The sequence below is a fragment of the Meles meles genome, chromosome 14, assembly GCF_922984935.1.
Source record: "Meles meles chromosome 14, mMelMel3.1 paternal haplotype, whole genome shotgun sequence".
Lineage (NCBI taxonomy): Eukaryota > Metazoa > Chordata > Mammalia > Carnivora > Mustelidae > Meles > Meles meles.
The window spans coordinates 8,597,076-8,885,433 of record NC_060079.1 but is presented as its reverse complement, the minus strand read 5'-3'; the positions used below and the strand labels follow the sequence as shown (position 1 = coordinate 8,885,433).

At 43.4% G+C, this 288,358-nt stretch overlaps 2 protein-coding genes and 1 non-coding gene across 5 annotated transcripts; 1 reads left to right on the top strand and 2 right to left on the bottom strand.

Moving 5' to 3' along the window:
• Positions 1-85,668: 85,668 nt before the first annotated feature.
• On the top strand, positions 85,669-87,781 carry GPR12 (G protein-coupled receptor 12). Its single transcript, XM_045978188.1, has 2 exons — positions 85,669-85,784; positions 86,497-87,781. The coding sequence occupies exon 2, from the start codon at positions 86,512-86,514 to the stop codon at positions 87,514-87,516; it is 1,005 nt and encodes a 334-aa protein (XP_045834144.1). The 5' UTR covers positions 85,669-85,784; positions 86,497-86,511; the 3' UTR covers positions 87,517-87,781.
• Positions 87,782-128,070: 40,289 nt separating this feature from the next.
• On the bottom strand, positions 128,071-128,209 carry LOC123925334. The gene has a single exon (XR_006814951.1). It is a non-coding gene; the product is annotated as a U4 spliceosomal RNA (small nuclear RNA).
• A 23,661-nt stretch (positions 128,210-151,870) lies between these two features.
• Positions 151,871-288,093, bottom strand: WASF3 (WASP family member 3). Of its 3 annotated transcripts, none has more exons than XM_045978283.1 (10): positions 287,986-288,093; positions 231,017-231,111; positions 196,033-196,175; positions 174,537-174,671; positions 172,249-172,402; positions 168,715-168,832; positions 163,906-164,081; positions 159,546-159,812; positions 157,604-157,971; positions 151,871-155,076 (listed from the first exon to the last, which is right to left on the bottom strand). In XM_045978283.1, exons 3-10 carry the CDS (start codon positions 196,163-196,165, stop codon positions 154,919-154,921), a joined length of 1,509 nt encoding a protein of 502 aa, XP_045834239.1. In that variant the 5' UTR covers positions 196,166-196,175; positions 231,017-231,111; positions 287,986-288,093; the 3' UTR covers positions 151,871-154,918. The 3 variants fall into 3 exon arrangements, with proteins under 3 accessions (XP_045834239.1, XP_045834241.1, XP_045834240.1); XM_045978285.1 differs by lacking the exon at positions 163,906-164,081 and adding an exon at positions 160,652-160,818; XM_045978284.1 differs by lacking the exon at positions 287,986-288,093 and adding an exon at positions 250,022-250,040.
• Positions 288,094-288,358: the final 265 nt, after the last annotated feature.

The window sequence follows — 288,358 nt, the reverse complement described above, 5'->3', positions numbered from 1 at the left end:
ATCTGACTCAGGATGATTTGGGAAATATTTACCAATGAGGGTGTGTTTGAATCAAGCCTTGAAGAATTAGGATTCCCTCAGTATTTAAAGGGAGGGTAGTGTTTTAGGCTAAAATCTTGAAGCATGGACTACCACAGAGCATTTGGAGAACAGCTTGCGCATCTGGTGGGGTTGAAGCCGTGTGGGTGGAGGGCGGAGCACAGAAGGCTCAAGAAGCTGCTTGGGGCCAGACCCATGCTTGTGGACTGTCCTGCAAATTTACATTCTTGGTATTCAGAGAAGACATTTGGAAGGGATTCATTCTTTAATTGCCTTCATTTTGTTTTTATTTTGTTTTCTCTATTCATTTATTTGACAGAGAGAGCAAGAGAGCATAAGTAGGGGGAGCAGCACAGGAATAGGGAGAACAGCAGGGAGCCCGACGTGGGGCTCGATCCAAAGACCCTGGGATCGTGACCTGAGCCAAAGACAGATGCCTAACTGACTGAGCCACCCAGGTGCCCCTCCATTTTGTTTTTTTATTTACTGCTTTATGATTCACTTACTCCACAGATTTTTGTTGAGGGCACAGGTAGACGGAGTAACAGTGCACACTTCTGGAGAGCTTGCTGTAAGCCACGCATCTGCTGAGGCTCCCTGTGCACCGTCTGCTGACTTCTCACTAAGCTCTGTGAGGCAGGCACCATTAGAATCACCATCTTACAGATGAGGAAACTTAGCCCAAACCAATATCTTGTCCAAGTCGCGCACCCAAGAAGTGGCAGAACCAGAATACAGAGCCAGGAAATATGACTCTACATCCCTCCTCCCCACCACCTGGAGCCAGATGCATCCATATTCTTTCCGACTCCTCCTTCCCTGTTCCTCACATCTTACTGTCTCTAGGAAATAAAAAAAATATTTTATTTATTTATTCGTCAGACAGATTGAGCACAAGCAGGGGGAGCAACAGGCAGAGGGGAAGGGAGAAGCAGACTCCCTGCTGAGCAAGGAGCCTGATGTGGAGCTTGATCTCAGGACCCTGGGATCATGACCTCAACCAAAAGCAGACGCTTAACCGACTGCGCCACCCAGGTGTTCCTCTTCTAGGAATTTTTATTTTAAACCACCGACAAAATGCTGTCAAATCACCATAGAAAGATGTCACTTATAAAAAGAAAAGGGAACTCAAATGTTATATAGAAACCCTGAATCTTCAGAGGAAAATGTCCCAACGTGGAAATAGTAAGTCCCTGCAAAACCACAGCATATTGTGGTGATGGACATTCCCTGCTTTCTTGATCTTGGGTCACCCCACTTAATCCTCTCTCCCTTCCTACCCAGTGCAGATGGGAGTCTTCAAGCCTGAAGAGATGTTACGGGATTTTTTCCAAGTTAACACAAATGAAAGACTGACTCAGGGCCTGCGCGCAGGCCCCACAGTGGCCCTGCCCAGGATCTCACCAGAATCCTTTGTGTTTCTTACACACCAGCTCAGAGTTATCTGGGCTAGATCAGGACCAAGGACGGAGCCTCGGGCAGCAAAAACCCTGAAAGATTTAATCCCCAGAAAAAACCAATCCCAGCTACTCACTTTGCCAAACAGACTGCTTTGCACACGAAACCTTTAAGGAAAATAAAATTCTTTATTTCACTCTTGAGTTCTGAGAAATGGGGACATATGAATTTTCCGTGTTTCTCAGAAATTTAAAAAAAATCAATTTGTTCCATGATTTGCTTGTTCCATAACAGCATGAAAATGCTCTGTTTTATCATTGTTTTTAATCAGTGGCTCCCCATAGATTCGAGCTTTACCCATCAGCTGCTGGTGTCCTGTGACTAACCGAGATTTTAATCTTTCAGAGTCCAGAAATCCCTCTCTGCTTCTTTTTTTCTGGTAGGGTGTGTCTACAGGCCTCTCTTCGCATTAATAATTCTCCAGTGCACAAGGATGCTGCCCTGGATCCTGTTGGTGAAACACGCCATCGTCAAGGCAAGAACACCGAATCTATTTTGGGACCACATATTAGGAGGAATTGAATGAGCAAATGAATTATGGAGGCTGCTCACAGAGTTGAGGGCAGCCTGCTAAAAGTGGAAGACAGAAAATATATCTCTGTGAGATTAGATCCCTCGGATATGGTTCTTTGTATATCATCTCACTTTACTCCTCTGTCTTAAAAGGCGAACGTGAAGGATCCTGTCTATGTGTACAGTGGCCAAATGCTTACGGACGCAGCTGCAAGACCCTGAGGACAAATGAGCACGGCAGCTCTGCTCCTTGAATTTTCCTCAAGCAGTATAGATAAACAACGGAAGGGCAGCGGGAACTGTTTATTTCACAGGCTTTTGCTGCTCCGTGGGTGGGTTGTCATAATTAGAGGAGAGACCTCAGCTCCGACCTTTCTCTGCAAGCCACGACCCAGCACCAGCAGAGGCCTGGGTCATAAAGCACAAGACGTTTAAGGGGGAATAAGTTGGCAATTAAAAGGAGGGCCATTCAAGACACTGTAATAAATTTTCCATCCGGAGGGAATGGAGAGCAACTTGCTTAAAGGACAAAGCAGAGTGGCTGAAAGATTGGACTCGGTTCAAAGCCAGATGACATCCTCTTGCTGGAAAAGCACGGAACAATTCAAAACAGGGGAAAAACAATGTGCATTGCCCTTAAGCTTCTCATAACCTGCAGCCAGTGGCTCACTGACGCTAGTCCTTTCATTTCCCCAGCCACACTGAGAATGGTCGGCTTGGACCATCAATTAATCATCAATTACCAGAAGGAAAACCAGTTCCCTCACCAGGGGATCGTGCAAAACACCTCTCTCTACTTTTATTTTCAACTGACCTGCTAGGACAGTCAGTGGAAGTCTCAGATGAGCTGCAGGGGGTCCCTGATCTCCTTCCCATCCTTTCTTCCATATAGCCCCTCTGCTGCTCACCCTGCACCCATTTTTTAGGGCTGGAGTGGATCTCCTTAGTTCTGGCAGGAGCCTATGCTCAGTCTTTCTCTATTCTTCAGCCGAGAGCTTCTCTAAGATAAGTGAACCTTTCTCACACTAACATCTCACTCTGGGGTCTGTATGCCCTGGAAACATGACACTTTGTGACAGACAACCAATCCAATGAGATGAACGCCGCACAAAGAACATCCTGTGTTTTAAGATTGGACTGGGGAGGATGGCAGATTTTTTAATGGAGGTTTACTATGTAGATAAATGCCAAATTTGTATCCATTTTAAACATTAAAATGAAAGATGATAAACTATATATTATATAGTCTTAACCTTAGACCCTTGGGAGATACATTCCAACCACGTAATGGTCAATGAGTTCTCCCAGCAACTCACTGAGTACCCAGCACTGCAAAGGCTGGCCCAGCGTGCTGGGGCCAAGTGCGTGGTGAGAGCCTGCAGGGGCCACAGACACAGAGACACCCGCTTGTTGGCAGAACAGCCATCGACACAGTGAGAGGTGGATCAGGAGCTAGAAGGGGTCTGGTGCTGACCCAGCAGGGTCTGGTACTCACCCATCAGGGCTTGGTGATGAGATGCTCCCACAAGAAGAGACTAAGGAATAGGGCTCCTTCAACCTGACTACAGACAGGGCCCACCAGCAGCACTTGCCAAACCTCCAGATTCCTGGGCTCATCGCAGGCATGCCGGACCAGTCTGAGTACGCCCAGAAACCTGTTTTTGAAAAGCTGCCCCAGTGATTCTGATGTGGCATGGCTCCAGTCCCTAGGCGCTGAACAGAGAAGATACTAGGAGAGGAAAACTGCCTTAGTTCTCGTGTAAGCTGGGGTCCCTTTGAGCAGAAATACTGTAGTAGTCAGCAACCTATGAGCTGTAGGGGCTGTTTTCTGGGCCAAGGGGATCTTCATCAACAAACCCTTGCATGGAAATAACATGCCAGAGCTCTTGATCTGTACCTGAACATTCCACCTTTTCATTTTCGGAAATCTCTTAAGGGGACCCTGCCTGTGGAGGCTGAGTTCAGAACATAGCACATCTGTGCACACAAAGCAGCTGTCGCCACCACAATGGCCAGGATGGGGAGGGGGGCTGCACCCCCTCGGGCATGGTTACTGCTAGCTCATCCGGGGATGCTCTTGAGGAAACCCAGGGGACAGAGGGGATGGATTGGGGTGTGGGGAGGATCTTTAGAGCCTATAGCTTCTTTAGCCAAAGAAGGCTGGAGCCCTTCTCCCAACCTCCCCTCCAGCCCAGACCCCTCTCAACACTCCGCATCACACCCCATCCTCCTCCATGGCCCATCTCCAGCAAACCATTTCCAATCTCAACTTCGTTTCCTCGGCAAGTCATAATGGATTTTATCTGCAATTACCCTTAAACAAGAACACGCTGCTCTCCCCAGGGTGAGCTGCTCAAAGGATTTTTTTTTTTTAAGAAAACAAAAAAGGAGAAAGACCTCCTGTAATAGATCTGAAACACAATTATTCTTTTGTGGGGACCACGGGAAGAACTCCACCCTCCTCCATAGGGTCAGACTTTGCTTTGTTATTAGCAGGTTCCGCTGTGCTCATCGCTCCAGCGATAGCTCCCTCGCTTGGCAATTACTTGATGAATTGCTTTTTCTGGGACACAAGCCCACTGTGTCCCTGTTGAAGAATCTCAGCCTAGGAAAAGCACCAACAAAAAAGTAAACAATGGTAGATGGACATGGATGACATGCTACAGAGGCAGTCTCCCACCAATGAATTTGCTTAACATTTATGACAGAACATTCTCTACAGGTACAGATGGAAATATCACTCCCTTCCTAAAAGAAAAGACATCATGGTTTCAGGGGCCAATTCTAGGTAAGCTTCCCAGAACATGCCTCATGAAGCACTAGCCTTATGAAGTACTCCACTAAAAAAAAAAATCACTTTTGGGGTACCTGGGTGACTCGGTTGGATATCTGCCTTCAGCGTGGGTCATGATCCCAGGGATCTGGGATCAAGTTCCAAGTTGGGCCCCGTGCTCAATGGGGAGCCTGCTTCTCCCTCTGTTTGCGGTCCCCCTGCTTGTATGCGCTCCCTCTCTAGCAAATACATAAGTGAAATCTTAAAAACAAAAACAAATCACTTCTGTGTTCAGTTAAATTAGGCAAACACTGCATACTTGGCACCTTCTCTGGGACAATTATGCTGCACTCTAACCTCTGAATTTTCTAGAAGTGTGTCGCTTAATTCCCAGATACTGGTTTTCCTAGATATCACATTGTTACTGATTTTCGATTTAATCAGGCTGCACTCAGGGAATATACTTCATTCATTCATTCATTTGAATATTCATTCAAATATTCAGGTATTTTATGTCGTTACTGATTTTTTTTTTTTTTTGGTCCAGTTGCTCTATCAATTGCTTTGGATGATTTTGGAATTGTCTACTTCCCTATTTCAGTTTGTCCATGTTTGCTTCATGAATCTTGGGCTGTGTTATTAGTTGCATACTCATTTATAATTGTTATGTCTTTCTAAAGAACTCTCCCTTTTATGAATGACCATCCTTCTCTCTGGTAACACTCTTTGTTTTGAAGCCTGTTTTACTTGACACTAAAGTAGCCCCTCGTTCCTTCTAATGCCTACTGTTTGCATGGTACAACTTTTATTCTCAACCTATTTGTGACTTTCTGTTTAAAATATGTGACAGGTGCCTCGGTGGCTCAGTTGGTTAAGGGACTGCCTTTGGCTCAGGTCATGATCTTGGTGTCCTAGGATTGAGTCCCTCATTGGGCTCCCCACTCAGCGGAGAGTCTGCTTTTCCCTCTGACCGCCTCCCCCCCCGAATTCTCTCTCTTACCCTCTCTGTTTCAAATAAATAAAATCTTTAAAAAAATTAAAAAAAATAAAGTACGTGTCATGTAGGTAGGATATAGTACAAACTTGCTTTTTTTTTTTTAAATTTTATTTACTTATTTGACAGACAGAGATCACAAGTAGGCAGAGAGACAGGCAGAGAGGAGGAAGCAGGCCTCCTGCTGAGCAGAGAGCCCAATGTGGGGCTCGATCCCAGGACCCTGGGATCATGACCTGAGCCGAAGGCAGAGGCTTTAACCCACTGAGCCACCCAGGCGCCCCACAAACTTGCTTTTTAATCTACTCTGTTCATCTGTATTTCTTAATTGGAGAGTTTAGACCATTAATATTTAGCATGATTATTAATGTGATTGGGTTTAGGCCTACCATTTTATAATTTGTATTTTCTTTATCTCTTCTGGTTTTGATTCCTCTCTTCATCTTTTCCTGCCTTTGGAGCATTATTTAAGAACAGTTTTAATCTTCCATTTTAATTTGTTTGATTTTGGGGGGTTATATTTTGTTCCTAAGTGGTTGCCCTACGTATTGAAATATACACATCTAGGGGCACCTGGGTGGCTCAGTGGTTTAAAGCCTCTGCCTTCGGCTCAGGTCATGATCTCAGGGTCCTGGGATCGAGTCCCACATCGGGCTCTCTGCTCAGCAGGGAGCCTGCTTCTTCCTCTTTCTCTCTCTGCCTGCCTCTCTGCCTACTTGTGATCTCTGTCTGTCAAATAAATAAATAAAATCTTAAAAAAAAGAAAGAAATATACACATCTACCTTTCAAATTCTACTTAGAGTCAATATTGAAACTTAAATTAGAAACTTTGTAAGCTTTCATCTCCCCACACTGATCTTTGTCTTACGGTGTCATAGGTATTACATTTGCAAACATCGTAAACTACAAAGATAATCCCATATTTTGCTCTCAAAACACACATATTTTAAAGAACTCAAGAAGGGAAAATAGCCTTTTATAGTTGTTCAGATATTTGCCATTTTTGAGGCTCTTCCTTCATTCCCAAAGACCCAGATTTCTCTCTGGTTTCATTTCCAGAAGAGCTGGAAGAACTTCCTATAGCATTTCTTTTTTTTTTTTTTTTTTAAAGATTTCATTTATTTATTTGACAGAGAGATCATAAGTAGACAGAGAGGCAGGCAGAGAGACAGAGAGAGGGAAGCAGGCTCCCTGCTGAGCAGAGAGCCGGATGCGGGACTCGATCCCAGGACCCTGAGATCATGACCTGAGCCGAAGGCAGCGGCTTAACCCACTGAGCCACCCAGGCGCCCCCCTATAGCATTTCTTTTACAGCTGGTCTGCTGCTGATGGATTTTTGTAGTTTTTCTTTATCTGAAAATGTCTTTTTTTTTTACTTTGATTGTTGAAGGATATTTCTGCTGCATTCAGAATTCTGAGCTGACAATCCTTTTCCTTCAAGCACTTTGAAGATGCTATTTCTTTGGTCTCTTTGGTCTCTGCAGTGTTTGAGGAGAAATCCGCTAGTATTCAAATTATTGTTCCCTGTACATAATGTGTTATTTTTCTCTAGCTGCTTTCAAGATTTCTTTTCCATTGGTACTTACCCATCTGATTGTGATGTGTGCAGGTATTTCTTAAAGACTTTGTCTTGTTCAGAGATCCCTGAGCTTCTTAAAGCTCTAAATTTATGTCTCTCACCAAATTAGGGAAATTGATGGCCATAATCTCTTCAAGTAATTTTCTGTTCTCATCAATCTCTTCTCTTTCTTGGACTTGGTGAAATGCATGTTCACACTTTTGGTTTTGTTTTACATAAACTGTCATTTATTTTCACTCTTTTCTGTCTTTACGTTGGATATCATGGACTTTCCTCCATTATCTCTATTCTGCTATTGGATCCCCCACTGAATTTTTTATTTCATATATTGTATTTTTAAATTTTCCACTTCCTTCTTTTTTACAGTTTCTATTTGTCTAATCCAAACTTCTATATTTTCACTTAGTTCAAGTATATTTTTAAAAGATTTTATTTATTTACTTGTTTGAGAGAGAGAGAGCACAAGTCAGGAGAGGAACTGAGGGAAAGGGACAAGCAGACTCCATGCTGATCATGGAGCCCAATGTAGGGCTCAATCCTATGACCATCATGCCCTGAGGAAAATCAAGAGTCACACACTCAACCAACTGAGCCACGTAGGTCCCATTTCAAGCATATTTTTATTTAGCTCATGGAGCATAGTATTAATGCTCTTTAGAGTCTTTGCCTGATAATCCAAACATCAGAGTCATCTTTGAGCTGGCATCTCTTCTTTGTCTTTTCTCTTGAGAATTGGCCACATTTTCCTGGTTCTTTGTATACTGGGTAATTTCGGAGTATATTTTTGGATTATAATTTTAGACATTGTGAATACTCGTGTATACTCAGTCCTATGATAACACTAAGGGAGGTGATGAAATTTGTTTTAGCAGGCAACCAACTGAGTTTGATTCAGACCTCAGGTTCTTTCTTACTTTCTATGGGCATCAGTTCAAGTTCCAGCTTAGTTCTCAAAGACTTCACTGTACTGGTTTGCGTCTGTCTTGTGCATGTGTATGGCTTGGATGTAATGTTGGGACGTGGGAAGGGTTAAATACACAATCTACTTGCTTTTATTTACTTTTCAGAGTCAGAGTCCTCAGTTATTATTATTTTTATTTTTTCATTCAAAAATTTCAGTTGTATCCTGTCGGAAAGGGGGATCACGTGCAGTCTTTTGACTCTTGCTTGGCTGCATAAGAACATGTCCATTCTCTGACGTAACAAGCTCTCGCAGCCTATGTAGGGCTTGTCCTTGTGAGAGAGTATCTTTCCCTATTTCAGACTCAGTGAGTGCTCTTTTGTTCTGCCTAAGCACTTATATCAATGGCCCCCAGGCACATCCCCAGCTTTCTGTATTTCAGACCCCACAGAAGAAGGGTCTGTGGTCTTCCACTGTGGTACAAGGTGGGATTCATGCAATCGCATCACCTGGATCAACTGTGCCTTGGATCCACTGCAGGAGGGAGGGCAATATGTGGTGTGGGGAACCAGTGTACTGCCAGGGGCTGGGTCTTGTGCACTCTCTCCTCTTGCTGTAAGTAAACACTGCACCACTTGGACCTGGTGTAGGCGTTGTCTGTTAGTGACTTTAGATCATGCACAGGTTTCTTCCCTGGGTGCACTTATCTGCCTTTTAACCTTGGCCACACTCACATTATATTCTATCCTGAGGCACAGCCTGACCACCCAGTGAATGTTCAAATATAATCAGATGGCAGGATGGGCTATAATGGGTTTGTGTTGCTTTAGAGAAACTGGAACTCCATACAACACTGTAGGATATTCAAAGCTCTGAGAAGTCTTGTGATGGCTACCTTGGCATAATACCATCTTTTCCAAGCTTAAATGGGACTTTTTCATAATGTTTTATCCATGGTGAATAAGCAATACAATGAACTCTGACAAGGTGCCCTACATATAGTAAATATTCAGTACAGATGTACTGAATTGAATTTTATGAATTCATTGTTTTGGGAACCCACATCTTAAAATGAATAAAAAGATGAATATCTTAAAGAGCCAATAAAAAGAAAACAATTCTTTTTTCCTTTCACATTCCTGCCCTGGTCCATAATATGGGGATGTCTCCGATTCTCCTTGTCTCAGTGAGGAAGAATTAGGGAATAGCTTTTTGTTTGTTTGGCTGTTTCCTTCTCGTTCCCCTTTCTCTCTTCTCCATGAGAAAATAGTAAGAATCTGACATTCTTTTATTTCTGTGTCCCAAATGACTGGAATAGGTTGAATGTAACTATTCATTCTATGCCCTTTGACTTGGCTCTGAGTCTTATTTAGGCTCCATGGGTTAGAGGGCACACTGCAGTTCCCCTTGGCTGGGTGAATGTATGCCAAGCCCACTCCCTCAACGTGCAAATCTCAAGGTCTAGACGGCAAGAGAGAGGACAGAGAGGAAGGGAATGCACCTTAGCAGCAGGTGCAAACTGCATTCTGCAAATAACCGTAACAGCAATTAAATGAATATTGGATGTTAATATCCTTTGGGATCTGTGTCTAGTTCTCAATTAGCTTGAAATCTGGAGGCAAGGAGGAGGAATGGTTGGGCTCACACAGAACCCCCAATATCCCTCATCCTTAGTGTGAAATCTTAGAGGTTGTTAAAAGGAAGGTGTACTGCAATCGCCATGAGGATTACAGGGATTGTTGCCATTTACTTACCCCCTACCACACACCAGATGCTGCATCTGTGTCCCAGGACAATAAAGAAAGCACCGTCACTTCTCCTTTGCATGGAGGAACTAGGAGCCCTGGGTGGTTACCTGACCAAGATAGGCTCAGAGCCGGAACTTGAATTCAGGTCCCAGAACTCCGAAGTCTCTGACTCTGCCTACTGAGCTCCTCTCATATCAACTCTATTGGTAACTTCATTTGCTCAAAGCAACATATCATGAAACAGAAATAATAGGTATCAATGTCAGAAAAGCAGAAAAAACATTTGTAGACAATTAATTTATATGATAGAAAAATCCAAGACAATTAAATGGAAAAATGATGAGAATTGCTATTGAAATCCTTCTCTGCCCTTCGTTATGAAGGACCCAATGCAAGAAGTGACAGATGTTACAAAGGCTTTCTCAGTTTGGCCTGGTCCTCGTAGCAGTAAAAACAAGCTCATTTCGATCCTTACAAGTTTAATTTATAGCCTCAGAGAATCGTTCAAATCCCATGTCTTTAAGAGATGCATGCAGTCACATGTAGAGATATGCACAATTAAATATGATAATTTATTCGCCCTTTCTTTATGGTGAAGGGAGAGGATAACAGTTTATCCCTGATATCGACACTCAGGGTCTGTCTTTGTTGTTCCCGGTATAATGCTCAGGGAATCTTCAAACAATAAGAGTTGAGAAGATTAAATAAATTGCTGGGATGATGTTGAGTTTAACAAATTTCTGTAAGGGAAGAAAAGGAGCATTCCTGGGACTCTTTAGTTCATGTTTTGGAAACTGGCAGCTTGTGTCTTGGCTCATGACGATTCTAGCAGAATAAAAGGGGGCAGTGCTTCTTTTTATTGGTAAGTGTGGTGTTTTCATTTTGGTTTTTATTACCTCCTTATGTTTGGGCTCCAGAAAGCAAGCCCAGGACATCTGGGTTGGAAGAATATCTGATAATAGGAAAGAGGTAGGAGGGATTCTTGCTGAGAAGAGAACAGCAGTGAGAGCAAAAGGATTTTGCAAACTGCTTTTGTAGAGTTTTTATTTAAATTCCAGTGAGTTAACATACAATGTGTACAATATAGTGATTCAACCCTTCCATACATCACCCAGTGCTCATCGCGGCAAGTGCCCCCCTTCATCCCCATCACCTATTTCCTCCGTCCCTCCCTCACCTCCCCTCTGGGGAGCATCCGTTTGTTCCCTACGGTTAAGAGTCTATTTCTTGGTTTGCCTCTCTCTTTTTTGTCCCCCTGCGATCTAGCAAACTCCTGTGGCGCTCCCAGGGCTTGCCCCATCCAAGTGTAACAGCTTTACTTTTCTGTGGCGAGTCTTCTGTGTGGATTTTTATTCCAAACCAGATGCTGAAGAACTGGGACAGGGCTCTGGTTTCATAAATGTTCAGATATCCCCTGGATATAGTGACTCCTTTCTCAGTGCAATTGGGGGTGGGGGGACTTGAGCTGCACAAACGCTTGCAGGAGGCTCAGGGCTGGTGACCGGATGCTCTGGGTTTAAGTCTGCCTTGAAGTGAACCTTTCCTTTGGTCTCTCTGCTGAACACTTCCTATTATGGAAGGAGACCAGTGAGCTTTTCTGATTCATGGATTTTCCACTTCAGAGGAGAGCTGTAACCATCATCTTAACAAATCGCTTAACTCCCTTTGCTCTTTATTTTGCCCCTGAAAGCATAAAATTCTAGCCTAGCATTTGATCTGAAACCCAGGGGAGCGGTGATCTGGGTGTTTGCTCTATTCAATCAAAAATAACTCAAGTTTCCTTAGTAAACTGAGTTGAAGAGCAGCCTAACTTTCTGTAATGCTTCTCATGTGGTCATTTGCACATTTATTCCAGAAACCTCTGTTGATGACTGGCTGTGTGATAGGCGCTCTGCCCAGCTCTGGGAACACAGAGGTGACAAGCATTCTGTGTGGGGCCCAAGGTCCAGTGGGAGAGAAAGGGTCAAATGAAATCATGAAGCTGCAACGCGCCAAGTGCTAAGAGAAGGGAGTGGAAGGTGCTGTGGGCCCACGGCCAAGGGGCCCCTCATCTCCTGGGAGAGTTGAGCAGGTCTTCAAGCAGGGCCTTCAGCAAGAAGTTTCCAGGCATAGAACAGGACGTGAACAGTTGTTGCTGTTTTAGAAGACTCTCCATGTGTTAGGCCTTTGTGGATGTGGTCTCTAATCCTCTCACTAGCCTGACACCTCCAACAAGCAATGGCGATAGGAAGCTCCTTTGTGAATTCTACCTCATGTCTCTGTCACCTCATCCCTCGCTGGGCCTGTGCCCTCCTCTGTCCTACTCATTTCCATTCCATTCTATGCTGTCCTAATTTACTGAAATTATCCGTTTATGCATCTATCTTTCCCCCTACACTACACTGTAACCCCTGAGTGTTTTGGACCCCCAATGTCTGGTATTGTGTTAACATACATAAAACATCTAATAAATTTTTGCAGAGCTACTCATTGAAATGATAATAGCATATGAATAATAGTATGAAATGCTATGCTAACCTATTATTATTAAAGTACTATACTAACCTATTTATATATAAGTCACATATTATTTAATTAATGTAGTAATAATATATTCATATAATATATTCATACACTGCTGTATTATGACTATTATTATTCAGAGATCCAACTTCTCAGAATACTTACAATATTCAGGCATTCACCATGTTTCTTGTTTCTCTGAGCTGAAGCTGATTCCCTTTTATTTCCTCTCTTTTGATGGCCTAGATTCAGCCAGGGGGATGGCGAGAAATGCCACTGGCTTTCTCAGGCAATCACCGCCAACAAGGGTACTTTGGGGGAAGGTTCGTGGTACCATCCCACCAGCAAAACATGCTTTGTCTTCTTGGAGGGTTCTGGGAGTAATCCCTTCTGTGTTGAGGAAGCTCCTGGGACCCCCAGGGTCCCTGGGTCTGAAGAAGAACATGTTTGATAAAGAAGGTCCTTCTCAATATCGGGTGGCCAGTCGCTCCCCTTCATGTCCCAAGGGTGTGTCCCTACTGGTTCCACCCCGTTTCCCTTTGCCAGCATGGGAAACAGCCAACATCTGCCATTTGAGTAGCGTGTGCTTTTGCAGCTAAACATTCTCTATTTCTACAAATAAATGCTTTTACAATAAAACTGAAATGCCAGAAAAAGAGAGACAACCTACTTTAAGGTCACTGCTGCCTCCCAGCAAGGGTGTTTAAAAATAACCCCCAATCTGCCATGTGCTCACAACTCTCACCGCGCCAGCTCAATGGCAGTCCTAGTGCCAGCCAGGATGGCAGTGTGGAAGTTTCCAGGCTGTGTGTGTGTGTGTGTGTGTGTGTGTGTGTGAGTGTGACTGAAAAGGTAAGGGACACTATTCTCAACAAGAAGGCTTATGGTCCCACCTTGTTGATCTCTGCCGGAGGGCAAATTGATGACCCTCCAATAGACTGGTTCTAGCATCTGTTTCTAGCTGTGGGAGACAGCTTCAGGACCACTTGGGAGTGCTCTGTAAGAAGGAGAGCTCTAAGGGGCTGAGTGGCCTTGGGTAGCGTGTAGACACTGGGTAGATTCTTCTGTGAGCACGGGGTCTGTGACTTCTGGGGTCTGCTTCAGCAATGCTGATAGAGGCGAGCCTAGATTTTGCAACTGAATCTCAGATGGGTTTTTCCGGTAATCTTCAAGCTGTGCTCACAGATCCCTGGAGGTTCTAGGGCAGAGTTTTTGTCCTTCATTTACGCTAATGGATTGTGTCTGCCACTTCAAATATGACCTTTCCCAAGGATTGTTGCATTTAACCAGAGAGTGCATTCTTAAGGAGAGGAATGGAAGTCAGATGTGGGCTTCCTGTGAGCCAGCAGGCTCGTTGGGGGTGGGGTGTGGATTTCTGAGGGCCTCAGGACCCAGCACCCTGGGAGCATCACCTCGAACAGATGCCTCACACGCTTGTGTCCAAAACTCACCCTGTGCAACACTGTCTTCACTGCTCTTCTAGGCAGAGCTGCTGGATAACAGTAGGGATAAATGGGATCCCTAATTCCTGACAGTTTCCTGAAAGACACCAGGGAATTAGGGCTGGAATCTCACCAAGCAGGGACAGCTAATACTTCCCTTCTATTTCTTTCTGAGGGGCCAGTCCAAGGGCTGATCGTAGAACCAGTGTCTTTCCAATCAAGGTTTAAGCTAGGACCTTCTGCCTTGCCTTTTGCTGATGAGAGTATAAATAGAATGCATGTCCCATTGCACCAGGATCACACCAAGCTATTTATATCTATATGCAAAAGAAGAAGAAGAAGCTGGGGATGTCTAGAGTCATGGAAGCAAATAAATGCCTAGAAGGTCAAGATCTGACCTTTTTTTTTTTTATCCAATTGTTGAGCATCTACTGTGTGCCAAGTACCACACTAAGTGATTTGTGTACATTATCTCACTCACTCCTACCCCTGAGAGGTGGGTAACACTGTCCAGATTGTAGAGATGAGAAAACTAAGTTGCGGTAAATTAGGACCTTGTCACAAATCTAGGCTTTCTGACTTCAAAGTGTGTTCTCTTAACCTCTGAGAACAAAGGCCAAGGTTATGGACAGAGATGCAAAGCACGTCACAGTTGTCCTCGGTGGACACCCCCACAGTTCTGTTATATGTAACATCCTTTTCCCCCAAGAGATCCCTGTTCTTCATTCCCTTCAACACACACGTGCACACACGCACACACCCTCAATTATCTCAATGCCCAACTAAACAGCCAGCTGCCTAAGAGTTGCATGAATGAGGTCATCTTAGGTTAACTCATCTGCCTGCCCCATCTGACCCCTAGCTACCTGAAGAAGAAGAGTGAGGGAACACTGCCGCCATTGGAAAATCTTGGCCCAGATGAGCACAATGTCCCAGCTGACTTGCAAATGCTGAAATAATAATAAATATTTCTATTTTTTTAAGTCACTGCATTTTGGGGTGGTTTGTTAGGCAGCAGTAGCTAACTGGTACAGCTAAAAACACAGCAAGTATATCCTTACCCCTCAGACATTGTACAATGCTTGTTTCCTCTACTACCAACCCTACTGAAAAAAAAAAAAAAAGTATTATCTCAGCCGCATAAATCAGACCAGGCATAAACTGGACTTATAGCTTCTCTGGTCACCATGTATTGCTTAGATTTTGTGATAAGGGTTGTATTTCATATAGTTCACATCTATTTAACCTGCATTTTACTTATTAAAAATAAGAGACTAAAATCGGGAATCAATCTAATGTGGCTGGCAGTACAAATCCTCAGTAACGATTGATTGATTTCACTGTGACAGGAATATTTTAAAATGTCAGGGCCAAATTTTAAAAAGTGATTTTTTTGAATGTCTCAGTTGCTGTCTAGGAAAGACTTTGCCTGCAGTGATTTGGAGAAGGCAGCGTTCCGCATCTCAGCTGACTTTGGCAAGTCGGGGCTCCGGGGCTCTGAGTCTTGAAAATGTCATTCTCCCATGAGGAACCACACAGATTGTGCTGTAAAAATGTAATGTTTTTGTTTCTGATTTTAGCTACCAATCGCAGTTCTTCTGATGGCTCTATGATGTTATGTGCTGAACTGCATTGCTCAAAATGTAATCATCTTTAAAAAAAAAAAGGATTTTTTTTTTAAATGAAAAATGCAGAGTAGTTTAAGGAGCAGTTTCAATCAGGGGTTCTAAGGTTTGAATATTTGTGTCCCGCCCCCAAAAGCCCTGCCCCACCCCCACCCCCAACCCCCACCTTCGGCAAATTCTTATGTTGAAACCCTAATACCCAATGGGATGATATTTGGAGATGGGCATTTGAGAGTTAATTATGTCATGAAGCTGGGGTCCTCATGAACGTGATTCATTCCCTAATAAAAAAGGCTCCAGAGGGGCACCTGCATGGCTCTGTTGGCTGGGTGTCTGACTCTTGATCTCAGGGTCCTGGGATCCATCTGGCTCCATGCTCTGTGGGGAGTCTGACTGAGATTCCCTCTCTCCCTCTGCCTCTGCTCTTCCCCCTCCTCCTCATGCTCATTTGTGAGCTCTCTCTAAAATAAATAAATAAATCGTTTAAAAACAATAGAATAAAAGAGGCTCCAGAGAGATCTCTTGCTCTTTCTACCGTAAGAGCAAGAAGGTGCCAGCTATAAACCAGGAAGGAGGTTCTCATCAGAACACGACAATGTGGGCACCTTGATCATGGACTTCCCAGCCTCTAGAACTGCGAGAAATAAATTTCTGTTGTTTATAAGCCACCCGGTCTATAGTGTTTTGTTATAGCAACCAGAACAGACTAAGACAGGATCCAGGCTGTTCAATAGTTTCTAAGGGAAAAGTCATGGTTGAAAGAATAACATGCTCTTGGTCCGAAGTGAGCATTCCTCACCCACTCAAACATATTTCCTTAGAATTATTTAATTAATGAAACACTGCTGGAGGTGTTTGGGTAGTTCAGTTAGTTAAATGCCTGACTATTGATTTTGGCTGGGGTCATGGTCTCAGGGTCGTGTGGTCGGGCCCGGCGTAGGGCTCTGCACTCAGAAGGGAGTCTGCTTAGGATTCTTTCTCCCTCTCCCTCTGCCCCCTCCCCGCCACCACTTGCGTGCTCTCTCTCTCTCAAAAAGTAAAATAAAATAAAAATAAAAAATAAAACACTGCAGGTATAGACAAAGTTCCCTATGCATTTGTCCCAACTGTTTTCTACCTCCCTCCCCAGAGGAAATCACTAACAGAATTCCTGTCACAAACGTAATGATGTTACTAAAGATTTTTGTCAAAATCTCTGCTAAAATCCTGATATACTATGGCTAGAGTTATAATAGCATCAAAAAATTTTTTATTTAAATTAGTATAACATTCTAAGTGAACCAAAGTTTTTTCCTACTTATGCATCATACTGCTTTATGAATTATATGTACTGTATATAATAGATGCTATATTCTCAATTATATTATAGTATATTATATCAACTATTTACCCTACGCTGGACACTATGCAAAAGACTTTTTGCATCTTCACTTAATTCTCACAATGACCTCTTGGGGATAAATATTTTTATTTCTGGCCTGCAAATGATAAAACGTAGCTTCAAGAAATTGCTCATGGATATAGAACCAAAACGATTTATAAGCATGTGGGTCCATCTGACTTTTCAAGCCCATACTCAATATCGATGAGCTCTTTAAAATTTTCCTAGGTTTTTTTTCTCCTAACGATTTATTTATTTGTTTTAGAGAGAGACAGAGAGTGTGTGTGCAAGCAGGGAGGGGAGAGGGAGAGAGAGAATCTCGAGCAGACTCCCCACTGAGCGGGGAGCCCCAAGCAGGGCTTGATCTCATCTCCCTGAGATCATGACCTGAGCGGAAACCAAGAGTCCGACACTCAACCAACTGAGCCACCCAGGTGCCCCCACATTTTTCTAGGTTTTTAAATAAAGATCAGTATTAGTCTAATTGCTGCCTAGTTTTGAATCATGTTTTTCCGTTTTTTAAAAAATTGGAATAATCATCCCTGATTTCTAAAATTCCTGGCTTCTAGCACTCTTCCCCTTCCCCATGCTTCCAGAGGGAATGGCTCTGAGAGTCCATCCAGAAGCTGGAACTGAAGCCAGGGGAAAGCTACTCTGATTCCAAGATTCCCCTGAAATGTCTCTGCCCCTCCAGGGACACCCTCAGCCTCCCCATGTGCTCTGGCTCTGGGTCCAGCTCCAGCAGCCACCGGGCAGCTCAGTGTTTGCTGCAGACTCCTTAATCCTGGTGCCGTTACCCACCCCCCACCCGCCCCCGCCTAGTGATAGCACACTGCTCTGTTATAGAGGCTAATGTAGTTCTGGAACAATTCTGAGAGGCTTGGGCTGCAATTAGAATCCTGCTTGATGGCATGTGCTGGGAGACCCGAGGCTGGAGGTGTGGCAGGAGCAGGTGCCCATGCACCCCCAGCACCGGGGAAGACCCCATCCTGTGTCTGCTGTCCTGGCCAGCTACGAAGAGTGCCCCCATCTCACACTCAGTGTGCCCCGGCGTGGGCACTAAGCTATACGTGGCTCTAACCACAAGAGTGGGACATGGCCAGTCAGCCCTCCATGCCCATCTGTGCTCCGAGAGGCCTCAGCAACTCCAGGTCACAGCGTATCTTTGTGGGCGGGGCACCGGAGCTTCTAACACCCGCGTCAGAATCTCTCAGGGAGGGGAGTTTTATGCGTGTGTCCATGAAGGGTACCCGGGCAGAAGCGCACATCTAGGCCTGTGAGGGGTGCAGGGGTGAATGGGGAGCCCCGCCCCTCAAGGAGCTCAAGCCGCAGACGGTGAAGTAGTAACAATTTCAAAAGCATGAACGTAACCCAAAATCCAATTAAAAAGTGCCACGCGGGAGGTGTAGCAGACAAGCTAGTTCTCATCCAAGAGTGGTGAGGTCAGAGAATAGGTACAGGTGTCTAGAGCTCTGGGTAGACTGCCTGGAGGCGGCGGCTGTGCAAGCGGCCCCCGCCTGGTGTGGTCCGGACTTACACTGCCTGCAGGGGGCAGCGCAGTCCCCCTCCAGGGATCTAGACCAGGGCCCCTAACCGTCTGGGGGCTCTCCGCTCTTCCTGCTTACTCCAGACCGCATGCCCCTCCTTGCAGCAGAACACGGGGCTGGCTCCCAGGAGGGCCTTGGAGAGTGGTAGGGAAAGTTTGCAGGCTCCCGAGGGAAGACTGAAGAGGGAGGCCTTTATCTCACGTACCCATGAACAACCTCGTGAAACTCCCCCAAAGGCTTGTCCAGCCCCTGGAGGCCCTTCTGGCCAGCCAGGGCAAGTGGCAGGGGTGGTGGGGAGCGGGGAGGCCTTGGGTTCTCTCCCAGCAGATTTTCCCCTGCCCCCAAATGTGTCTTAAGTACTGACATGCCCGGTTGTTCTGCCGCTCAACAGACAGCTCGGCTTCCCCTTAACCAGACCCCTCCTCTTCAGAGGCAGATTCCCTGGGCAGATTTTTTTTTTTTTTTTTTTTGAGGGTTCACACCTGACCACAAAGTGCCTCTTCCACACAAATTCCACGTATTCTCCCCCAAAAGAAATTTTGGTGACTATGATGTTCTCTACCTTATTATGTGGGGTCCGCTGAGGCTTGGGGAGAGAGATTAAATATTTTCCCCAGCATTTTACAGATCTAAATCAAAGCTGGATTTGAGCTCAGGCCTGGCGTGTGTATCCTTGGCCTCGCTAGTCCATGGCCCACAGAGTCATGAGGAAACAGAGGTCCCACACGGGCCCAGGCGACACTGGTCTCTGTCGTCACCCACGGTAATGGCAGATTTGCCCTATGTCCTCCTGTGAGAGGGATACTGAGGTGATGTGCCAACCCCGCATCAGTAAAGCATTTGCTGATCTTCACTGAAGTCCGAAAACCCTCCAAAAGTGCCTGAGGGTTCCATGGGGGCAAATCAGGGCGCCTGTAGATGGATGGGAGTGATGTAGCTACTGCCCAGGCTGGGGGTGCCCACCTTCTTCTGCCCACATTCTCCAGGGCACAGTCAGGCTGGAGCGCTCTAGCTGTAAGAGACCTTCAGATATAAAGCAAGGACATGGAAAGGCTCCTGTCCTCTAACCCAAGCTCTGACTCAGCCGTGGTGACGAACAGCCCGGGTCACCAGCTGCCATGGGGGACAGTGCTATTGGCAGAGTGCTTCCTGGTTGTTATTCTACATCTTTCTTCCAAGGCCTGGAGGTTTTCTACGGTGGCTCTGTCCGGTCTCTCGAGGACCCTGTTGTCCTGCCGGACGTCCAGGTTTCACATATCGACGAGGCAGTCCCAGACCCTGAGAGGTCCTCCAGCCGCGCCACAGTAGCATCTTCTGATTACCAATGGTGATGATCTCGGTATTGACCCAACGACCACACTACCACGACTTAGGTTAATGACAGCCTTGCTCATTTCCCAGGCTATAGGCCAAGGCCAAGTTCTCTACCCTGCTGCTGGCCTTTTGTCTTTGCCACCCTGTTTCTTATCTATAAAGCTTTGTTGTTGTTGGGTTTTTAATTTCCTTTTAAGATTTATTTATTTGCTTATTTATTTTGAGAGAGAGAGACAGCGTGAGCAGGTGGGAAGGGCAAAGGGAAGGAAACTCAAGCAGACCTCCAGCTGAGTGCAGAGCCTGCGTGGGCCTCAGTCTCAGCACCCTGAGATCGTCCCCTGAGCCAGAATCGAGAGTCTGGGGCTTAACGGAATGAGCTACCGAATGAGTCACCAGATGAACTTTGGCTTTAAACCTCTAACTCTTGTTCTTCCGTATCTTCAGGACGTTCTGCAGGAATTCCATCACCGTAATAAACATAGGAGGAAATAAGACCAAATGAAAGATGGAAGAAAAGAATTGGCCTTCCCTTGCCATTGTTTGTGGGCAGTCTGAGCCCCTGACAGGGACTCCTGGGCCCACGAATGAATCGTCGGTAGAAGAGGATGATGGGACCTACGCCCTCAGGCTTGGAAAGACCGCCTGGCCGGCCGGCCTCCAATCAGCTGCAAGCCTTACGCTATCAGCCAACTCTTCTTTTTTTTTTTTTAATTTTTTATTTATTTTTTATTTTTTTATGAACACATAATGTATTTTTATCCCCAGGGGTACAGGTCTGTGAATCGCCAGGTTTACACACTTCACAGCACTCACCATAGCACATACCCTCCCCAATGTCCATAGCCCCACCCCCCTCTCCCGACCCCCCCCCTCCCCCCAGCAACCCTGTTTGTACTGCAAGATTAAGAGTCTCTTATGATTTGTCTCCCTCCCGATCAGCCGACTCTTCTTAAGTGCCTGGTGAACCGCCAGCTCTGTGCTCCTTGAGGCTGGGCTTGAGTGTGACCCCACAGCTGGGCCCCATCTCCCACCCATTTCCACATCTCACGGAGGCTGGCGTGACCTGGCAGCAGCCTGCTTGGACGGCCACATGGCAGAGACGCCTTGCCTGGAAACCTGAGCCGAGGCTGGGCCCAGGTGGCCCTACTGTTGTTTCCCTGGAGACATCCCCTCCTCACCATGGGTCTGCGTGGTCTTGAAAGTCTGAGGACACCCCCACCCCGTGGAAGGCACTCACTCCAGCTCCAGGGACTGGGAAACAGGGGACAAGAAATGGAGGATGCTGTGGACACTGCCTGGAGCTTCTGTTCACTCCCCACTGTGAGACTCGGCTTGGGACGTGGAGGACCCCCTCTGGAAGATGAGCCTATGGTTGGGCCAAGGGGTAGGGGCCCAAGGGGTAGGGGATTAGGACTCTGCTGAGCTCAGGAAAAGGTGGAGTTTCATTGAAGCTGTCACAGAAGGTTCAACAGGGTTCAAAGCTGAGACTGCCCTGACCCCTTGCCCTCCGAGGTACCCCAAGAGGGAAACCCTGTGCTCATTAAACAGTCACTCTCCTTCCTCCTTTGTCCCAACTTCATTTTGCATGTGGGCATTAAGCACTCCCCCTTTTTTTTAAAGTTTGCATTAATAAACACAGAGGAGCGGCCTCTGAAGGTCATGAGGGACAGGAGCCCTGTGACAGGACAGTGGAATTTTCCAAGCCAGGGAGCCCCCATCCCACTTGCAGGGGGGCTGTGGAGGCGATGAGCCCCTAACAGCAGTGGCCGTTGGCCTGCAGGGAGACCAGAGCCTCAGCACGGATCCTGAGCAAGGCTTCCTTCTTGGAAGGTACCCAAGTTCATGGGCAAGAGGCACAGAAGAAGGACAGGGACTTCTCCAAAGGACAGCAGCATCTCTTGTTTCCCTAGTGATGGGTCACCCTCAAAGTGACAGAGGTCTTCTCTGCTACCGCTGCAGTGGTGGGAGGCTGGACCAGCACAGAATGACTGAGGAGAATGAAGGAATACAACATTTCTTACAGTTCATACTTCTTGGAACAAATTAATACCCATGCTACTCCTTTATAAACACATAAGGTATCACAATGACCAGAAGGCCGCTAGCCTTCTGGCTTGAGCCCTTGCCCTATGCTTTCAACTTTATTAAAAGATTTACCTGTGGGGCACCTGGGTGGCTCAGTGGGTTAAGCCTCTGCCTTCAGCTTAGGTCATGATCTCAGGGTCCTGGGATCGAGTCCCACATCGGGCTCTCTGCTCAGCAGGGAACCTGTTTCCCTCTCTCTCTCTCTGCCTGCCTCTCTGTCTACTTGTGATCTCTCTCTGTCAAATAAATAAATAAAATCTTTTAAAAAAAAAAAAAGATTTACCTGCCTGGTTCTTAATGATTGGGACCTGGGTCTGGGCTCCCTTGTGTGGTTCTAGGCATTAGTCTTGGGGTGGGGGAGATAAATAAAATATAATGAAATACAAAGGCGCAAGGGTTTCTGGACTTGGGGATGTAACAAGACGCCGTGAAAGAGGAAACTCAGAATTCTGCCAGGCACAGGCAACAGAAAACTCAGAGGTCAAGAGCCCAGGCTCTGAGGCACCAGGTTGACGGCCCAGGCTGGAGCTCCGCAGACCCTCAAGAAGCTGCAGTGGCCGCTGTTCGGGAGGCCCAGAGCTGGGACTGAGTCTTCGGAGGAAACTGGATACGTGATAGATTTCTCAAAACAGAAATTGAATCAAGCGGTGGGGAATATAGATAGTAAATCAACCCCACATCCCTGATTATTTTTATACTAAGCTAATTTTAAATGCTCTATTTCTATAGGAATCAGTGAGATTTCCACCCATCTGCGGCTCCAGCCCCTTATTTTTTTTTCTCAGTCTTCCTACAGCCTGTTTCTTTCTTTTTTCTTTCTTTCTTTTTTTTTTTAACAGCACCCACTAGAATCTCAGGAAAGCACGTTTACAGCCCTGAGGCTACAGGCAGCCATTGCTCACACATGGAGACACAAACCTGTTTCTCCAAGGACAAGGACATTCATCACGATCATCATTATTATTTTTAATATAAGCCCCTGTGATGCATTCTCCCTGCTCTGAATTTCCATTTATTTGAATACTGGCACTTCCTAGTAAGGATGTCACGTTTCTTGCAGATAACACCACGGGGCGGCTTACAGGGGGAGGGAGAGAGGAGAAGGGAGGGAGAATCAGAAATGGGGAGAGGAGCATGAAGAAGGTCAGGTTCCTGGGGTGGTGGAGGGGAGGATGTGCTCACCACATGCTCCTTCCTCCAGGCGGCTCTGGCTGTGAGTCTCTCTGTGATGAGAAGTCACGTTTTCTCATCCTCGTCCTCTGTCAGCTTGCCTGATTCTTTGAATCACATCTGTCTTCTCCACCAACCAGATCTCATGAAGCCAGGGTCCTTGTCTTCACTTCCAGTCCCCGCCACAATGATGCTCAACATACACTTATGTAAAGAATGAGCAGCTCCTCCTGACCACGGAAGGGCACGCTTGTTGGTGATTTCCAAGTAAATTTAGAAAACATTATTAAGGTCTGTTTCTTGCAAGCCACTGTGCTAGAAACTTTGAGATTGTACCTCACTCTTGATTCTTAACGGAATATGCTATTGGCTAACGGCATCTCTGAACCTTGAATGGAAACTGTCCTGGAGAGGATTTGATGCAAAGGGTGGTGGCTGGGTGGCAAAGCTCGGGTTGGGACACGGGGAGCTGTGCCCACGGACCCCCCTCCCCCGCAGGACCATGCGGGCTGACAAGAATCTGAACATCCGGGATCACCCTGAACATGGATGGGACCCTAACAAGAGCAGAAACAACGGCCTTCTTATAACCTCATCGCTTTGATTGGTAATTAAATCTTCAGAGAGTAGAGCGTATGTTTCAGAGATCTTACTTGACCTCTTCAAATTATCGATTTAATCCAAACAGTTTTCTTATTTTCGTTTCCATTGTTTTGATTAGTAATTAAAGCTTCGTTAAATAAAGAATTGTGTATATTCTACTTGTAAATTTGTTGTGAGGTAGGTTCCCCAGAGGTCTGCTAAATTTCGCTGGTTCCAGTTCTAAAAAATTTAAACAGATTGAAGATTTTCTCTTTTCATCCTTCTTTTCTTTTAAACTCTATTTTTGTCTTTCTGTGATGATGGGTATCATCACAATCTCGATTACACTCATACCCAATGATTCACCCCAAGGATTGGAAAACATAGAGAATTGTATTTTAAGTATATAAAATCTGAATGTCAGCTCATAAAAAGTGTAAATTAAAATTAGTTTTGTGTTTTCAAAACATTCATTGTCCCCCTCAAGTTTACAAAGTCATCTAGGAATTTTAAAAGCAGGCAGGTTATAATTCATGAGTATCAAAAGTGTAAGTCAAAATTACTTAAATGAAACTGCAACTTTTATTTATATTTTTGAAAAAGTGGTTACACCCTATTAAATATTTTTATAAAAATAAAGCCAGTTACAATTCTAGCATTGAAGATCTATCTCATTGTCAAGGTTGAGACTCTGTGTCTTTATCTGGCCCGTGTTGATTTTCCACCTTTACGTATACACACTTGAGAGCCCTAGGAGGCAGAGCACTCCCCAGCCTCTACTGCGAACACCATACTAGCCAGCACCTGCCTGGAGCTAGGACTCGGAGGTGGAGAAGCAAAGAAATGGGCATCAGCCCCTCTGGGAAATGAGATTCTTGCTATGCAAGAATTGATTGCATTTATGGGAAGAGGAAGGATTTGACAAGTTGATATATTTCTCTTTCTCTTCTCTTCTCTTAAGCTTCCACAGTTCAGCTTCTGCCTGGACTCCAAGGAAGTGCCCCTCTCTGGTGTCAGCGTGCAGATCTGCTCAGTATGTGAGTCGTGGGGCAAGAGAGTGAAGCGTCTCCCTGGGGCCTGAAGGGGGGTTGGAGGTGCGGGGAGCACCGAACCAGCCCAGAGCACTGGGTCCTGAGTGACAGAGGTGTCATATTCTCTAAGGAGTTGATTATCTTTCTGAATGTGACCCCTGAAACAGGGTCGCATGGCAGGCGCCTGGTCTGAGAGTGCCACTGTACTGACCTGCCCCATGGAAACGTGGAGAGTCATGGTTCTTGCTCTCAAGAGCTAGATTGGGGGAACGTTCCAAGTCTGGGAAATCACCCACCATACTCATAGGATGATAACCAGAGGCTCCCTGCTTGTGTGTTGGCCGGCAGGCAAGTTGTGCCCAGGCCCCGCTTAGCTGATTTCAAGCTGGTGGATGAAAGTCACTGCAGAAGGCATCTCTGACCCCCCCATTGGCCTAGAATCAGAGCCTTCCTGAGACCTCAGGGAAGACCAAGAGGCATGCTGCATGGACACTGGCAGACCAGTGAGATCGGAGATGTGTTTTCTGGAGGGACTTAGAGATGATCCATAAACTTTTGACCTTAGGGAAGGTGATGCTTAAAGGAAATTACATTTACTCTGACTTGAGTGTCTGGTGGCCAGGCAGGCTCATATAATTAAAACCATCTTTAATTGGGTGTATTGCTTATTGATTTGCTTAGCTATTTATAGCCTTCCTTGTTGCATCTCCCCAGACTCTGGAGAGGGAGAGGGGAGAGGGAGAGGGAGCAGGGAGAGGGAGGAGCGGGGATGTCCTTCCCTGTATCCCAGGACCCTCCCTGTGCCCCAGTTTCACCAGGGAAGCCCAGGGCTTAGTCATGTTTGTACTGGCAGCCCCTCCAACACAACGATGCTTAAAATAAATGTCACCAGAATACACGACTGGCAGCATTTACATCTGTTTTGTGTGTGTGGAGCCCCTCCAGGAAAGCACTTGGAGCTTGGTGAAGAGTGAAGGAGGGACAAACACAAGAATCTTCACAGGTGTGGTTCCTCTGATTCTGTTGGAATATTAGGGTTCCTTTAGACGAAATGAGTCCCGGGTAGCATCTGGCCCCCACCCCTTAACTTGTTAGTACTCTGAGCTAACAAACTAGGCACCTAAATACAGACAAAGCAGGTGGTGTTGCAAGCCTTTCATACACACAGGGAGCCTTTGCATGCTGTCTGACTTCTGAATTATCCCTGCACACCAGGGTTCAGCAGACAGGAAGCTATTTATGGAATCGCAAGTGAAGAAGCTCGAGTCTGTTGCAGCGGGAAGAGGCCTGACTCTGTGCTGACATTTTCCAGGGGACGACATATTAATCCTCTAATTGCAAACTTCTCTGGGTTCGACATCTAATTTGCGTGGGTCCGACATCTAATTTGCATGACCAACGGACAGACAGTGGGGAAACTCACACCTGTCCCTGTTGAGATGTTTCTTACCGCAGGAAGAGATGCCTCTCAGTCCAGACAAAAGGTCCTTGCTCAGACCTTAGCCCGTTTGGTGGTGGGCAAGCTCACCTGCAGACTGGAGGCTGAGTTATGTCTCAGTATGGGATAAATCTCAAGGCAGATTTTTAAAACTGAAACTAGAATATTAAATCTACTTTTATTGAGTGACAAATAAGACTGTCCAAATAGAACTATGTTTTAAAAATCTTAATTTTTTTAACAGATTTTTTATTTATTCATTTGAGAGACAGAGAATGAGAGAGAGAGAGAGAGAGAGAGAGAGCACAAGAGGGGAGAGGGTCAGAGGGAGAAGCAGACTCCCCGCAGAGCAGGGAACCCGATGCAGGACTCAATCTCCGGACTCCAGGATCATGACCTTGGCCAAAGGCAGTCGTTTAACCAACTGAGCCACCAGGCGCCCTAAAAAATCTTCATCTTTTCAGCTAAGAGGTGGAAGAGCAGAGGGAGAGGAAGAGAGAGAATCCCAAGGATGTCCCACGCCCAGCGTGCAGCCTCACAACCCCAAGATCACGACCACGGCTGAAATCAAGAGTCGGACACTTAAGGGACTGAGCCACCCAAGCGCCCCATATGAAAGTGTTTTTTTGAATCACTTCTATTGAATCTGTATTCAATTGGCAGTTCGACATCATTCCCTTCCAACAGCGGGTGGGAGCTGTTCCCTGTGATGGCTTAGGACAGGTTATTAGATAAGTGATCAGAACAACTGGTTCTTCTGTTTCTCCCTGCAGTCACACACCACCTTGCTCCACTCTGCTCGGAGCCCACAGATCTGCGACTGCATTGACAGGGCTTCTCATCCCTGTTTGTCTGCTGGTCTTTGGCCAGTTGGTCTTGGCCAATAGAGGCATGAGTAGGAGAGGGGAGGGTGGGTGGGGGGGGGAGCCCAGATGGGCAGGGGCTGCCTTCCTCTGCCAAAGGCCCCAGCTCATGCCAAATAGGCCTCTCCTCTGACTATGGCTCTGAGTTTCTGTAACTCCCATCTCCTCTTGTCTGGTTGGGCCCAAGGAGATGGTGACTTCCCACTGTCCTTAGTCCCAGGCAGGTGTTTTTTGCCCATCTTGTTGGATTCCCTTGAACTTGGCTCCACCTTTATAAAAAGTCCCTTTGGTCACACTCTTCCAGATTACCCGTTTTGTTTTGTTTAAGATTTTACTTATTTATTTGACAGACAGAGATCACAAGTAGGCAGAGAGGCAGGCAGAGAGAGAGGAAGGGAAGCAGGCTCCCTGCTGAGCAGAGAGCCCGATGCGGGGCTCGATCCCAGGACCCCGAGACCATGACCTGAGCCGAAGGCAGAGGCTCAACCCACTGAGCCACCCGGGTTTTAGCCATCTGTTTCCAGGTGGAATCCTGACTGACACAGGTGGGAAAAATGTAGACGAGAGCATCTTACAAATGATTTCCACACAGTCTGCCCACGGACCTACAGCTCTTCTGCCAGGGAGGTCCATCCCCTCAGCAAACATGTATGAATGCCACTGTATGCCGTCTACCGTGCCAAGTGCCTTATGCAACTTAGAGATTGGAGTGGTTATCCACCCAGTCTGAGGCTGCACAGGTAGGCAAGGAGGGCTTTCCAGAGGAAGAAACACATAGAACCAGGAGTCTAAAAGATGAACAGAGGACACCAGAAAACAGGGAGAGGGTCAGAGTGTTCTAAGCATGGGGAACAGCATGGGCAAAGACCCAGGGACCACAGGGAACAAGGTAAGGTGGAGAAACAGAGTGTCTTCAGCATGGCTGAAGGAGGTCGGCTGGCAGGATGTGAGGGACCAGATCCAGCAGGTGTCAGAAACTGTGGGAGGACCTGTGACTTTATACTAAAGGCAAGGAGCAGTCAAGAGGGCTGTAAGCCCAGGTGGATCTTAACCACGGAGTGACGGAACGGGGGTGGGGAAGTGGAGAAATGAGTTAGGAGGCCCTTGGAGGATCCCAGGTGCCCAGATCTCAGACGGTGGCAGTGGGACGAGTAGAAACGAATAGATCAAAAGGTATTTTTGAGACCCATCACGGTCTCCCTGCTTTTGTGGCCTCACTCTGACCGTGGTTCTCATGATGTTGCTGACCTGCTCACCGGGAGGTTCCACGTGGCTCTGCTTCTCTGAGCCTGTCTCCCTCTTCGGCTAATCTCCTGTCCTGGGCCCCTACTTCCCAACTCTGGCTCATCAAAACTCTTGTGAAAACCCAGTGGGGACAGACACATTTGCTTGTGCAAACCCAGGTAATGTTTTTATAAGTGCTGGGATTGGGCTAGGGTCGTTAGTGTGTATGATCTTCTCTAATCCTCATATAATTCAAGAAAGTCTTTATTATTATTCCCATTTTGCAAACAAGAATCTGCAGGCCCAACCTCCCGAACCAAGTGGCATGGGAGCCACGTGACCCCAGACAGGTCATGGATGTGTCTAGCTCCCAGATCCATGCTTTCCCCAACAATACGCACTGGATTCAATTTAGCCATATTATATAAATTCCTACAAATTAAGGACTGTAAATTCGAGCAGCCTTGAATCTCAAGCAACACATGAACTTTCCACCAGCTGGCATCAGCCAAGCCTACAAACAGAGACATTTCCTTAAAGGTAACATGGCATGTGGGAAGTGACACCAAGATCCGAGTCCTATCTGTGGGTGGCCCCCATCTGCCTTTCTTCCCATTAGCCCACTGCTGTTTGTTCCGAAACCGACAGAAGGCTGACTCCTTACAAATTTTGTCCTACAATTTTAGCATCCAGCTGATGGCCTCCCTGCTTTTTAGCTTCTTGTCTAGCTCAGGACATACGTGTGGTTAGAAAACTAATATAACTGTTCTTGAACTCTATAAAAATGTTGTCCCTTAACCATAAAGCTGTCAGCTCCTCGGAGGCGGCAACCGGGTACCGAGCTCCTAGCACATAGCACGAGCTCGTGAAGAGGATGTTAAATGACAGGGAACTGAAGAACACTTTGAGACCATCCAGCACACCCCAGTCCTTCAAGAGGACAGCATTTGACCCTTCGCTGCCTCTTTACCACCTTGGGGTGCCCTGCAGCCATTGCCATGGAGAAGCAGTCTCCTGCGAGGCTTCTGGAAAGTCCACTTATTCCTGAACCATCTCCCTGACCCATTTCACGCCCTGACTCCTAACGTGCTTTCACCATTGGACTTTTCTGTCCAGGTCAGACTGCACAGCCCTGGCCCTGGGCAGGTGCTGGGGGAGACACACAGGTCCCTTTCCCATTGGCCACTCTGCTGCCCTAACAGTTTCCCCAGCAGCGATGATGTTCTGCCCTAGGGCTGTGATGACGAGTTCTGAAGGCTATGTGATGAAGACATCAGAAGTGCCCACAACTTCTGAGGCTACACTTAGTAAGTGGGGTGAACACCATCTTCTGCGCTCCCGTTTTGTTTGGTTGTGTGATAGGGAACCACGGTGGTGTGTGTTTGCGCTGCTGCCCCATGGTGCCCTCTCTGAGAAAACCTGAGACCTTGCCGGCAGTGGGATCTCATCTCAAGGTCTTGACTGGTGTTCATGAATCCCCGTGGGAGGACAGAAGGCTGTGACCCCGTAGTCGTCTTCCAGGCAGGCTTAGCGGGGCTGAGAGACCCAGAGAGTAGCTAGCAAAGAGGAACCCAGCCCTTTTTGGGAAATTACTCTTTGCTGGAGAAGAAAGTGTCAAAGCCAGGTTCAAGGCGAGTCATATTCCCTTGGTTTCTTCAGAAGGCTCCTGACGCCCCTATCTCCAGAGTTTGCTAGGACAGTGCTAAGGGCCCTGCCCAGCACACAGAGAAAAAGGCCGTGCATCTGAGTCTTTGTGAGGACCTACTTGGGACCTGGTTCAAGGTGATCTCCAGAAAGAGAACACAAAACCTCAGGAAGGAACTATAGCCACCTTTAAAACAGAAAAGGTAAAAATGTAAATAAAATTAAAATTCACCTTGGGAGCACATAACTGTACCGAAGTCAGTCCCTGGGTAAAAAGCATATGCTTTTTTCTGATTGCCTATCCGACTACCTGAATACCAACCACCCAGCACACACCCAGGGGTCTTGGACACATAGTGACTCCGCCTTTGGGAAGATTTTCATGTAGCTGAGAAGATAGGTGGGAGGGGAAATGGGTCAGTGAGAAGGAGATTCCACAGAAACCCCATCCTAGACCCACGAGCCCCGGGAACAGGGACCAACAGCCAGGAGGACACCTAGGTATGGAGGTGAAAAGGGCTTGTACCTTAGAATTGATGAAACTCACATGACCCTCTGCAGATCACTTCACCTTCACCTTATTAAGCCTCAAATTTCTCTGCTGTAAAAATCGGGATAATAGCTCCCTGGGAGGGCTCTTGTAATACTACACAACATCATGTACAAAGATGTTGACATCATATACAAAGATGATGACAACATCATATACAAAGAGGACCTAGATCCTAAGAGGCCCACAATCAAGAATAGCTTCACAGTGAAACAAACTCTGCTTAGTTGCCAAAGGAAATTAGGAGGGTGGTCTAGGTCGAAATGCCCCTCACCTACCTGCACCATCACCTCCTGGGCTCTCCAGAAGAGTGGGTGCCAGCATTCTCCATGAGGATTAGCTCACCCATCTCCCAGAGAGGGGCTTTGGGGGGGCAAATTGCCTGTATCCCACGCTACAGAACAAAAGGTATTGCAGAGGGAGTGAGTGATGAATGATCGAATCTCCTGCCTGATTATTATGGAAAGTGATATTTAGAGAGGAAAGAGTTTATAATCAGATAAAGCAGAGAAACTGACAAAGGAAATTGATTATGTCCTGAAATGTTCAACCCAGCTGACACAGAGCAGGCTCCCTGCAGAGTTTCCTTAATCAAGGGGGAGGTGGTGCAGGCTGAGACACAACCAGCAGCCTGGATTTGCCCAACCAGGAGACAGCGCTTGCTTCTGTGCAAGAGAGCTGCTCTCGCTGGAGGAGAGCGAAGGATCTGTTCCTCGTCCTCAACAGAACCACGATAGAAATGCCAGAACACTGCACATATTTTATAAGGAACGGAAAACACACACCTTCAAGTATCTTCTTAGTTCGACTTTCTGATACATAGCCACCCAGTTATGAATAGAATACCACAAGCAAAAATTCGACAGCCTTTTTGAAAAATAGAGTTAATCACCTGTTAGTCTTCGCCTGATCTGAAATTTGTGATGGCTCTTTGGTTGAAAAGTGACATCTCACAAGAGGCCAAGTGTGAGCACGTAACAGATGGTAAAACATGGTTTTCTCTGTGTCCTGGCACATGACTATTATGAAAGTTGCTGAGGAGTTTAATACTGTTTTTAGAGCCCGTACAATTTACCAAGTCAGTTCTGTCTCTGCCATTATTGGATGGTTTTTCCCCTTCTCAAAAATATATTTCTCTTTGTGTATTTTTTTTTATTTTGATGTTTGTCAGACTTGCAAATATAGACATAAAAATAGCCAGCATCCCTAGATGAAGAAATACAATGCTGTTTGAAATCCAGTCGGAGCTGACAGTTTCTGGAGATGCTGGGCTGCAGCCGTGGTCATGGGAATGGGTCCAGTTATCTCAATGGAGTCTCACCACCTTTGAGATGATGGGTGCATCACTAACCACTCCAACCCTCAGTAGTCTCACCTGTAAATAGGGTTAACAGTAGGAGTAACTGCCCATTATAACATGTTGTCTACAACATACTGTTTGTGGCTAGAAAAACAAGAAGTCATTTAAAGAGACAGCTCCCCAGAGCCTCATTCGGGCCACTTACAGGAAGGTTTCAGAAACTAGACTTATTTGGTCTTTCAGGGACGATGCTCACTAACTCAGCCCAGGAAAACCTGTAGGGGAGATTCTTGGAGCAATGGGCTTCACGAAGCCCAGAAATCCCTGACCCGCCTATTATATGTATTTTACTGTTCACGGGTGTCTGCTCATCATGATGCTGCGGAAAAAAAGAAAACAGGAAACACTCTGGCCAATTTCGGCATATTAGAATTTAATAGATGTAATTTAATATACGTAATAATATTTAAATATTTAATGATTTAATAATATTTAGTAATTTAATATGCATTTTTATAGAATCTTTGGAAGGTCTGAGGGTCATGGCACGATGTTACCATGGGCTCTCATTCTCTGCCCTGGGACAATCAATTAAAAGGGCTCTGAACCCTTTTCTCCCTTTACTTCTTTATTTAACTCTCTGCTGACCAAAATGTTCCTCATTTTGCATTAGGTTCTGAAGCACAGAGCTAATTTTTGTCTTTGATTTCAGAAATGTACCCCGATATTCTATGTATCTACTTCTTGAGACTTTGCTTTGATTTTTGTTCGATTTTTATTTTTAACTTTCCTGTTTTACTGGTGTTCTAACTTTTCAAATTATCTCAACGTGATTTTATAGGAGAGGAAGACCACAAGATATAAAGACAAATACTTCAATATTTCTTTGATGGTTTTTACATCAGTACTGTGTTGTGCAAGGTTATTTGGTAAGAAGCTATAATGATTTCTAGGGGTGCCAGTAGACGGTATCTTTTTTTTTTTTTAAGGTTTTATTTACTTATTTTAGAGATAGAGATAGGGATATATATAGAGAGAGATCTCACATGAGTGTTGGGGGAAAGGAGCAGAAGGAGAGGGACAAGCACATGCCACTCTGAGCACAGAGCCTGATGTGGGGCTCGATTCCATGACCCTGAGATCATGACCCGAGCTAAAAATCAAGAGTTGGCCACTTAAACAACTGAGCCACCCAGGTGCCCAGGATAGACTCTATCTTAATGCTAAGCTACAGTTGTGCTCCAGGTGCTGTGGGAACCCAGTGTCAATCACCTGGAGAGAGCAGGCCATGCTTCGCAGGAGAGGTGATTCATTAACTGAAACCTACCAGTCAACTGGGACTTGGCCAGGGTGACAAGACAGGGAAAGGTGTTGCAGAGGAGAGAGAAGAACATGTGAACATATGTTGACTTGGGTAACTACAAGTCCTTCACGGTAGAGAGGTTTTAAAAATAGAATTCTCAAAATGGAATTGGGTTGATCTAGATTGAGTTCTCAGCTGAAGGGGGACAGCTGGAGTCAGTATCTTACACCTGTCTCACCAATTTGGCCTGAGTGTCTCCCTCTTTGCACCCCTGGGTGGTGCCTTTTGTGTCGGTTAATGTCACTCTCTACAAACATATGTGTGTTTCTCTAAGATTAGTGGTGCCGATGACAACCACATTATCTTTTATGTTAGGCTACCTTGTGGTTGCATTTCATGACTAGGCTACAGTTACATAGGGAGACGTAGGTCCTTCATCCTCCCCCCCTGTTTGCTTTGTAGTTTTGTTCATTTCCCTTTGATATATGGATGTTAAGTACTGATGACCTTGAGCATGTCCCTATCCTAATCTATTTTATCTCTATTATTAGTTTATTAGCTGTAACTCTTTGTTTTGTCTTGTCTTAGTGGTTGCTCTAGGATTTACAATGTACATCATTTTTTAAAAGATTTTATGTATTTATTTATTTATTTATTTGAGAGAGCAAGCAGGGGAGAGGGGAAGGGGGAAGGAGAGAGAATCTCAAGCAGACTCCATACTGAATATGGAGCCCATCACTGGGCTTGATGTCACGACCTTGGGATCATGACCTGAGCCAAAACCAAGAGTCTGAGGCTTAACCAATTGAGTCACCCAGGTGCCCCCACAGTGTACATCTTTAACTCATCACAGTCTGTCTTCAAATAATGTAATGCTACTTACATATGGTTTAAGAATCTTTTAACACTTCCCCTCCAGACTTTTGTGCTATTATTATTGCCATACGTTCTAATGTATAACATTCTACCTATGTCCTAAACTCCACAATACATTGTTACTACTTTTGCTTGGAGCAGTTAATTATCTTTTAAAGAGATATGAAAAACGAGGGGGCAAGATATACTTTTCGTTTACCTATATGTTTACCATTTCCACCATTCTTCATTCTTCTGTATATTGTCAAGAGTATCATTTTCCTTCGTCTAAGAAATTCCTTTCAACATTTCTTGTAAAGTTAGTATGCTGATGATAAATTCTCTCAACTTCCTGTTAGTTTGCTTTCATTTTCTTGAAGATTTTTGGTTGAGTATAGAATTTTATGCGGGCAGTTTTTCTTTCAGTATTTTAATGATATCGCTCTGTGGTCTTCTGATTTGCCTAATTTCTCACGGGAAATTTGCAGTCTTTAGCCCCTTCATGTAATATGTCTTCTTCTTTGGCTGCTTTTAAGACTTTCTCTCTATCATTTGTTTTAAGCAATTTGATTATGATATACCATTGTGTGTTTGTTTTTTTTTTTTAGATTTTATTTATTTATTTGACAGATTACAAGTAGGCAGAGAGGCAGGCAGAGAGAGAGAAGGGAGGAAGCAGGCTCCCTGCTGAGCAGAGAGCCCGATGCGGGGCTCGATCCCAGGACCCTGAGATCATGACCTGAGCCGAAGGCAGAGGCTTTAACCACTGAGCCACCCAGGCGCCCCACCATTGTGTTGTTTTATTCATGTTTCTTTTGCTTGAAGTCTGTTGAGATTATTCTGTGGGTTTATAATTTTCATCACATTTAGACATTTTTGATCATGATTTTTTCAGGTATTTTTTCCTTTTTGCTCTTTTTCATTCTTTTTTAAATTTCCGCATAAAACTCCAATTACCAAACTGTTTTGATGACTACAATTTTGTAATATAATTTGAAATCCGGAATTGTGATGCCTTCAATTTTGTTTTTCTTTTTCAGAATTGCTTTGGTTATTTGGGATCTTTTGTGGTTCAATACAAATTTTAGGATTGTTCCAGCTCGTGAAAAATGCTGGTGGCATTTTGATCGGAATTGCATTAAATGTTCAGCTGTCAAAAAGAATGAAATCTTGCCATTTGCAACAATGTGGCTGCAGTTAGAGACTATTATATTAAGTGAAATAAATCAGAGAAAGACAAATACTGTATGATCTCACTCATGTGGAATTTAAGAAAGAAAACAGATGAACATATGGGAAGGGGAAAAGTTAAAAAGGAGAGAGGGAAATAAACCATAAGTGACCTTAACAACAGAGAACAATTGAAGGTGGGGGGATAGCCTAGAGGAGTGATGGGGAGTAAGGAAGGCACTTGTTGTGATGAGCACTGGGTGTTGTATGTAAGTGATAAATCACTGAATTCTACTCCAAAAATATTGTGCTATGTGCTGGCTAAAAAAAAAAAAAAAAAAGAACTCCCATTATACGTGTGTTCAATTGCTTGATATAATCTCATAGCTCACTGATTTTTTTTTTCAATTTGATATGATCTTTTTACTGGCTTTCAGTTTAAATATTTCTACTATTATGTCTTTACATTCATTTATCTTTCTTTTTCAATGTATTGAAATACACCTAGTGTATTTTTCACTTAATATGTAGTACTCTTGACCTCTAAAAATTTGATTTGGGGCTTTTTTATATCTCCCATGTCTCTCGTCATGTTTATGTTTTCCTTTACCTCCTTGAAGATAAGGAGTGTATTTATAATCACTGTATCAACATCCTTGTGTGCTTATTTTAATATCTGTGTCTTTTGAAAACCTATTTATGGCATCACTTTTTCTTGTAGTTATAGGTCACCTTTTCCTGCTTCTTTGCACTCCTGATAGTTTTTTACTGTATGCTAAACAGTACACAATTTATGGGTTATGTTGTTTACCTTTGTATATTGTTGGACTTTGTTCTGAGGAGCAATTATTTCAAGGCTGGCTTTCGTATTTTGTTAGGGTAGACCTAGGGCTGATTTGGTCTCACCATTAAGGCAATATCTTCTGAAATCTGTGCTCAATGCCCACTGTATTATAAGGTCTTCCCACCCTGGCTCATGGGAACACAAATTATTTCTTGCCTTGTGTGATCTCCATTGATTTTTTTTTGCTCACTCTTTTTTTTTTTTTAAGATTTTATTTATTTATTTGACACACAGAGAGAGGGAGTATAAACAGGGGAGGGGCAGGCAGAGGGAGAGGGAGAAGCAGGCTCCCCACTGATCAGGGAGCCAGATGTGGGACTCGATACCAGGACCCTGGGATCATGACCGGATTCAAAGGCAATTGCTTAACTGACTGAGCCATGCAGGCACCCCTGCCTGTTCCTTTCTGCTGATTCTTTTCCTGGCCTCAGGTGGTGTCCTTGCATACATACTCTGATCAGTCCTCATCCACATACTCCACAGGATCCTTCCGCAGATTTTTTGAGCTCTCTCTGAAGCACCCTCCTCGCTCGTATTTTGCCCTGGAAATTCTAGCCAATTTGACATCTCTAAGCTTTGAACTCTGTCAAACTCAATTCAACCAAATTGTCAAGCTCTGTTTGGACTTCATCTCTCTGAACATCAGCCTGGAAACTCTACAGGCAATAAATTGAGGCCACTGTAGGTCTTATCTCATTTCTTTCCCTTCTCTCAGAGGTTACTGACCTATGCTGCCTGTTGTCCAATGAAAAGAAACTCTCATGTCATTTCCTTGGCTAGTTTTTAAAGCTGGGGATATCCTACGGCCCTATCATGGGCAGCTTGGAAGACATGGAGGTTTCTCTGTCTGAGTCAGATGGGACTTTCAAGGATTGTGTATCATAGTATAACAAGGAGAGAAAAACTGGACAGCTACATGAGACTCTAAACTATGAACACTGAAATTTAATGTCTTCCTTCTCTTGTCGGGGGTCCTCGCTTTTACTACTGGGTGTGGGCTGCTGTGGTGATGGAAGGGAGCTGAGCAATGAGAAGACTTTGGCTGATTTGAACTGCGCCATGGGTCTGGCGCGTGCCAAATTTGTAAGTATTTCGTACTATGAATCATGCTGGAGACGTCACATCGTTGTTTTTCCTGGTGTTTCAGGAAGTTCAGACAGTGTCCTGGGAGCCTGCTGGATAACTGGGTGTCTGTCTCTAAGAGCTTTTTATTGTAACCCTGGAATGCTTATAATTTTTAGTAGGGGTACAAGTCAAAGGGCATGAGAGGGAATCTTGGAGAGCACAGTGGAAAAGGAGGTGAGGTTTGATCACAAAAGGTCTAAATATCAAGCCATAGAATACAGACTTTTATCACACAGACATTGGGGAGCTATAAAAGGAGGACAAACACAGAGAGCTATGTGAGCTGGTGTTCATCTTAGAAACTTGTTTTCAGAGGCCTGGGTGGCTCTGTCAGTTAAGCACGCGACTCTTGATTTCCGTTCTGGTCACGATCTCAGAGTTGTGGGATCAAGCCCCTTGCTGGGCTCCCTGGTGGGCACGGAGCCTGCTAAGGATTTTCTCTCTCTCCCTCTCCCTGCCCTTGCTCATGTGCTCACACACACTCTCTCTCTGTTTCTTAAAAACAAACAAACAAACAAACAAAAAACTTGTTTTCAGATTCTGTTTGTACAGTAGGTACAGCAAAAATAGGTATCAAAGTAATATATAGTTCTACAAAATCAAATATTCTGGTGCTATTATTAGTCTGAACTTTGAGGAAACTATTTTATATGTATTTGATGGATGGGTTTGAGGTTTGACCAACTGGAGGGAGAAAAGGAAAACAAAGGGTAAGGAGAGTAAAAAAAATGTGTATCCTCAACCAAAACGTCTGTGTGAGGCCCTGTATTCACAAATCAGTAAGCAGAATTAAAGTGAGCAGAAAATTAGCCACAAAGCACTTTCTGGCTGATAGGGTAGCAATACTCCCAGAGCTAGATTAAAGGGGGATTTGCTAGGCAACCAACCTCAATGAGGTTTGCACTAAAATGTAACAAGATAGAGAAAATATGACTTTCCAGACCCACTCTTAACTTAAGTACATACGAGGTATGAGCAAAAGGAGTGTTCTCAAAAGCCACTTTGGAAGGGGACCAGACCTCCAAAAGGTATGTCCTTGACATCCTCAAAAAATGTAAAAGGCTTCTCTGGAAGAGGGGCAGACCTGTTACCTGCAGAGTTTCTGTTCCACTCAGCCATCTCTGCTGGGGTTCTTGGCCACATGGAACTGCCTCCCTAAGGGTCTTTGGGAACCTAAAGAACTGTCCCACCCAAAGGAGGGGATGCAGACTCCTGCCACAGTGACCTCTGCTCATCCCTCACGCACAGCTCAGTCTCTCCTCCAAGTGAACGTTGAACATGTGTATAAAGAATATTGGCCGCAAGGGATGACCATTTACTCTGCCCCAGCAGGCTCAACTGGAGCCTTGCCCAGGGCCTGCTCATGTCTTGGCCTTGCCCTAATTATCCCAGAAAGGGTGACCTAGGGAGGTATGATTGTCCCTCGTAGCTTGGTGTAGTGGGGTGTCGACTTTTCCTTGGAGCCAGGAGAGACTAGAAGTTTTCTTCAGCCTTGGATGTGGACTACTACAGCCTGTGGGTTTTCCCAAGGCAGGGGTGAAATCAAGATCACAAAAATGATACAGATAGCATGCCCTGGCTTCTCCCCATCCCCGAGGCCATTTTTTTCCCTTTCATCAGGGAGGGCCTAGAGTGACTGCTGCTGAGGCTTCTGATGCCAGGCCTGTGCCAAAAAGTTACCGGAGCCCCTGCAACGTCACCGGGAGAGTCACCTGCCGTCGCAGCCACAGCTGCTGCATCCTGTTCCTGCTGAGTCGACATGGCGCCGTCCGCCGAGCCTCCACTTGGAGCACAAACCTCCTGCTACTGCCGGTGCTGCTGTGTAGAATGTTCTGGAGTCCTCAGTGCACTAAATCAGACTGGGCTCTTTATCGGTTCGTGGAGACTGGTTCCTGCTGTGTTGGTACCCCAATTCACCATGATCTGGGGGATGGCTGTTCTTCCTGGTTTTGCGCACACCCCCATGCCCAGGCTCAGAGTGGAACAAGTTCATGGGGCCAGGCAGGATGACAAAATGGGGTTAGGAACCCTCCTAGGCCCCCTAACAGCACAGTAGCTATCATCGTCCCTGTGCATGGAACTCCTTCCTTTGGGTTTGCTCTGTCCCAGTGGACCCCTTGTTCTGTCACATAAATAGGCACCTGGCAGCCTGTGCTATAAATGGCCACACAAGCCCAGACTTGCTTGAAACTCCCAATAAACACCAGCTGCTGTGGGGCCATACCCCTCCACTCCAGCTTGGGAGGGAAGGCATTGAATGGCCTCCCCAGACCTAAATTGGTCTCTAAATTGTGCTCAGTCAGAAAGAGACTTTTAGGGAGAGGCAATACCTTCTAGGTCCTGGTGGAGTTTTCCGTGTGCATTTTGGTGGGAATCCACTCATCTATCCCGTGTCGACATGACCGACCCAGAGCTTTCAGGCACCCATGGGAAAGATCACATGCAGGACAGTGAGTGAGGGACTTAGGGTCCAGCTGAATGGAAACTGCTTCAGGCTGTGTTAGTCAGAAGCTTCTCTTCTGGGGCAGAGGAAGCAACTGTAATTTGTACTAAATTCTGTCCTGTGAAATGATGTTTAAGAACTTGTGCCTTTGGTACATGAAATAGGAAAATGTGCTACTGAAACCCACCAGGCCAGAACTCAAATACTCCAATACTTGACTCAAATACTCCTGCAGGGCCTCTCCATCCCTGGTGTACACCCGTGTTGTAGCTGGGCGAGGAGGCCCCGTCTCTCACTTCCCTGACCCAGGGAGGGAGAGGACTCCTTGACACTGGCTGAGACGCAGTCTGTGGAAAGTTGGCATCACGTCCAAACTTCCTCCAGACTGAAGGGCAGTTGGGTGACCAATGTCAACCTCAGTTAAGAATAAAAGTGTCCTTTGGGGCACCTGGGTAGCTCAATCGGTTAAAAGTCTGCCTTCCACTCAGGTCATGATCCCAGCCTCCTGAGATGGAGCCCCACATCGGGCTCCCTGCTCAGCGCAGAGCCTATTTCCCCCTCTCCCTCTGCTTGCCGCTCTGCCTCCTTGTGCTCTCTGTCTCTCTGTCAAATAAATAAATAAAGTCTTTAAAAAAAGAAAAAAGAATAAAAGGGTCCCTACCTCATATGGTGTGGACATTAAGGGAGATTTCACAGGTAACAGACAGAGCATTGCAAACACTGTTTCCGGTTCTACTTCTCTGATACTCAGTCATCTCTAAGGCTAGAGAAATAGTTGTGGTCCAGTCTGGACTCCTGATTTTGTGTCTCTAGGTGCTCTAACGCCAAGACACCTGCTTCTGGAGTCTGCATTCTACTTACTAAACCTTAGTAGTTGCTTGTATGCTTGCTCGCTTACCGTAAAATTCAGAAGTACTGAGATTTTCCTAACTGATTTTTTAAAAAGATTTATTTATTTATTTTAGACAGTGAATGAGTGTGCATTGGTGGGGAAGGGGCAGAGGGAGAGGTATAGAGAATCCCAAGAAAATGCCATGCTGCGTGTGCAGCCCAGTGCAGGGCTTGCTTGATCTCATGACTCTGAGATCAGGACCCTGAGATCACCTGAGCTGAGACCAGGAGTTGGACGCTTAACAGACTGTGCCACCCAGGGTTCCCTTTCCTAACTGATTTTTAAGGAAGGTTTTTCTTTGCCTGGATGCACGCTTCCAAAGGCTGGAGTTTTGTGCCTCAGTCTCTCTCTCTCGCAAGTAGCCCGTGTCTGCTCCTGTGCTCCTTTGGCCACGCCCAGCAGTTTCTCCTCTGAACGTTGCGGCTGCCCTTCCAGACTGGTGTTTTCTGTTATGGTGACAGAGGGTGGGGGTGGTGGGGAAAGGGGGGAAACTCATTTTCCCCCTGCTTGGACCTAGAACTGAAAACAAGTCCAGAATCTATACATCACGATCTTTTCTGTGCAAGAGCCCTGGACATCTGTCTACTAGGTCTTAGTGTGTAATCATGTCAAGCCCCAGGGTCATGTAGGTTACACTTCCATGTCTCACAGATGCATGGAAAAGGGAGTGGGATTCCAGGGATAAATGCTGCCTGGGCCATCTCCCGTCTTTGAAGACATTTGCTCACCTTTCTCTATCATGAGGTAAAGGAGCCACAAGGTGGAAACTGCCTGGAGCCCTGAGTCACCCCCTGGAAGGGGCGGCCTTGGGCAGTCCTTGGACCCCCAGCAGAGTCTGGGGGAATGAGAAATTCTTAAGTGTTAAGTAGAAGTGCTAAGTAGCACAACCGTTCTGACCAACACAAACAGTGACAGTAGGGTTGTAAATGCGTTACATACATTAAGTCATTCAGACTTCACAATAACCCTGTGAAGTAGGGACTGTTAATATCCCTATTTTCGTGGAGGAGGAAACTAGATCCAGGCAGGATAAAGAACTTGTAAAGTGTCAAATGAATATAGCAGGTCATACAAGTCTTAAAGGAGAAAACCCACAGCATCACTAAGAGAGGACCTGTCTGCTTTAGAAAGCACTTAATAGCAATTATCTCGCCGTCCCTGTGGGAAGATCAGGCAGTATCTTAACCCAGAGATGAAGCCGCTGATGCTGAAGGGAAAGGTGGTTATATATAGCATATTCTTACCACCTTTTCTATGTCATTGTCTGTCTTAGAAGACGGGCACCACGCCCCCCAGATGTTGTATCTGCTCCTTCTGCCTAGAGCACGTGACACACCGGTCTTGATACAGTAAGGAATCTAACCTAAAACGTTGCCTTGTCACAATAGCAGGAACTAGAAGCCCTCAGCAGAGTGATGAGCAGGGTAAGTCCCTGACATGAATTTTCTTTTTGGAATTCATTCATCCTGGGACAACTGTCCCTCATATGCAACATTATTTCCCTTGAGAACCAGCCCCCCACCTCAGCCTGAACGCACACCCACTCCCATGCCAATAAAAAGGGCAAAGGGAGATTAAGCAGCTTGGGGGCAGGCATCCTGCTATCAGCCCATTGAAGAAGGGCCATCCTGGCCTCCCTCCAGGAGGGGGTGCTGCCCTCCCCTCCTCTCCAGCATCCTCCCCCTCATCCATCTTCCTTGGCTAAACCCTATGGCTATAAGAGGGGAAGGGAGGAAAGAGGAAATCTTTCTGTGCTAGGAACCATTTTCATGAGCCACACCTCTACTCTGATAATTTTTTTTTCCTATTTATTTTATTTTGAATAATTGACCTTAACTATTTTCTTCACAGGAACTGGACAATGACACTTAAAAACCTTCAGACCATATCATTACCAGAGCAGCCAACAACCAGTCTATCCTTTAGACCCAAAATAAAAATATCACTACAAGAGATAAACCAGCAAATAATTACTCCTAACAGAAAAAGAGAGAGAGAGAATTCCCAGTGTTTTGTTTGAAATCTTACTCTAATTCTCCTGGGATAATTAGGTGTCAGCCACCCTCCACATCTCTTTGAATATCCACCAGTCTTTCTTAGAGCAAGGGGGAGGGTACTGGCGTCATGGGGGAGGGGGTAGGCTTGCAGCTGGAGCTGTTTAGGCCCCAGAGGTGATGGCGGCTGCCCAGGTCCAAGGACCCAGAGGGGGTCCTGCAGGACCAGTCAAGATGGCCATTAGCTTGAAGCAAAATGAAAATCAAACACAAGCCAAGAAGAAGTGAGAGTAGAGTTTATTGAAGACATAGAGACAAAGCATCTGGGCGACTCAGAAAGGAAAGGAGACAGAATTTGGTCTTTGCTTGGGGTCTGGGGTTTTTACTGAGAATTGTGGTTGAGGACACATGTCTTTCCAGGCATCCTGGAACAGGAGGCGTGTTTAGGGGTCCGCTATAAGTCACTTACGCACCGGAGCCAGGCTTCCTGATGAGTCAGTAGTCTTGGAAAACACTCTTGTTGATCCTGCCGGGTCACTCCTTAGATCTCGTTTAGAGTGCTGGAAGACTCCAAAGAAATCATTAACTCCTTGCCCTTTACAAGGAGAACATACATGATCTGTTCTATGAGGCGTGTGTAAGGCAGGGGCGCAGGTCCTAGCAAGAACAGAAGCAGGAAAGGGAGTAAAAAAGCAGTCCTTTATGGGGTCTCTTGTTTTCCAGTCCCAGAGAAAGGGAGATAGGGAAAGAGAAGCCTCCTTAGGAAACAAAGCAGGGAGCAAAGCAGGGAGCCTGATGCGGAATTCGATTCCAGGACCCTGGGACCATGACGTGAGACGAAGGCAGATGCTTAACTGAGTGAGCCACCCAGGCATCCCCACAACCTACCATTTACTAATTTGCGAACGTGATTATCAATATCACATCTTCCCCATTCTCTCTCTCTCTCTCTCTCTATATATATATATATATTTCCCTTTTCTATATTAATAAAACACAGTCAGTGAGGACATTCACTGGTGAGCTAGGGGACACCACCTGTCATGTGTTAATAGCTAAGACAGCCCGGCCCTGTGCTGCTCAAGGGTGTGTGTGTTGGGGGAGGGGAGCATTCAATAAGACCATTAAAAAATACACAGAGGAAAGACTGTAAAGACCTGATGCTCTAAACCTTAAGAACCATGAAGGAGAAACTATTGTTAATGCTGGTGGTTTTGAGACACTTGTTCTAGACAAATGGCAGAATTCTCTTTAGGGATAGAAATGCTCTTCAGTTTGAGGGGAAAAAAATACTTGGTAAGATTTTGGTTGTTGAAAGACTGCCAATACAGGATGAATCTGAGTGGGAGAAGTTCAAACAAAGAGGGAGATGAAACTTCTCCATATAAAGAACGGGCTGGTTATTATTAGTGCTCCTCTTGCTGCATTCTTCTGTGCTCACGGAGGCTGACCTCCAGGATTGCACCACCCAGGTTCCCCTGCCCCTTGGCTTTCAGGTGGGTTCAGTCAATGAGAGGCACCTGTAGGAGAAAAGAGGAGGAGAGGAGAGAGAGATGTGTTTATCGCTTCCCACCCCACCCCATATCCCAATCCCTACTTCCCCAAGGGTCCAGTGTTGGCTGTCTTTCTCTGCTGCCCAGCTCGTCATGGATCTCCCTCTTCTGAGGCTCCAACCATCACCAGATTCTCACCAGACTAGTCAGACCTAGCCGTGATAACATCCTCCCGCCATTGCTAATCTCTGGGGATTTCACCATTTCTTGTTACTTCCCTTGGCCCGTGTCGATAACCCCTTCACTAAACTGTCTTGGGTCAAACCCTTTCATGCTCCATCTGCTTCTTGCTAGCCCCCCACTGCTACCAGCAAGTATGATCCTGTGATTTATAGTAAGAAATACACGTTTAGTCTTTCCCTCAGTCCCTGTTTCTGGCATAGAGCTCCTAAAATCCTTGGAATTTCTTAAGCATTGAGAGCAACAAGGATGTCTTTGTTATGCTAATGAAGATACTTTAGGACTATGCCTAAGGATGGGGAGTGTTGTCAGGAAAATCAACCATCTGCTTAGAGGGTTGGAAATTTCAGTCCCACCCCATTTCTGGGAGAAAGAAAGGTGCGGTTGAGTCCATGGTCAATGGCCCATGATTTCATCAATCACGCTTATATAACACAGCCTCCATAAAACCCCCAAAGGACAAAGTTTGGAGAGTTTCAGGGTTGGTGAACACATGGAGATTTGGGGAATTGTTTACACAAGAAGGTCATGGAAATGCCAACTCCCTTCCCACATACCGTGCCGTGCCGCTTTCTTCTGCAGGCTTTTTCGTATCCTTTAATATACTTTGTACTAAACCAATGATCTAGGGAGTAAACTTGATTCCTGAGTCCTGTGCCCAAGAGAGGGTGGCGGGAATCTCTGATTTAGGTAACAACCTTGTGCAATTGACATCTGTGTGGATGAGAGGCTTGTGGGACTGAGCCCTTAACCTGTGGGCTCTGATGCTGTCTCCAGATAGATAGTGTCTGGATTACGTCGATTTCTAGAACACCTGGCTAGTGCCAGAGAATTGCTTGAGGGGGTGCTGGGGGAGGGCCCCATATGCATTGGAATCTGGTGTAGAATCCTTAACAGGGGTATTCAATTGTCCCCTGACATGGAAGTGAGTGGGGGCTCCGATCCTTTCAGAGGACAAGGAGGAAAGTTATCTAAAGGGAAAGAGCAAATGTGTCAGATTAGGGGGTGTGAGATGGAACAGGCAGCTCCCAACAAATGAGGGGGCTGAGCTTTAAAATGTTTCCTGGTTCGGGTTGCATTCTTCTTGTTTCATTGGTTTGATTGTTTAACTCATTTTATTTATTATAATTCTCCATTATCTCCAAACCTGTAATAAAAATTTGCTGGGCCAACAGATCATAGGTTAATGGGACTTTGTTAAATGCAGGAGACCAAGCAACTTTCACACTTCAGGGCAAATGAAGGAGAAAATGGGGCAAACCAGCTCAGCAGGGGGATCAAAGTCAAAATGATACCCAAGTTGCAGGTGCCTCTTGCCCAGGAAAGCCTGAGAACATGAGGGCAGGCATGGAGCTCGCTGCAGTTGAGAGGGGAGGGCAGCAAATATTTTGTTTAGCTATGAAAGGGAAAGACAAACCCAGAGCATTCACATTCAGAGCTTCAGAAAAAACAACAGCAACAACAACAACAAAAACTATTTAATGATATAATCATGGGGACATGAAAATCTAAGTAATCTTTGCCGGAAAGCTATGAAATCAATGTCTGAAAACTTTGTTCCAATTTAAAAATTAAACTTTTCAGGGTTTTAAAAGAAATTACATCGTACGTCCTGGGTCTAGGAAAATAAAAGCAAAGGAAAACACAACAGGCGTGAAAGACCAGCTCAGAGCACACACTTTCTCCCTGAAGCAGAACAGGTGGAAAGCGCAGATTTTGGGAATGGCGTGGCCTTGTCTGCCTCAGTAAGTCCAGGGTTTATGGTGACTATCTGTCAGGAGCTTCCACTTAACAATAGTTTCTAAGCATGTACACATTTTTTTTTTTTTTTTTTTTAGCATGCACACATTTTTTTAAGGAAAGAAGTTACGTAAAGCAAGGAGCAAATGTTCGGGAAGTCCACAGACATGTTTTAAAAGTATGAACATTATGTAACGACTATCTTACACAAGGCCCGTTTCAGTCCCTTTGACTTACACTCAGGCGCGGCAGGTGCTGGCTAATGAAGGATATGCACCGAGGACCATTTGGCCATTTCATTGTTCTTCGGCAGCATGACATGATTTTGTGAGCCTCTGCATGGGAACATTTAATTATCGGGAAGAGTAAAACAGTGCTAGGAGAGAATTGGCTTTCTTGCCCCGCCTTCCTCCCTCCTCCCTCCCTGTGTGCACACGCGTATACACAGATGGGTACGCAGGGGCCCACATACAGAATGAGCCATTATCCTTTAGCATTAGAACCTTTAGGAACAGAGTGGAGTGACGGAGTTTCCCCAAGTCACCAGAGTTCGGCCTGAGCTACAAAGGGTCATCAGTGGCGTTAAGGACTTTCCTGCACTAGTCTCCGCTTATCTGCCCAGCTTCATAAGCACCCACTTGCCCCTAAAAGCATCCTGGTCTCCAGCTGATTCTCCAATTGATTTTATTTATTCAAAAAGAGCGACTGCCCCTTCCGTGTGCCCAGGGCAGCTCATATTGCTCACAGCACTTACACACAGACTCAAATTATCTGTCCCTGGGCTGTGAGTGCCTAACACGTGCTTGACATAGACATTCAATGACTCTAAAACTAGCAGCTAGTGAAGAAATGAACTGAATGAACGCTCCCCTTCTCACAGCTGAGCTTCACAATTTGACAAAGAGGCCGTTCTGCATTCTTTTATTCACACTCAAGTTACTAACCCTGAATAACATTCTGTTCTCAGATCTGTAGGACTAGTTTCAGGGCTCAGAAAATATCCATATTATGAATCTTTGCTTGGACCCTCCTTACAGTCTGCTTTATATTTATATTATATTTCTATAATGTTTAAAGCCTCTCTTTAAACAGTGTTACACTAAAACATGCTGAAATTAACTATCAACAGACACAGTGGAAAAGGCATGGGAATAACCCTGTTGTCTGAATTTTGCAACAAACTATCCATGACCATGATTAAGAAGCTACCCATCCTTACATTTCATGCTCTCATTGGATCCAAGAGAACTTTGACTAAGTGATGTCATTTGTCCAAGAATAATAGCAGGACACTTACTCTGTGGTTGGTCTTGGGTTACCATACTGGAGTTCACAGGAGGGGGATGGTAGACAGACATACACAGAAGACTGTAATTATGCTTCATTTTGCTGAGTGAGGTGACAAAGAGCAGGGGTAAAGACCGATGTGGCTGCCTAAGGGTCTGTCTCAAAGGACAAAGCAGTGTTAGCCAGGCTTGGGGAGGGTGGTGAAAGGCACCTCTGGACAGTAAATTCCCTGGGAGAAAATTAGAGTGTTGCAAACAACCGTAGAATGAATGAAATGATGCAAGACACATTCCAGAAAGGTCGATCCCAGAAGCAGTCACACTGCCTGGGTTCCCTCAACCCAGCACAGCTCCGGAATAGGTGGACACTATGGGGACCAGTAAGGGGACCTAGTTTAGGTCTGGAGCTGTCATCGGGATGGATGTCTGAGGAATGGCATTTTTGTTAACATCTGAGGGTAGGTAAGAGTCTGGCATCAAGAAGGGCACCCAGGGGAGGATGTGGTACAGGGATGGAGCTGAGGTACTGAAGGCCAGCCCCCCACCCACTCACTCTGATTTCCTGTGATGGGAGCTTCCTTCTCCCATTTGAGCTTCACATTTTCCAATCCCTCCATGGCTCTCTGCAGTACATATGAGCACTGCCATGCCTAGAGAGCAGAGCTGGAGTTTCCAGATCTTGACAACCTGGTGTCTGGTCCTGTCCTTGCACACAGAGGTCTGTGCTCACAACCTGTCCCCCTGGGAATGATGAGGTTCATTACCTGCAGTCTTGACACAAAAATGCACCTGAGGAGGAGTCAGATGGCGGAGAAGTAGCAGGCTGAGACTACATCAGGTAGCAGGAGATCAGCTCGATAGCTTATCTAAACATTGCAAACACCTACAAATCCAACGAGAGAGCGAAGAGAAGAAGAACAGCAACTCTAGAAACAGAAAATCAACCACTTTCTGAAAGGTAGGACTGGCGGAGAAGTGAATCTAAAACGACGGGAAGATAGACCGCAGGGGGAGGGGCCGGCTCCCGGCAAGCGGCGGAGCAACGGAGCACAAAATCAGGACTTTTAAAAGTCTGTTCCACTGAGGGACATTGCTCCAGAGGCTAAACCAGGGTGAAGCCCACGCGGGGTCAGCGTGGCCCCAGGCCCCGCAGGGTCACAGAAGGATCGGGGGTGTCGGAGTGTCGGAGAGCTCGCAGGTATTAGAACGGAGAAGCCGGCTGCAGAGACAGAGCCGAGGACTGAACTCTCAGCTCGGGGTTACCTTGAACTGGTCGCGGGCTGGGTGAGCTCGGAGCGCGGCTAGAGGCTGGGGATACGGGAGTGATTGGGTGCTGTCCTCTGGGGGCGCACTGAGGAGTGGGGCCCCAGGCTCTCGGCTCCTCCGGGCCGGAGACTAGGAGGCCACCATTTTCATTCCCGTCCTCCGGAACTCTACGGAAAGCGTTCAGGGAACAGAAGCTCCCAAAAGCGAACCCGAGCCGATTACTTAGTCCGGCCGCCGGTAAGGGCGGTGCAATCCCGCCTCGGGCAAAGACACTTGAGAGTCACTACAACAGGCCCCTCCCCCAGAAGATCAACAAAATATCCAGCCAGGACGAAGTTCATCTATCAAGGAGAAAGCAGATTCAATTCCTAAGACAGCAGAGCAATTCCAGAGGAGGAGAAAGCAAAGCACGGAACTCATGGCTTTCTCCCCATGATTCTTTAGTCTTGCGGCTACTTCAATTTTTTTTTCTTTTTTCAATTTTTTTTTCTTTTTTCTTTTTTCTTCTTCTGCTAAATTTTTTTTAAACTTTTACCCTTTTCTTTTTTAACATTTTTTGACTAGTTCATCTAAATATATATATTTTTTCTTTCTTTTTTATATTTTTTATTTGTTTTATTTTTTAAATTTTTTTTCTTTTTTTTTTCTTTTTTTTTCCGAAGCTGTTTTTATCCCCTTTCTCCCCCCCACAATTTGGGGTCTCTTCTGATTTGGTTACAGCGCATTTTTCCGGGGTCTTTGCCACCCTTTTAGTAGTTTATTTGCTCCTTCATATTCTCTTATCTGGACAAAATGACAAGGCGGAAAAAATCACCACAAACAAAAGAACAAGAGACAGTACCGAAGGCTAGGGACCTAATCAACACAGACATGGGTAATATGTCAGATCAAGAGTTCAGAATGACGATTCTGAACATTCTAGCCGGGCTCGAAAAAGGCATGGAAGATATGAGAGAAACCCTCTCTGGAGATATTAAAGCCCTTTCTGGAGAAATTAAAGAACTAAAATCTAACCAAGTTGAAATCAAAAAAGCTATTAATGAGGTACAATCAAAAATGGAGGCTCTCACTGCTAGGATAAATGAGGCAGAAGAAAGAATTAGTGATATAGAAGACCAAATGACAGAGAATAAGGAAGCCGTGCAAAAGAGGGACAAACAGCTACTGGACCATGAGGGGAGAATTCGAGAGATAAGTGACACCATAAGACGAAACAACATTAGAATAATTGGGATTCCAGAAGAAGAAGAGAGAGGGGAGCAGAAGGTCTATTGGAGAGAATCATTGGAGAGAATTTCCCTAATATGGCAAAGGGAACAAGCATCAAAATCCAGGAGATGCAGAGAACCCCCCTCAAAGTCAACAAGAATAGGTCCACACCCCGTCACCTAATAGTAAAATTGACAAGTCTTAGTGACAAAGAGAAAATCCTGAAAGCAGCCCGAGAAAAGAAGTCTGTAACATACAATGGTAAAAATATTAGATTGGCGGCAGACTTATCCACAGAGACCTGGCAGGCCAGAAAGAGCTGGCATGATATATTCAGAGCACTCAATGAGAAAAACATGCAGCCAAGAATACTCTATCCAGCTAGGCTATCATTGAAAATAGAAGGAGAGATCAAAAGCTTCCAGGACAAACAAAAACTGAAAGAATTTGCAAACACCAAACCAGCTCTCCAGGAAATATTGAAAGGGGTCCTCTAAGCAAAGAGAGAGCCTAAAAGTAGTAGATCAGAAAGGTACAGAGACAATATACAGTAACAGTCACCTTACAGGCTAATAATGGCACTAAATTCATATCTCTCAATAGTTACCCTGAATGTTAATGGGCTAAATGCCCCAATCAAAAGACACAGGTTATCAGAATGGATAAAAAAACAAAGCCCATCAGTATGTTGCCTACAAGAAACTCATTTTAGACGCGAAGACACCTCCAGATTTAAAGTGAGGGGGTGGAAAACAATTTACCATGCTAATGGGCATCAGAAGAAAGCTGGGGTGGCAATCCTTATATCAGATCAATTAGATTTTAAGCCAAAGACTATAATAAGAGATGAGGAAGGACACTATATCCTACTCAAAGGGTCTGTCCAACAAGAAGATCTAACAATTTTAAATATCTATGCCCCTAACGTGGGAGCAGCCAACTATGTCAACCAATTAATAACAAAATCAAAGAAACACATCAATAATAATACAATAATAGTAGGGGACTTTAACACTCCCCTCACTGAAATGGACAGATCATCCAAGCAAAAGATCAACAAGGAAATAAAGGCCTTAAATGACACACTGGACCAGATGGACATCACAGATATATTCAGAACATTTCATCCCAAAGCAACAGAATACACATTCTTCTCTAGTGCACATGGAACCTTCTCCAGAATAGATCACATCCTGGGTCACAAATCAGGTCTCAACTGGTATCAAAAGATTAGGATTATTCCCTGCATATTTTCAGACCACAATGCTCTGAAGCTAGAACTCAATCACAAGAGGAAAGCTGGAAAGAACCCAAATACATGGAGACTAAACAGCATCCTTCTAAAGAATGAATGGGTTAACCAGGAAATTAAAGAAGAATTGAAAAAATTCATGGAAACAAATGATAATGAAAACACAACAGTTCAAAATCTGTGGGACACAGCAAAGGCAGTCCTGAGAGGAAAATATATAGCAGTACAAGCCTTTCTCAAGAAACAAGAAAGGTCTCAAGTACACAACCTAACCCTACACGTAAAGGAGCTGGAGAAAGAACAAGAAAGAAACCCTAAACCCAGCAGGAGAAGAGAAATCATAAAGATCAGAGCAGAAATCAATGAAATAGAAACCAAAAAAACAATAGAAAAAATCAATGAAACTAGGAGCTGGTTCTTTGAAAGAATCAATAAGATTGATAAACCCCTGGCCAGACTCATCAAAAAGAAAAGAGAAAGGACCCAAATCAATAAAATCATGAATGAAAGAGGAGAGATCACAACTAACACCAAAGAAATACAGACAATTATAAGAACATACTATGAGCAACTCTACGCCAACAAATTGGACAATCTGGAAGAAATGGATGCATTCCTAGAGACATATAAACTACCACAACTGAACCAAGAAGAAATAGAAAACCTGAACAGGCCCATAACCAGTAAGGAGATTGAAACAGTCATCAAAAATCTCCAAACAAACAAAAGCCCAGGGCCAGACGGCTTCCCAGGGGAATTCTACCAAACATTTAAAGAAGAACTAATTCCCATTCTCTTGAAACTGTTCCAAAAAATAGAAACGGAAGGAAAACTTCCAAACTCATTTTATGAGGCCAGCATCACCTTGATCCCAAAACCAGACAAGGATCCCACCAAAAAAGAGAACTACAGACCAATATCCTTGATGAACACAGATGCAAAAATTCTCGCCAAAATACTAGCCAATAGGATTCAACAGTACATTAAAAGGATTATTCACCACGATCAAGTGGGATTTATTCCAGGGCTGCAGGGTTGGTTCAACATCCGCAAATCAATCAATGTGATAGAACACATTAATAAAAGAAAGAACAAGAACCATATGATACTCTCAATAGATGCTGAAAAAGCATTTGACAAAGTACAGCATCCCTTCCTGATCAAAACTCTTCAAAGTGTGGGGATAGAGGGCACATACCTCAATATTATCAAAGCCATCTATGAAAAACCCACCGCAAATATCATTCTCAATGGAGAAAAACTGAAATCTTTTCCTTTAAGGTCAGGAACACGGCAGGGATGTCCATTATCACCACTGCTATTCAACATAGTACTAGAAGTCCTAGCCTCAGCAATCAGACAACAAAAAGAAATTAAAGGCATCCAAATTGGTAAAGAAGAAGTCAAACTATCACTCTTCGCAGATGATATGATACTATATGTGGAAAACCCAAAAGACTCCACTCCAAAACTGCTAGAACTTGTCCAGGAATTCAGTAAAGTGTCAGGATATAAAATCAATGCACAGAAATCAGTTGCATTTCTGTACACCAACAACAAGACTGAAGAAAGAGAAATTAAGGAGTCAATCCCATTTACAACTGTACCCAAAACTATAAGATACCTAGGAATAAACCTAACCAAAGAGACTAAGAATCTATACACAGAAAATTATAAAGTACTCATGAAAGAAATTGAGGAAGACACAAAAAAATGGAAAAATGTTCCATGCTCCTGGATTGGAAGAATAAATATTGTGAAAATGTCTATGCTACCTAAAGCAATCTACACATTTAATGCAATCCCTATCAAAATACCATCCATTTTTTTCAAAGAAATGGAACAAATAATCCTCAAATTTATATGGAACCAGAAAAGACCTCGAATAGCCAAAGGAATATTGAAGAACAAAGCCAAAGTTGGTGGCATCACAATTCCGGACTTCAAGCTCTATTACAAAGCTGTCATCATCAAGACAGCATGGTACTGGCTCAAAAACAGACACATAGATCAGTGGAACAGAATAGAGAGCCCAGAAATCGACCCTCAACTCTATGGCCAACTGATCTTCGACAAAGCAGGAAAGAATGTCCAATGGAAAAAAGACAGCCTCTTCAATAAATGGTGCTGGGAAAATTGGACAGCCACATGCAGAAAAATGAAATTGGACCACTTCCTTACACCACACACGAAAATAGACTCCAAATGGATGAAGGACCTCAATGTGAGAAAAGAATCCATCAAAATCCTTGAGGAGAATGCAGGCAGCAACCTCTTCGACCTCAGCCGTAGCAACATCTTCCTAGGAACAACGGCAAAGGCAAGGGAAGCAAGGGCAAAAATGAACTATTGGGATTTCATCAAGATCAAAAGCTTTTGCACAGCAAAGGAAACAGTTAACAAAACCAAAAGACCACTGACAGAATGGGAGAAGATATTTGCAAACGACATATCAGATAAAGGGCTAGTATCCAAAATCTATAAGGAACTTAGCAAACTCAACACCCAAAGAACAAACAATCCAATCAAGAAATGGGCAGAGGACATGAACAGACATTTCTGCAAAGAAGACATCCAGATGGCCAACAGACACATGAAAAAGTGCTCCACGTCACTCGGCATCAGGGAAATACAAATCAAAACCACAATGAGATATCACCTCACACCAGTCAGAATGGCTAAAATTAACAAGTCAGGAAATGACAGATGCTGGCGAGGATGTGGAGAAAGGGGAACCCTCCTCCACTGTTGGTGGGAATGCAAGCTGGTGCAACCACTCTGGAAAACAGCATGGAGGTTCCTCAAAATGTTGAAAATAGAACTACCCTATGACCCAGCAATTGCACTACTGGGTATTTACCCTAAAGATACAAACATAGTGATCCGAAGGGGCACGTGTACCCGAATGTTTATAGCAGCAATGTCTACAATAGCCAGACTATGGAAAGAACCTAGATGTCCATCAACAGATGAATGGATAAAGAAGATGTGGTATATATACACAATGGAATACTATGCAGCCATCAAAAGAAATGAAATCATGCCATTTGCGACGACGTGGATGGAACTAGAGCGTATCATGCTTAGTGAAATAAGTCAATCGGAGAAAGACAACTATCATATGATCTCCCTGATATGAGGACATGGAGAAGCAACATGGGGGGGTAGGGGGATAGGAGAAGAGTAAATGAAACAAGATGGGATTGGGAGGGAGACAAACCATAAATGACTCTTAATCTCACAAAACAAACTGGGGGTTGCTGGGGGGAGGTGGGATTGGGAGAGGGGGAGCGGGCTATGGACATTGGGGAGGGGAGGCGAACCATAAGAGACTATGTACTCTGAAAAACAACCTGAGGGTTTTGAAGGGTCAGGGGTGGGAGGTTGGGGCAACCTGAGGGTTTTGAAGGGTCAGGGGTGGGAGGTTGGGGGAACAGGTGGTGGGTAATGGGGAGGGCACGTTTTGCATGGAGCACTGGGTGTTGTCCAAAAAGAATGAATACTGTTACACTGAAAAAATAAATAAAATGAAAAAAAAGAAAAAAAAAATGCACCTGAAATTCAGGAGAATTTCAGAAGAAGCAAAGGCTCATTTCCAGTAGTCCAAACCCCATTCTTTTATTTGGATTTTCACAGGTCAGTTTTTCTTAAGGGCAATGGGGCCATGACAACATTCTCTAGACCAGAAGAGCGAGTTGTGAATTTATTTTCCTGGATGCTCTACTGGTTACAGTGGAAACCTCCCAATCCTCCTCAGAGATAAAATGGATAGAATTCCTGGAAGAAATCCTAGGAATAAGATAGTTCTCTGGACCCCAGAAGGCAGTGTGTTTGCCCACCAGGGTGCCTACCTTGTGTTTGTGTGCTTGTGAACAAAGCACATCCTGATTTGCAAAAGTTTTTACAAACAACCCAAAATCATTTATGCAAAAAAACGAAATGCACACTGTCCCCATCTCTTGCTGTTGAAAGGGCGAGGACATTGTTAGAAACAGTCTGCATCCTGTCGTGACAAGCAGAAGGACGCTAACACAGGGCCAGGGTCCTGATCGAGGCTTTCTCCGAGAGCTACTTTTTTCTCCAACTACCCTGTCCACACGCCAATGCCGTTGGCAGAATCATGAGAAGAGTAATTCTCCTGGAAGGTGAGGACCCGATCAGACTATGTGAAGAAGAACAGAAATGTCTTTCCTTTTCAAACTATGAAAATGATCTCTACCCTCCAAGCAAGTTAGTTAGTTGAATTGTAAAGTATTAGCAGCCTATGGTGAGCCAAAAAGGCATTGTGGACCCCATAGTGGATCTAGCCGTACTGGAGTACTCCGAGTACTTCCACAACGAGATCTACTGTGCAGCTGAGTTTTCCTGAAACACTGAATGTGGATGGCTAATGTTTTTTTTGAAAACACATGAGGTTTTTACATAATTTATCTCTTAAAATAGACTTAAACAGCAACTGCATGAATTACTCTTCTTGGAAAAATCTAGTTATGACTAGTAAGAAATGGGATCCTTGTAGAAGGTTACCTTAATCAAAACTGATATGCCGTTTTATAGCTGGAGGGTTTCTGTGTTTTCATCATTGACTGTATGTGTTGTTTTTGTTATGATGAGCAAGAATAAGCAGTTACCTGGTCATTGAGGTGTATGGCTAAATTGGGGGGCACCTGAGTGCTGCCATCCGTTAGGTGGTCAACTCTTGGATTCGGCTCATATCGTGATCAGGTTGTAAGATCGAGCCCAGAATCTGGCTCAGCATGATGTCTGCTAGAGAGTCTCTCTCCCTGTCCCCCTGCCCCTCCCACCGTGCTCTCTCTTTCTCTCTCTTTCAAATAAATAAATAAATAAATCTTTTTTAAAAAAGGTATATGGCAAGATTTTTAAACTTGTTACAGAAGAAACAATATAATTATCATAATGAAACAATAAGCAAAAAATCCACTTTTTGTGAGCCACTTGTGTATACCTGTAGGGAGAACTCTGGGCCCACCCTCGACTCCAGGTTATGCCAGACTGCTGGACCCAAGGAAAAAGCCAAGCTCTACCCATTCTCTGTATTTCAGGGAGCTTATTCCCAGGGTCAGTGAAACTGTTCATCTGCTAGGCAACAAACCTCTGTTAAGTCCCTACTGTGTACCAGGCATTATTTCAGGTCCTGGGAACTTGGCAGTGGCTAAGACACAGTCCCTGCCTTCATTCAGCTGTAGGTGGACTGGAGGATAGAAATAAGGAAACATGGTGTGTGGGAAACTGTTTTGGGGGAAACCGCAAGTGCTGAGAGCTCAAAGGAGCAGCACCTCACTCCGGCTTAGAGGGTCCAAGAAGTCTTCTAGAAGGAAGCACAGTCTAAGCTGAGAACCCAAGGATGAGCTGAGCTTATCCAGGCAGGAAGAGAGCAAGAGAGAGGGTGTCCCAGGAGGAAAGAACAGCATGAGCAAAAGCCTGGAGAGAGGGCTCACTTAAGGAACCAGAAGTTAGCACATACCCCTTGCTCTGGGTCTCTGGGTAACAAACTGGTTAAATAAACCCTACTAAAACTCTTAGAAAGAGCCATCCAGAAAATAGTTATAGGCATTTCTGAATAGTTGATGAAAGTCCTTGGGTTGTAAATCAATATATTTTCACGGAAGCAGACCTGGTAGCTTCCAGAGCTTCTCTGTGTTTCTATCCGGAAGTGGTTGCTGCAATCTGTGACTTCCACCAGGACAGGAGGTGAGCTGAGGGGAAGGAAGTAAAGGGAGCAGGAAGTAGCTGAGCAGACAGGCAGGGCAGGGAATCAAGGGTCTGCTGCCCCGAGTTGGGCAAACCCACCCACGCTACACACCAGAACAGAAGACAATCAAATTGAGGGCATGGAATCTTCCTAAACTTGTTATCACAAACCCTTTCTAGCCATTACATGCAATTACATGAAAGAGGCCGGAAGGTTAATACAAACCCTGAACCTTGCTGAACAGTTAATAAAATCATAATACAGGAATTCAATGACCACAATCAATTATTAATGTAAAATCCGATTTAATAATGGAGAATAATGTCACCATGTTCATACCTCTCTAAGTGATGAATTGCTCTTTCAATTCAACAAATATTTGAGGGCCTACTACTTGCTGCATGTGAGATGCGGCACTGGGAATATAAAGATAAATAAGATATACTCTTCGACCTCGGTGGATAAGACGGAAATCACAAAAAGCTCGGGGAGAAAAGAGTACCCTTTGGCCATGTTTTCTGTGGTCTTCCTTTCTGAATGCTTGTTTCTTTTGTGTTCCCTTTCTTTGGTCGTTTGTCTAGAAATCCTCCCTCATTGTCGTAGAATTTTATGGCCTGACAGATCCTTCGAGATCATGTAGCATTTTTTGTTTCCAGGCCATAGGATCCGAAGTTTCCTTGGCAGTGCCTCATGGGTCACCTGTTGATAAATGACTGATAGTTCTATGTGTACTCATGCATTCATTTGACAAAGTATAAAAGACCTGTTTCTTCTAGCAACAGCCCAAGGCATTGAAGATGTAGCAGTGAGCAGAAAAACAGAAGTCTGAATGTTCACAGAGGTCCCCGTGTATGTGGCGTTCGGAGTCCGTGCGGAAGGACATTAACCAAACCATATCACCAATGTAGACTTACAGCTGTGACACATGTGTGAAGCAGGGGTACATCTCACATGAGTGTTGGATAAATACGGGATCTGACCCAGTCCGGGAGGTTCAGAAAAGGTTGCGCAGGGAAGCTGGGTGGGACCAAAGGCCTGAAAGAGGGGTGTGCATTAGATAGGAGGGATGACGTGTGCAAATGCCTCAAGGTGGGAGGAATTACGGTGTTTTCAAGAGGAAGGAAGAAAGCGATGGATGGAGTCCTGAGAATGAGGTCGGTTGTGGAGCAAAATGAAGCAGGTAGATAGGGCCTGTAAGCCCCTTTTAAGCATTAGGGGTTTCATGCCCAGAAGCATGGAAAGCTGTGGAAAAGGACAGTAGATTGGAGCACAGGGCTGGTGAGAGGGAACCTGAAAAGTTCCCTCTGGCCACGGTGTGGAGAACGGTACTGGAGGGCACCGCATATGGGGTCGGGCTTGGCAAGGGAGCCATTGGAGTGGTTTGGGCAAGACGCGATGCCGTGTGGACTCAGGAGCTGGTGGTAGAGAAGCAGGTATAGCCGGTATGAGTTGCCTCATGACTCCCAAGGGGCAGGAAATGCTCCATTTCTTTTTTTAAAAACCAAACCATAGTTGGCTCCAAGTGACCACTTCCCGATTGAGAGTGAGTGACAACGTGGAGCCAGATTTTATTTGATTGTCATGGGTCCCCATGTGATGTGATGGAGGGCCATCCATCTCTGGGGTCACTCTAGTACTCACACATAAAAAAATTGAGCAGGGATATCAGAATTCTTGCATGCCTTGCAGTCTGTTTCCATCGAGAGAAGGCTGAGCTGTGTCTATCACTTGATTCTAAAATGAATTTGGATCTGCATGACCCAAAATGCCAGCCATCTGTCCTTGTCTAAAAGTCAAAACCATAATAAGAGGCACGGACACTTGAAAACATTTATTCCAACCTATTTGACCACACACACACACACACACACGTGCATGTAAAAATAGCAAAATAGATTGCTTATAAATTATAGCTCTTTTGGCTTCTGGCTTTTCAGTTGCTATAAAAGTTTCCAATTGCTGCCAGAGGAAGGCATTCTCTACGGTTTAAAATAAACCCGAACAACCTACCTGCAAACCACATGTGGTCTCTTTTCTATAGCAAAGCCGCTGGTCAGTTCACGGCGGCCTCTGCTTTGTGTCTTACCCGGCACAGGCCATTTGGAAGTGGACCGCTCTGCTGGTGGGATCAGCGTCCCCTCCCCCACCCTAGCCTGGCCATGCAGAAGAAGCCTCGCTATGGTTCCCAGGAGGAAGGTGCCGGGCGGCTCCGCAGCCTCCGCCAACAGAGGTCCCGCACCCCAGGTGCTGCTGGAAGCACAGGGCAGGGCTCGATTCCCCCCTCCCCCGCCGGACCGTACAAATCTGTCTCCTCTCTTAAACACGTTCACCCTTTCCCCTCACACCTCCTGCTCTTCTCGGCTATGTAATTCTTATTAGCCGTGGAAGTTCATGTAAAGAGTCGTGCCGTTTGGGGTGAGGGATGATTTGGGGGGCCACCTACTCTGCTTGGATCAGAAAAAAGCTGTCACCTTAGGGCAGAGGAGCCCACAACTCTGAAACCCAAAAGTCCAGGGGAAGAGGAAAGATACCTTTTTCCATTACTGGGGAATGGACACTGCATTCCCACTGCAGGAAAAAAAAAAAAAAAAAAAAAAAACAACAACAACAAAAAAAACCAAGGTGCTAATTAATTTATCAGTGAGTCATGCTGTGTCTGGTACTGCTTGGTTCCATCCATTGCCGTCTCCCTTCCCTTGAGGAGGATACCCTTCCATGGCCACCGTGTCCACAGCCCAGGTTGGGAAGACTCGTGTTCCTGCTGTGGCCACAGCTCTCGGCATGGTTCCTTACCCACAGGCCCTTGCACCACCTGACCACTCTTCAGGGGAGTCGAGCTGATTGGACAGAGGATGCATACCTGAGGGCCCCTGCGTGTGACCATGCGGGTGTGCCTTGGTCGGGACACCTGGCCCAGGGGCAATGGGCACCGTGATCCAGGCCACACTCAGCTGCAAAAAGCCATTCTGCCAGCCGGGGTGCAAGAACCCCTTTTTTGAATCCACCCACTCAGAGACAGTCTTTTCTATAATCATTTTCCCTGACAGGGCGTCCGCTTCTATTTCGCAGAAGGCACTGCTGGCGGGAGCAGGGGCTCTGGGCACTTGACCTGGACACCTGCTCAGAGGTGAGACCGATCCCCCCAAACTCTGTCCCAGACCGGTGCTGTATACCGGATGAGGGGTACCCCAGCTGGGGTAGGATCTATAAGGTAGGATCTTAAAAGATGCAGAGGGACTGAGAGGGCAATGCAGGGCAGAGCACAGAGATGTGGGAGCACATGAGAGCTGTAAGGTGGAGCGGAGCTCGTTAGTGGCAGGGGCAGCATGGCCGGGTTACGGTGGAGATGAGGCTTGTGTGGGCAGCCATGGGTGCCTGTCCCCTGAGGCCAACTACTGGGGCGCCTGTACACCCCAGACCTGAGAGGAGTGACCAGCAGGCTCCTGTCGGGTGCTGAGTGGCACCTGCCAACTCCTGGCCACTGCATGGCCTGGATATTTCCTTTAACCTGTCTTGTACCTTAGTAAGGGAACATATCACTGGGGCAGCCTAAGGGTTTTCTTGGTCCCGGCAGCCTAAAGGAGCATAGTCGCCAGCACAAAGTGTGGGAGTGAACGGACAGCACAGAAGCCCGAGGAGGGTAGGAAACACCCCCTCCGTAACACACATTGGAGACCTAGGCCACACCCGCCGCAGTATGAACTTGCCTCTGTTAGCCAGTTTAGGTCCTGAACTCCCGTGCAGAGCTTCTCAACTAGAACTTTCTGTCTCACCTCCACTCACCAGCCCGTCCTACCACCCGTGTCATTGTTCTGCACCAGGAGAGCCGATAACAAAAAGTAGGAGTTATCAAGCTTCTATTCTTTTTTTTAGGATTTCATTCATTTGAGAGAAAGCAAGCATAAGCAAAGGCAGAGGAAGGCAGAGAGTGAAGCAGGCTCCCCAGTGAGCAGGGAGCCCAATGCGGGGCTCGATCTCAGGATCCTGGGATCATGACCTGAGCTGAAGGCAGTTGCCTAACCGACGGAGCCGCCCAGCACTCTGCAAGCTTCTATTCTGTCAGAATTTCCCTGCCAAAAAAAATGTCCTTCCTTCATTGCACTCTCACTTGCAATCCTTGTTTGTTCATTTGCTTTATGCTCCGCTCCTCCACCATGCAATGAGCTTCTGGAGGACGGGGCGCCTCTCCATGGTGTCCCTCGTGTCCAACATGCTCTCCTATCTACTTACTGAATCGAACTGAACATGCCACGGTATGTACCAAGGAACCTGTTTTCTACAGAATAACCGCCTTGGTAGGCACTTTTCCCTCAACATTTGGGAACAAGGCTTTTAGAATTAGCCTCAGAAAATTAGTTTAAAGAAGCTTCATAAGAAAAAGAAGGCTTCATGTTTTAGGCAACCAACAGTAAATGAAAAACCGAACCGTCCTAATATACCCCAAATCAGCGAAAATCCAGCTGTTTAGAGAAATGCTTTTAAGTGGCTGACTCTTGCATTTTTAATTCCCAAGATTTCTACTTTTCTGGCCTCTGCGTATGCAAATTTGGGAAAGCCAGAGCGCTGACCCTCTGTTAAAAGAGCTGAAGTTTCCCACGCATCTGTCCTAATGCAATAAAGCTGTATTTCCAGACATGCTCACACATTTTCTTTCTGATGGAAAAAAAACCCCACTGGTGATACTTAAAATCCATATGATGGTTTTGGTCTCACGTTTGTCAATACTCAGACCTTCATTCTGGAACTGAGTTATTCATACTTGATGTGGATGTGCTTGGACAACAGGGAGAACTCATCAGTTTTGGAGTCTCTGTGTCCTGTGACCTCCCCCCAAGTCATGTGGGTCACTCTCTGACAGGGACTTGGGCCCAGTTGTGGGAACATGTAAATTGCACCATGGGACCCTAAACACTGTGAACCCAAGAGCCCCCAGGCTGACCCACAGCTCCAACCTCCTTGCCGGCTGGCCAGTTCAGCCCAGGTTTTCCACGTGCTCCTTGCACTCAACGGGATACTTAGCTTCCCCAAGGAATTAATTAAATGGGCTTCGGGTCAGAATAAAACACCTTGACGTTGCGCTGAAGGCTTTGAAATCCTCTGGGGCAATGGGACATTTTCCCAGCAGCAGTTTTACTGAGCGTTACAATGGGACATTTTCCCAGCAGCAGTTTTACTGAGCGTTACAAAGGGACATTTTCCCAGCAGCAGTTTTACTGAGCGTTACAAGGCACAGCAAGCCCTTTCCAGGCCATGGCACCATTTCCCAGGACCCCACACACCGTGAGGCTAAGGTCACAGGGCTGGCCAGAGCAAGGCAGGGGGTGCGGGCTGGGCACAGAGGGGCAGTGAGCCTGTGCACCCATCCTGCGGCTTTGCCCCAACGGGAGCCGCACCTGCAGAGCTTGGCACCTTGGCGGTCAGAGTCGACCCCACCACCACGGGACACATAAGCAGGGCAGAGAACACCAGCCTGGAAACCAGATGCTCTGGGATCTCTTCCCCATACTGTCGACCTTGTGAAGGCAGGGCTGGGGACTTGGGCTATCTCGGCATTCCTCGTTCTTCATGCCCACCTGACCCCGAAGCTACCCAGGGCCATGCTTATCCTAGGAGACACCCTGGGGTCTGCTTTGGCTCCTGGTTCCTGTCCCAGCCCTGCTGGCACCATTGAGGTGGGGGACCTGGCTGGGGAGGGGGGCGGACAGCACAGCACACGTGACAGAGACTAAGGCATGTGCAGCCAGCGCTAACAGTCCTGAAACTTCTCTGGTGACATTCACGCCCAGCCCTGTCTTGAGACTCATGCCCTACTTCCCTCAGCCCTGCTTCCTGCTCCATCATGCTAGACTTTGCATAGTTTTGGTTTTATGGGGTTTTTTGTTTTTTGTTTGTTTTTTTAGACTTTGCATTTTTTTTTTTTTTTTAAGATTTTATCCATTTATTTGACAGACAGAGATCACAAGTAGGCAGAGAGGCAGGCAGAGAGAGAGATGGGGAAGCAGGCTCCCTGCAGAGCAGAGCCCGATGTGGGGCTGGATCCCAGGACCCTGGGACCATGACCGGAGCTGAAGTCAGAGGCTTTAACCCACTGAGCCACCCAGGCGCCCCAGACTTTGCATAGTTTTTAAGCAAGTCGTGCTTCCACGCCCATGGTTCATTTTCCACCGGCCAGTGTGAATATTTTTCTTGAGAAATACAATTCCTTGCTGCACAAATCTGTTAGATGAGATTAATTGTAATTTGGATTTTTTTTTAAAGTCCTCACAGATTTTTAAACCTTTTATCTTCGCCAAAGTGGCAAACGTATGACCAGAAACGGGGTTCCATCTGTAGTTAAATGAGCACCAGGCATCGAGCAACTGCTTTACTCTAGCCATTTTATTACTCTAGTGAGCAGGTATCGACATCCCCACTTACAGATGAGGAACCTCTGGCTTCAAAGAGTTTAAGCCACTTGCCCCCAATCCCACGAAGTAGCAGAGACCATCAATAGCAAAGGTGAGAATACCATGGTTTTGTAGGGAGGAATTTGTGCTAAGATGTATCCATATGTTTAAAATACTTCTTTATGATTATAAATGTGGGGACAACAGCCTAGGAGCTACAAGGAACCATCCCCCGACCAGACAACAAAGCCTGGAAAACACACAGCAGTGGACACACCGCTGGGCTCACAGAGCAACACCTAGCTGGGTAGGGGATTCTGCGGCGGGGGTGGCGGGGTGGGGAGGTTGGGGGTACGGCTCATCTGCGGGGAATTGCTGGTAACAGCAATGCTATGGGGAAATGGAGCCAGACAAAGGTGAGGAAGGAGAACCCCCCCGCCCCCCGCAAATGAGCTGTCCTCCCCACAAGAGCTGAAAACAATGAGTGATGCTCCCTGGCTTCTGGCAGAAGACAAAGCAAGTGCTCTCCGCAAGAGAGAGTCCACACTCCCCGCCCCGGTTGTAAGCCCACAATATCCACGCAGATTAGGATCAAGCAGTGGCCTCATGGTCCGAGGTAACCAAATCCAAGAGAGCAAGGCACTGTGAGTCAGAGTGAGCGGAAACAAGGGATAGCAGATATAGACGGCCAGGGGCAGTAGCCGTTGAAGTTGTCACAGAAGACAGACTTGCTACGGATCGGTGATACAAGCAATAAAAAAAATTCAGCCATGAAGATTATCAGCAAGACATGATTAGGAAGAATGAGGTGAAATTTTAAAAATCAAAATTCTAGAAATGAGAAAAATACCATAAGAGTTCCAATAAAAACGTAACTGAAGGGTCAACTAGGGGATTAGACAGTCTGAGGAAGAACCATAAACAAAGGTTTATACCCAATTACCTGAAAAGTAAGGATGTGGAAGATATGAAAGACATGATAAGAGAGAGGGATGAGACACCACATCAGAGTTGCAGCAGGAGAGAACAGAGAGAAGAGAGAGACAATTTTCCAGGATTGAGGGAAAAAAGGAAATCCACTAATCTAGAGAGAGAACTGTGTCCCAGCCAGGAAAGACCATTAGATGGACAGATTTCAGCGGGGATGACCAGCAACCTCTGCTCCCTTACCGTTTGGGCCCAGCCTGCAGCCCAGAGAACCAGAAGCTGAGGAAAGAAGAGGAAACCGGGTCTGATTTTTCACTTCAGCCCCTCACCCACCCTCTGCCTCCATGTTGGATATGGGATGGGGCAGGGCACAGGGACAGAGGCAAAGAGCCCTCCCTGTAGGCCTTCTGTTTTATTTAATTTAATTTTTAAAAAGATTTTTTTAATTTATTTGACATGCACACAGAGAGATGACAAGTAGGCAGAGAGGCAGGCGGAGGGGTGAAGCAGGCTCCCCACTGAGCAGAGAGCCTGATGCAGGGCTTGATCCCAGGACCCTGAGATCATGACACTGAGTCAGAGGCAGACGCTTCACTGACAGAGCTACCCAGGCGCCCTGGGCCTACTGTTTTAAAAGACTTTCAAGTCCTTGCTTTCCTTTTCGTGAGCTGTACCCCAGGGCTGGTCTGTTTTGACCAATCTTCTAGTCCTGCACTACTTCTTCTTCTTCTTCTTTAAAGATTTTGTTTATGTATTTGACAGAGATCACAAGTAGGCAGAGAGGCAGGCAGAGAGCGGGGGAAGCAGGGTCCCTGATGAGCAGAGAGCCCGACACGGGGCTCGATCCCAGGACCCTGGGATCATGACCTGAGCTGAAGGCAGAGGCTTTAACCCACTGAGCCACCCAGGTGCCCCTAGTCCTGCACTTCTGGTAATACCTACAGCCTCTTGGCTAAAAACCTCTCCTGGGCAGGATCCTTCAGGATGACATGGGCCCCATTTCCCTCCATGGGGACATTCCTTGCCCTACCATTTGTCCTGGGTGGCTAGCTCCCATGGGTGTCTTCTCTCCCCTCTCCTAGCTGGTTATAGTCTCCTTCCTCAGGTGTACCCCACACGTCCAGGGACACCTGTCACACTCTCTCCAGAACTGTCTGCTCTGGTAGCAGCATGGGCCAGGCCCAAGGGTTGTCTCCCCAGCTCAGTGAGCATTTGGCAACAAAGTGAGCTGCTGAGAGCTAGCCTCAGTCTCTGTGAAGCCTTCTGTGGAGGCTCCCTCAACTTCCCTGTGGCCTGAGGTAGCAGGGGGATGGTGGGCAGGGGAAACACTCTCTCCACTCTGCTCTGTTCGTGGAGCAGAGCCCTCACCGTACTCTGTGTCCAGGAGTTCCTTCCGAAGACTTCTTCTCAGGGAAACTCCAGCCTCCTCATCAAGCCTGCCGTTGGCAGTTGTTGGATTGACCTGGTCCTATTTTAACTGCATCGACGAGTCTAGAACTTTCCTTTAGAATCAAGAGCTCTCGGCATTCCTTTTCCTCAGCTAGAAACTTGAGCACGGGTCCTGCAACAAGCAATGTGCTGGTTTGTCATTTGAAATTGATGTAGACAGCAGAGAACCGTGCGGAAAACCGATGACTCTGTGTGTGGAGCCTATGTTGGGCGATGCTCTAATTTGGCTTCAGGGGTTTGCCGGGGGTCATAAACAGCAAGCAGCAGGCGCATGCGTACTCGGCGCTTACCTTTTGCTATGTTGGGCTTCGTCATTTTTTTGTCTCAGCAGAAGACAGACAGTCACTGGTCTTCCCTTCTCTCTCCCACCCTCCACCTCCTTACCCCCTACTTTGTTCTCATCCCAACAGGAAAGGACTCACCTGGCCTCCAGCCGTCAGCTCCATATGTGCGTGTGTGCGCGCTCACACTCAGGCCTGCGCCCCTACGCTGCAAACTGCACCTGTGCAGCGGGGCTGGGGGGACCCGCATTTGTCCCTGCGAGGCCACACACGGACCCTGGGGCTTAGCTCCGTTTCCTTTGTCATTCCCTTTGTTCCACACTTCGGCTCGGTACTCTGTGCCATAGAAAAATAACGCGCCTCTGAACCCTTTTCATCCAGAAAACAAGAAAAGGAGTGTATCTAATTATCACTAGGTTGTTTCATTTCTCAAGGAGAGAACCATGCGGATGAAATAACATGCCGAAAGCGATCCGAGGTCCTCTTTTCCGGTCATTTTCGGTAGCTATGTTTTTCTCCGCCTCTTGGGTGTGCTGAACACATCCACTGCCTCTCACTCAAAACCTTTAAGGCTGAATGTGTTTCAGGCTTCAGAAATGTTCAGTTTGGGAGAAGGTAATATAGTGCAAACATCGTATTTTATGTCACAGCCCCAAGGGCTAGGATAGTACCTCATAATTAAACTCATTAACACTTCTGTGGCAAAGACTCTGAACAGTCACCTTACGAAGAACGTAAAAAGATCTTGATTTGCCTCAGACCATTTTAGGTCCGGTTTTGCCACCAAATGAGAGGAAGAAAGAAAGAAAAAAAAAACCCACACAACCTCAGTTTTTGGACTTTGGGTTTGTAGAGAATGCATCATGAACTTGTATTCCCAATTGTTTTGACTTGCCCCATAAAAATCAGTTGCTACATCTTCTTTTCCCCTTCTGCTTACGTCTTCCTTTGTTCATGTTGTGGGTCTGATGTTGGAATTTTTCCCTTGTTCTCCCCCAGTCTTATCATTCTTAAGTACCTCAGTTCTAACCACCAAACTAGTTTTCGCTTGAGAATCCGGTAGTTGCAATCTCCTTTGTGCACAGAGAACATTCTGGCACAGAGACAAGTGGCCTGGACTTGGCTTGCAGGCTTCTTATAAAGCAGATTTCTATCTTAACACAGCTTCGCAGCCACAACTTGAGTGACTTACTAAAAACTATAGGGCCTCCGGGGTTTGACGAGCTAACACTAAAATTCCAGGTGCTGCTTCTGCCTCATCCCTCATTGATTGGTTAAATCAATGAGGGATTAGCCAACGGTTCCTAAGCAACCGATCTCATAAGGCTGCATGAGAGCTGCGTTCTGGTGGCAGACGGCTTTCTGAAGCAGCTTGGAGTTACATGCCATCCTCCGTTTATGGCAGGAGAGGAAATCTTCAGAACACCATCCCGCAGGATGTCATCGGATATTTCCAACAGCAGGTGCCCGTCTTATACCACTCCGGTGTCCTCAGCGGTGGGCCGTGGCTCCAGGTCTCAGGCAATTCACTCAGAAATTAGTAATCTCTTTGTGCAACCAAATAAACAGCATTATTCACAAGAGCCAAAGTGGGGAAGCAATCCAGGTGTCCACTGACTTGTGAGCAGATCAACCAAACATGGCCTATGCATGCAATAGAACATTACTCAGCCCGAAAGAGGAAGCAAGTTCCGACCCTGCTACAACATGAATGAACTTGGAGGACATGATGCTAAGTGAAATATGCAAGTCCTGGAAAGACAAAGAGCATGTGGTTCCTCTTATATGGGGTATCCAAAGTCATCAGATTCCCGAAGACAGCAATTCCAATGGTGGCCGCCAGGGGCAGGCGGGAGCAGGGAGCAGAGCTGTGGCTGAACGGGGATGGAGAGTTTCAGCTTTGCAAGATGGGAGAGTTCAGAGATACCTCGCGCAAGGGGAATACACTTCACACTAGTGAACTGCACACTCAAAGAGAGTTCAGATGGTAAAACTTGTATGTATCTTACCATAGTTAAAAATAAAAACGGAAACGAGCTCATAAAACAAAAAAAGGCGGGGGGAGGAAAATCCGACAGGTTACAACATGCGTGAGCCTTGGGGACATAGCAATAAATAAGCCAGACCCGAAAGGACTAATACTGTTCGGTTCCATTCACAAGAGGAACCCTGAGCAGTCACATTCCCGGAGACAAAGAGTAAAATTGGCCGCCAGGGGCCAGGGAGGAGGCAAGCGAATAATAGGGAACTGTTGTTTCATGGGTGCAGCGTTTCTATTTGGGAAGACGAAGGGGTTCTGGAAGTGGGCGGGGAGTGACAGCCTCCCAACAAAGTGAGTACGCACGCTGCTTCTGAACCACACACTTACAAACTGATAAAATGGCCCATGTCGGATTCTGTATTTCTACCGCAGTAAGCAAAGAACGCTAATGCAAACGAAGATAACTCCTGCATGGCAGAAATGCTTTCTACTTCAGGTACTAATGGGAGCCCCAAATGACAGAACCAGGGGTTCACATACACTTAAAATGAAAAAGCAAGAGGAAAAAAAACAACAACAACAAAATGGGAGCAATCCCCTCCATGAAGAAAATCTTCAAAATAGGCTCATTCAGTTTGCTTTTGTGTGTAAACATTCTGAATTTACAGCAGGAGTGACTTTGAAAGAGGGACACCAAGTGAATCTCAGCTGTAAGAAAACTAGGACACAGTTATCATTTATAGAAACAGGTGCAACTGGTTTTCTTTGGGATTTTTTTTTCTTTAGGGTTTTTATTTTTTCCCCTCCACTCTCTTCATGATAAATAAAAGCAGGCACCATTGTCAAATGAACCAGGGGTCTTTGGTCACAGCTGTTGGCAAATTGCTAAATTCCATGAAGGTCAAGTTTCCCTCAAATGCCTGTGCACCCTGATTTCTTGGTCCTATTGATACCTCTGGCCCCAGCGTCGGCATCCACTCCATTGTTGCGCACAGGAGTGAGGGTTCACAATGCACACAATTGTTCCTTGGTGGAGTCTCCGCTGAGTCAAATGCAACTGTCAAACCCTTTCCACCTTTTCCAAGGCTGTTTCTCAACCTTGGCCCCACAGAATCACCCGGGAGATTTTTAAAACCCAAATGCCCAGGCCTGCCCTTCAGTTGAACAAAATCAGAATCCCTGGGGCTGAGATCCACAGTGGAGATCACCATTTTACAGTAACTCTATAACCCTTTATACAGTATTTGTGAGAGTAATAACACTACATGGGTTTTTGCCTTAAAAATATGTCCTCTCTTGTGCTCTTTCCTTTGAAAATCCCACCAGTAATACTAGGAGAAGCTCATATCCCACTCCCACTTCTCAAAATAATTTGTTGAATTATAAACTAATAATTGGCTTCCAGTAGACATATATTTACTGAGCACCTACTATTCTAGACCCTGGGGATATGTTGGTGAACAGACAACATGCTGACCTTCCTGGGAGCTCACTTTCTAGAGGAGGCAGACGTACCCCTTTTGGCCAGAACATTCATCCTTTCCAGCTGGCTGCCCACGACTCACAGTTGAGCTCCTCTTGGGGAGCTGCCTCCCGAAGGCCAGCCTACAGCCAGTGATTGGTCCCTGAAGAGTAGTGTGCAAAGACCAGGTCTTCTCCCCTCGATCTGGGGCAATCCGGAGCCATCCAGAACTTCCCCTTGGGATTGGCGGAGGCTTCTGGTACCACTGAGCCTCAGGGCTCCCTCTGTCCAGCCCTCCTTTCCTTGCCCCCCCCCTTGCATATGTTGATTCCAATAACTGTCCAACATGCAAACCCCCATCTTAGATAGTTTCCCAGGGAACTCGCCCCAAGTCTGGGATGGACATTAGGACACCAGTAGTGGAGGTGGGTGAGGTGTAGTGTTTGAAGATGTCTGTTGGAGGTAGAGCTGTGGATTCAATGTGAGCTGTAAGGAAAAGAGGAATCAGGGATACTTCCTGGGGTTGGGGTCCAAGCAGGTGATGCTCATGCTATTTTCTGGTTCTCTGGGGGAGAAACACTGGCTACAGAAATTTTGGCGTGTTCCAAAATAAGGACTTCCAACTTCACTTTGTGAATTAGTAAATGCTCCCTTAGTAATAGCTATTCATTTTTCATGTTCTAAGCAGTTTAGGTATATTGGATACCTTAACTCATTAACTTCCACAGCAGCCCTACCAGGTAGGTATTGTTTCCATGTTCCTGAAAGCCCTCAGATTCCACCTCTCACCATTTGCTTCCTCCAGCTCAATCAATAGGCTGTCTTGACTTTCTCCCCTTCTTGGCATGCACCTGACACTCTGTGATCTGAGTGGACTCAGGCCCTTTGTATGTGCTCTCCTCCACATAGAACCGTTTCCCCCACCGCCACCTCCACCCCCTGTGTCACCTTCTTCGGGGATGGCCTCAAAAAATCACTTCCTCAAAGTGGTTTCTCCTGTCCTCCCAATGTTAATCAATTGGGTTGTCCTGGTCTCAAAGAATCTTAAAATATTTTTTATTGATTAACTCTATAGTATTACTTTATTGAATGAGCCTATGATATTGAATATTTCCATTTAATTAACCCTATAACATTTCTTTGATGATTCACTACAATTATAATTAAATGACTATTTGTGCAATGAATCTCTTTTCCCATATGTTTTAAAACATGAAAGCAGGCACTGTTTTGCTCTGCTCTTTCTCCTAGCACAATTCCTGGTACCTATTATGCTCTCAAGAAATATTTGTTGGATGCATGATGGAAATATTGAGACTTGATGAGATTACAAAACTTTCCAAGGTTGTTAGTTTGTGGTAGAGCTGAGATGTTTTACTCCAAAGGTCAAAATACATCATAATTTGCTGACCTAAGTTGGGTAGGCTAACCCATCGAACTGGTCAATAATGTGAGTTTGAGCCCCACATCGGGTGTAGATATTACCTAAAAAAAAAAAAAAAAGAAGAAGAAGCAATAAACAAAATGTGGTGTATCTATGTAAGAATGCTTCCCCAAAACTAGATTAAAACATGAGTTCCTCTAACTCCCAGGCTTCATTGGGACCTCTCCCAGAACAGCAGGGTAATAGTAATACTCCCTTCACTCAGGCAATTCTAAAACAGATTCAAGTTCACATGTGTACTCAACATGATGCTAAAGAATGGGGGTGGGACAGGTTGGGGTAGGGGGACAGGAAGCCATGAAAATGAATAGTCAACTAGAATTCTCAGAAACTGAGATGGGAGTGTTCTAATAGATACGATCATTCCTAATTGACAAAAATATCCACCAGAAAACCTCTTTTATTTCAACCCTCACAATAAATCTTTTTAAAATGGGTTAGTCCATGGGAGCACCTGGGTAGCTCAGTCAGTTAAGCATCTGCCTTCGGCTCAGCTCACGATCCCACGGTCCTGGGATCGAGCAAGTGTTGGGCTTTCTGCTCATTGGGAAGTCTGCTTCTCCCTCTGCCCCTCCCTCTGCTCATGCGCTCTCGTTCTCTCTCGCTATCTATCCCTCTCTCAAATAAATATAACCTTTTAAAAAATAATATAAAATGGGTTAGTCCACTTTCCTGCAAAAATAAATACTATTTGCTAAACAGAATCCAATTTTTTAGTAAGGATACAATCTCGTGGGGACCCAAGGAGACAGCTCTGCTTTAATGGGAACTTGGAGAAAGCCAGGCACATAGCAGAGAACACCTTGGGTCAGTGAGCTCAGGACAAATTCTGCCTTTTCCGAAGACTCGGCTGGTGAGTGGGAGCAGGGTGATTAATCCATGTGGACCTGTGTGTCTTCATCTGAAAAATGATGATAATGAATTTAATTTAAGTAATCTCTGCACTCAATGTGGGGCTTGAACGCATGACCTTGAGATCATGAGTCACATGCTCTACTGGCTGGGCCAGCCAGACATCCCTTGGGGAAGCATTCTTGAGCTCTCGTACATATTAGCTTAATCCAGATATTATTTTCTAAGAAATTCTGCTCACTGATTTCATGATCCACTAATGGACTGCAAGGGCAGTTTGAAAACCCCCACCCCTGCCCCAGATTAGTGATTCTCAACACAGAACTGGCTGAGTACGGATAAACCTTTAAAATGCACAGGGATTTATTTATTTTGAAAACTAAAGGTCATGTTATCTTTGTCATTTGACTCATTCTTCAAAAAGCTCACTGAAAACCCCCACTTTCTCATTGAGAATTCTAGAGTGGCAGCCATTCTGGTTGGTTGAGGTTCATTTAAAACTTCTTCTTCCTTGAGGTACCATAGAATTTACATCAGGAGTAATGAGGGATCAGCATTCAGTAGTACATAATCAAGCCAAAGGCGCGGGCAGTGAAGAGAATGCAGAGCAGAATGAGGAATGAATCCTTTCCTCTTCTGTGACTTAAGGCAGTTGAAGTGGTGGTCTCCATGATTCCTTCCAGCTGCAATTTTCTATGAGTAAATTGCTGTGCCTACAACCCTTCAGTCTGGAATGATCTGGCATTTTCAAAGGGTCTGGAACCTCATGGGTGTCAGCAGGGAAAGGTGAAATTGTTCTGCTCATTCAGGAGCAGGAGGTGAGACCTCCCGACCTCTTTACACCCATCCTGGACAACGAACCCTCCTATCAGTCCAGGATTACCGGAAACGTGGGTGACTCAAGGGCTGGGCTGAACCACAGAAAGACAGCAGAGACCTTGCCTTTGAGACCTTCAAACAAGTGTATTATATGAAAATCTGCCAGCTCATTTTCTTTGTATCTTGGGGACCTAAACAAGCCTCAGTGTGCTGGGGTTGAAAACCAAGCTCCCTAGCCCAGATCACACCCCAGAATGTAAGCTGTGCCTAGCACCTTCCCAAACCTGGAAAGACATTGCTGCTTTTATGAACTGGAAAGTTTAAGACTCACGCAAAAGGATGAGGGCTAACTTATCCCCGAGTTAGGGACCAGAATAGGGTCCCTTGGCTCCCAGTCCAATCCTTGGGTACTTATCCTTGTGCCTGAATGGAAGGAAATTCTCAGGAATGAAAAAACAGTATCTTACTAGCGAGTACTTCATGAGCACCTATCACGTGCCAGGCTCTGCTCTAAGAGTTTCATGTGCATTAATTAACTCAACTTTAAAATACAAACCCTGTGAAACTGATACCATTTTTATGCCTGTTTCCAAGCTAAGTAGACTCAGTGTGGTAGATGGGGTTTTTTCACTCCCTCCAGGCCCAGGGGTACTTTCAAAGTCCAAATTAGAGAGCATGGAGCTAACTGTGTCTTCCTGATGGCCTTTGCCTGGGCTTCTCCGAGTCATGGATAAATACGTTAGAGAAGGAAATGAATTCAATTGAGCTAATTCAAATTTCATGCCATTTAATTTTAATGGGAAGAATATTAGCCCATAAATAACACTTTTAAAGAGTTGGAATATGAATATGTACAATTCATTGTTGGGCTGAAGATATTATTTCAACATCATTTAATCTGATTCATCTCAGGGGAAATGAAGGAGACATTTTTAGTGGCCGCAGAGGTAGTTGACTGAAATTCTAATAAATCTGACAATGGATGAATAAAGCATTGTCCCGTGACCAAAGACCAGAGCTGAAGCATCTGGGGGCTCAGCTCAAGGCAGATATGTGACCCCTTCTCTTTTCCATGCTTAACATTCCCAGGAGTCAGGTGGAACAGTTATGACGCTGATCATAGCAGGTGACTCTCTGAAACTGCTGCCCGCTCTTCTTTCTCCCTCACTACTGTGAGCCCTGTGAGGGAAGTCATGGCCTTGAGGGTCTTTTAGCCCTCTTGAGGAGCTTCTAGCCCAATGCCTGTGAAGGAATTATTTTCTTAAGAGTTTATTTATTTATTTATTTTAGAGTGAGGAGGGGGATGGGCAGAGGGAGAGAGAATCTGAAGCTGACTCTGGGTTGAGCGTGGAGCCTGACTTGGGGCTCCATCTCCCAACCGTGAGATCACGACCTGAGCTGAAATCAAGAGTTGGACGCCCAACCAACTGAGCTACCCAGGCTCCCCTGGATGAATTATCAATGCTGATGGCCAGTGCTGCCCAGTGCAGACACTGACCTCTTCCCTCAGATACATTCCTCAACCTAAAAGGACTTCGGTGTCCTGTGGGTCCACCCATACCTCACCCTGCTCATCCAGCAGCAGTCATAAAATAAACAAACTACATGCATTTCTGACTTTCACCAACCCCACAGCAGCATTTCTGGGTAAATTCTGGTAATGTTCAAGAACATTGCAAGGGAGATAAAGAAAGGTTTCCCTGAGAAGAAACTTGTAAAACTCCGGGTTAAATTCAAAGAAATGTTTCTTTATGGAGGATTTCTTACAGACTTTGATATGCTACCAAGTGCTATGATATTCCTAGGAGGGCATGCAGGATTCAGCTTTTCTTAGTTTGGGTTTCCTCAGAAGCAGACCCTGAGACAAAGAGTTAGTATAAGTAATTTATTTTGGATCTATTCCTAGGAAACACATAGGGGTGAAGTGAGACAAGAAAGAGAAAACTGCAATAAGCAGGTTTTTAAAAGCTCATTACCTGTCATGGACTGAACGTTTGTACCCCCTCAAAATTCATGATTTGAAGCCCCAGCCCTCAGTGTGGCTGAATCTGGAGGTAGAGCCTTCATAGTGTAATTAAGGCTAAATGAGGTCATAGGGTGAGACCCTGGTCCAATAGGATTTGTGTCCTTGTAAGAAGAGACACAGAGAGCTTGCTCACTCTTTCCACTTGCATATATGACCAAAGAAAGGCTGTGTGAGGACTTAGTGAGAAAACAGCCATCTGTAAGCCAGAAACAGGATTCTCATCAGAACCCAAACTCAGCAGGAATACTAAACTTGGATTTCCAGCTTCCAGAACTGTGAGAAAATAAATGTGTTTCAGTCACCCAGGCTGTGACATTTCGCTCTGGCAGCCCCAGCTGACCAAGGTGTTCCCACTGTGAGTGTCTGGAGCTTAGGTCTTCCAAGAGTCAGAGGAAAACATGCACCAGAGACATGGTTAAACCACAGGGAAACAAGACACAGAGCTTGACTTTGAAATCTCCCAACAAGACGGTGACCCAGAGCAAGCTCTCCGTGCTGGAGGAGTCCCTGACAAACCTGAAACGGAGTGAACAATGCAACCACAGCCATTTACCCATCATCCCAGCTGTGGTGGCTTCTTCAGTCTGAGGAGATCATGGTGACTCATTTACCTGAGACCCAGGGAGGAGGGAGATGGGGTATGTATATCCCAGTCCCTTTCAGTCATCTGCAGATGGCCGCTCCAAGGCGATATACTTCCTGGCACTTCCAGTCTGCTAGTGCAGATGGCAAGGTGGGCTCTAGACCAGAGAAAGTTTTCAGGTAAGAGATGTAGGTACTGCTTGCTGGGAGTTGGCTAGTGAGCCTGGAGGGCAAGGAGACATGTCTAGACATCAATAGCACCTGGTTTATTTTCCAAGCATGTACCAGTACCATGTGGAATAGTTAGGCTCCTTGACACCAATCAGAAAGCTCTGCTCTAGACCAATTTCAAACCCTCTGGAAAAACTTGGTTTCCTGTCAGAATCTGTCCATCTGCTTGGACTCATCTGTATTAGCCTGCCTGAGCTGTCATGACAAAGCTCCCCAGGCTGGGTGGCTGAAACAACAGTAGTTTATTTTCTCCTGGTTCTGGAGGCTAGAAGTCCGAGATCAAGGTGTCAATGGGGCTGGTTCCTTCTATGACCTCTCTCCTTGGCCAGTAGGTAGCCATCTTCTCCCTGTCTTCCCCTGGTCTTCCCTCTTTGTGTGTGTACCTGTGCCCTAGTCTCCTTCTCTTGTAAGAAGCCCAGTCAGATTGCGAGGCCTACCTTCATGACCTCACTTGAGACATCAGGACTTGCCTCAAACCAGATCCCATAGATGGGTATGGCTGAAAGAACACATCACTGTGAGGGGGCGTTTCTCAGTCAGCTGAGGCCCATCCAATAGGCCATGGAGAGGCTTGCTTGGTCATCAGACACTTAGTGTCCCCAATACATTGGGAAGTCCTGCCCTGCAGTGAGACACAAGATCTCAGTCTAACCTTGCAACATCCAAGTCTCCTAACTTCCCCTCCCAATTCCATGATCCATTCGTTGGACATAAGTCCCTTCCACACAGCAGGCCACCTTCTAGGCACCAGAGAAACAACAAGGAACCAAATGGAGGAGGTAGTATTGTGGGGAGGGCACAGATAAACAAGAGGGAAAGAAAGACAATGCCTAGCATATCAGTGGTCATCAGCGCAAAGGAGAGAAATAAAGTAGGAGAAGGAACCCTGTGGTGTGTTCGGGGCCCACAGTGTGGACAGAGGGCTGAGGCCTCACTGGAATGTGGCATTTGAGGGAAGACCTGAGGAAGGCAGGGGCCAGTGATGGGGCATTGGGGAAGAGCCTTGTGCTGGCAGGAAGGACGGTGACACAAGGGCTGGATGGTTAAGGACAGCATGAGGACCTGGCTTCACTCTGGGTGATCGGGGGCCCCATTGAGGGCTTTGGCGAAGAGGAACATGACCTTACAGAGGTGCATGAAGAACAGGCTGCGAGAGAGTGAGAACACGGTGGGAAACCAGCTGCAAAGCCCTTGGCAAAATCCAGGCAAGGGATGACAGACGTCTGGATGAAGGTGACGGCAGTGGAAGGAGGAGAAGGTGAGAAGCCATATTTTTTTCCTTTTTTATAATTTTTATTTGACCACTTAATAGTTAATTCACTATTTGAATTCATCTCCTATAACCTTTCTCTATTTATTTTTTTAAAGATTTTATTTATTTATTTATTTATTTATTTATTTATTTATTTAACACAGAGAGAGAGAGAGATCACAAGTAGGCAGAGAGGCAGGCAGAGAGAGAGAGAGGAGGAAGCAGGCCCCCTGCTGAGCAGAGAGCCCGATGCCGGACTCGGTCCCAGGACCCTGAGATCATGACCTGAGCCGACCGCAGAGGCTTAACCCACTGAGCCACCCAGGCGCCCTCTCAGTCTTTTAAAAAGTAGACAATTTTTAGAGGTGTTTTAGGTCCACTGCAAAATCCAGCCGAAAGTTCCCATATACCCCTTCCCACCACATGCACACAGCCTCCCTATTACCAACATCCCTCACCATAGTGGTCCATTCGTTACCGTCCATGAACCTGCACTGACATGTCCTTAACACCTAAAGTATGTAATAGATGTTAGTATTCACTCTTGGTGTTGTACATTCTGTGGGTTTGGACAAATGTATAATAGCATGTATCCCCCATTGCAGGGTCACGCAGAGTAGTTTCACTGCCCTAAAAATCTTCGGGGCTTCCACCTATTCATCCCTCCCTCCCCCAAAACCTCGGCAACCACTGATCTTCCTATTGTCTCCATAATTTTGCCTTTTCCTGAATGTCACACGGCTGCATGTAGCTTTTTCACACTGATTTCTTTCACTGAGTGATGTGCAGTATAAATTTCCCCCTTGTCTTTTTGTGGCCTGGGAGCTTTCTTTCTTTTTTTTTTTTAAGAGCTAAATAATATTCCACTGTCTGAATGTACTCAGTTTATTTATCTCTTCACCTACTGAAGGACATCTCCTTCAAAACCTTGGAGTTTTGACACTTAGGGATTCTGGAAGTATTCTGAAGGGAGAATCAACAGGACTTCCTGACAGGTTGGGGAGCGGTGTGGGCAACGACTCCAAGGAGGCTGCCCCAGTGTCTGGCCAGGGCTGCTGAAAGAGAGGAATCACCCAAATCCTTGCTCACACAGGGGACAGGGAGGTGACACACACCGCCGATGACCACAGCAGTGATCATAACTCTGGTGTGCTGACCCTCAGCTTTGTTCCAGGCTGGGATAAGCGTACTGTGTGCTTTATCTCGCGTCACACACCAGCCCTAGCAGGTAGATGCTATAAACCTTCTCATTTTACAAATAGATGCGTGGCTTATTTGCTCAAGGTCAAGCGAGTCTGTGCACACTTGGCTCCCGAGACAGTAAATATTATTATATGATAGCTGACATTTAATGCAAGTGCATCAGTCTAGTTAATGTAGATCTCCCCAAACCACGGTGCATTCACAAAGAAATTGATGTCACTACGGAAGCCTTCGTGGGAGGCAGCTAGCTGGCCATTTCCCTGATGACAACACAGAACATGGTGGCAGGAACTGGGTCTTTCTCTTTCCCATACAGTGAAGAGCTCATGACACAGGCTGGGTGTTCCCTAAACACGGGCAATGAGTTCGGAGAGGTGAAGAATGTTCCTGAGTGCCTAAGAGAAAACTGTATCACTGGAAACCTTACCTGTACATGTTCCCTGTGGAGGTGACAGAAAGTATTAAAACTCTTCCAGGATTTCTTTGAGTAGATACAAAACCATCACGTCTATCAGTGGTTTTCAAAAGCCATCTTCTGACCAATCTGGTCTGCGATGTTCCCACCCATCTGGAAAATGGGTGTTCTGCAAAAATCAGAACCATGCAGGGAGTTTTCATTAAACCACATGTATTTCACTCAAAGCACTCTCCTGTTGTTCGAGATTCATCTTTGTGTGTATGTGTTTGTGTGTGTGTATGCTAAAAATGTCCACTTAATGTAAAATAATAATAAAGTTTACTTGCTCAGATGAACTTATTCCAGCAAAATAAAAGTTTGGAAACCCCATGTCAGTCTCCCCATTGTGTCATTATTGCTGCTGATGGTGAAATTTGCCAACCCAAGGAATCCAAAATTCTGTTGATCTTCCATAATTGACATAAACTCAGTCAACTGCAAAGCAGTCAGAAATGTGAGCCTCCAATGTAGAAGGATCAAGAGTTAGGACAAGTCAATTTTGTTGCCAGGCAAAACATGCATTAATTACCCACCCACCACACATTACCCTGAGCTAGGCAGGCCTCATGCAGAGACACCAACTCAGAACGAATCATTCTCCTTCACTGCTACCTAGACAGCTGCCAAAGCTGCCCTAGTCACACAGGGTCACACCTGTGTACACACCTTGCAGAAGCCGGCCTGTAAATTTAGCAGCCACAACCTGCTCGTGCTGCTGAAGGAATCACATAGAGGGGTAGATACAGTCCATTCTACATAAGCTGAGGGCGGGGTGTTGAGCCAACACCCTGGGACCTGGTTATTTCTTCCTCTCTTCCTGTCCCTTCTCCTGCTTCTTTCACCAGCATTTTAAGGCAGCATTTCAAGAACCACAGGATGGGGGACATGCCAAACAATCATGTTTTGGCTAAGATGTATTGATTATAATTGGCTCCCTGGGCCTCCTGACATAGTAAAAGAAAAATTGGAAACGAAGTAGCACATGAGCAAAATACACTGTTTTTCTACTTCTAGCTACCCTCCGAGGATCTTTCCATTACCTCTTTTAAAGAAAGAAGGAGCATTCAGGAGGAGCGTGCCAGCATTTTAAAACCACATTAGAAGAAAAGGCTGCATCTTTGCTCAGAGCATACATTTCCTCCAAACCTCCTAGGGAAGTCCATCAGATACAATGAAATGTAGGTCGCAAGAAAAGAGAGAGGCTGAGAACACATGATTCATGAGGCATCGAGGGGTAGGTCCCCTAGGAACGCTTCTTTGCAAAGAAAGTGCGTGTTGTCAAGCTTGTCTGCAAAGACGTTTAACTCTTCAGCTCAAATACAAAGCATTTACGTTGTGCGAACAGTGCTCGCTCTTCAATGATTCAAAAAAATCAATACCAAGCCTGACCACTCCATTTCTCTCCTTGAGTTCCTGTGCAAACACAGCCAGAGTGTCAAGGCCCAAGAAAAGAACTTTCCAGGACCTCTGCCCAGTGGTGCATGACACCGTTGAGTCAGCGACATGGGACTGTTCCTGGCTACGAGGTCCAATTCAGGGTTGGCGGTCCTTGTTACAAGGTTGGAGGAGAGCAATCTCTTTTCTGTTTACAACCTGAATGTGTTGCCCCATGAACACCTCCTCCATATATATGTTGGCCAACACCTGCGCCCATGTTACTAAGTGAAAGAAGCTAGTTCAGAAAGGCTCCGTATGGTAGGGTTCCAGCTACATGACATTCTGGAAAAGGCAAACCACAGATAGTGTAAAAAGATCAATGGCAGACAGGGGTTGGGGGAAGTGGGAGGGAGGGACAGGTGCAGCAAAGGACATTTTCAGGGCCGCTCTGTATGATGCTATGATGATGGAGACATGCCATTACGAATTTGCTAAAACCTGCAGAACGTACAACACTATAAGTGAACGCTAATGGAGACGACGACTTTAGTTAGTCATGGTGTGTATCAAAAAAAAAACAAAACCCTAAATTTATTCTGGAGGTAAGAAGTCAAAAGTGGGTCCCTACAACTGTGTTCTTTCTAGACCTCCAGAGAGGATCCATTCCATTGCTCCTTCCAGCTCCAGAGGCTCTCTACACCCTTTGGCTCCTGGATCCCTTCCTCTGTCTTCAAAAAAGATCCTTCAAATGGACGTTTGTGGGGCCCCTCGGTGGCTCAGTCGCTTAAGTGTTTGACTGTCAATAATCTCTACTCAGATCTTGATCTCAGGGTTGTGAGTTCAAGCCCTGTGTTGGGTTCCACACTGGATGTGGAGCCTACTTTAAAAAAAAAAAAAAAAGGAAGTTTGTGATTATATTTAGGGCTCACCTGGATAATCCAGAGTAATCTGCCCATCTGGAGATGCTTAATCACTTCCACATTACAAAATCCCTTTTGCCATATAAGGTAATACTCTCAGATTCCAGGGGTCAGGACATGGTTATCTTTGGGGGCCGCTGTTCAGCTCCCACAGGGAGGGAGAGGCAGCACGAGGCACTGCAGGAAAGGCCAGTACAGGAGATGGAGGGTCGATGGACATCTGAGGGTGAACAGGAAGTGTCCCTGCCTGGCCACTTACATCATAAGACAAGGAGAGCAGACCGACCAGTGGCTCAAAATCCAAAGAACATTTAAAACGATTTCTTCAGGGGCCCCCGGGTGGCTCAGTGGGTTAAGCCTCTGCCTTCGGCTCAGGTCATGATCTCAGGGTCCTGGGATCGAGCCCCACATCAGGTTCTCTGCTCAGCAGGGAGCCTGCTTCCACCTCTCTCTCTCTCTGCCTGCCTCTCTGCCTACTTGTGATCTCTGTCTGTTAAATAAATAAATAAAATAAAATAAAATAAACCGATTTCTCCATACAACACTGAGTATAAAATACTTCTGAAAGTAATTCCTCGAGTTACTCTGGGGAAAAAAAAACTCCAACAAATGCATTAAAAATGTATACTATCATATACATAGTGTCTCTCTATGGATGTGAGAGTACAGATAATTTTACTTTTTAGTTTTAATCTCAGGTAGCAAACTTTCTGTAATGAATATGTATTATTTTATAATCAGAAAAAGAGTTCTATTTTTTTAATTAATACAATTCTAAAAACATAAAAATATGTGCAGAAATGAGGCAGTGTTACCACTGACAACAGAACTCTTCTTTCTCACACAGAATCTCAGACTGAATATTGTCTTTATGGGGTATGTCCTTCCTTTTGTTATCTCCTTGTTATTCCCATAAAATATGTTCCTCCCCTATTAAAATGGGAAGTTTGGAGGGTCTTATAAAAGGGAAAGGAGAGGTATGTTATGATTTTTCATAGACCCCTCATTGCCCTTAAGTAGCAGTCAGAGTTTGTTTAAATAGAGATTTAAATATTAAAATAGACCTTGATCCAGCCTTAGGAACATACCTAATAGAAATGCACACATATCTGCATTAAATGACATGTACAGGGGTGCCTGGATGGCTCAGTGGGTTAAGCCTCTGCCTTCAGCTCAGGTAATGATCTCAAGGTCCTGGGATCGAGCCTTGCATCGGGCTCTCTGCTCCGCAGGGAGCCTGCTTCCTCCTCTCTCTCTGCCTGCCTCTCTGCCTCCTTGTGATCTCTCTGTGTGTCAAATAAATAAATAAAATCTTTAAAAAAAAAAAAGGAAATTGTGGCACAGCATGTAATAAATACTACAGAGCAAGGAAAAAGAATCAACTCCTAATCCACATAACAGGTCAATAAATCTCACAGAAATAATGAGTGAAAGAAGTCAGACACAGCATCATACATACTGTGTGATTCCCTTTATGGAGTGTTCATAAACAGGCAAATCCAATCGACGGCGTTAAGCTTGAGCACAGTGGTGTCCTTTTCGTAGTGGGGATAATAACAGAAGTGGAGACAGAAGGACTGCTTTGGGGGCAGTGGTGATATTCTATTTCTCAGGATGGTTAGAGATGGCATCAATAAATTCATTCGGTATCCCTGCCTCAACCTGTACGTTTGTGAAACATGCAGTTCCTACATGTAGACTGTACTGTAAAAAAAGCTTACTGTAAGTCAGAGAAAGAAATAAAAATTAAACTTTATTTTGAAGTCTGTTTTATTCTCAGGTGTGATATAAGCCTTGGCTGATCAGAATGAGGTGCAGCTCATCTCGGTTCCGATTAGCGCACCAGTTAATCAAATACATAGAAACTGATGCGCAGTCATTAACACAGGCAGTGGAGAAACCGACTAGCAGCATTTCGACTAAGACACCACGTCCTCCATACAGCCCTGGCTCCGTTTATGACTTGCTCCAGCCGGTAATCTGGGACAGCCCCACAATCTGTAAATTCATTCGCAAGGAAGGGCCAGGAAATGTGGGTACAGGGTCCAATTTAGCAAAGACCTTGTGTGCATTTAAGATGGGCACAGAGCCTTTCTCACAGAAAACAGTAATTGTTAGTATGGGTTGTGAAAATGCCAGGTTGTGCTTAAGGTTTCTGGCCAAAGCTACATTTAAAAAAAAAAAAAAACATAAAAGCAACAAAAAGGTAAATGATTAAAAGACAGGAAACCTCACCTACTGAAGGCATCTGGTCCAGTGTCCTACGATGGAGGGTGGAGGAATTGAGAAGGCAGCCTTGCAGACCGCTACCTTATGACCCATGCAAACCCTCCTGATCTGCCCACCGTATTCCAAGCTGCAGAGGCCCCCTGGCTTCCCACTTCACTTTTCCTGTGGGGAAATGTGCATTCAGCAAAGTTCAGATGGAGCCCCACCCCCGCAGGACTCTATGCATGCTCCAGGCTTTGCCAACAGATTCATAGCAACCCATCAGCCTCACAGCCGGTTCAGAGCCGGGCACATACAGCAGGCTGGGCCAGAGTTCTCCATGCGAACACCTCTCCGCAGTTAGGAAGATGGTCTCAGCATGCCAGCCAGGGGGCCGCCTGGGGCCACTTTCGCGGCTGCATGGGAGTGGTTGTCTAGGAAAGGTCAGTTTGAGGCTGGTGAGCACAGAGAAGCAAAGACAAGAAATAAGGCAGAGATGGGGACTGACCAGGAGCCTAGGCACACGGAGTTCTATTTCTGTATCTTCTCCTTCTTTTCCAGGAGTCACTCCAGGCTCTTACCCCGCCATGCCAGGAAGAATATCCATTTTTGCATTAAGTTAGTTTGAATTGGATTTCTGCCCCCTTGGCAACGAAAGTCCTAACAAATATAAAAATAAACATGGAATTTGCAGTAAAGTTTAAATTCTTTTTTTGTTTGTTTTGTTACAAGTAATCACTCAAGGTGAAGGCATAACAGAGCGGAACTGTGAACGCACAGCTGATCTTGGCAATCTGGAGGATCCAGCCTAGCCCCTCAGCACTGCCGTGTGGCCGTATCCAGCCCCGGGTGGAAGGTCCCTCAGTTTCTTCCTTTAACTCCAGATGTCACCCGCAAGACAACACAACCACTTCATTACCTTGTCTCTTTCCAATCCTTGCATCTCCTTCCCTCCCCCACCCTTTCCCAAGCACAGTAAAGAGGGAGTACCTTCCACCACTGTCCGCTCCGGAGGGCAGGGCCTGACTCCGTGTTATTGACTCCAATAGTGTTTGCCCGGCACCGCACATTTGCCTGACCTGAGCTGCAGTGCCCGTGTGAGCCTCCAGAGTATTAGCAGGTAGTTTGAACTGTCCCACGCTAAAACCACTATATATATGTTCAAACAACAATTTTTCAACACTTCCTTTGATTCATCACGGAGAAACTGACAGGAACATATACGTCCCTTCATTACAGCATTTGCTGCCTGTATTATTGCTCCTTTCTTTTTTTTAAGATTCTATTTATTTATTTGTTTATTTATTTATTTATTTATTTGACAGACAGAGATCACAAGTAGGCAGAGAGGCAGGCAGAGAGAGAGGGAAGCAGGCTCCCCACTGAGCAGAGAGCCCAATGCGGGGCTCGATCCCAGGACCCTGAGATCATGACCTGAGCCGAAGGCAGCGGCTTAATCCACTGAGCCACCCAGGCGCCGCATATTGTTCCTTTCTATGCGTCCGTCCTCACCACATATCCAGGCCTGTGAGTAAACGATCCCATCATACTGAATATGTGCTCCCAGCAATTAGCATGGTTCCTGGCAGGTACAGGTGTCTGATGCCTCCCCACCGGTACAAGCGGCTCTGATGCCTCCCCACCGGGTACAAGAACCTCGCTTTTCAAAGTGTAGTCCATGGACCAGGAGTGGGATCTCTGGGACAGAGTTTTGGAAAGGCAGGCTGGGCCCCACCCCTGAACTACTGACCTGTAGTTGAGAACTGGCCTGCAGGGGGAGGCAGGAGCTCCTGGATGGGAGGAAAAGGGACAAGAGGAAGTCAAGGGTGATAAGTCTGACCGCTCTGGTGAGAAATGACCATGAGCATAAGGGGGAGGCAGCATGGCCAGAGGTTGATACCGTGGTAGGAAGAGTTCCGTGTTCTGTGGCCCATCTCTACTCATACAGGACCTGTTCTGTGAGCATGGAGAAAGGCAGTCAGGAAAACCTTCACTGCTGAAAAGAAAAACCCCAACATCATGCCTTGTTTTCTCCCATCTTTAAGCTGGAGATCATTCTTAAACTTAAGATCTCCTAGGTGCCCTAGGTTTTGTATCCAGAGGAGACATGAGCTCATAACAGCAGATGGCTATCGGTTTCTTTTTTTTTTTTTTTTTTTTTTTTTTTTTTTTTTATATATGTGACAGAGAGAGAGATCACAAGTAGGCAGAGAGGCAGGCAGAGAGAGAGGAGGAAGCAGGCTCCCTGCGGAGCAGAGAGCCCGACGCGGGGCTCGATCTCAGGACCCCGAGATCATGACCTGAGCCGAAGGCAGCGGCTTAATCCACTGAGCCACCCAGGCGCCCCTGGCTATCGGTTTCTTAATCTTAGAACCTACTGATGTGTTAAAATGAAAAAATAAATTAACGTTGCCCCTTCAGAACCTAAATGAATGGGTTTTGGCCAGCATCTGCAGGATGCTTCTGCAGGATTCAGTAAATGATTTCCATTTCAATACACAGCTCAAGGAGCACTTAATAAGTCCAGTTTGATGATAATGATGATTCACATAACAGCACCTTATATGCAGTTAAGCAAATGTTCCAGGGGAACAGTAATAACGAACCAGATCTAAGACACACCTAAGGAAAGGAACCCCTTGGGGATCAGGATGCAGTGTGGTCAATGGCAATTCTAAAATAGCTGGCCAATCATTTTGCTGCGTTAAGGATCAACACCCGCCCCCCCGCCCCACTTGCTCACCCTGCATCCTTACTGCTAATCCCGGACGCCACCCTAAGCAGTTCTTTTGGCTATGGATGTGGCAGTTTAGGGAAAGGCTTGGAGAAGCAGGTCGCTAGAGACTGGGACTCCCCAGGGAGACCTCAGGAATGAAATAGGTCATCGGGTTCGAAGGCGGTGAGCCTCTGCCCCCGCCCCAGTGCAAGCCCCAGACCGCCAGCTGGGGTGGGACGCGGGGTTGCACGCAGGGACCGCGAGGGTGCAGATCTCCGCCTCCAGAAGGGGTGGGTGGCTCTAGCCGCGCGCAGTCCGCCCTCGCCCGCCGGTGCGCCCCGACCCGTGGGGGCGCGCGTCGGCCTCCCGGGGCTCCCGCGGGCCGGCAACCGGGCGCGCACGGGCGGGCGCGGGGGCGGGGGCGCGCGCGCGGGGAGCGTGTGGGCCGGGTGGGCGGGCTGGCGGGCGCGCGGCGGGGAGAACCGGGCACGCGAGCCGAGCCCGCCGCTCACCTGCCGCCCGCAGCTCACCTGGCGCCGAGCGCGCGCCCCGCGCCCTCCCGCCCACTCCCGGGTGCGGCCGCCGCCCCTCGCCGCCGCCGGCGCCGGCGCGGACATGCGACACCAGTAGCCCGCGCGCTGCGGAAGCACCGGAGGATCCCCCTCGGCCTGGGCGCGCCAAGGTGACCCCCTCGATGACCCCCCCCGCCCCCTCGCGCCGCCTGTCCCGGCGCGGTGTCTGTCCCCTCACGTCCTCCGCCCGTCCCCGCCCGGGAAGCGGCGGCAGTGCATGCGCGTGTGTCTGTCTGTCTGTCTCCACACCCCCCGTGCACACACCTGCCTTTTGTGACCCTGGCCCGACTGCCCTGTGCACACGGGGGACGTCTGGGACCCCTCTTTGTTCTGGCTGGGGGTGTGTGTGTGTGAGTGTGTGCACGCGCGCGAGGGATTGTTTTGGGGGGGAGTCGATGGAAATAGGCGATTTAAATATTCCATGGAGGATGGCGGCCCCCGGCTCGCGACTTGTCGCGGCGCAGCAGCCCAGATGTCAAACGGTGGTTGGTTTCCAGCATGCAGGATGTGATTTTCAGAGGTGCGTTCCCAGCACTTCAGCAAACAGACCGCCTCGGTTCCGTGTGTGCCTGTCTCACTCACGCTCGTGTTTTCAAGTCCTATCCGGTGTTGTCCCCAGCGCCAAACGGCGTTTGTGGTCGTGGGTTTGAAACCACGGAGACTTTGCCTTTTGTTTTATTCCATAACACTTTATAATTCATGAAGCTCGTGGCGTTTGATGGTAGTGTCTGAGTAGGGGCTTTCTGTTTGTGTGTTTTTGCATGATCTTGGATTGTCACTCTGCTGTGTCTAAACATTAAAAAGCCTGTCTTTTCGTTGAAGAGGACGGGGGTTAAAATGAATGAAGACCTGAAGGTCAATTTAAGCGCGCTGCCTCGGGATTATTTAGATGCTGGCGCTTCGGAGAACGTCTCGGCGGCCGTCTCCTCCCAGGTTCCTGTTGGAGAGCCGGAGCCAGAGCTCGTTGTCAACCCCTGGGACATTGTCTTGTGTACCTCAGGAACCCTCATCTCCTGTGAAAATGCCATTGTGGTCCTTATCATCTTCCATAACCCCAGCCTGCGGGCACCCATGTTCCTGCTGATAGGCAGCCTGGCTCTTGCAGACTTGCTGGCCGGCATCGGACTCATCATCAATTTTGTTTTTGCCTACCTGCTTCAGTCAGAAGCCACCAAGCTGGTCACAATCGGACTCATTGTCGCCTCTTTCTCTGCCTCTGTCTGCAGCTTGCTGGCTATCACTGTTGACCGCTACCTCTCCCTGTATTACGCTCTGACATACCACTCGGAGAGGACGGTCACATTCACCTATGGCATGCTCATTATGCTCTGGGGGACCTCCATCTGCCTGGGACTGCTGCCTGTCATGGGCTGGAACTGCCTCAGGGACGAGTCCACCTGCAGCGTGGTCAGACCTCTCACCAAGAACAACGCGGCCATCCTCTCCGTCTCCTTCCTCTTCATGTTTGCGCTCATGCTTCAGCTCTACATCCAGATCTGCAAGATTGTGATGAGGCACGCCCACCAGATAGCCCTGCAGCATCACTTCCTGGCCACGTCCCACTACGTGACCACCCGGAAGGGGGTCTCCACCCTGGCCATCATTCTGGGGACCTTTGCTGCTTGCTGGATGCCTTTCGCCCTCTATTCCTTGATAGGTGATTACACCTACCCCTCCATCTACACCTACGCCACCCTCCTGCCCGCTACCTACAACTCCATCATCAACCCTGTCATATATGCTTTCAGAAACCAAGAGATCCAGAAAGCCCTCTGTCTGATTTGCTGCGGCTGCGTCCCCTCCAGCCTCTCACAGAGAGCGCGGTCACCCAGCGATGTGTAGTAGCGTTTCCCCCTTAGGAGGACCCCCTGCCCACTCCGTACTGCATTTACCAAGCACTTCCACTGCCCGGCCAAACGGCTGAGATGCTGTCCTTAAATTCTTTCTCTCGGATTCTCTCCTGAGCCACGGGAGCACTTAGCATTGTAGATGAGTCAAGTGAGTGAAGTGAAAATAATGTTGCCAGTGTTTTCAACCTTAAAAAAAAAGAAAAAAAAAATGACCGAGTTCTTTGCTCAAGATTATTTTGTTTTGTTTAGGGATTTTATTTTCTGTTTTTCTCCAAAAAACCTATGGAGGCAGGTTTTTTGTTTTATACTTTACTCAGAGGGTTTGGTCATGGGGTGGGGGGAAAGAAAGTATATGATACCGCCATGATGTTATAAAAAGGAAACTGGTCCCAGAGTTTTTACTTGGACTTTAACATAAAATGGAGCTATTGAGAAAAAGGGAGGAGAAATGACTTTTTCCAGACTTTTTTTTTCTTTAATGCCAAGAGAGATTTTCAACACTGCATGTACCTTACTGAATATAAATAATCTCTTTCAAGCTTACACCCATAGTTTATGTGATTATGTTTGGAAGAGACCTGGTTTTATTAACGTGAACTCAGTAATAAGTTCCAACACAGAAACCATGTACCCATTCTTATTCGTTCTTTCTTTGCTTTGAGCAATTACTGCTCACGGGAATTACTTTGGTATTTCTATGAATGTTGTGACTTTCTGCATGGTTGCCTGTGTTAGCTCGACCACTAGTTTCAAATGTTGCCATGTCAATCCAGAATCAAAGGAGTCCATTTTCCATATAGGTTTTCAGTGTGTCTCTAAAATGAATTATGACATTTGTTTGATCTGCATATGAAGTTCGACTGATTAGACACACCAGTCTAGTCTCCACGCCACAGTCTGATTGTTTTCACGAAGCAAAAGAAAAAATCTAATAATAGCTCTTAAAAGTAGGTTACATTTATTTTAGTATATTCTGAAAAATAAATCGATGTTAAGCTATCACAAAATATGAAAAACATCACTTTCCTGTCTCTCTATATCTAAGAATGTATTACTAGTGATTCTTGATTGAGACAAATAGAATTCAATCTTGTAGACCAAATATTTCTGGTTCATATTGTCTGTGGTGCAAAGTACATTTGAAACAGGTGGTCTCCTATTTTAATGATTAAGTTTGTGAGTGCATAACCCGTGTATCTGACTGTGATATATGTCAGCTATGTTATGTAAGTTCACAAGCAGAATGACCTGTTCACGGAAAGCTAACTTTGAATTCCTTTTTCCTCCTTTTCACCAAAAAACAACTTACATGCAATAAAAACTGTATTGCCTGTTTTCAGAGAGCAAAGAGTTAGTCAAGAATTGACACTGAAGAATGAATTTTAAATATATTGCAAAGTCCTTGTGTCTGAGCATCATTTCTCTTAGTACGGACAGATGTTCTGTATGCAGAGACCTTCCCTCCATTTGCCGTGGACGTACAGTTCTGTCTGTACAACCAGTGGAAGAATTTCTGGACGGGACATCAACTAAGCCCATTCAGATGGTGGCAAAACCAGTATTTCAGGGTCTGTGGGGGAATCGTTTGTCATAATTTAACCTCATCGGTTTGTCCCAAATGTTATGCCGGTGGTGGTCTCAGGAGCATTCTGGCAACATGCGCGCTGATGCCGTCTCTCCAAAGCCCCTTCATACGTAGCACAAGTGACTAAATCCCGTTCTTAAGTCTGGGTCTCCTCCCCTAGGTTACTTACGGGAGCAGGAGAGGGACTGAAATATTACCGAAGTGGGAAAGGATTTTTAATTTTAACATACCACCATACGACCAATCTAATCAACTTGATGCCTTTAAAAAATGTCTTTTGAACATTTGCTGGAGTTGGTAGATTGGAAACGATGGGTCTGTTTGTTTTTAATGACATGAAACTAGATAGCATCTCCTTGTGAGCAATGACTAAGGTAAGTTGGTTTGGACATGGGCTGGGAAATATCCATACGGAGCTTGTAAAGCAATACATACTGACTTTGTAGAAATTTGTAGAAATGGTAGTTCATTTGCATATTTGCATAATAGTAAGAACTATAATCACTATAATGTGTACTGCTTTTCACCCTATGTTGTGTGCCAGGCCCCTTTACCTGCTCTGTTGCTGGATTCACAAGAACACGCTTTTACAGGTAAGAAAATGAAGGCGAAGAGAGACTAAGGAATTTGTTCAAGGCCACGGAGCTCCAGGGTAGAGCCAGGATCCGAACCTGGGTTTTCCCAAGCCTAGGCTGTCTGGCCCCTTCCCTGCACAGGCTGCCTGCAATCCCTCCCCTGGAGAGGGGGGCTGAGGGAAATGACTTAGGACATGTTATTGTCACCCAGTTTTAGTTCCACAACGAAGACAAAGCTTCCTGTTTAAAATTACACTTGGTGTGACTGTCGATGTGGTTCTGGGTAACAGAAGTTTGTCTTTCATACACTCTTCTTCACCGAGCTTTTCCCTGCTTTGGCGCCAAGGCCCAGGGGCACAGCGCAATATTGTAGTGTCATAAGATGACAGCACTTGTTATACAGATTTTTCCTTCATTTATTATTTTAGAATTTCATATGATGTACTTAAGGCAGTTTATAATGGTCTTACAAATACTAAAGGGTTGCTTTTGACCCTGTGTGGTTTTTTTTTTAAGATTTTATTTATTTATTTGACAGAGAGAGCGAGAGAGAGCACAGCAGTCAGAGCAGCAGAGGGAGAGGGAGAACCAGACTCCCTGCTAAGCAGGGAGCCCAACGCAGGGCTCCTTGGGATCATGACCTGAGCTGAAGGCAGTCACTTAACCAACTGAGCCATCCAGGCACCCCTTGACCCTGTTTTTAAAACACCGATTTCAGCTAAGATCTTTTTCAGTTCAGCTATGATGTGTCCTTACTGTTTACTTTAAATTGTGAAGATTTGGGGATGTTTCTGTGGTTTCCTACAAAGCTTCTTTGTTTCTGTGAAGTTAATTATTAGGAAATGTGTACCTATCTCAACATATACGTATGCATTTCTGTCTGTGTATGAATGTATACATATATAAATACATATATGTGTTCAATAACATTAACTTTGCAAAAAACTAGATGCATTACAGAAAACATTCATATCACCAATAGTCCTAAGCTACCAGATAATCTTTTACTCCGTGTGATAAACATGTTTAGCTACCAAAGAGATTATGTTAACTAAGACAGTTCAATTACCTTAGCAGAATCCTTAGTCAAGGCTAATTAACCAGGCTGTGATTATCCAGGATTTTGTCTCCTTTCTCCTTTAACTTTTTACTTTATAGCAACAAGCTTGTTTCCTGCTGTTAAAAAGGGATGACTGAGTTGGAGTGAGGAGGCAGAGTACCTCTTTCCCTGGAAACCTAATTTAAAGAGCTAAGTTCAGGAAGAGGGGGATCACTCACTTGACTTGGCAAGGAGGAACGGTCTTAGATCCCTCCGGAGTTTAAAGCAGGATTTACACAAAAAGTTTAAAAGAGCAGATGAGAATGAACATGTTTATTGCCAATAAAGTATCTGGGAGATTTTTCAAACTTTTAAAATTTTTATTTATTTATTTAGTTTAAAAGAGAATTCTCATGTTTTGTAATATTTATTATTCGTTCTCTCAAGATTGGAAAGCTCTTGTTCTTTTTTTAATTATTTTTTTATTAAAATATAATGTATTATTTACCCCAGGAGTAAAAGATTATCTGGTAGCTTAGGACTATTGGTGATATGAATGTTTTCCGTAATGCATCTAGTTTTTTTGCAAAGTTAATGTTATTGAACACATATATGCCTTCATATATGTGAATCACCAGGCTTACAAATTTCACAGCACTCACCATATCACATACCCTCCCCAATGTCCATCACCCAGCCACACTATCCCTACCTCCCCACCCCCCAGCAACCCTCAGTTTGTTTCATGTGATTAAGAGTCTCTTACTGTTTGTCTCCCTCCCAATATCATCTTGTTTCATTTTTTTCCTTCCCTATCCCCTACAACCCCCCTGCCCTGACTCTCAAATTCCTCATATCAGAGAGATCATATAATTGTCTTTCTCTGATTGACTTATTTCACTCAGCTCTAGTTCCATCCACGTTGTCGCAAATGGCAAGATTTCATTTCTTTTGATGGCTGCACAGTATTCCATTGTGTATATATACCACATCTTCTTTATCCATTCATCTGTTGATGGACATCTAGGTTCTTTCCACAGTTTGGCTATTGTGGACATTGCTGCTATAAACATTCGGGTGCACGTGTCCCTTCGGATCACTACGTTTGTATCTTTAGGGTAAATACCCAGTAGTGCGATTGCTGGGTTGTAGGGTAGCTCTGTTTTCAATTTTTGAGGAACCTCTATACTGTTTTCCAGAGTGGCTGCACCAACTTACATTCCCACCAACAGTGTAGGAGGGTTCCTCTTTTTCCACATCCTCTCCATCTGTCGTCCAACTTTTTTAAAAAGAGAAATGTTTAATCCATTATTAAAATAATGATTGACTTTCACAGTTTTACAAATATATCATATGAAATTAAGGTGCCTTGCCATTTCAGATTTAAAACACATATTAAATAAGATACTACTATGGTCTTACATTGATCAATGTTTATGTTTTTCTCTTGATTATATGCCTGGTATATAAAGAGACAAACTGCCTCTTGTCCCCTTAAAAATTTTCATGATTACTGAGTAGTTTTGATATCCAATTGGAACCCTAAAATGTGCTTAGAACTTTTAGAACAATCAGATGTAGTTTGTATGTATCAAGGAATTAAAACCTGGTTTAAATCAGCAGACAGGTTTACTATCCTCTGGCAAAACATACAGAAAAAAAAATACTGGTAATTTTGACTAGGGATCCTTAAATTTTCATAATTTAAAAAGCATACAAATTGGGGCGCCTGGGTGGCTCAGTCAGTTAAGCCTCTGCCTTAGGCTCAGGTCCTGATCTCGGGATCCTGGGAAGGAGCCCCGCATTGGGCTCCCTGCTCAGCGGGGAGCCTGCTTCTCTCTCTGCCTGTCGCTCCCCCTCCTTGTGCTCCCTTTCTCTCACTCTCTCTCTCAAATAAATAAATAAGATCTTAAAGAAAAGAAAAGCATACAAATCGCCCAAGGATCTTGTTAAAATGCAGATTCTGCTTCGGTGGGTCTGAGACATGGCTGAATTTCTAACAAATTCCCAGGCAATGCCGGTGCCGGTGCCGGTGCTGGTGCCGGTGCCGGTGCCGGTGCCGGTGCTGGTGCTGGTGCCGGTGCCGGTGGTCTAAGGCAGCACATTGAGTCACACAGGTAACTGTCACACTCTTCCCGTTCTTTTTTTTTTTTTTAAGATTTTATTTATTTATTTGACAGAGAGAGATCACAAGTAGGCAGAGAGGCAGCCAGACAGAGAGGAGGAAGCAGGCTCCCTGCTGAGCAGAGAGCCCGATGCGGGGCTCAATCCCAGGACCCTGAGATCATGACCTGAGCCGAAGGCAGTGGCTTAATCCACTGAGCCACTCAGGAGCCCCCACACTCCCCATTCTTAAAAGAAAACTATATTTATAATAATAAATATATTTATATATGTAATATACATATATAGTAATATAATTATGATCTATAATATATTAAGCTCTGATAAGAATAAACACTTTTAAATGCATACATATTATATATATATGTATTTTTTTTACATATATAAATTAAAAGTGTTTATTCTTGCCAGCAGTTAAGAGATAACTAGTCTGTGTTCAGTGGCTATGAACTTTGAACTTTCCCCAAATTTCTCTCGCATCTAGTAAAGATCTATAAATATATTTTTCCATGTTAGTGTTCTCACTTTTTCTAAAATCCCAGTTACCATTCTCTTACGGCGATTCTTTCAGAGCGATATGAATCCGTGCAATGTGTTTCTGTGTATGTGTGTCAGTACACACAAGGATTTGCGCACTCACACACCCAACAGTAGCAACAAAGATTCGTTTTCGTCACCGTCTTTTCAAGAAAGACATTTTTCTCTATGACCTATGTGGTTTGCGTACATGCACAAATTCATTTTGAGATAATTGAAAATGAAACTTTTGTTCTCTGTGTGGTACAGTCCAGCTGAACTCATCCCAAAGCAACCTTTTCCTAGCCAAGTACATCAGAGAATTTTTAAAATATCTCATTTTCACTTCGATGTTTATCTGTAATCTTTTGTTAATTTCCAACATCAAAAATACTATTAATATTTATCATTAACAGTGGTAATTATATCCACTGTGCTTCCTTTCTGCCTAAGAAGGTGAGAATTTTTTGATCCAATAGAAGCATGTCAAAGTCCATAGTTTTGTGGGTTTTTAAAAGATTTTATTTATTTATTTATTTGAGAGGGGGAGAGACAGAGCATGAGGGAGAGGAGGAGAGGGGCAGAGGGAGAGGGAGAAGCAGACTCCCCGCGGAGCGGAAAGTCTGATGTGGGGCTCCATCCCAGGACCCCAGGGATCATGACCTGAGCCAAAGGCAGATGCTTAGCCAAGTGAGCCCCCCAGGTGCCCCATCAAAGTCCATAGCTGAAGTGGATTTTAATATATAACTTAAATATGTCTATAGCATAAAATATTTATGGACGAAATCTGGGAATGTTTTAATTATTGAAAATCAAACGGTAGCATCAAGCACCTGCGAACAAACTTTCAACTGGAAATAAGTGTGGAGCAGATATAAAACATTTACTATGTCACGGACTTCCCTGCAGTTGACCATTTGAATGGACAATTACAAGCAGACTATTTTAAAAAATGAAAGAACATCTATTTTTAAAGATTTTATTTATCTATTTGACATAGAGAGAGAGATCACAAGCAGGCAGAGAGGCAGGCAGAGAGAGAGGAGGAAGCAGGCTCCCCGCCGAGCAGAGAGCCTGATGTGGGGCTCTATCCCAGGACCCTGGGATCATGACCTGAGCCAAAGGCAGACTGGGCCACCAAGGAACCCCGGAAGTCAAAGCACATCTTAAAGGTAGTCTCTGCAAGGCTTGGATTTGTGTTCCTCACCAGACACCACACTTTGAATCGAGGGGATTCTTGATTGGGTTGGTGAAGCTGCCATAACCCGTTCACATGAGGAGGGACAACGGCCTGTCTTTCACAGATGTTGTGGTCACTGGGCTATAAGCTAAGGGGGCCCGGTTCTGATGCAACTGAATATCCTTACCCCTTCCAGGATGCTTTGGAGCTATAAGCAAATTTCTCGTTGGATGCTGTAGAATCCATCTGTTGCAAGAAAACATACTCAGTGCAATTTCGTATATTGAATCCAGACCATCTAAGCCCAAGTCTCTTTGGAAACTAAAACCTCTCACTTTCCCTCAGTGCTTGGCAGTGTCTGAACATTCCTATTCTGTCTTTCTTACTGTACGCAAATCCTAGTTATGCTGCCCCAGCCCCTGGGGATCCAGAGAGCACCCTAGTCTCCGTCAACATTTATCTAGTGCAAATACTGATGAACCAATATAGGTCTCTTCTTTTCAAATACAATTATCCCGATTACTTCGATCGTTTTTTTCTCTGATTTATTTTATTTTAGAGGCTTGAGATTATTTCACAGATCCTTTTTTCCATATTGTCTACCATTTCTCTGCACGCCTCTTCAGGTCTAGAAAGCCAAGCTTGGATGCAGAACCCACTACACATAGAGATTTCTAGAATACAATAACTGAGCGTCTGCTGTGCAGCAACGAGCCTGCCAGTCTGGGCCCCAACTGGTGGGAGCAGCATCTCCCAGAAAGGTGTTAAAAATGCAGAGTGTCAGGCCTCTCACCCCAAGCCCACTGACTCAGAAACTCAGGGGGTGAGGCCCCATAATCTTTTAACAAGCCATCCAGATAGTTCTGATGCACTCTTGAGTCTGAGAAGCTCACGGTATCGCTGACTGAATCCTGACACACTAACATAATGTTTAGCCTTTTCTGTCCACGCCAGGCATCCCTCACGCTGTCCTCTGAGAGATGATTCCAGAGTGTGCTGTGCCGCCTTACACTGACTGTTCTCAGAGACGGATGCATTTTCACTGAGAATTTGGGATATCTTTGAGTGAAAATCTGGATATTTCCGAAACACATAAATCCAGAGGTTATGACTAAAGTAACAGGGAAGGCTGGTCTTGATGACCTGAGTGCTGACCCAGGAGCCACTGCTAAAAGCAGCAAGATGAGCCCAGTGGCCCCTGCACACTCTGAATGTTGTCATTCCACAGCAAGTGTGTCCCAAGGACAAGGGCTACGCTCCCACCCACAGCAAACCTGATGCGAACAAGACACTCACACAGGGGAAAGCAGAGCCGGTTGGGGACTACAGGGTAGACTGAGGCAAGCTGCTCCCTTCCAAAAGTCTTCACCCTGCAGAAGGTCAATGTCTGAGTCCTAGGACAGTTGACACATCCTGGGAGTTTCTTTCTACAATAGTGTATTTCAAAGCCGAATTCACTCTGCCCAGCCTTGCTCGTAATGGGAAGATAATTTTCACTTCCCAGACTTTTCCATCCAGGTACTAGCTGCTTCACGTGGACTTCTTTCAGGAGGCCCCACTGGGATGAAGAAGTTTGGAAAAGAAAACTTACCAACTTTGGGGTACCTACCCCACCTGCAGACCTGGCAGAGGGACTCAGCTTAAATCTGCAATGTTGCCAATAGACGTCTTCTCCACTGGAATGAAAATAGATGCAATTGTTACTTGTAAGCAGAAAGGACATAAACCAAGAGTTACATATCCTTTGTGAATAAAGTGTAGAAGTACACAGGCTCCGGACACAGACACCTGGATTCATGTCCCCTCTCTGTCACTTCAGTGCAGGGCTTTGGGCTTGCTGCCTAACCTCTCTGAACCTCTGTGTCCTGAATCTATAAAATAAGCATGATGGGGATGCCCAGGGGCTCCGTCAGTTAAGCATTTGCCTTCAGCTCCCGTCTTGATCCCAAGATCATGGGATCAAACCCCACTTTTCCCTCTGCCTGCTGCTCCCCCGCTCATGCTCTCTCTCTCACTCACTCTCCTGCTCTGACAAATAAATAAATAAAATCTTAAAAAAAAAAAAAAGATACCAGAACCTGCCTCTCAGTGCTAGGTAAGAAACGACATAGGAAGGGTTCAATATGGGGCTTGGCACAAACCTTCTTGGATGTTCCTTTTCATTAGTTTTTTATATATATATTTTATTTATTTATTTGACAGAGATCACAAGCAGGTGGAGAGAAAGCAGAGAGAGACAGGGGGAAGCAGGCTCCCTGCTGAGCAGAGAGCCAGATGCAGGGCTCCATTACAGGACCCTGAGATCGTGACCTGAGCCGAAGGCAGAGCCAAAGGCAGAGCCACCCAGGCGCCCCTTCATTAATATTTTTATTCTTCATATTCTCCACTATATAATAAGGAAAATGATGCAGAGAGAGGTTAAGTGACTTCCCTAAGATCGCACCGTCTTTTTGTGGGTCACGGTGATAGGAACTTAGAAATAGGCAGTGCCTGCCAAGAGACACCCAGATGAGCCAAAAGTGGCCTGTGCCTGGGAAGGTCAGATGACTCTGAAGGTAGGCTGGGCTCAGTGGCAGAGGAGTGGCACGCCGAGGCCTGAAGGGCGTGTCTGCGGTATAGACAGGCCTCATGGACGCATTTGGAAGCCAATAGGTCCCCAAGACTAGGCTGGACCTCGTTGAGTGTAAAGAAGAAAATCAGTTCTCTGAGAGGAGTGACCATGGTGGGTTCAAATGAGCAACGTGGAAATACTCTGGAGCTGACTACACAGAATTTCTTTTAACGACCTTTAACTTAGGGACCAATTCTTTCAAACATTTCTGAGAACTGCACTGAAATGAACTTCTGCATCATCCCTCAAAGCTCACATTTGAGTCTTTTGTACACCTTGTTAAATACAAGATTTTAAAAGATTTATGTTTATTGACATCCATAAAGTGTCCAGGAAAAGAGCTGAGCAGCCAAAAGTTTGCGTTTGTAAACATGCATTCGCATGAATACAAAAATTCTTCAGAAACATTTATGTTTCAAAAAATCAGCTAACTTACATGCAGACTTTTCAAACATAAAACACAGCGCAAATTTGTTTGGGGGGTTTTGTTTTTTTAAGCCTTTAGATGTCTTAGGAATCATAGAGTCCACGTTCTCAAGCTAAAGACGACTTTGCAAGCACCTCACTTCCCTGACAGGGAAGCTCAGGTTAGGCTGACATCCCAAGGTCATGGGCTTGGAAGCAGCAGGCCCAGAACGAGAAACCAGCATCATGATTCCTCATCTAGAGCTTCGTTCTGGGGCAGATATTCATTGCCAAGGAAAAGCTTGAAATGTGAAAAGCCTTGTCTGGTGTTCCCTCCCATGACTGAATAATTTGCTGTTACTACTATTAGAAATTATCATGATAATTTGAAGAATAATTATTGCTACAAAGGCTAACCCTTTCCGGGCACTTGGTTCCAGGCACCATTTTAAGGGCTTTCCATAGACTGACTTACTTGCTCTTCACATCCTCAAGGTAATATTTGAAAGCATACTTTCTAACCTTCAAGAGAGGGTTGTTCACAAATGCAAAGTGGAAGCAAGTCTTATGGCCTTTCTTCTGGGTCCCCTAATCCTGTTCTCTACACATCCTGGAGCTTCACACACTTCTGGGCCAACATTCTCTGGTTTATTGGCTTAATAAGCAGTGTTGCGTTTCAGAAATCACTGCATTTTTTTTTTTCCAGGACTATCTTGTTTTATTTATTTATTTATTTATTTATTTATTTTTATTTATTTTTTCAGCGTAACAGTATTCATTGTTTTTGCACAACACCCAGTGCTCCATGCAAAACGTGCCCTCCCCATTACCCACCACCTGTTCCCCCAACCTCCCACCCCTGACCCTTCAAAACCCTCAGGTTGTTTTTCAGAGTCCATAGTCTCTTATGGCTCTCCTCCCCTTCCAAATTTTTTTTTATAAACATATAATGTATTTTTATCCCCAGGGGTACAGGTCTGTGAATCGCCAGGTTTACACACTTCACAGCACTCAAGATAGCACATACCCTCCCCAATGTCCATAACCCCCTCCCCCTCTCCCAACCCCACCTCCCCCCAGCAACCCCCAGTTTGTTTTCTGAGATTAAGAGTCATTTATGGTTTGTCTCCCTCACAATCCCATCTTGTTTCATTTATTCTTCTCCTATCCCCCTAAGCCCCCATGTTGCTTCTCCATGTCCTCATATCAGGGAGATCATATGATAGTTGTCTTTCTACGATTGACTTATTTCACTAAGCATGATACCCTCTAGTTCCATCCACGTCGTTGCAAATGGCAAGAGTTCATTTCTTTTGATGGCTGCATAGTATCCCATTGTGTATATATACCACATCTTCTTTATCCATTCATCTGTTGATGGACATCTAGGTTCTTTCCATAGTTTGGCTATTGTAGACATTGCTGCTATAAACATTCGGGTACACGTGCCCCTTCGGATCACTATGTTTGTATCTTTAGGGTAAATACCCAGTAGTGCAATTGCTGGGTCATAGGGTAGTTCTATTTTCAACATTTTGAGGAACCTCCATGCTGTTTTCCAGAGTGGTTGCACCAGCTTGCATTCCCACCAACAGTGGAGGAGGGTTCCCCTTTCTCCGCATCCTTGCCAGCATCTGTCATTTCCTGACTTGTTAATTTTAGCCATTCTGACTGGTGTGAGGTGATATCTCATTGTGGTTTTGATTTGTATTTCCCCGATGCCGAGTGACGTGGAGCACTTTTTCATGTGTCTGTTGGCCATCTGGATGTCTTCTTTGCAGAAATGTTTGTTCATGTCCTTTGCCCATTTCTTGATTGGATTGTTTGTTCTTTGGGTGTTGAGTTTGCTAAGTTCCTTATAGATTTTGGATACTAGCCCTTTATCTGATGTGTTGTTTGCAAATATCTTCTCCCATTCTGTCAGTTGTCTTTTGGTTTTGTTAACTGTTTCCTTTGCTGTGCAGAAGCTTTTGATCTTGATGAAATCCCAATAGTTCATTTTTGCCCTGGCTTCCCTTGCCTTTGCCGATGTTCCTAGGAAGATGTTGCTGCGGCTGAGGTCGAAGAGGTTGCTGCCTGCATTCTCCTCAAGGATTTTGATGGATTCCTTTCTCACATTGATGTCCTTCATCCATTTTGAGTCTATTTTCATGTGTGGTGTAAGGAAGTGGTCCAATTTCATTTTTCTGCATGTGGCTGTCCAATTTTCCCAGCACCATTTATTGAAGAGGCTGTCTTTTTCCATTGGACATTCTTTCCTGCTTTGTCGAAGATTAGTTGACCATAGAGTTGAGGGTCTATTTCTGGGCTCTCTATTCTGTTCCATTGATCTATGTGTCTGTTTTTGGAAATCACTGCATTTTAATACACATTTTACAACAGTTGCATACCCAAAATACTGGCACAAGATTCGACAAATACGCTAATCAATGTGAATCTTCTTCACACGAAGGCTGGCAAGTTTTACAAAGGGATGGGCATAGGTCTGGAACCTGTTTCTGTCCTGCCAGAAAGTGTGTAGCCACTGCCCGCTTTTCCAGCCTTTCTGAGAAGGGGTAAGTCAGTCCCACGCGTGATAAGCAGGGTGGCAAGCTTGTGGAAATAATAATGATAGAACTGTTATTAAAGGTGACGGCAAATAACAAAATCTATTGGGTGACCTCTGCTCCAGGCACTGTACTTGGCACTTTCCATAAATTAGCTCTTTCAGTCTTTACAAAGGACTCAGATATAAAGAGGCACTTTTTTTAAAAAAGATTTTATTTATTTATTTGACAGATAGAGATCACAAGTAGGCAGAGAGGCAGGCAGAGAGAGAGAGAGAGGAGGAAACAGGCTTCCCACTGAGCAGAGAGCCTGATGTGGGGCTCGATCCCAGGACCCTGGGATCATGACCTGAGCGGAAGGCAGAGGCTTTAACCCACTGAGCCACCCAGGCGCCCCATAAGTAGGCACTTTTATTATATCCATTTCACAGGGGAGGAATCCAAGGATGGGGGGGGGGGCTAAGTAATGTGCCCACAAGCTTCCACCTGCCCAACACCACAAGCACCCTCTTTATCCATGGACACTTCTCCTTCCCATCTGTCTCAATGGGCCATCTACATGACCCCGAAGGCAAGTGCTGGGAGACAGGGCATCTTAGGGTTTCTTGGTTGTGACATCCCGAACTACAAGACTATCTTCTGCCACACACTGGAGGAAGGTTCCTTGCCTCTGCTTGAACCCCCTGAACTGTATTAAATGCTTGGACAGAGGACGGCTCCCCTCCCCCCTTCCACCCTGTCACTCTGCTGGGCGAGGGGATCCCAGGCCCTTTAAATACAAAGTAAATTCATGAGTCTCCATTTCTTCAAAGTAAGCACAGAAGACATTTGAATTTCTGCCTCTCAGTCCTTTTTACCATTCTACTAGCATTAAATTAGGCACTATGTCCTGTTTTAAGAAAATCTAATGTGTGCAGGTTATAAATTGATGAAACTAGAATACTAGGAGTGATTATCACTTTGAACAAGAACTTTACTTCCCACAATTCACAATGCTTTACATATAGTATTTTTTCCTGCTGCTTTTAAAATGTAATTCATTTAACCTTTAATTAGTGAGAGGACAAAGTGTCAGTCATATTAAATGAGTAAGTCCTAGAGATCGACCATACAGCATAGAGCCTGTAGTTAACAATACTGCATTATATATCAGAAAATTTGCTGAGAATAAACCTTATGTTGAGTGTTGAAGGAGGAGGAGGAGGAGGGAGAGGAAAAGAAGGAGAAGAAAAAGGAGGAGGAGGAAAAGAAGAAGAGGAAGAGGGAGGAGAAGAAGGAGAAGAAAAGGGATGTGGGAGGAAAACTTTGGGAGGTAATGGATAGATTTATGGCTCAGATTGGGTGATGGTTTCACAGGTGTACACTTATCTCCAAACTTAATACATCACGTTGTATGCATTACATATGTACAGATTTTGTATGTCGATCATGTCTCCATAAAGTAGCTTTAAAATGAATGAGTAAAATTTATTGTATCAATTCTAGTAAAGTTTCAAGAATATAAAAACATATATAATTCATTATATATGAATTATTTCTCCCGCCCTGCCGTGCCCAGCAAGATGGGCAGGGCAGGAGGAACGCGAGAGAATGAGGATGCATTTTAGTGTTCCTAACTGTGGCTTCAGAAAGAACAAACAGGTCTGTTTTCAGGTGACTTAGATCCGAATTAGAAATAGTGCGGTCAGTCTGAAAGCCCTGTGTTCCAGGACTGGTCGGGGAGCTGGAACCAGTCAGCAAGGCAGGGTAGTCAGGTTCCTGCTTGCCCTGAGGTGGGGGCGGTGGGGTGGGCACTGGACATTCGGCAGGTGAAAGAGTGACCGTCATCACGAATACGGTCACCTTCAGGTTCACTCACCAGATCACAGGCAATGAGGAATACATTTTCTCAATTCTAATAGAATACTTTCATCTTTGAAGTTGTGCATTTCCCTCCCCCACAACCATTGATGTTTGAGTAACAGAGGAGGAAAATGCAAGGTAATTTACAGTGGTCTTCTTTCTGTACGATTCTTCCGACACAGCTTTCCCTAGGGAATTTAATTCGCTTTAATCCCAGTGGATGACTTCAGCTTCACCGTACAAGCTGCCACCTTCTAATGAAGCAAACTGCCTAACCTCTGAAGTGTGACCAGGCCTGCGCTCCAAAGGGGCCCTTTTTCACAGTCATGCTAACTACGGGCTGATGATGTGCAGACACTGTAATTAACTTTCATCCTGCCTCTTAATAATTATTGGGACACGCTGAGACCTAATCTTTAAAATGCTGAATATGGAAAATATATGAAATTCTTCCTTCCATATCCTCAAAGTTTCACCTATGTTTTAAAACCAGTTTCACGTGACTCGCATGATAATGAATGTGCCTTATTTTATTTATTTATTTATTTATTATATTTTATTTATTTATTTGACAGAGAGAGGTCACAGTAGGCAGAGAGGCAGGCAGAGAGAGAGGGAGAAACAGGCTCCCCACTGAGCAGAGAGCCCGATGCAGGGCTCGATCCCAGGACCCTGAGACCATGACCTGAGCCAAAGGCAGAGGCCTAAACCGCTGAGCCACCCAGGCACCCCAAGAATGTGCCTTATTTTAATTGTTTTAAGGGGCACAAGTTAATTCTTTGTCAAGCATCATAATTGCACCAGGCTGAATTGAAAACGTGCAGTTTTCTGGCTCATGTGGTGATAGCTTAGTGAAAAACAGAACATTGTCTGTGAGGGATGAATGATACATAAATTTGGCTTCGTGAAAAGTTGTGTATTTCTTCATATTGAACTGATACATGGGCTGTTTGTTTGCAATTTACCTACATGGGCCCTTCGGAGACAGGAGATCGCCTATCTCTAGAAAGCAGAGGTGGACTCTGGAAGTTCAGGCTTCAGAAAAGCAAAAGCTTGAAAAGGTGACAAAATTTCATTTCAATACATTTCTACAGAATCCTGATAAGACGGTTTGGGGCACACTAACTACTTGCAGAATGTACAATACGTGAAACAGACAAAGACTATGCAGATTGAGCCACAGAATTAAGCATCAAATAAATAAAACGTGCGTGTGTCCCCAAAAATGAATTCTGATTTTGCCTTTGCAGATTTTTGCTGTTTTAGCACTAAGGCAAGTGGTTGTGCCTGCAGTTGGACAGACCCATTCAAAGCCTGGAGCTCCCACTTTCTGACGGGATAGCCTCAGTATAAGTCATTTCGTTACTCTAAGCGTAATGTCCTTGTGCGTCAGGTGCCACCGGTGAGAGCACGGGTACGCCCAGCATCTCCAGATGGGCTCAAGCCGTGGAGCTATTTTTATGATGATGAATGACACTTCTCCCCAGTGGCAACACAAGCACAGATCCCCTGACCCAAAAAGTCAGACGTTATTCCACAAACGGGTAAACAAAGCCCAGAGATGTAAACAGAAATGTCTCACGTCACAGCTTGAGGATGAAGAATAGGGTTGGCACTCCTCCCACTCCCCAGCACAGGGCTTTTTGTCGGAGACCTTCTAAAGTGACAGAGACGGGCCATTTTGCAGAATCCTTTGTAACATGAAAGTGAAAGTCCTAGTTCATTACGGACCTTTCAGAAAATTCAGAAAGGCACGAAGGAAGATACATAAATCTATAAGTCTTCTACCCATTGATAACCACTTGAAGTTGTAATGTATTTTCTTCCATTATTTATGAATGCTTCTCTAAAACCTCAGATCACATTGTTACAAATGATGATAGCTCACACTTACAGAGCCACACAAAGCCCTAAGTGCTTTACCTGCATTCCGTTTTGTAACATAGTTTTTTAAACGTGCTGCTTTGTCCCTTGATGTGCAGTGAACATAATTACCCATAGTGTAGTTTTTAACCACGTACTGACTCCACAGAATTATATCAGATGGAAATACTGTTGTTTATTTGGCCAACTTTCTTTTTATTGATTATCCAGACTATTTCCAGTTTTATTTTTGGCAATACACTTCATGGAATATCTCTGCATACCTGTTTGCCCACACTTGATTTTTCTTTAAAAATCTGAGAAGAATTATTATATCCTATTTCCAAACTGCCTTTCAGGTAAGAATTTGTAACCCTCCCAGAAATGCATGCAAATGTTCTCCGTAGACCGTTGATTCTATTTTAGATGCATTACACAGTTAAGATTTGATGGTTTGTTGAGTGAGTGGCTACCCTTACAGGTCACAACACGGCGGAAGCTGTTGGGGTCTCAAGCTGGAGCATAGGGAGAGGAGGGTCTAGTGGGGGGTAAGGCTTCAAGTGAAAGTGGAAGGAGGGAGGAAACTCCCTTTCCACTCACCTCCATACAGGTAATGTTTCTATTCGTCCATTGTGCCCACTCAGGGACACCGTATTTGAAAATGGTTGCAGACAAATTGGAATAAATCCTATTTGGAAGGTGATTAGAGGGTCAGGAAATGGAGTCAATGAAGAAGGATAGAAGGAACTGGGGTTATTTGTCTTGAAGAAAAGGAGGCCAGTTGGTGACCTAATTACTATCTTAAAGGTATAAAGAATTGAGAGTATTTTTTTTCTCAGTATGAATGGAGTTTTGACTAGGAAAGTTAGATCATATTAAAACAGGGTTTTCCCAGTTGGATACAATGCAAATCCTTTAAATGCCTTCTGTCATTGGACCCCGAGGACAACCTATCGATGAAGATACCGTGCCTGTCGGGTCATCTCCAGCTTGTAGACAGAACTTTAAAGGAATGACAGCTTGCTAAGGAGTCCACGGTCAATATTGCAATTACTGTGGTATGCCCAGACCCCTAGCACGGTGCCTGGAAAAGAATCTGTCACTGAACCTGTATTTATTGATTGTGGACAACAGATGGTAGAATTTGGACTTAAACCCAAATCTGCTGGACTCTAAAACCCAGGCTCTGAACCCCTGGGGTACACTGTCCCCAGTGTACTGTCAAAGCTTGATCCATGTTAAAGCATCAGTGTAACCCAGATATGAGCTGTTCCTTTGCAAACGTGACATAAATCTTGGTCCCATCATCAGCCCTCACTCCAAGCATATTGTAGTACACATGATTCCATGGAAGAGTCCATGGGATCATGGATCGTCCTTTCCCCAAACGCCCCTTGGGCCTGTCTCTTGTCCAGACCTAATCCCTGCCCTCCCCTGTCCCAACAAAGGAGACTTTCTGGACCCCACGTCCCCTTCCCAGGGAGCCGTCAAGCGAGATGGAGATGGGCCCCTCTCCCACCTCCTTTAGAAGTGAACTCTTCTCTTTGCTCTTTCCGGCTCTGCCACCTTGTCCCCGTCATAGGCAGCAGAGGGCGCCAGCACCCCAGAGCCCAGCCTCTACCCTGAGTTCTGTAGATTTTATGGCAGCCTTCCCCTCCCAAAGCAGGTCTCATCAAGGGGAGACTCTCGGAGCAGCTGCTGAGAAGGGCATCTATGCCCAATAATCTTTTTTTTTTTTTTTTTTAAGATTTTACTTATTTGGGGCGCCTGGGTGGCTCAGTGGGTTAAACCTCTGCCTTCAGCTCAGGTCGTGATCTCAGGGTCCTGGGATCCAGCAGGGCATTGGGCATCGGACTCTCTGCTCAGCGGGGAGCCTGCTTCCCCACTCCCCCTGCCTGCCTCTCTGCCTACTTGTGATCTCTGTCTGTCAAATAAATAAATACAATCTTTAAAAAATATTTAATTTATTCATTTGTCAGAGAGAGAGAGCGGAAGCAGCTTCCAAGACACTGAAGGTCAGTGAGTTCAGCTAAGCAGACTTAGGAGGCTGTTTGCCTGGACTGGGAAGCGAAGCGCGGGACCCCCTCCTTGGTTAGAAACGGCCGCAGAAATAAATAAAATGGAAAAAAAAAAAAAAAAAAAAAAAAAAAAAAAAAAAAAGAAATGGCCGCAGAAGTGCATACTGTTTCAGGAGAAAAAGAAGGGTTGGTGGAAGAGCAGAATGGCGCACCCAACTTAGTTTCTTCATCCGAGAGGTTAAGCAGTTGCGTTTTCCAAAGCATCCTCTTCGGCTAAACTCAGCTAGAACTGGGGGTTCGAACGTATGTAGGCAGACATGCACACATGTAATTCTGCAGGTAGCGTGGACCTCCGACAAGTTCCAACGTATGCCACTGGTTGAGGCTGCACTTCTGAGAACACGCGTTCCAGGTAGACTCTGCCACCACGTCACATAAGACACGGGGCACACACGGTCTCGGGTTGTCCACAGTCCACACTCCACACTCGTGGCCGTTTGTCATTTCTTGGTTTGGCCAGAGAACCACGCCTGCTTGTGGTGGTTGTTGAAGGGGTGGCATTTTCTATGTAGAGAACACCAGGTAAGACTCGGTCTTGCGGTCAGAAAAATCGAGCACCCCCTCAGCACTCATGAAGGCGGACACTCCTGGGTGACGCCCCAGAGCCCCTGTCACTCACACAAGGTTGTCACTCCTTCTGTTTCAATTTCACCCAAGAAGACACACTGGGGTGACGGTCACTCTGGAGATAACCTGGGATCTGTTTCCATGGGTTTGAAAGAGTAAATATTTCAAGCTCTAGCCCTTTCTTGTCAGGAATAATTTGTTCAAGACACCCAAATGGGATGCCCCCTGCCACCGGGAACTTCTGAAACAGAACAGAGGGCTCTCACCAGTCTGGAGGAACAGAATTCACACTTTGGTGAAGGCAAGCCCATTTCCACAGGACAAAGATTCGGCAGGCAGAGCAGTACGTTGAGGCAAAGGGATCTGTGGCTGCTGAGAGCGGAGTGGGCACTCATGGGATCCACCCCGGGAGGCAAGAAAAGCTGAATGGCATTTTAGGAAAGGTGTGGCCTCTTCTTGGTCAAGATCTACCCAATTTCTGTCTCAAATCCCCCTTCTAAGAAGGTGGAAATGAATGTTTGAGACTCTCATCACTGTGAAACCTTGTGTACATGTAAGTGACAAGGTTGTCTGTGACACCCCACTTCCGGCCCCCGGAAGAGAATGGAACTCAGCTCTGGAGGAGAGTGGGGACAGAAGTCCGGCCATCTTGCCTCCATTCAGGATAACTGAACGGTCACTGTTCCACGACTCAGTGATTGTTTCTTCCAAAGGGTACTTAAGGCTTTGAGAGGGAGCAGCGGCACAAAATGCCAAAACTGCTGAATTAATCAAAAAGGTCACCATCCATGGAGTGTTTTTATTAAGATGTGACTTCACTTGGCTCTCCTGGTACTTTGGGTCAGCCTCACTTTGAGAATAGATGAACTGAATCTCCTGACATTCTCTATACTTTTTTTTTTTAATATTAAAATAAAAATTGTTTAGGACACTGTGACAAGTTGTTATGGTCTCACAGGACTTATTCCCTCCTTCTGTAGCATTATACCCAAACTTTAGGTAGGTGTATGACTACCCAAAATAAAACTATATTTACTCACCTTCCTAGCACCTTAAAGTAGCCAATGAAATATAAGTGGGATTGGTGTCTACAACCACCTAGAAACGTCCTTAAAAGGAAGAAACACACCCTTTCCCACCTTCTTTCTTCGAGCTGGCTGGAATGCGTATTAGGTGGTTAGAGCTACAGCTGTTATCTTAGCCTTGACTTGAAATCCACATGCTGAGAATCATGGTAGAAAGATCTGGGTCTCCAGTAATGTGGTGTATTATACAGTCTGTATTGATTATACCAGTTGAGTTGATTCCTCTGATTTTGACAAATTGTCCTTCAGATCCCAAATTACAGTTCTACCCGCCATGTAAACACTGCCCTTCAATGATCCTCTATTTATTTAAACCATTGTCATTTTGTTACCTATCCCTCATACATCACCTTATTTTAGTCAAGACTAGCCCCACTCAATGTATGAGAGAAAATCTACGCTCTTCCTTCAACCCACCTTCCTTGGCTCTGGAGATGCTCACAAGGTTTATGTTTCATCAAGTCATCATTGCTCTGATTTCCTGCCTCTGCTGAACTCTTACTCTATGTCTGATCTCGTATCTTCTTTTGTCCTCTAGAAATCTGGGAGGTGGCCGGCAGGAACAAATCCAACAAATCCAGTACTCCTTGAGTGGGAGGCACATGTAACGGCGTTTTACGGGTGACACAACCATGAAGTGCTGTTAAGTGGCTAATGATAGGCAGAGCAAAGCAAGTGAGAAATGAGGGGCTAATGCTTTGAAGGTCAGGCCTCCCTGCCATCCACCCAGGCTGGGTATCTTCACGGGCAGGATACATCTCAGCCCCACTGAGTCAAGCCAAGCCACCCAATTTTGATTCAAGTTTGTTTGAATCAAGATCGCAGTGAAACTTGAACTTGAACGTGAATTCTCAAACTTAGGTGAGGTGCAACACTAAAATACAGCTCCACACAGGGGGGTTAGAATTCAGGGCAAAGAAGTAACTGGAATCCATAGCATCAAGTGAGTGAGAGAGGAGGGGGAGGAGAGAGGTAGTAGATGATATCCACATACAAAAAACTTAATCTAGCCACAGAAGTTACTCCACTCACAAAAATCAACTCTAAGTGGATAGAAGACCTAAATGCAAAATGCAAAACTATAAAACTTCTTAGGAGATCACAGGAGAAAATCTAGGTGAAGTTGGGTTTGGTGATGATCTTTTTGATGCAACGACAAACGCACAATCCATGAAAGAAAAAAATTAGGAACTTGGACTTCATTTCATTAAAATGAAAAACTTCTGTTCTGCAAAAGATACTATTAAAGAATGAGAAGACAAACCACCTGTATCTCAAATATACAAAGAACTATTAAAACTCAATAGAAAAACAAACAACTCAATTTAAAAATTGGCAAGAGACATGAACAGACATCACCCCAAAGAAGTCACGCAGGTGGCAAATAACTATACGGAAAAAATGTTTAACATCCTATGGCACGAGGGGAATCCAAGTGAAAACAAAAATGAGATACCACTACATGCCTATTAGGAGAACCAAAATCCACAGCACTGAAAACCTCAAATGCGAGAGAGAGAATGTAGAGCAACAGGAACTCTCATTTGTTCCAGGTGGGAATGCAAAATGGTACAGCCACGTTGGAAGACAGTCCAGCAATGACTTACAAAGCCAAATACAGTCTTACCATACGATCTGACAATCATGCTTCAAGGTGTTTTTCCAACGGAGTTGAAAAATTACGTTTACCCAAAAATCTGCACATGACTATTTATAACAACTATGTTAATAATCACCCCAAATTGAAAGCAATCGAGATGTCCCTTAATAGGTAAACGATGAACAAACTGTGACACATCTGTGCAAGGGAATGTGATGGTCTCAAGCCACAAAAGAACAGGAGGAACCTTAAATGCATATTGCTAAGTGAAGGAAGTCAATCTAAAAGGGCTACATACTGCGGTGCCTGGGTGGGTCAGTCTGTTGAGTATCTGACTCTTGATTGCTGCTTTGGTCATGATCTCAGGGTCGTGAGATCGAGCCCCATGCCGGGCAGGGAGCCTGCTTGGGATTCTCTCTCCCCCTCTCCCACTGCCTCTCCCTACCACCATTCATATGAACACGCACTCTCGCTAATAATAAATAAATAAATAAATAAAATAAAAAGGCTACATACTTTATTATCTCAACTAATTGTCTTTCTCAAAAAGGCAAAACCACAGACAATGAAAAGATGAGTTGTTGCTAGGGGTTAGAGTGGAGGGAGATGAATAGGTAGAGCACAGATCTTTAGGGCAGGAAAACCATTCTGTATGATCCTATTATGGATCACAAATGTATATGTGTGTACATTTATCAAAACTCATAGAATGTACAATACTAAGAGTGAACCCTAACGTAGACCATGAACTTTAGTTAATAAGAATATCAGTATTGGTTCATCAACTGTTACAGATGTAACTGGGCCAATGCAAGGGGAAACTGTGGGTGGAGGGGGGTATATGGGAATTCTCTGTACTTCTGTGCAATTTTTCTATAAACTTAAAAATGCTCTAAAGGAGAAGGTTATTCAATTTTAAAAATTTTTTTGAAAACAAAAGTTGGTGAAAAGATATGGAATCTGGGGGATGCCTGGGTGTCTCAGTCAGTTAAGCAGCTGCCTTCAGCTCTGGTCATGATCCCAGTGTCCTGGGATCGAGTCCTGCATCGGGCTCCTTGCTCCATGGGCAGCCTGCTTCTCCCTCGGCCTCTGCCTGCCACTCTGCCTTCCTGTGCTCTCTCTCTCTCTCTCACTTTAACAAATAAATTAATTAAATCTTTAAAAAGAAAAAAAAAGATATGGAATCTGGTTAAATATATGGAATCTGTCATTTCCAGACAAGTGGGGCCGGGGAGGTTCAAACAAGGAAACCAAGAGTATCTTGTGTTCAGAGCTCAACCAGGCATGTTCTTCACGAAAGCAGCAATACCCAGCCCTTGTCAGTGAGGAACACTGGGCTTGGAGCCTTTCCTAACTTGCCCAGGGCCCCACTGATGGTAGGTGGCCAAGCTAGAACTTGAATCCAGCTCTTCTTTCTTACCATAAAGATCTTCTCCACCACGCACCACCCTCTGAACTCACCTGCCTCTAGAAGATGGGAGCGGTGCTCATGACCAGCCAGAGACACACAAAGCCAGATACTCTGATAGGACTCGCACACAGTAGGTGCTCAGTATATTAGTGTTTTACATCAAATGGAGAAAAATGAAATTTCCCAAGAATAAAGCATTTGGAGTGTTCACATCTCTACCTCTTACAGAGATGAAAATAAAATACAGGACTGTGAAGGAAGACGAACGACAGCCAAGGTGATCGAAACACTGTGATTAGGGGAAAAGAAAGCATAGTGGAAAATAGTTCCCTCCACCAGCAAGTCGATGGCAGTACAAGCCACCCACCCTTCCCTGACTGCCAGCCCACAATAGCCCCAAGGGTGAGGTCCTATTGTTGAGCACTGATCTCTGCTATTCGAGCTGTTCTTGGGCACACACGGCTGAAAGGCTCATTACCACTGCGAGAACACGGTCTGCTGTGTTTCTGAACACATGCAATCTGGAGAGTGCCGTTTGAAGCTAACCGTGGGCGCCTGGGGCCAGCAGCTCTGCAGAGGGCCACCTCCCACCTCCACCCCTGCGCCCTGGTCTTCCTCCGCAAGAAGGAATCCATGCAAGCAGCCCAGGCACAAGGTGACACTGTTGGCACAGGGAGCAGTCCAGATTGCTTCGAATGTTCACGGGTTTTTGTTCGTTTGTTTGTTTGTTTGTTTGCAAAAGAGCAAGATGTCCCTGGCCCAGCAGGAAACTTGCAGCAATGGCATTCAGTTAGCACTCTTTGCAAGCAGGCTTTGGGGTGGGGCCAGGCCCTGAATAGCCAATTCCTGGAAATGCCTGAAGCCACCATGAGGGTTTGGTGGCATCTTAACACAATTGGAGGCAAATGGGCCATGTTCCCTTAAATAGCATGAAGGTACCTAAAAGCCCTTGTCCCAGGGATATGTGTCTCCTGGAAAGTCTTCTGAGATTGGAGCTGGCTCATTCTACCTGGTTTACCTGGTTCCCTAAACTGATTTTGATACTGATGTGAAAGTGGTATGAAGAGGGATTATGTTCCTCAGGGAGGCCCCCCTTTCCATCCAGGGGCTGGTAGAGTCCCTGTGGGGACCTCATGGGGAGCAGCGGGTCCTCCTGCTGTTTCTCCCATTCTGTCAGAGGTGACCACATCCCTCCTGCAGGGTGAATTTTTTTTTTTTTAAGATTTTATTTATTTATTGGGCGGAGAGAGAGAGCACGAGCAAGCAAAAGCAGGGGGAGCAGCAGGCAGAGGGAGAAGCAGGCTCCCCTCTGAGCAAGGAGCCTGATGCAGCCGACCCTGGGATCACGACCTGAGCCAAAGGCAGACTCTTAACTGTGAGTGTCCCTCTCTAAAGCACGTGTCTGTCATTGCCAAGATCAAGTTCCAGAGCATAGCAGGAAGTGAGCAACACTCGTGGGTAAGAGTTATGCTCTCAGTCTTCATAAAAAATTGCTGAACCCAAGCTGTGATTCCAGAACTGGTCCATTTCACCTACATTTTCAAATGTATTGTCATAATACTTATTATCTTTTTAAGGAAGGTGGGATCTTCAGCAAAAATCCCCTTTGTAATCCCTGATATCAATTTTTTTTTTTTACTTTCTTTTTTTCATTAACGGACCTGCCAGAGGCTTTGATGGTATTAGTCCTCTCAAAGAACCAATCTTTGTCTTTCTTGATGCTCTTTTGTACATTTATTTTTCTCAGTCATTATTTTTGGCTTTTATCCTTGTTAAATCCTTACTTCTACTTCCCATGGTTTTATTTTCCTGCTCTTTTTCAAACTTTTTGAGATAGACTCTTAGCTCATTGATCTTCAGCATTTATTCTTGTCAAATAGAATTCAAGCACGGCTTTGGCCGCATCCTTAAAAGTATTTAATCATAATTTAGTTTAAGGTATTTTCTGACTTCCATTCTGATGTCTTCTTTGCCCCATAGGGTTTTTTTGTTTTGTTTTGTTTTTAGAAAAAGTATTGCTCAATTTCCAAACAAATAACAATTACCTTTTGTTGTAGATTCTTAGCCTAATTGCCTTGAAGTGAAAAAGGATATCCTCTGTGTGATTTTGATCCTTTGAAAATTTGAGCAACCAGATCACTCTCATCCTCCACAGGGCAGCCATCCCTCAGGACAGACATGATGAGGGCCCCTATCCTGGTCCCTAAAGAGGTCTGATGGGCAGGCGCTCAGCCCTGCATCCGACTCCACGGCTCTGCTCAGCGGCCTCCAGAACATTCAGAGTGCGGAGGCCAACACCTTCCCTTGCTGAGTGTCTTCCTGAGGAAGCTGACCACTATCCTGTCGGGCAGCATCTCTCCTACAGTTAGCCATGGCTTAAGGGAAAACAAAACAAAACAAACAAAACAAAAAAACCCAGCCCAGCTCTGGTCCCACAGACCCAAGAACTGGGAGCTTGTTTGCCCCCAGATGAACGGAAACTCTCCTCTTACATTTCAGTGCAGATTAAAGCAAGCACGTCCAGATATTTCTGAAGGTAATTCACAGTAAGAAATACAGGACCCAGAGACTATGGACTCTGAAAAACAACCTGAGGGTTTTGAAGGGTCAGGGGTGGGAGGTTGGGGGAACAGGTGGTGGGTAATGGGGAGGGCACGTTTTGCATGGAGCACTGGGTGTTGTGCAAAAAGAATGAATACTGTTACGCTGAAAAAATAAATAAAATGGAGAAATACAGGACCCACCATAACTGTATATACACATATACTCATTTATGCTATTTATTCTACTTAACAGTCCTTATAACCTGCCCAATTGATTGCGTGCTTTCTAATAGGTTACAACTCACATTGTGAAAAATACTAGACCAGACAATCTATGCCTTAGGAATCCATCCATTCTTTCAATAAATAATGTCAAGTACTTCTGATGTGTCTTGCAGGTGAGACACCTAATTTGTAGGACTGGACTAAATGGAAATAATCCCCAGGCTCATGAAGTATATATTTTAGCATGAAGATGGGCATTAGAAAAACAAAGACGGTAATTCTGAGTTGTATTCGGTGCCATGAGAGCAGACAGCAGAAGGGAACGATTTTTTTTTTTTAAGATTTTATTTATTTGACAGGCAGAGATCACAAGTAGGCAGAGAGGCAGGCAGAGAGAGAGAGGGAAGCAGGCTCCCCGCTGAGCAGAGAGCCGGACATGGGGCTCCATCCCAGAACCCTGAGATCATGACCTGAGCCAAAGGCAGAGGCTTAACCCACTGAGCCACAAACACACCCCAGAAGGGAACGATTTAGATGGTGTGATGAATGACGGCAAGTCCCCAGGAAAAGGGATCCCTGTGTATGAAGGCCATAGGGTGGGAGAGAACTTGATGAGTTTAAGGGTGAAGACCAGAGGCCCAGTGGATCTCCGTTCAGTGAGCCTGGGGGGCGTGGCCAGTGGGTGAAAGTCAGAGGTCCTGAGCCGTCCTGTCTAGTAAAGGAGCCTCTGTCGCTGGTGACTGTTGAGTATTTGGCAAGAGACCCCCCCACCCCCGAACTGAGCTGGGCTGCCCATGTACATACATGCAGGCTTATAAAGATTTGGTAGGGAGACAATAATGTCAAGCAACTCAGCAAGTTTTTATAGTGCTTATATACGAAAATGATATTATGGTGGATACACTGTGTTGGGTTAAATAAAATACGTCATTAAAATTAATTTCACGTCCTGTTAACTTTCGGCGTGGCTACTAGAAAATTATAAAGTTACGCACATGGCTCCCAGTTGTGGTTTGCGTTATGAGCCCCACCCCCCGCCCCAAACAGCACTGTTACTTGTAATGGCTCAGCGGGGAAGGGCCTGTAGTTGCTCAGCCTCTCTGCGACAGGCAGGCTGCAGGGAGCACAGCGGGAAGGCAGTGCCTCACCAGAGAGACAGAGAGAGAGGGAGCCGGAGGGAGGGAGGGAGAACACTGACGTGGGTAAGGGGGCAGGTGGTGAAGACAGACAGAAGGAGATGAAGTCCAGACCTGTTTCAGAGGGGGTGTCACGTGACCCAGTGCAGACCCACTAATTCTGTGCATCTGAGGAGGCATCTATACCCAGCTCCCTGATCCTTCTTCTTTATTTTTATTATTTGTCTTAATGTGTACAGCATGTAAGAATTTCCTCGTGTTCCTTAGCAGCATTACTATGTAGGTCTCTTAGCTTATTTTATGCCAAAATATATATATATATTTTGGCATATATGTGCCTATATATATATATATATATATATATATATATATATATATAGGCATATATATATGTCAACCCTTAAGCCATGGCCAACCTATAGGCTGATGTATATATATATGTGTATATATATATGGTGTATATATATATACTATTCCTACAACTATATACAAATACTTCTAAGAGATGGACAAATCCCTCATTTCTACATTTATATTAATAATGGGAACGTTCATATTTTGAGCCAGAGATCTAACATCTAATATTTTTTATCATTCCTTTAAAAGCTTAGTTCATTGTGCATGATCAATATTTATTACAATTTCATCAGCAAGAAAAGCTCTACTTCTAAAAAAAAAAAATTGCCCTCTCTTTCCATGGAGTTAATGAAGCCCAGAGAGACCACGATGCCTGTCATTGCAAAACAATAATAGATTCTCTTCTACTGGGGTTACATTCTTTTCTAAGTAAAATTACATTTAATTGTCACAAACACATCTACCATGCTTTGTGAAATGACAAGAACTCAGCTTTTAGGAGGAAAAGATCTCAATATAATTATTCTTTGTAATGAGGAGAGACAAGAAAGCTGGGGGTCAAACAAGTGACTCAAGGGACACAAGGATTTAGGGCAGGCAGAAGGACCAAGGACTTCCAAAATAAAAGGAGTGCTCAAAGTGCAGGTGAGAGGATCACCTTTCAACACCATCACTCCCACCAAGGGGACCCAGTTTGGTACCTGTTATGATAAACTTTAAGTATCAACTTGACTAGGCCTTGGGGTGCCCAGATATTTGGCCAAATATTATTCTGGGTGTGTCCGTGAGAATAATTATGGATGATATTAACATTTGAATTGGTCGACTGAATAAATCAGATTGCTCTCTCCATGCGGATGGGTCTTATCTAATCAGTTGAAGAGCTTAATGGAACAAAAAGGCAGAGTAAGGAGCTCCTCCGACCTGATGGCCTCTCTGCTGAGACATCAGTTTTGTTTTTCCTGCCTTTGGACTCAAACTGAAATGCTGGCTCCTCCCGGTGCTCAAGTGTGCTGGCCTTCAGGCTAGAACTACATTGTCCTCTCTCCTGGGTTTCCAGCTTATTGATTTGCCCCAAACAACTTGAGACTTCTCAACCTCTATAATCGCGTGAGCCAATTCCTTATAATAAATTTAAAAACTAATAAATAATAAGTTAATAAATAAATATTGGATGTATTTCTTTGGAGAATCCTGCCTAATACAGATTTGGTATCAAGAAGTAGGGCACTGCTATAAAAAAAAAAAATACCTAAAAGTGTGGAAGTGGCTTTAGGACCGGGTAATAGGTTCAGGCTGAAGGAGTTTTGAGCTGCATGCTAGAAAAAACCTAGACAGACATGATGGGACTATTGGTAGATATGGATGGTAAAGGCAATTTTGTTGAGAAAGCAAAAAAGGAGAGCTGGAGATAAAGTCCCCATCTTCTCAGAGAATGAATAGCCATGAACAGAACGCTGCTGAGAACGTGGATGTTTAAGAACATTCTGGGAGACCTCAACTGGAAATGAGGAACAGGTTATTTGACAACGGATTACTGAGCACTGGAGAAGGGGCAGTTACTGTTATAAAGTGGCAAAAATTTGGCTGAGCTGTATTCTAGTGTTTTGTGGAAGACAGAACTTGTTAAGTGATGAAATGGGAAATTTAGTTGAGATTTTTAAGCAAAACGTGGAAGGTGTTTCTTGGGTCCTTCTGACTGCTCACCATAAAAGAAAGATGACTTGAAGAAGGAAATGTTAAGCAAAAAGGATCCAGAATTTCAAAATTTGGAAAATCCTCTCCCTGCCCATCTTGCAAAAAATAAGGAAACTGATTTTGAAGAGAAGGATGTGACTGGACTTTAAGGGATGATGAGATTATTTGAGCAGAAACATTGGTGGTTTGAGCTGATGTGGAAGGAGATGGAACTGATGAAGGGAGGCTGTGGGTTGGGCTCTTGGATTCTATGTGGTGGGATCTGAGCTGTGCAGGTGTGAATGTGTGCTGCTTAGAGAGAGGAGAAGAGCCCAAAGGCAATTCAGAGGTCATCTGAGCTGCCCGCCCCGTTTCAAAGGATGGGGTCTCTGCCTGAAGCCTTGGGGACAGGACCACCCGCTAGAGCCATGAGGCAGGACCCCTGCCCCAGTGGATCCAGGACACGAGGCATCAAGCCAAAGTGGACGACTCTTGAACTTTAAGATCTAACGAGATTTGTCTTGTTAGATTGGGACTTGCTTGGGATCTGTCACCCCTTTGTTCCTTTGAATTTTTTTTGGAGTGGGACTACCTATCCTATGCCTACTCCATACTGTATTTTGGAAGCACATAGTACACAAGTATCTGGTTTCACAGGTTCACAGCTAGAATCTTACCTTAAGTCTCTTCCATACATGACTTGGACTTTAGATCTTTAAGTTGATGTTGGCATGAGCTCAGATTTGGGGAGCTGTTGGGGTGCAATGTATTTTGCATGCAAGAAAAAACATGGATTTGAGAGGAGGCGTGGGAGAGATATTATGGACTGAATGTTTGCGTCCCCTCAAAATTCTCATGTTGAAGTCCTAACCCCCCAGTGTGATTGTATTTGGAGATGGGGCTCTGAGGATGTAAGCAAGGTTAAATGAGATCCTAAGAGTGGGGCCTGGATTTTATAGGAATAGTGTTCTTCTAAGAAGATACACCAGAGAACTTTTTCTCTCCTCACTCTCTGTCTCTGCGTGCTCACACCATGGAAGAGCCACGTGAGGACACAGCAAGGACGTGGCCCTGCAGTGTGAGCGGAGAACTCTCGCCAGGCGCTACCCCTGCTGGCACTTTGGTCTTGGACTTCCATGCTCCGAAACAGTGAAAAAATTAAATTCCGATTGTTTAAGCCACCTAAGCTGGGGTATTTTGTTATGGGGACTCCTACAGTCGCCTCTAGCTCAGTCCCTTATTTGACAGATGAAGGCACTGAGGTTCCCAGTAGGGAAGTAGGATGTAACTCCTTAGAGGGATACCTGGTGGTGCCTGAATTTGCTGGTCCAACTTTTCCTGGTGCTCTTTCCACTACAACACGCTACACACCTTCATTTCCTCATAACCTTCCCTTTGGCACATCGAATAAATAAGTCACAGCCAACCACGACATCAAGGGCTTCACGCTGTTTCTACAAACCTAGGCCCTTAACCCGATTTCATAGAGAAGATTCCCAAACTTTCCTCATGCTGTTAGATAGTAATACTTTTATTGTTTTATTTAAAAAAAGGGGACTAATCCATTTTTGTCAACATCCTTCTATTCAATAAACATATATTCTGCTTGTAAGAATGTATACTCTTTTCACTGATGGAACTATAGTATTTTGATTTTGAATCAAGAAAAATGTGCCTGTAGGAAAGAGGACTATGACTATCTCCACTTTGACCTCTATCTTTACTTTCTAAGTGATTAGGTTCTTCCTTCCACTTATCTCTCAACTCAAGATCCTGCCCATGACTGACCCCAAGACAATGATGACTCAACTTTCATTGCCCACCTGCACATAATCACTGACCTTTGTCCCACATTTCCCTAATATAAACCTGGAAGCATTTTCAGCACTTTGGAGGCTGTCTTTGAGACCCCCGCTCATTGCTTCCCTGTGCCGGCCTCACTGAGATCAGTTCCTTTACTGCGTCACCACCACTAGTCCCCTGTCTCTGGATTTGGTCAGCAGTGAGTGGGGCTCAACCTGGTCTGTTGGGGACCCCCAAAGCCAGGAGATCTTGCACCCTTCAGTCCCGGCTACCTGTAGACACTTTTTTCTTGAATTGGCCATTAGACAAAAAATTTAAAGATAAGTCAACAAATATAACAGCTTCCTACCATTCTAGAGTCACTGGCCTCAGGGAAAATGCTTTGCTTTGAAGACTCTGTGTAAGAGAATTTGGTTCCTAGCCTTGCAACAATAATTCCACTTCCGGGAATTTGCAGTGGTACAAATCCAGGGATGATCGTTGCAAGCATTGTTTAATACAATGAGGAGAAGGAGTCTTACATGTATGTCAAGGAGACATGGTGGAGTGTTCTGTAACTGCTTTCAGTATCTGTATCTGTTTACATGAAGATGACAGGAGATCATCGTGTGATAAGGTACATTATCATATTCATTGAAATATTTAATAAATATAAAATTACGTGTGTGCATGTGCAACCACAAATAAAAGAAATAACCTGGGCGGCGATTTGTCAGAATAGTAACAGAGAAATACTGTATATCCCACTTCAATGAGGGACCTAGAATAGGTGAATTCCTAGAGACGGAAAGTAGCATAGAAGTTACAAAACCTGGGAAGATGGGAAGAGTGAGGAGTTGGTGATTAACAGATAGGGGGTTTTTCTTTGGGATGACAAAAAAGTTCTGGACCTGAATAGTGGTGATGCTGCACAACACTGTGAATGTACTTGATGCCATTAAATAGCATACTTTAAAATGATAAATTGGATGCTATGCATATTTTATCACCATTAAAAAACAACTGAAAAATTTAATTGGACCCCTTTACTGTTCCCAATTTTATTTAATTTAATGTTCCTTTTTGCTATTAAAAACTCTTCAACATTGCTCAACATTTAAAAAATTGTTAACATGGGGCACCTGGGTGGCTCAGTCAGTTAAGTGACTGCTTTTGGCTCAGGGCATGATCCCATGATCCCCACATTGGCCTCCTTGCTCAGCAAGGGGCCTGCTTCTCCCTCTCCCTCTCCCTCTGCCGCTCCCCCTGCCTGTGCTCTTCTGCTCTCTGTCAAAAATAAATAAAACCTTCAAAAAATAAAAAAATTATGAACAGTGACTGCCTCTGGATGGTATATACGAGATAATTTTATTTTTGTTCTTTATAGTCTTCCATATTGCTGGTAGCATCTTTATAATCAGAAAAAAAGTAATGAAACTATTTCATACAAATGAAAAAAAAACCCAGTGTAGGTTGTGTGTGTTCTACCCTGTTTAATGTTGTACCTACATCACAGACACTCAATGAATGAGTGTAGCATGAAAGAAAGTATGATTACTGACAGATAGAGCCTAGCAACAAACTAAGTCCCCCCACACAGACACAAACACACACACACACACACACACACTCACACACACACACACACGCAAATTGAGTGGGTGATGACTTTGGTTCAGCCTATGGGAGACATCATGTGAGTGGACGCAAAAGTACATCTGGCCTCAGCAAACTAGGGAGAAAAGGGAACTTCCTCATCTTGATGCAGAACATCTACAAAAAACCTACAGCTAACATTATCCTTAATGGTGAGAAACCCATGATCTCATGCTAAGGTCAGGAACAAAGCAAGGATATCTCCACCGACCACTGCTTTTCAACGTCTTACAGTGTGTCCTAAATAATGCAGTAGGACAAGAAAAGGAAGGCAGAGCATAAAGATTGTGAAGGAAGAAATAACATTGTCCTTATTCACAGAAGTCATGATTGTCCATGTAGAAATCTGAAAGAATTGTCAAAAAAGAAAAAAAAAACTACTGAAAGTAATAAACGGAGCAAGGTTGTAGGATACAAGGTTAATACACAGAAGCTAATCACTTTCCTATGTATCAGCAATGAACAAGTGAAATTAAAGACACAATACAATTTAAATTAACCCTCCCCCCAAATTAAATACGTAGGTATAAATCTAGCAAAATATGTACAAGATCTGTATGAGGAGGACTATAAAAGGACATCCAGAGGAAAGGCAAGTATGTTACTACCAGGGGTTGAGTAGGGTTCTCGACAGTGGCTGCATGTTGGAATGGCGTGGAGTATTAAAAACAATACAGATTCCTGGATCCAACCTCTCCTCCCTGGAATTCTGGTGTAACTGCACTATCTGGGCATTTGAGATTTTTAAAATCCCCTCAGGGGTTTCTCATGGGTAGCCAACATTAGGAACCATGGCCTCAGAGCACCCAGGACACTCTTTTCCCATTAACCAGGGCCTTACAAACAGGGAAACAACCACAGATGGCTTTAAATGATCATAACATCAAGTTTGCACTATGCTAAGAAAATTCTGCTATCTTGCTATTTTGCCTATCCTAATCATCATAAAAATTGTACTGCGTGGCATAATTTGGAATCTTAATGAGAACTGCTTTCTTAGTCTTAATAGGATTCCAAGTTACGTTAATCCTTTATAAAAATCTTTCAATATATTATGCTTACTATGCCAAAAATATTTTGTTAGCACTGCATTTTAAACACAAGAGAGAGAGGGGGAAAAAAAAGAACAGAGCAGATAGCTCATTTTAAAATACTCCAAAAGGCAAAAGCAGTTCTTCACACACGCCAGTCTTGCAGACATGGGTGTTGCCCAATCTCACTTTGTAGAAACAAGACTTCAGCCTTGCAGGAAACAGAAAACCCAAGCCCAGGAAGCAGCAGCACTCAGGCTGTGACCCGCTGATCTGTAGCCACTCCCCTGCCTGGCTGGCTAACCTTGCGGAGCTTGTGTTTCCCTGGGCTGGGAAAGAGAAGGAACCTAGTTAGCTCTCACTACCAACATGTGTCAGGCATTGGGCCAGGTGTCTTCTATTTGCTGTCTCTCAGTCCTCCCAGCTACTTTATGAGATAAATATCATTAGTCTTGTTTTAAGTTTGGGGAAACTGAGGCCCCAGCATATTAAGTAAATTGTCCAAAGCCACACAATCAGAAAAGGCAGAGATAAGACTCAAGGCTGGGTGTCTCTGAGTCCAGTCTTTTCCCTCTGCTCCATTCTGGTAGAACAATTCTGGCTGAGATAAAAAAAAACACCAAAAAACAGTTTAGACTTGATCACATCATCCCAAGTGAAATAAGCCAGGCACAAAAGGACAAGTACTGTATGATTCCACTTATATGAGCTACGTGGAGTAGTCAAATTCATAGAGACAAAAAGTGGAATGGTGATTTCCAGGGGTGGGTTGGGGGGCGGTGAGGAATTAGTTTTTAGTGGATACATTGCTTCCATTTGGGAAGATGAACAAGTTCTAGAAATGGTGATGGCTGCACAGGAGTGTGGATGTGCTTCGTGTCATTGACCTGTAAGCTTAAAAATGATTGAGATTGCAAATCTTATGTATACTTTATCACAATAAAAATATATTTAAAAAATTTAAAGTCACCTCTGGAGCCATGAGCAAATAAAGGGATTGTGACCCACTCCACAGCATGAAAAGCAATGGAATTCCGAAGCCTGTGACTACCAACCCTTCAGCTGTCTCCTCCCACCAAAGACTGAGACCAGGGATTCATCCTCCACAGAGGGAAAACCCAGAGCTCCTGATGTCACGTGCCAAGTGATCTGCGACAGCTGCTCAAGAATTTTTCCAAACTCCATGAGAAAGGGGATTTCCTTCATTACGATGAGATGGTTTAAAATGGGGGCTCTATTTCAGGTTGCCCCTCTCACCTCATGGGGAGGGACTCGTCTTTTCCTGGGCTGAGGACAAATACAGTGACCGAGGACAGAAATGCTTCGTTGCATCTTTATGCGATGGTTCCTCCTGTGCAGGATCAGCACGCTGCATCCGCAGCACCTGGGAACTTGTGGGTAGTGGCCCCACCCCACCAAAATTCAGGGAGTGGTCCCTAGGATTCGGTGTTTTAACATGCCCTCCAGGTGATTCTGATGCCTGCTAAAATTTAAGGACTACCTGCCTGTATTACTCCCCATAAGGAAAATACAATCACCTTTGTACTCACAAACTTGTTGCCCAAAGGAAGGAAAAAAAAAAGAGGCAGTGTTATCAACCCTTGGCTGCATATTAGACTCACCAGCAGACCTTTTAGAAGTTCCACCCCTTAAAAAAAAAAAAAAAAAGACGGTCCACCCTCTGTATCTTGACTCAATGGCTATAGAGTGGGTGTTTTAATGGGCATGAGGGATTCCCAGGCCACGTGCTAACTTGCTTAATTCTGGGCTAACTTCCAGCCACAACTCTTCTTCTGACCCTTTTCTAGAGAGAGAAATGCCTGCCTAGTTTCATTGGATAATAATAGAAGAGTGGGCATCTTGGTGGTTTTCCCACACTGTTATTGTACAACGCTGGGCACAATGTAGGACGCTTGATCTGCTGACCTAAGAATCAGCTTCTTTAGAGTCAGAGTTCAGAATGAGTATTTATGCACCAAAGGAAGGATGAACACACATAAGCATTTGGCTGCAAAGATAATTATGAGCTCAGAAGAGCACAGGAAAAGTCTTAAAGGAAAATTAGAAAGACTGTTGGTTTCCAGATAGAACAGTCTCCCAAATGGATCCCTTAGACTTTAGTTTATTCCACAAAGACGTGGACATGCCCAAGGGGTAAGTAAATAGACCCTTCACTACTCACTGTGAGAAGTCAGAGAAACAGAGAGATGTGAGAGGTCTAATGATAAATTTAACCTCAGTGTGAATGGTCTTAGTGACACTGGTAACTTGCCAGGGTAGCCAGGACGGTCAATGTGGTCAGCAGTCAGCGAGACAGATGTGACTAGTAATGTCATTGACAGTTTCTGAAAGCCTGGAAAACCAGGGTCTGTCCTTAGAGACCAGGGCAGATAAGGGGGGAAGAAAAGTATGACCTTGACCAAGGGTTGATTGAGCAGCATAGAGAGCACATAGGAGGGAAATGAAGAGCAATGCGAGATCACAGAGCACACAGCTCGGAGAAGGCAGGGAGACAGGGCAACAGCAGCAATGGTGGGAGCCAAAACAGTAGCTCTTCCCAGGAAGTACAGCAAGCCCAGGTACTAGTGTTATCAGACTTCAGCAATAAGTCAGGAACTCCTGCACACAGTCCTATGTCCACAGCCAGGTGGGTCTCTGGTAGAACCACTCTCAGTGAGCCAACTCTTGGGTTCTGTTAATTGTCCTATGGTGGTCTTACCCTACACATCTGTTCTGCTGCTCCTATAAGAAAGGACAGAACATTTACACTGTCTTCACACAGAATGTTAAACTCAAAAAGCAGGGTTTATGTGACTGAGACTTGGGTATTTAGGAGTTGTAGGGTGTCATTCAATGTAAAGGTAGATTAAAGCATCTCGGGTTGCTCCTCTGATCACATTTTTATAGGAGTCATTGAAGGGCTCTTTTCACATTAAAACAGGTGTTCCAGGAACTGGGCAGAGAAGCATGTGAGATAAATAAGAAGAGGTCATGGGTGCCTGGGTGGCTCAATCAGTTAAGCATTTAGCTCTTAATTTTGGCTCTGGTCATGATCTCAGGTTTGAGAGATCAAGCCCTGCATTAGGCTCCATGCTCAGCAGGGAGCCTGCTTCTCTCTCTTTCCCTCTGCCCCTTCCTGCTTACACTCTCTCATGCGCTCTTATTCTCAAATAAATAAATAAATAAATATTTGAAAAAGAAAAAAAAACAGGTCATATTTTGTAATCCAGAAAGTCCATTTCCATGTTGCTCTCTCTTTTTACTTTTTTTTTTTCTTTTCTTAATCTTCTCTAGGCTTAGACAAAGTCTTCTTTAAAACCCAGCCCAGTCTGGGTTTTTCTGTTTCTAGAATTGTTGTTCTTCTTCTCTTCGATCTCCCGTTGGATTTGTAGGTGCTTGCAATGTTTAGATAAGCTATCGAGCTGATCTCCTGCTACCTGATGTAGTCTCAGCCTGCTACTTCTCCACCATCTTGACTCCTCCCCTCTCACGTCTGATGTTTTTAAACAAAGTGTTAACATCTTTTAATTTGAATTTTGTATCTGTTTATTTTCCCTCTTGCACTTCCAAGTTTTGCTTCATGTGTTTTGGAGTTCTTTGGTAGATGTATACATGTTTAGGAACAATGTCTTCTTGTCCAAGTGACCCTTTTATCATTATAAAATGTTCTTATTTAATCCTTGTCTTGAAGCCTACTTTGTCTACTGTGAAGATAGTCATTCCAGTTCTTTTATGACTGGACTTTACATCATAACTTTCCCCATCCTTTTACTTTCAGCCTATATGTGTTTTTATACTTCAAAGGACATATCTTCTAGACAACACAGTTGGGTCCAATCTGATCATTTCTGTCTTCTAATTGAGCATTTAGTCTATTTATACTTAATATTTACTCAGAGTGTTATTCCATCCTTTAGTGTAATTGTTGCTATAGTTGGCTTTATGTCCAGTGGACATAAAGCCAACTATATTTCTATTGCATATTAGAAATAGAAATATATTTCTATATTGCATATTTCTATAGCAATAGAAAAATGCTATTCATTTTATTTATCCCATCTATCTTTCTTTTTTCTCTTTCCCCACCTTTAAATTGGTCAAGTATTTTTAGGTATTCCATTTTCTATCTTCTGTTGGCTAACTATACCTATTTGTTTTGTTTATTTTTGATCTTGGCCCTAGAACCTAGGGATACCATATATATTCTCTTATAGTGTACTTTGAATTAACACACTTCTTCCCATATGAGAACTTTACAGCAATGTGACTTCCATTTATCTCTCTCCTGACTTTTGTGCCTGAAGAGCTTCTTTTAACCTTTCTTGTATTGCAGGACTTTGTGTTGTATTTTTGTTTATTTTCTTGTTGTTGTTGTTGTCTTTGTTTTTCTGGAAGTGCATTTACTTCACCTTCATTATTAAAAGGGAGAGAATGTTTTTGCTAGGTAAAGAATTCTAGGCTGTGTGTCTGTAACATACAATGGTAAAAATATTAGATTGGCAGCAGACTTATCCACAGAGACCTGGCAGGCCAGGAAGAGCTGGCATGATATATTCAGAGCACTAAACGAGAAAAACATGCAGCCAAGAATACTCTATCCAGCTAGGCTATCATTGAAAATAGAAGGAGAGATAAAAAGCTTCCAGGACAAACAAAAACTGAAAGAATTTGCAAACACCAAACCAGCTCTACAGGAAATATTGAAAGGGGTCCTCTAAGCAAAGAGAGAGCCTAAAAGTAGTAGATCAGAAAGGTACAGAGACAATATACAGTAACAGTCACCTTACAGGCTAATAATGGCACTAAATTCATATCTCTCAATAGTTACCCTGAATGTTAATGGGCTAAATGCCCCAATCAAAAGACACAGGGTATCGGAATGAATAAAAAAAAACAAAACCCGGGGCGCCTGGGTGGCTCAGTGGGTTAAAGCCTCTGCCTTCGGCTCAGGTCATGATCTCAGGGTCCTGGGATCGAGCCCCGCGTCGGGTTCTCTGCTCCGCAGGGAGCCTGCTTCCTTTCCTCTCTCTCTGCCTGCCTCTCTGCCTAGTTGTGATTTCTCTCTGTCAAATAAATAAAATATTTAAAAAAAACAAAAACAAAAACAAAAAAAACAAAACCCATCAGTATGTTGCCTACAAGAAACTCATTTTAGACGCGAAGACACCTCCAGATTTAAAGTGAGGGAGTGGAAAACAATGTACCATGCTAATGGGCATCAGAAGAAAGCTGGGGGTGGCAATCCTTATATCAGATCAATTAGATTTCAAGCCAAAGACTATAATAAGAGATGAGGAAGGACACTATATCATACTCAAAGGGTCTGTTCAACAAGAAGATCTAACAATTTTAAATATCTATGCCCCTAACGTGGGAGCAGCCAACTATATCAACCAATTAATAACAAAATCAAAGAAACACATCAATAATAATACAATAATAGTAGGGGACTTGAACACTCCCCTCACTGAAATAGATCATCCAAGCAAAAGATCAACAAGGAAATAAAGGCCTTAAATGACACACTGGACTAGATGGACATCACAGATATATTCAGAACATTTCATCCCAAAGCAACAGAATACACTTTCTTCTCTAGTGCACATGGAACCTTCTCCAGAATAGATCACATCCTGGGTCACAAATCATGTCTCAACCGGTATCAAAAGATTGGGATCATTCCCTGCATATTTTCAGACCACAATGCTCTGAAGCTAGAACTCAATCACAAGAGGAAAGCTGGAAAGAACCCAAATACATGGAGGGTAAACAGCATCCTTCTAAAGAATGAATGGGTCAACCAGGAAATTAAAGAAGAATTGAAAAAATTCATGGAAACAAATGATAACGAAAACACAATGGTTCAAAATCTGTGGGACACAGCAAAGGCAGCCCTGAAAGGAAAATATATAGCGGTACAAGCCTTTCTCAAGAAACAAGAAAGGTCTCAACTACACAACCTAACCCTACACCTAAAGGAGCTGGAGAAAGAACAAGAAAGAAACCCTAAACCCAGCAGGAGAAGAGAAATCATAAAGATCAGAGCGGAAATCAATGAAATAGAAACCAAAAAAAAAAAAAAAAAGATAGAAAAAATCAATGAAATTAGGAGCTGGTTCTTTGAAAGAATCCTGGCCAGACTCATCAAAAAGAAAAGAGAAAGGACCCAAATAAATAAAATCCTGAATGAAAGAGGAGAGATCACAACTAACACCAAAGAAATACAGACAATTATAAGAACATACTATGAGCAACTCTAAGCCAACAAATGTGACAATCTGGAAGAAATGGATGCATTCCTAGAGACATATAAACTACCACAACTGAACCAGGAAGAAATAGAAAACCTGAATAGGCCCATAACCAGTAAGGAGATTGAAACAGTCATCCAAAATCTCCAAACAAACAAAAGCCCAGGGCCAGATGGCTTCCCAGGGGAATTCTACCAAACATTTAAAGAAGAACTAATTCCTATTCTCCTGAAACTGTTCCAAAAAATAGAAATGGAAGGAAAACTTCCAAACTCATTTTATGAGTTTTATACCAGACAAGGATCCCACCAAAAAAGAGAACTACAGACTAATAATATCCTTGATGAACACAGATGCAAAAATTCTCACCAAAATACTAGCCAATAGGATTCAACAGTACATTAAAAGGATTATTCACCACGATCAAGTGGGATTTATTCCAGGGCTGCAGGGTTGGTTCAACATCTGCAAATCAATCAATGTGATACAACACATTAATAAAATAAAGAACAAGAACCATATGATACTCTCAATAGATGCTGAAAAAGCATTTGACAAAGTACAGCATCCCTTCCTGATCAAAACTCTTCAAAGTGTAGGGCTAGAGGGCACATACCTCAATATTATCAAAACCATCTATGAAAAACCCACCGCAAATATCATTCTCAATGGAGAAAAACTGAAAGCTTTTCCGCTAAGGTCAGGAACACGGCAGGGATGTCCATTATCACCACTGCTATTCAATATAGTACTAGAAGTCCTAGCCTCAGCAATCAGACAACAAAAAGAAATTAAAGGCATCCAAATCGGCAAAGAAGAAGTCAAACTATCACTCTTTGCAGATGATATGATACTATATGTGGAAAACCCAAAAGACTCCACTCCAAAACTGCTAGAACTTGTACAGGAATTCAGCAAAGTGTCAGGATATAAAATCAATTAGCAATAATCGCGCCTTGGATAAACCTCATTGGCTACGATACTGCCACTGCACAAAGCTCAGGATATAAAATCAATACACAGAAATCAGTTGCATTTCTGTACACCAACAACAAGACAGAAGAAAGAGAAATTAAGGAGTCCATCCCATTTACAATTGCACCCAAAACTATAAGATACCTAGGAATAAACCTAACCAAAGAGGCTAAGAATCTATACACAGAAAACTATAAAGTACTCATGAAAGAAATTGAGGAAGACACAAAGAAATGGAAAAACGTTCCATGCTCCTGGATTGGAAGAATAAATATTGTGAAAATGTCTATGCTACCTAAAGCAAGCTACACATTTAATGCAATCCCTATCAAAATACCATCCATTTTTTTCAAAGAAATGGAACAAATAATCCTCAAATTTATATGGAACCAGAAAAGACCTCGAATAAACAAAGGAATATTGAAAAAGAAAGTCAAATTTGGCAGCATCAAAATTCCAGACTTCAAGTGCTATTACAAAGCTGTCATCATCAAGACAGCATGGTACTGGCACAAAAACAGACACATAGATCAATGGAACAGAATAGAGAGCCCAGAAATAGACCCTCAACTCTATGGTCAACTAATCTTCGACAAAGCAGGAAAGAATGTCCAATGGAAAAAAGACAGCCTCTTCAATAAGAGCTGGGAAAATTGGACAGCCACATGCAGAAAAATGAAATTGGACCACTTCCTTACACCACACATGAAAATAGACTCAAAATGGATGAAGGACCTCAATGTGAGAAAGGAATCCATCAAAATCCTTGAGGAGAACACAGGCAGCAACCTCTTCGACCTCAGCTGCAGCAATATCTTCCTAGGAACAACAGCAAAGGCAAGGGAAGCAAGGGTAAAAATGAACTATTGGGATTTCATCAAGATCAAAAGCTTTTGCACAGCAAAGGAAACAGTTAACAAAACCAAAAGACAACTGACAGAATGGGAGAAGATATTTGCAAACGACATATCAGATAAAGGGCTAGTATCCAAAATCTATAAGGAACTTAGCAAACTCAACACCCAAAGAACAAACAATCCAATCAAGAAATGGGCAGAGGACATGAACAAACATTTCTGCAAAGAAGACATCCAGATGGCCAACAGACACATGAAAAAGTGCTCCACGTCACTCGGCATCGGGGAAATACAAATCAAAACCACAATGAGATATCACCTCACACCAGTCAGAATGGCTAAAATTAACAAGTCAGGAAATGACAGATGCTGGCGAGGATGCGGAGAAAGGGGAACCCTCCTCCACTGTTGGTGGGAATGCAAGCTGGTGCAACCACTCTGGAAAACAGCATGGAGGTTCCTCAAAATGTTGAAAATAGAACTACCCTATGACCCAGCAATTGCACTACTGGGTATTTACCCTAAAGATACAAACGCAGTGATCCGAAGGAGCACGTGTACCCGAATGTTTATAGCAGCAATGTCTACAATAGCCAGACTATGGAAAGAACCTAGATGTCCATCAACAGATGAATGAATAAAGAAGATGTGGTATATATACACAATGGGATACTATGCAGCCATCAAAAGAAATGAAATCTTGCCATTTGTGACAACGTGGATGGAACTAGAGGGTATCTTGCTTAGTGAAATAAGTCAATCGGAGAAAGACAACTGTCATATGATCTCCCTGATATGAGGACATGGAGAAGCAACATGGGGGGTTAGGAGGGTAGGAGAAGAATAAATGAAACAAGATGGGATTGTGAGGGAGACAAACCATAAATGACTCTTAATCTCAGAAAACAAACTGGGGGTTGCTGGGGGGAGGTGGGGTTGGGAGAGGGGGAGGGGGTTATGGACATTGGGGAGGGTATGTGCTATCGTGAGTGTTGTGAAGTGTGTAAACCTGGCGATTCACAGACCTGTGCCCCTGGGGATGGATAAAAATACATTATATGTTTATTAAAAAAAAATTGGAAGGAGAGGCGAACCATAAGAGACTATGGACTCTGAAAAACAACCTGAGGGTTTTGAAGGGTCAGGGGTGGGAGGTTGGGGGAACAGGTGGTGGGTAATAGGGAGGGCACGTATTGCATGGAGCACTGGGTGTTGTGCAAAAACAATGAATACTGTTACGCTGAAAAAAATAAATAAATTAAAAACATCAGATGTAATATTTTGTCTACACATTACCGCACAACATACCAGCGACCAGAATGAAGAGTTAATGCAGAGTTCTTACCATACAGACAATTACATACTCTCTCTCTGAAAGAAAAGGGAAAAAAAATGAGATCTCTCAGCTTTGGGAGGTTTTTATAAGTTTGTAGAGGCAAAAACCATTAAGGAAAATTTTGGCAGATTTTACATTTTAAAAAATTTGTACTTGGGGCGCCTGGGTGGCTCAGTTTGTTACGTGTCCAACTCTTGATTTCAGCTCAGGTTATGATCTTAGGGTCTTTTTAAAAGATTTTATTTATTTATTTGACACACAGAGAGAGATCACAAGTAGGCAGAGAGGCAGGCAGAGAGAGAGAGGCTGAGCAGGGAGCCTGATGCAGGGCTTGATCCCAGGACCCTGAGATCATGACCTGAGCCAAAGGCAGAGGCTTAACCCACTGAGCCACCGAGGTGCCCTGTGATCTTAGGGTCTTGAGCCTGAGCCCCACATTGAGCTCCATGCTGGGCATGGAGCCCGCTTACTATTCTCTGCCTCTCTCTCCTTCTGCTCCTCAGCCCCCTGCAAAAAGAAAAAGTAAACCTCAAAAACCCTTAAGAAAATGGAAAAGTAAGGAAAAGAAGAGTAATAACAAACTATCTGGGACTATACCAAAATAAAAAACTTTTACACATTGACAATATGAAAAGGCAACCTACTGAATGGGAAAAGATTTCACAAATGACATAGCTAACAAGGGTTTAATAACCAAAATATATGAAAAGAACATATACAACGCAACACCAAAAATATAAATAATCCAATTTAAAATGGACAAAAGACCTGAGTAGATGTTTTTCCAAAGAAGACATACAGATGACAGATCCATGAAAAGGTACATGCTCGGCATCACTCATCATCAGGGAAATGCAAGTCAAAACCACAGTGAGATATCACTGCACACCTGTCAGAATGTTTAGAATAAAAAACAAAACAAAACAAAAGAACAAGAAATAACAAGTGTTGGTGAAGATGTGGAGAAACGGGAACCCTCGTGCCCTGCTGGTGGGAATGCAAACTGGTGCGGCCACTGTGGAAAACAGTATGGAGGTTCCTCAAAAAAATCAAAAATAGAAATGCCATATAATCCAGTAATTCCACTACTGGATATTTACCCAAACAAAATGAAGACATTGATTAGAAAAGATATATGCCCCCTAATATTCAGTGCAGCAGCATTATTTTACAATAGTCAAGATAGGGAAACCACCAAGTGTCCATCCAAAGACGAATGGATAAAGAGGATGTGGTGTAGTCCACGCAACTATCACTCAGCCCCCAAAAGAAAGAGACCTTGTCATTTGCAACAACATGGAGGGACCTGCCTACAGGATACTACGCTCAGTGAAATAAGTCAGCCAGAGAAAGACAAATACTATATGGTTTCACTTACATGTGAACTCAAAGAAAGCAAACCAGACTAATAAAACAAAGCTCATACAGGTACAGAGAACAGACCGGTGGTTGCCACAAGGGAGGGGAGTTTGGGAGGTGGGTGAAATGTTTGAAGGAGATCAGGAGGTATAAATTTCAAATTACAAAATAATACAAATTATGGGGATTGATGTACACCATTTTTCCAAGGCTGTATTAATTCTGTTCCTCTGGAGAATCCCGACTAGTACAAGGGACATGGGGAGACTAGCAATGATCCTGTGTGGGGCAGGTTCCCGTGCTGTTACACACCTATTTCTCTGGGTGGTGGAAAGTGGGTTGCTCAGATCCCATCGCAGCCACCAGGGTCTTGGGACTTGAGAGATCTGGCCCTGCGCGAGCTCTGTGGGGACCTTCCTTCAGCGGGGTTGCTACTCACACTGCAAATGCTGACCTTGCCTGCTAGAGGATCATGGTCAGCTCTGTGGGGTCAGCTGGTGTCCCACCGCAGGAGAGAAGCCCGTCTCCTCGCAGCGACGCGAGTGCATTGACCTGCCCCGGCTGTCTTACCGAGCACGGACAGAAAGCTAAGGCTTCTCACACCTGCGGAATGTTCTGGAGGCTTCTGCTGGGGGATTTACTGCTCAGAATGAATGTGCTCAGGCTCCCAAGATGCAGAGAGCTGGCCCGGGGCCCCTGGGGGCTGCTCAGCCAGGAAGAAGGCCAGACCTCGGGGAGGCTTCATGTGCTGAGTATAAGAGACCACGTTCAGGGGCAGAAAGGAACGTCCGCTCCCTGGAAGCCAGCCCAGAGAAATCCGCGGAATTGAGCAGGGCAACTTCCTGTTCATGTGGGTTGACTTCCATTGGTGGCTTTCAGCTTCGAAAAAAGAGCTAGATCTTGCAAACGGCTAAGCGAATCTCAGTCCACTTTGCTCTTGACAGAGCTGTGTCCTTACTGAACCAACTCACTTGGGATGTCCGCCCTGTAACGTGTTTAGAATCAAAACCACTGATACCGGGGGGTGGGGGGGGCGTGGGGGGGATCCTCCCAAACCAACTGTCACCCTGCTGGCTGCGTTCATGTTCATAAATTGAGCCTGATGCACTCACCTCCATTTCTGGGAGAAAAGGACTCCAACGTCTTCACCAAATTGAAGCACAATACTGAGGTCCACTGTATAAAGAAGGGTCTCTTAGACCCAAAGAGGAGGGGCGCATGAAGGTGGGAGCCACTCCGCTCTTCTACTTGAACTGCCAGTTGGCCATGTAACTAGGGGGAGCCTAGGAGGGATCTCAGATGTACCGGGACGTACCAGCTCCTCTCTTGGATGGAGGAATGGTCTCCTAGCTTGTCAGTCTTCTCAGGAATGCAAATGGGGTGCAGGATTTGGAAGGTGAGGGAAAGGGGGCAGGGATGGAAGCAGCTGAAGCCACAGCCAGAATCCTCCACCGCCATGGGCAGAGGACCTCAGGAGGGGAAATGGCGCCATCCTGCCTTCCTCCCTCCCTCCTCTCCAAGCGGAGCCCAAGAGGGTCTTCAGGGTCCCAAAGCACATAAGGCAGATAAATGACTTTTCGGGGTGCCTGGGTGGCTCAGTCAGTTAAGCATCTGCCTTCGGCTCACTGTGAACCTGGGGTCCTGAGATCAAGCCCCACATTGGGCTCCCTGCTCAGAGGGGAGTCTGCTTTTCTCTCTCCCTCCCCGTCCCACTGATTTTCTCTCTCTCTCTCTCTCTCTCTCTCAAATAAATAAGCATCTTTTTTAAAAAATCGGTGACTTTTCACCTTCACTTGACACCCCTCTGCCCCAGTCTGTGGCCAGGGCGGCCCCCACCGCTGCTCTGCTTCCTCTTGCCTCAGTTTCCGTGTCTACAAGGACCCAGCAGCTCTGACACTGGACTGACTGTGCTTTCTGTGATTTCTTCTCCTGGTCCGCAGCAATCCCCAGTTCATGGCACAGAGAGGATGCTGTGAGACTGCCGGCAAGGCTGGAGAGGCCGCCCCACAACCCGGCCACCTTGTTCCGGGTGTCAGCCACACCCCGTTTCCCATCCATGCAGTCCTGCATGCCACGGGTCTTGCAAAGGACCCTCTGTGCCCAATCGGCCAGCCTTCAGAGAGCACCCACGAGATGCTGATGCCATGTGATGTGCCCGGAGACACAGCGCCCTGCTTCTGAGGAGTCACCTGATCCCAGAGTAAGGACTCCTCACCCTTCCATGCATCAGCACCAATGCAAGCACGGGACACGCTAACTCCCGCAATTCCCACTCCCACCCTATTACACAGGAACCGACCACCATGCCCATTCCGTGGGGATGATGGCTTGGGATGAAGTTATTTGCCCACGATTGCAAAACAAGTGAGTGGCCGAGCGCGGTTCCACCCCAGAGAGTCCTGGGTCCAGAGACATCTGACTCTGGAGGGGGAGATGATCCTGCAGACACGCGGTAGACCATTCAACAGAAGAGGGTGCCCGCAGGAGGGACAGAGAAAGCATAGCGCCGAAGGAGACCCCAGCCAGGAGAGGCTGGGGATGGAGGAGAAGATGGCAGAAGTCGTCCTGGCAGCACGCGTCGTGAGAGTTCCCATTTCTTTCACGCTGAATGCCAGACATTGCCAGACATTGTGCCAGGCGCTGCCTGGTGCTCTCGTGTGCACCTTGAGCTTGGGCAGCGCGGGCTCCAGCCTGCCCCCTCGTGGGCACGTCTCCTCTCTGCATTGGGTGATGCCGTGTTGATGGCATCAGGGCTTTCTCAATCCTCTGGGGTTTTTTTGTTTTTTTGTTTTTTGTTTTAAGATTATTTATTTATTTATTTGAAAGACAAAGATCACAAGTAGGCAGAGAGGCAGGCAGAGAGAGGAAGGGAAGCAGGCTCCCTGCTGAGCAGAGAGCCCGATGCGGGGCTCCATCCCAGGATCCTGGGATCATGATCTGAGTTGAAGGCAGAGGCTTTAACCCAGTGAGCCACCCAGGCGCCCCTCAATCCTCTGTTTTAAGACTCAGTTGTTAACTGTAACCCAGAGCACCTCGGGGGCCAGCTGGCCCGATCACCCAGTGAGCAAGTAGCCTCTGCCTCCAGAGTGGGTTCTTCATGGAGGAAGTTAATGGCATCTGAGCCCATTAAGATCCAGAACCCAAAGCCTTTCATGTGTGTGTTTTGGGGGGGAGGACAATTTGTTAAGTTCCTGCTCCTCTCAAGGAGGAATGAAGACCCAGGTAGGATAGGTAAAGAGAATCAAAAACTTCTACTGCTCCCCACTGCCACTGGTTCCCCATTCCCACAGTCCATCAGGTAGACATCCCAAGTGTTAAGAAGAGCCTATGTTCAGAGAGAAAGCCTTGGGAAACAGAAGTTTTAGGTTGATTCACCCTAACTGTGTGCCCTTCACTTAAAGGTTCCGCTGATGGGAGCTGGAACCCCGGGCAGGGGGCAGGCTCTGTGAGGGTGGGCCGTGTGCTGCTGGCCACCTGGTGGGGTCAGGGCTGCTGGGTAACTTGGGGGCAGGGAGGTGCCGAGGGAGGGAGGAGGGCTCCAGGCAAAAGAGAGCATGAGCAGGGGTGAGGGGCAGACAGACAAGCAGACTCCCCAAGGAGTGCAGAGCCAGACCTGGGGCTTGATCCCAGGACCCCAAGATCATGACCTGAACTGAAGTCAGAGGCTTAGCCGACTGAGCCACCCAGGTGCCCCAGACCTCCTAGTCCTTTTAAACATGGACACCGGAAAGCTTCAGAGTGCTCTGAGACACCACTGACACCCTGTGGAAAGCCTGTGAACTTCTTTGCGGATTAGCTTCTCAGAAAGGCCTGCCTGTGATCTAAGCTCACAGCAACAAGCAGAATGGCAGGGCTAAAGCAATGTCTAGCATTTGTAGGACCCTCTCTTGTCACCAAATTCAGGCTCACTGATGCCCACAAGCTACACCGTGGAGTAGGTATCATTCTCAACACATTACAGGTGAGGACACCGAGCCTCAGTCATGGGCCAGGGTCGTGCAGTCAGTGAAGACGGAGGAGTGACTGGAGCTCTGTCCAAGGTTAGGGGCCTTCACTCTGCATGGTGCTCCCCGCACAGTCCCTGGTGCCACCCCGAAGGGCCTTTGTGCCAAGTGATGTATACACATACCCACTCAGGGCTTGCACCTTTGCTGGACTTGGGGCTTCACTTGAACCCTCCTCTCTGGGTGGTCTTGGGCCAAACTCTCAGCCAAGACTGTCTTGGCTTTCCCATGCCAAGCAAACCTGACTTCCTTGCAGGTGTGGCCCAGAGCAAGAGAGCCATAGTGCAGACCATCTGCAAGCAGCTGTGGAAATGGAAACACCAATGGTACGTTAGTACCGTGCCTAGCATGCATGACCAGCATGACCCTTCTCAGCCCCCCAAGGCTGTGAGTGTGACGGCCACCCTTCTCCCCTGTGCAGAGTTACTAGTGCTCTCCAACCCCCCAACCCCCACCAGCCCAGGGGTGGGAGGGTCTTCATCTTCCTCCTCTCTGGGCAGGAACCTTCATAGCTCCATGTGGGGACATGCTCCCAGGGGTTTCCTCAGGCCTAGCCTAATGCTGGCAACACAAAAGCAATGCACAGATACTTGTGGGAGGAAGGCAGGCAGGAAGTCTGAATGAACAATGCCAAGATCTAAGTGTGGGAAGAATAACAAACTTCGGCCCATCACAGAAGACGTGCCTTCCTTCCGAGAGTCAGAGCTCCCCTAGCTTTGCTCCCAGGTCCCCAGCCACAACGGAAAGCAAATTTTCAAATATTTGATTAACACATGGCAAATATGACTATCCACTATCTTCCAGATCCTTTGTCAAGTATGTGTTTTGCAAATATTTTCTCCCAGTCTGTGTCTTGTCTTTTAATTCTCTTAACAGTGTAGTTCGCAGAGCAAAAGTTTTTGTATTTTAATGGAGACCAACTTACCAAATGTTCTTTCATGGATGGTGCTTTTGGTGTTGAATCTGAGAAGTCATCATCAAACTCAAGGTCACCTTGATCTCTTCAGTGTGATCTTCTATGAGTTTAACTGTTTCGCTTTTGACAGTTAGGTCTATGATCCATGCTGTGCCAATTTTTGTGAAAGGGATAACTTCTGGTCTAGATTCATTTGTTTTTGTTTTTGGTTTTGGTTTTGTTTGTTGGTTTGTTTGTTTTTTGCATGTGATTTTCCAGTTGTTCCAGCAGCATTTGTTGAAAAGACTCTCTTTGCCCCAGCGTATTGCCTTTGCTCCTTTGTCAAAGATCAACTGACTATTCTGTGTCATTGACTGGATATGTCCCCCTAGATTAGGTGAAACCTGATCTTCAGTATGGTAATTTAGGGGGTTAGAACTCTGGGTTAAGTGTGTGATTAGATCAGGAGGGTAGAGTCCTCTTGCATGGAATTCCTACCCTTATCAGAGAAACCCCAGAGAACTCTCTTGCCCCTTCTGCCATATGAGGACACACTGAGAAGACCGCTTTCTATGAACAAAGACGAGGGGTCTCACCAGACCATGCACCTGCCACGTGCCTTGACCTTGGACTAACCAGCTTCCAGAACTCTGAGAATTTGACTGGATCCATTTTGGCACTCTCTTTTTTGTTCCATTGATCTGTGTGCCTTTTCTTTCCCCAATAGCACACTGTCTTGATTACTGTACCTGTATAGTAAGTCTTGAAGTTGAATGCCATCAGTCCGACCTCGTTCTTTTTCTTCAACCTTGTGCTGGCTGTTCTGGGTCTTTTGCTTTTGGACATATGCAGACCAGCACTATACCATTCACACTCTCAACCAAAGCGGGCTGCTTCTAGAACAGCCCCACCGGTTCTGCATCCTCTAGCTGGGTCAGGCCATGTCTACAGACAAGCTCCAGCCTGCCCACATCCTCCAGGAATGGTGGGCTGCCTCTACGGACCAGCGCCAGTTCACACTCTGGCAAGGTTTTTTTGATTTTTGTTCTTGCCACAGAAACCCTGCATGTTTCTGGGGTCCTCATTCCCTCTTGGCCTTGGAGGGGGTCCCTGTCCTGTCCTCAGTTCCCCCAGTGTCCTCTCTTTCTCACCCTAGAAATAGCAGCTGTTCTTTTGCACCTTCGACTTCCAGACTCCCTGCCTAACTCCTGTTAGCAAAGAACCACCTTGTCTTGCTCTATTTCATCATTCCTTATGCTAAAATATCCCCAAAATATCCTTCGTAATTCCTTATGCTAAAATATCCCTGTTCTTATAACCGGCGAAGTTTCTGTCTCTGCTCCTGATGGACCCTGTCTAATAGAGCTCCCCTGGCAGAGACAAACAAGGAGTCAGCTGGCAAAAGCAGGGACATTGCTGGCCGAGTCACAGTTCCAGTGGGATGTATGTGTGCCGGGGGGAGAAGGGTGGTGTTTGGAGTTGACAGACAGTCCCTCATTAACTAGAACAGAGGGTGAAATAAAGATATTTTCAGATGAACATAACAGCTTTCCATGAGCAGATCCTCATGAAAGAGAAATCTAAAACAACAGCCTTCCAGGAAAAAAAAAAAGATCCCAAATGGAAGACCTGAATATATAAAGAAATGATGAGCCAAGATAATAATGATAAATACTGGGATAAATCTAAAAGACCATTGATTGCATGAAACAATAGAATCTTAAGAAGTTAAAAAAAAAAAAAGGAAGAAGAACATTGGAGTCAGACAGGGGCTGCTAGACTGAACTGGGTTTCCCTGAACTTCACACGTTGAGGTCGTAACCCCCACTGCCATGGTATTTGAAGATGGTGCCTTTCAGAACGAGTGATGAAGCTGAGACAAGGCCATGAGGGTGGGGCCTTCAGGATGGATTAGCATCCTTATAAGAAGAGGCACCAGGGGCACACATGAGAAGGCAGCTATCTGCAAGCCGAGAGGGCGCTTGCCCATACCTGAGCTCACTGGAACCCTTCAGAACCACAAGAAACGGAACTTCTGTTGTTTGAGCCACCCAGTCGATGGTATTTTGTGGCGGCACAAAATACCCCAGCAGACTAAGACAGAGGTACATGGATTGCAAGCTCCTGCACAGTCCCCAGGGAGTGGATAGATGGGGCTCACATCTAGGCAGTATGTACTTGAACGTTGTCCGGAATGAATCAGCCATCATGTGCACTGACTGGACCATGCGCGTGTCACACTGGCTGTTTAAAAAGATACCTTTTAATTACGTCTGAGAAAAATCATTGCTCAACCCTAGATTTTGATAAATTAAGTTTCCTTGGTGTAATTCTTAGCGTAATGACTCAAAAAATATAAACAGTATCTGTTTCTAACTTATCAAAGAAAAAAATCACGATGATTCAAAAAAATCAACCCAAAAGAACATGAGAAAGGAAGGAAAAAGAAAAAGGAGATGAAAGAATGCACAACCATCCTCTGTTGGCTCTAAACAACATATTTAGAAAGTCGTATTATATTTTAACTTTTTTCCTTTGAAACACAAAAAGTGTCAGAATGAGGGTAACATCTAAATATTTGTTAACGAGAGACAGATCTAAAACATAAAGACACAGAAAGCAGCAAAAGGACAGAAAAAGGTTCACCAAGAAGATGTTAATCAAAAGAAAGCTTGTGGAACATGGTGTATCAAGCAAAACAGATTTAAGGCAAAGACAGTTTGTTACCAGGACGAAGCTTGTGTCATAACGACAGAAGCCCATTCATCAGAAAGTCTGCAAAAAGCTGATTAAAAAAACAGTTCTCAGAGTCAGCCTGTTCAAATTCCAGCTCTGCGCCTTCTGTATGGGATCCTCAGCAAAGTACTTAGTCTCTGCGGTTTTCGGTTTCCTCACCTGTAAGTGGGAATATTACTTGTACCTGCCTTGCAGGGTGCTTGTGAGGATAAGGGAGGCCGTATACCTTTAAGGCGATTAGAACAATGCTGGACACATATGTACCTAAGAAGCATCACATAAATAAGGCATGAGATTACAAACCCTAATCACATGCATCAAAATATGTGTGGGAAAGGTTAATGGAAATACAAGAATGAGACATACTAGTCCAAATTCTTAGCGGGCTATATTTTTAAAAGATTTTATTTATGTATTTATTTATTTGGCAAGGGCGTCCAACAAGCAGGGGGAGGGGCAGAAGAAGAGGGAGGGAGCAGACTCTAAGCTGAGCACAGAAGCCCCACAGGGTTCCATCTCATGACCTTGAGCTCATGACCTGAGCTGAAACTAAGAGTCAGACACTTAACCAGCTGAGCCACCCAGGGGCTCCCTTGTGGGCTATTTTAAATACATCTTACTAGTGATTAAAAAGAAAGCCCAGTAATGATACAGATGAGTTGACAATACATAAAACTTACATCAATGGGCAGGTATAAAACATTGCATCCAACAAGCTCGTATACATTGTTTTCCAAAACTTGCCATATACTGGGTCAAAAAATAAGTCTTATCCAAGCATGCATGCATGAAATCATGCAAATCATGTTCTAGGACTACATGAAATAAGGCTAGAAATCCAAAAGCTTATAAGATCCTCATACATTTGGAAATTAAGAAATCGGCTTCCACAGGCACCTAGATAATTTACACATGCACATTGGAAAATGTCAATGTCACAACTAATGGAATTTAATTTAGCAGAATGTAGAGGACCATAGCACTAATATATGTATGGGGGAAGAGAAACCTGAAAAATAACAAAAATAAAGATAACCCTGGTTAAAACCCTAAGATCTCATCTCATGGAGCTAGAAAAAGAATAGCAGAATAAGCTCAAAAAAGGAGAAAGAAGGAATCACTAAAATTCAGAGTGGAAATAAAAGAAAATGAAATCAAGCACACAATAGAGACGATCAACAAAGCTAACAGTTGTTTTTTTGAAAACATGAGTAAAATTGGCGAGCCTCCAGTGGACCCAGATAAGAAAGAGAGACAGCACACACCTATTTCAGTGATGGAACAAAGGGGAATTACTACAGTTTCTGCTTGCATTAAGAAAGATCATAAGAACTATATTTATTTATGATTCTTTCAACTCAAAGACACAGAAACAGAAAAACAGAATGAAATATATAGTATAATGCAACTGATATTGTGGATAGATATATTTTTTTCATACTGTGTATTTTTAAAGATACGCATTGTTAAATAAATACATAAAAAGTTAACTGGGAAAAAAGGAAGGTAATAAAAGAATGTAATGAGCAACTTTTTCCTCCAAATTTAGAAGGAATAGTTATATTTCTAGAACAAAGTAATTTATCAGAAATGACCCAAGAAGAAATAAAGAACTTAAATTGCCCTATTGAAATTTAAGAAACTGAATCAGCAATCCATAGCCTTTCCTCAGTGAAAGACTCAGACTCCCATGGCTGCACTTTTGCCGATCTTAAACAAACTCTTCAACAGAACAGAAAAAAAGTGAAAAATACTCTCTTGCTTATTTTATGAGGCAAACATAACTTTGATGCTAAAATCTAATGATAGTTAAGAAGAAAAATTATAATCTACTCATGAACGTAAACACAAAACTTCTAAACAAAACATTAACAAAATAATGTGATCTATAGTTAGTTAACAGCTTAGAGGTGAAAAATTACCGGAGCATTGAAATCAATACAGAAAGTCATTTGTGAAATTCAACATCTATTTATGATTTTTTTTTAAATTGAGAAAAGAAATTGAAGGGAATTTTATTAACCCATGAAGTTAAAAAAAAACATACCTACAGTAAATAACACAGAACCCATTACTATAATAACCCATTAGTATAGTATAGTATAATAAGGCAAGAAAATGATGTAAAAGTTATAAAGATTAAAAAGAAGAAAAAATAACAAATGATATGAATATCTACATATATGTGGTATGTATATTGTGAAAGATATTTATTACCAAATGATACAGAAATACATTTTTTTAAGTTTTTGAACAAATGGCAGGCAAATATAAAGCAAAAGAAAGCTCGTATAGCAAGTTTAGTATCAGAGCTGTTTTAAGGCCAAATTTTTAAAAATCAGAAAGAAATGGAAAGAATATTATAAATAAAAAGATAATAGACAAAAGAGTTAGAGATTTTAAAACACTCTCTTTGGAACAGATCAAGTAGACAAATAACAACCAAGGTACAAAAGGTCTGATTAATGTGTCTAACAAAGCTTGATCAATTAAATATTAGAGAAAGGATACACATTGCTTTCAAGTGCACACAGAACATTTGCAAATGTGAACTACAAATAGGGCGACAGAGGAGACCTCAGTATAGTCCAGAGAATTCACAGCAAGGTCAGGCTATGTTTTCTGACCTTATATAAAATAAATCAATACAAAATGATCAATTTACAAAATCCCTTAAGAATGAAAACTGAAAACAAAATGTAATATGATTACATAGTCTTTGGAATAAAGAAGAAATAATAAAGGAAATTATTAAGTATTCTTCATTGAAATGAAAAATACCCCATGTCCAAATGCATAAGACAAAGCTAAAGTAACATTTAGAGGTCAAATTATAGTTTCAAACAACAAATGAGTTAAGTTCTCATTTAATAAGCTCCAAATAATGGGGCACCTGGGATGGCTCAGTGGGTTAAGTATCAGACTCTTGATTTCGTCTCAGGTCATGATCTTGGGGTTTTCAGCCCCTGCAACGGGGTCCATGCTGAGCGGGGAGTTTGTTTGAGATTCTTTCTCTCCTTCTCCCTCGGCCCTGCCTGTCCCCCTCTCTGAAAAAAAAAAATAAAAATAAAAATAAGTTCCAAAAGAATAAGAGCACCCAAGCAAGTGAACAAGCAAACACAGCACCCAAAGAGCAGAGTTGGAATAGGTAAAATAGGGAATAATAGAAAAGTGGAAGATGAATAAAACCACATAACGGGTTCTTTGAAGTTTCCTCATAGAGACAATCCAACAGGAAAACTACTCAAGAGATTCAAATAAACAGAAATGTAAAAGAAAAATGGAAGGAGAAACAGAAACATTTCTGTAACAATGTTCAATTGCAGCTAGAAGTAGCAAATCTGCATAGATCAAAAGCCAGTTGCCAAAACCTCAACAAACTTTTTGACCTAAGCCCTCTTCCACCCCTTAGGGTTCAGACAAGGAGTCTAGAGAAACTTGCAAGATCACGGAGCAGAGCCAGGCTTCGAACTCCAGCAGCCTGATTCTAGAAGCTTCCCTCTCTACCCTCATGCTTTACTCTTTTGCTTCGCTAGCAGAGCAATAGTGTAAGCGTGATGACGGTGAGCAGCAGTTCTCTCCTTCGTCTCTATGTCACCACATGTAGCACATGGAAAAGGCTTTATACATTTAAAAATAGTCTGTTTTTTTAGACATGAACATTCCATTGGTTACAAAACATACAGGTCCTAAAACGGTAAATGGTAGACGTCTCCCTCCCACCTCCATCCCCTAGGAACGGTGTGCTCTCTCCTGAGATAATGCTCTCACCTTCATGTGGATCCTGTCGAAAGCATCTTTTGCTCATATAAATAAGCAAATGTGTTCTCTGTTCCTCTCTTTATCTAGTGAATAGCACATCTGCACATTCCACTGCTTTTGGTTTTTCCCCTTTACTGCTATATCTTGAAGGTCACACCAATTCAAGTCAAAGAGCCTCATTCTTAGTATAGTTGCAGGGTACTCCGTTGGACATCTAGTAGAATTTCACAACCTCTTGATAGAACAGGAGGGTATTTCCAACCTTTTGTGATTTCAAATAATCCAGTGGTGAATGTATCATTTAGCAAATAAATGGGCAAATCATGGGCAAATAAAGCCCATGAAATAGATACCCGTCCCACTTCCTGTGGGCGATCTGCCTCCATTTCTAAAGCTGAATAACAAGTTACCCCAAATCAGAGTAACCCAAGGCAATGACATTCATCTTTGCTCACAGATCTGCAGTTGCGGCCAGTAGGACTCAGTGGGGACAGAGGTCTGGCCCTCAGCTGTGCCCGTTCCTAGCGGACCCAGTCCTCTGACCAAGTCTTGTCCACCCACAGGGCCAGCAAGCCATCCAGGCTGTTGGCTGAGACCTTAGCAGGGACCAGACCCTTGCCTGGGGCCCCTGCAGGCAGCCTGGGCTTCCTCACAACATGGTGGCTGAGCTCCAGAAAGACATTCTGAGAGAGCCAGGCTGGCTTTGGAAGTCAGGCGTGCAAGGAGGCAGCCCCCAACGCCCACGCAGCTTCAAGGGGGAGGGGAACAGAATCCACCTCTTGACACGGAGCAGCAAGGTTCTGGAAGAGAATATGGGTCCACAAACACTGTTGTCACATTTCTGGAAAATCCGATCAGTCGTGGATACATTCTAGATTCTAGACGGAATGGTTCCATGACGGGTGTATACAGTTCTGACTTCCATAGATGTTTGCCGATTGCCCGTCAGAGTTTTTGCCAATTCACTCCCACCCGCAGTGCATGAGATGCGCATACTTGTTGCCCAAAGGAGGGAAAGATTGACGGAAAGGAGGAAGGAGTGAGTGAAGGAGTGGGCGGAATGAATGAAAGCATAGTTGGTCTGGAGAGAAACACTTGGTCGTCTGGCCACTGGGGGGCGGTGTTTACCCGTGGAAGCGCAGGGAGGCGCCCTGGGATAGACGGTCTGTGAGCACGTCAGTGCCCTTTGCTTTGGGCCCGCGAGGCTCAAGCCTCCCCACATCCAGGTGCGGGTGTGCGGGATTATGCCGTACTTGGCCGTCCTGCACCGCCCGGAAGAGGGAAGACAGGAGTCCCAGTTCGCCGTTCCTTTCGCTCCTTACAGTCCAGGAGGCTTCTGATGCCCTTGTGGAGCTCAGAACAGATTCGTCCTCCGTAGGGGCCTTCGGGGCTTGAGGCTTTGCCTTTGAAGGCACATCCCCAGCGGTGGTAGTTCCAAGCCTGCAAACGCAGGGCCTTGCCCCGTCCCAGGAGACCTGGAACAGTGGCTCAGCAGAGGCCTTGCAGGAGCCGAACCCGCCCTCTGGCACCTCCCCTGGGTGATTCCGGGGGCCGTGGCCCCTTCCCCACACCTTCCTTCTGGTGGGACCCTTGGTCATTCCAGGGATGGCTTGGAGCTCCCAAGACCCGCCCCTCGCCTGCCCTAGCTCTCCTGCCCCTGGATGAGATCCTGGGGCTATCAGGCCACACTTTGCCCCGGGCCCACCCTGCACACGAACCTTGTAACACACTGAGTGAGGTGAGCAGATGTCCCCTTGCCTGTCTCTGATGGTCACCTCAAGCACTGAGATCCAGGGCAAGGCTGGCAGATGGGGTGTGGAGTCAGGAACACGGAAGGGAACCCAGCCTCTGAAGTGTGACCATTAGCTTTTAGCCCAAATTAGGGAGCCAGCCGGCCTCTCGGGCCACCCTGCAGTCTACCCTTAGGACGCCCTGCTGCTCACCCATCTGTGGTTGTCCCCTTGGTTCCTGACCCATCCCTTTCCCAGTCACAGTCCCCCCTCAGCTTTGTGGTCCAGCAGGGGTTAGGCCGACCTGCCGACCGCTGTCCTCCCGCAGTAGCCTGGGAAGGGCGAGCGGAAGCCAGAGTGCAGAGTTTCTTCAGGCAGGCCTGGCTTTGAGCCACCCTTCTAGGAACCTCCGGCAGGTGATTTGGCCCCCGTTCTCTCCCCTGTGATGTGCATCTCAGTTCCTGCTTCATAGAGTCACAGCAAATATGATGGTCTTAGCACAGGCCTGGCTCTGAGCAGTAGCCAGGCGCACTTCCCACCTCTCTGGGCCTCCCCTGCCCCCCAGCCCCGCGCCTGTGCCCCAAAACCCTCTTCCCCTCGGGACAGGTGGGCATTCTGGCTACACTCACAGCAGAGAAGGGCCAGGCTGACACTCGGCCCCACGAACCCTGAGGGGCAGTCCTGGGCATCCCTCCAGCAACCCTGTTCGTACTTTGTTTCTTTGGCTGACGTGCACAGGGCCCTTGGGGACACAGCAACCGCTTACTGGGTATCACCTGTCCCTCAGGGGATCAGTCTGAGCATCTGGCACTAAGTGCCATCTCCTTCGTGGGGCTAAGAGCTGGGTCACCCTACGCTCGATTGAATGGGACTCCGGCTTCCCCCGGCCCTGTGTTGGTGGTCCCGTGCCACAGAGGGGTGGACTGCCCTCCTTTCCTCCCCCTGGCTGACCTCTCACTGCTCCCTAGTTAACAACTGGGGGAGAGTTCGAACACAGGAAGCCCCACCTCCTGCTCTCATGAGTCCTGAAGGGAGACATTTGTGTTGACCTACTTTCAAAATCTCTTTCTTGCAATGGCCTCAGAACAGACAGTGTCTCTCCCTCTTCAGTGCATGGCTGGGAACGAGTCCCGTGGGCATGCGGGGGAGGGGTGGATATGGCCACACAGCATCCCATGCAGTCCTGGGTCACCAGAGTGAACACAGATGAGGGTCCTTCATAGAGTCAAATTGTCGCCAGCAGTTGGTCTTAGCAGAGGACAGACAACCATGATGACTAGATGTGGGACCAACTCAAGAATGTTTATTCTGTTTCCCATTCGGAGTCCCTTAATAAAATGGACAAGGCCACTCCTAGGGAGTCCCTGCAGGGAACTGCTTAGGGACCTGCCTGCTTCCATCAGCCCACAGACTGATTACATGTGGGGGAGAGGGAAACTTCCTTATCCACGTCACTGCCCAGCGCCATCAAGTGTGGACAGCCCCCACCCAGAGCATCTTTGTAGGAGGCATACATGACCCAGAGAAAATCAGTGAAGTGCTCTGCTTTCTTTTATGCCTCCTCTGATGCTCCTGTCCCAACGGGGACCTGGGTTAGAGTGCCTGCCGCCGGTATTTATGGCCTCCAGCAGCTCAACCACCTGCTGAAAGAGGAACTATGCAGCCACAACCCAGCAATATAAACATGTGAGAAGTATGGTGCGTGCCTGGGTGGCTCAGTCGTTAAGCATCTGCCCTTGGCTCAGGTCATGATCCTGGGATCCTGGGATTGAGTCCTGCATCGGGCTCCGCGGGAAGCCTGCTTCTCCTTCGCCCACTCCCCCTGCTTGTGTTTTCCTCTCTTGCTGTGTCTGTCTCTGTCAAATAAATAAATAAAATCTTAAACACACACACACACACACACACACCCCAACAAACACACACGAACGTGAGAAGCTTGTGTAGGTCAGAAACTGAAGGGAGAGCTGCTCTGAAAGGAACGTGGAATTGGGCCACCAGACGCAGAAGGGACATGGCTGCAGTCCTGAGATGATCAGGCCATTACTCAGCTCACCCCTGCGAGCCCTGGGGGTACTCACCTTCCACCAAGCAGGCACTGGAGAGACAGATGGCCCCAGACTGCCGTGGGGCCCAGTGTCTGGCGCACAGTCCCCGCAGCGACACCAGTCAGCTGACCAGTCCTGCATCATTGCAGTCCTGCAAGGTCAGAGGCTACGATGATGTTCCTGAAGCTTTGGTGTTCCTAAGAATCACTCCTGGTTCTGGGATAAACTGTGGATTCCAGGGTCCCAGCTCCAGGATTGATGCAGTAGGCTTGGGATAGGGCTCAGAAATCTCCATTTTAACACGCATCCCCAGGAACTCTGATGTGGGTGGTGCTGGAACCACCCTTGGAGAACTCCGACTCAGCTGGTGAGCGGCAGGGGGACTCTGGTCCATGGCAATCAGGCGAATCGCAGCTCAGACAATTTTATACCCATTTCTGCCAGGGCTCATTCCCCTATTAGGTTCCTTGGGCTTCTACATCTGCAGTACTGCCTCAAACCCTGCATGGTGGCATCTGGCCAGGCAGGAAATGGAAGCACTGGGGGAAAGGAGAAGAAGGAGCGGCAAGCAGGCGGCTCAGGGATGTGACAGTGACAGGATGTGAGAATCCGTGGCCCGACAGCCACCTCGGGGAAGGAGCCTGGTCCCCGGGAGGGGGGTGCAGGTGGGAGGAAACATACAAAAGAAAGTGACCTATAGCCACTCAGAAATGGGGAAAGGAGCAGGGCACAGGGCTGGCTTGAGCCCCGGGAATGCCGTAGCTGGGGGTGATGGGAAACCGGGCCAAACACCCAAGGCTGACCCGAAACAAAGCTGCTGATGAGTGATGGGTGCTCATGGGCGGCGGCGGGGGGGTGTGATCAGAGGGGCTCTCAGGGGTGAACTTAACCGTGCAGGTAGTGACTTAACCGTGCTGCTCTTTGCCCCTGCCCCTGCCCCCAATGCATAGGTTGTTGAAACCCTAGCTTGCAAATCAAATGAATACCTATGTCCTTGAAATACTAAATGCCATTTCAAAGGAACTGAAAGATGACACCCTAACTGAATTATTGAGATGGGAAAGTCTTGATTTCAAAAGGTAGCAGGGACACTGTGAGCCACCGTCACGGACGCCACATCGTATCCGCGGAGGCGCTAAGTTATATTCACACTTCCAGGATCCGGAGGCTTACATACTCTCCAATTGCTTGACTGCTGTTGAAACTGGTTTTAGGCCAGAACAGCTGAAGCACATCCTAGAATATTAAACGCTTTTAAATGTCATTTCGTGGTAAGTACCACTTGGTAGGTTTTCAATTGCTCTCAAAGGGCATATTTTCTTAATTTTTCTTCATGGTAAATCATCTACCAGTTCACCACCTCTAACTAATCGTGGTGCTATATTTGAAGCCAATGACTCAAATCACAAGAGCGCAGGATGAATGCAGTGGGGGATTTAGAAATATGACATATGCAAATATTCCCAGCAGGGAGCTATTGTGTTTTGGCAAATAAATGTCCACGTGTCAGCTCTGTGAAGAAGGTGTATTTTGAAAGCAAATCTCTTTATCATCTAGGTCCCTGTCAAGATACATCTGCAAGTTACTCACCCCTCCACATTAAATATGTAAGCCCCTGTCTAGCTCCTGACACGCCTCCGTATTGGTACTGTCGTCAGAGAAGGCAGAATTGGACCCCAGTACAACGTGCCCGCACAGCGTGAACACGTCTTGGTCTAAAGAAAAAAGAATCAGATGGTGAAGACGTCAAGGAGTGGTTTTCAAACTTTCAGGTAGTGAAACCCCTTTTTTTCAAGTGAAGAAAGGGCAAAAAATAAAAATTATTTTGTCAGCATAGATTTATTCCTAAATTAAAATTTTTAACCCTCCGTGAAAACATCCAAGTTGTGCAATGAATATAAAAATTTGAGCCTGGGGGCGCCTGGGTGGCTCAGTGGGTTAAGCCTCTGCCTTCAGCTCGGGTCATGATCTCAGGGTCCTGGGATGGAGCCCCGCATCAGGCTCTCTGCTCAGTGGGGAGCCTGCTTCCCCCGCCTCTCTCTGCCTGCCTCTCCACCTACTTGTGATCTCTCTCTGTCAAATAAATAAAATCTTAAAAAAAAAAAAAAAAAGTGAAAGGACCAAGGTCAGAGTGACTAGAACAGGGAGAAAGTGACAGAGAATACTAGAAAGGAGAGCCAGAGAGTAGGATCTGAAAATTCTGTGCAAAACTGCCCAAATCTCTGGTTGATCCTGTAACCAGATGTAAGCAAAGGCAAACTCAAAGCAAGCTGGCTAAGCTAGACGAATTTCCGAGAGTTCTGTTGGTATCCATCACAGGGCAGGGTGGAGAGAATTGGGAGCTTAATTCTAGTCATGGCAACTCCCTTAAAAACCACTACTTTTCAGAGGAACCGAACAAAATCCGAAGTTTCTGAAACATTATTTATAAAGGTTGGGATATAATCCCAAACTACTGGGCAGGCACTCAAGAGAAAAGGCAATCATTAGCCAACAATCCTGAAAAGATCCACGTGTTCGAATTAGCACGCCAGGGTTTTTAAAGAGCTAGTGTAACCATGCTCAAAGATGTAAAGGAAAATAAGCTTGTAATAAACCAACAGGTAGGGACTCTCAGCAGAGAAATGAAGCTATATGAGAAAAAAACCAAATAGGCAATTCTACAATGGAAAAAAACGTCCAAATAAAAGATTTTCTAGGTGGGCTTTAGACGAAATTATAGGTGATGGAATAAAGAGTCAGTGAACCTGAAGATAAATGAATAAAAGTTATTCAATCCGGGGCGCCTGGGTGGCTCAGTGGGTTAAGCCTCTGCCTTCAGCTCAGGTCATGATCTCAGGGCCCTGGGATCGAGTCCCACATCAGGCTCTCTGCTCAGCGGGGAGCCTGCTTCCTCCTCTCTCTCTGCCTGCCTCTCTGGTTACTCGTGATCTCTCTCTCTGTCAAATAAATAAATAAATAAATCTTAAAAAAAAAAGTTATTCAATCTGCAGAACAGAGAGAAAAATAATTTTCAAATCAAAAGAGCCTCAGGAAATTGTGGGCCAACCTCAAAAGGTCTAATATATGTGTAAAAGGAATGTAAGAAGATAAAAGAAAAGGGATGGAAAATATATTGGAAAAAGTAATACCCAAATATTTCCCAAATTTCATTTAAGACATAAATTTATAGATCTGAGCGCTGTGAACCCCAAAAGCAAGATAAATACAAAAAAAATCATAACTCAGCCGGTGGAGCAGCATTGCTGGTGAGTTTAAACTAGCACAGCCACTTTGCACCAAGTCTGTCAATTTCTTTTAAAACTAAACATACACTTACCTATGACTCAGCAATTTCATTCCTGGTTATTTATTCAGGATAGATGAACAGGTATGTCCAGAAAGGACTTGCATTAAATCTTACCAAGGGAATGGATAAAATCACTGAATCATACAATGGATTCATACAAGTACTCCGTGACAAAAAGAAATAAAATATTGATATATGAAATGACATGAATGGATTTCAAAAACATTATACTAAAAGAAGGTGTCGGGCCCCTGGTGGTTCAGTAGTTAAGCATTTGCCTTTGCCTCAGGTCCTGATCCCAGGGTCCTGGAATCGAGTCCTACAGCAGGCTCCCTGCTCAGCGGGGAGTCTGATTCTCTCTCTACCCCTCCCCACTGCTCGCGATCTCTCCCTTACGCTGTCTCTCAAATAAATAAATAAAATCTCAAAAAGAAATAAAAGGTGTAAAATGGTACTGTTTTATTCCATTTATGTGAAGTTCTTCAACAGGCTGAATCAATCTATAGTTTAAAAAAATAAAAATCCACAATGGTGGCCGTTGCAGAGACTGGGACAGAGGAGAGCAGAACCTGAAAGGGAATGAAACAACATTCTGAGGTCACAGCGATGCTGTCTCGATGCGATTGGTACTACAGGAGTGTACACAGGGTTATAACTCATCAAATGGTATACTTGGGATGTTGCATTTTACTTTTACCTTAAAAATATTAAATATTAGCTATAAATATCACACAATGATATGTACTCAGAGGTGCTCAGAGGTGAGTATACTGCAACTTACTTCGAAATGGATGGCTAGATGGACCGATATGGCTCCATGGGTGTTAACTAAACAATGTTCTTATAGGTTTCAATTTTTTCGTAATAAAATGTTGAGGGGAGGGATGTTTACCTAACTCTTGAGATCTACTGGGGAACAGAGAGACCTTAGTTTGAAACTCAAGAACTAAGAGACCACACTTGGAGCCCCAAGCAATGTGAGTGATGGCCTGTTTCCGTCATTCAACAAGGGGCTGCTCAAGGACTAACAGATTAGCCAGGTGTTCTAGGGATACAAAAATGCAGACACAGACTGTATTCATGGAACATGGCGCCGGGTGGGGAGGCTCCAGGGAGACCCAGCTAGGGCCCCGGGAGACACATGTTGTGGGAAGTGGACACAGCGGACACAGGCAACTCAGAGGCAGCTGTTCCAAATGCTCACTCCAGCCGCTTTCCTGAACGTGGTCACACTTATCTCCCTGATTCAGTTCCCACTGGCCCCCACGTGCACGGCTCCCCCTTCCCCCCCAGAGTGAGTTTGACATGAACCGAGGCCCTTGACCAGCAACTTAACTTCATGCTAGTTTGCTCATATATGAAATAGAGAGAATGCCCATTTTTAAAGGATTATCATAAGGACTAAATGAAAGCATCCCATAAGCAATAAATGGTACAGAGTATTCATCACTGTTATTGAGACTAGATGTGGCCAAGAGGCCTCATCTGAGCATGTGGCTTCCTCCTCCCAGAATGGCTTTTTCTTTCTAATTAATTATGCCAGTGCTTCCCAAGTCACTCCCAGAATCCAATCTGAACTCTTGGATATGTAAAAACCCTGCCCAACCCCCAACTTCTCCCCTCCAAGAAAGGTTAAACATACAACACTGTAACCAATGAACAAAACCTTTTAGGGTTAAAAGTGTAATTTTATTTAGATGTTACTTGTACATAATCTATAGTAAGATATACAAACAGATAAAAATTGTTTAACAGGAGGTGTGTGTTTTTTAATACCACTTTAAATTCAATTTACAACAGCATTGGTAATACTGCAAGGTGACAGATACTCTGATTTATAAAACAAAAATTACTTGCTACTCTGGCTGATACATTCCCACTAGTCTTTAATGGATTAAAATGTATCATGTATTCCAGTTGCAAATTATTACAAAACTTTCACAACCTAGCCACTTGGTGCTCAGAAAAGATTTTGATATTCTAAAAATTTACTGAAATGAAAATGTTAATTTTCTAACCATATACTTCCACTAAAGAAAACTGTAAGTGTACCAAATCTCATGGTTTGGGGTTAACAATGGAAAACCAATCACATTATGTTTGTGTAGCTAATGTGTGGTACCAAGTAACCTTCTCATCCCCTCTGCCTAATCTGTGATATGAGAAAAAAGCTTGTAAGAAATTAATCTAAAATACATATGAAGGGAAAAAACTGAGGGATTTAAAATTAAAATTTAAAATGTAACTACTACTTTAAGATGTAAAATCCATAGATACAAAATAGGCTTTTACATGTCCTTCTCCATTTGTTTTGGTAAATACTTTTTGAAAATGAAAACTGAAAATTCTAAATATTCACTTTTTCCTTTTCATGTAACAGCACATTAGAAAAAGTCTGGATTTCATTTTAGAATAAATCAGATTTGCTGAGAAAAATACTGCAAAAATAATCTAAATTGAATTTTAGTCCTTTTCCATTCCATTTTAAAGGCTACGCAACACATTAGGGCAAAAGCTTTTCACTAGTAGAAAAATCAAGTCGAAAATAACTTGTTGATTAAACTACAGGAAGACAACTAATAATTAATAGGCTTATGAATATTTATGAATAAAGTGCCAGTAATTTTACTGTAATAAGATATAAATAGAAGAAATCCTGACATGGATAGTAGCTTTATGTGTTCTCTTTATCCTGAGAACAGAAGGGACATAAAAAACAAAGAAGTGTTACCAAATAGATGTTCTAGAATTATACAAGGAATTCCTAACTAAAAAGTAACAATAAAAACAAAATACTGTAATAATGATAAAATCAGACTACAAATGGTAAAAGTCCCAAGAATAATGCCAACACAGTAGGCCTTTATGCTGAAAAAAAAAAGGGGGGGGGAATCAAGGAAAGAAATGTGAAAGTCCACTAATAACTACCACTTAAATTCAGTAAAATTATGGTGACTAGCTCCAGGAAACGGAAACCCGAGAAGCATGTGTCCCAACAGCTAGTACAGCTGAAAAGACTCCGGTAAACTGAGGGAGGAAGAAGCATGGTCTCGGGAAGGGGATGCAGACATAGGCTTTTCAGAGTTTCAAAATCTATGTGACTAAAACCCAGTGATGGGCTTTATCTGATGACCGTCCATAAGCCAAATCAGTGTCCACTAGGGCACACGCGGACGTGGTTTGGGGTCCCCGCTGAAGTCCTCAGGAGGACTCATTAACAAACATCCACTGGCCATGGTCCCGTTTAGACGACTACCATGAACCAGACAACTGTCTTGAGTAAAGCCTTCATCATGACTGAGTCACAAGCAACCGGTCCGTCTGAAATGCTGCACGTAGGTGACAATCCCTAGGAAGTGAAGTGTCTCGGTGTATTTGTGAAGTCGTGTCTACAGTCGAAGCCTGGGGGCGTTTGCGGACTGAACAAGCAGCTCCCCTCCTCCCGAAATTACAAGAGCGGGCTGCCAGCCCTGAGCCTTCCCTCCGCTTTCGCCGGAAGGTGGAGCCGGGAGGGCTGCGAGCTGCCGCCTGGGGAGCGCGGCAGGAAGCGCTGCGGGGCAGGGAACGGGATCCGCAACAGCTACACGCCTCGTCCAGTCGGAGGTACTTTCTACAGCTGAATGTGCCGACGACACCGGGAGAAAAGAGAACGTGTGCTTCTAGGAGTAGGGCCGAGGCCCTGCGTGGGTGATGGATCCCTAATCTGGCCACGGCACCAGGAAAAGCGCGGAGCTGTCAGCATCTACTTCCACCTACGATGGAGGCTTTGTGAAATTCGGACCAAGTGGGGCGAGGGGCCGGGGCGCCCTCTCCGGAGCGCGCTGGGGAGCGGGGAACTTAGGACGCGGCTCCAGGAGAGGCCGGGGCGGGGGGCTCCTCCGCACCCGGCGCCCCCCTCCCCGTCATGTTGTGCCGGCCGGCTGGCCCCCGGGGCTCTAGGGACTCGGGGGTCCCCAGGGTCAGCCCCGAGGACCCCCGGAAGGAAAGCACCCCGTTCTCCATACTCGTGACTGCGCAGCCGCTGCAGCCCCTCCCAGAACCACCGCCAAGCATGGAGCACGGGAGCGCCGCAGGGAACCCTGCCTGGGAAGGGCCTCCCGCGTTCACGTTTCACCAGAGCGTGCGGCGGAACGAGAGCATCTCCCGGGACGTTCCGATTCACACACGGGCGGCCGAGCTAAGGAACGGGAAGCAGCAACGTTTGATGCCCCTGACTTGTTAAATCCTTCCCCTAGAGCCAACGTCTCGGGAGACACGTTAGAAACGAACGAACAGAAAGGGTGACACGTATCGCTGACGGGAAGACGTCACTCTGACACACGGTCATTAATCTTGCGAAGACCGAACACCAGGCAGCTTCACAAACACGCGGCAAGTCCGCGGAATTACAGTGATCGGGAAGGGGAGACCCAAACTGCACGAAGTACTCTCGTGGCCAAGAGAAAGGAAGCAAGAGGCTGTTTTCAGGACAAGCGATAGTTACAGCGTATTTCCTCGGGTGCGGCACAGTTTGCTATGTTCAGTGGCACTTAAGTATTACACAGTAAATACTGAAAAAACCCAGAATTGTTGGATGTGCAAAAGCAATATCACATTATTAATACAAAAGTTGCTACGCTACAGGATTATAATACCACTATGTGGGTGTTGGGACCACTTAAAAGTTTCAACACATTTCCGACACGTGGCCCCTGGTGGCCCCGCTGCGCTCGCGCGCCGCCTCAGTCGGACCAGTCGTTCTCGTCGAACTCAGAGTCGTCGTCGGAATCGCTGTACTCCACGGCGATGCGTCTGGACAGAATGGTGGCCACGTCGTTCCCGACTGGCTCCCGCTTGGCCTCTTGCTCGCGCTGTTCTTGCACCTTTTTCAACTGAATCCCTGGGGGCGCAACCCGGAGAGGAGAATTAAATCGCTCTGCTTGCTCCAAATTAAGGAAAACAAACTAGGAAGTCTGTTTAGCCTTACCACCCCCTCCCCGCCCCCAAAGGTAAAAAGTTTTGGAAACCTGACGTGAGAAAAGCTTGGGAAATCGAAGTGTCTGACCTAAAGAAGGCACTCAAAGTCGTTGACACTGTTTGCAGAAATGTGCTGAATTCCAGTGCACCTGAACATCATGGAAGAAAATTCTGGCCTGCACCTTCCCCTAGGGTAGCCACTACATGTGGCTGATTAAGGATAAATTTACTGTGCCTAGTGGCTACCATATTAGAACGTACAAACATGGAGCACTTCTTTCATGAACAATTTCCTGGACATTGTTGTAATCCAAAGGCTTGGAAAGGAGCATTTTAGGCTAATAGCTTTTGACTAGTGCCGGGAGGTAAGGGAGATCTGTGTTTCACCAATTACTTCTAAAAATGAATATAAAATACAATCACCTACTTTCTTATTAAGTAACAGTAGATGACAAAGATAATTTAAAGTTAATTCTTGGGGCGCCTGGGTGGCTCAGTGGATTAAGCCACTGCCTTCGGCTCAGGTCATGATCTCAGGGTCCTGGGATCGAGCCCCGCATCAGGCTCTCTGCTCCGCAGGGACCCTGCTTCCTCCTCTCTCTCTCTCTCTGCCTGCCTCTCTGCCTACTTGTGATCTCTCTGTGTCAAATAAATAAATAAAATCTTTAAAAAAAAAAATAAAGTTAATTCTTTAATTTTTCTTTTGAAACAATTTCAGATTTTATAGAGTCCCTCCCTGTAAGACTAGTAGAAGAATGGGGCACCTGGGTGGTTGCAGTTGGTTAAGCAACTGATTCAATTTTGGTTCAAGTCATGATCTCACGGTTGTGAGACAGAGCCCAGAGATGGGCTTCATGCTGGGCATGGAGCCTGCTAAGATTTTCTCTCTCTCTCTCTCTCTCTCTCTCTCTCTCCTCTCCTCTCTCTCTCTCTCTCTCTGCCCTTCTCCCCACCAAAAGAAAGACAAGTTAAAAAAAAAATTCCCATAAAAACTATACCCAGGTTCCCCAACTGGTAAAATATGACCACTTTTTTTTTTTTTTTTAGCAACCTTTATCATTCTTGCTCATATACACACATACTTTTTTCTGGACCACCTGAGAGTAAGTAGCATGTAACGTTCCTTTGTCCCTAAAATACTTAATGTGTAATTCCTAAGAAACAATGATCAAAATCAGACTACGAGCATAAATACAATATTACCATCTCTTTTATAAATATTATATAAATTTTGCCAGTAGACTTAAAAGCAGCAGAAAGTTTTCCATCAGGCCTGGGATCCAACATGGGAATACCGATGACACTGTCGTCTTTCATTAACGTCCCTCAATCTGGGCAGTTCTTCAGTCTTTGTGGTCTCTGATCTTGACATTTTTGAAGAACACAGGTGGCTCCTTTGTAGACCGTCCCTTGATGTGGGCTTCTTAGAGGCTTCCTCATGATTAGATCCTGGTTATGTGATCACTCTTATTGGATGGGGCTAACAGGTATCCAAAAACAAAAACACTGTCCTTCTATGACCCTAAATTTGTTATCGGTGAGATCGCATAGCTCTGGGACTTCTTTTCTTGACAAAATCAAAGTGTGTCAATGACGTTGGAGACATATGAGAAGGCTGGGCTCGTGTGCCACACTCGGGTCTGATTTGGGGGCACTCAAGCCAAAAGCAGAGACAGTAATGTCCCAGCTGTCCTGTGAAGGACGTCAGTGCCGCCTTTCTCAATCCCTTCCAGATGGAAACAACAAGCCTGTGACCAAGAGATGGTGCAGCTCCCCACTGAATGAGGAGCTCCTAGGACATCTGCGCATCCTGTCAGTGACCCTCAGCCGGCCTGGGCTGTGCCCCAGGGCTGAGAATAAACGGGTGGAACAGATGGTGAACGTGTAGTGCTGAGGGGATGCCAGGACGGGTGAGCGTCTGGGCTCCTCCATCCTGATTTGATCAGAGAGGCTCTATTTCTGTATGTCTCATGCTCTGGGGTTCAGTGTAGGGCTTTTAGCCGACAAAAGAATCTTGTTGCTAAATTCATGCTGAAAAACTTACTGGCTTCGCGCATCAAGCTAAAAATATGGGAAGTCTAGGACATAGCTTAGGTTTTTAAAAATAACTCAATCATTGCTACGAGCTCACTTTCTTTCACTTAGATGTTTACCCCTGCAGTAGAATGCAGAGAAAAGACCCAGTTAACCAATGATCATCTTTATTATCTATTTCCAGTCGAGTGCAGCTTTCCCGAATTCTCAATACTTTATTATTGTGTATTTATCTTGCACTGGCAAGAATAGGTCTCCTGTTAAGAAAACAAACTCAAACAAGTGTCCTTTAACCCTATTCTAAAAAACCGTTCAGTGGAGAGAGCAGTCATTTGAAGAAGACTAGGCTGTAGCTGGTTAGAGCCATAAAGAAGTCTCTTTCTAAAAGGAACGCTGTGTTTGAGGCGCTCACTTACCCATTCGAATGGCAGCGAGAAGATCGCTTCGAGCGTCACTTATGGGTGGCTGTGCTGTCTCCGGGCGCTTCGCCTCGGCTGCAGGGGGGCCGTGCATTGGGGAGGATGAGCGAGAAGAGCCTGTGCCAGGAGGGCCCGGTGGAGGAGGCGGTGGGCCTGGAGGCGGTGGGGCTGTGACCACGAGCCCAGTGGTGGGAGGGTGAGGAGGGGTGGCATAGGAGGAGCCGGCAGAGGCAGGGAAGGGGGGCTGCATGGGGATCTGGAGGGGGCTGACGAAAGCAGTTTGTGCTGAAGGGATCATGGGGGGTGGTGGTGGAGGAGGAGATCCTGAGGGGTTGTAATACTCAATTATCTGTGCTGGCAGCATCCTGACAAAGAGATGAAACACACGGAGTCATTACAACAGTGACAGTCACAGCCTCGGAGAGTCGAACATGTCCGATTCAGAGGCCTCCCCCAAACCCAATATGGACTGTCCTCTACACTTTAAACACTGCAGGATGCAAATATCCGTACTTTGGGCCAGTCACTTTTACACGTCTACATTATTCACTATGATGAAATTCATCGACACAAATGAACCAGAAAGAAAACCACTCAAAAAGCAACTTTGGGGGCACCTGGGTAGCTCCGCTGGTTAAGAATCCCACTCTTGATTTTGGCTCGGGTCCTGGTCTCAGGGTCCTGAGAATGAGCCCCTACGGGGGGCTCCATGCTCATCGTGGAATCTGCTTAAGATTCTCTCTCTCCTCCCTCTGCCCATCCCCCATCCTCCGCTTGCACTGTCTTTTTCTCTCTCTCTCAAATGCATAAATAAATCTTCTTCAAAAGTAACTTTCTGTGGAAGGCTAAAATAAAACAGTCGGCTGCAAAGGTTATGAACGGCAATTCAGATTTATCCTTCATAGGGGCATCAAAGGGGGGTGGCTCGCAAACTTATCTCACAAGGGTCCTGTGGTCAGTCAGATTTGGAAAATTCTGTATTTTATACCTCGTCCCCATGGAAATTCCTCAAGCCCACAGGGCCCATTAGAATATCAAAAATCTTTGAAAAGTCCTACACCTAAGAAGTCCACTGAACCCTACTGGACCACAGACCCTCTCTTTGCCAGACCCTTAATTAGGGCTTTACTCTCTGGGCACTCCCACACGCTGGGGACCCTTCGGGCGAAACAACGGGAGAGAAGCTCTGAAAGCAGAGGGACATACATTTGGAAGGTGACACTCTGCTCTGGACTGAAGAACACACGTTAATGGAAAGACACATTCCACTTTCCTAGGCACTATCTTGGAGGGGTGGACTCTTTAAAGATTACAGTTAATTCAGAAAAGAGAGGACAAAAGGCAGCCTAGCAAAATAAAGGTGAGTACTTACATTAATAAAGACGAGACCGCAGGGCTCTTTCTAAAGGAGCTGTTTGGATTTTACTCAAGTGACAGAAAACAAAAGGGCCTGAGGGTAGGAGGAGGTCTGCGCACCGAGAGATCAAGAGAGGGTATAGTCACCTATGGCCAAGTGCAAGCAGCGGCTCCTGGAGGGCAGCCCTGGAGACTTTTCTCACTTGTGACAGGAACTGTCTGTGGTTCACCCAGAACATATACAGAGACCTGAGGCCTTGGGACAGGGTCCCAAAAGCAGCACTTCATCCTTTCTCAATGCCTTGGCTTAGCAACGCCTTCACACACACCTCAAAGTACGTATGAGGGAGTGTGTGTTTACACGAATACAGACACAAACCTGAGACCCGTCTGTAAGAAAATATTCAGAGTGACACTGAATATTTTAACGCAGAATTGGTCGTGACTGGTACTATCTACATCCAGAGATCCTTGGCCACATCCGGCCCCTAAGGGATGATTATTCAGCTGAAAGTTTTAGACCACACATAGCAAACGCCAACGCGACAGCAAACAGAGGTAGAGGACAGGAGTCTCGAGTTACCCGTAGTCCGCCGGTGCCATGGGTGCGGAGGCCTGGGGCCCCTCTGCGGCCTGTGGTGGGGGTGGCGGCGGTGGCTGCTGGGGCCTGTTTAGGGCCATGTGCCGCGCTGAGGCAGAGGGGGGTCGGTACTCATGCTCGGGGCCCTGGCTTGCTGGCCCGTGGGGTGGCGCGTCCCCGGCTGCGTAAGAAGGGGTCACGGGCTGCGGGTGCAGGGAGTGGTTGGGAGTCGCTGGGTAAGAGTAATCCGTGACATCTGACGCATGCGACCTGATGTTCAGGAAAGGGGCGGGGGGGAGAAAGTCCAATTCAGTTAAAAAGATTCCCCGCAGCAGCCATAAGCATATTATTTGAATAATAACTTTGCCAATGTACAGAAATCACACACTGATTTCCTTCACTCTGGACTCGGTCTAGCCCCGTGAGAGCTTCCGAGCAACGACAAAAGGACTACTTTAGCAGCAAGCCCCAGTGTTACGTGGCTTCAGGGTCCCTGCGCTGAAGTGGATAAGTCAGACAGATCTGCAAGCAGGAGACAAGAGAGCCCCATTTTCGCAATATTTCAGCGTGCTTTTTCTCTAAGAGAGAAGGCTACAAGGCAAATTCCATTTAATTAAAACACAGGGCCTCAGACAGAGGATTTCGGCGGCGATGGGACTGACAGCATATATTAGATACTACAAAATGGCAGGTGAGCTGGATAAATATGAACAGTGAGAAGAGCGGAAGAAATCAAGAATGCAATTCAGCGCGTTGTAGTTTTCTTAAACAGAAGGACTGTATTTAGCCAAAAGAGACAGCGCGCGGTGCAGTGTGGAAAGGGCTTCTTTTCTTTGCACGGCACAGCGTGAAACTCTGGAAGGAATGGAGATGTGGTATTAGATGAGCAGAGCCTGGGAAGATGCGGGGGCCACGATGCCAGCGGGGCGAGGGGGCCTGGAGGGAGCGTGGCCTGTGAGGGTGGCGGCCACCTAGGTATTAGTAAGGACAGTGGCGTGTCCCTGGCCCGGGCTACAGGCCAGCTCCGGGGATGCACGAACTGTCAGGGCAGCCAAAGCAGGGCGGGCAAGCTGAGGCTGGGGTCCCGGAGAGCAAGGTGATGGACGAACCCTCTGGGCACTGCATCCTCGGTGGCGCCCCCTGCCGGCGCCAGCTCCTTGGCGTCACTCATGAACTCAATGCCCATTTTCCTTCTCTCCCACTCCTCTCTTCGTGTCCTTACTCTTCTCACATGTATTTGCTGGCTTCTGTGAGGGGTCAGCTTGTGTCTCTCTCTCTGGAGGAAACAGGCAAACACACATTGGGGAAGGGGGGGCGCGGGGTGGGGAAGACACCAACCAAGTTTCCATCTTTGAAACTCAGGCAGTAGCTTCCCTAACCGGAGCATCACACAGCAGAGAAAACCGTCCTAAATGACAAGAGCCTGCTTTTTTTTTTTTTTTCCTCTTCCCGGATTGCAGTACGATAATAACCGGTAACTCACTTTTTCCCTTCTTAATTGCAGTATAAATTCTAGATTATGGTGTGGCTAGGGGTATGTCTTCTGAACTATGCAAGCTATGCAAGGGAGTTGGAAATATTTAAAATTAAAAATTTTTAATGGGAGAAGAACCTGACCTAGCTTTAGGTTTACCGCATTTTAAAAACACGAATACCTAAAACTCTCGAGTCACTGGTGACGTGTGCTTGACTCCGTGCGCCTATGTCACAGATTGTGTGCGACTTTCTCAAGGAGACAAAGCTATCTAGCAAAATACAGTGCTTCTGATGAGAGGAGGAGCCAGAGATTGTAAACACTGTGGCGGGACTCAGAGTCCTACCCCAGCACAGTGGCTCTGTGACAGAGCCCCCGTGGGGCCTGAGAAAGGGGAGGACCAGCGGAGGAGGGAGTCAGGAGCAGGCAGTGAGCATCCGAGGACCAGAACTCCAGCAGGAGCGCTCTCGCGCCAAGGGCTCTGGGGAAGGGTGGGCTCGAGAGGGCTGCTCGGTGAGGGGGCACCAGCGGGCTGGAGGAGAGGTGGGGAGTCGGGGGCCTGCTGGGGAAGAGACAGCCCCATGGGAAGGTAGCAGTCACCCACAGAAGACGCTGTCCCAACGTGGAGATGAGTGGGATGAGCTGAAGTATCGTGATCGGCACTATCTGTCGCAGAAAAGAGAATTGGTAAGAGTGAAGATCACGTGGAAGACGGAGGAAGGGAAGTGTAGGCAGTGGAGACTCAGGGGGAGAATCAAAAGACTCCCCTGGGGTCTTTTGGTGGACAGGTGGGAGCACAGGTACAGGACAGGAGGGGACGAGCACAAGGACACTTGCGCTGGAGTTCTCACATCGCCTGATAATGGCGAGAGAGAGCAATAGGCAAGCACGTCCATTCTCCTCCTAAATTTATGCTTACAATCAAAGCATTCCTGATGTACAGAGAAAGCAAAATTTTATGGTTAGTGGATGTGGACTGGGTTCAAACAGATTACTTACATGAACAGATCATAGACATGCCATGAAATCCGATATTAGATTTAACTCTGTTGTCCCCCATACATCCACTAAAGACCATGTTTCTAAATAATGCTTAAGACATAAATATGAAATAACAAAAGTCAACAGATAAAAAACATAGAGCGTGATTTCAGTTTTGTAAGAGAAAAACATATATATGTACAGAAAAATGACCACAGAAGAAATATGCTAAAAAGCAAATGGTGGTTTCTCTGGGTGATGGGATTATGGATAAGATTTTAATTTTTCTCTGTAACTTCCAAATATTAGAAGTTCCTCTTATTTTATAGTAAGAAAAAAAGTGATATATTTCAGTAAAATAAAAAATAAAAGATTCTAAATTAAGGGATAGAATCCAAGTACAATGATGAACTTTAATCTACTATCTGTTACACACAGATAGTAAGAGGCCACAGGAAATAGGATCTGTGTTCTGAAAAATAAGAGAACTGAAGATCTATCTAAACAACATAAATACAAAAGCAGAATACTAAATGATCTCAGTAATCATTGACTTTATACCCAACATGGAACGAGTGAATCTCAGATGCTAGAATGAACAGCAAACATTCAACTGAGGGATTAAAAAGACTCTTTTTTCCACCTGTACCTACTGAAATAAGAATAAATATGGAGCATTATAAAATACAGTATATGTTTAACATGAGTAAATAATCACAATCAAATTACTTGGGGGGGAGGGAAGCACGCTGGGGGCTATCTATAATATTCAAGTACTCCTCCTCACCCGAAGACCTGTGAGCAAATCTGAATCATTATTATCTTCTATGGACATAATTGGGCATAGAGAGTCACACTTGAGGTGAACGCTCAGTTACATCTCCAATAATTCTCAAGTACTGAACAGATAACAGCTTGTACAGAAAAACTGCCTAGAACTTGTCTTCTAGCATAGCCAACCAATGACTGACAGCCCTTCCGGGGTGGGCATATTTCTGGGCGCGGTAAGTACCAAATATGAAATATCTTCTGTGTGCAGAGTCTGTGCTAGACACTGAGGTTATAAAGAGAAAAATTAAGAAAAAAAGGACACAGATATAACGTAAGGTACAGGTTGTTGCTGTTTTTGAAACATTCTTGAGTCATATAAGAATTCTCTGTTCAAATTCTGAAATGGTGATGGAAAACTCGGAGGCTTCTGACCAGTGGGAGACCCCGACCTTACACAAGCAGAGTCGGGAAATTAAAGCCGAAGTACTAACTGACTAGTGAGACTCTGTTGTTCCGAGAGTCCCTTTTGCAACAAATGTGACTTAGCAACCACATCATTCGCACCTGCAAGGAATATTTTTATTTAAATGCTTACAAATTCTTAAAGTAACTCCAACAGAATTCTTCTCCTGAAATTAGAATACATAAGATTAGTAAACTGAAGAAATAACTAACTCTTTGGCTCATCACTCTTAGAAAAGGTTTCCAGAAAAAATACTGAAGTTCCGTCTTAGGCACATCAATTACCACCTACTAATTATTTTTAGCTATCACGTGGCAAAGGAAATTCAACATTCTAAGCTAAAGAGGGAGAGAAAGGAGTAAATGATTATTAAAATGTAAGTCATTGGCAGTTACTAAGCCCAAATATAGCATCAGTGTTAAAAACACTACATCTAGGTTAATGGAAAAATAAACGAGTTAGAGCGATGGAAAAATCATACAAAGTAATCCAACGTACAATGAAACCACTTTCAAGTATTATTTCAAGGCAAAAAAATACATATCATTAATTTTCAAGGAAAGTTTTTGCAACATACCATGGGCCATATAAACACCAAAGACACTGGTACGTTTCCAACATATAATAAAACCAATTTACTACACAGAGGCTTTCTACAACACACGCACACACACCTAGTGTCTGGGGACAGGGATCCCTCGGAAGACGCTCCGTGGTACACACTCTGAGACAGCCTGTTGTCGGGTCTAAGCTCTTTGTCATATGCCATCATACTCCACTCCTGGCGCCTGTTTCTGGCCTTCCTAACCTTTTTCACCTCCCGGGTTGTGCCATCTATACGCTTTTGCTCCTGATGTCCAGGAAGAGAAAGTAAGCATGCCGAGACAGAAGGGAAAGGAAAAGAGCAGGTTAAACGCAGTTGTAATGAACGGGAAACAAGCCCGGCGCGCAGACAAGAGACATTCCCATTTCAGATCACACGAAGGTTCTGAAAACTTCGAACACAGTATACACTCTCTTACCTGACACAGACCCAGCAGCAGTAACTGACACTTCACCATTTAACCTACATAAACAGAAGCTACTTTGCGGCAGCTAACTCCAGGAACTGCTTACCATCATTTCTGGTAAAGAGTTCGCACCTTACTAGGCTTTTAGCTTGTTTTAATCGTACTAGATCTTTCAGATCTGCATGATAGAGGTAAGTGTTTGAGATACAGACAAATCACGTCCTACCACTACACACTTTTGACTGAATGGTTAACATGCGATCATCTTCCACAAAATAACTCAAAATACTCTATTGCCAGTTTCTAATAAGCTTATTACAGAATATTTAAGCTAATCCTGCAATTAGTTTAACATGGGACAAAAACATGCTAAGAACTTACCTTCCCATACCCAGAATCAGTCTGCTCCAGCCCTACTTTGCCAGCAAAAATGTATGCAGTAAAAATGTGGGTCCTACACAGGTGTTTCTTCAAAGGTGAGGACAGTTATTGCTACGTGTGTATGTATTTTTCATAATTCCCAAGTAGGAGGTCATGGTCTTTAAAGATGAGAACTACGTGCTTTTAACTCCTAGGCTCCTGTTAAAGAACTCCCGCACACGGCTTTACAGAAGACACACGAGCGCTAAGTGATCAGACCCAGGTGAGCTTTCGCACTGGGTCAGGCACTGAGGATAAATAGCAGACAAACAAAAAGATAAGGAATCTGCCTCCACGGAGCTTGCGGTCCCATGGGAGAAGCCCAGAAAAGGACACAATGTCCGGGTATAAAATATGGTAAAACATAAATGCATTGTATACCGAATGGCGCCTCATCTGGAAGTCAGGGAGTGGCTGAGACTAGCCCTGTCATGTGAGCGGGCATCATTCTGCAGACGAGCAGGGCGGGTGCATGGGCAGAGGGGAGAGAATGTGCGCCGGCTCTGAGGACAGCAGCACATCAGGAGGAAAGACAGAAGATAAACGGGCAATTAGGGGGAATGTCTCCTGAGATCTCAAAGGTAAGCCAGACCTTATAAGCCGGGTCAGAGGTGTTGTTCTTTATCCCAAGGGCAATGGGAAACTATCAAAGATGAGAAGGGAGGGGCTGGCACACTGCGGAAGCAATCTGAGAAGATCCCTCCAGCTTGTGGAGCACAGATTAGAAGGGGAAAGGCAGGTCCGGTGAAAGGGTGGCTGATGGCTCACGGTGGATGCCGGGACGAAGTTGGCAGAGGATGTGAACGTGGAATTCACAGAACATGTATAAACAGTTAATAAAGATATGAAAAGGTATGTAGTGCAAATGAGATTTTCTTGGGGGAGGGATGAGTCCATCAAAATAAAATAATAATGATATGCAGGTCTGGAAGAAGTCTGTTAAGAGCGTAAACTGGTTCAGTCTTTTAATGGTCAGTGGACAATTTGATGGTATCTTTCAAAATTTAAAGCTCATTATTTGTCTTCTAGAAGTTTACCCAGAAGACTTATCTGCACATGGATCATGCAGTACCATAGTCCTGTTAAGCAACTCTTCACAAGCAACCAAAGTAAGTCCTAACACAGTAAGGAGTAAACAGTTAACGGAGCATACACACCTTTGAGTACTACGCAACTATTAAAAAGAACACAGGACATCTTTAATTACGTCAGTATATGTATATGTCTGCATGTGCTTGTGCAGACATTGGTGTGGTACCATTCTATGCATATAAAAGTGCTTTGTGAAGTGTATGCATATATTTATGAATATACATTTTTTAAACGTCTAAAAATATACACACTGAGTCACTCCTAATGATCGGTGACACCTGGGAAAGGAAAATCTTATCCTCAAATTTCCTACACTAATGTATTCACTTCAGTGTAACGTGAGCGTTTTACAACCAGCACGCATTTGCCCGTATACTTGTAGAAACCAAAAGGAGGGAGAATTCGATGGATTTCAACATGCCTCCTGATGAAGAACCACTGCAGTCCGCGGTAACTGTCACCCTTACTTTTAAAAGATGTATGCGGACGTGTTTAGATCCAGTGTTATGATCATCCGTGACTTTCCTTACCGTGGTTTAGCCTCCAAATCCACTCATCATCGTGCACACAACACACACACGCACAAACCGACTGTGACCAAGTGTTCACAGTCGTGTGTTTGTATTCCAACTACACTGGCTTCTGTTAAAGTCCCTGGAATGTATCCAACGGTCTCCTAGCCCGGGTCGATCCTAGCTGCCTCTACCTCTAATGCTCCTAGATTCGGAAGCTCCCCACACTTCCTCTGCCCCCACTCCTCCAGCATCCTGGCTCGCGAGAGTGCGCGCACACAGACACGTGCATGCGCACACGCACATACATGGGCCGACACGGACTCTGCTTAGAGGGCTTCTCACTCCCAACTGCTGGAGCTCCGTGAATGACACCACATCATTTACAATGTCACCCCTCCCCCCACCTTGTCACTTCACCCACCGCACACTGTACTTCCCCTTCACAATATTTACTAGGCACTGGAACTACACACTTACAACTACATATTTACTTGCATCATTTAAAAAATGTTTTTAAACCAGCAAACTCAGGTAACAAAGTTCAGAAACAATGGATTTCTCATCCCCAAATTTTCTAAACTAATTTTTCCTTCAGAGAGAATTTTCAGCTCCAAACTGAAAGTAACCTGTGTTTTGGAAATCCTGGGAAACAAAGGATAACTGGTTTCATTTTCTATTCCTACATAATACAAGATTTCATGCTAGAAGTTTCAAAATTCTTTCCTTCTTTATGACTTCCAACGGGCTGCATGATTACTTAATGTTTGTTTCCCCGACTACATTGTAATCTCCGTGAGGATGATAATCCTTCCTCACCACTGTTTATCCAGCATTTAGAAGGCATTCAAGAAACATTATTATATAAGTGAATAAGAAATTCTTATCAGAATTTTATGCGTTGGAGGAATGTGTAATGAGACAAAACAGTCAAGGAAATGGTATAATTTTGAAGACATGATAATCATCCATATACTAAGACTGTTTTCCCCTGAAGAACACTGCTGAAAAACTTAAGATATTTTTGTCAAAAGTATCACTGAGAAGGGAAACCTAGAAGACCACTTAAAAGGACAGGCATGTTTTAAAGGAAAATACCTTTAAATCCCTGTTAGTATAAAAAGGTGTAGGGACCAATGGGCCTTGAGACAATCTGTTTCTTTTCCAAGCAAGAGACCAGGATCATTTTTTTTCTTCACTTAAATACTTAATACTTTCTTCATTTGGACACGTCTCAACTTCAACACTCAGCAGCCCTTCCAAGATTTCTCCATTCATCTCCCCACCCACAGCACAAGGAAAGAGCATGAATAACCAATCTTTAGAATTCTTTCCTGGACGTCAGTGGAACACTTTACCCTCACAGTCTGTAAACTGCTTCCATGTGCCCTTTCTCAAATCCCATTTTCAAATCTCAAATTCTCTTCCATCCCAAACTGTGGCTTCTATGGTTCCGGTACATCTAGAAGTCTCCAAACACTAAGGCCACTAACCCACAACATGCTAAGACTTTGTCTTAAAGAAAGCACTCTAACGGGGCGCCTGGGTGGCTCAGTGGGTTAAAGCCTCTGCCTTCGGCTCAGGTCATGATCCCAGAGTCCTGGGATCGAGCCCCGCATCGGGCTCTCTACTCAGCAGGGAGCCTACTTCCTCCTCTCTCTCTGCCTACTTGTGATCTCTGTCTCTCTAGTAAATAAATAAAATCTTTAAAAAAAAAAAAAAGAAAGCACTCTAAGATTTGTCAAGCAAACCAGACGCTCGTTTTTTAAAAACACAGTTTACATATAAAAGTCTTGACAAATATTTGCCTTTGGAGAATTAATTCTCAGTAGGTTAAGTCTAATTTCTGGGCCCTAAAGGGGCAGTTCTTGAGCAAAGCATGATTATTCTTCCAAGAGTGCTCATAATGTGATTATGTGGTCATAATGTGGTCCTCAACCTTCAGACTTACAAGTTGCCTGCCTTTACACCTCACCAAAAGGAACCTCATTGTTTGGTAAATACTATGCCCTGAATGTACAGATCACACATGCTTTCAATCCAATATGACCATCTCATCAAGGTGTTAATTACAGCGAGGTGCCAATGCACCCACTGAGAACGCTTTAAAGAGATGAGAGCAGATCATTGTATCTGATATGAAATGCTGACTGCTTTGTGAAATTTGAAGAGCAGGAGAAAAGTTATAAAACATGGTTACAAACAAAAGTTCTAGTTACTACTTCTATTAAAGCAAAGCAAGTTTAGGGAACAAATCAGAAAGTATTTACTGAAAAATAGTATTACTGTGTTAGACTGAATTGTCAGTATCATTATGTAAGAAATACAACCTCTACGTCTGCACTAAATCCAACATACCAACCATTTGCTTAAGGGACTTACTGACTTATTTCTAAACCAGGATCTCATTTCAAGTCGATTTGTGAGTTCCCATACTAGAATTATTTACCTTCTGACGCCTCTTCTCCTTCCTTTTGTCTTCTGTGTCCTGCAGCATTTTTTCTTTCCAAAGGTCAAAGAAATAGGAAGGATCAGTGTAGAACTTCAGCCCATCCTTTTTATCATCTCTGTAAATCAACGTATCACAAATCGGGGGTGGGGGGGAGAGGCTGTTAGACATTTTCATGTGGAGTGAATATTCACTTAATTTAACTCATGAGATGATAATATCTGTATGAGGCATTTTGACTGTCCTACACATTCTCTCTGATCTCCTCATTTGAAGAAAAAAAAAGGTGAAAATGAAAGAATAGCAACTTTTTCTAGAATAATCACATAAAAAGTACTCTGGCTAATTTAGACTTAAGTATAAAAGTGCCTCAAGATCACAATATGGCTCGCAAACAATGATATCTGATACCTCAACTATTTCAGGAAATGTTTTGTAAACATCTAAGAGGGGCCATCTACGGAGATGAATGGGTTCTTGGTGTGTACAGATACTCACCTCTACTCTGGAGCTTCAGTATTATTAGGATAAAAATTAGTAAGTACGCTGTCCCTTTTTCTTTTTATTAGTAAGTACGCTGGTCCAACATCTACTCAATTTGGAAAGAAGCAAAAACTAGTTCCCAGTGTACTAAGTGTGATGAGAGTGGAAGTAACTCACAAAGAGAATTCAATTGTGGCGTTTCACTTTCAAGTCCTGCCACAATCACTGTGGTCTAAAGACTATTTCAAGGATTTATGTAATTATTCATCTATCATAAAACCAATGCAAATCCCAAGTTGTAATATAAATCGATAGTAAAGCTCAAAATAATCATAACATGAACTAAACGCTCTCTAAGACTAATGCTTTAAAAAAGGATCTGGGGGCACCTGGGTGGCTCAGTGGTTTAAGCTGCTGCCTTCGGCTCAGGTCATGATCTCAGGGTCCTGGGATCGAGTCCCGCATCGGACTCTCTGCTTGACAGGGAGCCTGCTTCCCTCTCACTCTCTCTGCCTGCCTCTCTGCCTACTTGTGATCTCTCTCTGTCAAATAAATAAATAAAATCTTTAAAAAAAAATAAATAAATAAATAAAAAAGGATCTGGCCTGTAGACTACCTTTAGGAGGAGGCAGAGCATTTACATTTCAAATCAGGGTTTCAGTAAGTCATTTAAGGCCCAGAGAACAGCAAAATGAGATGAGACACAGTGAGATGAGTATAAGAAAGAGTTTATGCCCGAACAGTAAACACAAACTAACTGAATGAGTCCGGGGGAAATCCTGCCTGCCCTACCCTGATGGTCCTGCTATGCCATGTTCTGGGAGCTTCTCGTCATCACCAACTACGGCCCAGGTTCCTCTGGGGGCTACTCTGGCCCAATCGACGGTCTGAAAAATCACTAACCATGGCAGCTTGCTTTGCACTTTCATCTATGATGACTTGAAATCCTTCTTTTCCTTTCCAAATTTCCTAATTGATAGGAGACCTCCATTACAGAGATTTTATTAACAACATTACTGTGAAAAATAGAGTCTCCCAAAGATGCCAGGCCTTCTAAATGGAATGAAGATAGAGAAAAACTCAACAGTAATTTGTTACAAAATTTAAGACATATAAAATGTACACTTTTTTTTTTTAAAAAAGGGAGCTAATACTTTAATGAAGGCAGTAGCTCATGTCAGTGAGCAAATATTAATCTCAACATAAGAATATAAGCAGGAATGCCCGGTGTTGTAGCAACCAAATACTTCATTTTCAAGTCATGTTCTCATGTTCATATTAACACTGTCCTTAGTGTTTTCTATACCTCAAATATTTATTGTCAAAAGTACACTTGAGTTTTTAGTACTGTTACTCTTAAACACACTATTAAAGAGTTAAAGACATTTTTATTTTCCGTAAAACTGAATATACACATATAATATCTATGAAAGTTACTTCGTTTTTTTATAAAATTAAAATTTTTCTATCACCACAAGTAGCTAATCATGATCTCAATTCGTCAAAGATAAGTGGTCCACTGAGTTTTCTAAGCTTTTTCCTTTGGAACAGGATTATTTAGTGAGGTGTCTTAGGAAAGTTTTAATAGGCCTGCCCTTGTGGCTTCTAGTGCTAAATGAATCTGAAATTGCCCCCCCCCAAATGCCTATCGAATGAAAGTGAAATTGCAAGGTAAAATGTCAGGCTTATAATATTACTATTCATATAGATCATTAATTTTTAGATGAGTGTGCTAAAACTTCCAGAAAAGCACACTTGTTTCATAGGAAACTGTGGCCCATTGGCCCTCTTCCATCATAGTTTCCACAGGACTTCTAGTGATTTTTTTTTTTTTTTTTTTTTTGAGAGAATCTTTCTGTGCGTGCTTCAGAAAAGAATGTAGCTGGAACTGCTGCTTTATTAGCAGGGCTGCAATGAGGTGGGTCCAAACATCTCCTCTGGACCCTGAGAAGGAACAGGAATTCAGACCAAAAATACTCTGAGCACTCCTTGAGAAGGACCAAAGGCCCAAGATGGCGGCACCAGAAAGAGAGAACCCATTCAGTGGTAAAGGGAGTCTGTTACCCAGTGGAGCTAGTCCTGGGGGCCGTCAGGACACCCTCTACCACACAGCCTGTGCTCATCAGAGGCTGAGGGAATGAGCTTACCTGGAGGGCAAAGGCGGGAGAAGAACAAGCTATATGATGAAGGACAATGAGAAGGCATATGGAAAAGGGAGATGGGAAAGAAGGTGACAAAATATGGAAAGAAAACACTAACGTGGTAAGAGGTAGGAGAGGTGTTTTTAACAAGTATTTTCAATTGCTTAATATTAACTTTTTGCACCGCCGATTTTCCATTCTTTTTCTGGAAAGTCTGGTCCTGATACTGAGTCCTACCACTTTACAGTAACAGGTTAATTTGTTGACTGTATTATTCACTCTTTAAGAATCCCTAGCTGCAGCATGCATTTTTCTGAATTAAATGACAAAAGTCTCTGCAGCGCTGAAATGCTGAGACAGGTATTTCGCTGCATTATAAACGAATTACGCAGTTCCTTTAAAACTGACTTTGAATATGAGGAACAACATAACGACACACAACATTATACAATGTGTAATTTTATAATTACTTGGACTGTGGAACTTTTGAAAGCTTTTTCCATGTTGATATCCTGCAGTGACACTATTTAGAAAAAAGTCCCCCAGGTTGAGTTATATAGAAATATTTTAACTGTTCAGCAATGAGTGTCATTTGAGACACAATCATAAGTAGAATTTCTGATTCTAAAGTAACAAAATTCTACTTCAGATATCTACACTCAGGTATCTACAAAAGTAGCTATCTACTATAGATATCTAGCAAAGCTAACATTAGAGCTCACACTTCTTTTGGTGAGTTAATCTCTATTTTGAAATTCGAAACCTTTAACAATTCTGTACCGGGAACTGATTTCGTTGTATATAATACCTGCAATTACTTTCAAAGTTTGAAAAAAATACGTCCACAGCACTGTTCTCCTCTCTCAGCTTATCTAGACTAAAAAGGCACCGGGAATGTATGAAGCCATACCTGTACGGTGTAAGAATATTCAGGGGAGGTGGCTTATCGCTCTGGTTGTAAATATCAGCAACAGGATTAGGAATGCTGTTCTTCGAAACCACCTGCTGGTCTTGGACTGTGGAACTTTTGAAAGCTTTTTTCATGTTGATATCCTGCAGTGACACTATTTAGAAAAAAGTCCCCCAGGTTGAGTTATATTGAAATATTTTAACTGTTCAGCAATGAGTATCATTTGAGACACAATCATAAGTAGAATTTATGATTCTAGAATAACAAAATCATGTTTATACTGTTCATTTAAAACCACGCTTAAATAGCATGTATATTCCTTCCCTCTTATAAATAAAGCTGTCTCTATAAAATGAAGACGAATCATGTCTTTTTTTTCTTCTGTAGTGATCTAATTATTTCTTTGAACCTAATATTAGAACATCATTCTTTATAATAGCATTTTTCAGAAACCACACAGGAATATAGTTGAGCATAAAAGGCATGTAAATACAAAGGTTTGGGTATCCTGGAGGAAAAAAATATTCAGTTAATACCGGTTGAATATAATACATGTAGGAAATATATCTGCAAAAAATATATACAAATGTAAGAAACACATGAAGTTTTCCTGACACTGACATTAAGGAAAGATGGCAAGGTTTTTCAAAATATGTATAGTCCTAGAAATTAAGGAGCAGCATTTAAACTACACTCAGGGGTAAGAAAATCAGGGCTGATAATACTTATTTCTTGTGTCTGCACAACACTTTACATCTCATGTAGTAACTCATCTAACCTTGACAGATACTTTTGAATTGGGCAACGTGGTCCATTAACCCACCTGACCAGCAGAGCTGAGAGTTGGGTGTTAAGTAACTCTTCCAAGATCACCCAGCAAAAAAGGGCAAACTCAAAATAGAACACAGATTTCCTAACTTGGTCACATGTTTTTTTCTACTATAAAATCCATGCCAAAGACAGTAATCAGGGAAATCCTGATTGAATGGAATTTTAAGGATCTGAGATGCAGTGCAAATCTTATGAACCCTCGTGTACAGATCAACATTTTCGAGCACAAGGTTTATCTCTGGTACTCCAATTACAAGATCCCACAAAGAAACTGAAGGAAGATGAGTAAATACTAAAAATCATTTGTGATACCAAGGTGAAAAATGAATGACCGGCTTAAGATGCGAAATTTCTTATCTGAATAGGCCAAATAGCTAGCCAAGGTTTTACTTTTTCAAATAAAATAAATCTTAAAAATCAGTTAAAGAATATCCATAAGGGATATTAAAATTTCAATACTCTACATTTTTGTCCAATTTCTAATTCACAAATTTAATATTGACCTTTGAAAAAGACCTGAACATGAGTAAATACATTTTTTTAAATGATGAGGGATGAATTCCCTAAAACACTACATTTAAAAAAAAAATAAAACTTCCAGTTTTTTCATTAATACAACTATTGTAAGTCTAGTAGAAAAATCAGATACTAAGATCATTTTACTGCAACAAGAGAAATCAAAACTACCACTACATAAAGGTAAAAATAATTGTTAATCTGAACATTTTTCTCAAGGAAATATGAAATGTTGTATCTTGTACTTTATTTTTGCATATTTTTTTTCCAGGGTAATCTCAGTCTCTCATCCAAAAGATAGAGAAAGGGGAATCTTAAAAAAGGAATTGCTGAATTTTTGTTTTATTGAAACTGTCACAATTTCGGTGTCTATCCTCAAAATGATTATTAGTTACCTACACAGTGCTTACCAATATTAACTTCATTTTACAACCATGATGCCTAAAGGCCGTCAGTAAATACTATTTATGAGATGATAAATCAGCAGATCACCATGATTATTTACAGGCATCAACCCCAGCAAGGGTAGCAGGTGGAGGCCTTCATGCCTTCCCTCAGTCACGCTGTGTAAGTACCACCCTCCCTCTTAGCTGGACCACGTTTTTGGAGTGACTCTGTGATTTTTAGGTAAGAAAGTATCTTTAAAAGAACCACCAATGACCTAAACTAGGGTTTCTAATAGCAAAAATATTCAAAGAATCCTTTAAAACAAATACTATATGTGTATATTTTTTAAAAAAGAGTTCATCTATGAGGTAGACAAGATAAGACTTTAATTACTATCTTACCCAATATTGTCCCCCCCCCCAATATTCTCCTAGAAAGGACAAGATGAAATATCAGCACACTACTCCAAGGAAAAAGCAGTGATTACAACGCAATTAATGACTACCGTCTTGTCAACATCACTTCTAGCTCATTGCTTTCATGCAATTACTTACCCTCTTCCACTGTTGAATCCAGCTGGGTAACTTTGACAGCAAGACGATCAATTCTGTCTTGAAGAGAATTTGCTCTGATGTAGAAGTTGTTAGCCTCATTAAACAGCTCACCAAATATGTCTTCAGCATGTTTGCCTAGAGAAGAAAATGAATGGAGAAGGCCATCTGTTAAGAAGTGCTGAAGCAGCCTTCACACGTTCTCGCTAATGCCGATTACTGTCAACATGTGGGATTTTGTGCAAATGATTATAAAAATAAAGTGTCACAGTCAAGGGCCTTTAGAACTTTTGAAAATGTATTGTGGATATTAACATCTATCTGAAATTGACCCAAAGTTGTATGGTTTTAGAATACCCCGAAGAGTATAGAACTTTCATTTAATTGCTACGTGAGCTATCACCAAGTTGTTTCCCATTAAAATTCTTTGGGGAAAAAAAATGACTCTCATTTTGCATACTTTACAAATAAATAGAATCTTGGGACCTTAACCTTCCTTTTACTTCCCAAGATAAATAAATCATGTTGGTTTCTAAATTTGAGATTTTGCTTCATTCACCATCAGAAACGTTAGATATCTTACGTTGTGCCTAACACTCTCCAACAGCATGAAACTGTCCTAATCTGTATTTTGAAATCTAAGGATACAGTGCTGACTCTGGTACTCTCTAAAATCAGTATTTTGTATTCAGAGTTAAATTTTCTGTATGGATTCTTGTGAATGCCAGACATAACTACTCCCACTTTTCTTAAAATGTAATAAAAAAACACTTCTGAAAACGTAGGAGTAAGTACCTGCTTGGATTTCCAAATCCTAACATCATTCCTTTATTCATTCAACAAACACTTAATAACTGTCTATCCTGAGTGTGCAAGGCATATCTCCTCTGCCAGAAAGAACCACTTTTTAAAAAAATAGACCTTAATTTTAAGAACACTTTCTAGTTCACAGCAAAACTGAGCAGAAAGCACAGAAAATTCCCATATACTTCCTACCCCCCCATAGCCTCCCCCCCATCAACCTCATGCATTTGTTATAACTGATAAACCCACACTGACATGTTATTATATCCAAAGTTCAGTTTCCATTAGGGTTCACTCTTGATGTTAAACGTTCTACGGATTTGGACCTATGTCTAAAGACATGCATCCACCATTACGGTATCATACAAAATAGTTTCACTGATAAAAATTCTTTACGTTCCACGTATTTATCATCCCCAACGCCCTGCCACCCACTGATTTTTTTAATGTCTCCATAATTTTGCCTTTCCTAGAATGTCATACAGTAGAAATCATAATTAATTATAATTAACCATATTCACTTAGTAATACGCATTTCAGGCTCCTTCACGTTTTTTTGTGGGAAGACAGCTTGCTTCTTTTTAGTGCTGAATAACATCCCACTGTCTGGATGGACCAGTTTGATTACCCATTCACCTACTGAAGGACATTGTGGTTGCTTCCAGTGTTTGGTGGTGATGAATAAACATCTTTGTGCAGGTTTTTAGGTGGACATGAGTTTTCAACTCACTTGGGTAAACACCAAGGGGCAAGGCTGCCAGATTATATAGTAAGAGTATGTTAATTTTTTTTCTTTTAAGATTTTATTTATTTATTTGACAGAGAGAGAGAGAGATCAAAAGTAGGCAGAGAGGCAGGCAGAGAGAGAGGGAGAAGCAACCCCCCGCTGAGCAGAGAGCCCCATGTGGGGCTCCATCCCAGGACCCTGGGATCATGACCTGAACTGAAGGCAGAGGCTTTAACCTACTGAGCCACCCAGGCACCCCAAATATGTTAATTTTTATAAGAAACAAATTGTCTTCCAAGGTGGCTGTACCATTTTGCATTCCCACCAGCAACATAAGAGAGTTCCTGTTGCTCCACACGTTCATCAGCATTTGGTGTTGTCGGTTTTCTGGATTTAAGCCGTTCTGAAAGGTGTGAAGTGGTTATCTCATTTTAATTTGCATTTCCTGATGACAGATGAGGTTAAATATGTTTTCATATGCTCTGTGCCTGCCATCTGTATATCTTCTTTGGTGAGAGGTCTGTTCAGGTCTTTTGCCCGTTTTTAAATCAGGTTGTCAGTTTTCTTAGTAATGAATTTTAAGCAGTCTTAGTATATTATGGGTAACAGCTTTTATCAGATTATGCCTTCTGCAAATATCTTCTCCCAGTCTGTGGCCTGTCTTATTCTCTTGACAGTATCTTTCACGGAGCCCAAGTTTTTAATTTTAATGAGGCCCAGCTTATCAATTTTTTCTTTCATTGTGGTACCTTTCTTTGGCATTGTATCTATAAAGTCACCACCACTCCCAAGGTCAGCTAGATTTTTTTTCCCATGTTACCTTCCAGGAGTTTTATAGTTTTATATTTAGGACTATGCTCCATTTTGAGTTAATTTTTGGGAAGGGTTTAAGGTCTGTGTGTAAACCTACCATTTATTTGCATTTCTACCAGTTTATCACCCAAATGAGAAGAGAACCTAAATCTTCTGGAAAGAATACTTAAAGCAAGAATCCATGACATTTTCTCAGTGTTTTATAATTTATATGGTGCTCTGATATCCATTTTCCAGACTGCTGTAATTCACAACATGGCAAACTGTGAGAGTAAAAACCATGCCCTGTTTAGTGTTGCAGTCCAGCCCTAGAACAATGCCTCCTGACAAACACCAGCTCATGAGGTCAACAGTGAGTTACTGCGTTCATTTTCCAGGTGACTAACCTGACCATCAAAAGGTGGCCTATCCAAATCTCATGGCTAGTCTGTGGCAGTAAGAGATGAAACAAAACTCTGGTCTTCTAACTTCTAATCCCTTGCTTTTATTATCATATACTTCCCTGAACCTCCTTGTCTAGAAATTAGCAACTTCCACGAATTATTTCATTGTTAATTACCTATTTAATTAATGAAATGGACTGAAATTTTGCTTCTTAAATGGTCACTCCAAGATAATGGATGAGCATTTCTTCTGAATCTAAAAGCAATATAATTTCATAAATTCTCATGGTATAACTGTCTTTTTTTTTTTTAAGATTTTATTTATTTGACAGACAGAGATCACAAGTAGGCAGAGAGGCAGGCAGAGAGAGAGGAGGAAGCAGGCTCCTTGCTGAGCAGAGAGCCCGATTCGGGGCTCGATCCCAGGAACCTGAGATCAAGACCTGAGCTGAAGGCAGCGGCTTAACCCACTGAGCCACCCAGGCATCCCTCACAGTAAAACTGTCTTAATAAGAGGAGCTTTCTCTTAAAAAAATGAAAGCAATAAAGAAATTAATAAAAACATCTTGTATCTAAAAAGTCATCCTTCCTGCCAAAATCGGAAGGGGGATCCCCAAGACTACTAATTTCAGCAGAGCAGTAAACTGTTTCTCTGTAAGTCTGGTATCTATTGTATGGTCCTCTGGAGTTACTTAAAATTCAGCCAACAGTTTCCACTTCCACAATGGATAAAGCAGTTTCCAAAAGGCAAAGGAATAAAATAAAGTCTTCACACAAATCATGTTTTTCAACTCTGCTAACTAGATGTGTTATCCAGAATTAATGTTTGTTCACTGGCTTATAAACTTTTTCCCCAGTGTTGGACTTGTGTTTCTAATTAGCTCATGAACATCTCCATGTTGATATCCTATAAGAATCTCAAATAGGAATTCCAATAGGAATTCATTTTCATGTTAACTCAACCCTGCATCCCGGTGTGGAAAGGCATCAACCAACCTGAAATGAAGCCCAAGCAGAAATGGAGTCATCGGTGGCTGCTGCCTCCCCCCAAAGCTCATGGCACACCAAACCTTGGCACCTGTCTCTCCCCAGCACCCCCGAGCTCACACCCTCCCTGTTTCCCTCCTGCATGACACAGATCAACAGCTTTGGCTTTTGTTGCTTTCAGGTTCACCTCCCACCCTCAAATCTGTTCATCACACTGCTACCAAATGATCTTTCTTAAAGGAAGACCTGACTCTCTCTCCTACTCAAATTCTTTATTGCTCCCTATCATTCTCAAGCTCAAATCTAGGCCTCTCAGAAGGACGCAGAAGGCCCTGTGCACCTCACTTCTGCCCATCGTTTGTGCTCCAGTCGAAATGAGCTATTTGCAATGCCTAAACCTGTTCCCCTTTCCCAAAGATTCTGCTCCTGGTCTGCACTTTCAAAAACCCCTTCCATGCCTTGTCACCTCACTCAGAATAGAAGCCAAAGGCTGTAGGAGGCTTACAAAGTGATCTAACTTCCTTTACCCTGCTGGCCTCAGCAACTATCACTCTCTCCCTTGCATATTCCACTCCACCTACACTGTCTCCTTGCTCCTTCTCAGACATGCCAATCATTCTCGCTTCCGGTCGGGCGTATTCCTGTTCCTTCCCCTTGGACTGTTTTGTCCCAGAGACTCACAGGGTTTGGTCCCTCACTGCATCCAGATCTATACCCAAATGGGACCTTCTAAGTGAGACACCTCTAGCAACCTTAGCTAAAACTGCCAACACCTCACCACACACATGCACCCACACTGCCCCCCATCCCTACCCACCCACTTATTTTTCTCCTTAGCACTCATCACCATGCTGTAATTGTACACTTTACTTATTCATCTTGTCTCCTATCTGTCTCCTTTCGTGAGACTGTATGATCTAAGAGGACAAGGACTCTCTTCAGTTCTGGGCACTGCTTTATCAATCCCCAAGGTCTAGGACATGCCTGGCTTATAGTAGGTGCTCAAAAAGATTGTGGAATCAATGAATAAAAATGCATTAACTTAAAATCAATCCTTCAGGATGCAGGTAGGGGTCTATAAGATCAGATGCCTCTCTCTGTGTTCCCACAATACCCTAAGTATACCTCAGTCACAGGACTCTTCACATAACTGAATGTTGTCTTTGTGTAACTTCTCTCAGAGTATAAGCGATGTCTTTTATCTCTGTATTGCCTGTGCTGGGTTAGTGCTCAGAGAGTACCTCCTGAATAAAAAACATATGATCTCTTTTCAGTGCTTTCTTGTTAACAAGTACACAACCAGCAAATCCTCCTGGCCCAGGTAAGTTTGGAAAACACTGGACTGTAAAGATTAAACATGCTTCTATGCCTTGGGGTATCGCAAGTCTTTAATACGCTATGTGCAATAGGACCCTACTAGAGACCATCTAGCATAGCATGTTTTCAAACTGACGGGGGCCTGGAAACACCTGGTAACATCCTTTGGAACTACTGTTTCATGACACCCATTTAGGAAAATGACTGCCCCTTCAGCTGGATGATGAGTAGACAGAGTACCACGTTCCAAATAGTTTATCTCCAAGACTATCAGTTCTTTATTTTGAGTATCAGTCACGGTCAAAATGTAACCGACTAATTTTTCTCTATTTGCCCATTCAGTTTAAAAGACATATTCCAGTCATACCTCCGCCCTAGGAAAAAATCCTTTCCCTTCCCCTTCGGTTATGCAGAAATCTGATTAATAGGGGCAACATATATCACCAAGAATATGGGAGTACGCACCACCCCTCTTGCAACAGCCGCTACTGTTGAGAACACACTCTGCCAGGTGCTGTGCAGGTTGAAAGGGATCGATAACACGTGTCCTTTACCTTCAGTGCTTAAAATTAACCCTATTTGAAGAGAGAAAAAAAAAAAAAACCCATGCAACTGACACTATATTTCTATAGGAAGTACTCAATTTATAAAAAAGGAAGCAGAAATTAAGGACTCATACTTAATCTCTTGCCAGCTGCTAAAAGCTAATGAGTGACTAAAGAAAATGGAAGAAATTATATTTTCCTGATGAACAAGAATAAAATGTTGCAAATTACAGTATTCCATTTTGCAAATAGCAACTTATTTGAAAGGCTTAATTTTACTCACTCTTTCGATGGCAAGTCCATTAATAGCTAAACTAAAATAATTCTGAATTGAATGAAAAACCATGCTGAGGTAAGCGCAATTTACTCATTCTTTACTGACAAAGCATCAACTCTGGCTTTATTAATACCATTATCAACTTATGTCCAAGTATGTCAGGTTGAGAGGCATGTCTCTAGAGGGCCAAAGCATTCAAAATTATGCCTGGATTTTCAATTTTATTTAAAAGTGAAGATTTACTGGAAACAACTACTGTGTCTGACAGGAGTCCTTTCTGTAGAACAAGAAACCAGTCATAACAAGGTCCTTAAGAAATTTTAACAGACACATCTCGCACCTAGATCTTGATTTGTTGAGGTTTTGGTTTTTCATTCTCCTCTAAAAGTAACCAGGCTCCCTGGAAAAAGGACTGATTCCACAGCTGAGGGTGGAAAAGTACAACATGAGCTTAGCATACTTGGCTGTGCTTTTCTAGAAAAGTCCAAAAGCACTCAAAGAGTGGCAGATACATGTCACAAAGGACACAGGAGCCAGCCCAGAAGGGCTCCCACTGGCCTAATCAGGGAAAATATAAGCATCAAATTAAATTATAAAAATAATGGATTAGAACCCACAGAGGGGCGCCTGGGTGGCTCAGTGGGTTAAGCCTCTGTCTTCGGCTCAGGTCATGATATCAGGTTTCTGGGATCAAGCCCTGCATCAGGCTCTCTGCTCAGCAGGGAGCCTGCTTCCCTCTCTCTCTGCCAGCCTCTCTGCCTACTTGTGATCTGTCTCTGTCAAATAATAAATAAAAATTAAAAAAAAAAAAGAAAAGAACCAAATGTTACTGTGACTGAAAACAATACGTGACTGAAGTCACCATGGGCAGTACCGGGACAGGCAGAGACTATGTGGTTTGAGAAGAAATGCACTGAGGAAAAGGGGTCATCACTCTGTCATAGTCCTGCCAATATCCTAAGTCTAGTCATGAGGAAACACCAGAAGACCGAGACCAAGACATTCCAGAAAATAAACAGGTCCCTTTTAAAATGTCAAGTTATAAAGTCAAAGAAAGATTGAGGAACTGTTCCAGATTAAAGAAGAGAGTTAAGTATATATGTATTTACTAAACATAAAATGCACAATATTGAAAATACAAAATAGTAAACATATATTAAATATATTCGTGTATGTGTGTATAGGAGAAAGGATGGCAGGAGGAAGATTCTCTGAGAAAAAGAAAATGTGGTAAAATATTATGCAGGTGAAAGTCTGAGAATTCTCTCCCGGTTTTGACCTTTTTATAAGTCTGAAATCATTTTAAAATAAGAAAGTTAAAAAAGAAACTTTATTATAGTGTTTGTAGTAAAGTCCAATTACCATTGAATTCCATAAAATAGCAAGTTATAATTATTGGGCCCTAGGTTTTTTTCCCCCTTTTTAAAGTTTTATTTTTTTCTACCATGAAAGCAATCCATGATTAGAAGAAACAGAAAACACAGGAAGCTAAACAATAGGGAAAATGGACTAAAGTCCAGACCAAGACATCCACCACTAACATTCTTATTTCTTTCTTGTCTTCGTTATGTTTATGTCTGTGTAAGATAAAAATATATATATATAATGTATGCCCTGATTCTTATTGAAATCTGCTTGTGAGTATAAAAGCAATATATGCTCGTGGCAGAAAGTCTGGAAAACTCAGAAAAATAAAAAGTAAGAACTATCACCCAGAGTTAACCACAGTGAACTTTTTTGTATACTTCTTTAACCATATTCCTTCTAGCATTTCGTAAGAACTAAGAAAACAGAGGATGATTATTAAGCATATTCAGTTTGCTCAGCAAACATTTAATAAGCACGCACTGCGCACTGGGCGGCATCCTCGCTGCTTGAAGAAACAGAGCAGTGAACACAGCCACAAAGCTTATGTTCTTCACAGACAACAGATGAGCAGATAATGCCATGTGATGCCAAGAGCTATGAAGAAAAGCAGACAGTGAGGGAAGAGAGAGGGCAGGAAGTGGGTGGTACATAGGTGGTCACAAAAGGCCAGGGAACCATGTAGATATCTCAGGGAGGAACCTTCCAGGCAGAAGGCAGAGACCGGGTTGGTGTGGGAAGGCAGCCTCCAGGAGGTCAGTACGGCTGGAACCCAGTGAATGGAGGGAAAAGTGGTTAGAAGAAAGCGGACAAATTCCTTCCCTGTGGAGTGGGGTGATGAGTAGAGCAGGGAGACCAGACAGGAGGCTGCTGCTGAACAGAGACGCGGTGGTGGCTCAGACTGGAACAGGAGCCACAGAGGGGCCAACAGCTGTACAGATTTGATACACAGTTGGAAGACATCCAGTATGAGAGAGAGAAGACACAAAGAAGAGCTGGAAGAGGAGAGCTCTCATGGGGTAACAGGGAAGAGGCGGAAGAGAGAATTCAGGTGTAGAGTGGGAGATGCCTATTAGAAATCCAAGTGCAGCTCTCTTGTAGGCAGTAGTATCCACAAGTTTGAAATCTTGGGGAGAGGAGAAAAAGAAGACGTACATCAGCACAAAGATGGCGTTTCGAGCCATGGGACTGGATGAGATCACCCAGTGAACGGAAGAAGGCAGAGAAGAGTGTCAATGACCAAGCCTTGGAGCACTCCCACATGCAGAGGTTGGGAAGATCATCAAAGGAGACTAAGAAAGAATAGCTTCTGAGGGAGGAGAAACACCAGAGGGTGCCGGCGCAGAAGCCAAGTAAAGAAATGTTCCCCAGACCTGCGACTCAGCACGGGACTTGGCCATGGGGAAGTCAGTCCCCAGTAATACTGACAAGCACAAATTTTAAGAATGGATGGGACAAAACTTTAATGGGGATAAGAGAAAATGAAGAAGGTACAAGCAGTGAGGGCATGAACACTTGTTCACGGTATTCTGCTGTGAAGGGGAGCAAGAGATGGGGAAACTGGTAGAGGATGGTCTGAACTTCAAGTCCAGGGGCGCCTGGGTGGCTCAGTGGTTTAAGCTGCTGCCTTCAGCTCAGGTCATGATCTCGGGGTCCTGGGATCGAGTCCCGCGTCGGGCTCTCTGCTTGGTGGGGAGCCTGCTTCCTCCTCTCTCTCTCTCTCTCTCTCTCTCTGCCTGCCTCTCTCCCTACTTGTGATCTCTATCTGTCAAATAAATAAATAAAATCTTTAAAAAAAAAAAATGAACTTCAAGTCCGGAGATTTCTCCATATACTAATATGCGGTAGGCATGATGTAGAAGGAGTGGGGGGGGGAGATGCTGCAGAAAAAAGGGGGCGTGAACACAGTCCTGGAGTGAGCATGAGGATGTGGGGTCCCGTGTTTTTGACAGAAACATCATCGCTCACCACTTTAAAGGAGGGTGAGCAGGACACATCGGTACAGAACTTATCAGTGGACTGATCTGGCAGAAGGAGCTGTCTGCTTCTCCTCTGACTGCTTTTCTTTTCCCAGCGAAATAAGAAGGAAGTCATCAGCTCAGGGGGGAAATTTGAGGTGGAAAGAAAGATATGAAATAGGCACTCCAAGGGCAGGAAAACTAATTAACAAAGGAATTACAGCAGGATTGCCGAGCAACCCTGAGAGCTCACCTGAGGAATGTGCTCATGATTTTAAGTCTCTCTTCTCTTCTCACATAAGCATTTAAAGGTACAAATTTCCCTCTAAGCACTTCTTTAAGTAAATCCCACAAATACATGGTTCATTATCACACATTAGAAATAGTTCTAATTTCCTTTTTTATTTCTTCTTTGACCCAAGGATTATTTTTAAAGATATTGCTTCATTTTCCAATATGTCAGAATTATCTAAAAAGATTATTCTAATTACTGTCTCATTACCACCATCCTCTTTATGATATCAATCTTTCAAACACATTATTTTATCGCTGGGCTTACGTTCACCTTGGTGAACATTCCATGGGAACACTAAAAGAATGTATATTCTATAATTTGGGAGTTGAGTGTTCTGTTAAGGTCAATTAAATCAGACTGGTTAGTAGTGTTGTTCAAACCATCTGTATTCTTACAGATTTTTGCCTGTTTATTTTTTTTATCAGTCACTGGAGGTTTTTGTTAAAATCTGCAATTGCGATTCTGCAATGTCTATTTCTCCTTTTTGGTTTTATTTCTATTTCGTATTCTTTTAAGTTAAAATTTTAAATGGTGAGTTCTTGACAAATGGCCTCTTCCCCCTATGGAACCTCCTTCTTTATTATCGTATACTTGACATTAACATAGCCATATCAGCTTGCTTATGCTTTATTTTTACATGGTATCTATTTTACATTCTTTCCATTAAATCTGTATCTATATCCTTAAAAATGCGTATATTTTAGTCTTGCTTTTTTACCCAACCTGATAAGCTCTGCCTTAAATTTTAAGTGGGTATTCAAAATGTTTCCATTTAATGTAATTCTTGATAGGGCTGGGTTTAATTCTATCACCTGGGCATTGCTTTTCTATTTGTCCTTTCTGTTCTTTGCTCCTTTCTTCTTCCTTTCCTGCCTTTTTCTGGAAAATCAAATGATTATCTTAGGATTCCATTTTACCTCCTCTATGTGTTACCTTAGAGGTTACTGGAAATTAAAATGTACATTCTGAAATCATCATTACATACTTTCAAATAATATACTATTTCATAAAACAAAGTAAAACACAATATCATTCCATTTACCCACACACACACCCTTACAGCTCTCACTGCCATATATTTTAATTTCACATAGGGTATGAACTCTGATACATTTTGAATAGACAGCAGGCTTCTAAACAAATAGATATAAATATATAATTTTTAATGAGCCTTTATATTTACTCCCATTTTTACTTTTTCTCTTGCACTTCATTCCTTCTTGCCGATCCAGGTTGCTATCTGGTATCTTTTTCCTTCAGCCTCGAGAATTTCTCTAGCATTTTTTAGTAATGCAGATCTACTGGAGATTTAATTCTCTGGGATTTTGTCTGAACAAAATAAAAATATGTCTCTTTCATTTTCATTCCACTTCATTTCATTCATATTTCATTTCGGGTCTTGTTTCTAATGAGAATCAGCAGTCAGTCTGAGCATCGTGCCCACCCTGTATGTAATTTCCCCCTCTTGCTTATCATTTTCTCTTTACCTTCTTCTTTTAGTAATATTACTATGAGGTAACTAAATCGGGTTTTGTTTAATTTACACTTCTTGAAATTTGATGAGATTCTTGAACGCTTTGGTTGATAATCACCACCAATACTCAAAAATTCTCATTCATTATTTCTTCTGGCTTATTCTTGCTCTACCCTCTTCTCCTGGGACTCCAATTACCTATGTATTAGACCCTCTGATATTGTCCCACATTTTGGCCTCTCTGTTCTTTTCTTTCTCATTTTCTCTTGCAAATGAGTTTGAATAATTTCTATTGGCTCCTCTCCAAGCTATTTCTTCTTCAAGAGTCTGCAGTTGGGCCCACCGGTGAATTCCTTTCTCTCTGTTACTGGGATTTTCAGTTCTATTTCTTTCTTTTTTTTTCTCTTTAGTTTCCATTTCTCTTTGAAATTCCCTATTTCTTCACGTATGCCATTCACCTTTTTTATTCTGTCCTTCAATGTGTTTTTTTAATGCTTTCTTAGAATTTCAATATCTCTGCTGACATGACCCATCTATTTCTGAACGTTGTCTACTTTTTCCATTAGTGTCCCTGACATATTCACCATAGTTATTTTATTTTTTTTAAAAATTTTTAAAGGATTTTATTTAGTTATCTGAAAGAGAGAAAGAGATCACAAGTAGGCAGAGAGGCAGGCAGAAGGAGAGGAGGAAGCAGGCTCCCCGGGGAGCAGAGAGCCTGATGTGGGGCTCAATCCCAGGACCCTGAGATCGTGACCTGAGCTGAAGGCAGAGGCTTAACCCACTGAGCCACCCAGGCGCCCCCACCATAGCTATTTTAAATTCCTGGTCTGATAATTCCAACATCCCTACTACATCTGACTTTGGTTCTGATGCTTTACTCTGTCTCTTCAAACCGTGTTTTTCACTTTTCAATTTTTCTGTTGAAAGCCAGACATGCTGTACTGGATAAAAGGAACTGGGGTGTGTAGGCCTTTAGTGATGTGTTGGGAAGGTGTGGCAGGAAGGAAAGTGTTCTGGAGTCCTGTGACCTTTTTTCCCAGCTGTATTGAGGTGTAACTGACAAAACTGTGTATATTTAAAGTGTACAATGTGATGATTTGACATATATATAGGTTGTGAAATGATTACTGTAACTGGGTTGACTTACATACCATCACCTCACATACTCTGTGTGTGCGCGCACACACGTGTGTGTGAACTCAAGATCTACTTTTAGCAAATTTCAAATGTACAATATAGTATTTTTAATTATGGTCACCACGCTATGCATTTGATTCCCAGAACTTACTCATCTATAACTAAAGGCTTATATCTTCTGAACAGCATCTTCCCTCCCTCATAGCCCTCACCTGGTAATAACCATTCTATGTCTTAGTTCTCCGTGTTCAAATTACTTTTTTTTTTAATATTTTATTTATTTAACAGAGAGAAATCACAACTAGGCAGAGAGGCAGGCAGAGAGAGAGGAGGAAGCAGGCTCCCTGCGGAGCAGAGAGCCCGACGTGGGGCTCGATCCCAGGACCCTGAGATCATGACCTGAGCCGAAGGCAGTGGCTTAATCCACTGAGCCACCCAGGTGCCCCTCAAATTACTTTTTTAAAAGATTCCACACATACATGAGGTCATACAGTACTCTCTGTATGGCTTATTCCACTTACCGTAAAGACCCTGAACACATCCATGTTGCAAATGGCAGGGTTTCCTTCTTTCTCAATGCTGAACCATATTCCATTGTATATTCCACATATTCTCTATCTTCCTTGGCCCTCATCTATCTATGGTGGTGCTATGATCTACTCTCAGTGAGCCTAGGTCCCTGGGTCTCACACTCCTCCCCCTTAGATGAGAAAGGAAGACAGAAGGGGCTGGAGTAGGTACTTCCCTGCCCCCGGGGGTTGGTCAGGCTCTGGTAAAACCCAACCACCTTAGGCTCCAGTGAAACAGTTTCCTTTGAGGGCAGGCACTAAGGAAAACACAGAACGCTCTGGTTATATTTCAAAATGGCTTCTCTTCCCCTCTCTCTGAGGGAAGCACTGTGAGAACCTGGTAGGACTCTTGACAGTAAAACTCACAGAAGTGTGGGAGCGCCCACTAAGAATGGGCCCCCTAGAGCTTTTCACTCTCAAACTTGTTCTCACTGAGCCCCCAGTAATCCACTAGTCTCTCTAAATTTGGGGGCAGTGGTCTGAAGTATGACCTCAGTTCTCTGAAGGATCTAAGAAAAGCTGTTAGATTTTCAATTTGATCAGCTTTTTTCTTGCTGTAGGACCAGGAATGATTTCTAAGCTCCTTAAATGTCAGACTGGAAACTGTAAGTCCCTTCAATATATTTTTCATTGCTATTTTAAAGTACTTAACTGCTACTCCAAAATTGGGGTCATCTGTGGGTCCTGCTTCTACCAACTGCTTTTTCTCTTCATTCTGAGTCACATTTTGGGGTACCTGGGTTGAGCGTCCAACTTTTTGATTTCGGCTCACGTCATGATCTCAGGATCTGGAGACTGAGCCCTGCATCAGGCTCCACAGTCAGTGTGGAGTCTGCTTGAGATTCTCTCCTTCTGTCCCTCCCCCCTGCACAATCGTGTGCTTTTTCTCTTTCTCAAAATAAATAAATTTAAAAAAAAAATAAAAATTATGAGTCACATTTTTCTCCTTTTCTACATGTCTTACAGTTTTATTTTTTCACTGAACAATGTAGCTAGAAGAACAGTAGAGACTAAGGTAGAGAATGTTTAGTCCTAGGGCATATGCTTTACAGAAGACAACTACTTTAGATTGCTGATAGTATCAATTGAGTTCCTAATGTGGGAGTGAGCACAGTAAAGTTTTAGAATATTAAGACCTCTGAGCCTCTAAAATCTTTCCTTGAAGTTTTTAGATGGTCTGCTTTAATAACAGTGTAAATCAAAATGATCAGAAAAACATCTATAAATTGCATAAACCTATATACTCATGAAATAGGAAGAATAGAGAGGATAAATCAAAGAAGAACTAAACATTCATATTTGGCTGACTCTCCAACTCCTGCTGTTATAAATTATTCTACATTTAAATTCTGCTATGTAGAGATCCACCCAGGAAAAGGAGAAATGAAAAACAATCTCACTCATATTTACTTTTATAATGCCCTCAAGGAAGTATTTCTGATATTTCAGGTCAAAGGATGGGTGAGGGAAGTGCTTGAATTCCCAACACTTCTGCCTTTTTGGGGAGGGGGCTCTTATATTTGCCTCCAACTTGTTGACAGGACTTTTATCTTATAGTTTCCTATGTATACATACTCACCTCGCTTCACTGGCTTTCTATTTTAGTCCACAAGAAATGCAAGCATTTATCTCAGTTTGTAGCATTAAAATTTCTTACTGTTTCTTCCAGTCTACTTCTGTCCAGATACAGCAATACACTTTCACTTAACATCCCCTTTTAACCCAGCCTTAAACTGCATGGGAATGTACTTGTGATCTATTTCCTGCGCATACACTGAGTTTGAATATCTTCCCTTCCTCCCACAAATCCCATTTGGCTAAAAACATCTTAGAAATCTATTCAGGGCATGCCTTCAAAATACTTAGATCTCTATTCTGAGTAGAACAGCACTTGGTATAATCAATTAATACGACTGCAAATTTTAGACCTGATTAGATAACAGCAAATGTGAGCAAGCCCTTAAGGTAGTATTTTTATGTTGACCTGTCATTTAGTGTCGTAGGAAACAGTATGTACCATAAGGAGTATTAGCAAAAATATTAATCCCTTTTTAAAAATCTTTAAGAAAACACAGCTCCTTTCTTATTCATGCAAATACCTAAAACAGAAATTAACAGAAAAATAGATTTTGTAACAAGTTTTTATTTTTTAAAAAGATGATATTTATTTGAGAGAGAGAGAGCGAGCATTCACAAACACCTGAGCAGGGAGAGGGGGAGAAAGAGAGAATCTTGCAGGTTCCCCGCCTAGCTCGGAGCTCGACACAGGGCTCCATCTCATGATCTGGGCTGAAATCAAGAGTCTGACGCTTAACTGAATGAGCCACCCAGGGACCCCTGTAACAATTTTTTTAAAGGAAAGACATATTTAAAATTAATGGGAGTCTCAGAATTTTTTTTAAATACCAAAAGAACCAGAGATGTATATAGTGGTTTATACAAGAATATTTATGATAGTGTTCCCCAACCCCCAAACAAGGAAACAATTTATACATCTAACAGTAGGGAAATGGTTAAACAATTATGGTATATCTTTTTAATAATCTCTAGCTATTAAAAATTGTAACTTAGATGAATCAACAAAGATGCTTACTATATTGAGTACAGGCTACAAAAACATGTATAATACCATTTTTGTAATGGTATATATAAAGCATTACAGATTATCTTCTCTCATTAATGAAAATTTTGTAATTTTTCTCCTTTGTGTTTTCCTGTGCTTTTAAAGTTCTTTATACTATCTCAATACCATCTAATATGAGCCAAAACCTTAGGGGTGGGAGGGGAGCCCCCTTTCTTTGTGACTCTTGGGAGCCTTCATGGGGCAGGAGGAAAGGAAGATCACTATAATCTATTATCACAAGAACAAAGAGAAAAGTAGTAAAAAAACACCTTAGAGGTATTAAAGAGGACTTATGTCATCCTTGGCACAAATGCCCATGTTGTTGTTGTTCAAGATTTCTTTTTTATTTTAGAGAGAGAGGGCAAGTATGAGTGGGGAGAGGGGCAGGGGCAGAGAGGCGGAAGGGGGAGAGAATCCACAAGCAGACTCCCTGCTGAGCATCAAGACCTGAGTGGAAACCGAGAGTCGTTGCTTAACCCACCCAGGGGCCTTCCATGTTCTTTTCTTCAACAAATTATATAAAAATTACATTATAGTATCATTAGGAATTTGACTGCAAGATACTGTAATTTTAATTGAGCAACTAGCTGATAGGAACAAGAGTACTCAGATTACTAATCCAGGAAAATGATGAAAAAGCACTCTTGATGTAAGAGTAATTGCTACACTAAACTGTCATTTGAAGAAAAAAATCAATATTTCATAGCTAGAAAACCAAATAACACATTACTAACCACAACTGTTTTTTAAAAAATGGCTTCCCTTCTCCCTCCCACTACCCCCAGATCAAGCCTATTAGAAGTTAGGATCATGCGGTGCCTGGGTGGCTCAGTGGGTTAAGCGTCTGCCTTCCGCACAGGTCATGATCCCAAGGTCCTGGGATCGAGCTCCACATTAAGCTCCCTACTCAGCAGGGAGTCTGTGTCTCTCTTTCCCTCTGTGCTCTCTCTCTCTTTGTCCCTCTTTCTCTCAAATAAGTAAATAAAATCTTAAAAAAAAAAAAAAGAAAAGAAATTAGGAACATGCAAAGAAAAATATCTGAAAATTACTAGACTAATTTTTTATTTTATTGGAGAAAGCTTTGGTCCTTTAGCTATGAGGCTGCTCAAGTTATAAATTTCCTTTCATTTCTATGATTGTTCTTAAACTCATTACAATAATCAATATTTTCTCACTGAAAAGATTTCAATTCCCTGAAAAGCCTGGTAAGAATCTCACCCTTTAAAGTTGAACATCTCATCTGCACATAATGGGAAGATGGTACCTCCAAATTCCCCAAAAGTTATGTAGAGTTCTAGGGGTTACAGAGGTCTATTTGGTATCTGGGACCAGATTCTCTTCTTCATTACAAAGTCATCTGCACCCACACGACACTGAACTGCCCCTAGAGATGTGGCAAGGATCAAATGAGCTGGTGAATCAGAGCCTTGATGGCTAAGTCTTCCTTTCTGGAAGAGCAAAGAAATTCCTGTGGCCTCCTGGTCTGTTCTTCCTCCCTTGGACTTACCAGAGAACCAGTTCCCCTGGACCATCACAGAAGGTCTCCCAGGGCAAGTCTCTGCTGCTCAGGCAGATATATGTCAATAGTCAAGGCAAATCCTTCGAGTTCCCAGGCTATCTGCCCAGATGGCCTTTTAGATGAAGTCCAGCTTCTTTCTGTATTGCTCATGCAAAGTTCAGATGGTGTGCATCACCCACTCCAAATCTGGGGAGTGGAGGTATGGAGGGTGGTGCAAATGGCATGCGGGAGTGTCCACAGGGAAATGGAGAAGATTGAGATGGTCCGCTCTTATATGGACCTACTGCATAATGGTTAGATACTCAAAGGAGTAAAAAAAAAATACTGTTTTGACTCTACTTTGGGAATTAATACTCAGTAAAAGAAGACTCTTTTTTAGAAGATGTTTAATATGAGATACATGCATTGCTAAACTGTCACTTTAAAAATACCTGATGAATGACTACAAAATTTAAAAAAAACATAAAAACATTTTAAAAATTCTAATTCTTCCCAACAATTACAAATCATAAAAATGTCAGATCAAAAAATATCTCCTATAATGCAAGCTGGTGCAGCCACTCTGGAAAACCGTATGAAGGTTCCTCAAAAAGTTGAAAACAGAGCTACCCTATGACCCAGCAATCACACTACTGGGTATTTACCCTAAAGATACAAATGTAGTGATCCAAAGGGGCACCTGCATCCCAATGTTTATAGCAGCAATGTCCATAAGAGCCAAACTATGGGAAAAGCATAGATGTCCATCAATAGACGAATGGATGAGGAAGATGTGGTATAAGTATATGCAATGGAATATTATACAGCCATCAAAATGAAATCTTCCCATTTGCAATGACATGGATGGAACCAGAGGGTGGAATGCTAAGTGAAATTAAGTCAATCGGAGAAAGACAATTATCATATGATTTCACTGATATGAGGAATTTGGGAAACAAGAGAAGAGGATCACCAGGAAAGGGAGGGAAAATTGAAACAAGACAAAACCAGAGAGGTAGACAAACCATAACAGAGTCTTAATCTCAGGAAAGAAACTGAGGGTTGCCGGGGGGAGGGAGAGGGAAGGATAGGGTGGCTGGGTTATGGACACTGGGGAGGGTATGTGCTATGGTGAGCACTGTGAATTGTGTAAGACTGATAATCACAGACCTGTACCCCTGGGGCAAATAATATGTTATATGTTAATAAAAAAAACCTCCTGTAATATATTTCGACTCAGTGGAAAGCCCCCACAAAACCTAAAGATTCACCCAAAATGGAACGTTTATTACAATGTGAGTGCCGTAGCATGTCATAGTATATTTCCTGTTCTATGACCATATCGATGTCAATTATTTATGCTTTTTTAAAACTCTAAGTAAGCACCGAACTGATTTGTTGAGAGGGGCACCTAGTGAATAATCACTTATGAACGAATCACTGGTTACCAAAAGTGTGTTATTCTAACAAGCAATATTAGAATAAATAATAAGTGTTATTCTAATAAGTAACTAAGTATATTGGTTTCTTACAATTACATCCTTGGCATCCGTATCACTCTACTCTTCTTTCTGTAAGTCCCTTTGGGCTGCAGGCACAGATCACACAAGGGACAGGAAGAAAGGAGGTTTGCTCTGCGGATCCCCGAGCTGCTCCCTGAATGGGAGGGGAAGCCCTCCTGCACCGGTCCAGGGACCAGGTCTCTCTCCCCCTTTCCACAGCTCGTGCTCTCTCTCACTCTCAGCTCCTGTCTCTACCTGCACACTCCTTCGCCTTCTGCGAGCTGGCTTCCTCCGCCTTCTCTTACACTCTGCCCACAACTCCCGCTTCAGCCTGCAGGGGGCCATCAGTCTTTCAGTCCTGGACGATGACGTTTCAGCAGCAGATCCCATAACAAACCCGCAAGTTGTGTTTCTTAGTTCAAGCTCCCTGCCAGTACAGGACTGGCCCAGCTCATCTTTTCAATCCAGATACATGGTATCCCATTACAGATCACATCTCTAGTGCACGCTCATTCATCCTCTCTGGAGGGATTCCTAGCATCTTGTTTTAAAGCTCCCCCAGTGATCTAACGGAGGCAGGGTTGAGACCCACTGGGGCAGCCTCACGAAGGTCGACTGTCTTTGAGGCCGGTGCCCATCCCTGGGCCACTTAGGAGGCAGAGTGGGTTAGGTGGACGCGGGGAAACCAAGGCTGGGTGGTACATTAGTTTCCTATTACTGCTTCTCCTTGTTGTGTCAAATGACCACAAATTTAGTGGCTTAAAACACACGTGAATTATCTCACAGTTCTAGAGGTTAGAAGTCTGAAATGGAGGGCGCTGGGGTGGTTCAGGGGGTTAAGCATCTGCCTTTGGCTCATGTCCTGTGATTGAGCCCCATACTGGGCTCCCTGCTCGGTGGGGAGCGTGCTTCTCTCTCTCTCTCTCTGCTGCTCGCCCTACTTGTACTCACACTCTAGCTCTCTCTCCCACTCTGTCAAATAAATAAATAAAATCTTAAAAAAAAAAAAAAAAGAAGTCTGAAATGGATTCCATTGGGTTAAATCAAAGTTTTGGCAGAGCTGTGTTCCTCCTGGAGGCTCCAGGGGAAAATGCATTTCCTCGTCCCTTTCCACTTTCCAGAAGTGGTCTGCATTCCTTGGCCTATAGTCTCTTCTTCCATCTTCAAAGCCAGCAACGGTGGATTGAGCCTCACATCACATCATTCTGACACGGGCTCTTCGACCTCCTCCTCCCACATTTAAAGGAGCCCTGGGATTACACCAGATAATCCAGACTAACATCATTCTTTTAAGATTAGTTAGTAACCTTCACTTCCCCATCATGTCACACATGTTCCAAGGATTAAGATATGGACATCTTTGGAGGAGGCATTATTATCCTGCCTACTATGAGCAGACTACATGGAACAGAAAACACTGGGTATGGGGTTTTACTCACAAGCACCACAAACACGACCAACATAATACCAGGCTGAGTATTACTACAGCATGACGTATAGCTTGACTATTAAAACTTTAATCATTTATGTTAGTTTTTATCTTTTATACTCCACATCAATAGACATTTCAGCCATAAAAACAAGAGACCAAAGTATTCTTTAAAAAAAAATAAGAACTCAAACAGCAACATTTTTACCCTTCAATAATTTATAAGTTATTTTCCTATAATTACACAATTTATACATTTTTATCAACAACCACTGGCCAAAATCAATTGTAGTTAGCTTAGATTCCAAAAGAAATCTATTTTCAAACACATTTTAAGCAATCTCCAAATTGCTTTTGCCTTAGCCAATGATTATACATTAAAAATGGAACAACACAGTACAATTCCTTTAAAGAAAAATACTTATCCTTCCTTCTTCAAAATTAAAATAAAAGCACTTGAACATTTTCAACAAACATTTTCTCGTTGTTGAGGCAACCGGTGTGTGAAATCATGGAGGTTTTCCTAGTTATTAACAGAGTTTTTGAAAAACTTAACTGTGAAAACCTGTCATCCAAAATGCATCTAAACCAAAAAGGAGTGGGACAAAGTGAGAAAACAAGATCATGATATAAATGTAAAAGTTAGGGGGAAAACATTCCAACTTCAAAAAGCTTTGAAGGAAAATGCATTTTCACGCATATCTGAATCTTCAGAAATGAACTATTTCTGAGTGCATGGATGGCTCAGTCACTTAAGCATCTGACTCTTGATTTCAGCTCAAGGTCATGGTCTCAGGGTTCTGAGACTGAGCCCCTGCTGGGCTATATGCAGGGCGTGGAGCCTGCCTGTGATTCTCTCTCTCCCTCTCTCTCTCTGCCCCTCCCCACCTCTTCTAAAAATTAAAAATAAAAACATAAATTAACTGTTTCTTGGGCATTTCACATTAATATTCAAAACTAAAATAACAGAAAGTCCTGGGGCGCCTGTGTGGCTCAGTCATGATCTCAGGGTCCTGGGACTGAACCTCGCATCAGGCCCTCCACTCACTGGAGAGTGAGTGCTTCTCTCTCTCCCTCTGCCCCCATCCCACTCCTGCGTTCTCTCTTTCTCAAATAAATAAAATCTTTAAAAAAATAATAGAAAGTCCTTTCTTCCTTATACTTATATTTGCTTGGATTTATATAATCTACATATGTAATATTACATAGTACTGTGTATATATAATAATCAGCTTATCTGTTTACCTCAATTAAGAAGTTAGTACCTGCATTTAGGTTAAAATCAGCAAATCTCACTATTTTTTGGCTTTAATCTTCAATTCACTTGGAATATTATTTAATCAACAAATATTTGAGCATCTACTCTATGCCAGACATGTTACAAAAGTTAACAATTTTTCAATTTATCATATTAAAAAAAAACAATTAGTCCTGTCTAAGCTTTACCAAAAATTCACATTTTTTTAAAAAAAGTATTAATCCTGTTATCCTCATTTAATAAGTTTTTAAAAATTGACACTACTTTGAAGCCACACATTTGGTCTTATCTAATAATTTGTAAACTAGTCAATTTTAACTTTACATCTTCAGCACATAAAGTTGGTATCGTGAGACCAGTGATTTATTTCACACTGGGAAAACTGGATGAGCAGGAGCAGGCTCTTTCCTTCAAAGTTGTGGTCTCTTCTTCAGACAAAATTAACCACTGAATTGAAATCAATTTGCTAATGGTAAAATTAACAACATGCCATTGGTAATCAGAAAACAGGCGCTTCAGAAATGAGATGACTTACTTAGACTGCTTAGCTGGCGTATGATAGCAGCAAGAGTACTATTGGTTACACATTCAAGTTCACTGGTAATCCCTTCGGGCAGGGCCCCCCGGCACAAGTGCCGGGGTTCGATGTTCCTCTTCACTAAAGGCATGGCTCACAATCTGAAAATTAGAAAGACATTTTTTTTTTTAAAAAAAAGCTCATATTCACATTTTAACAAATTTAGAGTTTCAATTCCCTTGAAAATTGATTCCTTCCCAGGAATTTTCATTACCCTTTCTATGTGAATCAGCTAAATACACAACAGATACCTAATTACTTACATAAATTTTATCAACTTCAAAGATATAGAGAATACAATCCTACTTTTATAGAAAGATAACATAAGCAAGATTTCCAATAAAGTATGAACTGAATACATGCATTTTTACCTTCCTTTCCTCTCTAGTAAAATGAAAAGAGACAGAAAAGGCATAAGCCCAGAAGTGCTAACGGCAGGAAGGAACACAACAGCCCCCCAACTGGACGAGCCCAACCAGATGAAGACACTTTGCAAAGGCCATACCCAGGTGGAAATGGAGGGAGACAGGAAGTGGACCACGCCCACCCTCCCCAGCAAAGGCTCAGGAACCGGAGCTGCCATGTATCCATGAAACGGGGGTGGGGGGAGAATGGATCCCCAGCAGGGATAAGCTAATAAACCAGATGTACTACAAGGACCTACAAGGACGAATATGAAAAGAGGAAAGAGGCTGGCTTTCAAAAATCCATTCACAAATTCCTTCTCCCTTCCCGGGCTGCCCCTACTCCACCCCAACCAGCTGTTTTATTTTCCGGTGAATTCCAGAATTTGCACTTGAGACACAAAACACAGCTAAAGATTACCGTAGGAAATGCGCTAAGGCCAAGAGTATTAAGTCAAAGTCTACACTGAATGTAAGACAGAGCTGCTCCCCATACCCTCATTTCCTAGCTCGCTTCTCCACTTGGCTCCCAGAGCACTGGCAGCCTCCTTTCCACTCCCCATCCAAAGAGACCGGGACATTCCCCCCAGAATGGTGGAAAAGAAAAGATCTACAAACATGGACATTGAGCCAGGGCTTCTCCCTATGGAAAATGCCAACCAGGTCACCCTACAGTTACACCTGCCAAGAATCTCTCCCACAAAATTTCCCATCAGCTTTTGATGCCTCAGATCTAAGTAAGAATGGACAGTGACCTTTCAGGAGAGCCTTCCCCAATGTTCTGGCAATTCTTTTCACTTCTCTCCTCAAGAAGTACATTACAAACTCACATAAAATCTCAACTTTTTGCTTAAGGAGGCACACAGAGTTTCAAACCTACTGCTTATGTAAACAATTATGGCTCATACAATAGTAGAAAATCCAATGACTGGGATTTACTGTCATTTTGACAAGATTATCATACTGTCCAACTTGTAGGAACAGAAACTGAAAAGCCTAGGACATTGGTGAGCAGTCAGACCAGCCCTGAAATGCCAATCTGGAATTCTCATGATGTAAGACAAATAATATCCTATTTGCTTAAACTACTGTAGTCAGATTTCGGTTACTTGGAGTAAAACTTATTCCCAACTGGTACAATAATTGAATGGCATACTGTATCTAAAAACCTGGAATGTGGTAAGCATGTAATACATTTTTGTCTTTCTTCTCCCCTTTCTTTAAAATCTTTGCTCGAGCATCTAATAAATACTTACCAAATGCCTACTGCCTACCCGGGGGGTATGGCGAGTCATAAGGACCCAGTGGGGACTGAAGGCAGACAAGGTCCCTCCCCCAGTGAAGCTCTATTCTACCAGGAAGCAAGACACTGATCCAAACACACAGATTAATGAATTCGGGGTCAGAAAACCATTTTGGGGGGCAGGGTGCTGAGTGGTCTGCAGAGTCACGGGCAGCCTCTGGTGGGTGCGGGACATGACCGCTGACTGAAATCTGAGGGGTGAATAAGGGTCCTATGGTAATGTGGAGAATGAAGCAAAGGAAAGCCAAAGTGGGAAAATGTCTCTTCAATTATGCAATGTTCGACTACTTCTGACTTATGTCCATGAAGGCGACAGCTCAATATACTGACCATATTTTCAGATTCGAACCCTACTTCATGGACTTAGGTGCATCGCCCACAGCACAGCTCTTCACCTCTCTGTGCCTGTTTCCCCCCCACACACGTAAAATGGGGATAAGAACACTACCTACCTTAGAAAATGAGGATCTAATGAGTTATTACATATGTAAATAATTTTGAACAGCCTGGCTCATAGCGGCATTCAACAATGTGACCTACCGTATTCATTTTACGCTATCTTACAGGTTATTATAATGTTAATTATTATTCCTATTATAATAAAAAATGGAACAGTTTACTAGCTGATAATTGGACCACAGAAAACAGATAATAATATTTGTATAAAAATTATGTGAAAGAAGGACACACTCCAGGAAGGAATCCTAAAACGTGCAAATTCCAGATCTCCAAGTCTCAAGGCAAAAATATAAGATTTACTGTGATTTGTCATGACTTTCTGGGAGAGTGCATTAGAAGAACAGGAGGGTAACGGATCACAATAGCAACGAATCAGAAAACCAGAATTCGTCATAAGGAAGAAAATATCACTGATAAACTTAATAAAAGCATAGAGTGTGGAAAGAAAGATACCGAAAACTGATCAACAGGGACTGCAATGAAATGAAGAAAATTAAGCAACAAAAATCATGACGTCCACAAAGAAGCACAGAGCGATGCGGGGGGAGGCGTACGGTGGCAGACACTGTACAGACGGTGCAGACAAGCTACCGACCTGGATGTTCGACGAGAAACCGAATTCGTGGGTAGTTGGAAAGCTGGTTTGTGAAACTGGCCCAGGCATGAATTAGCTTTTAAATCATTTCTTAAAAGAGGGATTTATAAGAGTTTGGGGTAAATATAAGATTCAGGAGCTGGATGCTATGCATATAACACTCCCCTCGTCCCCATTCATTTTGTACTTATTTTTGTGGAAGCTAGCACAGGCCGTCTCCCACACAGGGAGTGTCTCGAAATGCACACGCGACTTGCTGATGTTCTCAGTGGGAAGGGCTCATATCCCGCTCTGATACCCCACCCACGCCTGCCCCATCCTTCGGCTTCATATCTGACATCCCCCTCCGGCGTCCCATAGCGTTGACGTAACACCCCGGGGGGACTTGGCAGCCCCACGTAAGGTGCTGACCCAGAGGCTTGCTCAGGATGTTATTAGGACACAAAAGAGAAAAGCTTAACTCTGTACACGTGCATTAACCATGTCTCCTACACCTGGATTCTGATACTTTGACATCCTGGAGGCAGATGGAGGTCCCTGGACTGGACAGCCTGCTCCTCCCAGAATCAGCCAATTCCCAGAGCTTGGAACTCACCCAGGAGCTCACGCTTCCTATGCAAACCTACCAACCCAGAAACTCCATCTCCTCTCTGCTCTCACACCCCAGGCCATTGTCCGCCCGCCCCAACCACCCCAGCGCCAGGGACCAGGCATCTAGGGACATTAGTATGCCCCAAAGCCTGCTGTAATAATCCGGCCAATCCCAAAACTGCTTGCCCCACCTCACTCATCCCTTCCCACAGGAGCCACAATAATGGCTCTTGCTCCCATTTCCTCTCTCGCTCCCTCCGTCACCAGGTAGCCCTGAAAGCTGGTGCTTTCCCACGTGGCCCACCCCTCCTCCTGGCATCTGTAATACTTATCTTTTCACTAGCAGTCATTGCTCCATGTGTTGGCCTCACCGTACACCACCTGTTCTGTTAATGTACTAATCTCCAAACCGCAGGGAAGTCTGAGATGGATTCCCATGAGGCACCGGGGCAGCTGCTCATCGGTGTCCCCACTGACCATTCCAAGCAAGCTGCCACCATGTCTGGGCCTGGAACCAGGCTAGGAATTTCCCCCAGGGTGGACTCTGAGCTTTCGGAACTCTGGGACCGCATCTACAAGTTCCATGTTTTCCACACTGACTTTTACGGTCCCCCAACAAAGCCTGAGCCCTGAAAAACCTTCTGCCAGTCGCACACACACCCACATGTGTAGACAGATACATCTCAATCTGGCCTTCTCCTCAGGAATTCGTCTGCGGTTGCTGCAGCATTTCAGCTCTAATTAACCCGAGCCTTCATTTCTCGCAACCGTTAGGCATCTACTTGGCACTCCCACTCTCGTCTAAATACAAATAACAACAGAGAGAAGCTATGCTACTCTCTTCCCAATTTTAGACAAATTGTTTTGCGGCTCCTTTTTAAAGTTCTAAGTATGTAGCAATGACTTTTATGGCTTTCCAATTCAGTGCAAAGTACTCTGACACATGTATTTTTCCCTGGATGGCCTTTATTTTATCGGACACTAATCCAGTTTTGAACAAATTGAACAGCAGGGTAGAGGTAACGGAGAAAATGCTGGGTCAGTCATTACTCTTGAAAATGCTTTGCAGTAACAAAAACAGACATGTAATGAACTAACCCTGTTAGTCACCAACAGATGACTTAAGTACGCCTCTCAGCTCCTTCGCTGGAAGAACTACGACCTTTCCAAATCATTCTTCCATGTTATTCTGTATGCTAAGAAAAAAACCCAAAGATTACTAATCAGATGTGTAAAGATTATTAGAGGTTACGTAAGGCACTACTATTAAACCTGCAGTCTGTCCAGCTTTTCTGGGAACTGCTTCAATTTAGAGAAAGACAACCTGGTTCACATAACGGTGAACTAGATTCCAGATGCGGCTGAAACCAGGCCAGAGCCTTTCCCTGGGAATTCGGAAATGGGACCCCCACACCCCGCGCAGCAGCTGCTCTCTTGAACAGCAGGGATGGCTAAGTCTTCCACCACAGGAAATGCAGATCGGCAGGGTTAGTTAGCAGCAAGGGAACGGAATGACGTAACAGACTGGCAAAGACAAGAGACAGACAAGGACACCCTAGATTGCCCAATCTCCCTCAGAGAAGATTCTTACAGTCCCCCCTCCCCCCCTTCACTGGGGGGTCAGACTTGCCTCCCAGTTTAATGGCTCTTCCAGCCTTTTCTCACTTCCTCTATTTCCTGCCACACAGGCATTTCCCCTAACCAAATCCTTACAGGTGTGATCCCATCTCAAGGGCCGTCTCTTGAGGACCCAGACGAATCCAAGTGGCTGCCAGAGTGGTCTGGGAAAACGAGTGGTAAGACAGGGATCTGGGCCTTGCGCACAGACCACTCTGCAGGCAATGAGGAGGCCATCTGGATGGGCAGGCATGGAGAGCCCTGCCATGAGACTGTGGTGCGCTGGCGAGAGATTTCTGTTGTAAGGGACCCGGAAACTGTCCTGGTAGAGAGAAAGACCATGATGGGCATAATAAGGCAGACGCCGGGAAGACACAGAAGGAAAAGCATCTACAAAAACAGCAGGGTTGGCTAGCTGCTGCTAGTGCGTACTGGTGGCCTGCCAGAGGGTAAGGAAGTATTGAAAGCTATTCACAAGCAGTTAATCGCTAGAAGCGGGAACACTCGAGCCTTCCTGGTGGGTATGAACAGGTCCTCATCGTGGCCTGTAATGGAACTGCGGACCTAACTGTGACCGCTCTGGAGCTCAGGACGTTCAAGTGCTCTAAGTGCTCTATTGTTATGCAGGTCCAGGCTGTGGATTTCGGGAATCCTAACAACTGGAACAGGGACTTCTGATGGACGCCCACGTTGATGCTGACTCCAAACACCTCCCCAGCGCCCACCAGGACCCTCTGGAAGTGCTGGGCACACCACTCTAGAGGCCTCCTCGCCACCAGTCGGCAGGCGCACTAGTGGCACACGACCCCTCCCCGATGCCCCATGGGAGCCCAGTGCCAGGCCTGGGCAGGGAGGCTGTCGGGTGCTGGCTGGGGTCGACAAGCCAGTGGTTGATGGGTATGTTCTGGAGGCCCTCGTAAGACACACACTTCTGGAGCGTGGGAGATAAACTCAGTGGAGGTTCTGGGTCTGATGACTCTGGTGAGGCTTCTAGGGGTGTGGCGGTAAGGGCATGCTGGGATGGCCCCTCCTAAGTAAAAGACAAACCTACAGGGAAGGAAGCACAGGGACTGTTAGGTCGGGTCCTCGGGGCAACCTGGCCAGAGACTGGGTGACACAGCAACCACCAGCTCTGAGTGTGGCCCCGAGCTCGAAAGACTCTGTCTCAGGGCCAGGCTTGGCGCAAGCAACATCGTGTTTGGGCCACCAGGACCCAGCGACCCTGGATGGTGCAGGCCGTGTTTGTAATGGGAAAAGCCACATATGGAGCCCCTGGCAAGCTGCCGTGAAAATCAAATGCATGCCCCCTGGGATTTCTAAGAAGGTCATGTCATCACAGCAAAGAATATAGCAAAGACATACCTTCAGAAGAAGCTCTTGGTGTGTGTATTACCAGGCCCTGGTAGAGATCATGGAACAGGAAGGGCCCAAGTAGCCAAGGTTCCCCTTGGTGAGTGAAGACTGTAGGTCAACTGGTCCATTAAGAGACGGAACTGGCATGACCCACATCAAGCCAGAGTGAGAAGCATGGCTGACTCCCACGAGCAGGAAGTCCACACCTCCAAGCCACTCATCACAGCAAACACGCATTCCATGCCCTGTACCTCTGGTGATATCCTGACTTGTATATCTAAAGGGAGGAGGACGGCAAACCTGAGCTGGGTTGACAGGTCAGCCTGACAAGGCGGGGGCGGGAGGGGGGGGACAACCAAAAAGCAACTATGGCTTTGGGACAGCAGCATTTGGGGATGGACCTCGAAGACTCTGGAGAGGAACCTCTTCCCCCATATGAGGCTGTGAGCAACACACCAGTTCACCCTGCATTGCAGAGACGGAGTCGTCGAGGCTGAAAATATGGATACTGGGCTGCCTGTCTGTGTGGTCAGGGGACTGGTAGGAAAGGAGCAGAAATATCAGTGACAAGGCAGTCTGGATAATAGCATGCGGGTGGAACTTTGGGAGTGGCCATCGTGTGAAGAGTTTTGTATCACACCAACCCCCACTGCAAAGGATCCCACCCTGGGGAAGGCACTGCATACAAAGGGGACAGCCCACAGGGCTGCAGCATCAACCCCCCAGAACTGGCCTGATGGGATCCCATACATCCTGCATCTGACCGGGGCCCCACTTCTCAGCAGTATCATATACCCCACCACCCAGATGCGGATGGCCCCAGAACACTGGAGGAGCCTTCTGAAAGCACACTGAAGCACTAGCTCAGGAGAGCCTGAAAGGACGGACGCTGTGCTTCCCCACGCAGTCTGTTACATCAAAGACCTCTCTAGGGCGCCATATGCCTAAGAATGACATACCAGTTTAGGAAACCAAGGGGTAGAAGCAGGAATGGCTCCACTTAGCATCACTGCCAAGAGCCCACTGAGCGGTTCTGTGCTTCCATCCCTGTACCACCAGACACTGCAGGACTAGGGGTCGGATTCCCCAAAGAGCTCACGCTTGGCAGAGGCATGGTCAGGGTCCCAGTGAACTGCATGTTCTGGCTCTGGACAGTACTCTGGACTCACTGGGCCAGGGACCAAGAAGTCAAGAGGAGTCCCCCATAAAGGCAGAGGAAGCTGACTGTGAGCAGGAGAATGGGTTGTGTTTACACAAGGGGCAGAGAGGAACAGTGTGGAGACCGGCTGACACCCATCTTGTCTGCTTCTGGGATCCGGATCACGGAAGGACCTATGTTACTTAGTGTGCTAATTCATGTGTGTGCACGCGAGCCCGTATCCACCGCACCCACTGATTTCCTGGAGGACCTAACTCATCACTGTTATTTCTCAGGGTGGGGATTGTTCTCTGCACCTCGTTTCAGGAAAGTTTCCTTACAGGGCAATTTTGTGCTTGCTTCTACTGAGACCCTGGCACAGGACTAGGGTTCTAATTTCTGAGAATTCAAGGTTTTTTCTGACTTCTGGAGCCCCAGGCAGATAGCAAGCCATTTCTCTGGGTTGGTGAGCAGTTTTTCTACTCCATTTTCAAGGGTTTTGACAACCCTCTGAACATGCCAGCATTCACTCAGAGGACTCAGTTCTACCTCGCTGCTTCAGGCTGGCCCAAGCCACACTTCCGCACTCTGGCCTTCATTAGAACCTAGCCTCCAGCCCCTGTTCCAGTGTCCCTCCCCCTCCAGACCCTCGCAGCTTCCAACACCCATGGATGGGCTACCAATGTGTTCCTTTCAGCATGGCGATGTTATTAAAAACTCATACATGGGGGGCGCCTGGGTGGCTCAGTGGGTTAAGCGTCTGTCTTCAGCTCAGGTCATGATCTGGGAGTCCTGGGATCGAGCCCACATCCCCCACATCGGGCTCCCTGCTCAGAGGGGCATCTGCTTCTCCCTCAGCCCCTCCCCCCCACTTGGGCTCTCGCTCTCTCGAATAAATAAAGTCTAAAGAAAACCCCACACATACATGCATACACTCTCAGTTAGGCTTCAGCCAGCATTTGTCTGAGTTCGCAGCAACTCGAGTAGCTCACTCCACTGTCTACGAATCATGCGTGAGGACACTCTTAAGAACCCCCAGCCCGAGCTCTGTCTCTCCCTCTGTCACTGTTAATGCATCATGCTTCCCTGTTCCTCTACCCTCCCCGATGTGGTCCTCTGAACAACAAGCAGTGACGCACATCAACCGGTGACGAGGTTTCATGAAAAACCAAAAGGGACTGGTGACTGGCAAGGGATGACAGGGATCGAGTGGGTAAAAACGGGGAAGGCAAATAGAGAGCATAAACGTACACTCTACTCTGATTTATGTATTACCTTAACAAATGAACCCCGCGTCCCTGTGTGTGCTCATTACACTTCCCCTGCCTGCCTTACGGCTGGTTCTGAGGCTCACATGAGAATGTGTGTGTTGGGGGAGGGGGAAGTAACATACTAATGGTACTATTACTTTAAAATAAGATATGTAATATTTTCCCCCAATTTTATTAACCCTACAATTAACCTACACCCATTCACACTTTCCTATAGCATGATTAATTGGAAGTTTTTTTCTATAAAGTCATAAAAACAATTCAACAAATGTTTAAAGCAGTATAAAGTTCTCTGAATGTCCCTTCCTAAACCATTCTTGTCTACACCAAACCATCTGGGACAAGCTGTCATCTTAGCAATCCAAATAATTGGTGGATCTTTCCAGATCTCAACAGTTACTGATTTTCAGTTTAATTTCATTGTATTCAGAAGACATGCTTTGTCTGAATTTGTCCAAATTTGTGGAGATTTGTCTGATGGCCCCCAAAAAGGGTCTTGGTTCCACGTGGATGTCACCCAGATGCATATTCAGCTGTGGTGACTGAGACGATATGATCTTCTATATTCTGAACGGATTCTTTCTAAACATGTTCTATGAACTGTGAGGCGGGCTGGAGCTGCCAACAATAATTGTTCGATTTGTCGATTTCTCCCTCGAGTTCTATCAGTTTTTGTTTATGTATTTGGAAAGTCCGTTGTTGAGTCTATACACACATTTAAGATTATTAAGTCTTCTTGATGAAATAACCCCAATGTCTTTATGTGATGCTCCATTTACCCCTGGACATAATCACTGTCCCGAAGTCTACTTCAGTCATAACTTCTTTTGGTCAGTGTTTATGCAATATAACTCCTCCCTTTCAACTTTAACCTTTCTGTGTCTTTATATTTAAAGTAGGTTTAAAATATCATGTAGTTTGGTCTTGCTTTTTTCTTTTTTTTTAAGGTTTTATTTATTTGACAGAGAGAGAGAGATCACAAGTCAGAGAGGCAGGCAGAGAGAGGGGGAAGCAGGCTCCCTGCCGAGCACAGAGAGCCCAATGCAGGCCTCGATTCAAGGACCCTGGGATCATGACCTGAGCTGAAGGCAGAGGCTTAAGCCACTAAGCCAACCAGGTGCCCTCGGTCTTGCTTTTTTATCCAGTCTGACAATTTCTGACTTGTAATTAGTGTGTTTCGATCATTTATGCTCAATGTAATGTTGGTATGGTAGAATTTAAACCTTCCTTCTTGCCAGTGGTTTTCTACAGGTCCCATCTGCTCTTTGCTCCATTTGCTTCTTTCTGTTTTCTTATAATTATTTTGTATTATGTCATCTTATCTCTATAACTGGTTTTTATTCACTTTTGTTTTAACTTTTTTTTAAAGTGGTTTCCCTAGGTCTTAAAATATTTTTAACGTGCCACAGTCTACCTTCAACATGGTTATGAACAGTAACTCTGGAACAGTGCACTTGTTTTCTTCCTCTAATGCTGAGTCCTATGGTGTCATACATTTCACTTACGTTATAAATCCACAACACACTGTTATTTTTACTTTGAACAATTACTGTATAAACCAATTAAAAATAAAAAATAAATGTTTACGCTCACCCTCATTTTTCATATCAGGGTCTCTTCATTTCTTTGTGCAGATTCAAACCGCCATCTGGCGCTTAGAACTTCTTTTAACATTTCTTATAGAGCTGATCTTCTGGCAATAAATTCCCCCACCTTCTGTTTGTCTGAAAAAGTCTTTAAATGGCCCTTATTTTAAAAAAAAAAAATTTTTTTTTTTTTTGTTGTACTTTTTTTATTTTTTTTATTTTTTTTTTCCTTTTTATTAATTTTTTCAGCATAACAGTATTCATTCTTTTTGCACAACACCCAGTGCTCCATGCAAAACGTGCCCCCCCATCACCCACCACCTGTTCCCCCAACCTCCCACCCCTGACCCTTCAAAACCCTCAGGTTGTTTTTCAGAGTCCATAGTCTCTTATGGTTCGCCTCCCCTCCCCAATGTCCATAGCCCGCTCCCCCTCTCCCAATCCCACCTCCCCCCAGCAACCCCCAGTTTGTTTTGTGAGATTAAGAGTCATTTATGGTTTGTCTCCCTCCCAATCCCATCTTGTTTCATTTACTCTTCTCCTATCCCCCTACCCCCCCATGTTGCTTCTCCATGTCCTCATATCAGGGAGATCATATGATAGTTGTCTTTCTCCGATTGACTTATTTCACTAAGCATGATACGCTCTAGTTCCATCCACGTCGTCGCAAATGGCAAGATTTCATTTCTTTTGATGGCTGCATAGTATTCCATTGTGTATATATACCACATCTTCTTGATCCATTCATCTGTTGATGGACATCTAGGTTCTTTCCATAGTCTGGCTATTGTAGACATTGCTGCTATAAACATTCGGGTACACGTGCCCCTTCGGATCACTATGTTTGTATCTTTAGGGTAAATACCCAGTAGTGCAATTGCTGGGTCATAGGGTAGTTCTATTTTCAACATTTTGAGGAACCTCCATGCTGTTTTCCAGAGTGGTTGCACCAGCTTGCATTCCCACCAACAGTGGAGGAGGGTTCCCCTTTCTCCACATCCTCGCCAGCATCTGTCATTTCCTGACTTGTTAATTTTAGCCATTCTGACTGGTGTGAGGTGATATCTCATTGTGGTTTTGATTTGTATTTCCCTGATGCCGAGTGACGTGGAGCACTTTTTCATGTGTCTGTTGGCCATCTGGATGTCTTCTTTGCAGAAATGTCTGTTCATGTCCTCTGCCCATTTCTTGATTGGATTGTTTGTTCTTTGGGTGTTGAGTTTGCTAAGTTCCTTATAGATTTTGGATACTAGCCCTTTATCTGATATGTCGTTTGCAAATATCTTCTCCCATTCTGTCAGCTGTCTTTGGGTTTTGTTAACTGTTTCCTTTGCTGTGCAAAAGCTTTTGATCTTGATGAAATCCCAATAGTTCATTTTCGCCCTTGCTTCCCTTGCCTTTGCCGTTGTTCCTAGGAAGATGTTGCTGCGGCTGAGGTCGAAGAGGTTGCTGCCTGCGTTCTCCTCAAGGATTTTGATGGATTCCTTTCTCACATTGAGGTCCTTCATCCATTTGGAGTCTATTTTCGTGTGTGGTGTAAGGAAGTGGTCCAATTTCATTTTTCTGCATGTGGCTGTCCAATTTTCCCAGCACCATTTATTGAAGAGGCTGTCTTTTTTCCATTGGACATTCTTTCCTGCTTTGTCGAAGATTAGTTGACCATAGAGATGAGGGTCGATTTCTGGGCTCTCTATTCTGTTCCACTGGTCTATGTGTCTGTTTTTGTGCCAGTACCATGCTGTCTTGATGATGACAGCTTTGTAATAGAGCTTGAAGTCCGGAATTGTGATGCCACCAACTTTGGCTTTGTTCTTCAATATTCCTTTGGCTATTCGAGGTCTTTTCTGGTTCCATATAAATTTTAGGATTATTTGTTCCATTTCTTTGAAAAAAATGGGTGGTATTTTGATAGGGATTGCATTAAATGTGTAGATTGCTTTAGGTAGCATAGACATTTTCACAATATTTATTCTTCCAATCCAGGAGCATGGAACATTTTTCCATTTTTTTGTGTCTTCCTCAATTTCTTTCATGAGTACTTTATAATTTTCTGTGTATAGATTCTTAGTCTCTTTGGTTAGGTTTATTCCTAGGTATCTTATAGTTTTGGGTACAATTGTGAATGGGATTGACTCCTTAATTTCTCTTTCTTCAGTCTTGTTGTTGGTGTACAGAAATGCAACTGATTTCTGTGCATTGATTTTATATCCTGACACTTTACTGAATTCCTGTACAAGTTCTAGCAGTTTTGGAGTGGAGTCTTTTCGGTTTTCCACATATAGTATCATATCATCTGCGAAGAGTGATAGTTTGACTTCTTCTTTACCAATTTGGATGCCTTTAATTTCTTTTTGTTGTCTGATTGCTGAGGCTAGGACTTCTAATACTATGTTGAATAGCAGTGGTGATAATGGACATCCCTGCCGTGTTCCTGACCTTAAGTGAAAAGCTTTCAGTTTTTCTCCATTGAGAATGATATTTGCGGTGGGTTTTTCATAGATGGCTTTGATAATATTGAGGTATGTGCCCTCTATCCCTACACTTTGAAGAGTTTTGATCAGGAAGGGATGCTGTACTTTGTCAAATGCTTTTTCAGCATCTATTGAGAGTATCATATGGTTCTTGTTCTTTCTTTTATTAATGTGTTCTATCACATTGATTGATTTGCGGATGTTGAACCAACCCTGCAGCCCTGGAATAAATCCCACTTGATCGTGGTGAATAATCCTTTTAATGTACTGTTGAATCCTATTGGCTAGTATTTTGGCGAGAATTTTTGCATCTGTGTTCATCAAGGATATTGGTCTGTAGTTCTCTTTTTTGGTGGGATCCTTGTCTGGTTTTGGGATCAAGGTGATGCTGGCCTCATAGAATGAGTTTGGAAGTTTTCCTTCCATTTCTATTTTTTGGAACAGTTTCAGGAGAATAGGAATGAGTTCTTCTTTAAATGTTTGGTAGAATTCCCCTGGGAAGCCGTCTGGCCCTGGGCTTTTGTTTGTTTGGAGATTTTGGATGACTGTTTCAATCTCCTTACTGGTTATGGGCCTGTTCAGGTTTTCTATTTCTTCCTGGTTCAGTTGTGGTAGTTTATATGTCTCTAGGAATGCATCCATTTCTTCCAGATTGGCCAATTTGTTGGCGTAGAGTTGCTCATAGTATGTTCTTATAATTGTCTGTATTTCTTTGGTGTTAGTTGTGATCTCTCCTCTTTCATTCATGATTTTATTGATTTGGGTCCTTTCTCTTTTCTTTTTGATGAGTCTGGCCAGGGGTTTATCAATCCTATTGATTCTTTCAAAGAACCAGCTCCTAGTTTCATTGATTTTTTCTATTGTTTTTTTGGTTTCTATTTCATTGATTTCTGCTCTGATCTTTATGATTTCTCTTCTCCTGCTGGGTTTAGGGTTTCTTTCTTGTTCTTTCTCCAGCTCCTTTACGCGTAGGGTTAGGTTGTGTACTTGAGACCTTTCTTGTTTCTTGAGAAAGGCTTGTACCGCTATATATTTTCCTCTCAGGACTGCCTTTGCTGTGTCCCACAGATTTTGAACTGTTGTGTTTTCATTATCATTTGTTTCCATGAATTTTTTCAATTCTTCTTTAATTTCCTGGTTGACCCATTCATTCTTTAGAAGGATGCTGTTTAGTCTCCATGTATTTGGGTTCTTTCCAGCTTTCGTCTTGTGATTGAGTTCTAGCTTCAGAGCATTGTGGTCTGAAAATATGCAGGGCATGATCCCAATCTTTTGATACCGGTTGAGACCTGATTTGTGACCCAGGATGTGATCTATTCTGGAGAAGGTTCCATGTGCACTAGAGAAGAATGTGTATTCTGTTGCTTTGGGATGAAATGTTCTGAATATATCTGTGATGTCCATCTGGTCCCGTGTGTCATTTAAGGCCTTTATTTCCTTGTTGATCTTTTGCTTGGATGATCTGTCCATTTCAGTGAGGGGAGTGTTAAAGTCCCCTACTATTATTGTATTATTATTGATGTGTTTCTTTGATTTTGTTATTAATTGGTTGACATAGTTGGCTGCTCCCACGTTAGGGGCATAGATATTTAAAATTGTTAGATCTTCTTGTTGGACAGACCCTTTGAGTAGGATATAGTGTCCTTCCTCATCTCTTATTATAGTCTTTGGCTTAAAATCTAATTGATCTGATATAAGGATTGCCACCCCAGCTTTCTTCTGATGCCCATTAGCATGGTAAATTGTTTTCCACCCCCTCACTTTAAATCTGGAGGTGTCTTCGCGTCTAAAATGAGTTTCTTGTAGGCAACATACTGATGGGCTTTGTTTTTTTATCCATTCTGATACCCTGTGTCTTTTGATTGGGGCATTTAGCCCATTAACATTCAGGGTAACTATTGAGAGATATGAATTTAGTGCCATTAGTAGCCTGTAAGGTGACTGTTACTGTATATTGTCTCTGTACCTTTCTGATCTACTACTTTTAGGCTCTCTCTTTGCTTAGAGGACCCCTTTCAATATTTCCTGTAGAGCTGGTTTGGTGTTTGCAAATTCTTTCAGTTTTTGTTTGTCCTGGAAGCTTTTGATCTCTCCTTCTATTTTCAATGATAGCCTAGCTGGATAGAGTATTCTTGGCTGCATGTTTTTCTCGTTGAGTGCTCTGAATATATCATGCCAGCTCTTTCTGGCCTGCCAGGTCTCTGTGGATAAGTCTGCCGCCAATCTAATATTTTTACCATTGTATGTTACTGATTTCTTTTCTCGGGCTGCTTTCAGGATTTTCTCTTTGTCACTAAGACTTGTAAATTTTACTATTAGGTGACGGGGTGTGGACCTATTCTTGTTGACTTTGAGGGGGGTTCTCTGCATCTCCTGGATTTTAATGCTTGTTCCCTTTGCCATATTAGGGAAATTCTCTCCAATGATTCTCTCCAATAGACCCTCTGCTCCCCTCTCTGTTTCTTCTTCTTCTGGAATCCCAATTATTCTAATGTTGTTTCGTCTTATGGTGTCACTTATCTCTCGAATTCTCCCCTCATGGTCCAGTAGCTGTTTGTCCCTCTTTTGCTCGGCTTCTTTATTCTCTGTCATTTGGTCTTCTATATCGCTAATTCTTTCTTCTGCCTCATTGATCCTAGCAGTGAGAGCCTCCATTTTTGATTGCACCTCATTAATAGCTTTTTTGATTTCAACTTGGTTAGACTTTAGTTCTTTAATTTCTCCAGTAAGGGCTTTAATATCTCCAGAGAGGGTTTCTCTAATATCTTCCATGCCTTTTTCGAGCCCGGCTAGAATGTTCAGAATCGTCATTCTGAACTCTTGATCTGACATAGTACCAATGTCTGTGTTGATTAGGTCCCTAGCCTTCGGTACTGTCTCTTGTTCTTTTGTTTGTGGTGATTTTTTCCGCCTTGTCATTTTGTCCAGATAAGAGGATATGAAGGAGCAAATAAACTACTAATAGGGTGGCAAAGACCCCGGAAAAATGCGCTGTAACCAAATCAGAAGAGACCCCAAATTGTGGGGGGGGGGGGAAGGGGATAAAAAACAGGTTCTTTCAGAAAGTGGTTGATTTTCTGTTTCTAGAGTTGCTGTTCTTCTTCTCTTCGCTCTCCCGTTGGATTTGTAGGTGTTTGCTATGTTTAGATAAGCTATCGAGCTGATCTCCTGTTACCTGATGTAGTCTCAGGCTGCTACTTCTCCGCCATCTTGACTCCTCCCCCAAATTTTTTTTTTTAAGTAGGCCCCATACCTACTGGGGCCTGAACTCACTACTCTGAGATCAAGACTCAGCCAGCCACGCACCCCTTATTTTCTAAAATATATTTTTTGCTGGGTATAAAAATTTGGATTGACAAGATTGGGTTTTTTTGTCTTTTGGAACTTTAAAGATGTTATTCTAGTATTATTCTTATCTTTGTTCCTCTATTTGTAATGTTCCTTCTCCCTATGGCTGCCTTCAAGACTTTCCTCTTTATCTTTGGTACTTTGGCAGCTTGCTTCTTGTGTTTACAGAATTGCGGGAGTGGTTCCCATTTTTTATCCTGCTTGGGATTCTCTGAAATCCTTGGATATGTATGTATTTTTTTTTTTTTTTTTTTGCTTCCATTAATTCTGGATAATTCTTAGTAACTGTTTCCTCATGTATTTCTTCTGGATAATACTTTCTTTTTCTTTCAGATTTCCAATTACATGTATATTACACTACTGATATTGTTCCATAGTTCTTGGATGTTTTGTACTACCCTCTGTATTTTCTTTTTCCCTCTGTGAAATAATAGAAGATGCATATTCATATCTGCCCTGGGTTCCTGGCACAGAGCTCCCCAAAGCTTCTAAGTGATAAGGGTACTAGGGACATCTGTTATTGTAATACTTGGTCTTTGATCCTGGCTTCTGACATGAAGCTCCTAAATTCCTTGTAATTTCCTGGGTGACAGGAATGTCTTGTGTTCTAACGAGGTGACCAATGGTGGGGTCCTAGATGAGGACTGATCACCAGAAAGACCAAACCATGATTAGAAGTTTCGAACTTTCAGCCCCATGCCCTATCCCCCTAACATCTTCTTTATCCATTCATCTATCAGTGGACACTTGGGTCACTTTCATATCTTGGCTATTGTAAATAATGCTGCAATAAACATAAAGGCGCACATATCATTTCAGATTGTTTTAAAAACAAATAGATTAAAAACAGACACATGAGAGGATGTTCAACATCACTAATCATCAGGGAAATGCAAACCAAAACTACAATGAGATCTTACCTCACACCTGGCAGCATGGCTATTATAAAAACAAACAAACAAAAAAGAAATGACAAGTGTTGGCAAGGATGCGGAGAAAAATGAACCCTTGTGCATGGTTGATGCGAATGCAAACTGGTGCAGCCACTGTGGAAAACAGTATGGCGATTCCTCAAAAAATTAAAAACAAAAATGCCACCTGATCCAATAATTTCATTTTACATTGTTGACTTAAGCTTCAGTTAGCAGGTTCTCTCCTCAGCTATGCTCAGTTTGCTAACAAACCCAACTAATGTTTTTTGTTTCCAGTAGTTTCCAGGTAACTTTTTTTAAAAGGTTTTGTCTCTGTTGATATTCTTTACAAGTCCGTGCATATTGTTCACTTTATTCTACTATATTCTTTAATACACTAATCACAGTTACTTTTAAGTTTCTGCTAGTTCCCACTTCTGGGTTATCTCTGAGCCTGTTCCTGTTGATAGTGTTCTCTCCTGACAACGGGCTATTTTTCTTGCCTTGTGTGGCATAATTTTTTGCTCAATGCTGGTCATCATTCATAGAACCCTGGCAACTTAGCTAAACAGTATTTCCACCTGGAAATGGGCTTGTGTGGTCTTCCAGCATGCCAATACTACAGAGGAGCTGAATAAACCTACGGCTATCCGACGTAGCAGAGCACGAAAATCCCCCAGCGATGGGCTGCTACCTTGTACCTGGTGTGGGGTCTGAAATGCCAGATTTTTCTTAGTGTCCCTGCTCCACCCAGCCGTTGCTTCACACCTGTGACATAAAGGAGTCCCTCTCCACACTCTCACCTTCCAGCAGAGAACTGTTGTTGCTTTGTTTCTAGATGTGAAGTTCATGGTAGGGGCAGGGAAAGTTCTTGGTTCTCCTGGTCCAGTCTGTATCTCAGGAAGGGCCTATGGACCTAGACCATGGAGCAGGGCCTCCTCAGCATTTGTGCCTTTCTTTCCTATGGCAGCCAAACTCCGTCTTGTATCTGCCTCTGTCTTCGGCAAGAGAGCTTTCTGTTCCTCATGCAACAAACACAAGGAGAACTCTGTTTTCTGTCATTGAAAGATCATGGGGCTAAGAAGTTGTCCTGCTTTTGCTACTACGCTTGGCCCCAGAAACAGACCTTTACTGGTTACAAAGCATGGACAAAAGGGTTTCCAAGCCTTCCTCTAGAAGCAGTAATATTTATGTGGGTCTTGGGGGCTAGCCAATCTCCTGCCCTCCCAGCAACTTCTGTGTCAATGGAGAGAAGGGGCAGGATAACAGACGTCCCATCCTGCCAGTCCCCCAGTATGGTCATCTCCCACATGGCTGTACCACCAATGGGGTCCCTTCTAGTCGCCAGGCTCACCACTCATCTTTCTCACTAGCACTTGGTAGAGGCCTGTGGAAAAGAGCTTGTGAGTGTGAATCCCCACTTGTATCTGGACTCCCAGTTATTCTAAACAGATGTGTTAACTCACATTCAACCTTTAAGAACTCATTTTAGCCACTTCTATGGTGGTCACCTGTTCCTCTCATGCTCTGCAAAACACAAAATAGCTTAAGTGTTCCTCTGTCCTCAAGAGGGCTTGCTACACTTCACCATTCAAGAAAAGTTAATAATTCACAGACCAATGGCTTCTTCTCTTTCTTACTGAGAGAAGCTATGTTTGTTTGCAACTTTTTACATCTTAACTGAAAGAGAAACTCTCTGTCATCATGATAAGAACAAGATGAACATATCAGCTTCCTCTTTTATTAAGACTTTAAAGAGCTAACTATATTCACAAAGCAAAAAGAAAGGAAACTGATATTCTCGAGGACTGAATATTTGAGTGTACTCGAAGTATTTGCATGCAGACCCCAAAGTGAGCAAACTCTTTTGGAAAAAAAGGAGTAACACTTAGTGTGGATCATTAGTATGGATAATCACTTTCGTGCATGGAATGTACTGCAACCGGCAGAATAAATTAAATTGAAACCCACAACTGTGATCATTCCCCAGCTTGGACTGCAACTGTAGGAAGGGCTGACTGGATCCAGAGTAACTTGTATTAACTACATTAAGTCTTTATGACATATTTTAAAACAATATTACTGATAGTGACAGCTGAGTGTACAAAATCGCATGAATAGATTAGGGGGTGGCTTCCTTCCTCCCCTCTGCAGCCGTGAAGACCATCTGTGAGTTTGAGAGCGTGCACAGCCAGCAGAAGCTGACAGTGCTACTGATTCTGTCTTTTCCATCCTTGATGTGCTGGTAACCCTTGCTCTGATTGCCGCGTGCCAGGCAATCAAAGTGCTGTGCGAGGTAGGACTAAACCACGCGTGTGGACCGTATTACCCACACTGAGCTAAACGTGTGCATACTGCAATAGATGTCGGGCTTTTTAATCATGTTGACTTCAATGTGTGAGTTTTGTACTCAAGAGTGACCCAAGCAGAGGTGGTCCTGGCCCCACACTCGTACAGAACAGAGTGACACAGTGCTGCCAAGCCTTGCTCTGACTTCCCATCACACTCCCCACCGGGCCCTTTTTATTTTGAAGGGCAAGGGCCATGTCTGTGCAGTCCAGTCTCGCAGCACGCTGCTTGTCTACTGACATTCCCCGGGAGATGTTTGCCCCTCATACTGCATTCCCACAGCCAGTGGAAGAGCCTAGGACTCATCAACTCCCAACCGGTTACATTACCTTCTAGAGCTCTCCTGCCTCACCTCCTCTTTTAGCTAAGCTTTAGATCAAAGCTGGGAGGGGTGGGCTGAGAGGGCGGGGGGGGGGGGGGGAACTGGGTGAGATTTAATCAATAGCGCTTTGCTGGGATAAATGATTACATTTTGCTATTCAGAACACGGTCTGTATGTTTCTGCATGATGAGACACAGGAAGGTACGGTGAAACAATACTAGATTAGGAACAGGCGGCCAGGCTTGTAGTCCCAGTTCTGTCACTAACACCATGTGACCCTGAGCAGGTATCACAGTGAAGGTGGGCCTCAGTTTCCTCTTAAGAAGAAGATATGCTCCCTCCATTCCCTCCAGCTCCAATATGCTCTGTTTTGTCCCTTCAGTTAGATATTTCACTGCCTTTCAGTGAGTCATCTCACTTCAAACTTCAAAGAATATTGCAGTCATCTGCTCTTCAAACACTTGGTGCATTCTTTCTATTCTTTAGCCTGCGCCAATACAAAGAGTAAAGAAAAAGAAGATACAATCCCTTTAGGGGCACCTGGATGGCTTGTTTGGTTAAGTGTCTGCCTTCAGCTCAGGTCACAGTCTCAGGGTCCTGGGATCGAGTCCTGCATCGGGCTCCCTGCTCAGCAGAGAGTCTGCTTCCCCCTCTCCCCCTCCTCATTCTCTCTCTCACAAGAAATAAATAAAATAAAATCCTTTAAAAAAAAAAAAAAGACACAATCCTTTTACCCAAGGAATTAATGGTTTAGTGAGAGACAAAGACATATAAATTAAGTTACAACTCAGCATGACAACCACTACATTATAGGTATTTCTCGTACCTGGCAAATTAACTTAAATTTAATTTAATTTAATTAGAAAGACTCCATGGTGGGTGAGGGAGGGGCACGCGGCATCACAGACCCTGCAGCATCACGCCTGGCGCATGGGGGCTGCTACTCATTAAGCACAACAGATGGGAAAACGGAGGTCCTCACTCAAGGTTTAAGGGACGCATTCCAGCACTTTTAAAAATCGCTAAGCAGCCTCAATAACTGTAACTATGCAAGTATCCCAGGGAAAACAGCAGATTCATGTCTGCAGACTAATGTGATGTACCTAAAGCCTGTCAAGTACCTATTTAATGAGGGCATTCTGACAGAAGAAGTGACCATTTGCCTTTTGTGGGTTATAAAAAGGCACCGAAAGACACTTCAGGTGGAAGGTAATATGTGGGTCTAACTGAAAAGGCAGAGATTCAATGTCTAGGTTGAGCCTTCTCCCCACCCAGGTTTTCCCCTTTGGCTCTTGTCTTGCAGTTTCTCTGCTGAGGGAAGAAAACTCAAAGCCTATATAAGTGATGAAAAGCAATCTGTCATAGGTGAGAATACAGGGAAGTAGAGTGAAATCTTGGCAAAGAACAATCACTAAGAACAATCCTTGGGTCTCTTTCCTCTGCTCTTCCTGGGGATCATGGGGGAGGGTGATGAATGCTACCAAAAAAAAAAAAAAGAAAGCCTCTGTTCTAGAACTTTCCACTATTTATTTCTATTTATCTAAATTTACCTAAATTGATTCTTATGCTTCTTTAGTATGGATTTTTTTTATTTAAATAAATTACTAAACTCTTATTAGATGTAAAACATGTTAAAAATGTATTCGTCTTCTGTTTCCAAGTCCCTGTATAATGCCCTGCTGCCCATATAACCAGACACTCAGTACATCTGACATGTATATATATATTTTATATATTTTATATATATTTTATACTTGAGCATACATCAGTTTTCTGTTTCTTTGCTGTGATTCAAATTCATCCTGATGCATGGTACTACTCCAGGAGCCCTGAAGATGCTTTTGCCAGGAACTATTTTCCTTCCCTATTTTGACCAGCCAGACAAAACCCACTATTTAATAAAATAAACTTTTTTAGATAAATGGAACCTGGGAGATATAGACTAACTTCTTCACATTTTATAGTCAGAGATGAAGACAAAAAGATCCCAGATGACCCACATTATAAGCTTTGCCAAGGACCCAGGAGACGGGAGAGGCTTACTCTCTGACTTGGCTGGTGCTCTGTCCACCACATTCCCATTTGTAAATGTTCCCCCATAAGCCGCATTTGTAAATATGCCACCAAGCCAAGGCAAACTCATTTCTGTGTTCTATCAGTATAGAAAGGCAGCCAAGGCAGCAACAATTCTCTGCCTTGGTATCCACGTAAGCCTTGACTTCCCATATGATGCTTCTATTCCCTCCTCTTCCAGGTACCCTCCCAGCACTGAACCAAGCACCTGACCATCTGCTGTGAGTGGTCCACTCCAACCATGAAAGGAAGAAGTTGATCTACATTTACAAATTTCTGTTTACGGAAGGTATCTTATTATTGTACTAAACAGGTGGTTTTTGTCCCCCAACTCCTGATGCTACACTGCTGCCATATGCGTAAGGGTAGAGCTCTTAATCTTACTCTGGTTTGTATTTTCAATACACATGAGTTTTTATAAGTAGCTGGCCTTTGGTTAACCATCCTGGAAAGCCGGATATTTGTGTCCTATCCTAGCTCCCAGGCTAGGGAAGCATTCCGCCTCCATCTCTGCTGAGGGTGACTCTGCATGACGCCCGGTAACTCAGATATCATTTGACATCGGCCAGAAAGTTATATGCATAAGACTATGAGTATATACCCAGTCTCTAAGGGGAATCAGAGAAAGGCTCTAGTGTGTGGGTATGGTAAGGAAAACTAAAGTTTAACATAATCTTTGAGACAAGGGGAAGGGACCCTCTCCTTTTCCTTGACTTGGGTAATAGGTAACTCATTGTTCTTCTTTAGGCCCTAGCAATACTAAGTAAATCAATCAAAATGAGGCATTTATAAGAACTAGGGTGTGTGTGTGTGTGTGTGTGTGTGTGTGTTGCTATCAACTCTTTACAGGAAATCATTTCAAAAGCTACATAATTTGAACAGGAAGACTGAAGAAAGAGAAACAAGTCTAGGTAAAAAGTATAAACAGAACTCCTTGTTTAGGCTTCTCCTTAGGCTTCGAATCCCCAGAAATGGAAAAAAACAGATCTACACTTAAAATATATGCAGTAAGATGAGAGAACTATAAATGATAGATACTCTCCAAAAGTTAAAAAGCAGAAATATTGGACTAAAGGACATAATAAACCAAACACAGGATAGCGATGATGTGGCCATCAGTGTGTGTGGCTGGAGATCCATAATGGGAAGACCTAGACAACTCACATCAGAAAAACACAAATAGCAACCAACCCAGAGATAAGAGGATACCCCATCTCCCTAGCAATCAGGATAGTGGAACCACAAGAAATACGATTTTTCTCCCTTACTATACGGGAAAATTTAAGTGTGTCTATCAAGTATCCAAAAGTTAAATAGTAGAGTTAGTTCATGGATGTGTAAATAATGGCAACTTGTCTTTCCAAAGGATTATAACCAATAAAACTAAGACTATCATATCCTTGACCTCCCATTTCTGCTTCTAATTCTTTTGAGAGAAATACTCTCACTTGTGCACAGGGATGCATGTACAATAATGTTCACTGCATCACTGCCATAGTGAAAAACTGGAAATGACTACGAGAGGGAAAGGTAGCTGTCAAAAGCAACAAGGTAAATATATATGGAGTGAACTCAAAAATATGGTGATAAATGAAAAAAGCAAGGTTCACAATAACACTAGAGCATTTGCACAAAAGTAACTACATATTTCCTTTATGTGTGAATATACAGATAGGCCTATCAAAGGTCTAGAAGAAAACATCCCAAGTTCATAACAGTGATTACCTCTAAGGGGGATGGATGGACATGAGAGTCAAAGAGTACTTTAACCTCAAATGGGTTTCAAGTTCTCAAAAAAAGAGAATATATTCAGGTATTGTATGTGTTATTATTGTTTTAATTCAGTGCCAACAAGTAAGAAATACTTGGTATATCAATAAATAACTATTATGGAAAAAACTGAATAAACTCAGCAGTGGGCAGGAAATGGATTTTTAAAAATTTTAACGAAATAAAAAGCACTAACAGTGGTCTTCTGCATAATTTTAATGAATGTTCATTGATGAACTCATCTGTTAATATAGTGGCTAAGAGTTACATCATGTGCCAGGCATTATTATGTGTTTTAAATATACTAATTCATTTAATTCTTACAAACTGAGGTAGAAACTATTTATTAATACTTCCCTGTGGCAGAGAAGAAACTGAAGCACCGAGAGTTAGGTAGACTTGACCAATACCTCCTAACAGTTAGCGGTGGAGCCTAGATTCAAAAGCAGGCAGTATGGACCGGCATCACTGTTTTCACCCACTATATAGACCCTTTGGCAACATGAGGGTTAGGGGCTCCTCTCACCGCCTGCGCTGTCAGAAATCCACATACAACTTTGGACTCCCCAAAAACTTAATGACTAACAGTCTACCGTTGACCAGAAGCCTTACCAGTAACGTAAAGTCAACTAACATACTTTGTATATTATATGTATTATAAACTGTATTCTTACAATAAAGCAAGCTAGAGAAAAGAAAATATTAAGAAAGACATAAGGAAGAGAAAATACATTTAAAGTACTGTACGATATAAAAAAAAAAAATTCACACAGAAGTGGACCCATGCAGTTCAAACCTGTACATGAATCTCTGTTAACAAAACAAAACAAAACAAAAGGCAACACACAAACTCAGTTTTTTAAAAAAGCTGAAGAGCATATCCAAAACAAAACAAGCAAGAAGGTGGAAAATTCTGCCTGCAAAAATATACCAGGCCAATGCTAACAACAAAAAGGGGGCAAGGACAGCAATATTACTATAAGACATGAGAGAAACAAGTGAAAAGCAATAAAATAAATGAAGGGAAATGCATGTTTCATATTGAGAACTTTTATTATCTTTTTTGGTACACGATGTCAACATACTTCAGAAACCAAAAGAATTCGTATTTTGAACTATATAATTAGCAAATTTTAACTGACAGTACTTTAAAAATCTGTACATAACAATGCAAGAATGTATTCTTTTTAAACATATATGAAAACTTTGGCCATGAACTAAGTAACACCAAAAAAAGTGAATGAATTTCAAAAAATTGAAATCGCACAGTAAGCACAGTGAATTAAATTAAAAATAAACAACATTTAGTAACTAGGGGATATTGGTAAGTCTGTCTCCAGGGTGTCCATCTTTGATTCTGAATCCCTGCTCTGGCTTCTGACAAGGAGTCTGGGGTACTTGAGGCCAGGCCAACTCAACACTCATCAACACTAGAATGGTAGATCTCCAGACTCAAGAAACAATGCACTGACCATCCTAGAGTCAACAAACACATTCGATAATAATTAAAAATCATTTCTGCCCTGAAGAGAGGACTACACCCTGGAAGGGATTAACCCGGGTACAGCTAGTTGAGAAGCTGGTCCTAAGGAAAGCGAACACAGTCCGAATATATTGACATAAAGGGGAAGAAAGGGTAGGAAAAAAGTGAAGAGGATGCCAAGGAGTTCGTGTGTCACTTGACGGAGGAAAGTGCCAAAAATAAGAATATAAATAAATCACATCTTACTCCCCAAAGTTACATTCTGGAATAAAAGGGGAAAAATTGCTAATAAAATGGACAGAACTAAAAATCACATACCTACTAAAGGTCTTATATGCAGAATACATAAAGAACTCTCAAAACTCAGTAATAAAGCAAACTATCCAATTAAATATACGAGCAAACGTTTTGAACAGACACTTTGCAGAGGATGAACTGAAAGAAACTCAACGGCTTTCATCATGAAGGCGGTGCCAATGAAGACCACAGTGAGGTGCAACCACACCCCTAAGAGAGTGGCCAGCTTTAGAAGGACCGACCACACCAGGTGCTGGTAGGGATGTGGAGCAAATGGAACGCTCACACCCTACTGAAGAAAATGGAAACTAACACAATCGCTTGTGAAAACAGTTTGGCAGTGTCCTAAAAGTTAAACACACCCACTGTATGATCCAGCCATTCCACTCCCAGGCATTTACGCAAAAGAAATAAAAGCACAGGCCCACATGCAGATTTGCAAAGAATGTTCATACAGCTTTACTGATAGTACCTCAAAAGGAGCCAAAATTAGAAACAATCCCCAAATCTACCAAAGGTGACTAGATAAACTCAGCTCATCAGCAATAACATGGTATGAATTATTGATATATGTAACAACATGAATTAATCTCAAGATAACTATGCTGAATAAAAATCAGACCAAAAAAAGAGTATATACTGTATAAAAAGTATATTCCTTTTATATAACTGTGATATTGTGATTTATAGTAAGAAATATATATTTGGTTTTCATCCCCATTTCTGGCACAGAGCTCCTAAAATCCCTGAAATTTCCTAAGTGATAAGAGCTACGATTTTCATAGTTGCAATAAATTCCTCTCCACCTCAGCTGAGTATGTTACTGAAGTGACTTTAGGAAAGCCACTAAGGATGGGGGCTGGTTGCCAGGGGAACCTACCATGTGATCAGAGGGTTGGAACTTTCAGACCCACCCACCCCCAACTTTGGGGAAAAGGGATGGACTTGATTGAGTTCAAGCACACCACGGGTCAATGATTTTAATCAATATGTATGTAATATGTATGTATGTATATGTAATAAAACCTCCATAAAAACGCAAAAGGACAGAGCTTCCAGGTTGGTGAGCCAGAATGCATTGCTATGTTGGGAGAGTGGTGTATCCCAAACCCCATGGGGACAGAAGTTCATGTGTTCTGCCAGACCTCTAGCTATTCAACCAGATCCTTCAAAATATTTTGTAATAAACTAGGAATCTAGTAAGCAAACTGGTGTCCTGAGTTCTGTAAGCCACTCAGGCTAATTAATAAACCCAAGAAGGGGGTCGTGGGAATGCCCAATTTAGAGCCAGTCGGAAGTGGAGCGAACAGTCTGGGCTTAAGAATGAAGTTGGGCAGGTTGTGGGGGAGGGGGCAGTGCAGTAGGACAGAACTTTTAACCTGTGGAGCTGATGCTGTCTCCAGAGAGATAAATGTCAGAACTGAGCGAAACTGCAGGACGCCCAGCTGGTGTCAAATTGCCTGATGTGTGGAAAACCCACACATTTGGTGTCAGAAAAGAAGAAGTGTTGTGTGAAGAATTTAGTGTACAGGAGACACATCACAGAGTGTTCTTTACAATAACATTCTAGGAAACGCAAACTAATCTACAGAGACAAAAAGCAGATCAGTGGTGGCTCTGGAGGTGGGAACTGACAGGAAGGAGGGATGATAAAGGGCCACAGGAACCTTCTGTGGGTAATGGCACACTCACCTTTTTGTTGATGGTGATGATGTCACGAGTGTGTGCACATGCCAGAACTTACAAGACTGTACATTTCAAATAGTCACAGTTTACTGTATGTCAATTATGGCTCCATTAAACCTCCCAAAATGGATCAGTGGAGATGGATACAAAATGAGGACAGAAAATTAATTTGGAGATCCCTGAACATTTCTTTACTACTTAGTTCTAACATGATGGCCAAGCCAAGATGACTCCATTGTGAGCCGCAGACACAGGACTGAGTATCACCACGGAAGAGACAGACACACAAGAGAAATTTAGCACAGAGACAGGCCACTGCTCCAAGAGTATTTACAAAGGGCCAGTTCGTGGCATCATAAGCAGCAATGAGCTCAGTTCCCTAAGGCAAGTTTTCCCCCTACACAATCCCCTCACCCAGAGGGCTCTGAACCCGCCAGCCTCATCAGGGAGTGTGTCACTGGAAAGTCTTCAAGCAGCTCAGCTCTCCAGCCCTGCAGGGAAGCAGCAAGCGGAAACCCTCGTTCCTCAAGATATGAGACCTGGGGGAGCCATTAAGTCCTTGCAGCAGCCATCACCCCCACCTGCTTGCCTGAAAGGGCTTCCAGGAGAAAGCCCACCTGCAGACCCACGGACCGCCACCAAGTGCAAGGAAGCCACTACATGTTACTCCTAGGAAACAAATAAATGCTTCTTTGACAAATAAAAAAGAATTGAACTACCTCCCTTTTCACCTTAATTGGACAGCAAGAGAAGCCATTAACCAGTACCACATTGTGATGAACATGAAAAGCTCCTACAGTTTACCACAATATTATTACTTCTAATCCACACGAAGTATTTGTTAAATTAATGCCCTTTTAAACAAAACTCAAATCGTCAGCTCCTCATTCAAGGTAATAATAAACAGGAGAACTATATACATTTTACAAGTAGAATGTTAAATTAAGCTAAAAAGGCACTGTTTTTATAATGTAAAATACAACAGTAAACACTCAGAATCTAAAAACATCAACAACATTTTAACACGTGCTAGAGACACAACTTTCAGAAAAATGCTGATCTCAAAGAACTTTAAAAATTCAGAAATAGGGGCGCCTGGGTGGCTCAGTGGGTTAAAGCCTCTGCCTTCGGCTCAGGTCATGATCCCGGGATCCTGGGATGGAGCCCTGCATCGGGCTCTCTGCTCTGCGGGGAGCCTGCTTCCTCCTCTCTCTCTGCCTGCCTCTCTGCCTAGTTATGATTTCTCTCTGTCAAATAAATAAAATATTTAAAAAAAAATTCAGAAATAATTTTTAGGTACTCAGAATTGACCTGATATCACCTATGAGGCTTAAGGCTTAAAAAGCTCTAGTTTTTGTTTCCAATTATCCAGTTAGCCATAAATTAAAAGTTTTCTCAAAAATTAGTCACCACCTCCTCTTTTTGTTAGGAAGTATCACCTATTTTTCTCTACCTTACTCATTCACATCATTTGAGAATGACATTCACCAAACAAATTTACAAAATCCGAAATGCATTAAAACTTGTTAAGTTCTTAGAGGAAAGAGCAAACTATAAGATACAAAATTAGACAATTTGCCAAGCGTGTGACAAAAATATTGTCACCAAACCCCAAAATACCCAGTTGAACCATATGAAATTACCACTTTTGTTAGTAAAAACAGGCAAATGTTGGTAATTTCACATGAAAGGACACAATTAAAAAGCAATAAAATTAAAATAACAATAAAGCTGTGAAATCTAGCAACTGTTTCCCTAGCATCCGTGCTACTAAACTGAATTTCGGTGTTTTTTGAAACAAAAAATATTCTGATGGCAATGTTTTTGGCAACAAGAAACTGCACTCATGAAAGAAAGTTAAGATCAATTAAATGGCTCTTTTAGTTAACTATTCCCAGTTGTCTGGGCCATGAAGGCAGGAAGAGAAATATGAGAGAGTAAAATTTCTCAAATTTGCAGCCAGTGTCCTTGGTCTCAAAACTTCAAGTCTGGCATCCTATCAACTCCATTCTTCTGAACGTATTCCAGCAAGTAAATCATGACACCATCCAAAGGTCAGGCAGGGTTTCTAGGTAACTTTATAAAAAATCGATGAACGGGGGCGCCTGGGTGGCTCAGTGGATTAAGCCGCTGCCTTCGGCTCAGGTCATGATCTCAGGGTCCTGGGATTGAGCCCCGCATCGGGCTCTCTGCTCCGCAGGGAGCCTGCTTCCTCCTCTCTCTCTGCCTGCCTCTCTGCCTACTTGTGGTGTCTCTCTCTGTCAAATAAATAAATAAAATCTTTAAAAAAAAAAAAAAATCGACGAACGAACCCAAATCATGAAGCTGACGGTAGTGGACCAGTTACAGATGGCGAATGGGAACACTTGTATACAGAAGCATTATACATAGCACGTCACCTGTGTCCTACATGCTACAACTTAATGGCACCCACTTCACAGCTAAAGAGGTCAGGGCTCAAGAAGTACCTTATCCAAGGGGACAGCACTAGTAAAATACAAAAGAACTGAAATTCAAAACTGATTTCTGTCAGACGCCAATTTTTTTTTTTTTTTAAATTGAGGTTTAACACTATATAGTTGACCCTCGGACAATAGGAGTTTGAACTGCGCAGGACCATTTATACGTGGTTTTTATTTTTGCTGGGGTTTTTTTTGTAAATATGGTACAATACTATAAACATACTCTCTCCTCGTGATCTTCCTAGTGGCACTGATATTTCTCTCACTTACCTTATTGCAAGAATACAGTTTCTCATGAATATGACACACAAAGTAGATGTTAATCAACTGCTTATGTTATCAGTGAGGCTTCCAGTCAACAAAAGGCTATTAGTAAAGCTTTTGAACAGTCAAGTTATGCGCAGATTTTCAGCGGCGTGCGGGCTGGCACTCCGACCCCTGTGCTGTTCGAGGGCCAACTGCGTTAGCTGCAGGTGCACGTCACAGTGATTTGAAATTTGTATAAAAATGATCATCCCTACATGGAGTGACAACAACTTGTAATGGGGACTTTTACGATATACTGTTTTCACAATGTCAAACATGCAATACAATATTACTAACTACAGTTGCCATGCTGTGCGTGACATCCCCAGGACTTATTTGGAAGTCTGTACCTTCTTCTTTTTGATAACAGCCATTCTAATATGTGTGAAGGGATATCTCACTGTGGTTTTGATTTGCATTTCCCTGATGATCAGTGATATTGAGCATCTTTTCATGTACCTGCTGCCCATCCAATGTCTTCTTTGAAAAAAATATTTATTCAGATTTTCTGCGCCCTTTTTAATATTTTTCTTGCTATTGAGTTGCATGAGCTTTTTATATATCTTGGATATTAACTTCTTATCAGAGATATGAGTTGCAAATATTTTCTTCCTTTCAGTAGTTTGCCTTTTCATTTTGCTGATGATTTCCTTTGCTGTGCAGAAGCTTTTAAGTTTGATGTAGTTCCTTTTTTTTTTTTGCTTTTGTTGCCCTTGCTATTGGAATTCGATAAAGAATATTATTCTTTGGATCTGAATTCCAAAAGCAAGATCACCCAGATCACGTATGCTTTCTTATAGAACTCTTATGGATCCAGATCTTACATTCAAGTCTTTAGTCCATTTTGAGTTAATTTTTGTGTATGCTGTAGAGGTAGTGGTCCAGTTTCATTCTTTTTCATGTAGCTGTCCAGTTTTCCTCACACCATTTGTTGAAGAGACTGTGTCATTGTATATTCTTGGCTGCTCTGTCATAAATTGACCATATATGCATGGGTGTATTTCTGGGCTCTCTATTCTAGTCCACTGATCTATGTGTCTGCTTTTATATTAAGACCATAATGTTTTGATTACTATAGCTTGGTAATATGGATTAAATCGGGGAGCACGATGCCTCTGGCTTTGTTCTTTCTCAGGACTGCTTTGGCTATCCAGACAGGATCTTTTGTGGTTCCATACAAATTTTAAAATTAGGTTCTATTTCTGTACACTTGGAATCTTGATAGGGTTTCCCCTGAATCTGTAGATTGCTTTGTGCAGTAGAGGTATTTTTAAAACATTAATTCTTCCAACCCAATTCAAAACCAGCTCTGTCAGATATCAAAGTCGTATAACATTTCTGCAACTAAGATCCTCTTTTAGCATCCGCCATTTGAGCACCCACTGTCTGCTAGAAGCTCTGAGTATTTTTTTTAATGTTTTCAGCAGCTCGTCAAGATTATCCTCCTGTTAGAGATGAGGGAAATGAGGATCAATGATTTAAGTGATTTTGCTCAAGAGCTTAAGCCTGTATGTTTTTAGCATTTGAACCCAAGATTTTCTATTAACTCCTAAACTTACACCCCCTCCACTGTACCACTACTCTGCCATACCAGGTATCTAGCACCAACTGATATGGTCGATAACACGCACACCTAACCCTGGAAACTATATGGGTTCGAACTGCACAGGGCCACTTGCAAGTGGATTTTTTTCGATTACTATAGTACAGTATTGTAAATGGATTTTCTTTTCCTTATGATTTTCTTAGTAACATCTTTTCTCTAATTTACTGTAAGAATATAGTATACATACACATAATATAAAAAATACATGTTAATTGACTGTTTATATTATTGGTAAGGCTTCTAGTCAAGGCTCTCAGTAGTTAAGTTTGGGAGAGCCAAACGTTGTAAGTGGATTTGACTGTGTGGGGGTCAGCGTCCCTAACCGCTGCACTGTTTCAAGGGTCAACTGCAATTAAAATGGAAACGCACACAACTATTAAACCATACATTTGTCATCGCTTCTTGGCCTTTTGGCTAAGATCAAGTGTAAACTCTATGTTTGTTTACATTTGTAAGCCATTCCACTGAGGCTGAAACACTATATGACTGCAAGAGACTTAGGAATGATTCCAGTAACACCATCTGGAGACACACTGTCTTGCCATACAACTATTCTAGGCAATTAGGACAAGGACTCAAGGTTTCCTCAATTCTTACTTGCCAAAGATCATAAAAATATGTATATGGAAATTACTTAGCACACATCAACAGGCATAATATGTGGCTTACATTATTATACAAAACGTGTCAATGTATTCTAAGATACGGACAACAAGCATACGAAGTAATTTTAACTCATCCAAAGATATATGATAGTTATAACAGATTTACCAAGTAATTTTGTACGCTGTCTTAGAATTTAAATGGACATCTTAGCATTGTTTCAAATAGCCTTTTTCTTTAAATCAAAAACCAAGAGCTATTTAATGAAGTTTAAACCAATGCATAATTTTTAAGTACCACACAAAGCTTTCTGGTTATATTAGAAGAAAGAAAAATGCTGAATTGAGACTCTCCCAACAGATTATGCTGACTTTTAACTTTAGAGAAAACAGTAACTTAAACCAACAAGTCATATAAATGTGGCCTTGCTCTTATGACTTTCAGATCATAACCACAGAAACCAAAATGTAGTAGATACTGTCTACAGGCATTCAATATTTATTCCCACCCCCACTGTCTCCTTCCCTATATTACAGAGACTATAAGGCTAAAAGCTCATTTCTCAGTTCCCTTGCCATGGACTTTAATTTTTCTTCTTTCTGTATCTATATGAATTTTATCTTTTTTTTTTTTTTTTTTTTTTTTTGCTTTATTGCTCTGACAGGACAATTCTGAGTAAGAACAGTAAGTGATCATCCTTCTTTATTCCCAATGTGAGGCAAAAACATTAAGTCTTTCACCAATAATTATAATTACTAGCTGTAGGTCTTTCATAGATACCTCTTACCAAGTTGAGAAAGCTCCTACTTTTCTGAGTTTTTATCATGAATAAATTACGAATATTGTCAAATGCTCTTTCTACACCTAGAGAGATGATCATACAGGTTTGAAGAATTCTGTGTAGTTTGTTGATATTGACTGAATTACATAACTGATCTTCAAAAGAAGAACCAATGGCACTTTAGCATGATGTATTATACTTTTTATATAAACTTTATTCAGGTTGCTAGTATTCTGAGAAATACCTCTTTTTTTAATATCAGAGTAGTAATGGCACTCGAAAATAAATTAGTGTTCCTTCTATTTTCTGAAGATTTTGTATATAATTGGCTTTACTTCTTTCTTAGTTGAGTTGGTAGAATTCACCAGTGAGTCCAACTGGGCTTTGAGGGTTTTTTGGGAGGAGGGAGGGGTTAACTACAAATTCAATTTCTTGAATAAAGATCTATGCATGTTATCCATTCCTTCTAAAAGGATTTCTAGAATGTGATATTTAATTTCAAAATATTTGGAGATTTCACAGATAATATGATACCGACTTCTAGCTTAGTTTCAATAAGGTTAAAAAAAAAAACAAACAAAAAAACAGACATATTCCTGAAAAATTACCTGTAAAGTCAAAGCATGGAAATCAAGTTAAATACCTTGTGACTTGGATGAAATCTGTCCATTTATCTAAGTTATCATAATATTCCCTTGAACTTCCTTTTGTAGAATCTATATTGATGGTCTCTCTTTTCTGATATTAGGAATTTTTGCTTTCTCTTTTTTTCCCTGATTAGTACAACTACAAGTTGATCAATTTTTATTGATCTCAAAAAAAAACCTCAGTTTTTGGTTTCACTGATCTTTTTTCCTACAGTTTTTCTGTTTTCTATTTCAATGATTTCTGCTCATATCTTTGGTAACTTCTTCTCTGCTTGTTCTGGGTTTAATTTGCTCTTTGCCCTCTAATTTCTTAAGGTAAAGGTTTAGATTATTGTTTCAAAGCTTCTGTTTCCTATTATAAGCATTCAACATTATAAATTGCCCCTGGAAGTACTGCTTTAGGTGAATCCCATAAATTTGGATATGTTGTATTTTCATTTAATTCAAAATATTTTCTAATTTCCCTTGTGACTTCCTCTTTGACCCATGGGACTTTCAGAATGTGATATTTAATTTCAAAATGTTTGGAGATTTCAAAGATATCTGATAATGCTTTCTAGCTTAGTTTCATTATAGTCAAGAAATACAGATATATTCCTGAAAAGGTAGCTGGAAAGTCAAAGTATGAAAATAAAATTCAAATTTCTGATAGTAAATTAATGAAATGATTTGTCTATGAAGTGAGACAGAATTGAAGATCAAGTCTTCCAGCATCCTTTCCTCTAAAGGATATTAAGAGCATTATGTTCTCTCTAAAGCCCATGTCAAAATCAACAGGCTTGTTATTTTCCTTTTACCTTTCCAAAAAAAAATTAATAAATGAAAGGAAGAAAAAGACAATTTCACATAGATCATCTCATTTGATTTTTACAACTCTATAAAACAAATGATAGACATTTTGTACATGGAAAATGAAGCTCAAAGGAGTAACTCGCCTTACTGGTTGGCCATGTTTCATTACTCTTGAATTATCCCTTGAAGATAAAGCTAATATAGATCATTTAAATCTCTAAATAATTCAAAACCTCATTTCAGCCACTGTTGGAATCAACACCACCTCAGTTCAGAGTAAGTTGTAGTAAAATCCAATGGGTTTAAGTTTTAACATCTTTACTGCTCATATCCATTCATTATTAACAAAAATCAGATAATAAAAAACCAATTAAAGCCCAGGGATAAAAAGTATATGGGAAAAATATGTAGGAAGGAAAAATGAGACCCCAGTTTAATAAGTCATAAACTATATAGCCACTTTTGTTTTTCACACAAAAATTAATATGAAATGAATATATCAAGTTATATTTTTTTCTCTTTCAAATTCTTGAACTGTTGATTAGGAGTTAAAACTCTAAAATATTATCTGCTATTAATATTTATAGATTAAAATATATTAATATGTAATATTTTGAAATAATAAACTATTTTATAGCATTCCATTTCAAATTAAAATTCTGAACTACAATGTTAAAGAAATTAATTGGCTTTAAGGGTAAGAGGTACACATCCTTACCGTATAACTGCTGACTTATGGGTTGCAGAAATTCCCCTCAGGTAGCATCACCACTTTGGCTCAGATTATCAATATTACAGCAATCAAAATTAAAACTGAAAAAAAAATTAAATAACAGTAAGTAAAAAGCATTCAAGTCTTCATAAAAGTCTTAAATTCAAATTTCACATTTAAACAATTTCATCAAGGGAGTTCTAGTGCCAGAACTAGTTTTTTTAATTAGTTTAAGCAAGGAGTTAATAAGGTACGTGAATTCCTGTATAATTCCAATTCCCTATCCTGGAATGAGCTCTGAAATTAACATCAAGAAATCAGAGTAAATAGCTTAGGGGCAGAAAAACAAAAAGCTAAGCATATTACAGGTATATTCAACTGAACAGCTCAGTTCATAGATTCAACACACATACATTTAACGTTTCAGTACTGCCCACAATGAACTGAACATTGTTGATTCACACAAGAACTCTATCAGACAAGAGCTTCTGTATCAATTTTTCAAACAAAAATATTGGATTCAGGGGTGCCTAAATTTAAATACAGGTGGTGCAGTTGGTCAAGCGTGGACTCCTTATTTCGGCTCAGGTCATGATCTCAGGGTCTTGAGATCGAGTCCTGCATCAGGCTCTGGGCTCCCCAGAAAGTCTACTTATGACTCTTTCCCTCTCTCCCCCTATTCCGCACCACCCCCCAAACAAACAAATAAATCTTTTTTAAAAATCTGTTTAAATTCAATAAAAATCTCAGTGATCCTTTTATAAATACTTTAATAGAATGTATGCAGATAAAGCAGTATCGAAGATTTAATACTTGCTGAATCTACCCTAGCAAGTGCTTCCAGAATAACAGACATTCACAGCAGCAAGACTCTAGAGCAATCTGATATTGTTTATAAATGCTCTGGAGCTAGGCAGTACCAGAAAGGATGATCGAGTTCCCTACCCAAACAGAGTTATGGTTCACTTAGGAAGAATACGCAGAAGAAAAATTTGGTGACTATCATTCATTCACTCAGCAGAAGTTTACCAAGCATCTTGTATGAGTAAGTCTCCCCATTGTAAGGCAACAATGCAGACACAAAAATGAGTAAGAAAATGCCTGCTCATCAGAGAACTCACAGTCCCATGATGGTGACCAATGCCTGCCAGTAATTATAATACAATAAGGTAGCTGTGTAAAAGCAAGAGCGAGGCGGTGGAGTGGGATACATCCAACAGTCTCGGCGGACAAGGAGCAGGGAGGAGTGAGGCCAGGCAAAGGCCATGCAGGCACAGGAAGGAAGCTGTGTGCAATTCCCGAAAGGGAAAGCAACTCTGAGTCTCCCGAAGAGGGTTCTCTGGATGTGCGTGAATTATATGTAGGCCGGTTGGATGGGAACATACATTGTTGAGACTGTCACTACCATTTTGAAAGTAGGGGAAAAAACAGATCATTCAATGATCCTCTAATCTACACACGTCCCACGAGTTTGCTTATTTTAAATTAAAAGCAGCATATAATTTTCTTCCCCTTCCTTAGGAGCAGCTGTAGAGCACGCTCTTGATTATGCACAGTAAAAGAAAAGTGAGTTTTTCCTAAGTAATTTGCATTAGTGATCACCTTATTTCCAAACACAGAGAATCAGCCCTAGGTTTTTGATTCTCCGGGCCCAATTTTAACCTCTACCAGATCACCTTATCTGCATGATTCTGAAAGTAACTAGCCCGATACATTTCACGTTAGAGATGGTCAGTCTAGCTAACGGTGAAGGAAAGGGTCCGACGTGCATGTTTTCAGGATGACCATTTGTGTTTAGCAATCATGTCAATTCTTCCTCTGGGAAATACAACTGTGAGTTTTCCCACTTGCCTAAAATGCTATGTACTATTAATTTGGTAACAGCTCTCACTTGGTGAATAGCTTTACTCACGATTAAGCACAATGCTCACATGTCACATACATTTTAACTTAATCCTCACAACGCAGGTAATACCCATCTCCATCAAAAAATGAGGAAACCAAGGGCCAGAAGGTGACATGCTCAGGATGACAGAGCCTGGAGGAAGCAGGGTCAGGATTGGTCTGTCTGGCTGAGGTCACCCTTCTGTATGAGCCACCTTCTGGACATGGACACGTGCATTTTTCTTTCCTGCTCGGCTGCTTCCAGGCCTTACTTAAGTCAGGAACCATAAAAGTCTTGAAGAATCGACTAGACTTTGTGAGTGTGGTGCTTAATTTTACAGGGTAGAGCATATCTTTAACTCCTCTGAAGCTAGAGTTTCAGGTTATTAAGTGTGAAATCCAGCACCTCTGCTTAGAGGTGTCAGGAAACACGTTTATATGCAACACCAGAACTGAAATTCTATTTATGGCCCATGGTTAAGCTCTGGAGGGTGCTGAAAATGCTTCTCTGTGGCCGTGGTCTAACAGCACGGTAACCCTGTCACTTCCTACCACCAGGCCCGCACCCATGATGCTCCCACAGCAGGAAGGCCTTCTTCTCAATTCCATGCGTTCCAGTTGTGCCCGGCCTTCAGAATGCAACCTAGCACAGCCTCCTCCCCCCATCCATTCAGCTCTTTAGTTGCTCAACAAACACTTATTGACTGTAGTGATGTATCAGACACAGTGTGTGTCCCCACCCTGGAAGACCAAAGCCCAGTCCTACAACTGCAACAACCTCTTGGTCCACCAGAAGAAAAGCGCACAAACAAGGAATTAGTATTCAGTGAGATAAAGGCACATACATGGTATTAAGAGACCACAAGGGAGGGAGCGGATCCACGGAGGGGAGGGAGTGGCAGGAAAGACATCACAGCCCTGTCTTAGGTGCCTTAATTCAGAGGACAGATGCTGATGACCTAAAATAAGACGGGAGAATTTTTTAAAGGGAACAAACCTGAGAGACATAGGTGGTGGGTGATGAAGTCAATGGGATGCTAGGTAATGTCTCTCGGAAGACAGAGTACTGTCCGGCAATGATGGATGTGTTTTATAGATGAACACCATCCAAAATGGCAGCCTCCAGCCGCACAGAGCACTTGACTGAGCACTTGGAATGTGGCTAGCGTGGCTGAGAAACTGAATTTTTAATTTTATTTCATTTTAATGAATGCTCATTTAAATAGCAACACATGACTAACAGCTACTGCGCCGAACAGTGCGGTTCTTAACAATTCAGCCTTGAGACACTGAGTTGAGAGGTTATTACCAGTATCTGGAGAAAGGAATGCCAAGAGAAAGGTATATGAACACTCAAGTATTTGCTGAATAGATAAACGAACAAGCCAATGAACAGAGGAACAAACTGGATGATCTGTAAGGACTCCTCCCCCTAAAATTCCATTCAGGGGCGCTAGGTGGCCCAGTCGGTTAAGTATCTGCCTTTGGCCCAGGTCATGATCCATGGTCCTGACTGAGTCCAGCATTGGGCTCCCTGCTTAGTGGGGAGTCTGCTTCTCCCCCTCCCTCTGCCTTGCTTGTGCTCTCGCTTTCGCTCTTTCTCAAATAAATAAAATGTTTAAAAATAAATAAATAAAGTTCCCTGCTCCTTCAGGTTTTGAATACTGCTTTCAATATGATGGCATCAGACTTCAGCCTAATTCTCAAAATACTGCTAAATTAAAATCCTTATGCTATTCAGTGTAAAAAAGAATAGAAAAAATGGTACCATGACATTATTGCAAGGAATAATCACAGACCAAGGATAATCAAGCCAGGGTAAGTAACTCTCTAGGAAAATGTGTCCAAACACATTTATGGATGAGGACCAAACGGCTTTATGTTGAGCTCCGGTCATTACAAATCTATTACAGCCCATTCACCTCCTAAGCAGTTCAGCTGATGTTCAATTTACATTCCTCTACACTCTGCTGAGAGGAATGACTGAATTTAATCTCACAAAACACCTAATATTGTTCTCCAGAGCATTTTAAAAGGTCAATGATAATAAAGTTTTCCCCAATAATATGCCCCTTTATCTTAGTTATCCACAACATACAAGTCAATGTGAGATAAATAACTCTGGGACACGAAAACGTTTAACCTGAGACAGGTTGTGTCCAAATGAGTCACTGTTAATCTGCCAAGGTTATCCTAATCTGATTGTACAAGGCTTTGTTTACTATTTTGGTCCTTGCCATCCCCTTACAGCTTCCCAATTCTAGTTTTGCAAAGAGAAGCTGTTTCAGAGAGCTGTTCCCCTGCTGTGCTTTCCAGGGCTACCCTGTTAACCAGACTCAAATTCTAAATCCCTCCCTCCCCAGGAGACCACGTCATCAGTGTTCTTAACTGTTCACATATAAAGTTCTATTTACAAGACTGGTAGGCACTTTAGAACCACGCAGCCTCCAATAGCTTCAGAGAAACAGAGCTCATCAAGACGTCTAATAAGAACGTTTTTAGCTAGAATCATCTGACAACACAGTAAAATGGCAGTCTGGCATTTCCCCTCCCTGGCCTCTCAGGTTGGATACCTGTGTTCCAATTCCCAAGGCTGGATCAGCCCTCCGTGTCTGAAATCAGAGCCAGAAGGAACACACTTAGCTGGCCCCACAATTCAATTCAATGTATGAGTGAGTTCTTTTGTAGAAGGTAAAACAAAAACACTAAGTAATAAGACAAGGTTTTGGCCTCCAGAAAGCTTTATCTGGCGGGAAAGAGTCAATAAATACAAAAAATATGAAACAAGTCACAGAAGGGATATTGCTGTGAATAAAACAGAAATAACTGCAGCTAGCTGATGTTCACTGGTCACCTAGAGGTATCACACGCTCAGCCAGGTTCACGTTCACGTATTTAATAATTAATAAAACCACATTAATTATGAGTGCAAATGAAAAACGCTCCCGGTTTTGGGTAATCTGTTCATTAAAAAATACTTACCCAGACCTTAATACAAGGATCATAAAATAATATTTTCTTCCCCTTAACTTAACGAACTGTGTAACTACCCAGTAAAATACAAGGAACAAACGATCAATTCCTGATATGAGTTTTGTAGAGATCCACAGCTGGCCCACACCTCTGGGCTAATAATGGTCAAAGAATTGAATAGCCCAGATAAAGTTCTGGGTCATGTCAACCACTCATCGGTCCATTCAAACACTTACTCTCCTACTGTGCGTGAAAGATAGAAGCAGGAGTCAGACAAAGGTGAGCCCATACGCGGAAAGACAGCGCACGGCAAGTCTGAAAGTGCTAAGCGGCCAGAGATACGGGCAGCATGCGGCAAGAGAAGAGAACATTAGTAGCAGCTGCACTAAACAGGAAAAGACTTCAAATCTGCATGCGGCTCAAAGTGACGCCAAGAGACTGATTGCTACCTTGTGAGATGCAGAGTATACAGAGTTAATATAACGATAAGTGCTGCATCATCACTTAACTATCAGGACATCGTGAGGAAGTCAGGATCAAGTGCACCAGATCCGGAACTTGCTCACAAAATGAGAAGTGTACACATGCCTGCCCGTCTCTAGGGAAGCTAATGGAAACTCACGGGCAAGGGTTAGAAGGGGGTTGAGAGCCAGCCCCCAGGCAGCACAGAGCTCTCCTCCACCCTCGCTCTCCCTGGACACACCTGCCTGAACACTGTTCAGGGAGAGGGAAGCTGTGAGTTTGGAACCCTACTTGTTAAGAAACACTATTTGAAATAAGGCTTTCTTTATATTCAGTGAAAGCTTACATCCTTCTAACTGCAAACCAAACAACGCTCTGTTCTGCCCACTGAAAACAAGTAGAACCTACCACACCCTCAGCTCAGCAAACATCCAAGTATCTGAAGGCCGGGTTCAATGCCCCCGTCCCTCCAGCCTTTCCCAAGTGCTCTCTGGCCTGTCCTTCCAGGAGGTGCGGTGCTCAGAACGACACATACCAGATGTGCCTGAGGGAGGCAGCACACCCTGCCCATCAACACCACGGGCCTGCCAGTTGGTGTCACTGGTTCTGTCTTCTGGGCACTGCCACCACGCTGGGCACAGTCTTCCTTGGAAAGACTCCTTCCTGCCCCGCCACTCTGGAATAGGATCCCCAGGCTGCCCTTCGGCAGGCGGCCTCTGCCACTTCTCCTGAGCTGTCCACTCTCACATTTCGGAGCACCAGCCTCTCCCTGCTCTCTGGCCCTCCTGGCGAGTGGGCTTGGGGTCACTTCCACCGCAAAGCACTGCTCAGCTTCCCCGAAGCAGACACTTTTCCCTTCTCTGTGCCCACCAACCAAAGGGGCAGTACCAAATGCCCCAGCTCGGTGGGCTCGCGAGCCGGAACTGAGCTGCACTTACACACTCCAGCACTCTGGCAGGTGATGTAAGCCTACACTTCCCGAACTACAAAAATGAGACTGGGGGAGTTATGTGAGCTACCCCACGGGACACCGTGGGCCTTGCACGGGGTGAGCGACAAACAGCACCATCACTGCTGCGACCACTTACTACTTCTCTGCCACCACCGCTAACGACAACCTGTTCCCCTCCACGCCCGCTCACATCCACCCACCAGGGAGGGTCGCCTGCATCTGTCTCTATACCCCCAGGGCTTCACAGAGAATCCTTCACAACAACCTCCTGGTGCAGAAGGAAACGAACAGTGAATACATGAGCATCCAGGAACCTAAAACACCAAGACGATCCAAGTTCAGATTTCATTCTATTCTTAAACCAGCCTAGTTATTCATTATCACAGCAACGCACTGAGCGGCTACGAGATCAAAGAATTTAGAGGTTGAAATGTTCAGAAATTCATAGTTAATGGAATCCATTTTCAAAGGCAAAATGGATTACCTAGTTGTATGGTGCTTCTGCCTGCTGCAAATATTAAGGGTTTTTTGTTTGTTTGTTTGAGGTTTTTTAATGTTCATGGCAGAGAAGTCTGGCCCTGGGCAGCCAGCCACCTGTGGGCCCTAACACTTCTGACTCCTTACTCCACTCTTCACTATGAAAATTTTTTTCATTTTCATTCATAAATTCCTAGTACCCAGCTCAGTGCTTGGCACAGAGCCCACACTCAAAAAACATCTACCAAATAAGTGAATTTTCTTGAATGCCTAGGTAAAAAAAGAAATCACAATGCCTCTTCCTGACCTACTTCAACCTGGAAAAGCTGCACTTGCATGTGTCCAGTGACCTCGTATTGGCCCCCATGGGTCACCACTTTAAGTGCTTTTAAGTGCTGGGCTTCAACCAAGCACAGAGCAGGAGAATCTGGGTCAACAGAACACTCATTTCGATTCAGCCAAACGGTTAATGAGCTTTTGTGCAAAGGGTATAAAGAGATAAATAACTTGCTCGAGATAAAATAAGGCTTCCAGCTTGAGAAAAGATTGCTGACTTTGACAAAGTTTTTTAAACGCTGTTTAGCAACATTATGGAACAATCTACAACCATTAAATACAAATGTGGAGGGGTACCAACTGGCACCATCAGGCAGTTTCATTCACGACACTCAGAAACAGCCTGAGAGCACAAGAAAGAAAGGAGGGGGCAGAACAGATGCAGGAGACAGAGGGACAGTGGTGGTCCCAGTGGGGGAGTGAGTTGACCAACAGGAAAGACAGGAAAACAGGACAAGGCCAAGAGGTCCCTGAAGATTTGTTCCAGAATTTAGCAAACAAGAGCTACAACACACTTGCCCATTAAGACATCCCAGAATCCCAGAATTTTTTAAACTTCCTTTCTTAAAAGTGGGACACTGTGTCCTTGGCTGATGTTCTGGCATTTTTCCTGTTGCTTGTGACCCCACAAAGATGACAAACCAATGATTCTGGGGAGGCCCTTGAACATAATAGCTTAAAAGTTGAAAGAGATCCAATTCAAGTGAGAGATTTTCTTGCCTAAACGATGTTATATTTTTCTCTGCTTTAATTACTGAATCCTGTAATTGGAATTCATCACTGATTCAAAGAGATGCTAAAAATAGTCTTGTTTCAGAATGCAGAATGAGAGGCATCATGTAATTTTGCTACTAAATGGACTTCTGTTTTTTTCATAGCTCAGTAACTTACTCTTGAAATAGATTTCCTCTTTTTATTAACCAAAAATGTAAAACACTTCAGATATACATTCAACATTAATTTTCAATACTAATTATGCTTTATAAGTTTGTAAGTGAAATCTCAGACGTATACTAACCTTGCTTAAAAACAGTTCCTTGACCTTTTCCACCTACATTCAATCGTGACCTTCATGGAACGCCTCTGATTAAAGAGTACAACCATGTACATGTGATAAATGAATTGAAACAAACCTGTTATCCCACAGGCTTTCCACTAAGAATGGCAATTTGAACCCACTGTGTCACTTACAAAGGGCTTTCTTGAATGAATCATCTCATTTAATCTCCACAACCATCCTAATACAAACAGGAGAGGCAGGAATTTTTTAACCATCTTACAAACCAGGAAGCTAACTCAAAGATGGAAATGGCACCTGAAGGCGGGGGAGAGGCTCACCTCCATCTTCCTCACCTTCAGTCCCGTCCTATACTCCAAACTCAGCTCCTTCAAAGACGCAGCCTGTGGCCTCCACCGGGTTTCCTGGACTGTTCCCCTCAGCCCAGCCGGGTCACCCCTTCCCCCCAACTCTTTTTTTTTTTTTTTAATATTTTATTTATTTATTTGACAGAGAGAGAGAGCGATCACAAGTAGAGCAGCAGGCAGAGAGAGAGGGGGAAGCAGGCTCCCTGCGGAGCAGAGAGCCCGATGTGGGGCTCAATCCCAGGACCCTGAGACCATGACCTGAGCCGAAGGCATCGGCTTAACCCACTGAGCCCCCCAGGCGCCCCCCCTTCCCCCTAACTCAACAGAGCTCATGATGAGTGCCACCCAGGGGCTACCCAACACATCTGCTTCCATTGTGGTTTGCTTTGAGACGCCCATGGTCTGTCTTTTCAACTCAGTTAGAAGCCCCGGGAGGGTAAAAACTGAATCTCACATTTCTTAAGGTCTAGAATCATGGACATAACAGGCAGACACTGAATTCTTTTTTATGATGCCACCTATTGAAGAACCGTCCTGTAGACAAATGTCTCTTTTTTCCCAACTTTCCAACAATGGCAATGCTCTCCCCTTTGGCTTCACCATCCCAGCTGCAACTCGGTGAGAAATTCCTGAAAGCTGTTCCCAGGCCATCATAAAGAAATTTTAAAAAGCGGTTTTCTTAACGATGATTAAAGTGGCTTTACTTTTTAACTGGTCTGAGTCTCTTCTGCTCTCCTGTACTAATAAACTGTCCCTGGTTTCTGACTGCATGTTGGTTTGTGAGCACCTGGGAACCTGACTCCCTCATTAACTATGTCCTTATTTCCTTGATTCCGATGTTCACCTGCTTTCTGTTCATGCCAGGTCTCACACAGTTAACTTCCAGCCTCCTCCTAAGCTTTGTGGACCCTGACTTTCTCACCCATCCTCACATCAGCCCCAGCCCAGTGCTGCCACGGATCCCACCCAGGCCCCTACACAGGGACCAACTGGCCTGTCAAGAGTGGTCAAGCAAGGGAGAGTGCCTTATTTTTGTATCTTTAGCTAATCCCTGGAGTTCGACATTTCCCTAGCAATTTCAAGAGAAAGTCAAATGTAACACAGTACCAGCGGCAGCTGCTCTCAGCTCCCCATGACTCTATATCCTTCCTCTTCAAACTCACATGAAACGTCAGGACAACCTAGGCCAACATAGCAACAGTCAGCAATCAACATCCTGCTGGAAACCAGACACATCAAAACCAAATCAGGGTTACCGTTCGGTTTCATGAAATATGCTGAGTCTTAAAATGTGGACAAAGAGAATTGTTACAGAAATGCCCAGAAGTACTTAAGAAATCTGTGCAATGTCGGATGGAAACAGCAGATGTAAGCGCTGTGTGGCCGAGGCCTCTTTTTTTTTCAGTCCCGTGACAATTTTTACATATTCCAAAATCAAAATCTATTTCAAAGCCAGCTCTGTAATATCAAACCCGACATAAAGATTCCATGTGCCATTCAACAAGTTCCTGCAGTTACTTGTTTTCCCCCTTGAGGATAAATTATAGTACCAGCCAATGTAGCAAATGGGTCCATCAACTTCCACCCCCAGGGTACCCTGTGTCCTCAAAGAAGACTGACAAGCACAGCAGCAACACTTTATAGCACATCTCCACTCAACCCCCACAGGCCTCTATCAAACCCTAATGTCCAGTATATCTAAAGTAATCAGGGAGTTGAATGGCTCACCACCAGACTACAGGATTACCACAGCTTGGGCCAGAAGATCAACACAAGGGGAAAAAACCATCACCACCCAGAAATGAGTATAAGACTTCAGTCACCTAGAAAGTAATTTACTGCCACTAAAAATATTTCTAGCATTAAGTTCTGTCTGCTCTTAATTAAGCAGTAATCATTTAATTAGTGGCATCCAATAGGATCTTGGAGAAAATGTTTTCTGAGGACCAGCGGCTGCACGATAAAGGGGAGAGAACAGAGATATGAGCTTCAGAGACCGGCACTCCATGCCTGGATCAGCCACCAGAAGCCGTGGACTCTGGGGAAGTTACTACTGTCTGGGCCTCTATGAAATAAGGTCAATGGCTGGGCAACCAGGTGGTGGGTAATAGGAGGGCATGTATTGCATGGAGCACTGGGTGTGGTGCAAAAACAATGAATACTGTTAAGCTGAAAAGAAATTTTAAAAAGTGAAAAAAAAAAAATAAGTCAAAGGCAACACCCCACCCCACCCCACCCCCTCAGAGTATAAACACGAGGGAAGGAAGAGCCATGTTGTCAAAGAACATGGCAGGGAGCGAAGATGTCTAATTAAGGGCAGCTACTACAGAAAGCTGAACTCACACTTGTTGGGCACCTGTCATGCACTTGGCATTCCACAAGGAGGCAGAAGCACCCCCCCCCCCCCCAAGCCCTGCCACAACTGGGCAGTGTTACTTAGGCCACTGTGGCAAAGGGGAAATGCAAACACCAACGCCTCTGTGAATGCAGAGGACAGGCTGCTTTCTCATTCTCCTTAAGTGACTGTAGTTAACACCCACCTGTCCACAAATGACAAAGCCGATGCCTATGGCAAGTGGCCAATGTACAGTATGTGCCCCACCCAGCTCTTGTCTGATTTCTGCAAGTAAAGATGATGGCCAATTTACCCAGTGAAAGAAAGGGCATGGAAATGTGGATCTTCCAAACAGGAGGCATTTTGATATTTGAAAGCCCCATGTTTATTTTACGTAACAAAAGCTCCTTTGCTTTTGTAGTTTTTGGTTAAGTTTGAATTCTGCCTGAAATCTGGCAACCCTGAAGTCGTGACGAGGCCAAGATCCAGATTCTGTTCTGTTCTCTCCACCACCCACCATAATCCCAAATGGATGACTTCAGCTTCTCTCCAAATCAAGAAAAGGCCACTCTCCCAAAGACAGACCTCAAGTCTAAAGAGCCTTTCGGCACAGGGACATGATTAAGTGACTGACTCCACATACAAAGTAAACTGAGAGAATTCAGTGGCAACAACCCATTCAGGGATGTCAGAAGACCTGAAATCAAAACACACTCCAGCAAGTTTCATATCCAATTTTATCTTCTCCCTTCACAACTTCAGAGGTAAGTGAAATTCCATGGAAATTTACTAAAATAAATACTACATAACCCAGAAACCAAAGGCGTATGACCGTATCAATTCTCCTGTGTTACAAATACAATGAGATTAAATACTATACTTTATCCGTCTCAATGCTTAAAATAAATGGCCCTTAAATCTTCCTGACAAAGTGGCCAAAATCCACTGGAGGCAAGTTAGTGAGTTACTGGACTTAAAAATACTGAAAAGACATTATAATTAACAATATCATGCGATTTCGATATATTATGGCCCTCCCTCACTGCATAACATACAACTTCGAGAATTTTCAACCTAAAAGAACTGCATATTGATAGTCTCTACACTGTCACCAACAAAGATCATTACCACCAGCGCTGCAGAGCACCTTCCTGCAACAATTAAGGAAAGGAAGGAAGACAGAAGTGGGAAGGTGGGAAGAGATGTGCAGAGGGGAAACTGACAAGATCTGCTGGAGCGGTGGGCAGGGGTGGCCCCGCTGCTTCGCGGAGGTCGGAAGTGATGCAGAGTGGGTGCTCCTGCTCCTCTTCTGCTGATAACCTGAACACAGGGAGATTAAATTCATGCAAAAAAAGTGCTGAAAATATCTGGCCTCCAAAACTAATCACCCAACAAAACAAAGAAAATCCCGGCTCCGGTAAACACTGTCGAGATTGCTTATTTAAAACACCTTTTTTGGTCAGGATTTGTATTATGAATTCTCTGCTGGGCTGAAATGTTAACCAGGATTGTATCACACCAGGGCATTTAGACAGGAAGAAAGAGAAGCATGCCAGCTGACATTTACTGAGCCCACAAGGCCAAGCCGGGCACGCTGATCCAGCACACTCCGTGTTTATGTCTTTCACTTGATCCTCATGACAACCCTCCAAAGAACATGCCAGCATGATTCCCATTTTACAGAGGAGAAAACTAGGCAATAGAGGAGACTGACCAAGATCACGCAATACATCATGGGGTTGGGATTCCAACCAAAAAAGTCTCTGCTTCCAGAGATTACGCTTTTTAACTACTGCCCATCTCCTTCCTTTTGAAATTAAGGATGTTACTGTAAAGAAAACTCGGGAGGGCGCCTGAGTGGCTCAGTGGGTTAAGCCGCTGCCTTCAGCTCAGGTCATGATCTCAGGGTCCTGGGATCGAGTCCCACATTGGGCTCTCTGCTCCGCAGGGAGCCTGCTTCCCTCTCTCTTTCTCTCTGCCTGCTTGTGATCTCTCTCTCTCTCGCTGTCAAACAAATAAATAAATAAAATCTTAAAAAAAAAAAAAACCTCGGGAAATGGAAAGCTATCAAATTTCCATCCCACTCACCTTACTGTGCACTCCACTATCAAAGGTAAATTTCACAATCTCTCTCTACAGCAAACCTACGTAAGCCATTCAGGCTCTGGGAAGTCTATCATGGACTCCTACATTCAGCACATCACTTAATCCTTAGAGCTCGAAGAGGAGGGCAGAGGTAGGTATTATAAATCCCAATTAACAAATGAGTACCTTTCAGAGAGGAGGGAAAGCCGAACATGACCCCAAGCCTCTAAGAGGCAAAGGTCAGGTTAAACTCCTAGGCCATCTACAGCAGAGATGCCTTCCTTTGTCTAAATGAATTGAATCCCATGGGATAACTGTAACTTCCATTCTATAACATTACAGAGATGACTCGCCCCAGGGCTTACCAAGGAAGCAACCTTCCTGAAGGATCCTGCTGGGCTCTAGATGGTGCCTGCTATGGGCTGAGGGGGAAACAGCTACTCTAACAGGAGCAACAAGAGAGTTGCCTGAACAAAGGCAATGACAGCTCTGAGAATCTGAAAGGAGGAGCTGCTCCCAGAATCTCTAACTGGCTCTAGTTCTCCAGGACAGTGATCCACAAAGGGCAGGGCACCAAAGGCAGGGGGGAGAGAGAAAGGAAAAGAAGCTTTATTCATAGTTAACACAGGTAAGATATGTCTTCCTGTGGACAACAGGTCAGCAGTCATTCATCATACAAGGTATTACAGGCCCTAAGGGCAGGCAGCCCCAGGACGGGCCACTTTGGCATCAACATTATTTTGAGTTAAAAGTAATCAAAATCTGGCAGACACAGGTGTGTCCGTGGGGCAGGGGGAGCTCTCAGCCATCCCCTCAACTGCCTAAATTTACTTTGGAAAGGAGAGCCTGAATCAGGAAGAGAACTATTAACAGAGGTTTTACCTAAGTAACTGATCTGCATAACAGGGAAATCTTTGTGTTTCCAAACATTTCTCACCTTCCTGCTAATGGCCTTCCTCCCCTCTGTATCCTTAGGTCCTACCCCCTCCTTAGCTCATTCATGTTGCCTCACTGTCTTTGAAATTTCATGTCTGTGTGGAGTCCCCTTATGTATGCTATTGGATTTGATCTTTCTCCCGTTAATCTGTCTTAGGTCAATTTGATTCTAAGTCCTGGTAGAAGGATCTCGAAGAGCAGAGGAGAAGTCTCCCCCCCCCCCCCCCCCAGCCCAGTATAAAATTACCCTACACAGAAAGCAGGGTCCTGGTTTGGACAGCTACTGGCAGGCTTGATGTTCTGCAGGGTTTCAGTCTATGGAGGCCTGGGAAAGTAGAATTACAAACCATCTTAACCAGTTTGAGTGAAACTAATTCTCACAAAATGGAAGAGGAGTGTTAAAAAAAATTTTCCTGAAGCAACAACAAAAGGATTAAATACTGATAATACAAGAATAAGCTAACGAGAAAACGGTGAAGCTGACTGATATCTGTCCTCTTGTCAGTCAGATGAGTTAAATACAATCATAATCTAAACAGATCTGTAAGAACTTAAATTATTTTTCAGTCATCAATGCAATGAACTGAAATACATGTATATCCACTATCAACAGTATCAGATGAATACAAAATTTTAAAAATTTCAAGAATCTTATAATTAATGTCTTAAAATGTGGGGAAAAAAACAGCTCAATAAAGTAGTATGTATCTATAATTTGTAAGATGTACATACATTGGACTTCTGTGCTCATTTTCTTATTATGAAATACATAATCAGAAGGTTTTTAAGACTACTGCTTAAGGAAACAGATTGCCTAAGGATCAGAAATTAATATAGAAGCTATTGATGCTTCACTAGTAAAATGTTAAACATATCTGTATCTAAAAAAAAATTAGTAAAAAATTTCCATAACAATGAGAATAAGCTGAATAAAGCTATAAAACCACAAGTTTCCCAAAAAAAAAGGAAAAAGAAAAAGAAACCCATAAAAAAAAAGCTCAGAACAGAAAGAAAATGAATCGAAGTAAATACCAAATATTCACAAGGTCTTCCAAAGAGACCAATGATCCACAACTGTTTTCATCCCTAGCAGAGTTACAAGAAGAATCTGCCATAAATAAGGGTAAGAAAATACCAGCTGAACTGTTAAACAACTCTTTTTTTTTATATTTGACAGAAAGAGAGAGAGCAAGAGAGAGTGCATGCATGAGTGAAGGATAGGGGGAAAAGAGAGGGAGAAGCAGACTGCTTGCTGAGCAGAGAGCCCTATATGGGGCTAGGTCCCAGGACTAGAGCCAAAGGCAGACACTTAACCGACTGAGCCACCCAGGTGCCCATTAACCAACTTTTAATGTCTTCACATGAGCCAAAGTTTTAGGTCAGAATCTCAAGGAGCCCCACACACATGGCAAGTCTACACTCACCAGCCAACTCTTTCACTTGGTTTTTTACCAAATACGTATAGACAGTGCACATAGAGATAGAACACAGAGTTGAGAGACTCCCTATTGCAGGCTCCCTATCTCCGTGGATACAGAGCAGCAGGAAGAAAAGAGAGCTGAGAAAGTTCCTCTAAAAAACAGTAGGGCAGGGGTGCCTGGGTGGCTCAGTTGGTTAAGTGTCTGACTCTTGCTTTCAGCTCAAGTCACGGTCTCAGGGTAGCAAGACTGAGCCCCGTGTGGGCTTCCATACTGGGCATGGAGCCTGCTTAAGATTCTCTCTCTCCCTGTCCCTCTGCTCTCTCTCGCTCACTCTCTCTCTCTCTATTAAAAAAAAAAAAAAAAAGTAAAAAGTAAAAAAACAGGAGGGCAAAGAGATCTCTTGAGGAGAAGAAAGCCACAGACTGGAAAGCAAAGAAAATTCATTTGTGTCCCTAAAACTAGCAGATAAGCTGTAAAACTGAGAGTCCCTCCTTGTTCAGAAAGTTGGCAGCCTCGCTCTAAAACATAGAGATCTCTAAGGTCTTACTGGGATCATTCTGAAACTCTGCCAAAAACAAAGTCCTGATCCCATTCTCAAAATATTTGAAGGTAATGATGATCTCAATCTAACTCCTGCTATTGCAAAGTCCAGGCCCAGCTCGGTCTCCCACATTAGCAGCATGACCAAAAAAAGGGACAAGCCCTTTCCTGGGGTGAGGGAGAGGGGCAGATATTCACCAGTCTTTACTGTTTGTTACACACAATGACCAGTACACAATAAAAAAGTATGGAATAAGAGGAGAAGAACATTATTCAAAGAAAAGAGGAAAAAATAGTCATATAGTTTATATCTCCATACACCCATATATGACCCTGATGTTGCAATCAGCAGACATAACTATGTTAAATGTACTAAAGAATTATGTGAGAAAGATGAACAGATAAACAAGAACAGGGAAGGGTTTCAGCAGAATAAAACAGAAACTAAACAGCTAACCAGAAGAGATGGAAATGAAAATTATGACTTCCAAAAAAACTACTACAATGAGCTTAACAGAAAACTGGAAACAACAGAAGGTTCTGCAAATCTGAAGAGGGGGGAAAAAAACCACAATTTAAAAAACAATAAAACTTCCCATGATCTGTGTCACAACATCAAATGGTTCAACTACAGGTATAACTGGGAGTCCTGGAAGATGAGGAGAGGAAGAATGGGACAAAGAAATATCTGAGGAAACAACATCTGAGAACTTTCTAGATTGCGATGAAGGACATCAACCTACAGATCCAAGAAGCTCACTCAATTCCAAGGAGGATAAATACAAAGAAAACCACACCTAGACACAGCACAACCAAACTGCTGAAAAACAAAGATAAAGAGAAAATATCCAAAGCCACCGCAGAAAAAAAGAGCCATACTGAATATTGGGAACAGCAATAAGACATGAATTTTTATCAAAAATAATGAAAATCAGAAAGCAATGGATTGACATTTTTAGAATGCTGAGAAAGAAAAAAGTCACACAGTTTTTATCCAGCAAAAATACTTTAAAAAACAAAAGCATCAAAATTTTAAAACTCTTGAACTACAAAGACTCTGTTAAGAGGATGAAAACAAGATAACACACGAAGAAAATTTTTGAAAACTGAGTATGTAGCAAAGGTCTCCTACCTGGAATATATAAAGAATCATGATACTCAGCAGTTTAAAAAAAAAGGGGGGGGGCAAACAATCCAAGTATAAAATGAGCAAAAGACATAAAGAACCATTTCATTGAAGAGGAGACATAGATAGATGGTAATCATTATTAATAGCCAACATCAATAGTCAACGTCATTAGCCGCTAGGGAAATGCAAATTAAAGCCACAATGAGATATCACTATATACATATTGGAACAGTTAAAATTAAAAACAGTAATAACACCAAGTTCTGATGAGGATGCAAAGAAAACTAGATCACTCATACACTGTTGATGGGGATGTAAAATGGGTATAACTACTCTGGAAAACAGTTTGCAACTTTTTCTTTTTTAAGATTTTTATTTATTTATTTGACAGTCAGAGATCACAAGTAGACAGAGTCAGGCAAAGAGAGAGAGGTGGAAGCAGGCTCCCTGCCGTGCAGAGAGCCCGATGCAGGGCTCGATCCCAAGACCCTGAGACCATGACCTGAGCCGAAGGCAGAGGCTTTAACCCACTGAACCACCCAGGTGCCCCGAAAGTTCTTGAAAACTAAACATGCACTTGCAATTGGGCCCTGTATGCATAGTCATGAGCATTTATTCCAGAGAAATTAAAACTTAGCAGCTTTATTCATGATACAAAAATGCTAGAAACAGCTCAAATGTTATTTGGGTGGATGGCTGAACAAACCCTTCATCCATACCATGGTTTAACTCAGCAGTAAAAGGAAGGAGTATCGATACATACAACAATCTGAATGGGCCGTAAGGGCATTTTGGATTGTTTTTGTTTTTGTAATAAAATGTTATTAAGATGCAGGACATGAGAAACACTGTTATAATAAATGGGTCACAAACATGCTCCTAGAAGCACATTCTGAGTATATTTCTGGCTCATTTTTTAATTAGGTGGGCATAAGTGCTATTGTAAATATTTAGGAAGGTAACAAATATTACCACTACTATTGTAACTTCCCCAAATATTTATGGATTATATAGTGAAATTAAGAAAAATGATGTCACTTTCAATTGTTATTATTTCTTGAAACTCCTGCAGTTTATTTTTAATTCACTTTTTAAATTTTTTAATTCACTTGACTTTACTCAAAATTGCTTCTTTAAATTACAATGGAGCCCTTCTTGCAAAATGATATTACTCAGACACCCTGAGCCAAGATGATTCGCTTCACCTCTTATTCCTATCTTCAATCACAGCTGCAGAACAGGATTTCCAGAGAAGACAGAATTGTTTACCGCGTCTTCTAAATAAAAAGTGCCATACCCATAGAGTCATTTTTAATTAGTTTATTATCTTGGGTTTGGTGAAACTTTTTTTTTTAAAGATTTTATTTATTTATTTGAGAGAGAGAGAGACTAAGATAGAGCATGAGAGGAGAGGAGAGGGAGAAGCAGGCTCTCCACTGAGCAGGAAGCCCCACTCGGGGCTCGATCCCAGAACCTTGACACCATGACTGAGCCGAAGGCAGGTGGTTAACCAACTGAGCCATCCAGGTGCCCTGTTTTGTTTTGTTTTTTAATTGAGGTATAACTGACATACAGTGTTATATTAGTTTCAAGTGTCCAACACAGCAATGCAACATTTATATACGTTATAAAATGATCACCAGAATAAGTACAGTTACTCTTGTCACCAAAGTTATTACAATATCATTGGCTATATTCCCTATGTACTTTCCATCTCTGTGACAGACTTACTTTATAAATGGAAATCTGTACCTCTGAATTACCCTCTCCCTCCCCCCCTGGCAACCACCAGCTTGTTCTCTGCATTTATGAGTCTACTTGTTTTTGTTTGTCAAGGACAAATAATGTTCAGTCACACAGCCTAGCTTACAAACTTATAAATGAATATTACCAACACTGATATTGAAGATTCTGTCAATCAAAGCTTAAACACCGCCTATAGCCATACAGGAAAGGAAGCTGTCACTACAAAGCAGTAAGAAAGCCCTCTTAGAGCCTAATTTTCAAATGAATGTTAAATGGACAAGTGAGGGACAGTATTCTAGGCAGAATCCATCCAGCCACCAAAGGACAGAAGAGTTAAGACACAAATGGGGAACTCCAACAGTTCGCACACCTGGAGAACGAGGTTGGGGGAGAAGCCCTCATTACAGGAAATGACGAAGGGCAGACTGCATGCGGGCCAAGCAGAGCACACAATCCGGGCTGAAGTTCAAACTTCACTGTGAGCACCTGGGAGAGTCTGAAGGCATTTAATCGGGACAGCAACAGACGACGGGCCTTTCAGGAAGACAGCTCTGGCAGTAAGGATGACGCACGAGAAAAGTGACACAGGAGGTTAGAACAATAATCTAACAGCCCAGGGAAGAGGTGGCAATCAGCATAAACCGAAACAGGAACAAAAAGCATGGACACGAAGGGGCATCCATGCACCCACTAGTTAAGGATAAAGAGCAAAAGGGAAGGACTGAGAATCACGCCCACACTGCCAACTTGGGTGCTGAGAAGATGTTACTTTCAATGATCTCAAAAAGGAAGAGAGCAGCAGGGAACAGATTTTGATGGGAAGATAATGATTGCACCCTGGGGAATGCGAAGTTGAGGTACAGGGGGCTCCCCAGCATCTAGTACACACTGAGCTAGAGCCTGGCGTAAGAGGCACCATCACCAGCACCGGCTGCAGAAGCAGCAACGATGGGACTGCCAAAAGGAGTGAGCACAAAACGGGACGGAAACAGCATTAGAGATCAAATCCTAGAAGAAAGGGGCTCTTTTAAAATGCCAGTGGGGGTGTAAATCGTTATACTTTCGTGGTCAGTACATGCTCAGACGTGAATTATTTCAACTAATAATTCTTTCAGTAATATATCTTAAAGGAATAAACACAAATGTGAGCAAAAAAATCTATACATAGATATTCTTCCTTTAATGTTATTTCCAATAATAAAATAGAAGAAATTAAATATGACAAACAAAAGAACTGATTTAAAGCAAATTTATGCTAGATCTATAAAATAAATTATTATGCAATTACCTGGGTAGCACTTCAGAAGACTTTTTAACTCTGGGATAAAATTCTTGACACTGAACAAAAAAGCATACAATAAATAAATAGTATTTATTGATACAAGACTATTTCCTGAATACCGATTATGTACTACTAGTCAAGTATGGGCATCAAACACAGTAAAAGACAATTTCTTGTGTTTGTGAAGCTTGGATTCTACTGGGAAATGACCCAGAAAGGGTTGACAAATAAACCTGCTAGGAAATCTCAACTGAAATAAATGCTAAAAAAAAAAAAAAAAAAAAGAGATGATATAAGAGAATATGATTAATTATATAAAAATACCCAGAACTGACTTAAAAGAAATGTCTCAAGATTAATAGTAAAAATAATGTAAAATAAAAATTTAAAACAAAGCAAATTTCAGGTGGCTTAGTAAATGGTCTAGAAAAATGAAGGTGTAATTGTAAACGACAAGTGCTTGGGCTCTCGCTGGTTTCTCCTCCATCATCATACGGAGTTGGAACTTCCCGAAAACTCTCACTTTCCCACTCTGGAACCAGATAACTCGGAAAGTACAGGAAAGCAACATGCAGAAGGAAGCCTGTGCTTTTGCTGAGCCACTCTGGGCCAAAATGAATGCCTCTGTAAGGCGGAAGGTAGAAAATCTCCAATGTGAGCCTTCCCTGTACGAGCTAAGATGGAATTTTTTCCATTTTCCATCTTCATTATAGTACAACTCTCCGCCCCCACAGACACACACACATACACCCAAGTGCATTCATTCATGCAGTGAATCAGTATTACACGGCAGCAGGGCAGGAACTCAAATCACAACGGCCCTAGAAACAGGACTGAATGTGCTACTGACACTTTAGGACCGCTTCCCATAATGCACGCATCACACTAGTGTAACCAATGTGTGAAAACTGGTTGAACTTTCAGTGCTCAGGAAAAGCACTGAAAATACTGTCACAGTTGTACAACATATTACAGAAACACCCCGTGAAAATATTTTCTCTGTATCTAACACACACACACACACACACACACACAGAGCTGAACATTCATCTTCATCAAATTACCCTGCAGCAGGTAATTGATAAGAATGTCTTTGTATTAGAGACAGAGAAATGAGAAAGCTTTGTAAAGAAACTTCTGGGATGCACTCCAAAACAAAACAACAACAACAACAAAAAAACCCACAAAAATAATCCTAGTATTCCGAAATATTTCCTGAAAAGTAAATGTGATTTAAATAATATTAACTATTTGCAAAAAAAAAAAAAAAAAAAAAGTCAATTGTCAGAAAGAGATAGTATTTCATTAGAGACTGGTTAAATAAAGCACTTTGGTGACATCGGAAACTCCATTAAAACCATAATATAGCAAAGCTTACCAGTAGAAAGATCAGAAAAAAACCAGAACAATCCAGAATCAGTCTGATGTGGAAAGCAAAAGAGTAAAACTCCATCTCTCCTCCTAGGTCCTTGAGAACTACTACCTAACATGTCCTCCAGCCAGACGTCCATCCTGAAGTAAAGCTGGGATTAAGATGTAACAGTGAACCAGGTAGAGAAGTAGTAGTATGTCGAGGAGGAACCAAGAGCTACAGGCGTCAACACCCAGCTGCTCCTAAAGCTTCCCCAACCTGAAGAACCCTAACAGTCCCTGAACATTTGCTCTCCATGACCCACACTCCTGCTCTTCCTGGTCTCATCCAGTCTCAGGTTTTAATGCAAACAATACACTGCCAACTCCCAAATTTACATCTCCGGCGGAGACCACTCCCCTGAACTTCGAAGCAGTATACCCGACAGTGACCTCAACATCTTCACATGGAGGTCGAATAGGCGCTCGGATTTAACCTGCCCAGGAATGAACCCTCACTGCCACCTGCCCTGTGCCCCCATCAGTCACAGATGCTCAGGTCAAAAAACCTGCACGTCCTTAACTTCTCTCCCTCACACATGTCACGCAGGATCCATCATGAAATCCTACTGATTTAGAACGTTCTGCCTTCTAACTCTACCCAAATCAGACTGCTCCTCCCACATCGACCACTTCCATCCTCACCTAGGCTGGCAGGCAATATCACTTGACTCCTCCACCTGGCTGGTCTCCTGCCTCTACCCTTTGCTCCCAATTCTATCCAAAGGGGAAGTCGGATCATGTCTCTCCCCCCTTCAAGACCCTTCAATGGCTGTTCATCTCATTCAGATAAAAGCCAAAAACCCTTACGATGACCCGGGAGAGCTACAGGACCTGCCTCCTTCCCTCGCTTTACCACTGTGTCCCCATCTCTCTCATTCTACTTCAGGCCACCTCCCTAGTCTGGCCTCCTTCCAGCTCTCCCTCCACGTAAGGCAGCAGCCAGCCCTAAGACCTTTGAATTTGCTGTGACCTCTCCTGGAATGTTCCTCCCCACCCACCTTATACCTCTCATGCTTCCTTCAGACTTCTATTTGAATACCATCTTCCCCGACCCAAACCCAACATAAAATTTCAAGTTCTTTAATGATTTTTTTCTCCATAGTACTTATCATCTTCTGATATGCTCTGTGTATGTGTGTAATTAATTATCTCCTTTACTGCCTACAATGTCGGCTCTGAGGGGAGGGCAGGGATTTTTTTAGCACTTAGCTCACAGACTTACCTCCAATGCACAGAATAGTACGTGGCACATAGTAGGTATTCAATAACTAGTTGCAGAAAGAATGAAGTTTGCATGGCATTTCATTCTTACTTTTTCTCTAGAAGAAACTAGAGAATTACAAGATTACCAGATTTTAAATGTGTTTATTTGGAATTTTTCCTTGGTGACCTCACCAATGATCTCATGTAGATCTGCATAGCACTTAAATCTCATCCAGATTGCTTTCTGCAAGTAAATTTCTAGGGGATATTTCTGGTTTAAAATCTACTCTTAAAGATGACATCTGTAGGAGCAAAGACATTTAAAGAGAATAATCAACACTTTTCCACTTGATGCCTTCCTCTAGTCTTTTTCTCTCAAATAAAAAAGGTCAAAATTAAAAAAAAATACTGAGGCAAAAGTAAATACCATATTACATCTTTATACAGAGAGGATGAGGCAGCAATCTTATTGAAACACAATTAAAAAAAGATATCAGAAGTTTTACCTTTTCTTCTGAGTGTGATTAAATGGGGGGGGCACTTCTCAGCAGAGGGTCACAGATGCCCCAGGGGGGGCACCTGGGTGGCTCAGTGGATTAAGCCTCTGCCTTCAGCTCAGGTCATGATCCCAGGGTCCTGGGATGGAGCCCTACATGGTGTTCTCAGCGGGGAGCTGCTTCCCCCTCTCTCTCTCTGCCTGCCTCTCTACCTACTTGTGATCTCTCTGTCAAGTAAATAAATAAAATCTTAAAAAAAAAAAAAAAAAGAAAGAAATTAACAGGACGGAAATCAAAGCATCCAGGCTTCAAACCAAGAACATCCTGACAGTGCCTTTCTTGCAAACGGAGCACGGACAAAGCATATTAATGAGAAATACTGTTAAAATGCTATTCAGACATGGGTCTTCAGTTTCAGCTTTCCCAAAGGAACTGGTTGCAAAGGGGAAGGGGAAAGTTGGACATATGAGAACAGAAGCATGTTTACATTTTCCATTCACTCCTGTACACTGAGAGCTAATGAAGCAAACCATCATCTGCACTGGCAGGAACCCAGGGACGGAGAGAGGCCAGCCAAGGAAGTAATGCAAAAGAAATGCAAAGATGTTTCCGACAACCCTACCTTGGCTTTAATTCAATGTAAGAAGCGTGATGACGGTCCTCATGAATATTAAAATCTAAAGAAACATCCAGCCAAAGGAATATAGTTCAAGACAATCCAAAGCATGAGTAGATGACACCCTACTCCCCAACCAACCTATACTAACACAATGGTTTTTAACTTAATTGGGAGAGAACTACACATAGCAGTCTGCCCAGCTATGTTGTGCTTTGAAGAAATAACACAAGGAAAGGTTTAAATACTGGGTATATGCAAAATCACTCTGAAAGCTGTATCGTGGTACCAATTTTATCGTGAACATTTACCTAATGTTAAACAGCAAGACCCCCTCATACAAAGGCACCTGTTGACAATGCCGCACCAGGCCCAAATGTCTAAGCTTTCAGAGGACGGCGCCTCTTTCAGAGGACAGAAAAACTGTCGTTTCTCAGGGCGCTTTAATGGCTCAGCTGGTTAAGCACATGACTCTTGATTTCCGCTGAGGTCATGATCTCATGTCTTGAAATCAAGCCGCACATAGGGCTTGCCTACATAAGTACCTTTCTAAACCACAGTCCTTGATCCCTGCTGCGCTCAGTTTGCAGTAACAGTTTGCTGTCTACCAATCACGACGGTTCCCGCCATGACACCTCACTCTGTGATCGCTTCCCTTTAATGCTCTGCAGACACTTGCCCACTCCACTCCACCTAAGCCAGTTCTGAGATGAACCATTTGTAGTGCTAACTTGACGCCCGATAGAACAAGCTGCAACTTTTTCCAAAGCAATACTCTACAAAACAGAAGCTTCCCCGCAGCCCACCAAGCTGGCTGAACACAAGCAGGGAACTAAGTAACTGTTAACCCCAACGGCTGACAGAAGAGCAGACATGAAAAAACACCTGACCTTCTATGATACTTAAGAAGTGCAAGCGCCACAATGTGTCGCGCCACTATCACTTACTAGATTAGCAAAGGTTAATATGAAAAACCCCAGGGCTGGCCAGGATGGGGAGACACAGACACTCTTACACTCTACTGCTGGAAGTATAAACTGTAAATTGAGTTTTTTTAGGACCACAGTGAATCCAAAAGATCACATAGATTCCAAGGAAGAAAATTCGTATTTCCCAAAAAGCAATCCGCGATGACAACTGAACTGGAAGTCAGTTTCAGGGTACTGTTTGCCTTATCAGAAACAAGAGGGGTCAGTGACTGTCTGAAGCCCTTGACTTCGTGACCCCACCCACACCTCCTGGCCACGGCTGACTGGTCCAAGACAGACACGGTCCAGAAGAGGCCAGTTTCCCTCCCTGGAATGCAGAATTGGGTCTCTGGTTCTAGTTTATTCTAGTCACATGGACTCTTCAAGAAAGGAAATATAAACTCAAGATCTTTATCTGAGGAAGTCTCACACTCCTGGGATACTCTATTCCTATTTAGCACACAAACAACATTTGGGGATTCAATGAACTGACTTTCACTCTTAAGATTATTTTCTGCTTATACTTTTGTTTTCCTAAACCCCCCCCAACCTTCCTAATTTCAAGAGTGGTAATTTATATCAGTTTATCTAATTATCATATTCATTCCTTCTTAAGAACATTATTTACATTTCTTAAATAGACTGAGTCTAGTAGAACTAGACTCAACTTATCCCAAACCTCACCCTCTACTTCAGAATATTATTCTTCATAGAATTATAGGATTGCTGGTAAATCTTTTTAAGACTTTTCGTTTTGTTTTGGTTTTTGTTTTTTTTTGTTTTTTGTTTTTTTAACTAGTAACTTCAAATCAATGCAATCGATAAGTAATTTTCCAAAAGGAGCCAAAAAAACTGTCGTTTCTCAGGGCGCTTTAATGGCTCAGCTGGTTAAGCACATGACTCTTGATTTCCGCTGAGGTCATGATCTCATGTCTTGAAATCAAGCCGCACATAGGGCTCTGTGCTCAGCCAGGAGTCTGTTTGCACTTTTCTCTCTCCCTCTGCCCCCCCCACTTCCCCATCCCTCCACCCCACATACGCATGCGCTCGCTCTCTCTCCTTCTCAAATAATAAATAAATCTCTTCTTTAAAAGGTCATTTTTCGGGGCACCTGGATGGCTTAGTGGGTTGGGCCTCTGCCTTCGGCTCAGGTCATGATCTCAGGGTGCTTGCTGGGATCGAGCCCCACATCAGGCTCTCTGCTCAGTGGGGAGCCTGCTTCTCTCTCTCCCTCTGCCTGCCTCTCTGCCTACTTGTGATCTCTGTCTGTCAAATAAATCAATAAAATCTTTAAAAAAAAAAAAAGGTCATTTTTCATTTTAAAAACTCACTTTAATTTAGTGGTGCCTGCCATTCACCAACAGATGAGGGCCAATTTTCTCTCCTCATTTGTTCCGTTACTTCCCAATCTGTTACATTATTATACAAATTATAGATGTGACTTGTCCTTCAAAATGTAAAGTTTGACTTTTAAGAATTATCACGGCCTTGACTGTGATATCACGGCCTTCTCCCATAAACCAATCATTCTGACCAGAGGCTCTCACAGGACCTAACAATGAACACTCAGGAAGGGAAGAAGATACATACACAGTTATTTCAATCATAATGCTCAACTATGACAACACAAATTCAAGCTTTCAAAGCACTTAATTCTGCTTAAGATGCAATCATGTGTTACAGGCTTTGAAAATAACGCACTCCTCCATCCTGTTTTTAGAGAACTTTGAAAATCTAGACAATATGCTTCCTTTCAAAACACCAACTGCTTACAGAGGAAAAGAAAGAAACAGATAAATGATCTTGCCAAGAAACATTTCTGCAGCTTCTCTTGGTAGAGTAGCCCTTTCAGTGGCTACAAAGATTAAAATCCAACCCTTGATTGGAATGATGATATCCACCTTTTATTATTTAGAACTGAATTTCAGAACAGAAAAGAGCTTAGAGAACTCTCAATCAGTTGTTTCCAACTTTTCAAAGTATAAAGGACCCCTCTGTAAATGCCAAAAAAAAATTGAGGATTCTTACAATAGCTGTATCTACAGATTGAGAAAGTAAAGAGAAACACTTGCAAATACGTAGTAATTCTTTAAAAGCATCTGCAAACATCTATAGAACTGTAAAACATAAATCTAATTTTTTATTACACAGCCAGTTAATGTCAAAACCAGGTCTAAAACCAGGTCTCCAGACTCACAATACAGATAGGGCTCTAAGAATCGGGGTCATTCATCAATGAGGAAAGTTTTCTTTTCGGCACCCCAATAATTCCTTTAGGGGACAAGACAAGGTGATTTTAAAGTTCTTATGAAAAACCAAGCAAAGATAGATAAGGCAGTCTGAAAAAGACTAAAGAGTAGGGAACATCCCTATCAAATACTGAAACATTATAAAACAGCAACACTTTAAAATAGTGTGGTGCTGGGGCGCCTGGGTAGCTCAGTGGGTTAAAGCCTCTGCTTTCGGCTCAGGTCATGATCTCAGGGTCCTGATGATTGAGCCCCGCATCGGGCTCTCTGCTCAGCGGGGAGCCTGCTTCCTCCTCACTCTCTGCCTGCTTCTCTGCCTATTTGTGATCTCTGTCTGTCAAATATATAAATAAAAAATCTTTAAAAAAAAAAATAGTGTGGTGCTGGCCTCTGAGGATATCAACCTAATAACTGAACAGAGGAGAAAGTGCAGGAACTGACTAAAGCATTCTGAGGAACTCAGTATAAATGGATGTAGCATTTCAAATCACTGAGGTAAGAAGTACTCATTAAATGCTACTGTATCAAAATCAGAGTACCCTGTCGGAGGAGAAAAATACCCCAGACTGAGTCCTTACCTCACACCCTATACCAACTGAAGTTCTATATGGAGCAAAAATATATAAAATGAAACCACTAAAGGACTGGAAGAAACACAGAAGCATGTTTTTCTAATGATCTTATAGTGGACAAGGTGCTCCAAATCATGACCAAAAAACAACAGAAGCCAAACATGAAACTACTTGAAAACATAAAATATTACTTCATTACAGAAAATTCCATCAACAAAGTCAAAATGAGGCATTAAATGAAGTCCCCTCCATGCACTACAATTCCAGTCAGCACACAACCCAGGTTCTAAGCCATGCAAGGACAGCACTGTTTCTGTATTTCATACAACCCCAAATCACTAGGAAGTTTTAAAACAACAAAAAAATCCAATCCTACAGAACGCACGGTAACAATCTCAGACGTTGCCTAGGCCTATGACATGAGGCTTCCACAGCACCGCCCACAGCTGTCACCGCCACTCGTGTTAGAAACTTTCAGACATACAATAAGGCAATGTCTTTCGTGATGCATTCTGGGACCACAGTTTAATTTCAACAAAACATAAGCATGGTAAAGCAATTAAGAGGTTAACAGTTTCCCCTGACAAGCTTGCTCTGGGGTATATGGCCAGACTGGCAACAGGCAGGTTCAGCAGAGAATGCTGACCAAAGTTATAGCACCAACAGGGATGACTGAGCACCTGCTGTTAAGGAAGATATTATGCCAGGCTCCAAGATGATAAAGAACCAGTCTTCTGCCTTCCAGAAACTAGCTTATTAGTCAAAGAAACGATGAGGAAAGGGTATCTGCTTACCAACAGCAATAACACGTTATGCTTCAATCACAAATCTCCCCAGATGACTGCCTGAATGAAGCAAAATGATACTTACCTAACTTCTTACTATAAGCAAGTCATAACTAACCATAAGATTTTTTTGAAATTAGGTATAGGTATACCTAAGTGACTCAGCCCAAACCTGAAGGCACTACCGCAACAGCGTATCAGCTAAGTGAGGTACGCCACCGGCAGGGGCGGGTCAACAGCTGCTCTTTAAATTCAGAATAGGGGCAGCTAAGTGTCTGGCTCTTGATTTCAGCTGAGGTCATGAGATCAAGCTCCAAGCCCCAAGTCGGGCTACACTCTGAGCCTGGAGCCTACTTAAGTTTCTCTCTTTCTAGGGACTCAGTCAGTTAAGCATCTGCCTTCAGCTCAGGTTATGATCTCAGGGTCCCAGGATCGAGTCCCATGTTGGGATCCCTGTTCAGTGGGGAGTCTGCTTCTCCCTCTCCCTCTGCTGCTCCCCCTGCTTGTGCACTCACTCTCTGACAAATAAATAAAACCTTAAAAAAAAAAAAAAAAGATTCTTTCTCTCTCCCTCTGCACCCCTACCTCCTGCATGCTTGCTTTCAAAAAATAAAATAAAATGAAATAAAATAAAATTTCAGGTCATTCGTTAACATATCACCTTGATCCAGAAACCAGGTTTTTGTTTCCATGCAGTTCCCCCTGCCTTTATCCATATCTGGTATTTCTCCAAGTTCTTATCAATTCATTCTTCCTTTTTGACCTAGACATATGACTTATTATAATTATACACTAGCTCACTTCAGTCCCTTTGTTTGAAAGCTTTTCTTCCTTTTTTGCTTCCCAAAATACTGCTTAGGAGAATTATATTATGGCTTTTATGATGGAAGCTCCCATTTGCAGGGAGGTAGCCACCATCCTACAATCTTTACCAGTAGTACAGAATGGTGGTGTTCCTCCATTCCCTTGGCCCTTTAGCATGAGCTATCACAACTACCAAAGGAGTAATAACTGTTTTCATTTTTTCACTTAAAAGACTCTGAAACGGTTACGACTTTCTCTGTAAGGTCAGTCTACAAGGCAATAATGACTTTGCAAAGAGATTACAAAACCTCTTATTCCCCTATGTACCTTCAATGCACAAATACAAGCAACTGAAATTCCTGAATAATTATTTCATTTCTTTGCTGCCCGTGAATGTGCTCTACATAACTGAACATAATACTGTAAAGAATATTTCACAAGTTCCATATTTAAATTTAAAAAAAAAAAAAAAAGACTGAACTGGGCACCTGGGTGGCTCAGACAGTTAAGCATCTGCCTTGGGCTCAGGTTGTCATCCCAGGGTCCTGGGACTGAGTCGCACATCGGTCTCCTTGCTCAGTGAGGAGCCTGCTTCTCCCTTTGCCTGCTGTTCCCCTGCTCATGCTTGCTCTCAATCTCTCTCCCTCTAATAAATAAAGATTTTATTTATTTATTTGACAGAGAGAGACCACAAGTAGGCAGAGAGGCAGGCAGAGAGAGAGGAGGAAGCAGGCTCCCCGCCAAGCAGAGAGCCCAATGCAGGCTCGATCCCAGGACCCCGAGATCACAATCTGAGCTGAAGGCAAAGGCTTAACCCACTGAGCCACCCAGGCACCCTTAAATAAATAAAATTTTTTAAAAAAGTTATTGAACTCAAAATATGTTATCCTTTTACCTGCTCAATTATGGAAAAAAATGAATGAAATTATAAGCCAACTCCAATGAGCTATCCTTAATAAATTGCTCTAATGAATAATTCCACTGGTTAACAACGAGAATTCTCAATAAACTGCATTAAATGTATCAAATACAGATTAGGTGAACAGAGGCCATATAGTGTTTAATTCCAGATCCCACTACTGTTTCACATAAAAATTATGTTCACTGCATAGTAATGGAAATTAAAATCACACTTTTACTCTACAAATAAGCACTCTAGAGAAGTACTCTTAGCAAGTATTTCCCAGGAATTAATAAAACATTCTCAATTTGCCACAGCCAGGGATTTTCATAGTAAAGATCCATAAAATTCTGAGATGTGTCATTTGCATTCCAGCAGAAACTACCAGCCCTCAAGAAAAAGCAACAGGAAAAAAAAAAATAGCATTCTAATTTATTGACCCCTTACAACTAAGTAACTCATCTATGATGCCAGAGAAAGAGGCACCTAGAAGGAAATGCCTTTTTTAAACTGTTTGCCGGATTATTATCTCCTTAATCCTGCCAAACCAAGTGAGTGTTTCTGGGGGAAGAAGTGGAGATGGTGGGAGAGCACAAGGGATACCTCTTAAAAGTTAGAGGTTTAAGTAAACATAAAGCAAAACTGGCAGTATCTTACAGGAGGTCACAGATTCAATGCACTGAGCCCAAAATGTACTTTACTGAATTGAGTTTCAAGACCGTTTTGAGCACATGAAGTCTCTGGTAAGCCTTCTGGCTTCTGCACTCCAAACCCTTCCAGGTTACGTAAGTGGCGACTCCTATTACTACCCGGTTATTGGAAGAGACAGAACTGGTTTTTATGCACCCTCCTAATCACAAAAGCAAACTACAACAAAGCTAGAGTGGCTTCAAAAGACTGCCAAGGCTTTAAGAAGAAGAAAGGGGATACTTATGTATAAATGTAATACAGAAATGTTAATTTAAAGACAATCCAAACTGTGGGAAGAACAACTCTTGCTAAAATGTCTATACTACTCAAAGCAATCCACACATTTGATGCAATTCCTATCAAAACACCACCAACATTTTTCACAGAACTGAACAAACAATCCTAAAATCCGTATGGAATCACAAAAGACCTCAAATAGCCAAAGCAATCTTGAAAATGAAAACAATACCAGAGATACCGTAATTCTGGATTTCAAGTTATGTTACAAAGCAGTATTAATTAAAACAGTATGGTACTGGCACAAAAAAAGACACACAGTTCAATGGAATAAAACAGAAAACCTAGAAATAAGACCATAATTATATGGTCAATTAATCTTCTACAAAAGAGCAATGAATATACAACAGGAAAAAAAGTCTCTACAACAAATGGTGTTAGGAAAACCGGACAGCCACATGCAAAAGAATGAAACTGGACCACTTTCTTACACCATACACAAAAACTCAAAATGGATTAAAGACCTAAGAGTGAGATCTGAAACCATAAAAACTCTTGAAGAGAGCACAAACAGTAATCTCTCTGACATTGGCCATAGCAACATTTTCTCGCTATGTCTCCTGGGACAAGGAAAATAGAAGCAAAAATAAACTACTGTGATTACATCAAAATAAAAAGCTTCTACACAGAGAAAGAAGCAATCAACAAAACTAAAAGCCAACCTACTGAATGGAAAAGATATTTGCAAATGACATATGTAATAGAGGGTTAATACCCCCAAATATATAAAGAACTGCTATAACTCAATGCCCCCCCAAAACAAATAATCCAATTAAAAATGGGTGGAAGATATGAACAGGCTTTTCTCCAAAGACTTATAGATGACTAAAAGACACATGAAAAGATGCTCAACATCACTCATCGTCAGAGGAATGCAAATCAAAACTACAATGAGATATTACCTCACACCTGTCAGAATGACTAAAAGTAAACATGCAAGAAACAACAGGTGTTGGCAAGAATGCAGAGAAAGGGGAACCCTCTTGCACTGTTGGTGGGAACGCAAACTGGTGCAGCCGCTGTGGAAAGTAATACGGGGGTTCCTCAAAAAGTTAAAAGTAGAACTACCCTACAACCCAGTAATTGCTCTACTGGGTGTTTACCTCAAAAATATAAAAACACTAATTCAAAGGGAAACATGCACCCCCATGTTTAATGAAGCATTATTTACAACTGCCAAGCCATGGAAGTAGCCCAGGTGTCCTTTAATAGATGAATGGATAAAGAAGTGGTACACACACACACACACACACACACACACGCACACACAGAGGAATATTACTCAGCCAATAAAAAGAAAGACCTTTTGCCATTTGCAACAACATGGGATGGATCTAGAGAGGATAATGCTAAGCAAAATAAGTCAGAAAAGACAAAAACCATATGATCTCATTCATATGTGGATTTTAAAAAACAAAATAAAACTAGCAAAGGAAAAAAGAGACAGATGAACCAAGAGACAGACTCTTAACTATAGAGAACAAACTGACAGTTACCAGAAAGGGGTGTGGGAGTGGGAGAATGAGGGAAATAAGGGATGAGGATTAAAGCGCACTTAACATGATGGGGAAAAATAAAGTATAAGACCAAACAAATGAAAGAAAAGGCAAAATGAAAACATGGGACTCATGCAAAGATTAAGGAATTTTTAAAAATTAATAAAATCAATGAAAAAAAAAGCTAGTTCAAACCCCACAGGATAAGTGTGTTCAGGGTCACGTTTCTGAAAAGCTGTCTAAAGAAGCCACAAAAACGAGGAATATAACCAAATCCGTAATTTAAAAAACAAACATTTCTTAATAGAGTAAGGAATTGTCTATGAAAATACTGCCTGGCAGAAAAGAATTCCCACTTGGGTTTAAAGATAGCTGGGGTCCCGCTTCAACCTCGTCTACTCCGTGACTGTTCTCCACCCTTCAGCACTCCCATGTTGGGCGCAGACAGAACAACATAAGCTCTAGAAGAAAGAGCCCTGCACTACAAGCACCTATGCTCTACCAGCCTGATGCACTGACTTACTGCGTGACCATGTGAACCTTTTTATGTCTCACTCATCTGAGGAAAATAATTGTACTTCTCATCCTTGCTTGCTTCCCCCACCCCCACTGCCTCTGGAACTTGCTGCCATGCAAACCAAAATCATCTGAATAATAAGTTACCTTCTGAGCTGGAAACATCAAATTCAACCATATCACTAAGACTCTTGACACCATAAATCATCACACAGGAAGGCAGTCTTACGAAAACTAACACAAATTACCCACGCTAACTCTGCCCAAACCACACCACCAGAGTTGGTCACTCCCTTGGCCCTAAGACCCCAAATGACTAACTCAGCATTAATTTCTTTCTGCCCTGTTTTGAACATCCACAGAGGTGCCTGTCATCCTCTTTCTTGTTGATGAATTATGCCCTCAGAATTCTATCCTATTACTTCTAACAGCAGAAAGGACACCTAGGCTGTTTTGTCCCTCTCTTCAAAAGTATCTGAAACACAAAGATCTGAAACTTTCTTAAGAATTTTCTTACTCCTGCTGTTGTCCTTTATCTGCTGGCTACTGGGCATTTTCTATTCTTGACACATTACTCTCAACCCTTTATTTATTATTATTTACATGCTCTCCTTTACTCCTTACAACTCTATGTAGTAGGTACTGTCTTAGAGCACAGCTCACTGTAGTTGACAAATGCTCCCCAATCCACACTGCTGACAGCAAAGCCAAGACCTGAACCCCAATCAGTCTGGCCCCAGAGCCCCTGCTCTTCACTGAGTTGCAATTCTGTCCCATCCAGTCTCAGAGGCAATCAATCATCTGGCCCTGGGCCTGCAACCTGCAAAGGAGGAGGTCTAATCATGAGCCATCCACATATTTATGTACATCCCACTGTTCCAAAAAGATAGCGTTCCTTTGTTGCGAGTCAGTTAAAAAAAAAAAAAAAAAAAAAGTCTAGCAGCATTAACTGAGCTAGAAATGAGTCAACGGCAAAAAGCATCCCTTAAACCCTACACATCTGCTACAGGCGAAACACAAATTTAATTGAAGAACTTGTAAAGGGGAATCTGAACTACTACAGAATTCCATGTCTATCGGCCACAAACCTACCAAATACTCAGAGAAAATGCCTTTACTTCTGATTCTAAGTCCCAAAAGCAAACATATTTCTGTCCACACCTGCTAACACCCTATCCCAAAGCACCACTACATATTCCTTCCTCCTCAATATCCCTAACAGCCCCGTCTGTTCTTCTGATACCAAAGGCTGGTCTATAGCAAATAACTGTCAAAGACCCTCTGGGAAGAGGTAATAAAAAACAAAATGCCAGGAAGTTCTGATTCTCACCCACTGACAACGTAACTTGGGGCCCCTTACCCACAAAAGCAGTGGTTCTGTAATGGGAAAACGAGTAATGGGAAACCTCACTAAAATGGAGTAGAGAGGCCAGAAAGAAGAGCCCGGTCCACCCAACATCAATTACAGGAAGAACTGCCAATTACAGGCCCCAGCTGAAAAGACGGACACGGCATCGGCCAGCCTGCAACTCAGCCAAAGAGAAACCATCATCGCCCTGAACCCTTGCTTCTCTCCAAGGAACTTTGGTTCCAAACAACCCCTCCCAACTTCCTCCTCCATAAACTAACATTTGTCTCCTTCGTTCGTGGGACTTGCCTGCCACGGGTTGCAGGTCCCAAATAGCAATTCTCTGCTACCCCCGAATATACCCATCTTGGTGGTAAAATAACTGGCTGTTTTCATTCTTTTGGGCTAAGAGTAACTTTCCATGAGACTGCCAAGCAGCTACAAAGGCCATGAGAGTGGAAGGGTTCCAAGTGATTTCTCCATCCTAACCGGTTCGAAACCAGACAAGACTCTCATCACTATTGCCTGTCCTCTGACATTTAGAGCTAACCCATCTCCTACTGCTTTCTTCTACCACAAGATAAATTTATCAAGCTGGCCCCTTACTTCCCTCCCTAAAGGAACAATTATCAGTGAAAAACTCTGGATAATAAAGCTATTAAACAAATGCATACAGGAAATCTCACTAGAAAGGAAAAATTGCAAATTAAGAAAACTCAAGCTAATGAGGCAACTTATAAACAGCAGCAAGAAAATATTAGCCACTCAAAAAGGTTATAGAACTATGCTAAATTGACTTCAGTATCCTACAACCAGAAAGCAAGCTTTAAAATAAAACCTTAAGATGTAGTATTTACCATTTCTACATCTGGGGGAGAGGGAAAGGAAACAGAAAAAATGCTTTGGTCAACTCAAGCCACCCTAGGCTTCTAGTCATTCAACTTTTCACAAATTTGCTGTAACTAGTTAATTGTTCATATCACTTCAGAAATTCTAGGAACTTATATTTAAATGTAATTTGCTAAATCTTATCATTTGTTTTAGCACTTCGGTGAGAAGACTAGGATAAATCAAATTCTACTCAATTTAGGAAGAGAAATCCCATTCCATTCCTCCCAGATAAGGGTTCCTCATTTCATTAACAATGCCTGCAAAAACAAATGCCATCTGTAAGAAAAGAAATTCCAAAATTACTAGAAATAATTTGAGACTGACATTAGAAAATTAGGGGGGAAAATGTCAAGAAGCACTAAACTATATGAAATCTGACAGTTAAGAAATAATATTTGAATGCTAATTAGACCTAAAAAGAATATGAAATCTAATGCTCGGCCAGTTTTTTATAAAGCCCATGGAGAGTATAAATGCCATTCACTGAGATTCTTTCCAACGTTACTGACAGAAATGGAAAATGAACATATTTTTAACCCACGTTATGCTGCAGCACCTCTGAGAAAGCCCATTGGTAGACACATTCATATTAATGACCCTGTCCCAATAGTCTTCTAAAAGGAAAAGTTTAAGAGACTATTTTGTTTTTTAAATGAAATCTTATATACCGGAAAGCCAAAAATACACAGGAAGAAATTACTGGAAATGCAGACATCACCAATTTTCAGCAACTAAGGTTTCAGAAATGCAGTCAATCTAGAAATCATCTGCTTTTCACCATGAGTTGGTTTCATTTTTTTCTGGATCCATTCATGCCTTTGCATTGCCAGTTCATTCATTTCTGACAACCATGCATGCATAATCAGCGTTCACACTCACCAATGAGGAATGTCACCTCCTAGTAGAAGAGGGTCATTGCAAGGGTATGTATCAGGTCTGTAAATCAGTGGGGGTGAGTTGCAAGATAGTCCTGTTTTTCTTTTTCTTTTCCTTTTTCTTTTTCTTTTTTTTTTCAGGAATTCACAGAGCCAAAAACAATAATGGTAAAATAGACAAGGAGACAATGTTTGTGAGATTTTGTTGTGCAAAACAACCCAAAATATAAATGTCTCCTTAGTACAGGAGAAATATTATTTTCAACCTTATTTCCCACCCTTGGACCTTCAATTCAACATTTGTCTAGACCCAGATACTCACCTACATAATCTATGGAACATTAAAATATTTGAGTGTCACTGGTCTACCATCCGAAATTACTCAATAAAAAGTAAGCCCAAAAAATGATTATAGTTAATTCACTGATAATGAATTATCAGTATCCTTCCCCTTTCTCTAGCTTGGGTATTTTATTTACTTTTGTATTTTAATTTAGTTTCTCTCTTGTTGTTTTTAGAGGGACTAAATATCCATTTCACATTCAAATGACATTCCCAGACAATCATCATCCTAAAATTCTATCATCTAAAACACAATCATAGACATCAGATAATTGTTATTTTTTAAACAATTTTGAGGTTAAATCCTACCTAGAGGGAAGCAGATCAACAAAACTGACAAAACTTCAGAGTGACCAAGATAAAAACATTACAAAAAACCTACAGATCAATATCACTCATGAATACAGATGCAAAAATCCTCAACAAAAGATTAACACAACAAATCTAGGAACATATAAAAAGGATTATATACCATGAGCAAATGTGACTTATCATGGGAATGCAAAGTTGATTTAACCTCCAAAAATCAATTAGGATAATATAGAATATTAATAAAGGAAAAAACTACATGACCATCTCAGTAGATGCAGAAAAAAATGTTTCACAAAATCCAACACTCATTTGCGATTAAAAACTCCCAACAAACTTCCTCAACCTGACAAAGGTGATCTACAAAAATGATCTACAAAAAAATTACAACTAACATCATACTTAATGGTAAAGGACTGAATGCTTTTCCCCTAAAATCAGGAACAAGGCAATAATGCCCACTCTTACCACTTCTACTCCACCCGAGGCCATAAAGCAAAAAAGAGAGGAAGAGAAACCATCCAGATCGGAAAGGAAATAAAACTGGCTAATCAATTTCATCGCTAGAACATATCATAATGCCATACCCAGAAAATCCTAAGGAATCCACAGTAAAACTAGAACGAAAACACAAGCTCAGCAAGGTCACATGATACAAATCAATATACCAAAATCAACCACAATGACAAATCAACTTTTCTACATAAGAGCAACAACCAAAGATGAAATTAAGATCCCCAAAGTGATTCTTTTGTACACATTTGGGGCCCTCCAACTTATATCTGTTTTCAAGACCGCAAGAACAGAAGTTACATAAACATATGATATGCAACTATTCCAAACTATAAACTGGGTAGAATTCCCAAGTACTGTTTATCAATATTCACCAAATACTAGAAATTAAGACAAAAATGTTTTCAATATTTATTATATCACTGAAAACGACAAAATAAATTCATTGTGTGTTAACAAATGTATCTTCAAAAAAACTAACTCTTTTTCTCAAGACAAAAAACTATCAGCACCATTATATTTTTATAAGCTCCTTCAATGTCTGGCTTAAAAGAAGGAAGCTGGGTTTTCCTATCTGCTTTCTGAATTCATTCCACTGTGATTTGTTGTTTTGACTGCAGTGTATGAAGACAATTCAGTCTTACACAGATACCTAGTTGGAGAGAGGAGTGTTTTAACAGTCTGTTCAGGTAACTGTTGCTCTGTCACGTAGCCTCTGAAAAACCCATTGTATGCTCTGAAATAATGATAGTAAAAAGGGCAGATAATGTTTTAGTGTAATTATGAAAATAAGTATGACCTCAATGACCGCTTAAAAGGTCCCGGAGACCCCCAGGAGTCCCCGTACTACACTTAAGAGAACTGCTGGTATAAAGCATAAAAGAAACGAGGACTAATGAAGTCTGCAGCTGTCAGAGGCTTTCCAGAAAGGCAGGACTTCCACTAGAAAAATCAGATGGGAAGGGGGGAAGAGCCGGCTCAAAAACCACGTTGATTTTCACTGCAAAGATTAACACTTTAAAGCGAATTGATAAAAACCAGACACTAGCTGAAAAGGAACACTATATCCAAACACTGGTATAAAAGTGATATATAAAATAAATCCAGTGATTAAAAGAAATTCCAACTGGAAGGATTATCGCAAAGCGGACCAATCCAGGGAGCCACCAACAGGGTCATGAAATAGGGCAAGGTCAGCACCCTCGGAAGTGCCCTTCATGCCCCCTTGTCAGTTATGAATCCCTTCTTCTCCCAACAAAATAAGCACTTTCCTTGTTCCTGACACCCCTTTAAAATTTTATTTAAGCAAAATTGTACGGTTTGGATTCTGCTATGTCTAGCATCTTCCACTCAGCATTAAGTTTGTGAGATTATTACTGCTGTTGCACGCAGCTTCCATTTCTTCAATTCCACCACTGAATAACATACGAATACAATGCAACTTACACAATCACTCCATGGTTGATGAACGTTTGGGTTCTATCTATATGGGGCTATTACAAATAATGCTACCATGCACACACCACACACACATCCTGGCACCGTCGTGCCTGCACAGCTATTGAGTGTATATGCATAAGACCAATTCTGGTTCACAAGGTTATCTTCAACTTCAGTACAAGCCCCACCAGTTCTGCAACATGTCTCTACCGACTTACACCCCCATCGGTTAGGGTATGCCTTCCAGCTGCTCCACATTCTCCACACTGTGCACTGCCAGTCTTTTCAGTTTTAGCTGATCTGAAGACTGCGCTGATATCTCATTACTATTTAATCTGCACTTCCTGATTACCGAGTTTAAACTTCTTTTCATATCTTCATTGGCTATTTGTGCATCTTCTTCAAAACTGCAAGTTCAAGTCTCTTACCCATTTAACTATTAGATTATCTGGCTGTCTTAGTGATTTCTGCAAGCTCTTTAAATTTTCTACGTAGGATACATGTCAGTTCACATGTGATTCAAACATTCTTTCCTAGCCTGTAGATTATTTTTATAATCTTAGTTGTATGTTTTAATAAACAGAAGTTCTTTTTTTTTTTTTTTTTTTTTAATTTGACAGAGAGAGAGATCACAAGTAGGCAGAGAGGCAGACAGAGAGAGAGGAGGCAGGCTGGCTCTCTGCTGAGCAGAGAGCCCGATGCGGGGCTCAATCCCAGGACTCTGGGATCATGACCTGGGCCGAAGGCAGAGGCTTTAACCCACTGAGCCGCCCAGGCACCCCATAAACAGAAGTTCTTAATATTAACTTAGTTCAACTTAGCATCTACTCATTTATACTCTGTGTCCTGTTAAAGAAAGGTTCTCTTACTCTTAGGCCAAGAGACTTTTCTATATTATTTTTTACCTTTCACCTTTAGACCTACAGTCTATCTGGAATTGATTTTTGTGTATGATATAAGGTAGGAGTCAAATGTAATTTATGGATACCCATCGTAACAATCACACACCAATTATCAAAAAGACCATCCTTTACATCCTTACACTTAACATAATCAAACATCTACCTGTGTGTGGGCCTGCTTCAGGCCTTTCTACTTGGTTTCATTAATCATGTTTGGCTACACTTATACATGTTAATACTACACTGCTTAATAAGTTCACAGAACTGGGTATAGGAAAGGGGCATGAAAGTGAGTGGAATTAGGAATTTCAGCCTTGGAGAAGCACTGTTTGTGAGGGAGGATCATTATTTACAGAGAGTGGCACTTCTTGGAGACATGGCAGAAAATAGAAACAAAGAAATAAGAGAAAAATTAAGGAACTGCAGAAACGAAAGCAAAAGAAGACAAATCATCCACCCATCAAAACCAGCATCACTGAAAAGGAATGCTGTGGAAGAAACAACTGGAAAGAATGCTCTCCAGCCAAAAAACCTACTCATAAAATAAACAGGGATTCAAAGAAAATAAAGCCCATACCCACACAAAACTGCTATAAGAAAACAAAATGTAAATCAAAGCATTTCACTAATAAAACTTCTCCCCCCATCCCGAAAGCAGCTAGGAAACCAAAGAAATCTGTAACACAACACTCAAAAGGGAACTGAACAGCCTCCAACAGGCACATACAAATCTAACACAGAAACTGAGATCAGAAATGATGTGAAAAAGAAGTGAAACAAAAGCAAACTGAACTTATTTAGAAAAGAAATTTTTAAAAATCTTATTAAAAAAGACTGAATTAAAAGGTGCCCAAAGAAGAAATACAACTGAAAACTTAATGAAAGGCATTGATAAAAAATGAGAAAACCACCAAAAGAAAAAGATAAAGAAATGAGTATGCAGAAAGGAAGTGAGTGAAAAGAAAACAGGCAAAGAAAGTCAAACATCATGTAACGGAAGATACATATATTCCAAGATACTTATACTCCAGACTCTGGGAAAAGATATTTAGCATACTGAAAAAGAGTATTTAAAACAATAATCAGAGACACTTTTCTGGAAATAAAAAAAGACTTGAAGCTACACATTAAAAGAGCCAATTAGTGAAAACTGAAAAGAACAAGTAACTCTAAAATGTACTCTATAAATAGCGGCTCCTGGGTGGCTCAGTCGTTAAGCGTCTGCCTTTGGCTCAGGTCATGATCTCAGGCTCCTGGGATTGAGCCCAGCATCGGGCTCCCTGCTCCGCAGGAAGTCTGCTTCTCCCTCTCCCACTCCCCCTGCTTGTGTTTCCTCTCTTGCTGTGTCTCCCTCTGTCAAATAAATAAAAATGTAAATAAATAAATAAAATAAAATGTACCGTAATAAACTGTTAGACTTTAAGATACAAAAAAGATAACTTACAATATCAGAAAGTCAGACTTACATAAAAGTAGCAAATCATTTTTTTTAAGATTTTATTTATTTATTTGACAGAGAGAGATCACAAGTAGGCAGAGAGGCAGGCAGAAAGAGAGAGAGGGAAAGCAGGCTCCCTGCTGAGCAGAGAGCCGGATGTGGGACTCGATCCCAGGACTCTGAGACCACGACCTGAGCCGAAGGCAGTGGCTTAACCCACTGAGCCACCCAGGCACCCAGTAGCAAATCATTTTCAAGAAACTTAAGGGAAAAGAGCAAAAACAAAGTTTTTATACCCAGCCAAACTGTCATTTAAGTATCAAGGCCTCGAAAACTACTTGAACAAGCAAGAACTCACAAAATATATGTGCACCCGTCCTGATCACCCTTCTCAACTCAGGTTCATCATCTGAATCACAGTACACCCCAGAACAATCTGAGAGACTATTTTTTCAGTTCTTCCAAAGATACACAACTAATACCCTTCTAGATGCACAGGAAAGAAGTTAATCTGTTACAGTCAATGGATGCATTATGGCTTGAACTCCATCTAAACAAGGCAGTTAGACAGGGCTGGAGGCAAATGTGGTCATAAACAGGTGACAGGTAGAAGCTTGAAGGCACAACCTCTTGATTTTGAGGCTTTCAATACCCTTGCCTTATGGCTGCCAACATCCAGGGCTGAGAGACCAAGAGCTGCAGGTGCAGAACATACACTCTTCTCTCCAACTTCTGTCCCAAGGTAACCCAGAGCTTTATTATAACATAGTTACATTGTGGTTTCAACTCCCATGGGGGAACATGGCTATGACAGTTTCGACAAGAACCTTGTAGAGCCAAAAACTCCCCCTCCTAACCAGTAGGAGGAGTCCCTTAGATGACTGGAATCAATTTCGGTTGGAGACCAACCTCACTATGACCCACGACCAATGCAAACATGAAGAGACACCACTCACCCCAGTGCAGTTGCCACTTCTGGGCCTGTCCACTCTCTCATTTTGAGAGTATACTGTCCTTAATAAACTGCTTTGTGCTTGCTACTTTCCTTCTGGCTGTCTTTATTCAAGTATGACTGTGTGGATCATAACGTAAATCTCACACAGGGAATCTAAGAACTGAGACATCCATTCACATGATGCAGACTCTCCCACAGGTAACAGAATGACTGAAGAAGTTTACACAAAAGGACTGATGAAGAAGTGAACAGTTTATGTATTCAATTATAGAAGTAAAACTAAAAACAAGACTGGGGTCATGGGCAGGTCAATCGTATATAAACCTATGTTATGACAAAGTAGAAAATTGCAACTGAAATAATGGGAAGATAAAAGAGAAAGATAAAAACAGAATAAAGTCACTATTATATAGGTTACAGGTGAAAATCAAAAGATGCCATTTAAAGGTGATATAGAAGATAGTAAAAGAATAGGTTAAAAACTGGGAAGGGGATTAAAGGTAATACAACTGTATATGATTGAGAAGTAACCACTAGAACAAAAATTTAATCCTTCCTAGATATGAAGTTTTTTTTATTAAACTCAAGGAAAATACACCTAATAATGAGTGAAACAGTAAGTAATTATAAATAACCGAAGTAAAAACAAATATATCAGTTATAACAGTAAATGTGAATGAACTTGTCTACTTGAGAATTCTTCAAACTTGCTTAGAGACCAAAGGCCAACTCTATGCTATACATATGAGAAGACATATTTAAAATGCAATGATTCATAAAACTTCTGAAAGAATTCCACATCTAGATATTCCTGCAAAATTTTAAAAGATGAACACAGAATTGGTGAAAGAAAGGGAGCAGACAAAAATGCACTACATAAATTATAATGGCCTATATAGAAATGGCAACACTGATAATACAATTCAAGGCAAAAAAAAAAAAAAAAGTAACTGAAAAATAAACATAGATACTGAGTTTTTACTATGGGCGAGGCCCTGTGTCAGTGACTTTGTATTCTTTAACTTAATAAACAGATTAACCAATAGTGAGAGTATAATCACCCTTTATACAGATGAAGAAACAAGGCAAATATAGCTAAATAACTTGTTCAAGATCACACAGTTAATATGTTTTGAAATGAGGATTTGAAGTTAAGCCATGGAACTCCCGATCCCATTCTTTTAACCATTACATCAAAAGTGCATGCAGAATCATTATTCTTAATTATCAAAACTAGGGATCAAAATCTCAAATATCCATCCACAACTGTAGAAAGCATATAGTCATTGGGCACCTGGGTGGCTCACTCAGTTAAGCCTCTGTCTTCAGCTCTGGTGAGGATCCCAGGGTTCTGGGATCAAGCCCCTCATCAGGCTCCCAGCTCAGCGGGAAGCCTGCTTCTCCTTCTCCCACTCCCCCTGCTTGTGTTCCCTCTCGCTGTGTCTCTGTCAAATAAATAAATAAAATCTTAAAAAAAAATAAAATGCAATGATTCAAAAAAGGCTAAAAATAAAGGGATACACAAGAACTTATTGGACAAATGGAAGACAATTAGGTTGCAATCATATCAGACAAAATAAAATTTAAGACAAAAAGTATTCGAATGGATAAATCCTAAAAGCTATTATTTCACAATGAAAAAAATCTTATTAACAATTGTAAACTTAGTAACAGAAACTATAACCAATCCAAGAAGAAAGAAATAGAAACTCTCTATAAATAAGAGACAGACACCACTCGGTACATAAAACAGGTCAAGGGGAGAAAAATAAGGACTAAAAGTAAAAGATCTAGAAGCACCTGGGTGGCTCAGTTGGTTAAGCCCATGCCTTCCACTGAGGTCATGATCCCAGGGTCCTGGGATCCAGTCAAGCCCAGCATCAGGCTCCCTGCTCAGAGGTGAGCCTGCTTCTCCCTCTGCCTCTGCCCCTCCCCCCACTTGTGTGCGCGCGCTCTCTCTCTCTCTTTCTCCCTTGCAAATAAAAAAAAAGTATTTTTTTTTAAAAAGTACCCACAGTAGTCAAAATCATAGACAGAAAGGAGAACGATGGCTGCCAGGAGCTGGGGGAAGAAAACAATGGGGAGTATTCAGTTGGTACAGAATTTTGGTACGGGGAGATGAAAATACCTAATTACCAAGGGGACGGGGGTAGGGGGGAAGATGGGGGAGATGGGGGAGATGGGGGGGAGAGGAGGAGGAGAAGGAGGAAATAAAATACACAATTACCTCCAAAAAGGCTGAAGAAGCCCCTGGCAAAATTCAACATCCATTCCTAATTTCGAAAAAAACCTCTCTTGGATGAACAGGAATGGAGGAATACTCCTTAACATGACTTTACCGAGAGAGAGAGAGAGAGAGAGAATGAATGAGTAGGAGCACCAACATCCTACTGGCCAAAACCAGAGGCATGACCACAAAGGCCAAGAACCAAGCAAGGATGCCCACTACCTCTTCTATGATTTAACACTGTTCTGGAGGCATTCACCAATACAGTCAGATAAGAGGAAACAAAGACGCAAACAATGGAAAAGGAGAAATAAAATTCTCTACCAGCTGATGACAGGACAGTAAACCTGGAAAACCAAAAAAATTAATGATGAAAATAACTCAAGAAAGAGAATTCAGCAAGGCAGCAGGATATAAAAAACAAAACCTTCATATACACAAATAATAAACAATAGCTTTCATATACATAAATAATAACTGGTTAGAATATACAATGGAAGAGAAAACCCCATCTAAAACAGCAACAGAAAAGAACATAAACTTAACAAGAAGTGTTCAAGACTTACATGAAGAAATCTATAGATTCACACATTCCTAAAAGGCACACAAAATGAGACTCCAGAATCCACCATTCTTGGTCAAGGCACCACAACTTTATCAGGTTGTCAGTTCTCCCTAAATTAATTTATAAATATAATGCAATTCCAACAAAAATTACTCAGAAGTTTCTTTATGGAGCTACACAAGTTGACACTCAGTTAACACTGACTAGGAGGAGCTATCGAAGGAGAACTAGTCCACCAAATATTAGAACAAAGCTCCATGATTAAAACTGTGATAGTAGCACCTGAATAGGCAGACAGACCCCAAAAATGCAACCAAAATCCCAAAAATAGACCCAACCTACTATTTAGAAATCTAATATATAACAATAGTGGCACCTCAAATGACTTGAGCAACGATGGATTTCAGAAATGCTGGGACAACTGAATCCATTCTTAATATCACGTACCAGAATAAACTCCAAGTACAGCAGAAATCTAAATGCAAAAAATGAAAACTGGGGCGCCTGGGTGGCTCAGTGGGTTAAAGCTTCTGCCTTCGGCTCAGGTCATGATCCTAGGGTCCTGGGATCGAGCCCCGCATCGGGCTCTCTGCTTAGCAGGGAGCCTGCTTCCTCCTCTCTCTCTCTCTGCCTGCTTCTCAGCCTGCTTGTGGTCTCTGTCAAATAAATAAATAAAATCTTAAAAAAAAAAAAAATGAAAACTATCCAAGTTCTTAAAGAAATCATTTGTGTAAGGAAAGGTTTTCTGACCCTGACCTAAAATCCATACCCAAAAGTTACATTCGAATTTTTGACTGCCTAGGGATTGGCACCGCTAATCCCCATGTTAAGGGTCAACCGTACTTCCTCTGGGTTTAGTCTGCTGTTCTTTTCGTAACTTCTTGAGATGGCTGCACAGATCACTAAATTTTTTTCAGTCTTCCTTCTTTCCTAATATACATCTATAGCTATAAACTTCCCTCTAAATGCAACTTTAGCTGCACCCCACAAATTTTGGTATGAAGTATTTTTATGTTAATTCTGATCAAAATATTTGTCAATCTTTTAAAATTCCCATGGTAATTAACAAATCTTCTGTGATTCATGGGTTATTTAGAAACAACTTTGCTTTTTGCTATTGATTTTAGTTTAACTTATACTGTTCTGTTTGGCTTGAATCCTTTGAAATATCCTGAGACTTGCTTTTGTCCCACAAGCTGACACCCTGGGTGAATGTCTACAAACACTAGTAAATATTGTGTATTCTGCAGTTGTTAGGGGCAACATCTAGTCATGCAAGGCAAATTTATTAATTGTGCTGTTCAAATCTTCTACACCCTTACTAAAGTTTGTTCACTCTGATACAAGCGTTGTGTAAAAATATATTAATAACTCCCTCTATGATTACAAATGAATCTCTTTCATCTCCCTATTTCTATTAAAGCCTATATTATAATCACTAAAATTCTCTTCAGATGATCCAGACACTCTACAAAAGAGAACAGAAAGGTGAACAACTTTTTCAATGCCAGTAAAAATGGCAGCAATTTTCCAGCCAATTATTATCCAAAATGAGTTCATAGCATCTATCTCAAAAATCATCATTATAGACATCCTCCAAGATTTCACTGGGTCAGATCCAATAACACCAGATAGCAGATCAACTTGTTTAATTACTTAAGAGGTATATTTTGCAACTAATTCACGCTGCTTGGCTCATGGGAAAGGTTAGCAATGTGCCACAACACACTCCATAGTGTATGACTTTTCTTCCATTTTTCTGAACCAAAATTACCTTGGTCTTGCTCTCTGGCAAAGATGGCTAAGATCAGCCCTGCCCCTTCAGCGCCCACTGCACTGTATCCCATTGAGGACCAATGCTATGTTAGAATCACTCTCCCACAGTGCTCTAGACAGCAATCGTTACAATCTGAAACTCACTGCCACCTCTGCTTGATGGTCAAATTTCTGATGGTCTGTCTGTGCAGTCTTTCCAAGAATCTCCAAGCTAGGGTACAGAATGGGCACCTATTCAAATTAGTCTTCATCAGTGTCCTCCCATTTTCTCAGGTCAGGTTGTCATCTCCCACTAGGACCAAGCACCCCTCCCATGCAATCCCGGGGCACTTTTGACTTTCCCATCTATAGCTGTATACCATGGTGATCTTTTTACATGTTTTTCTCAGCTGTTACACTATCGTCCCTCAAGGAAAGGAACCATTTGATTCATCTTGGTATCCTCAGCATACCAATACCTAGCAGGCAGACATACTCCTTCATACTCTTTCTTGTCCCCTACAATCTATTCTCTACACTGCATACCTAGTGATCCTTTTAAAATCTAAGTCAAATGGTATTGTTTCCCTGCTCAAAAACTTGTAATGGCTTTCCAACTCACTCAGAATAAAATCCAAAGTGCCACCATAGTCTCATGGACCCTACAGGATCTGGCCCTTTATTACCTCTGAACCTCCACCCCCCCCCCCCCACACCTGCCAACACATACACACACAGCACTTACTCATACTGCCTTCCTACCACCTCAAGGGCCTTTGCACTTACTGTTCTTCCTTCCACAAGGCTCGCTGCCAAAATAATTGCCTGCCTGGTATACTCCTTAACCTTCATCACACCGCTGTCAACTGTCATCTGAGGGATACCTTCCCTGACCACTTCCCTGACCACATTATGACAAATGGCAGTCCCTGATACTCTCTCCTCTTGCTTCTTTATTTTCTCTATAGTCTTATCATTACATATATTTATGTTATTTACTTATCTCCCACCTCCGCACTAGAATGTGATCTCAGTAAGAAAGGGCAGAACCTCACCCTCTAGAACAGCGGTTGGGATGTTTTGCTCTAAAGAGATAGTATTTTGTACTCTGTAGTTTAGACCATCCCTGTCGCAACTACTCAGCTCTACCTTATAGCACGAAAGCAGCCCCAGAGAATATATAAACGAGTTGGCAAGCCCATGCTCCAATAAAATTTTCTTTACAAAATCAGGCAAAAGACCAGGTTTGGCCCAAATGCTGCTGTTTACCAACCCCGATCCTAGAATAAGCTTTGCATGCAGTACATTGACTTTGAATTAATCAATCATTTCTGTTCTTGGTCTCTAAGGCTACCTTTAATTGACAGAGTAAAATACCAGCATTCCGACCTCATCAGAAAAGGTAACTCCAAACCTGCTTCTGTAAATCTTCTACCAAAAATCCACTTGAAGCTCTTATACAGTCCTGAATGGCTACTTTGACCGATATGCAATGCATTTATTCTTACCACTAGAAAGTACAGAAAAGTTAGTTTGACCCTTTGCAGAAATGTTTTAAATAAGTTGTGTTTCAATTCATTTAAAACCAGAGAAGAATCAGCCTCATAAAAACCACATCCTAGGGGTCCCTGGGTGGCTCAACTGGATAAGTGTCCAACTCTTTTTTTTTTTTCCTTAAGGTTTTATTCATTTATTTGAAAGAGAGAGTGAGCGAGAGACAGCATGAGCAGGGGAGAGGGAGAAGCAGACTCCCTGCTGAGCAGGGGACATGACATGGGACTTGATCCCAGAACCTTGGGATCATGACCTGAGCCCAAGGCAGTGGCTAACCAGAGTGAGCCACTGAGGTGCCCCAAGTGTCCGACTCTTGATCTCAGCTCAAGTCTTGATCTCAGAACAGTGATTTCAAGCCCTGTGATGGGCTCTGTGCTGCACATGGAGCCTACTTCAAAAAAATAAAAATAAAAATAAAAAATAAAAACATGTTCTCTGTGCTCACTTCACTCACTCACTTCAGCTTTCAATGTAAGCAATACAAAACCTTAAGTGTGAGTTCAGGGAACATATTAAGGAAAGGAAACTGGTATGTTTTCTGTGGGTGATGAAACTACAACGCAGAGCTGAGGATGTTTTCCCTTCTTTTTGGCCATCAGGACACTCAGCCGAGTTCCAGTCTGCAAACTGGTTATGTCACCAGTATCTGTGCTTCTCTTCTCGGGGGCTCAGAGCCAGCCTACATTTGAGTACAGCCAGTGGGATGACAAGTGGTGTGTGCTGGCCCATAAAACCTCCCACAGGACTTGGCTCTCTCCCTACCCACCAGCTGAATTGAGCAGGAGGAAGTTCCCACTTCCTATTGGAGGCTGAGTCACAAGTGGAAAGAGCCTGACTACTGGCAGGGCCCTGTGGAAGACCACCCCAGAAGGACCCCAAAGCTTTTTTGTGCTGTGTCACTGAAATCTTGCATGAGTAAAGCACTTAGCTCTCTAGGACGAAAACACTGACCTAGGAGGCTGGAACCTTGTTCAGTGAATAGGTTTTATTGTTTTCAGTCATGACCTTCACACACCTTTAATTCTCATTACTTACATTCAGCTTCATTGTCACGGGTATCTCCTATTAGCTAATTCAAACCTTTATGTAATGGGGGACAAGGGACAAACCTCTAATGTTTGTGTTCAGTAGAACCGTAAGCATCTCCAACAACAAAAAATCTCAAAAAATACAGATGGATAAACACATATTTGGGTAAATATAAACATTCAAAGAAAACCTTATTCGTAACTTTCACTTATACACAGTTGAATAAACTGTATCAGGGTCCAGAAAGAAAGAAGACTCAGTAAATACTAAAATGCAGGGCAATATATTTTGTCTCAAATGGAACTGGACAATCATTAGAAACCAAATAGCCTAGGAAATGGAACCACACATTTCTAAACTCCTATCTAGGATGACTAAGTAACCATAAATGTGGTGTAAAAGAAAAAATGTTCTAACCCCTGTAATACCTAATCCCTATATAATTCTATCAAGTGATGCAACGAAGCTATGTTGTTTCTGCATTTTTTTTTGAGAAATAGTATAGAAAAAACTAGACATGTCAGAAATGGAAGAACTTTTTAATTAGTCTATGTAATGTAAAAGACAGTGTATGAGCTATGAAAATTTTAACTATAACTCAGGTATGAACTTCATTATCATTGATAAACCTCACGATCATTCAATATTACAATGCCAGCTTTTAAAAAGTAGTAATGTTTTGGGGAGGCTGGGTGGCTCAGTCAGTTAAGTGATCTCTTGATCTCAGTGCAGGTCCTGATCTCAGGGTTGTGAGTTCAAGCCCCTGTGCTGGGCTCCATGCCCCTTCAAAAAAAAAAAAAAAAAAGGTAATGTTTTAATAACCTTGCCCCCTGGCATATCTCAAAGGACAATTCACATTTTAGTAAAGCCTTTGAAAACAATGTTTTTTGCAGTGTGTAATTAAAATCTGAAGACAGGTGACTAGGGAATTTAGGGGTTTCTGTGCATTTCTGGTTTTTAAATCGAAAACCAGGATAATTAACTCTAAGAGATGTACAGGACAGGAAACAAATACTATGGAAAACCAAGAACCGAGAAATGTTTTAAATTCTATAGGTTTGGTTATAAACAAAATGCATTTTTCTACTTCTATTGAAAATGGGCATGAATCCTATATTGAAAATCTACAATCTTTCCCCCCAAAATTAATATCTTACTTTTGAAGGGATGGAAGGCAAGTCTGTCTGTTCCTCCTCATTGTAAGCTGTGAAGACTCTCTCAGAATGTCGGAATGATACAAATATAACATAAGTTGCTCCCTTTCTCCTCTCTCTCCTGCCACTCTTCCGGATAATGTCATCCCCCTACTGGACGAGATACTTCACCCCCTAAGTGCGTAGAAACTGTTCCTTCCATGTACCACACGGAGCGATTTAAATCCATGAACTTCTCCGTAAGTGTTCATTCTAAACAGCATAGAATATGGCCCCACAAAAAGTTACAAAGTCAATTTAGAGCTGAACTGTGCCTAGGTAACAATTTTAACCCAGGACTGCATTACAAAACAGGGACTGGGGTGTCATGTACATGTTTTGAGGGCCTGAAACAAAAGTGTGACATTAATAGGGCCTAATGACGCAGCCCAGGTTTTTAAAAATGACCTAGTAGTGACAGTGTTCTGCTTATTCTCGGTCCTGAATCAAAACACAGGACACGTTCAGGTGATGAAAAAATATTTACTGAGTATCGACTATGTGCAAAGAATACACCATTTCTTCCATTTAGCTGATAAAAATGGCCACATGGATTCGTAGTTCAGTCAATCACATCCACACTATTCTGTTGCAATATAATTTCTCTAAACCGCTCGTGTGCACGAAATGGATAACAGCACACAACGAGAGGAGCCAGATGAGCTAAAATGGAACCGCAGCAGCATGGTAATACAATCTTCAGCATGCACTGGAGCACAACTTTAAAAATCCAATACGGCTTTCAGTCACTAGTAAGAGGAAGTACTCAAGGACCAGAGATCACAAAGTCTATGGGAAAACGGCCAGTTGGAGTGAAGGAGGCACTGGGTGTTACCCCTGGCCACAAAGGTTGTGACCCAAACAACAGTGTGCACGTGACCACATGCTTAAAACGTTACTTAACAGAGCTGGAACATATCTACTAAGTGCTGGCTATATACAAGGCATGGTGCTGTCTGGTACCTGCCCACAATGAGTTTACAGTTAGCAAGACAATTTACCTCTGCTTTCCCTCTCTAGGTGTGGAGGACAGGAGCTAGCAACGCTATTACCACTGGTAACCAGAATGATCTGTGGTAGGCATTCAAACATGTGGACTGCTGCAAAGAACCGTAAAGCAAATATAAAAGAAAAATAACAAAATAAATAAAACTCTGCAATAGCGCAAGCATATACAATACAGCCGAAGACATCTTTAGATCAATTTCAGGGCCGTTGCTTCCGCAAGGTGAGAGGGCACCTTAAGAACAGGCCCAAGGGAAAACTCCGTAAGCAAAAAGTCTCTGAGAAATGATCCCAGATACTGAGCTCAGAGTTGAGGTCCAGAAGCTCCTACCAGACCTGAAAGAGGAGAAATTACCCTGGGATATTTGAGATGTTTAAAGTTAAAAAAAAAAAAAGTCAACAGAAGAAAAGAGCTAACCTGAAAGAGAAGAGGAGAGACACAGATCCAGGGAAAAGAAACAAAACAGGGTGGCTCCAAAGATTAAGGGCGAAATCTGAGTATGGAAAAATTATTCTAATCTAAGGACATCTGCTAAGATGGGAGGATAGGCTCTTACGCAAAACAAAACTGACCTTGAACACTGACAGCAGAAAGCGTCCACTCAGAAAGGAAAACAGGACAGCACAGTCACAGACAATACGACCTTCAGGAGACGCCAGGACCTGGCAAGAGGCACGGCCTTGCCCAGAGCACCCCACCCTGACAAGGACCCATGAGTCCCAAGAAAAGCATGTCTTAAAGAAAAAGAAAGCATCCTTTTTTAAAAAGAAGTTAATAAAATAAAGTCATTGTTAAAAAGAAAAAAATTTCACCCTGTACCAGATGTCCCTCTCTAGTGAATGTCCTTCTTTCCTCCTCATTTATAGAAAGCACTGCGCACCCTGATTAGCTTCCCTGCCTGAGTGCCATTCACTCCTTAGTCCACAGAAGTAAGGCTCCACTGAGGCTCCTGTGAAAACCAGCAATTTGATCCTAGGGCTAAATCCAGTGGAAACTTTGGAACAACTCTATCTGGATCTCTGACCAGCGCGCACGCGTTCTCTCTCTCTCTCTCTCTCTCTGTTTCTTCACATGCTCAAATCCCTCCATTGAGAAAAACAAAAAACAAAAACAAAAAAACCAACAGCAAAAGAAATACCCCCACCCCTTTACCCAGCCTCCTGGAACCACCCTTCACCACCGCCGCCACCCCTCTTAAGAGCTGTCTACACATTCTGGCACTACTTCCTGGCTCCCACTATTAAACCCTGGCCATCCGCCCCATGTCCCCATCACCCTGTCACCACTGACACCACCTATATTACTAGTAACTTCCTGGTTTAGCATCCCTCTTTAGTGATGTTCCCTTGGACCATGGCTTCTAAAACACTCTTCATGGACCCCTCCCCCCCAACCCCACATAACTGCCCTCCTCAGTCTCAATGTGGGAGCCTATTCTCTCCGTATCTTTTGAACACAAAAGCTCCTCAGATCACATTCTACACCACTCCTTTTCTCACTCTGTACATACTTCTTGAATAACTTCATCCACTCCAATAACCTCTATTAACAAATACAGGCAAAGGCAGAGGTTCCAGAAAGTTCTGGAACTTTCTCTAGAAGAAACTTTCTCTGTTCATTGCACTCTTAGTGTCTCAGGCCAAAAGGAATGCCTGAGTAATTGAAACACTGGATAAGTTCAAATATCTTAAGTATTTTTTGCCCTAACAACTTATTACCCATTTTTTATTTTTTTAATTTATTTATTTTTTTCAGCGTAACGGTATTCATTGTTTTTGCACAACACCCAGTGCTCCATGCAATACGTGCCCTCCCTATTACCCACCTTATTACCCATTTTTTAAAAGCACACTTCAACTGAGAAGAATTCAGTCTCTTTCTGTCATTATTAAATAAACCACAGGTACAATTTCTCAAACCTTGGAGTTGGACTGGATATCACCTCATTCACTTCCTGTTCCACACTGATTTTCACAGGAAATGCAACCACTGAACACCCAGCCTTACAAACGTATCATCAAAAGGAAGGTAGTGCAATGGACAGTAGAAACTGTTGACGACTTTGAGCTAGCATTTCCCATAGGGTTGGACAGATGTTATGCACCCTTGAGCTTCCTTCTACAATTCAATATCCTGCAGTCTCCCTGTGAGTTCACTGCATCACATCAGCACACAGTTTGGGAACTGTGGTGCTAAGGACTCTTAGATGTCTGTCTCCAGTCCAGATACCCCCAACACCCAGATCCCTAAAACACTGTGTCCCATAGCCACCTGAAACTTAACAAGGCCAAATGCACCTGCCTTTTTTTCCTCCAAATGGCTGCTGCTCCACAAGAAAGGCACCATTATCCACCCAACTGGCCAGCTAGGACTCAGCACTGCCCTGAACTCCTCCCTCTCCCAACTCCCCCACCGCACATACAACCCCCAGCACGTCCCAGCAGTTCCATCTCCTTGACCTTCTTGCCTTCCACGCTTGCTCCCTTCCATCCATTCTCTAAAGGGCAAATCGGATCATGCCCTTTTGCTTCAGAATTCTTCAACTGTTTCCTTTTGCCTATAGAGGAGTCCAAACTCCTTACAAGAATCATAAGACACCCCCCGCCCCCCATGGCTCGGCCCCTAGTCACTTCTTCTGTCTCGTTTCTTGCCACTTCCCTGCCCTTCTGCAATTGGCCTGGCCACATACGTTTCCAGTTGCCCCAATGCACCCTCTCTCTGACAGCCTTTATCAAGCCTCTCCTCAGCCCTGACTCGGACCAATTTCCTTCTCTCTTATTGCTCTGGGAGGCCTTTCTCATCTTTCTGAATCGTCACGAAGCTTGGGTTTGCGGTCATCCTGTGAGCTCCTTTAGCTGACCCTTTCCCGGCACGTACCATATGCTGCACTGTAACCAATGGTTAAAAGTGTCCAAGAGAACCCAGCTGAACAGGTTCTGCAAGAGGTATCCGCCTTGCTTATCTTGTATCCCCAGCACATAGGATCAACTCTGCAATAAAGCAAGCGAATGCACTGACTAGGTCATTCATGTGATGCTTCACATCCTTCTCTGCTTACTAACGCCATTACAGCACTGATCGCACCAGGCTGAAATTGTGTGTCTCGGCCGACTATCAACATCTTGAGAGCTTTTCTCTCTTATTTCTGCTATGCCAGTATCAAAATAGTACAGGTACTTAGCAAGCATCCACGAAACGGCTTCTGAAGAAAAAAACCGACTGAAAAAATTCTGGATGCCCCGACCCCATCGGATTAGGGGTGGCTACCTCTGGAGAAAGAAACAGGACAGGGCACCAATAAGAGGAGGTAAAGAGAACAGAGATTTGTTACTCCATGTATCTCCATAGTGATACTCCACTGATTTTATAATATGCCTTATTTAAGCATGACTGCCATACACTATTCTTGTATTGCCAGCATAAAATGCATCCTGCGTAAAGAACCAGTCCTGAAGAACACATGCACTTGCAAGCAGCGTTTGGCTCCAAGCACCCTAGAGCAGGTCCCGAGAAAACTTGACCTTAAACGAGGAAAACCAGCTTCTAAGGGAAAAAGGACTGAGGAGGTGAGCATCTCCACCTGTACAGCAGTGTGGACGCAGTCCTGAGAAAATGTAAGGAATGACAACGGCATGTAAGTGGAAAATATAATCTGTGATTATTCTTCCAAGAAAGTTCTGGGAACTCTAAAAGAAGACAGCTTGTACTGGCCGGCCAAGGCAGACAATTCTTTTAATACTTATATTAAGCAACTGTTTTGATGGAACATTCCAAAAACCGAAAGGTGACTTGCCCCATGCAGGTTACCAAGGGAAGCGTAAAGTAGACCTACAAAGACCCGCTAGAATAGACAGGAGGCTACAGCATTGGCATGATCACTTAGCCAAGTGTGTTCCACCTTGATGTGCAGAATTTTTAAAAAGACTGTAGCACAACATTGACTATAAGGTCATAAATTTTAAGGAAACAGATAAAACAATGCTATAAAGAAACCATGTCAGCAACTGGAAGTAGCAAGAATGATTTTTATACGTGGATAGTTCCAGACAAGCTTCTTTTCCCTGCTAGAAGACAATGATGAATACAGGTCAGATTGTAAATATATAAAGTCAAACTTCCCAACCTAGAGAGTTTTAAATATCCAAAAGGACACAACTTTAGAGAATGCAAATTAAGATCTTCAAAAATGAAGAAAAAATCAGCACTACGGGACCCTATTAGAAAGGAGACCAGACACAATAAAAACTGACTATGGGAAAGGTCAAACCTCGCTTTCCTTTGTTTAACCTCTCAAGTACATAAAAGAACTAGCTTTCAAGAATCACTGCATCGTTTCCCTGCAAGGAAAGGAAAGTTGAGTAAAGCATACACAAAAAAGAAGCAACCAAGGTTCAGCAGAATGTGCCCTAGAGGCAACAGAAAAATAAATCAATTATAACACTCTAAACTTAGTTTTGATAGAGACGGAGACATTTTAAGTTTAGATAACCCTAATTTTTATAAAATGAAAAAAAAATCTCAAATACTTAGCCCCTCCCCTCATAAAATGTGCGCTCTGAATCTTAAAATTTCATGCCCCAGCATGCATTTGATTTGGACAATCACAAGGCAAAAAAAAAAAAAAAACAAACTTTTAATTATTGGTGTTTTAAAAACTCCAAAATTATTACTGGTACTAAGTGCGAATTTAAAACTGATCCTCACACGAGAAAGAATTCCTAATACGCATAACAGCGCCTAAGAAAATGAGATGCTCCCATTCATCCGTAAGCCCATCGGTTAGCTTCTTAATAATTAAGAACTACTCTCCGCCACGAAACTATCCCTTGCAGAGAGGCTCAACCAAGAAGAAATCGCCATTGCCTCTGAGTACCACAGACGGAGAGGGGAAGGTTTCCCACTCGCTGGAGCTCCGGCGCGGAGGAGGGCGAGAGGCCAGGCGCCGCGGCCCCCGCCCGCCGCGCAGGGAAAGTCTCTCGGGGATGATCCATGCCGGCGAAGCGGCTCCCGGGCGCGCAGCCCTCTCCCCTCGCCCTGCAGCGCGCCCCTCGCCGGCTGTAGGACCCCCTGCCCTGCGCTCAAGGAGCCGAGCCTGGCTGCGGAGGCCGGGAGCCCCGCGGGCCCGCAGCCCCGGGGGAGGGGACACCCTGCGTAAAGGCGCGGGGAGGGCGAAGCCAGGGAGCGGGCCCGACCCAGGGCGACGGGCATGCAGGGACTGGGCCACATGCGGGCAGGGCGCGGGGTACCGAGGGATGTGAAAGTCCCGGACGCGGGGCAGCCCTGGGCACTGTGCGTGGGGCGCGAGTGGAGGCCCGGGCGCCACCTGCGGCCGGGATGGCGGGCGCCTGCCCCGCAGCCCGGGGAGCGCGCACCGGGCAGCGCCGGGGCCGAGGGCTGGGGGGACGGCGCGGGCGAGAGCGGCCGCCCGGGCGCGCTGCGACGGCGGGAAACCCCAGCCGGCGCGGGAGCCAGCGCGGAGGATGCGGCTGGGCTGCAGGGCAAGGCGCGGGGCGGCGCCGCGGCCCGCAGTGGGCCCCGCTGCCCGCCCGAGCGCGCCCGGCGCGATGCAGCAACTTCACTTAGCCACGGGGCTGCGGGGGCCCGGCCCGCGCCCGCCCCTCCCCCGGGGCAGCCGCTCGGCCCGCAGCCAAGCAGCGAAGGGCCCAGGACAGAGGAGTCCGGCCGGTCGCAGCCCGCACTCACCGGTCCGCGATTCCGCCGCCGGCGCCGGGGCTGCGCTCCGAGCTCCATGGTCCCGCCGCGCCGCGGCCGCCCGGCGCCCCCGCCCGCAGCACACCGCACGCAGCGGCGCCAGCGACGCCGCCTCCGGCCCGGCCACGGCCGCGGCCACGCCCCCTCTCGGCTGGGGGCCCGGCCGGAGCAAGAGGGGGACTCAGCGCCGGCTCCACCAACCAGAGGCCTCTCACCAAGCCGCTTCACCAGGATTGGCGAGGGCTTCAGCCAATGGGAAAACGGAAGGATCGCCGAGCGTCGGCGCCGAGGGGCGGGGGATTGCGGAGGAGGTGGCTCTCACGACGGGTCCTCCGTCCCCCATTCCGGCTGAGGCTTTGGCCCT

Coding starts and splice junctions, on each gene's coding strand:
- WASF3 (XM_045978283.1), bottom strand. CDS start 196,165: ATGCCTTTAGTGAAGAGGAACATCGAACCCCGGCACTTGTGCCGGGGG. Junction 172,403..174,536: donor GGATTCAACAGTGGAAGAGG/GTAAGTAATTGC, acceptor TTTTCTAAATAG/TGTCACTGCAGGATATCAAC. Junction 164,082..168,714: donor AGGAGAAGAGGCGTCAGAAG/GTAAATAATTCT, acceptor CCTGGACATCAG/GAGCAAAAGCGTATAGATGG.
- GPR12 (XM_045978188.1), top strand. CDS start 86,512: ATGAATGAAGACCTGAAGGTCAATTTAAGCGCGCTGCCTCGGGATTAT.